We start from the raw sequence: 288,358 nt of genomic DNA, 5'->3' as shown, positions 1-288,358 counted from the left end.
CACACACTTACACCAAGTAACAAAGACATACACTGACACCAAGTCACAAAGACATACACTGATACCCAGTAACACAGACACACACTTACACCAAGTAACAAAGACACACACTGATACCCAGTAACACATACACACACTGACACCAAGTCACAAAGACATACACTGATACCCAGTAACACAGACATACACTGATAACAAGTCACAAAGACAGACACTGATACCCAGTAACACAGACACACACTGACACCCAGTAACAAAGACAAACACTGATACCAAGTCACAAAGACACACACTTACACCAAGTAACAAAGACATACACTGACACCAAGTCACAAAGACATACACTGACACCCAGTAACAAAGACATACACTGATACCCAGCAACACAGACACACACTGACACCAAGTAACACAGACATACACTTACACCAAGTAACAATGACATACACTGACACCCAGTAACACAGACACACACGGACACCAAGTAACAAAGACACACACTTACACCAAGTAAAGACAGACACACACTGACACCCAGTAACAAAGAAATACACTGATACCCAGTAACACAGACACGCACTTACACCAAGTAACAAAGACATACACTGACACCAATTAACAAAGACACACACTTACACCAAGTAACAAAGACAGACACTGATACCCAGTAACACAGACGCACACTTACCCAAGTAACAAAGACGGACACTGATACCCAGTAACACAGTCACACACTTACACCAAGTAACAAAGACATACACTTACACCAAGTAACACAGACATACACTTACAGCAAGTATTTTGACATACACTTACACCAAGTAACAAACACATACACTGATACCCAGTAACACAGACACACACTGACACCCAGTTAGAAACACACACTGACCCCCAGTAACACAGAGACGCACTGACCCCCAGTAACACAGACATACACTGATATCCAGTAACAAAGACATACACTGACACCAAGTCACAAAGACACAAACTGACACCCAGTAACAAAGACATACACTGACACCATTTCACAAAGACTTACACTGATACCCAGTAACACAGACACACACTTACCCCAAGTGACAAAGACATACACTTACACCAATTCACAAAGACATACAGTAATACCCAGTAACACAGACACACACTTACACCAAGTAACAAAGACATACACTGACACCCAGTAACACAGACACACACGGACACCAAGTAACAAAGACACACACTTACACCAAGTAAAGACAGACACACACTGACACCCAGTAACAAAGACATACACTGATACCCAGTAACACAGACATAAACCTACACCAAGTAACAAAGACATACACTTGCACCAAGTAACAAAGACAGACAATTACACCAAGTAACAAAGACATACACTGACACCAAGTATTTTGACATACACTAATACCCAGTAACACAGACACACACTTACACCAAGTAACAAAGATAGACACTGACACCAAGTAACAAAGACATACACTGACACCCAGTAACACAGACACACACGGACACCAAGTAACAAAGACACACACTTACACCAAGTAAAGACAGACACAGACTGACACCCAGTAACAAAGACATACACTGATACCCAGTAACACAGACATAAACCTACACCAAGTAACAAAGACATACACTTGCACCAAGTAACAAAGACAGACAATTACACCAAGTAACAAAGACATACACTGACACCAAGTATTTTGACATACACTGACACCAAGTAACACAGACACACACGTACACCAAGTAACAAAGACACACACTTCCACCAAGTAAAGACAGACACACACTGACACCCAGTAACAAAGACATACACTGATACCCAGTAACACAGACAAGCACTTACCCCAAGTCACAAAGACATACACTGTCACCAAGTCACAAAGACATACACTGACACCCAGTAACAAAGACATACACTGATACCCAGTAACACAGACATACACTGATACCAAGTCACAAAGACATACACTGATACCCAGTAACACAGACACACACTGACACCAAGTAACAAAGACAGACAATTACACCAAGTAATAAAGACATACACTTACACAAAGTATTTTGACATGCACTGACACCAAGTCACAAAGACATACACTGATACCCAGTAACACAGACACACACTTAGACCAAGTAACAAAGACATACACTGACATCCAGTAACAAAGACATACACTGACACCCAGTAACACAGACACACACGGACACCAAGTAACAAAGGCACGCGCTTACACGAAGTAACAAAGACATACACTGACACGAAGTAACAAAGACACACACTTACACCAAGTAACACAGACATACACTGACACCATTTCACTAAGACATACACTGATACCCAGCAACACAGACACACACTTACACCAAGTAACAAAGACAGACACTGACACCAAGTAACAAAGACATACACTGACACCCAGTAACACAGACACACACGGACACCAAGTAACAAAGACACACACTTACACCAAGTAAAGACAGACACACACTGAAACCCAGTAACAAAGACATACACTGAAACCCAGTAACACAGAAATAAACCTACACCAAGTAACAAAGACATACACTTGCACCAAGTAACAAAGACAGACAATTACACCAAGTAACAAAGACATACACTGACACCAAGTATTTTGACATACACTGACACCAAGTAACACAGACACACACGGACACCAAGTAACAAAGACACACACTTACACCAAGTAAAGACAGACACACACTGACACCAAGTAACAAAGACATACACTGATACCCAGTAACACAAACAAGCACTTACACCAAGTAACAAAGACATACACTGACACCAAGTCACAAAGACATACACTGACACCCAGTAACAAAGACATACACTGATACCCAGTAACACAGACATACACTGATACCAAGTCACAAAGACATACACTGATACCCAGTAACACAGACACACACTGACACCAAGTAACAAAGACAGACAATTACACCAAGTAATAAAGACATACACTTACACAAAGTATTTTGACATACACTGACACCAAGTAACAAAGACATACACTGATACCCAGTAACACATACACACACTTACACCAAGTAACAAAGACGTACACTGACACCAAGTCACAAAGACATACACTGATACCCAGTAACACAGACACACACTTACACCAAGTAACAAAGACATACACTGACATCCAGTAACAAAGACATACACTGACACCCAGTAACACAGACACACACGGACACCAAGTAACAAAGGCACGCGCTTACACGAAGTAACAAAGACAAACACTGACACGAAGTAACAAAGACACACACTTACACCAAGTAAAAAAGACATACACTGACACGCAGAAACAAAGACAGACACTGACACCAAGTCACAAAGACATACACTGATACCCAGTAACACAGACACACACTTACACCAAGCAACACAGACATACACTGACACCAAGTAACAAAGATATACACTTACACCAAGTATTTTGACATACACTTACACTAAGTAACAAAGACATACACTGACACCCAGTAACAAAGACATACACTTACACCAAGCAACACAGACATACACTGACACCAAATAACAAAGACATACACTGACACCAAGTAACAAAGACATAAGCTTACACCAAGTAACAAAGACAGACAATTACACCAAGTAATAAAGACATACACTTACATCAAGTATTTTGACATACACTTATACCAAGTAATAAAGAAATACAGTGACACCAAGTAACAAAGACATCCACTGACACCAAGTCACAAACACATACAATGACACCAAGCAACAAAGACATACACTTACACCAAGTAACAAAGACATACACTGACACCCAGGAACACTGGCACACACTGACACCAAGTAACAAAGGCACGCGCTTACACGAAGTAACAAAGACAAACACTGACACCCAGTAACACGGACACACACTGGGCGGCACAGTGGCGCAGTGGTTAGCACTGCAGCCTCACAGCTCCAGCGACCCGCGTTCGATTCTGGGTACTGCCTGTGCGGAGTTTGCAAGTTTCCCCAGTGTCTGCGTGGGTTTCCTCCGGGTGCTCCGGTTTCCTCCCACATGCCAAAGACTTGCAGGTTGATAGGTTAATTGGCCATCATAAATTGCCCCTAGTATAGGTAGGTGGTAGGGAAATATCAAGGGACCGGTGGGGATGTTATTGGAATGTGGGATTCGTGTAGGATTAGTATAAATGGTTGGTTGATGGTCGGCACAGACTCGGTGGGCCGAACGGCCTGTTTCAGTGCTGTATCTCTAAACTAAACTAAATACTGACACCTCGTATCACAGACACACACTGACACCCAGTAACACAAACAAACACACACTGACAACCAGTAACACAGAGAACCACTGATACACAGTAACAAAGCCATACACTGACACCAAGTAACTCAGACACACACTGACACCAAGTAACAAAGACATACACTTACACCCAGTAACACAGACACACACTTACACCAAGCAACACAGACATACACTGACACCAAGTAACAAAGATATACACTTACACCAAGTATTTTGACATACACTTACACTAAGTAACAAAGACATACACTTACACCAAGCAACACAGACATACACTGACACCAAATAACAAAGACATACACTGACACCAAGTAACAAAGACATAAGCTTACACCAAGTAACAAAGACAGACAATTACACCAAGTAATAAAGACATACACTTACACCAAGTATTTTGACATACACTTACACCAAGTAACAAAGAAATACAGTGACACCAAGTAACAAAGACATCCACTGACACCAAGTCACAAACACATACAATGACACCAAGCAACAAAGACACACACTTACACCAAGTAACAAAGACATACACTGACACCCAGGAACACTGGCATACACTGACACCAAGTAACAAAGGCACGCGCTTACACGAAGTAACAAAGACATACAATGACACGAAGTAACAAAGACACACACTTACACCAAGTAACAAAGACATACACTGACACCCAGTAACAAAGACATACACTTACACCAAGCAACACAGACATACACTGACACCAAGTAACAAAGACATACACTGACACCAAGTAACAAAGACATAAGCTTACACCAAGTAACAAAGACAGACAATTACACCAAGTAACAAAGACATACACTTACACCAAGTATTTTGACATACACTTACACCAAGTAACAAAGACATACACTGACACCCAGGAACAAAGACATACAATGACACCAAGTCACAAACACATACACTTACACCAAGTATCAAAGACATACACTGACACCAAGTAACAAAGACATACACTGATACCCAGTAACACAGACGCACACTTACACCAAGTTACAAAGACATACACTTACACCAAGTACACAGACATACACTAACACCAAGTATTTTGACATACACTTATACCAAGTAACAAAGAAATACAGTGACAACCAGTAACAAAGACATCCACTGACACCAAGTCACAAACACATACAATGACACCCAGGAACACTGGCACACACTGACACCAAGTAACAAAGGCACGCGCTTACACGAAGTAACAAAGACATACACTGACACGAAGTAACAAAGACACACACTTACACCAAGTAACAAAGACATACACTTACACCAAGCAACACAGACACACACTGACACCAATTAACAAAGACATACACTGACACCAAGTAACAAAGACATAAGCTTACACCAAGTAACAAAGACAGACACTGACACCCAGTAACATAGACAAAATGACACCAAGTCACAAACACATACACTTACACCAAGTATCAAAGGCATACACTGACACCAAGTAACAAAGACATACACTGATACCCAGTAACACAGACGCACACTTACACCAAGTAACAAAGACATACACTTACACCAAGTAACACAGACATACACTTACACCAAGTATTTTGACATACACGTATACCATGTAACAAAGAAATGCAGTGACAACCAGTAACAAAGACATCCACTGACACCAAGTCACAAACACATACAATGACACCAAGTAACAAAGACATACACTTACACCAAGTAACAAAGACATACACTGACACCCAGTAACAAAGCCATACACTGACACCAAGTAACAAAGACATAAGCTTACACCAAGTAACAAAGACAGACAATTACACCAAGTAACAAAGACATACACTTACACCAAGTAACACAGACATACACTTACACCAAGTCACAAACACATACAATGACACCAAGTAACAAAGACATACACTTACACCAAGTAACAAAGACATACACTTACACCAAGTAACACAGACATACACTTACACCAAGTATTTTGACATACACTTATACCAAGTAACAAAGAAATACAGTGACAACCAGTAACAAAGACATCCACTGACACCAAGTCACAAACACATACAATGACACCCAGGAACACTGGCACACACTGACACCAAGTAACAAAGGCACGCACTTACACGAAGTAACAAAGACATACACTGACACGAAGTAACAAAGACACACACTTACACCAAGTAACAAAGACATACACTGATACCCAGTAACACAGACAAACACTTACACCAAGTAACAAAGACATACAGTGACACCCAGTAACAAAGACATACACTTACACCAAGCAACACAGACATACACTGACACCAAGTAACAAAGACAGACAATTACACCAAGTAACAAAGACATACACTTACACCAAGTATTTTGACATCCACTTATACCTAGTAACAAAGAAATACAGTGACAACCAGTAACAAAGACATCCACTGACACCAAGTCACAAACACATACAATGACACCAAGTAACAAAGACATACACTTACACCAAGTAACAAAGACATACACTGACACCCAGGAACACTGGAACACACTGACACCAAGTAGCAAAGGCACGCACTTACACGAAGTATCAAAGACATACACTGACACGAAGTAACAAAGAAACACACTTCCACCAAGTAACAAAGACATACACTGACACCCAGTAACAAAGACATACACTTACACCAAGCAACACAGACATACACTGGCACCAAGTAACAAAGACATACACTGACACCAAGTAACAAAGACATAAGCTTACACCAAGTAACAAAGACAGACAATTACACCAAGTAACAAAGACATACGCTTACACCAAGTATTTTGACATACACTAACACCAAGTAACAAAGACATACACTGACACCCAGTAACAAAGACATACAATGACACCATTTCACAAACACATACACTTACACCAAGTATCAAAGACATACACTGACACCAAGTAACAAAGACATACACTGATACCCAGTAACACAGACGCACACTTACACCAAGTTACAAAGACATACACTTACACCAAGTACACAGACATACACTTACACCAAGTATTTTGACATACACTTATACCAAGTAACAAAGAAATACAGTGACAACCAGTAACAAAGACATCCACTGTCACCAAGTCACAAACACATACAAAGACACCCAGGAACACTGGCACACACTGACACCAAGTAACAAAGGCACGCACTTACACGAAGTAACAAAGACATACACTGACACGAAGTAGCAAAGACACACACTTACACCAAGTAACAAAGACATACACTTACACCAAGCAACACAGACACACACTGATACCAAGTAACAAAGACATACACTGACACCAAGTAACAAAGACATAAGCTTACACCAAGTAACAAAGACATACAATTACACCCAGTAACAAAGACATACACTTACACCAAGAATTTTGACATACACTTACACCAAGTAACAAAGACATACACTGACACCCAGTAACAAAGACAAAATGACACCAAGTCACAAACACATACACTTACACCAAGTATCAAAGACATACACTGACACCAAGTAACAAAGACATACACTGATACCCAGTAACACAGACGCACACTTACACCAAGTAACAAAGACATACCCTTACACCAAGTAACACAGACATACACTTACACCAAGTATTTTGACATACACGTATACCAAGTAACAAAGAAATACAGTGACAACCAGTAACAAAGACATCCACTGACACCAAGTCACAAACACATACAATGACAACAAGTAACAAAGACATACACTTACACCAAGTAACAAAGACCTACAATGACACCCAGTAACAAAGACATACACTGACACCAAGTAACAAAGACATAAGCTTACACCAAGTAACAAAGACATACACTTACACCAAGTAACACAGACATACACTTACAGCAAGTCACAAACACATACAATGACACCAAGTAACAAAGACATACACTTACACCAAGTAACACAGACATACACTTACACCAAGTAACACAGACATACACTTACACCAAGTATTTTGACATACACTTATACCAAGTAACAAAGAAATACAGTGACAACCAGTAACAAAGACATCCACTGGTACCAAGTCACAAACACATACAATGACACCCAGTAACACGGGCACACACTGACACCAAGTAACAAAGGCACGCACTTTCACGAAGTAACAAAGACATACACTGACACGAAGTAACAAAGACACACACTTACACCAAGTAACAAAGACATCCACTGACACCAAGCAACACAGACATACACTGACACCAAGTAACAAAGACATACACTGACACCAAGTAACAAAGACATAAGCTTACTCCAAGTAACAAAGACAGACAATTACACCAAGTAACAAAGACATACACTTACACCAAGTATTTGACATACACTTACACCAAGCAACACAGACATACACTGACACCAAGTAACAAAGACATACACTTACACCAAGTAACAAAGACATACACTGACACCAAGTAACAAAGACATAAGCTTACACCAAGTAACAAAGACAGACAATTACACCAAGTAACAAAGACATACACTTACACCAAGTATTTTGACATACACTGACACCAAGTAACAAAGACATACACTGATACCAGTAACACAGACGCAAACTTACACCAAGTAACAAAGACATACACTTACACCAAGTAACACAGACATACACTTTCACCAAGTATTTTGACATACACGTATACCAAGTAACAAAGAAATACAGTGACAACCAGTAACAAAGACATCCACTGACACCAAGTCACAAACACATACAATGACACCAAGTAACAAAGACATACACTTACACCAAGTAACAAAGACATACACTGACACCAAGTAACAAAGACATACACTGACACCAAGTAACAAAGACATAAGCTTACACCAAGTAACAAAGACAGACAATTACACCAAGTAACAAAGACATACACTTACACCAAGTATTTTGACACACACTTACACCAAGTAACAAAGACATACACTGACACCAAGTAACAAAGACATACACTGACACCCAGTAACACAGACATACACGGACACCAAGTAACAAAGACACACACCTGCACCAAGTAACATAGACACACACTGACACCCAGTAACACAAACAAACACACTGACACCCAGTAACACAGACAAATACTGACACCAAGTAACAAAGACAAATACTGACACCAAGTAACAAAGACATGCACTTACACCAAGTAACAAAGACAGACAATTACACCAAGTAACAAATACATACACTTACACCAAGTATTTTGACGTACACTGACACCAACTAACAAAGACATACACTGACACCCAGAAACAAAGACATATACTGACACCAATCACAAAGACATGCACTGATACCCAGTAACAAAGACATACACTTACACCAAGCAACACAGACATACACTGTCACCAAGTAACAAAGATATACACTTACACCAAGTATTTTGACATACACTTACACCAAGTAACAAAGACATACACTGACACCCAGTAACAAAGACATACACTTACACCAAGCAACACAGACATACACTGACACCAAGTAACAAAGACATACACTGACACCAAGTAACAAAGACATACACTGATACTCAGTAACACAGACACACACTTACACCAAGTAACAAAGACAGACAATGATACGAAGTTACACAGACACCCACTTACACCAAGTAACAAAGCCATACACTGACACCCAGTGACAAAGACATACACCAACACCAAGTCACAAACACATACACTGACACCAAGTAACAAAGACATACACTTACACCAAGTAACAAAGACATACACTGATACCCTGTAACACAGACACACACTGACACCCAGTTAGAAGCAGACACTGACCCCCACTAACACAGACACACATTGACCCCAGGTAACACAGACATACACTGACACCAAGTCACAAAGACACACACTGACACCCAGTAACAAAGACATACACTGACACCAAGTCACAAAGACATACTCTGATACACAGACACACACTTACACCAAGTAACACAGACATACACTGACACCAAGTAACAAAGACATACACTGATACCCTGTATCACAGACACACACTTACACCAAGTAACAAAGACATACAATGACACCAATTCACAAAGACACACACTGACACCCAGCAACAAAGACATACACTGACACCAAGTCACAAAGACATACACTGATACCCAGGAACACAGACACACATTGACACCCAGTAACAAAGACATACACTGATACCAAGTCACAAAGACATACACTGATACCCAGTAACACAGACACACACTTTCACCAAGTAACACAGACACACACTGACACCAAGTAACAAAGACATACACTGACACCCAGTAACACAGACATACACGGACACCAAGTAACAAAGACACACAGCGACACCAAGTCACATAGACACACACTGACACCCAGTAACACAAACAAACACACTGACACCCAGTAACAAAGACATACACAGACACCAAGTAACACAGACACACACTGGGCGGCACAGTGGCGCAGTGGTTAGCACTGCAGCCTCACAGCTCCAGCGACCCGGGTTCGATTCTGGGGACTGCCTGTGCGGAGTTTGCAATTTTCCCCTGTTTCTGCGTGGGTTTCCTCCGGGTGCTCCGGTTTCCTCCCACATGCCAAAGACTTGCAGGTTGATAGGTTAATTGGCCATCATAAATTGCTCCCAGTATAGGTAGGTGGTAGGGAAATATAAAGTGACCGGTGGGGATGTTATTGGAATGTGGGATTAGTGTAGGATTAGTATAAATGGTTGGTTGATGGTCGGCACAGACTCGGTGGGCCGAAGGGCCTGTTTCAGTGCTGTATCTCTAAACTAAACTAAATACTGACACCTCGTGTCACAGACACACACTGACACCCAGTAACACCAACAAACACACACTGACAACCAGTAACACAGAGAACCACTGATACACAGTAACGAAGCCATACACTGACACCAAGTAACAAAGACACATACTTGCACCAAGTAACACAGACAAATACTGACACCAAGTAACAAAGACATACACTGACACCAAGTAACAAAGACATGCACTTACACCAAGTAACAAAGACAGACAATTACACCAAGTAACAAATACATACACTTACACCAAGTATTTTGACGTACACTGACACCAAGTAACGAAGACATATACTGACACCAATCACAAAGACATGCACTGATACCCAGTAACACAGACACACACTTACACCACGCAACACAGACATACACTGACACCAAGTAGCAAAGATATACACTTACACCTAGTATTTTGACATACACTTACACCAAGTAACAAAGACATTCACTTACACCAAGCAACACAGACATACTCTGATACACAGACACACACTTACACCAAGTAACACAGACATACACTGACACCAAGTAACAAAGACATACACTGATACCCTGTATCACAGACACACACTTACACCAAGTAACAAAGACATACAATGACACCAATTCACAAAGACACACACTGACACCCAGCAACAAAGACATACACTGAAACCAAGTCACAAAGACATACTCTGATACACAGACACACACTTACACCAAGTAACACAGACATACACTGACACCAAGTAACAAAGACATACACTGATACCCTGTATCACAGACACACACTTACACCAAGTAACAAAGACATACAATGACACCAATTCACAAAGACACACACTGACACCCAGCAACAAAGACATACACTGACACCAAGTCACAAAGACATACACTGATACCCAGGAACACAGACACACATTGACACCCAGTAACAAAGACATACACTGATACCAGGTCACAAAGACATACACTGATACCCAGTAACACAGACACACACCTTCACCAAGTAACACAGACACACACTGACACCAAGTAACAAAGACATACACTGACACCCAGTAACACAGACATACACGGACACCAAGTAACAAAGACACACAGCGACACCAAGTCACATAGACACACACTGACACCCAGTAACACAAACAAACACACTGACACCCAGTAACAAAGACATACACAGACACCAAGTAACACAGACACACACTGGGTGGCACAGTGGCGCAGTGGTTAGCACTGCAGCCTCACAGCTCCAGCGACCCGGGTTCGATTCTGGGGACTGCCTGTGCGGAGTTTGCAATTTTCCCCTGTTTCTGCGTGGGTTTCCTCCGGGTGCTCCGGTTTCCTCCCACATGCCAAAGACTTGCAGGTTGATAGGTTAATTGGCCATCATAAATTGCTCCCAGTATAGGTAGGTGGTAGGGAAATATAAAGTGACCGGTGGGGATGTTATTGGAATGTGGGATTAGTGTAGGATTAGTATAAATGGTTGGTTGATGGTCGGCACAGACTCGGTGGGCCGAAGGGCCTGTTTCAGTGCTGTATCTCTAAACTAAACTAAATACTGACACCTCGTGTCACAGACACACACTGACACCCAGTAACACCAACAAACACACACTGACAACCAGTAACACAGAGAACCACTGATACACAGTAACGAAGCCATACACTGACACCAAGTAACAAAGACACATACTTGCACCAAGTAACACAGACAAATACTGACACCAAGTAACAAAGACATACACTGACACCAAGTAACAAAGACATGCACTTACACCAAGTAACAAAGACAGACAATTACACCAAGTAACAAATACATACACTTACACCAAGTATTTTGACGTACACTGACACCAAGTAACGAAGACATATACTGACACCAATCACAAAGACATGCACTGATACCCAGTAACACAGACACACACTTACACCACGCAACACAGACATACACTGACACCAAGTAACAAAGATATACACTTACACCTAGTATTTTGACATACACTTACACCAAGTAACAAAGACATACACTGACACCCAGTAACAAAGACATTCACTTACACCAAGTAACAAAGACATACACTTACGCCAAGTAACAATGACAGACAATTACACCAAGAAACAAAGACATACACTGATACTCAGTAACACAGACACACACTTACACCAAGTAACAAAGACAGACAATGATACGAAGTTACACAGACACACACTTACACCAAGTAACAAAACCATACACTGACACCCAGTGACAAAGACATACACTAACACCAAGTCACAAACACATACACTGACACCAAGTAACAAAGACATACACTGATACCCTGTAACACAGACACACACTGACACCCAGTTAGAAGCAGACACTGACCCCCACTAACACAGACACACATTGACCCCAGGTAACACAGACATACACTGACACCAAGTCACAAAGACATACTCTGATACACAGACACACACTGACACCAAGTAACACAGACATACACTGACACCAAGTAACAAAGACATACACTGATACCCTGTATCACAGACACACACTTACACCAAGTCACAAAGACATACACTGATACCCAGGAACACAGACACACACTGACACCCAGTAACAAAGACATACACTGATACCAAGTCACAAAGACATACACTGATACCCAGTAACACAGACACACACTTTCACCAAGTAACACAGACACACACTGACACCAAGTAACAAAGACATCCACTGACACCCAGTAACACAGATATATACTGACACCAAGGAACAAAGACATACTCTGACACCAAGTAACAAAGACATGCACTTACACCAAGTAACAAAGACAGACAATTACACCAAGTAACAAAGACATACACTTACACCAAGTATTTTGACGTACACTGACACCAAGTAAAAAAGACATACACCGATACCCAGTAACACAGACACACACTTACACCAAGTAACAAAGACATACACTGACACCCAGAACAAAGACATACACTGACACCAAGTCACAAAGACATACACTGATACCCAGTAACACAGACACACACTGACACCAAGCAACACAGACATACACTGACACCAAGTAACAAAGATATACACTTACACCAAGTATTTTGACATACACTTACACTAAGTAACAAAGACATACACTGACACCCAGTAACAAAGACATACACTTACACCAAGCAACAAAGACATAAGCTTACACCAAGTAACAAAGACAGACAATTACACCAAGTAACAAAGACATACACTTACACCAAGTATTTTGACATACACTTATACCAAGTAACAAAGAAATACAGTGACAACCAGTAACAAAGACATCCACTGACACCAAGTCACAAACACATACAATGACACCAAGTAACAAAGATATACACTTACACCAAGTAACAAAGACATACACTGACACCCAGGAACACTGGCACACACTGACACCAAGTAACAAAGGCACGCACTTACACGAAGTAACAAAGACATACACTGACACGAAGTAACAAAGACACACACTTACACCAAGTAACAAAGACATACACTTACACCAAGCAACACAGACATACACTGACACCAAGTAACAAAGACATACACTGACACCAAGTAACAAAGACATAAGCTTACACCAAGTAACAAAGACAGACAATTACACCAAGTAACAAAGACATACACTTACACCAAGTATTTTGACATACACTTACACCAAGTAACAAAGACATACACTGACACCCAGTAACAAAGACATACACTGACACCAAGTAACAAAGACATACACTGATACCCAGTAACACAGACGCACACTTACACCAAGTAACAAAGACATACACTTACACCAAGTAACAAAGAAATACAGTGACAACCAGTAACAAAGACATCCACTGACACCAAGTCACAAACACATACAATGACACCAAGTAACAAAGATATACACTTACACCAAGTAACAAAGACATACACTGACACCCAGGAACACTGGCACACACTGACACCAAGTAACAAAGGCACGCACTTACACGAAGTAACAAAGACAGACACTGACACGAAGTAACAAAGACACACACTTACACCAAGTAACAAAGACATACACTTACACCAAGCAACACAGACATACACTGACACCAAGTAACAAAGACATACACTGACACCAAGTAACAAAGACATAAGCTTACACCAAGTAACAAAGACAGACAATTACACCAAGTAACAAAGACATACACTTACACCAAGTATTTTGACATACACTTACACCAAGTAACAAAGACATACACTGACACCCAGTAACAAAGACATACACTGACACCAAGAAACAAAGACATACACTGATACCCAGGAACACAGACGCACACTTACACCAAGTATTTTGACATACACTTATACCAAGTAACAAAGAAATACAGTGACAACCAGTAACAAAGACATCCACTGACACCAAGTCACAAACACATACAATGACACCAAGTAACTAAGACATACACTGTCACCAAGTAACAAAGACATACACTGACACCCAGTAACACAGACATACACGGACACCAAGTAACAAAGACACACACCTGCACCAAGTAACATAGACACACACTGACACCCAGTAACACAAACAAACACGCTGACACCCAGTAACAAAGACAAACACTGACACCAAGTAACACAGACAACACACTGGGCGGCACAGTGGCGCAGTGGTTAGCACTGCAGCCTCACAGCTCCAGCGACCCGGGTTCGATTCTGGGTACTGCCTGTGCGGAGTTTGCAAGTTCTCCTGTGTCTGCGTGGGTTTCCTCCGGGTGCTCCGGTTTCCTCCCACATGCCAAAGACTTGCTGGTTGATAGGTTAATTGGCCATCATAAATTGCCCCTAGTATAGGTAGGTGGTAGGGAAATATAAAGGGACCGGTGGGGATGTTATTGGAATGTGGGATTCGTGTAGGATTAGTATAAATGGTTGGTTGATGGTCGGCACTGACTCGTTGGGCCGAAGGGCCTGTTTCAGTGCTGTTTCTCTAAACTAAACTAAATACTGACACCTAGTGTCACAGACACACACTGAACCCAGTAACACAAACACACACTGACACCAAGTAACTCAGACACACACTGACACCAAGTAACAAAGACATACACTTACACCAAGTAACAAAGACACATACTTACACCAAGTAACTCACACATATACTGACACCAAGTAACAAAGACATACAATGATACCCAGTACCAAAGACAGACAATTACACAAAGTAACAAAGACATACACTTACACCAAGTATTTTGACGTACACTGACACCAAGTAAAAAAGACATACACTGATACCCAGTAACACAGACACACACTTACACCAAGTAACAAAGACATACACTGACTCCCAGAAACAAAGACAGACACTGACACCAAGTCACAAAGACATACACTGATACCCAGTAACACAGACACACACTTACACCAAGCAACACAGACATACACTGACACCAAGTAACAAAGATATACACTTACACCAAGTATTTTGACATACACTTACACTAAGTAACAAAGACATACACTGACACCCAGTAACAAAGACATGCACTTCCACCAAGCAACACAGACATACACTGACACCAAATGACAAAGACATACACTGACACCAAGTAACATAGACAGACAATTACACCAAGTAACAAAGACATACACTTACACCAAGTATTTTGACATACACTTATACCAAGTAACAAAGAAATACAGTGACACCAAGTAACAAAGACATCCACTGACACCAAGTCACAAACACATACAATGACACCAAGTAACAAAGACATACACTTACACCAAGTAACAAAGGCACGCACTTACACGAAGTAACAAAGACATACACTGACACGAAGTAACAAAGACACACACTTACACCAAGTAACAAAGACATACACTGACACCCAGTAACAAAGACATACACTTACACCAAGCAACACAGACATCCACTGACACCAAGTAACAAAGACATACACTGACACCAAGTAACAAAGACATAAGCTTACACCAAGTAACAAAGACAGACAATTGCACCAAGTAACAAAGACATACACTTACACCAAGTATTTTGACTTACACTTACACCAAGTAACAAAGACATACACTGACACCCAGTAACAAAGACATACAATGACACCAAGTCACAAACACATACACTTACACCAAGTATCAAAGACATACACTGACACCAAGTAACAAAGACATACTCTGATACCCAGTAACACACACATATACTGACACCAAGGAACAAAGACATACTCTGACACCAAGTAACAAAGACATGCACTTACACCAAGCAACAAAGACAGACAATTACACCAAGTAACAAAGACATAACACTTAAACCAAGTTTTTTGACGTACACTGACACCAAGTAAAAAAGACATACACTGATACCCAGTAACACAGACACACACTTACACCAAGTAACAAAGACATACACTGATACCCAGAAACAAAGACATACACTGACACCAAGTCACAAAGACATACACTGATACCCAGTAACACAGACACACACTTACACCAAGCAACACAGACATACACTGACACCAAGTAACAAAGATATTCACTTACAACAAGTATTTTGACATACACTTACACTAAGTAACAAAGACATACACTGACACCCAGTAACAAAGACGTACACTTACACCAAGCAACACAGACATACACTTACAGCAAATAACAAAGACATACACTGACACCAAGTAACAAAGACATAAGCTTACACCAAGTAACAAAGACAGACAATTGCACCAAGTAACAAAGACATACACTTACGCCAAGTATTTTGACATACACTTATACCAAGTAACAAAGAAATACAGTGACAACCAGTCACAAAGACATCCACTGACACCAAGTCTCAAACACATGCAATGACACCAAGTAACAAAGACATACACTTACACCAAGTAACAAAGACAGACAATTACACCCAGGAACACTGGCACACACTGACACCAAGTAACAAAGGCACGCACTTACACGAAGTAACAAAGACATACACTGACACGAAGTAACAAAGACACACACTTACACCAAGTAACAAAAACATACACTTACACCAAGCAACACAGACATACACTGACACCAAGTAACAAAGACATACACTGACACCAAGTAACAAAGACATAATCTTACACCAAGTAACAAAGACAGACAATTACACCAAGTAACAAAGACATACACTTACACCAAGTATTTTGACATGCACTTACACCAAGTAACAAAGACATACACTGACACCCAGTAACAAAGACATACAATGACACCAAGTCACAAACACATACACTTACACCAAGTATCAAAGACATACACTGATACCAAGTAACAAAGACATACACTGATACCCAGTAACACTGACGCACACTTACACCAAGTAACAAAGACATACACTTACACCAAGTAACACAGACATACACTTACACCAAGTATTTTGACATACACTTATACCAAGTAACAAAGAAATACAGTGACAACCAGTAACAAAGACATACACTTACACCAAGTAACAAAGACATACACTGACACCCAGTAACAAAGACATGCACTGACACCAAGTAACAAAGACATAAGCTTACACCAAGTAACAAAGACAGACAATTACACCAAGTAACAAAGATATACACTTAAACCAAGTAACAAAGACATACACTGACACCAAGTAACAAAGACATGCATTTACACCAAGTAACACAGACAATTACACCAAGTAACAAAGAACTACACTTACACCAAGTATTTTGACGTACACTGACACCAAGTAAAAAAGACATACACTGATACCCAGTAACACAGAAACACACTTACACCAAGTAACAAAGACATACAATGACACCCAGAAGCAAAGACATACACTGACACCAAGTCACAAAGACATACACCGATACCCAGTAACACAGACACACTCTTACACCAAGCAACACAGACATACACTGACACCAAGTAACAAAGATATACATTTACACCAAGCAACAAAGACATACACTGACACCCAGTAACAAAGACATACACTTAGACCAAGCAACACAGACATACACTGACACCAAGTAGCAAAGACATACACTTACACCAAGTAACAAAGACATACACTGACACCCAGTAACAAAGACATACAATGACACCAAGTCACAAACACATACACTTACACCAAGTATCAAAGACATACACTGACACCAAGTAACAAAAACATACACTTACACCAAGTAACACAGACATACACTTACACCATGTATTTTGTCATACACTTATACCAAGTAACAAAGAAATACAGTGACAACCAGTAACAAAGACATCCACTGACACCAAGTCACAAACACATACAATGACACCAAGTAACAAAGACATACACTTACACCAAGTAACAAAGACACACACTGACACCCAGTAACAAAGACATACACTGACACCAAGTAACAAAGACATAAGCTTACACCAAGTAACAAAGACAGACAATTACACCAAGTAACAAAGATATACACTTAAACCAAGTAACAAAGACATACACTGACACCAAGTAACAAAGACATGCACTTACACCAAGTAACACAGACAATTACACCAAGTAACAAAGAACTACACTTACACCAAGTATTTTGACGTACACTGACACCAAGTAAAAAAGACATACACCGATACCCAGAAACAAAGACATACACTGACACCAAGTCACAAAGACATACACTGATACCCAGTAACACAGAAACACACTTACACCAAGCAACACAGACATACACTGACACCAAGTAGCAAAGATATACACTTACACCAAGTAACAAAGACATACACTGACACCCAGTAACAAAGACATACACTTAGACCAAGCAACACAGACATACACTGACACCAAGTAACAAAGACATACACTGACACCAAGTAACAAAGACATAAGCTTACACCAAGTAACAAAGACAGACAATTACACCAAGTAACAACGACATACACTTACACCAAGTATTTTGACATACACTTACACCAAGTAACAAAGACATACACTGACACCCAGTAACAAAGACATACAATGACACCAAGTCACAAACACATACACTGACACCAAGTAACAAAGACATACACTTACACCAAGTAACAAAGACATACACTGATACCCAGTAACACAGACACACTCTGACACCCAGTTAGAAACACACACTGACCCCCAGTAACACAGACATACAATGATACCCAGTAACACAGACAGACAATTAAACCAAGTAACAAAGACATACACTTCCACCAAGTAACACAGACATAAACTTACACCAAGTATTTTGACATACACTTATACCAAGTAACAAAGAAATACAGTGACAACCAGTAACAAAGACATCCACTGACACCAAGTCACAAACACATACAATGACACCAAGTAACAAAGACATACTCTTACACCAAGTAACAAAGACATACACTGACACCCAGAAACACTGGCACACACTGACACCAAGTAACAAAGGCACGCACTTACACGAAGTAACAAAGACATACACTGACACGAAGTAACAAAGACACACACTTACACCAAGTAACAAAGACATACACTGACACCAAGTAACAAAGACATACACTTACACCAAGTATTTTGACATACACTGACACCAAGTAACAAAGACATACAGTGACAATCAGTAACAAAGACATCCACTGACACCAAGTCACAAACACATACACTTCCGCCAAGTAACAAAGACAGACAATTACACCAAGAAACAAAGACATACACTGATACTCAGTAACACAGACACACACTTACACCAAGTAACAAAGACAGACAATGATACGAAGTTACAAAGACACACACTTACACCAAGTAACAAAGCCATACACTGACACCCAGTGACAAAGACATACACTGACACCAATAACAAAGACAGACACTGATACCCTGTAACACAGACACACACTGACACCCAGTTAGAAGCAGACACTGACCCCCACTAACACAGACACACATTGACCCCAGGTTACACAGACATACACTGACACCAAGTCGCAAAGACACACACTGACACCCAGTAACAAAGACATACACTGACACCAAGTCACAAAGACATACTCTGATACACAGACACACACTTACACCAAGTAACACAGACATACACTGACACCAAGTAACAAAGACATACACTGATACCCTGTATCACAGACACACACTTACACCAAGTAACAAAGACATACAATGACACCAATTCACAAAGTCACACACTGACACCCAGCAACAAAGACATACACTGACACCAAGTCACAAAGACATACACTGATACCCAGGAACACAGACACACACTTTCACCAAGTAACACAGACACACACTGACACCAAGTAACAAAGACATACACTGACACCCAGTAACACAGACATATACTGACACCAAGGAACAAAGACATACACTGACACCAAGTAACAAAGACATGCACTTACACCAAGTAACAAAGACATACACTTACACCAAGCAATACAGACATACACTGACACCAAGTAACAAAGATATACACTTACACCATGTATTTTGACATACACTTACACCAAGTAACAAAGACATGCACTGATACCCAGTGACACAGACACACACTTACACCAAGCAACACAGACATACACTGACACCAAGTAACAAAGATATACACTTACACCAAGTATTTTGACATACACTTACACCAAGTAACAAAGACATACACTGACACCCAGTAACAAAGACATACACTTACACCAAGCAACACAGACATACACTGACACCAAGTAACAAAGACATACACTGACACCAAGTAACAAAGACATACACTTACTCCAAGTAACAAAGACAGACAATTACACCAAGAAACAAAGACATACACTGATACTCAGTAACACAGACACACACTTACTCCAAGTAACAAAGACAGACAATGATACGAAGTTACACAGACACACACTTACACCAAGTAACAAAGCCATACACTGACACCCAGTGACAAAGACATACACTAACACCAAGTCACAAACACATACACTGACACCAAGTAACAAAGACATACACTTACACCAAGTAACAAAGCCATACACTGACACCCAGTGACAAAGACATACACTGACACCAAGTAACAAAGACAGACACTGATACCCTGTAACACAGACACACACTGACACCCAGTTAGAAGCAGACACTGACCCCCACTAACACAGACACACATTGACCCAAGGTAACACAGACATACACTGACACCAAGTCGCAAAGACACACACTGACACCCAGTAACAAAGACATACACTGACACCAAGTCACAAAGACATACTCTGATACACAGACACACACTTACACCAAGTAACACAGACATACACTGACACCAAGTAACAAAGACATATACTGATACCCTGTATCACAGACACACACTTACACCAAGTAACAACGACATACAATGACACCAATTCACAAAGACACACACTGACACCCAGCAACAAAGACATACACTGACACCAAGTCACAAAGACATACACTGATACCCAGGAACACAGACACACACTGACACCCAGTAACAAAGACATACACTGATACCAAGTCACAAAGACATACACTGATACCCAGTAACACAGACACACACTTTCACCAAGTAACACAGACACACACTGACACCAAGTAACAAAGACATACACTGACACCCAGTAACACAGAAAATACTGACACCAAGGAACAAAGACATACTCTGACACCAAGTAACAAAGACATGCACTTACACCAAGTAACAAAGACAGACAATTACACCAAGTAACAAAGACATACACTTACACCAAGTATTTTGACGTACACTGACACCAAGTAACAAAGACATACACTGACACCCAGAAACAAAGACATATACTGACACCAATCACAAAGACATGCACTGATACCCAGTAACACAGACACACACTTACACCAAGCAACACAGACATACACTGACACCAAGTAACAAAGATATACACTTACACCAAGTATTTTGACATACACTTACACTAAGTAACAAAGACATACACTGACACCCAGTAACAAAGACATACACTTACACCAAGCAACAAAGACATAAGCTTACACCAAGTATTTTGACATACACTTATACCAAGTAACAAAGAAATACAGTGACAACCAGTAACAAAGACATCCACTGACACCAAGTCACAAACACATACAATGACACCAAGTAACAAAGATATACACTTACACCAAGTAACAAAGACATACACTGACACCCAGGAACACTGGCACACACTGACACCAAGTCACAAAGGCACGCACTTACACGAAGTAACAAAGACATACACTGACACGAAGTAACAAAGACACACACTTACACCAAGTAACAAAGACATACACTTACACCAAGCAACACAGACATACACTGACACCAAGTAACAAAGACATACACTGACACCAAGTAACAAAGACATAAGCTTACACCAAGTAACAAAGACAGACAATTACACCAAGTAACAAAGACATACACTTACACCAAGTATTTTGACATACACTTACACCAAGTAACAAAGACATACACTGACACCCAGTAACAAAGACATACACTGACACCAAGTAACAAAGACATACACTGACACACAGTAACAAAGACATACACTGACACCAAGTAACAAAGACATACACTGATACCCAGTAACACAGACGCACACTTACACCAAGTAACAAAGACATACACTTACACCAAGTAACAAAGAAATACAGTGACAACCAGTAACAAAGACATCCACTGACACCAAGTCACAAACACATACAATGACACCAAGTAACAAAGATATACATTTACACCAAGTAACAAAGACATACACTGACACCCAGGAACACTGGCACACACTGACACCAAGTAACAAAGGCACGCACTTACACGAAGTAACAAAGACATACACTGACACGAAGTAACAAAGACACACACTTACACCAAGTAACAAAGACATACACTTACACCAAGCAACACAGACATACACTGACACCAAGTAACAAAGACATACACTGACACCAAGTAACAAAGACATAAGCTTACACCAAGTAACAAAGACAGACAATTACACCAAGTAACAAAGACATACACTTACACCAAGTATTTTGACATACACTTACACCAAGTAACAAAGACATACACTGACACCCAGTAACAAAGACATACACTGACACCAAGTAACAAAGACATACACTGATACCCAGTAACACAGACGCACACTTACACCAAGTATTTTGACATACACTTATACCAAGTAACAAAGAAATACAGTGACAACCAGTAACAAAGACATCCACTGACACCAAGTCACAAACACATACAATGACACCAAGTAACTAAGACATACACTGTCAACAAGTAACAAAGACATACACTGACACCCAGTAACACAGACATACACGGACACCAAGTAACAAAGACACACACCTGCACCAAGTAACATAGACACACACTGACAACCAGTAACACAAACAAACACGCTGACACCCAGTAACAAAGACATACACTGACACCAAGTAACACAGACAACACACTGGGCGGCACAGTGGCGCAGTGGTTAGCACTGCAGCCTCACAGCTCCAGCGACCCGGGTTCGATTCTGGGTACTGCCTGTGCGGAGTTTGCAAGTTCTCCTGTGTCTGCGTGGGTTTCCTCCGGGTGCTCCGGTTTCCTCCCACATGCCAAAGACTTGCAGGTTGATAGGTTAATTGGCCATCATAAATTGCCCCTAGTATAGGTAGGTGGTAGGGAAATATAAAGGGACCGGTGGGGATGTTATTGGAATGTGGGATTCGTGTAGGATTAGTATAAATGGTTGGTTGATGGTCGGCACAGACTCGTTGGGCCGAAGGGCCTGTTTCAGTGCTGTATCTCTAAACTAAACTAAATACTGACACCTAGTGTCACAGACACACACTGACAACCAGTAACACAGAGAACCAATGATACACAGTAACAAAGCCATGCACTGACACCAAGTAACTCAGACACACACTGACACCAAGTAACAAAGACATACACTTACACCAAGTAACAAAGACACATACTTACACCAAGTAACTCACACATCTACTGACACCAAGTAACAAAGACATACACTGATACCCAGTACCAAAGACAGACAATTACACAAAGTAACAAAGACATACACATACACCAAGTATTTTGACGTACACTGACACCAAGTAAAAAAGACATACACTGATACCCAGTAACACAGACACACACTTACACCAAGTAACAAAGACATACACTGACACCCAGAAACAAAGAAAGACACTGACACCAAGTCACAAAGACATCCACTGATACCCAGTAACACAGACACACACTTACACCAAGCAACACAGACATACACTGACACCAAGTAACAAAGATATACACTTACACCAAGTATTTTGACATACACTTACACTAAGTAACAAAGACATACACTGACACCCAGTAACAAAGACATACACTTACACCAAGCAACACAGACATACACTGACACCAAATAACAAAGACATACACTTACACCAAGTATTTTGACATACACTTATACCAAGTAACAAAGAAATACAGTGACACCAAGTAACAAAGACATCCACTGACACCAAGTCACAAACACATACAATGACACCAAGTAACAAAGACATACACTTACACCAAGTAACAAAGGCACGCACTTACACGAAGTAACAAAGACATACACTGACACGAAGTAACAAAGACACACACTTACACCAAGTAACAAAGACATACACTGACACCCAGTAACAAACACATAGACTTACACCAAGCAACACAGACATACACTGACACCAAGTAACAAAGACATACACTGACACCAAGTTACAAAGACATAAGCTTACACCAAGTAACAAAGACAGACAATTACACCAAGTAACAAAGACATACACTTACACCAAGTATTTTGACATACACTTACACCAAGTAACAAAGACATACACTGACACCCAGTAACAAAGACATACAATGACACCAAGTAACAAAGACATACACTGACACCAAGTAACAAAGACATACACTGATACCCAGTAACACACACATATACTGACACCAAGGAACAAAGACATACTCTGACACCAAGTAACAAAGACATGCACTTACACCAAGCAACAAAGACAGACAATTACACCAAGTAACAAAGACATACACTTACACCAAGTATTTTGACGTACACTGACACCAAGTAAAAAGGACATACACTGATACCCAGTAACACAGACACACACTTACACCAAGTAACAAAGACATACACTGACACCCAGAAACAAAGACATACACTGACACCAAGTCACAAAGACATACACTGATACCCAGTAACACAGACACACACTTACACCAAGCAACACAGACATACACTGACACCAAGTAACAAAGATATTCACTTACAACAAGTATTTTGACATACACTTACACTACGTAACAAAGACATACACTGACACCCAGTAACAAAGACGTACACTTACACCAAGCAACACAGACATACACTGACAGCAAATAACAAAGACATACACTGACACCAAGTAACAAAGACATAAGCTTACACCAAGTAACAAAGACAGACAATTACACCAAGTAACAAAGACATACACTTACACCAAGTATTTTGACATGCACTTACACCAAGTAACAAAGACATACACTGACACCCAGTAACAAAGACATACAATGACACCAAGTCACAAACACATACACTTACACCAAGTATCAAAGACATACACTGACACCAAGTAACAAAGACATACACTTACACCAAGTAACACAGACATACACTTACACCATGTATTTTGACATACACTTATACCAAGTAACAAAGAAATACAGTGACAACCAGTAACAAAGACATCCACTGACACCAAGTCACAAACACATACAATGACACCAAGTAACAAAGACATACACTTACACCAAGTAACAAAGACACACACTGACACCCAGTAACAAAGACAGACACTGACACCAAGTAACAAAGACATAAGCTTACACCAAGTAACAAAGACAGACAATTACACCAAGTAACAAAGATATACACTTAAAGCAAGTAACAAAGACAGACAATGACACCAAGTAACAAAGACATACACTTACACCAAGTAACAAAGACACACACTGACACCCAGTAACAAAGACATACACTGACACCAAGCAACACAGACATACACTGACACCAAGTAACAAAGACATACACTGACACCAAGTAACAAAGACATAAGCTTACACCAAGTAACAAAGACAGACAATTACACCAAGTAACAAAGATATACACTTAAACCAAGTAACAAAGACAGACAATTACACCAAGTAACAAAGACATACACTTACACCAAGTATTTTGACATACACTTACACCAAGTAACAAAGACATACACTGACACCCAGTAACAAAGACATACAATGACACCAAGTCACAAACACATACACTGACACCATGTAACAAAGACATACACTTACACCAAATAACAAATACATACACTGATACCCAGTAACACAGACACACTCTGACACCCAGTTAGAAACACACACTGACCCCCAGTAACACAGACATACAATGATACCCAGTAACACAGACAGACAATTACACCAAGTAACAAAGACATACACTTACACCAAGTAACACAGACATACACTTACACCAAGTATTTTGACATACACTTATACCAAGTAACAAAGAAATACAGTGACAACCAGTAACAAAGACATCCACTGACACCAAGTCACAAACACATACAATGACACCAAGTAACAAAGACATACTCTTACACCAAGTAACAAAGACATACACTGACACCCAGGAACACTGGCACACACTGACACCAAGTAACAAAGGCACGCACTTACACGAAGTAACAAAGCCATACACTGACACGAAGTAACAAAGACACACACTTACACCAAGTAACAAAGACATACACTGACACCAAGTAACAAAGACATACACTTACACCAAGTATTTTGACATACACTGACACCAAGTAACAAAGACATACAGTGACAACCAGTAACAAAGACATCCACTGACACCAAGTCACAAACACATACAATGACACCAAGTAACAAAGACATACACTTACACCAAGTAACAAAGACATACACTGACACCCAGGAACACTGGCACACACTGACACCAAGTAACAAAGGCACACACTTACACGAAGTAACAAAGACAGACACTGACACGAAGTAACAAAGACACACACTTACACCCAGTAACACAAACAAACACACTGACACCCAGTAACAAAGACATACACTGACACCAAGTAACAAAGACATACACTTACACCAAGTCACAAAGACACACACTGACAGCCAGTAACAAAGACATATGCTGACAGTAAGTCACAAAGACATACACTGATACCCAGTAACACAGACACACACTTTCACCAAGTAACACAGACACACACTGACCCCAGGTAACACAGACATACACTGACACCAAGTCGCAAAGACACACACTGACACCCAGGAACAAAGAGATACACTGACACCAAGTCACAAAGACCTACTCTGATACACAGACACACACTTACACCAAGTAACACAGACATACACTGACACCAAGTAACAAAGACATAGACTGATACCCTGTATCACAGACACACACTTACACCAAGTAACAAAGACATACAATGACACCAAGTCACAAAGACACACACTGACACCTAGCAACAAAGACATACACTGACACCAAGTCACAAAGACATACACTGATACCCAGGAACACAGACACACACTTTCACCAAGTAACACAGACACACACTGACACCAAGTAACAAAGACATACACTGACACCCAGTAACACAGACATACACGGACACAAAGTAACAAAGACACACACCTACACCAAGTAACATAGACACACACTGACACCCAGTAACACAAACAAACACACTGACACCCAGTAACAAAGACATACACTGACACCAAGTAACACAGACACACACTGGGCGGCACAGTGGCGCAGTGGTTAGCACTGCAGCCTCACAGCTCCAGCGACCCGGGTTCGATTCTGGGTACTGCCTGTGCGGAGTTTGCAAGTTCTCCCTGTGTCTGCGTGGGTTTCCTCCGGGTGCTCCGGTTTCCTCCCACATGCCAAAAACTTGCAGGTTGATAGGTTAATTGGCCATCATAAATTGCTCCCAGTATAGGGAGGTGGTAGGGAAATATAAAGGGACCGGTGGGGATGTTATTGGAATGTGGGATTCGTGTAGGATTAGTATAAATGGTTGGTTGATGGTCGGCACAGACTCGGTGGCCCGAAGGGCCTGTTTCAGTGCTGTATCTCTAAACTATTCTAAATACTGACACCTAGTGTCACAGACACTCACTGACACCCAGTAACACAAAGAAACACACACTGACAACCAGTAACACAGACACACACTTACACCAAGTAACAAATACAGACAATTACACCAAGTAACAAAGACATACACTGACACCCAGTAACAAAGACATACACTTACACCAAGCAACACAGACAGACACTGACACCAAGTAACAAAGACAGACAATTACACCAAGTAACAAAGACATACACTGATACTAAGTAACACATACACACACTTACACCAAGTAACAAAGACAGACACTGATACGAAGTTACACAGACACACACTTACACCAAGTTACAAAGCCATCCACTGACACCCAGTGACAAAGCCATACACTGACACCAAGTCACAAACACATACACTGACACCAAGTAACAAAGACAAACTATTACACCAAGTAACAAAGACACACACTGACCCCAGGTAACACAGACATACACTGACACCAAGTAACAAAGACATACATTGATACCCTGTATCACAGACACACACTTACACCAAGTAACAAAGACATACAATGACACCAAGTCACAAAGACACACACTGATACCCAGTAAAACAGACACACACTTACACCCAGAAACAAAGACATACACTGACACCAAGTCACAAAGACATACACTGATACCCAGTAACACAGACACACACTGACACCAAGTAACAAAGACAGACAATTACACCAAATAACACAGACACACACTGCCGCCAAGTAACACAAACACACACTTACACCAAGTAACAAAGACATACAATGACACCAAGTAACACAAACACACACTTACACCAAGTAACAAAGACATACAATGACACCAAGTAACAAAGACATACAAGTACACCAAGTAACAAAGACACACACTTACACCGAGTAACACAGACATACACTGACACCACGTAACAAATACGTACACTGACTCCCAGTAACAAACACATACACTGACACCCAGGAACACAGACGCACACGGACACCAAGTATCAAAGACATACACTTACACCAATTAACACAGACACACACTGACACCCAGTAACACAAACAAACACACTGACACCGAGTGACGCAGACATACACTGACACCAAGTAACAAAGACAAACTATTACACCAAGTAACAAAGACATACACTGATACCCTGTAACACAGACACACACTGACCCCAGGTAACACAGACATACACTGACACCAAGTAACAAAGACATACATGATACCCTGTATCACAAACACATACACTGACACCAAGTAACAAAGACATACAATGACACCAAGTCACAAAGACACACACTGATACCCAGTAACACAGACACACACTTACACCCAGAAACAAAGACATACACTGACACCAAGTCACAAAGACATACAATGACACCAAGTCACAAACACAGACACTGACACCAAGTAACAAAGACATACAATTACACCAAGTATTTTGACAGACACTGACACCAAGTAACAAAGACATACAGTGACAACCAGTAACAAAGACATCCACTGACACCAAGTCACAAACACATACAATGACACCAAGTAACAAAGACATACACTTACACCAAGTAACAAAGTCATACACTGACACCCAGGAACACTGGCACACACTGACACCAAGTAACAAAGGCACGCACTTACAGGAAGTAACAAAGACAGACACTGACACGAAGTAACAAAGACACACACTTACACGCGGTAACGCAAACAAACACACTGACACCCAGTAACAAAGACATACACTGACACCAAGTAACAAAGACATACACTGACACCAAGTCACAAAGACACACACTGACACCCAGTAACAAAGACATACACTGACAGTAAGTCACAAAGACATACACTGATAACCAGTAACACAGACACACACTTTCACCAAGTAACACAGACACACACTGACACCAAGTTACAAAGACATACACTGACACCCAGTAACACAGACATCCACTGACACCAAGTCACAAACACATACAATGACACCAGGTAACAAAGACATACACTTACACCAAGGAACAAAGACATACACTGACACCCAGTAACAAAGACATACACTGACACCAAGTAACAAAGACATAAGCTTACACCAAGTAACAAAGACAGACAATTACACCAAGTAACAAAGACATACACTTACACCATGTATTTTGACATACACTTACACCAAATAACAAAGACATACACTGACACCCAGTAACAAAGACAGACAATGACACCAAGTCACAAACACATACACTGACACCAAGTAGCAAAGACATGCACTGATACCCAGTAACACAGACACACACTGACACCCAGTTAGAAACACACACTGGCCCCCAGTTACACAGACACACACTGACCCCCAGTAACACAGACATACAATGATACCCAGTAACACAGACAGACAATTACACCAAGTATCAAAGACATACACTGACACCAAGTAACAAAGTCATACACTGATACCCAGTAACACAGACGCACACTTACACCAAGTAACAAAGACATACACTGATTCCCAGTAACACAGACAGACAATTACACCAAGTATCAAAGACATACACTTACACCAAATAACAAAGACATACACTGACACCCAGTAACAAAGACAGACAATGACACCAAGTCACAAACACATACACTGACACCAAGTAACAAAGACATACACTTACACCAAGTAGCAAAGACATGCACTGATACCCAGTAACACAGACACACTCTGACACCCAGTTAGAAACACACACTGACCCCCAGTTACACAGACACACACTGACCCCCAGTAACACAGACATACAATGATACCCAGTAACACAGACAGACAATTACACCAAGTATCAAAGACATACACTGACACAAAGTAACAAAGTCATACACTGATACCCAGTAACACAGACGCACACTTACACCAAGTAACAAAGACATACACTTACACCAAGTAACACAGACATACACTTACACCAAGTATTTTGACATACACTTATAACAAGTAACAAAGAAATACTGTGACAACCAGTAACAAAGACATCCACTGACACCAAGTCACAAACACAAACAATGACACCAAGTAACAAAGACATACACTTACACCAAGTAACAAAGACATACACTGACACCCAGGAACACTGGCACACACTGACACCAAGTAACAAAGGCACGCACTTACACGAAGTAACAAAGACATACACTGACACGAAGTAACAAAGACACACACTTACACCAAGTAATAAAGACATACACTGACACCAAGTAACAAAGTCATACACTTACACCAAGTATTTTGACATGCACTGACACCAAGTAACAAAGACATACAGTGACAACCAGTAACAAAGACATCCACTGACACCAAGTCTCAAACATATACAATGACTCCAAGTAACAAAGACATACACTTACACCAAGTAACAAAGACATACACTGACACCCAGGAACACTGGCACACACTGACACCAAGTAACAAAGGCACGCACTTACAAGATGTAACAAAGACATACACTGACACGAAGTAACAAAGACACACACTTACACCCAGTAACAAAGACATACACTGACACCAAGTTACAAAGACATACACTGACACCAAGTCACAAAGACACACACTGACACCCAGTAACAAAGACATACACTGACACCAAGTCACAAAGACATACACTGATACCCAGTAACACAGACACACACTTTCACCAAGTAACACAGACACACACTGACACCAAGTAACAAAGACATACACTGACACCCAGTAACACAGACATACACGGACACCAAGTAACAAAGACACACACTGGGCGGCACAGTGTGCCGGGTTCGATTCTGGGTACTGCCTGTTTCAGTGCTGTATCTCTAAACTAAACTAAATACTGACACCTAGTGTCACAGACACACACTGACACCCAGTAACACAAACAAACACACACTGACAACCAGTAACACAGAGAACCACTGACATACAGTAACAAAGACATACACTGACACCAAGTAACACAGGCATATACTGACACCAAGTAACAAAGACATACACTGACACCAAGTAACAACGACATGCGCTTACACCAAGTAACAAAGACAGACAATTACACCAAGTAACAAAGACATACACTTACACCAAGTATTTTGACATACACTGACACCAAATAACAAAGACATACACTGATACCCAGTAACACAGACGCACACTTACACCAAGTAACAAAGACATACACTTACACCAAGTAACACAGACATACACTTACACCAAGTAACGAAGAAATACAGTGACAACCAGTAACAAAGACATCCACTGACACCAAGTCACAAACACATACAATGACACCAAGTAACAAAGACATACACTTACACCAAGTAACAGAGACATCTACTGACACCCAGTAACAAAGACATACACTGACACCAAGTAACAAAGACATAAGCTTACACCAAGTAACAAAGACAGACAATTACACCAAGTAACAAAGACATACACTTACACCAATATTTTGACATACACTTACACCAAGTAACAAAGACATACACTGACACCAAGTAACATAGACACACACTGACACCCAGTAACACAAACAAACACACTGACACCCAGTAACAAAGACATACACTGACACCAAGTAACACAGACAACACACTGGGAGGCACAGTGGCGCAGTGGTTAGCACTGCAGCCTCACAGCTCCAGCGACCCGGGTTCGATTCTGGGTACTGCCTGTGCGCAGTTTGCAAGTTCTCCTGTGTCTGCGTGGGTTTCCTCCGGGTGCTCCGGTTTCCTCCCACATGCCAAAGACTTGCAGGTTGATAGTTTAATTGGCCATCATAAATTGCCCCTAGTATAGGTCGGTGGTAGGGAAATATAAAGGGACCGGTGGGGATGTTATTGGATTGTGGGATTCGTGTCGGATTAGTATAAATGGTTGGTTGATGGTCGGCACAGACTCGGTGGCCCGAAGGGCCTGTTTCAGTGCTGCATCACTAAACTAAATACTGACAGGGCCTGTTTCAGTGCTGCATCTCTAAACTAAACTAAATACTGACACCTAGTGTCACAGGCACACACAAACAAACACAAACAAACACACACTGTCAACCAGTAACACAGAGAACCACTGATACACAGTAACAAAGCCATACACTGACACCAAGTAACTCAGACACACACTGACACCAAGTAACAAAGACATACACTTACACCAAGTAACAAAGACACATACTTACACCAGGTAACACAGACATCTTCTGACACCAAGGAACAAAGACAGACACTGACACCAAGTAACAAAGACATGCACTGACACCAAGTAACACAGACAATTACACCAAGTATTTTGACGTACACTGACAACAAGTAAAAAAGACATACACTGATACCCAGTAACACAGAAACACACTGACACCAAGTAACAAAGATATACACTGACACCAAGTATTTTGACATACACTTGCACCAAGTAACAAAGACATACTCTGACACCCAGTAACAAAGACATACATTTAGACCAAGCAACACAGACATACACTGACACCAAGTAACAAAGACATACACTGACACGAAGTAACAAAGACAGACAATTACACCAAGTAACAAAGACATACACTTACGCCAAGTATTTTGACATACACTTACACCAAGTAACAAAGACATACACTGACACCCAGTAACAAAGACATACAATGACACCAAGTCACAAACACATACACTGACACCAAGTAACAAAGACATACACTTACACCAAGTAACAAAGACATACACTGATACCCAGTAACACAGACACACTCTGACACCCAGTTAGAAACACACACTGACCCCCAGTAACACAGACACACACTGACCCCCAGCAACACAGACATACAATGATACCCAGTAACACAGACAGACACTGACACGAAGTAACAAAGACACACACTTACACCCAGTAACGCAAACAAACACACTGACACCCAGTAACAAAGACATACACTGACACCAAGTAACAAAGACATACACTGACACCAAGTCACAAAGACACACACTGACACCTAGTAACAAAGACATACACTGACAGTAAGTCACAAAGACATACACTGATACCCAGTAACACAGACACACACTTTCACCAAGTAACACAGACACACACTAACACCAATTAACAAAGACATACACTGACACCCAGTAACACAGACATCCACTGACACCAAGTCACAAACACATACAATGACACCAAGTAACAAAGACATACACTTACACCAAGTAACAAAGACATACACTGACACCAAGTAACAAAGACATAAGCTTACACCAAGTAACAAAGACAGACAATTACACCAAGTTACAAAGACATACACTTACACCATGTATTTTGACATACACTTACACCAAATAACAAAGACATACACTGACACCCAGTAACAAAGACAGACAATGACACCAAGTCACAAACACATACACTGACACCAAGTAGCAAAGACATGCACTGATACCCAGTAACACAGATACACTCTGACACCCAGTTAGAAACACACACTGACCCCCAGTTACACAGACACACACTGACCCCCAGTAACACAGACATACAATGATACCCAGTAACACAGACAGACAATTACACCAAGTATCAAAGACATACACTGACACCAAGTAACAAAGTCATACACTGATACCCAGTAACACAGACGCACACTTACACCAAGTAACAAAGACATACACTGATTCCCAGTAACACAGACACACACTTACACCAAGTAACAAAGACATACACTGACACCCAGTAACAAAGACAGACAATGACACCAAGTCACAAACACATACACTGACACCAAGTAGCAAAGACATACACTTACACCAAGTAGCAAAGACATGCACTGATACCCAGTAACACAGACACACTCTGACACCCAGTTAGAAACACACACTGACCCCCAGTTACACAGACACACACTGACCCCCAGTAACACAGACATACAATGATACCCAGTAACACAGACAGACAATTACACCAAGTATCAAAGACATACACTGACACAAAGTAACAAAGTCATACACTGATACCCAGTAACACAGACGCACACTTACACCAAGTAACAAAGACATACACTTACACCAAGTAACACAGACATACACTTACACCAAGTATTTTGACATACACTTATAACAAGTAACAAAGAAATACTGTGACAACCAGTAACAAAGACATCCACTGACACCAAGTCACAAACACAAACAATGACACCAAGTAACAAAGACATACACTTACACCAAGTAACAAAGACATACACTGACACCCAGGAACACTGGCACACACTGACACCAAGTAACAAAGGCACGCACTTACACGAAGTAACAAAGACATACACTGACACGAAGTAACAAAGACACACACTTACACCAAGTAATAAAGACATACACTGACACCAAGTAACAAAGTCATACACTTACACCAAGTATTTTGACATGCACTGACACCAAGTAACAAAGACATACAGTGACAACCAGTAACAAAGACATCCACTGACACCAAGTCTCAAACATATACAATGACTCCAAGTAACAAAGACATACACTTACACCAAGTAACAAAGACATACACTGACACCCAGGAACACTGGCACACACTGACACCAAGTAACAAAGGCACGCACTTACAAGAAGTAACAAAGACATACACTGACACGAAGTAACAAAGACACACACTTACACCCAGTAACAAAGACATACACTGACACCAAGTTACAAAGACATACACTGACACCAAGTCACAAAGACACACACTGACACCCAGTAACAAAGACATACACTGACACCAAGTCACAAAGACATACACTGATACCCAGTAACACAGACACACACTTTCACCAAGTAACACAGACACACACTGACACCAAGTAACAAAGACATACACTGACACCCAGTAACACAGACATACACGGACACCAAGTAACAAAGACACACACTGGGCGGCACAGTGTGCCGGGTTCGATTCTGGGTACTGCCTGTGCGGAGTTTGCAAGTTCTCCCTGTGTCTGCGTGGGTTTCCTCCGGGTGCTCCGGTTTCCTCCCACATGCCAAAGACTTGCAGGTTGATAGGTTAATTGGCCATTATAAATTGCCCCTAGTATAGGTAGGTGACAGGAAAATATATAGGGACAGGTGGGGATGTGGTAGGAATATGGGATTAGTGTAGGATTAGTATAAATGGGTGGCTGATGGTCGGCACAGACTCGGTGGGCCGAAGGGCCTGTTTCAGTGCTGTATCTCTAAACTAAAACTAAACTAAACTAACACAAACAAACACACTGACACCCAGTAACAAAGACATACACTGACACCAAGTAACACAGACACACACTGGGCGGCACAGTGGCGCAGTGGTTAGCCCTGCAGCCTCACAGCTCCAGCGACCCGGGTTCGATTCTGGGTACTGCCTGTGCGGAGTTTGCAAGTTCTCCCTGTGTCTGCGTGGGTTTCCTCCGGGTGCTCCGGTTTCCTCCCACATGCCAAAAACTTGCAGGTTGATAGGTTAATTGGCCATCATAAATTGCTCCCAGTATAGGTAGGTGGTAGGGAAATATAAAGGGACCGGTGGGGATGTTATTGGAATGTGGGATTCGTGTAGGATTAGTATAAATGGTTGGTTGATGGTCGCCACAGACTCGGTGGGCCGAAGGGCCTGCTTCAGTGCTGTATCTCTAAACTATTCTAAATACTGACACCTAGTGTCACAGACACTCACTGACACCCAGTAACACAAAGAAACACACACTGACAACCAGTAACACAGACACACACTTACACCAAGTAACAAATACAGACAATTACACCAAGTAACAAAGACATACACTGACACCCAGTAACAAAGACATACACTTACACCAAGCAACACAGACAGACACTGACACCAAGTAACAAAGACAGACAATTACACCAAGTAACAAAGACATACACTGATACTAAGTAACACATACACACACTTACACCAAGTAACAAAGACAGACACTGATACGAAGTTACACAGACACACACTTACACCAAGTTACAAAGCCATCCACTGACACCCAGTGACAAAGCCATACACTGACACCAAGTCACAAACACATACACTGACACCAAGTAACAAAGACAAACTATTACACCAAGTAACAAAGACACACACTGACCCCAGGTAACACAGACATACACTGACACCAAGTAACAAAGACATACATTGATACCCTGTATCACAGACACACACTTACACCAAGTAACAAAGACATACAATGACACCAAGTCACAAAGACACACACTGATACCCAGTAAAACAGACACACACTTACACCCAGAAACAAAGACATACACTGACACCAAGTCACAAAGACATACACTGATACCCAGTAACACAGACACACACTGACACCAAGTAACAAAGACAGACAATTACACCAAATAACACAGACACACACTGCCGCCAAGTAACACAAACACACACTTACACCAAGTAACAAAGACATACAATGACACCAAGTAACACAAACACACACTTACACCAAGTAACAAAGACATACAATGACACCAAGTAACAAAGACATACAAGTACACCAAGTAACAAAGACACACACTTACACCGAGTAACACAGACATACACTGACACCACGTAACAAATACGTACACTGACTCCCAGTAACAAACACATACACTGACACCCAGGAACACAGACACACACGGACACCAGGTATCAAAGACATACACTTACACCAATTAACACAGACACACACTGACACCCAGTAACACAAACAAACACACTGACACCGAGTGACGCAGACATACACTGACACCAAGTAACAAAGACAAACTATTACACCAAGTAACAAAGACATACACTGATACCCTGTAACACAGACACACACTGACCCCAGGTAACACAGACATACACTGACACCAAGTAACAAAGACATACATGATACCCTGTATCACAAACACATACACTGACACCAAGTAACAAAGACATAATATGACACCAAGTCACAAAGACACACACTGATACCCAGTAACACAGACACACGCTTACACCCAGAAACAAAGACATACACTGACACCAAGTCACAAAGACATACAATGACACCAAGTCACAAACACAGACACTGACACCAAGTAACAAAGACATACAATTACACCAAGTATTTTGACAGACACTGACACCAAGTAACAAAGACATACAGTGACAACCAGTAACAAAGACATCCACTGACACCAAGTCACAAACACATACAATGACACCAAGTAACAAAGACATACACTTACACCAAGTTACAAAGACATACACTGACACCCAGGAACACTGGCACACACTGACACCAAGTAAAAAAGGCACGCACTTACAGGAAGTAACAAAGACAGACACTGACACGAAGTAACAAAGACACACACTTACACGCGGTAACGCAAACAAACACACTGACACCCAGTAACAAAGACATACACTGACACCAAGTAACAAAGACATACACTGACACCAAGTCACAAAGACACACACTGACACCCAGTAACAAAGACATACACTGACAGTAAGTCACAAAGACATACACTGATAACCAGTAACACAGACACACACTTTCACCAAGTAACACAGACACACACTGACACCAAGTTACAAAGACATACACTGACACCCAGTAACACAGACATCCACTGACACCAAGTCACAAACACATACAATGACACCAGGTAACAAAGACATACACTTACACCAAGTAACAAAGACATACACTGACACCCAGTAACAAAGACATACACTGACACCCAGTAACAAAGACATAAGCTTACACCAAGTAACAAAGACAGACAATTACACCGAGTAACAAAGACATACACTTACACCATGTATTTTGACATACACTTACACCAAATAACAAAGACATACACTGACACCCAGTAACAAAGACAGACAATGACACCAAGTCACAAACACATACACTGACACCAAGTAGCAAAGACATGCACTGATACCCAGTAACACAGACACACACTGACACCCAGTTAGAAACACACACTGGCCCCCAGTTACACAGACACACACTGACCCCCAGTAACACAGACATACAATGATACCCAGTAACACAGACAGACAATTACACCAAGTATCAAAGACATACACTGACACCAAGTAACAAAGTCATACACTGATACCCAGTAACACAGACGCACACTTACACCAAGTAACAAAGACATACACTGATTCCCAGTAACACAGACAGACAATTACACCAAGTATCAAAGACATACACTTACACCAAATAACAAAGACATACACTGACACCCAGTAACAAAGACAGACAATGACACCAAGTCACAAACACATACACTGACACCAAGTAACAAAGACATACACTTACACCAAGTAGCAAAGACATGCACTGATACCCAGTAACACAGACACACTCTGACACCCAGTTAGAAACACACACTGACCCCCAGTTACACAGACACACACTGACCCCCAGTAACACAGACATACAATGATACCCAGTAACACAGACAGACAATTACACCAAGTATCAAAGACATACACTGACACAAAGTAACAAAGTCATACACTGATACCCAGTAACACAGACGCACACTTACACCAAGTAACAAAGACATACACTGATTCCCAGTAACACAGACAGACAATTACACCAAGTATCAAAGACATACACTTACACCAAATAACAAAGACATACACTGACACCCAGTAACAAAGACAGACAATGACACCAAGTCACAAACACATACACTGACACCAAGTAACAAAGACATACACTTACACCAAGTAGCAAAGACATGCACTGATACCCAGTAACACAGACACACTCTGACACCCAGTTAGAAACACACACTGACCCCCAGTTACACAGACACACACTGACCCCCAGTAACACAGACATACAATGATACCCAGTAACACAGACAGACAATTACACCAAGTATCAAAGACATACACTGACACAAAGTAACAAAGTCATACACTGATACCCAGTAACACAGACGCACACTTACACCAAGTAACAAAGACATACACTTACACCAAGTAACACAGACATACACTTACACCAAGTATTTTGACATACACTTATAACAAGTAACAAAGAAATACTGTGACAACCAGTAACAAAGACATCCACTGACACCAAGTCACAAACACAAACAATGACACCAAGTAACAAAGACATACACTTACACCAAGTAACAAAGACATACACTGACACCCAGGAACACTGGCACACACTGACACCAAGTAACAAAGGCACGCACTTACACGAAGTAACAAAGACATACACTGACACGAAGTAACAAAGACACACACTTACACCAAGTAATAAAGACATACACTGACACCAAGTAACAAAGTCATACACTTACACCAAGTATTTTGACATGCACTGACACCAAGTAACAAAGACATACAGTGACAACCAGTAACAAAGACATCCACTGACACCAAGTCTCAAACATATACAATGACTCCAAGTAACAAAGACATACACTTACACCAAGTAACAAAGACATACACTGACACCCAGGAACACTGGCACACACTGACACCAAGTAACAAAGGCACGCACTTACAAGAAGTAACAAAGACATACACTGACACGAAGTAACAAAGACACACACTTACACCCAGTAACAAAGACATACACTGACACCAAGTTACAAAGACATACACTGACACCAAGTCACAAATACACACACTGACACCCAGTAACAAAGACATACACTGACACCAAGTCACAAAGACATACACTGATACCCAGTAACACAGACACACACTTTCACCAAGTAACACAGACACACACTGACACCAAGTAACAAAGACATACACTGACACCCAGTAACACAGACATACACGGACACCAAGTAACAAAGACACACACTGGGCGGCACAGTGTGCCGGGTTCGATTCTGGGTACTGCCTGTGCGGAGTTTGCAAGTTCTCCCTGTGTCTGCGTGGGTTTCCTCCGGGTGCTCCGGTTTCCTCCCACATGCCAAAGACTTGCAGGTTGATAGGTTAATTGGCCATCATAAATTGCCCCTAGTATAGGTAAATGGCAGGAAAATATATAGGGACAGGTGGGGATGTGGTAGGAATATGGGATTAGTGTAGGATTAGTATAAATGGGTGGCTGATGGTCGGCACAGACTCGGTTGGCCGAAGGGCCTGTTTCAGTGCTGTATCTCTAAACTAAAACTAAACTAAACTAACACAAACAAACACACTGACACCCAGTAACAAAGACATACACTGACACCAAGTAACACAGACACACACTGGGCGGCACAGTGGCGCAGTGGTTAGCCCTGCAGCCTCACAGCTCCAGCGACCCGGGTTCGATTCTGGGTACTGCCTGTGCGGAGTTTGCAAGTTCTCCCTGTGTCTGCGTGGGTTTCCTCCGGGTGCTCCGGTTTCCTCCCACATGCCAAAGACTTGCAGGTTGATAGGTTAATTGGCCATCATAAATTGCCCCCAGTATAGGTAGGTGGTAGGGAAATATAAAGGGACCGGTGGGGATGTTATTGGAATGTGGGATTCGTGTAGGATTAGTATAAATGGTTGGTTGATGGTCGCCACAGACTCGGTGGGCCGAAGGGCCTGTTTCAGTGCTGTATCTCTGAACTAAACTAAATACTGGCACCTAGTGTCACAGACACACACTGACACCCAGTAACAAAAAGAAACACACACTGACAACCAGTAACACAGACACACACTTACACCAAGTAACAAATACAGACAATTACACCAAGTAACAAAGACATACACTGGCACCCAGTAACAAAGACATACACTTACACCAAGCAACACAGACAGACACTGACACCAAGTAACAAAGACAGACAATTACACCAAGTAACAAAGACATACACTGATACAAAGTAACACATACACACACTTACACCAAGTAACAAAGACAGACACTGATACGAAGTTACACAGACACACACTTACACCAAGTAACAAAGTCATCTACTGACACCCAGTGACAAAGACATACACTGACACCAAATCACAAACACATACACTGACACCAAGTAACAAAGACAAACTATTACACCAAGTAACAAAGACATACACTGATACCCTGTAACACAGACACACACTGACCCCAGGTAACACAGACATACACTGACCCCAGGTAACACAGAAATACACTGACACCAAGTAACAAAGACATACATGATACCCTGTATCACAGGGGAGTGTAGACTCACTCAGAGTTTACAGTAATAAAGTGATAAAGAAAGATGTGAGTGTATTGTCTGGTTAACAATTGCACTGGGAGGGATGGTGGGCTCACTCATTGTTTACAGTAATGAAGTGATAAAGGAAGATGTGAGTCTCTTGTATGGTTAACAATTGCACTGGGAGGGATTGTAGACTCACTCAGAGTTTACAGTAATAAAGTGATAAAGAAAGATGTGACTGTATTGTCTGTTTAGCAATTGCACTGGGAGGGATTGTAGATTCACTCAGAGTTTACAGTAATAAAGTGATAAAGAAAGATGTGAATGTATTGCCTGGTTAACAATTGCACTGGGAGGGATTGTAGACTCACTCAGAGTTTACAGTAATAAAGTGATAAAGAAAGATGTGAGTGTATTGTCTGTTTAGCAATTGCACTGGGAGGGATTGCAGACTCACTCAGAGTTTACAGTAATAAAGTGATAAAGAAAGATGTGAATGTATTGCCTGGTTAACAATTGCACTGGGAGGGATTGTAGGCTAACTCAGAGGTTACTGTAATAACGTGATAAAGAAAGATTTGAGTGTATTGTCTGGTTAACAATTGCACTGGGAGGGATTGTAGACTCACTCAGACTTCACAGTAATAAAGTGATAAAGAAAGATGTGAGTGTATTGTCTGTTAACAATTGCACTGGGAGAGATTGGAGACTCACTCAGAGTTTGCAGTCATAAAGAGATAAAGAAAGATGTGAGTGGTTTGTCTGGTTAACAATTGCACTGGGAGGGATTGTAGACTCACTCAGAGTTTACAGTCATAAAGTGATAAAGAAAGATGTGAGTGTATTGTCTGGTTAACAATTGCACTGGTAGGGATTGTAGACTCACTCAGAGTTTGCTGCAATAAAGTGATAAAGAAAGATGTGAGTGTATTGTCTGGTTAACAATTGCACTGGGAGGGATTGTAGACACACTCAGAGTTTACAGTAATAAAGTGATAAAGAAAGATGTGTGTATTGTCTGGTTAACAATTGCACTGGGAGGGATTGTAACTCACTCAGAGTTTACAGTAATAAAGTGATAAAGAAAGATGTGAGTGTATTGTCTGGTTAACAATTGCACTGGGAGGGATTGTAGACTCAATCAGACTTTACAGTAATAAAGTGATAAAGAAAGATGTTAGTGTATTGTCTGTTATCAATTGCACTGGGAGGGATTGTAGACTCACTCAGAGTTTACAGTCATAAAGTGATAAAGAATGATGTTAATGTATTGTCTGGTTAACAATTGCACTGGAAGGTATTGTAGACTCACTCAGAGTTTACTGTAATAAAGTGATAAAGAAAGATGTGAGTGTATTGTCTGGTTAACAATTGCACTGGGAGGGATTGTAGACTCACTCAGAGTTTACAGTAACAAAGTGATAAAGAAAGATGTGAGTGTATTGTCGAGTTAACAATTGCACTGGGAGGTATTGTAGACTCACTCAGAGTTTACTGTAATAAAGTGATAAAGAAAGATGTGAGTGTATTGTCTGGTTAACAATTGCACTGGGAGGGATTGTAGACTCACTCGGAATTTACAGTAATAAAGTGATAAGGAAAGATGTGAGTGCATTGTCTGGTTAATAATTGCACTGGGAGGGATTGTAGACTCACTCAGAGTTTACAGTAATAAAGTGATAAAGAAAGATGTGAGTGTATTGTCTGGTTTACAATTGCACTAGGAGGGATTGTCAGCTCACTCAGAGTTTACAGTAACGAGGACTGAAATATTCTCTGAGTAGGAGAAGTGGTTGGACAAAATGTCTGACCTCAATCTCATTCCAATCTGACTTCAGCAGAATAAATTCTATTTCAAGATATGATCACTTTTATGCAGGATTGCCACGGAGAACTATAAAAAGTTCAGGATTTCAAACATTGTTTGAGAGAGAGAGAAAGAGCAAAAAGCTCTGGAGTTGGAGGCCTTAATGAAAACCTTCAGTCTGCCAAGCCGGGTTCACGACCTGGAGAGAGATGCTGATTTTCACACTCTGAAAACCCTTCCCCCCATGCACTTCCCCACACACTGAAACCCCGTCCCCACACACTGAAACCCCTTCCCCCCACAAACTGAAACCCTTCCCCACTCACTGAAACCTCTTCCCCACACACTGAAACACCTTCCTCACACACTGAAACACCTTCCCCAAACACTGAAATGCCATACCCACACACTGAAACACCATTGACACACACTGAAACCCCTTCCACAGACATTGGAACACTTCCCCACACACTGAAACACCTTCCCAAAACACAGCAACACCTTCGCCACACACTGAAACAGCTTCCCCACACACTGAAACCTATCCCCACCAGCTGCTACACATCCCCACACACTGAAACTCCTTCCCCACACACTGAAACACTTCCCCACACACTGAAACAACTTTCCCACACACTGAAACCCCTCCCGCACAAACTGAAACCCATCCCCACACACTGAAACCACTTCGCACACACTGAAACCCATCCCCACACACTGAAACACCTTCCCCACACACTGAAACCCCTTCCCCACACACTGAAACACCTTCCTCACACACTGAAACCCCTTCCCCACAAACACTGAAACACCTTCCCCACACACTGAAGCACATCCCCACGCACTGAAACACCTTCCCCACAGACTGAAAGCCCTTCCCAACACAATGAAACACCTTCCCCACACACTAAAACACCTTCCCCACACATTGAAATCCCTTCCCCAAACACTGAAACCCTTTCCCACACTGTGAAACCCCTACCCCACACACTGAAACACCTTCCCCACAAACACTGAAACACCTTTCCCACCCACTGAAGCACATCCCCACGCACTGAAACCCCTACCCCACACACTGAAACCCCTTCACCAAACACTGAAACACCTTCCCCACACACTGAAACCCCTTCTGCACACATTGAAACCCATCCCCACAAACGGAAACCCATCCCCACAAACTGATACCCCTTCCCCACACACTGAAACACATCCCCACACACTGAAACACATCCCCACGCACTGAAACACCTTCCGCACACATTGAAACCCCTTCCCCACACACTGAAACACCTTCCCCACACACTGAAACACCTTCCCCACACACTGAAATCCCTTCCCGACACTGTGAAACCCCTACCCCACTCACTGAAACACCTTCCCCACACACTGAAACCCCTTCACCACACACTGAAACACCTTTCCTACACACTGAAACCCCTTCCGCACACAATGAAACCCATCCCCACAAACTGAAACCCATCCCCACACACTGAAACCCATTCCCCACACACTGATACCCCTTCCCCACACACTGAAACCCCTTCCGCACAGACTGAAACCCATCCCCACACACAGAAACCCCTTCTGCACACACTGAAACCCATCCCCACACGCTGAAGCACCTTCCTCACACAGACTGAAATTCCATCCCCACACACTGAAACACCTTTCCCACACACTTAAGCCCCTTCCCCAGACACTGGAACCCTTCCCCACACACTGAAACACCTTCCCCATACATTGAAACCCCTTCCCCACACACTGAAACACCTTCCCCACACACTGAAAACCCTTCCCCACACACTGAAACACTTCCCCACACACTGAAACAACTTCCCCACACACTGAAACCCCTTCCGCACACACTGAAACACATCCCCACACACTGAAACACCTTCCCCACACACAGCAACCCCTTCCCCACACACTGAAACACCTTCCGCACACCCTGAAACACATACCCACACACTGAAACACCTTCCCCACACACTGAATCCCCTTCCCCGCAAACACTGAAACACCTTTCCCACACACTGAAACGCCTTCCCCAAACACTGAAATACTATCCCCACACAATGAAACACCATTGACACACACTGAAACCCCTTCCACAGACATTGGAACCCTACCCCACACACTGAAAAACCTTCCCCAAACACTGAAACCCCTTCCCCACTCACTGAAACAGCTTCCCAACACACTGAAACCCATCCCCACCAGCTGAAACACATCCCCACACACTGAAACCCCTTCCCCACACTCTGAAACACGTCCCCACACACTGAAACAACTTCCCCACACACTGAAACCCCTCCCGCACAAACTGAAACCCATCCCCACACACTGAAACCCCTTCGCACACACTGAAACCCATCCCCACACACTGAAACACCTTTCCCACACGCTGAAACCCCTTCCCCACACACTGAAACACCTTCCGCACAAACTGAAACCCCTTCCCCACAAACACTGAAACACCTTCCCCACACATTGAAAGCCCTTCCCCACACAATGAAACACCTTCCCCACACACTGAAACACCTTCCCCACACACTGAAATCCCTTCCCCAAACACTGAAACCCTTCCCCACACTGTGAAACCCCTACCCCACACACTGAAACCCCTTCACCATACACTGAAACCCCTTCTGCACACAATGACACCCATCCCCACAAACTGAAATCCATCCCCACAAACTGAAACCCCTTCCCCACACACTGAAACACATTCCCACAAACTGAAACACATCCCCACGCACTGAAGCACCTTCCCCACGCACTGAAACCCCTTCCCCACTCATTGAAACCCCTTCCCCACACACTGAAACACATTCCCCACACACTGATACACCTTCCCCACACACTGAAACACCTTCCCCACACACTGAAATCCCTTCCCGACACACTGAAACCCTTCCCCACACTGTGAAACCCCTACCCCACACACTGAAACCCCTTCATCACACACTGAAACACCTTCCGCACACACTGAAACCCCTTCCGCACACAATGAAACCCATCCCCACAAACTGAAACCCATCCCCACAAACTGAAACCCATTCCCCACACACTGATACCCCTTCCCCACACACTGAAACCCCTTCCGCACACACTGAAACCCATCCCCACACACAGAAACCCCTTCCCCACAAATTGAAACCCCTTCCGCACACACTGAAACCCATCCCCACACACAGAAACCCCTTCCCCACACACTGAAACCCATCCCCACACACTGAAACCCATCCCCACACACTGAAACTCCTTCCTCACACACACTGAAATTCCATCCCCACACACTGAAACCCATCCCCACACACTGAAACTCCTTCCTCACACACACTGAAATTCCATCCCCACACACTGAAACCCCTTCCCCAGACACTGGAACCCTTCCCGACACACTGAAACACCCTCCCCATACATTGAATCCCCTTCCACACACACTGAAACAGCTTCCCCACACACTGAAACCCCTTCCCCATCACTGAAACACACTCCCCACACACTGAAACAACTTCACCACACACTGAAAAATATTCACCACACACTGAATCCCCTTCCACACATACTGAAACACGTCCTCACACACTGAAACACCTTCCCCACACTCTGAAACCCCTTCCCCACAAACACTGAAACATCTTCCCCACACACTGAAACAACTTCCCCACACACTGAAATACCATCCCCACACACTGAAACACCTTCCCCACACACTGAAACCCCTTCCCCACAAACACTGAAACATCTTCCCCACACACTGAAACACCTTCCCCACACACTGAAATGCCATCCCCACACACTGAAAAACCTTCCCCACACACTGAAACACCTTCCCCACACACTGAAATCCCTTCCCCACACACTGAAACCCTTCCACACACTGTGAAACCCCTACCCCACCCACTGAAACCCCTACCCCACACACTGAAACCCCTTCACCAGACACTGAAACACCTTCCCCACACACTGAAACCCCTTCTGCACACATTGAAACCCATTCCCACAAACTGAAACCCATCCCCACAAACTGAAACCCCTTCCCCACACACTGAAACACATCCCCACGCACTGAAACATCTTCCCCACACTTTGAAACCCCTTCCCCACACACTGAAACGCCTTCCCCACACACTGAAACACCTTCCCCACAAACTGAAATCCCTTCCCGACACACTGAAACCCTTCCCCACACTGTGAAACCCCTACCCCACACACTGAAACACCTTCCCCAGACACTGAAACCCCTTCCCCACACACTGAAAAACCTTTCCCACACACTGAAACCCCTTCCGCACACAATGAAACCCATCCCCACAAACTGAAACCCATCCTCACACACTGAAACCCATTCCCTGCACACTGATACCCCTTCCCCACACACTGAAACCCCTTCCACACAGACTGAAACAGCTTCCCCACACACAGAAACCCCTTCCGCACACACTGAAACCCATCCCCACACACTGAAACACCTTCCTCACACAGACTAAAATTCCATCCCCACACACTGAAACACCTTTCCTACACACTGAAACCCCTTCCCCAGACACTGGAACCCTTCCCCACACACTGAAACACCTTCCCCATACATTGAAACCCCTTCCCCACACACTGAAACAACTTCCCCACACACTGAAATACCATCCCCAGACACTGAAACACCTTCCCCACACACTGAAACCCCTTCCCCACAAACACTGAAACATCTTCCCCACAAACTGAAACACCTTCCCCACACACTGAAACACCTTCCCCACACACTGAAATCCCTTCCCCACACACTGAAACCCTTCCCCACACTGTGAAACCCCTACCCCACCCACTGAAACCCCTACCCCACACACTGAAACCCCTTCACCATACACTGAAACACCTTCCCCACACACTGAAACCCCTTCTGCACACATTGAAACCCATTCCCACAAACTGAAACCCATCCCCACAAACTGAAACCCCTTCCCCACAGACTGAAACACTTCCCTACACACTGAAACGCCTTCCCCACACACTGAAACACCTTCCCCACACACTGAAATCCCTTCCCGACACAGTGAAACCCTACCCCACACTGTGAAACCCCTACCCCACTCACTGAACCACCTTCCCCACACACTGAAACCCCTTCCCCACACACTGAAACACCTTTCCCACACACTGAAACCCCTTCCGCACACAATGAAACCCATCCCCACAAACTGAAACCCATCCTCACACACTGAAACCCATTCCCTGCACACTGATACCCCTTCCCCACACACTGAAACCCCTTCCGCACAGACTGAAACCCATCCCCACACACAGAAAGCCCTTCCGCACACACTGAAACCCATCCCCACACACTGAAACACCTTCCTCACACAGACTGAAATTCCATCCCCACACACTGAAACACCTTTCCTACACACTGAAAAACCTTCCCCAGACACTGGAACCCTTCCCCACACACTGAAACACCTTCCCCATACATTGAAACCCCTTCCCCACACACTGAAACAGCTTCCCCACACACTGAAAACCCTTCCCCACACACTGAAACACTTCCCCGCACACTGAAACAACTTCCCCACACACTGAAACAATTTCCCCACACACTGAAACACCTTCCCCACACACTGAAACACCTTCCGCACACACTGAAACACATCCCCACACACTGAAACACCTTCCCCAAACACTGGAACCCTTCCCCACACACTGAAACACCCTCCCCATACATTGAATCCCCTTCCACACAAACTGAAACAGCTTCCCCACACACTGAAATCCCTTCCCCATCACTGAAACACCCTCCCCACACACTGAAACTACATCCCCACACACTGAAAAACATTCACCACACACTGAATCCCCTTCCGCACACACTGAAACACATCCTCACACACTGAAACACCTTCCCCACACTCTGAAACCCCTTCCCCACAAACACTGAAACATCTTCCCCACACACTGAAACACCTTCCCCACACACTGAAATACCATCCCCACACACTGAAAGACCTTCCCTACACACTGAAACACCTTCCCCACACACTGAAAGCCCTTCCCGACACACTGAAACCCATCCCCACACACTGAAACACCTTCCCCACACACTGAAATCCCTTCCCCACACACTGAAACCCTTCCCCACACTGTGAAACCACTACCCCACCCACTGAAACCCCTACCCCACACACTGAAAACCCTTCACCATACACTGAAACACCTTCCCCACACACTGAAACCCCTTCTGCACACATTGAAACCCATCCCCACAAACGGAAACCCATCCCCACAAACTGATACCCCTTCCCCACACACTGAAACACATCCCCACACACTGAAACACATCCCCACGCACTGAAACACCTTCCCCACACATTGAAACCCCTTCCCCACACACTGAAATGCCTTCCCCACACACTGAAACACCTTCCCCACACACTGAAATCCCTTCCCGACACACTGAAACCCTTCCCCACACTGTGAAACCCCTACCCCACCCACTGAAACACCTTCCCCACACACTGAAACCCCTTCACCACACACTGAAACACCTTTCCCACACACTGAAACCCCTTCCGAACACAATGAAACCCATCCCCACAAACTGAAACCCATCCTCACACACTGAAACCCATTCCCTGCACACTGATACCACTTCCCCACACACTGAACCACCTTCCGCACGGACTGAAACCCATCCCCACACACAGAAACCCCTTCCGCACACACTGAAACCCATCCCCACACACTGAAACAACTTCCTCACACAGACTGAAATTCCATCCCCACACACTGAAACACCTTTCCCACACACTGAAACCCCTTCCCCAGACACTGGAACCCTTCCCCACACACTGAAACACCTTCCCCATACATTGAAACCCCTTCCGCACACACTGAAACACTTCCCCACACACTGAAACTCCTTCCGCACACACTGAAACCCATCCCCACACACTGAAACACCTTCCCCACTCACTGAAACACCTTCCGCACACACTGAAACACATCCCCACACACTGAAACACCTTCCCCACACACTGAAAACCCTTCCCCACACACTGAAACAACTTCCGCACATACTGAAACACATCCCCACACACTGAAACACCTACCCCACACACTGAAACCCATTCCCCGCAAACACTGAAACACCTTCCCCACACACTGAAACACCCTCCCCATACATTGAATCCCCTTCCACACAAACTGAAACAGCTTCCCCACACACTGAAATCCCTTCCCCATCACTGAAACACCCTCCCCACACACTGAAACTACATCCCCACACACTGAAAAACATTCACCACACACTGAATCCCCTTCCGCACACACTGAAACACATCCTCACACACTGAAACACCTTCCCCACACTCTGAAACCCCTTCCCCACAAACACTGAAACATCTTCCCCACACACTGAAACACCTTCCCCACACACTGAAATACCATCCCCACACACTGAAAGACCTTCCCTACACACTGAAACACCTTCCCCACACACTGAAAGCCCTTCCCGACACACTGAAACCCATCCCCACACACTGAAACACCTTCCCCACACACTGAAATCCCTTCCCCACACACTGAAACCCTTCCCCACACTGTGAAACCACTACCCCACCCACTGAAACCCCTACCCCACACACTGAAAACCCTTCACCATACACTGAAACACCTTCCCCACACACTGAAACCCCTTCTGCACACATTGAAACCCATCCCCACAAACGGAAACCCATCCCCACAAACTGATACCCCTTCCCCACACACTGAAACACATCCCCACACACTGAAACACATCCCCACGCACTGAAACACCTTCCCCACACATTGAAACCCCTTCCCCACACACTGAAATGCCTTCCCCACACACTGAAACACCTTCCCCACACACTGAAATCCCTTCCCGACACACTGAAACCCTTCCCCACACTGTGAAACCCCTACCCCACCCACTGAAACACCTTCCCCACACACTGAAACCCCTTCACCACACACTGAAACACCTTTCCCACACACTGAAACCCCTTCCGAACACAATGAAACCCATCCCCACAAACTGAAACCCATCCTCACACACTGAAACCCATTCCCTGCACACTGATACCACTTCCCCACACACTGAACCACCTTCCGCACGGACTGAAACCCATCCCCACACACAGAAACCCCTTCCGCACACACTGAAACCCATCCCCACACACTGAAACAACTTCCTCACACAGACTGAAATTCCATCCCCACACACTGAAACACCTTTCCCACACACTGAAACCCCTTCCCCAGACACTGGAACCCTTCCCCACACACTGAAACACCTTCCCCATACATTGAAACCCCTTCCGCACACACTGAAACACTTCCCCACACACTGAAACTCCTTCCGCACACACTGAAACCCATCCCCACACACTGAAACACCTTCCCCACTCACTGAAACACCTTCCGCACACACTGAAACACATCCCCACACACTGAAACACCTTCCCCACACACTGAAAACCCTTCCCCACACACTGAAACAACTTCCGCACACACTGAAACACATCCCCACACACTGAAACACCTACCCCACACACTGAAACCCATTCCCCGCAAACACTGAAACACCTTTCCCACACACTGAAACACCTTCCCCAAACACTGAAATACCATCCCCACGCACTGAAACACCATTGACACACACTGAAACCCCTTCCCCACAAACTATGAAACACCTTCCCCACAGACTGAAGCACATCCCCACGCACTGAAACACCTTCCCCACACACTGAAAGCCCTTCCCCACACAATGAAACACCTTCCCCACACACTGAAACACGTTCCCCACACACAGAAATCCCTTCCCCACACACTGAAAACCCTTCCCCACACTGTGAAACCCCTACCCCACCCACTGAAACACCGACCCCACACACTGAAACCCCTTCACCATACACTGAAACACCTTCCCCACACACTGGCACCCCTTCCGCACTCATTGAATCCCATCCCCACAAAGGGAAACCCATCCCCGCAAACTGAAACCCCTTCCCCACACACTCAAACACATCCCCACACACTGAAACACATCCCCACGCACTGAAACACCTTCCGCACACACTGAAACACCTTCCCCACACACTGAAATCCCTTCCATACACACTGAAACCCTTCCCCACACTGTGAAACCCCTACCCCACACACTGAAACACCTTCCCCACACACTGAAACCCCTTCACCACACACTGAAACACCTTTCCCACACACTGAAACCCCTTCCCCACACAATGAAACCCATCCCCACAAACTGAAACCCATCCCCACACACTGAAACCCATTCCCCACACACTGATACCCCTTCCCCACACACTGAAATCCCTTCCGCACAGAATGAAACCCATCCCCACACACAGAAACCCCTTCCGCACACACTGAAACCCATCCCCACACACTGAAACACCTTCCTCACACAGACGGAAATTCCATCCCCTCACACTGAAACACCTTTCCCACACACTGAAACCCCTTCCACAGACACTGGAACCCTTCCCCACACACTGAAACACCTTCCCCATACATTGAAACCCCTTCCCCACACACTGAAACAGCTTCCCCACACACTGAAAACCCTTCCCCACACACTGAAACACTTCCCCACACACTGAATCAACTTCCCCACACACTGAAACACCTGCCCCACACACTGAAACCCCTTCCCCACACACTGAAACACCTTCCGCACGCACTGAAACACATCCACAAACACTGAAACACCTTCCCCACACACTGAAAACCTTCCCCACACACTGAAACACCTTCCGCACACACTGAAACACATCCCCACACACTGAAACACCTTCCACACACACTGAAATCCCTTCCCCGCAAACACTGAAACACCTTTCCCACACACTGAAACGCCATCCCCAAACACTGAAATACCATCCCACACACTGAAACACCATTGACACACACTGAAACCCCTTCCACAGACATTGGAACCCTTCCCCACACACGGAAAAACCTTCCCCAAACACTGAAACCCCTTCCCCACTCACTGAAATAGCTTCCCCACACACTGAAACCCATCCCCACCAGCTGAAACACATCCCCACACACTGAAACCCCTTCCCCACACACTGAAACACTTCCCCACACACTGAAACAACTTCTCCACACACTGAAACCCCTCCCGCACAAACTGAAACCCATCCCCACAAACTGAAACCCATCCCCACACACTGAAACCCATCCCCACACACTGAAACAACTTCCCCACACGCAGAAACACCTTCCGCACAAACTGAAACCACTTCCCCACAAACACTGAAACACCTTCCCCACACATTGAAAGCCCTTCCCCACACAATGAAACACCTTCCTCACACACTGAAACACCTTCCCCACACACTGAAATCCCTTCCCCAAACACTGAAACCCCTTCACCATACACTGAAACACTTTCCCCACACACTGAAACCCCTTCTGCACACAATGAAACCCATCCCCACAAACTGAAATCCATCCCCACAAACTGAAACCCCTTCCCCACTCACTGAAACACATCCCCACACACTGAAACACATCCACAAACACTGAAACACCTTCCCCACACACTGAAACCCTTCCCCACACACTGAAACACCTTCCGCACACACTGAAACACATCCCCACACACTGAAACACCTTCCACACACACTGAAACACCTTCCTCACACACTGAAATACCATCCCCACACACTGAAACACCTTCCTCACACACTGAGACACCTTCCCCACACACTCAAAGCCCTTCCCCACACACTGAAACCCATCCCCACACACTGAAACACGTTCCCCACACACTGAAATCCCTTCCCCACACACTGAAACCCTTCCCCACACTGTGAAACCCCTACCCCACCCACTGAAACACCTACCCCACACACTGAAACTCCTTCACCATACACTGAAACACCTTCCCCACACACTGAAACCCCTTCTGCACACATTGAAACCCATTCCCATAAACTGAAACCCATCCCCACAAACTGAAACCCCTTCCCCACACACTGAAACACATCCCCACACACTGAAACACATCCCCACGCACGGAAACACCTTCACCACACATTGAAACCCCTTCCCAACACACTGAAACGCCTTCCCCACACACTGAAACACCTTCCCCACACACTGAAATCCCTTCCCGACACACTGAAACCATTCACCACACTGTGAAACCCCGACCCCACACACTGAAACACCTTCCCCACACACTGAAAGCCCTTCCCCACACAATGAAACACCTTCCCCACACACTGAAACACGTTCCCCACACACAGAAATCCCTTCCCCACACACTGAAAACCCTTCCCCACACTGTGAAACCCCTACCCCACCCACTGAAACACCGACCCCACACACTGAAACCCCTTCACCATACACTGAAACACCTTCCCCACACACTGGCACCCCTTCCGCACTCATTGAATCCCATCCCCACAAAGGGAAACCCATCCCCGCAAACTGAAACCCCTTCCCCACACACTCAAACACATCCCCACACACTGAAACACATCCCCACGCACTGAAACACCTTCCGCACACACTGAAACACCTTCCCCACACACTGAAATCCCTTCCATACACACTGAAACCCTTCCCCACACTGTGAAACCCCTACCCCACACACTGAAACACCTTCCCCACACACTGAAACCCCTTCACCACACACTGAAACACCTTTCCCACACACTGAAACCCCTTCCCCACACAATGAAACCCATCCCCACAAACTGAAACCCATCCCCACACACTGAAACCCATTCCCCACACACTGATACCCCTTCCCCACACACTGAAATCCCTTCCGCACAGAATGAAACCCATCCCCACACACAGAAACCCCTTCCGCACACACTGAAACCCATCCCCACACACTGAAACACCTTCCTCACACAGACGGAAATTCCATCCCCTCACACTGAAACACCTTTCCCACACACTGAAACCCCTTCCACAGACACTGGAACCCTTCCCCACACACTGAAACACCTTCCCCATACATTGAAACCCCTTCCCCACACACTGAAACAGCTTCCCCACACACTGAAAACCCTTCCCCACACACTGAAACACTTCCCCACACACTGAATCAACTTCCCCACACACTGAAACACCTGCCCCACACACTGAAACCCCTTCCCCACACACTGAAACACCTTCCGCACGCACTGAAACACATCCACAAACACTGAAACACCTTCCCCACACACTGAAAACCTTCCCCACACACTGAAACACCTTCCGCACACACTGAAACACATCCCCACACACTGAAACACCTTCCACACACACTGAAATCCCTTCCCCGCAAACACTGAAACACCTTTCCCACACACTGAAACGCCATCCCCAAACACTGAAATACCATCCCACACACTGAAACACCATTGACACACACTGAAACCCCTTCCACAGACATTGGAACCCTTCCCCACACACGGAAAAACCTTCCCCAAACACTGAAACCCCTTCCCCACTCACTGAAATAGCTTCCCCACACACTGAAACCCATCCCCACCAGCTGAAACACATCCCCACACACTGAAACCCCTTCCCCACACACTGAAACACTTCCCCACACACTGAAACAACTTCTCCACACACTGAAACCCCTCCCGCACAAACTGAAACCCATCCCCACAAACTGAAACCCATCCCCACACACTGAAACCCATCCCCACACACTGAAACAACTTCCCCACACGCAGAAACACCTTCCGCACAAACTGAAACCACTTCCCCACAAACACTGAAACACCTTCCCCACACATTGAAAGCCCTTCCCCACACAATGAAACACCTTCCTCACACACTGAAACACCTTCCCCACACACTGAAATCCCTTCCCCAAACACTGAAACCCCTTCACCATACACTGAAACACTTTCCCCACACACTGAAACCCCTTCTGCACACAATGAAACCCATCCCCACAAACTGAAATCCATCCCCACAAACTGAAACCCCTTCCCCACACACTGAAACACATCCCCACACACTGAAACACATCCACAAACACTGAAACACCTTCCCCACACACTGAAACCCTTCCCCACACACTGAAACACCTTCCGCACACACTGAAACACATCCCCACACACTGAAACACCTTCCACACACACTGAAACACCTTCCTCACACACTGAAATACCATCCCCACACACTGAAACACCTTCCTCACACACTGAGACACCTTCCCCACACACTGAAAGCCCTTCCCCACACACTGAAACCCATCCCCACACACTGAAACACGTTCCCCACACACTGAAATCCCTTCCCCACACACTGAAACCCTTCCCCACACTGTGAAACCCCTACCCCACCCACTGAAACACCTACCCCACACACTGAAACTCCTTCACCATACACTGAAACACCTTCCCCACACACTGAAACCCCTTCTGCACACATTGAAACCCATTCCCATAAACTGAAACCCATCCCCACAAACTGAAACCCCTTCCCCACACACTGAAACACATCCCCACACACTGAAACACATCCCCACGCACGGAAACACCTTCACCACACATTGAAACCCCTTCCCAACACACTGAAACGCCTTCCCCACACACTGAAACACCTTCCCCACACACTGAAATCCCTTCCCGACACACTGAAACCATTCACCACACTGTGAAACCCCGACCCCACACACTGAAACACCTTCCCCACACACTGAAACCCCTTCACCACACACTGAAACACCTTTCCCACACACTGAAACCCCTTCCGCACACAATGAAACCCATCCCCACAAACTGAAACCCATCCTCACACACTGAAACCCATTCCCTGCACACTGATACCCCTTCCCCACACACTGAAACCCCTTCCACACAGACTGAAACCCATCCCCACACACAGAAACCCCTTCCGCACTCACTGAAACCCATTCCCACACACTGAAGCACCTTCCTCACACAGACTGAAATTCCATCCCCCCACACTGAAACACCGTTCCCACACACTGAAACCCCTTCCCCAGACACTGGAACCCTTCCCCACACACTGAAACACCTTCCCCATACATTGAAACCCCTTCCCCACACACTGAAACAGCTTCCCCACACACTGAAAACCCTTCCGCACACAATGAAACACATCCCCACAAACTGAAATCCATCCCCACAAACTGAAACCCCTTCCCCACACACTGAACCACATCCCCACACACTGAAACACATCCCCACACACTGAAACAACTTCCCCACACACTGAAACCCCTTCCGCACACACTGAAACACATCCCCACACACTGAAACACCTTCCCCACACACTGAAACCCCTTCCCCACACACTGAAACACCTTCCGCACACACTGAAACACATCCACAACACTGAAACACCATCCCCACACAATGAAAACCCTTCCCCACACACTGAAACACCTTCCGCACACACTGAAATATATCCCCACACACTGAAACACCTTCCACACACACTGAAACGCCTTCCCCAAACACTGAAATACCATCCCCACACACTGAAACACCATTGACACACACTGAAACCCCTTCCACAGACATTGGAACCCTTCGCCACACACTGAAAAACCTTCCCCAAACACTGAAACCCCTTCCCCACTCACTGAAACCGCTTCCCCACACACTGAAACCCATACCCACCAGCTGAAACACATCCCCACACACTGAAAACCCTTCCCCACACACTGAAACACTTCCCCACACACTGAAACAACTTCCCCACACACTGAAACAACTTCCCGCACAAACTGAAAGCCATCCCCACACACTGAAACCCCTTCGCACACACTGAAACCCTTCGCACACACTGAAACCCATCCCCACACACTGAAACACCTTCCCCACTCGCTGAAACCCCTTCCCCACACACTGAAACACCTTCCGCACACACTGAAACACTGAAACACCTGCCCCACACATTGAAAGCCCTTCCCCACACAATGAAACACCTTCCCCACACACTGAAACACCTTCCCCACACACTGAAATCCCTTCCTCAAACACTGAAACCCTTCCCCACAAACTGAAATCCATCCCCACACACTGAAACCCCTTCCCCACACATTGAAACACATCCCCGCACACTGAAACGCATCCCCACGCACTGAAACTCCTTCCCCACACATTGAAACCCCTTCACCACACACTGAAACACCTTCCCCACACACTGAAACACCTTCCCAACACACTGAAATCCCTTCCCGACACACTGAAACCCTTCCCCACACTGTGAAACCCCTACCCCACACACTGAAACACCTTCCCCACACACTGAAAACAATTCATCACACACTGAAACACCTTTCCCACACACTGAAACCCCTTCCGCACACAATGAAACCCATCCCCACAAACTGAAACCCATCCCCACACACTGAAACCCATTCTCTACACACAGATACCCCTTCCCCACACACTGAAACCCCTTCCGCACACACAGAAACCCATCCCCACACACAGAAACCCCTTCCCCACACACTGAAGCCACTTCCGCACACACTGAAACCCATCCCCACACACAGAAACCCCTTCCCCACAAACTGAAACCCATCCCCACACACTGAAACACCTTCCTCACACACACTGAAATTCCATCCCCACACACTGAAAAACAATCACCACACACTGAATCCCCTTCCGCACACACTGAAACACATCCTCACACACTGAAACACCTTCCCCTCACTCTGAAACCCCTTCCCCACAAACACTGAAACATCTTCCCCACACACTGAAAAAACATCCCCACACACTGAAATAGCATCCCCACACACTGAAACCCCTTCCCCACAAACACTGAAACATCTTCCCCACACACTGAAACACCTTCCCCACAAACACTGAAATACCATCCCCACACACTGAAACACCTTCCTCACACACTGAAACACCTTCCCCACACACTGAAAGCCCTTCCCCACACAAAGAACCCATCCCCACACACTGAAACACCTTCCCCAAACACTGAAACACCTTCCCCACACACTGAAACCCTTTCTGCACACATTGAAAGCCATTCCCATAAACTGAAACCCATCCCCACAAACTGAAACCCCTTCCCCACACACTGAAACACATCCCCACACACTGAAACACATCCCCACGCACTGAAACACCTTCACCACACATTGAAACCCCTTCCCCACACACTGAAACGCCTTCCCCACACACTGAAACACCTTCCCCACACACTGAAATCCCTTCCCGACACACTGAAACCCTTCAACACACTGTGAAACCCCTACCCCACACACTGAAACACCTTCCCCACACACTGAAACCCCTTCACCACACACTGAAACACCTTTCCCACACACTGAAACCCCTTCCGCACACAATGAAACCCATCCCCACAAACTGAAACCCATCCTCACACACTGAAACCCATTCCCTGCACACTGATACCCCTTCCCCACACACTGAAACCCCTTCCACACAGACTGAAACCCATCCCCACACACAGAAACCCCTTCCGCACACACTGAAACCCATTCCCACACACTGAAACACCTTCCTCACACAGACTGAAATTCCATCCCCACACACTGAAACACCTTTCCCACACACTGAAACCCCTTCCCCAGACACTGGAACCCTTCCCCACACACTGAAACACCTTCCCCATACATTGAAACCCCTTCCCAACACACTGAAACAGCTTCCCCACACACTGAAAACCCTTCCCCACACACTGAAACCCTTCCCCACACACTGAAACAACTTCCCCACACACTGAAACCCCTTCCGCACACAATGAAACCCATCCCCACAAACTGAAACCCATCCTCACACACTGAAACCCATTCCCTGCACACTGATACCCCTTCTCCACACACTGAAACCCCTTCCACACAGACTGAAACCCATCCCCATACACAGAAACCCCTTCCGCACACACTGAAACCCATTCCCACACACTGAAACACCTTCCTCACACAGACTGAAATTGCATCCCCACACACTGAAACACCTTTCCCACACACTGAAACCCCTTCCCCAGACACTGGAAACCTTCCCCACACACTGAAACACCTTCCCCATACATTGAAACCCTTTCCCCACACACTGAAACAGCTTCCCCACACACTGAAAACCCTTCCCCACACACTGAAACACTTCCCCACACACTGAAACAACTTCCCCACACACTGAAACCCCTTCCGCACACACTGAAACCCATCCCCACACACTGAAACACCTTCCACACACACTGAAACACCTTCCCCACACACTGATACCCCTTCCCCACGCACTGAAACACCTTCCGCACACACTGCAACACATCCCCACACACTGAAACACCTTCCCCACACACTGAAAACCCTTCCCCACACACTGAAACACCTTCCGCACACACTGAAACACGTCCCCACACACTGAAACACCTTTCCCACACACTGAAACACCTTTCCCACACACTGAAACACCTTCCCCAAACACTGAAATACCATCCCCACACACTGAAACACCTTTCCCACACACTGAAACACCTTTCCCACACACTGAAACACCTTCCCCAAACACTGAAATACCATCCCCACGCACTGAAACACCATTGACACACACTGAAACCCCTTCCGCAGACATTGGAACCCTTCCCCACACACTGAAACACCTTCCCCAAACACTGAAACCCCTTCCCCACTCACTGAAACATCTTCCCCACACACTGACACCCATCCCCACCAGCTGAAACACATCCCCACACACTGAAACATCTTCCCCATACACTGAAACACTTCCCCACACACTGGAACAACTTCCCCACACACTGAAACCCCTCCCGCACAAACTGAAACCCATCCCCACACACTGAAACCCCTTCGCACATACTGAAACCCATCCCCACACACTGAAACACCTTCCCCGCACGCTGAAACCCCTTCCCCACACACTGAAACACCTTCCGCACAAACTGAAACCCCTTCCCCACAAACACTGAAACACCTTCCCCACACATTGAAAGCCCTTCCCCACACAATGAAACAGCTTCCCCACACACTGAAACACCTTCCCCACACACTGAAATCCCTTCCCCAAACACTGAAACCCTTCCCCACACTGTGAAAAACCTACCTCACACACAGAAACCCCTTCACCATACACTGAAACACCTTCCCCACACACTGAAACCCCTTCTGCACACAATGAAACCCGTCCCCACAAACTGAAATCCATCTCCACAAACTGACACCCCTTCCCCACACACTGAAACACATCCCCACACACTGAAACACATCCCCACGCACTGAAACACCTTCCCCACACACTGAAATCCCTTCCCGACACACTGAAACCCTTCCCCACACTGTGAAACCCCTACCCCGCACACTGAAACACCTTCCCCACACACTGAAATCCCTTCATCACACTCTGAAACAACTTCCCCACACACTGAAACCCCTTCTGCACACAATGAAACCCATCCGCACAAACTGAAACACATCCCCACACACTGAAACCCATTCCCCACACACTGATACCCCTTCCCCACACACTGAAGCCCCTTCCGCACACAGTGAAACCCATCCCCACACACAGAAACCCCTTCCCCACACACTGATACCCCTTCCGCACACACTGAAACCCATCCCCACACACAGAAACCCCTTCCCCACACACTGAAAGCCATCCCCACACACTGAAACACCTTCCTCACTCACACTGAAATTCCATCCCCACACACTGAAACAGCTTTCCCACACACTGAAATTCCATCCCCACACACTGAAACACCCTCCCCATACATTGAATCCCCTTCCACACTCACTGAAACAGCGTCCCCACACACTGAAACCCCTTCCCCATCACTGAAACACCCTCCCCACACACTGAAACAACTTCCCCACACATTGAAAAACGTTCACCACCCACTGAATCCCCTTCCACACACACTGAAACACATCCTCACACACTGAAACACCTTCCCCACACGCTGAAACCCCTTCCCCACACACTGAAACACCTTCCGCACAAACTGAAACCACTTCCCCACACTGTGAAACCCCTACCCCACACACTGAAACCCATCGCCACACACAGAAACCCCCTCCCCACACACTGAAACCCACTCAGAGTTTACTGTAATAAAGTGATAAAGAAAGATGTGAGTGTATTGTCTGGTTAACAATTGCACTGGGAGGGATTGTAGACTCACTCAGAGTTTGCTGCAATAAAGTGATAAAGAAAGATGTGAGTGTATTGTCTGGTTAACAATTGCACTGGGAGGGATTGTAGACTCACTCAGAGTTTACAGTAAGAAAGTGATAAAGAAAGATGTGAGTGTATTGTCTGGTTAACAATTGCACTGGGAAGGATTATAACTCACTCAGAGTTTACAGTAATAAAGTGATAAAGAAAGATGTGAGTGTATTGTCTGGTTAACAATTGCACTGGGAGGGATTGTAGACTCACTCAGACTTTACAGTAATAAAGTGATAAAGAAAGATGTGAGTGTATTGTCTGTTAACAATTGCACTGGGAGGGATTGTAGACTCACTCAGAGTTTACAGTCATAAAGTGATAAAGAATGATGTTAATGTATTGTCTGGTTAACAATTGTTCTGGGAGGGTTTGTAGACTCACTCAGAGTTTACAGTAATAAAGTGATAAAGAAAGATGTGAGTGTTTTGTCTGGTTAACAATTGCACTGGGAGGGATTGTAGACTCACTCAGAGTTTACAGTAATAAAGTGATAAAGAAAGATGTGAGTGTATTGTCTGGTTAACAATTGAACTGGGAGGGATTGTTGACTCATTCAGAGTTTACAGTAATAAAGTGATAAAGAAAGATGTGAGTGTATTGTCTGGTTAACAATTGCACTGGGAGGGATTGTAGACTCACTCAGAATTTACAGTAATAAAGTGATAAAGAAAGATGTGAGTTTATGTCTGTTATCAATGGCACTGGGTGGGATTGTAGACTCACTCAGAGTTTACAGTAATAAAGTGATAAAGAAAGATGTGAGTGGATTGTCTGGTTAACAATTGCACTGGGAGGGGTTGTGGGCTCAATCAGAGTTTACAGTAATAAAGTGATAAAGGAAGATGTGAGTGTATTGTCTGGTTAACAATTGCACTGGGAGTGATTGTAGACTCACTCAGAGTTTACAGTAATAAAGTGATAAAGAAAGATGTGAGTGTATTGTCTGGTTAACAATTGCACTGGGAGGGATTGTCAGCTCACTCAGAGTTTACAGTAATAAAGTGATAAAGAAAGATGTGAGTGTATTGTCTGGTTAACATTTGCACTGGGAGGGATTGTAGACTCACTCAGAATTTACAGTAATAAAGTGATAAAGAAAGATGTGAGTGTATTGTCTGGTTAACAATTGCACTGGGAGGGATTGTGGGCTCACTCATTGTTTACAGTAATAAAGTGATAAAGAAAGATGTGAGTGTATTGTCTGGTTAACAAATGCACTGGGAGGGATTGTAGACTCACTCAGAGTTTACAGTAAACAAGTGATAAAGAAAGATGTGAGTGTATTGTCTGGTTAACAATTGCACTGGGAGGGATTGTAGATTCACTCAGACTTTACAGTAATAAAGTAATAAAGAAAGGTGAGAGTTTATGTCTGTTAACAATTGCACTGGGTGGGATTGTAGACTCACTCAGAGTTTACAGTAATAAAGTGATAAAGAAAGATGTGAGTGTATTGTCTGGTTAACAATTCAACTGGGAGGGATTGCAGACTCACTCAGAGTTTACAGTAATAAAGTGATAAAGAAAGATGTGAGTGTATTGTCTGGTTAACAATTGCACTGGGAGGGATTGTCGACTCACTCAGAGTTTACTGTAATTAAGTGATAAAGAAAGATGTGAGTATATTGTCTGGTTAACAATTGCACTGGGAGGGATTGTAGACTCACTCAGAGTTTACAGTAATCAAGTGATAAAGAAAGATGTGAGTGTATTGTCTGGTTAACAATTGCACTGGGAGGGATTGTAGACTCACTCAGAGTTTACAGTAATAAAGTGATAAAGAAAGATGTGAGTATATTGTCTGGTTAACAATTGCACTGGGAGGGATTGTGGGCTCACTCATTGTTTACAGTAATAAAGTGATAAAGAAAGATGTGAGTGTATTGTCTGGTTAACAAATGCACTGGGAGGGATTGTAGACTCACTCAGAGTTTACAGTAATAAAGTGATAAAGAAAGATGTGAATGTATTGTCTGGTTAACAATTGCACTGGGAGGGATTGTGGGCTCACTCACTGTTTACAGTAATAAAGTGATAAAGAAAGATGTGAGTGTATTGTCTGGTTAACAATTGTTCTGGGAGGGATTGTAGACTCACTCAGAGTTTCCTGTCATAAAGTGATAAAGAAAGATGTGAGTGTGTTGTCTGGTTAACAATTGCACTGGGAGGGATTGTAGACTCACTCAGAGTTTACAGTAATAAAGTGATAAAGAAAGATGTGAGTGTGTTGTCTGGTTAACAATTGCACTGGGAGGGATGGTGGGCTCACTCATTGTTTACAGTAATGAAGTGATAAAGGAAGATGTGAGTCTCTTGTATGGTTAACAATTGCACTGGGAGGGATTGTAGACTCACTCAGAGTTTACAGTAATAAAGTGATAAAGAAAGATGTGAGAGTATTGTCTGTTTAGCAATTGCACTGGGAGGGATTGTAGATTCACTCAGAGTTTACAGTAATAAAGTGATAAAGAAAGATGTGAATGTATTGCCTGGTTAACAATTGCACTGGGAGGGATTGTAGGCTCACTCAGAGGTTACTGCAATAACGTGATAAAGAAAGATTTGAGTGTATTGTCTGGTTAACAATTGCACTGGGAGGGATTGAAGACTCACTCAGACTTTACAGTAATAAAGTGATAAAGAAAGATTTGAGTGTATTGTCTGGTTAACAATTGCACTGGGAGGGATTGTAGACTCACTCAGACTTTACAGTAATAAAGTGATAAAGAAAGATGTGAGTGTATTGTCTGGTTAACAATTGCTTTGGGAGAGATTGGCGACTCACTCAGAGTTTGCAGTCATAAAGAGATAAAGAAAGATGTGAGTGGTTTGTCTGGTTAACAATTGCACTGGGTGGGATTGTAGACTCACTCAGAGTTTACAGTCATAAAGTGATAAAGAAAGATGTGAGTGTATTGTCTGGATAACAATTGCACTGGGAGGGATTGTAGACTCACTCAGAGTTTGCTGCAATAAAGTGATAAAGAAAGATGTGAGTGTATTGTCTGGTTAACAATTGCACTGGGAGGGATTGTAGACTCACTCAGAGTTTACAGTAATAAAGTGATAAAGAAAGATGTAAGTGTATTGTCTGGTTAACAATTGCACTGGGAGGGATTGTAACTCACTCAGAGTTTACAGTAATAAAGTGATAAAGAAAGATGTGAGTGTATTGTCTGTTATCAATTGCACTGGGAGGGATTGTAGACTCACTCAGAGGTTACAGTCATAAAGTGATAAAGAATGATGTTAATGTATTGTCTGGTTAACAATTGCACTGGGAGGGATTGCAGACTCACTCAGAGTTTACTGTCATAAAGTGATAAAGAAAGATGTGAGTGTGTTGTCTGGTTAACAATTGCACTGGAAGGGATTGTGGACTCACTCAGTTTACAGTAATAAAGTGATAAAGAAAGATGTGAGTGTATTGTCTGGTTAACAATTGCACTGGGAGGGATTGTAGACTCACTCAGAGTTTACTGTAATATAGTGATAAAGAAGGATGTGTTTGCATTGTCTGGTTAACAATTGCACTGGGAGGGATTGTAGACTCACTCAGAGTTTACAGTAATAATGTGATAAAGAAAGATGTGAGTGTATTGTCTGGTTAACAATTGCACTGGGAGGGATTGTAGACTCACTCAGAGTTTACTGTAATAAAGTGATAAAGAAAGATGTGAGTGTATTGTCTGGTTAACAATTGCACTGGGAGGGATTGTAGACTCACTCAGAATTTACAGTAATAAAGTGATAAAGAAAGATGTGAGTGTATTGTCTGGTTAATAATTGCACTGGGAGGGATTGTAGACTCACTCAGACTTTACAGTAATAAAGTGATAAAGAAAGATGTGAGTGTATTGTCTGGTTTACAATTGCACTAGGAGGGATTGTCAGCTCACTCAGAGTTTACAGTAACGAGGACTGAAATATTATCTGAGTAGGAGTAGTGGTTGGACAAAATGTCTGACCTCAATCTGATTCCAATCTGACTTCAGCAGAATAAATTCTATTTCAAGATATGATCACTTTTATGCAGGATTGCCACGGAGAACTATAAAAAGTTCAGGATTTCAAACATTGTTTGAGAGAGAGAGAAAGAGCAAAAAGCTCTGGAGTTGGAGGCCTTAATGAAAACCTTCAGTCTGCCAAGCCGGGTTCACGACCTGGAGAGAGATGCTGATTTTCACACACTGAAAACCATTCCCCCCATGCACTTCCCCACACACAGAAACCCTTCCCCACACCCTGAAACCCCTTCCCCACACACTGAAACCCCGTCCCCACACACTGAAACCCCTTCCCCCCACAAACTGAAACCCTTCCCCACACACTGAAACCCCTTCCCCACACACTGAAACACCTTCCTCACACACTGAAACACCTTCCCCAAACACTGAAATACCATACCCACACACTGAAACACCATTGACACACACTGAAACCCCTTCCACAGACATTGGAACACTTCCCCACACACTGAAACACCTTCCCAAAACACAGCAACACCTTCGCCACACACTGAAACAGCTTCCCCACACACTGAAACCCATCCCCACCAGCTGCTACACATCCCCACACACTGAAACTCATTCCCCACACACTGAAACACTTCCCCACACACTGAAACAACTTTCCCACACACTGAAACCCCTCCCGCACAAACTGAAACCCATCCTCACACACTGAAACCACTTCGCACACACTGAAACCCATCCCTACACACTGAAACACCTTCCCCACACACTGAAACCCCTTCCCCACACACTGAAACACCTTCCTCACACTCTGAAACCCCTTCCCCACAAACACTGAAACACCTTCCCCACACATTGTAATCCCTTCCCCAAATACTGAAACCCTTCCCCACACTGTGAAACCCCTACCCCACACACTGAAACACCTTCCCCACAATCACTGAAACACCTTCCCCACACACTGAAGCACATCCCCACGCACTGAAACCCCTACCCCACACACTGAAACCCCTCCCGCACAAACTGAAACCCATCCCCACACACTGAAATCCCTTCGCACACACTGAAACCCATCCCCACACACTGAAACACCTTTCCCACACGCTGAAACCCCTTCCCCACACACTGAAACACCTTCCGCACAAACTGAAACCCCTTCCCCACAAACACTGAAACACCTTCCCCACACATTGAAAGCCCTTCCCCACACAATGAAACACCTTCCCCACACACTGAAACACCTTCCCCACACACTGAAATCCCTTCCCCAAACACTGAAACCCTTCCGCACACTGTGAAACCCCTACCCCACACACTGAAACCCCTTCACCATCCACTGAAACCCCTTCTGCACACAATGAAACCCATCCCCACAAACTGAAATCTATCCCCACAAACTGAAACCCCTTCCGCACACACTGAAACACATCCCCACAAACTGAAACACATCCCCACGCACTGAAACACCTTCCCCACGCACTGAAACCCCTTCCCCACACATTGAAACCCCTTCCCCACACACAGAAACACCTTCCCCACACATTGAAACACCTTCCCCACACACTGAAACACCTTCCCCACACACTGAAATCCCTTCCGGACACACTGAAACCCTTCCCCACACTGTGAAACCCCTACCCCACACACTGAAACCCCTTCATCACACACTGAAACACCTTCCGCACACACTGAAACCCCTTCCGCACACAATGAAACCCATCCCCACAAACTGAAACCCATCCCCACAAACTGAAACCCATTCCCCACACACTGATACCCCTTCCCAACACACTGAAACCCCTTCCGCACACACTGAAACCCATCCCCACACACAGAAACCCCTTCCCCACACACTGAAACCCCTTCCGCACACACTGAAACCCATCCCCACACACAGAAACCCCTTCCCCACACACAGAAACCCATCCCCACACACTGAAACCCATCCCCACACACTGAAACTCCTTCCTCATACACACTGAAATTCCATCCCCACACACTGAAACCCCTTCCCCAGACACTGGAACCCTTCCCCACACACTGGAACCCTTCCCCACACACTGAAACACCCTCCCCATACATTGAATCCCCTTCCACACACACTGAAACAGCTTCCCCACACACTGAAACCCCTTCCCCATCACTGAAACACCCTCCCCACACACTGAAACAACTTCCCCACACACTGAAAAATATTCACCACACACTGAATCCCCTTCCACACATACTGAAACACATCCTCACACACTGAAACACCTTCCCCACACTCTGAAACCCCTTCCCCACACTCTGAAACCCCTTCCCCACAAACACTGAAACATCTTCCCCACACACTGAAACAACTTCCCCACACACTGAAATACCATCCCCACACACTGAAACACCTTCCCCACACACTGAAACCCCTTCCCCACAAACACTGAAACATCTTCCCCACACACTGAAACACGTTCCCCACACACTGAAATGCCATCCCCACACACTGAAAAACCTTCCCCACACACTGAAACACCTTCCCCACACACTGAAACACCTTCCCCACACACTGAAATCCCTTCCCCACACACTGAAACCCTTCCCCACACTGTGAAACCCCTACCCCACCCACTGAAACCCCTACCCCACACACTGAAACCCCTTCACCAGACACTGAAACACCTTCCCCACACACTGAAACCCCTTCTGCACACTTTGAAACCCATTCCCACAAACTGAAACCCATCCCCACAAACTGAAACCCCTTCCCCACACACTGAAACACATCCCCACACACTGAAACACATCCCCACGCACTGAAACACCTTCCCCACACATTGAAACCCCTTCCGCACACAATGAAACCCATCCCCACAAACTGAAACCCATCCTCACACACTGAAACCCATTCCCTGCACAATGATACCCCTTCCCCACACACTGAAACCCCTTCCGCACAGACTGAAACACCTTCCCCACACACAGAAACCCCTTCCGCACACACTGAAACCCATCCCCACACACTGAAACACCTTCCTCACACAGACTGAAATTCCATCCCCACACACTGAAACACCTTTCCTACACACTGAAACCCCTTACCAGACACTGGAACCCTTCCCCACACACTGAAACACCTTCCCCATACATTGAAACCCCTTCCCCACACACTGAAACAGCTTCCCCACACACTGAAATACCATCCCCACACACTGAAACACCTTCCCCACACACTGAAACCCCTTCCCCACAAACACTGAAACATCTTCCCCACAAACTGAAACACCTTCCCCACACACTGAAACACCTTCCCCACACACTGAAATCCCTTCCCCACACACTGAAACCCTTCCCCACACTGTGAAACCCCTACCCCACCCACTGAAACCCCTACCCCACAAACTGAAACCCCTTCACCATACACTGAAACACCTTCACCACACAGAAACCCCTTCTGCACACATTGAAACCCATTCCCACAAACTGAAACCCATCCCCACAAACTGAAACCCCTTCCCCACACACTGAAACACATCCCCACACACTGAAACACATCCCCACGCACTGAAACACCTTCCCCACACATTGAAGCCCCTTCCCTACACACTGAAACGCCTTCCCCACACACTGAAACACCTTCCCCACACACTGAAATCCCTTCCCGACACACTGAAACCCTTCCCCACACTGTGAAACCCCTACCCCACTCACTGAACCACCTTCCCCACACACTGAAACCCCTTCCCCACACACTGAAACACCTTTCCCACACACTGAAACCCCTTCCGCACACAATGAAACCCATCCCCACAAACTGAAACCCATCCTCACACACTGAAACCCATTCCCTGCACACTGATACCCCTTCCCCACACACTGAAACCCCTTCCGCACAGACTGAAACCCATCCCCACACACAGAAACCCCTTCCGCACACAGTGAAACCCATCCCCACACACTGAAACACCTTCCTCACACAGACTGAAATTCCATCCCCACACACTGAAACACCTTTCCTACACACTGAAACCCCTTCCCCAGACACTGGAAACCTTCCCCACACACTGAAACACCTTCCCCATACATTGAAACCCATCCCCAGCAGCTGAAACACATCCCCACACACTGAAACATCTTCCCCATACACTGAAACACTTCCCCACACTCTGGAACAACTTCCCCACACACTGAAACCCCTCCCGCACAAACTGAAACCCATCCCCACACACTGAAACCCCTTCGCACATACTGAAACCCAACCCCACACACTGAAACACCTTCCCCGCACGCTGAAACCCCTTCCCCACACACTGAAACACCTTCCGCACAAACTGAAACCCCTTCCCCACAAACACTGAAACACCTTCCCCACACATTGAAAGCCCTTTCCCACACACTGAAACACGTCCCCACACACTGAAACACCTTTCCCACACACTGAAACCCCTTCCGCACACAATGAAACCCATCCCCACAAACTGAAACCCATCCTCACACACTGAAACCCATTCCCTGCACACTGATACCCCTTCCCCACACACTGAAACCCCTTCCACACAGACTGAAACCCATCCCCACACACAGAAACCCCTTCCGCACACACTGAAACCCATTCCCACACACTGAAACACCTTCCTCACACAGACTGAAATTCCATCCCCACACACTGAAACACCTTTCCCACACACTGAAACCCCTTCCCCAGACACTGGAACCCTTCCCCACACACTGAAACACCTTCCCCATACATTGAAACCCCTTCCCAACACACTGAAACAGCTTCCCCACACACTGAAAACCCTTCCCCACACACTGAAACCCTTCCCCACACACTGAAACAACTTCCCCACACACTGAAACCCCTTCCGCACACAATGAAACCCATCCCCACAAACTGAAACCCATCCTCACACACTGAAACCCATTCCCTGCACACTGATACCCCTTCTCCACACACTGAAACCCCTTCCACACAGACTGAAACCCATCCCCATACACAGAAACCCCTTCCGCACACACTGAAACCCATTCCCACACACTGAAACACCTTCCTCACACAGACTGAAATTGCATCCCCACACACTGAAACACCTTTCCCACACACTGAAACCCCTTCCCCAGACACTGGAAACCTTCCCCACACACTGAAACACCTTCCCCATACATTGAAACCCCTTCCCCACACACTGAAACAGCTTCCCCACACACTGAAAACCCTTCCCCACACACTGAAACACTTCCCCACACACTGAAACAACTTCCCCACACACGGAAACCCCTTCCGCACACACTGAAACCCATCCCCACACACTGAAACACCTTCCACACACACTGAAACACCTTCCCCACACACTGATACCCCTTCCCCACGCACTGAAACACCTTCCGCACACACTGCAACACATCCCCACACACTGAAACACCTTCCCCACACACTGAAAACCCTTCCCCACACACTGAAACACCTTCCGCACACACTGAAACACGTCCCCACACACTGAAACACCTTTCCCACACACTGAAACACCTTTCCCACACACTGAAACACCTTCCCCAAACACTGAAATACCATCCCCACGCACTGAAACACCATTGACACACACTGAAACCCCTTCCGCAGACATTGGAACCCTTCCCCACACACTGAAACACCTTCCCCAAACACTGAAACCCCTTCCCCACTCACTGAAACATCTTCCCCACACACTGACACCCATCCCCACCAGCTGAAACACATCCCCACACACTGAAACATCTTCCCCATACACTGAAACACTTCCCCACACACTGGAACAACTTCCCCACACACTGAAACCCCTCCCGCACAAACTGAAACCCATCCCCACACACTGAAACCCCTTCGCACATACTGAAACCCATCCCCACACACTGAAACACCTTCCCCGCACGCTGAAACCCCTTCCCCACACACTGAAACACCTTCCGCACAAACTGAAACCCCTTCCCCACAAACACTGAAACACCTTCCCCACACATTGAAAGCCCTTCCCCACACAATGAAACAGCTTCCCCACACACTGAAACACCTTCCCCACACACTGAAATCCCTTCCCCAAACACTGAAACCCTTCCCCACACTGTGAAAAACCGACCTCACACACAGAAACCCCTTCACCATACACTGAAACACCTTCCCCACACACTGAAACCCCTTCTGCACACAATGAAACCCGTCCCCACAAACTGAAATCCATCTCCACAAACTGACACCCCTTCCCCACACACTGAAACACATCCCCACACACTGAAACACATCCCCACGCACTGAAACACCTTCCCCACACACTGAAATCCCTTCCCGACACACTGAAACCCTTCCCCACACTGTGAAACCCCTACCCCGCACACTGAAACACCTTCCCCACACACTGAAATCCCTTCATCACACTCTGAAACACCTTCCCCACACACTGAAACCCCTTCTGCACACAATGAAACCCATCCGCACAAACTGAAACACATCCCCACACACTGAAACCCATTCCCCACACACTGATACCCCTTCCCCACACACTGAAGCCCCTTCCGCACACAGTGAAACCCATCCCCACACACAGAAACCCCTTCCCCACACACTGATACCCCTTCCGCACACACTGAAACCCATCCCCACACACAGAAACCCCTTCCCCACACACTGAAAGCCATCCCCACACACTGAAACACCTTCCTCACACACACTGAAATTCCATCCCCACACACTGAAACAGCTTTCCCACACACTGAAACCCCTTCCCCAGACACTGGAACCCTTCCCCACACACTGAAACACCCTCCCCATACATTGAATCCCCTTCCACACTCACTGAAACAGCGTCCCCACACACTGAAACCCCTTCCCCATCACTGAAACACCCTCCCCACACACTGAAACAACTTCCCCACACATTGAAAAACGTTCACCACCCACTGAATCCCCTTCCACACACACTGAAACACATCCTCACACACTGAAACACCTTCCCCACACGCTGAAACCCCTTCCCCACACACTGAAACACCTTCTGCACAAACTGAAACCACTTCCCCACACTGTGAAACCCCTACCCCACACACTGAAACCCATCGCCACACACAGAAACCCCTTCCCCACACACTGAAACCCACTCAGAGTTTACTGTAATAAAGTGATAAAGAAAGATGTGAGTGTATTGTCTGGTTAACAATTGCACTGGGAGGGATTGTAGACTCACTCAGAGTTTGCTGCAATAAAGTGATAAAGAAAGATGTGAGTGTATTGTCTGGTTAACAATTGCACTGGGAGGGATTGTAGACTCACTCAGAGTTTACAGTAATAAAGTGATAAAGAAAGATGTGAGTGTATTGTCTGGTTAACAATTGAACTGGGAGGGATTGTTGACTCATTCAGAGTTTACAGTAATAAAGTGATAAAGAAAGATGTGAGTGTATTGTCTGGTTAACAATTGCACTGGGAGGGATTGTAGACTCACTCAGAATTTACAGTAATAAAGTGATAAAGAAAGATGTGAGTTTATGTCTGTTATCAATGGCACTGGGTGGGATTGTAGACTCACTCAGAGTTTACAGTAATAAAGTGATAAAGAAAGATGTGAGTGGATTGTCTGGTTAACAATTGCACTGGGAGGGGTTGTGGGCTCAATCAGAGTTTACAGTAATAAAGTGATAAAGGAAGATGTGAGTGTATTGTCTGGTTAACAATTGCACTGGGAGTGATTGTAGACTCACTCAGAGTTTACAGTAATAAAGTGATAAAGAAAGATGTGAGTGTATTGTCTGGTTAACAATTGCACTGGGAGGGATTGTCAGCTCACTCAGAGTTTACAGTAATAAAGTGATAAAGAAAGATGTGAGTGTATTGTCTGGTTAACATTTGCACTGGGAGGGATTGTAGACTCACTCAGAATTTACAGTAATAAAGTGATAAAGAAAGATGTGAGTGTATTGTCTGGTTAACAATTGCACTGGGAGGGATTGTGGGCTCACTCATTGTTTACAGTAATAAAGTGATAAAGAAAGATGTGAGTGTATTGTCTGGTTAACAAATGCACTGGGAGGGATTGTAGACTCACTCAGAGTTTACAGTAAACAAGTGATAAAGAAAGATGTGAGTGTATTGTCTGGTTAACAATTGCACTGGGAGGGATTGTAGATTCACTCAGACTTTACAGTAATAAAGTAATAAAGAAAGGTGAGAGTTTATGTCTGTTAACAATTGCACTGGGTGGGATTGTAGACTCACTCAGAGTTTACAGTAATAAAGTGATAAAGAAAGATGTGAGTGTATTGTCTGGTTAACAATTCAACTGGGAGGGATTGCAGACTCACTCAGAGTTTACAGTAATAAAGTGATAAAGAAAGTTGTGAGTGTATTGTCTGGTTAACAATTGCACTGGGAGGGATTGTCGACTCACTCAGAGTTTACTGTAATTAAGTGATAAAGAAAGATGTGAGTATATTGTCTGGTTAACAATTGCACTGGGAGGGATTGTAGACTCACTCAGAGTTTACAGTAATCAAGTGATAAAGAAAGATGTGAGTGTATTGTCTGGTTAACAATTGCACTGGGAGGGATTGTAGACTCACTCAGAGTTTACTGTCATAAAGTGATAAAGAAAGATGTGAGTATATTGTCTGGTTAACAATTGCACTGGGAGGGATTGTGGGCTCACTCATTGTTTACAGTAATAAAGTGATAAAGAAAGATGTGAGTGTATTGTCTGGTTAACAAATGCACTGGGAGGGATTGTAGACTCACTCAGAGTTTACAGTAATAAAGTGATAAAGAAAGATGTGAATGTATTGTCTGGTTAACAATTGCACTGGGAGGGATTGTGGGCTCACTCACTGTTTACAGTAATAAAGTGATAAAGAAAGATGTGAGTGTATTGTCTGGTTAACAATTGTTCTGGGAGGGATTGTAGACTCACTCAGAGTTTCCTGTCATAAAGTGATAAAGAAAGATGTGAGTGTGTTGTCTGGTTAACAATTGCACTGGGAGGGATTGTAGACTCACTCAGAGTTTACAGTAATAAAGTGATAAAGAAAGATGTGAGTGTGTTGTCTGGTTAACAATTGCACTGGGAGGGATGGTGGGCTCACTCATTGTTTACAGTAATGAAGTGATAAAGGAAGATGTGAGTCTCTTGTATGGTTAACAATTGCACTGGGAGGGATTGTAGACTCACTCAGAGTTTACAGTAATAAAGTGATAAAGAAAGATGTGAGTGTATTGTCTGTTTAGCAATTGCACTGGGAGGGATTGTAGATTCACTCAGAGTTTACAGTAATAAAGTGATAAAGAAAGATGTGAATGTATTGCCTGGTTAACAATTGCACTGGGAGGGATTGTAGACTCACTCAGAGTTTACAGTAATAAAGTGATGAAGAAAGATGTGAGTGTATTGTCTGTTTAGCAATTGCACTGGGAGGGATTGCAGACCCACTCAGAGTTTACAGTAATAAAGTGATAAAGAAAGATGTGAATGTATTGCCTGGTTAACAATTGCACTGGGAGGGATTGTAGGCTCACTCAGAGGTTACTGCAATAACGTGATAAAGAAAGATTTGAGTGTATTGTCTGGTTAACAATTGCACTGGGAGGGATTGAAGACTCACTCAGACTTTACAGTAATAAAGTGATAAAGAAAGATTTGAGTGTATTGTCTGGTTAACAATTGCACTGGGAGGGATTGTAGACTCACTCAGACTTTACAGTAATAAAGTGATAAAGAAAGATGTGAGTGTATTGTCTGGTTAACAATTGCTTTGGGAGAGATTGGAGACTCACTCAGAGTTTGCAGTCATAAAGAGATAAAGAAAGATGTGAGTGGTTTGTCTGGTTAACAATTGCACTGGGTGGGATTGTAGACTCACTCAGAGTTTACAGTCATAAAGTGATAAAGAAAGATGTGAGTGTATTGTCTGGATAACAATTGCACTGGGAGGGATTGTAGACTCACTCAGAGTTTGCTGCAATAAAGTGATAAAGAAAGATGTGAGTGTATTGTCTGGTTAACAATTGCACTGGGAGGGATTGTAGACTCACTCAGAGTTTGCAGTAATAAAGTGATAAAGAAAGATGTAAGTGTATTGTCTGGTTAACAATTGCACTGGGAGGGATTGTAACTCACTCAGAGTTTACAGTAATAAAGTGATAAAGAAAGATGTGAGTGTATTGTCTGGTTAACAATTGCACTGGGAGGGATTGTAGACTCAATCAGACTTTACAGTAATAAAGTGATAAAGAAAGATGTTAGTGTATTGTCTGTTATCAATTGCACTGGGAGGGATTGTAGACTCACTCAGAGGTTACAGTCATAAAGTGATAAAGAATGATGTTAATGTATTGTCTGGTTAACAATTGCACTGGGAGGGATTGCAGACTCACTCAGAGTTTACTGTCATAAAGTGATAAAGAAAGATGTGAGTGTGTTGTCTGGTTAACAATTGCACTGGAAGGGATTGTGGACTCACTCAGTTTACAGTAATAAAGTGATAAAGAAAGATGTGAGTGTATTGTCTGGTTAACAATTGCACTGGGAGGGATTGTAGACTCACTCAGAGTTTACTGTAATATAGTGATAAAGAAGGATGTGTTTGCATTGTCTGGTTAACAATTGCACTGGGAGGGATTGTAGACTCACTCAGAGTTTACAGTAATAAAGTGATAAAGAAAGATGTGAGTGTATTGTCTGGTTAACAATTGCACTGGGAGGGATTGTAGACTCACTCAGAGTTTACTGTAATAAAGTGATAAAGAAAGATGTGAGTGTATTGTCTGGTTAACAATTGCACTGGGAGGGATTGTAGACTCACTCAGAATTTACAGTAATAAAGTGATAAAGAAAGATGTGAGTGTATTGTCTGGTTAATAATTGCACTGGGAGGGATTGTAGACTCACTCAGACTTTACAGTAATAAAGTGATAAAGAAAGATGTGAGTGTATTGTCTGGTTTACAATTGCACTAGGAGGGATTGTCAGCTCACTCAGAGTTTACAGTAACGAGGACTGAAATATTATCTGAGTAGGAGTAGTGGTTGGACAAAATGTCTGACCTCAATCTGATTCCAATCTGACTTCAGCAGAATAAATTCTATTTCAAGATATGATCACTTTTATGCAGGATTGCCACGGAGAACTATAAAAAGTTCAGGATTTCAAACATTGTTTGAGAGAGAGAGAAAGAGCAAAAAGCTCTGGAGTTGGAGGCCTTAATGAAAACCTTCAGTCTGCCAAGCCGGGTTCACGACCTGGAGAGAGATGCTGATTTTCACACACTGAAAACCATTCCCCCCATGCACTTCCCCACACACAGAAACCCTTCCCCACACCCTGAAACCCCTTCCCCACACACTGAAACCCCGTCCCCACACACTGAAACCCCTTCCCCCCACAAACTGAAACCCTTCCCCACACACTGAAACCCCTTCCCCACACACTGAAACACCTTCCTCACACACTGAAACACCTTCCCCAAACACTGAAATACCATACCCACACACTGAAACACCATTGACACACACTGAAACCCCTTCCACAGACATTGGAACACTTCCCCACACACTGAAACACCTTCCCAAAACACAGCAACACCTTCGCCACACACTGAAACAGCTTCCCCACACACTGAAACCCATCCCCACCAGCTGCTACACATCCCCACACACTGAAACTCATTCCCCACACACTGAAACACTTCCCCACACACTGAAACAACTTTCCCACACACTGAAACCCCTCCCGCACAAACTGAAACCCATCCTCACACACTGAAACCACTTCGCACACACTGAAACCCATCCCTACACACTGAAACACCTTCCCCACACACTGAAACCCCTTCCCCACACACTGAAACACCTTCCTCACACACTGAAACCCCTTCCCCACAAACACTGAAACACCTTCCCCACACATTGAAATCCCTTCCCCAAATACTGAAACCCTTCCCCACACTGTGAAACCCCTACCCCACACACTGAAACACCTTCCCCACAATCACTGAAACACCTTCCCCACACACTGAAGCACATCCCCACGCACTGAAACCCCTACCCCACACACTGAAACCCCTCCCGCACAAACTGAAACCCATCCCCACACACTGAAATCCCTTCGCACACACTGAAACCCATCCCCACACACTGAAACACCTTTCCCACACGCTGAAACCCCTTCCCCACACACTGAAACACCTTCCGCACAAACTGAAACCCCTTCCCCACAAACACTGAAACACCTTCCCCACACATTGAAAGCCCTTCCCCACACAATGAAACACCTTCCCCACACACTGAAACACCTTCCCCACACACTGAAATCCCTTCCCCAAACACTGAAACCCTTCCGCACACTGTGAAACCCCTACCCCACACACTGAAACCCCTTCACCATCCACTCAAACCCCTTCTGCACACAATGAAACCCATCCCCACAAACTGAAATCTATCCCCACAAACTGAAACCCCTTCCGCACACACTGAAACACATCCCCACAAACTGAAACACATCCCCACGCACTGAAACACCTTCCCCACGCACTGAAACCCCTTCCCCACACATTGAAACCCCTTCCCCACACACAGAAACACCTTCCCCACACATTGAAACACCTTCCCCACACACTGAAACACCTTCCCCACACACTGAAATCCCTTCTGGACACACTGAAACCCTTCCCCACACTGTGAAACCCCTACCCCACACACTGAAACCCCTTCATCACACACTGAAACACCTTCCGCACACACTGAAACCCCTTCCGCACACAATGAAACCCATCCCCACAAACTGAAACCCATCCCCACAAACTGAAACCCATTCCCCACACACTGATACCCCTTCCCAACACACTGAAACCCCTTCCGCACACACTGAAACCCATCCCCACACACAGAAACCCCTTCCCCACACAATGAAACCCCTTCCGCACACACTGAAACCCATCCCCACACACAGAAACCCCTTCCCCACACACAGAAACCCATCCCCACACACTGAAACCCATCCCCACACACTGAAACTCCTTCCTCATACACACTGAAATTCCATCCCCACACACTGAAACCCCTTCCCCAGACACTGGAACCCTTCCCCACACACTGGAACCCTTCCCCACACACTGAAACACCCTCCCCATACATTGAATCCCCTTCCACACACACTGAAACAGCTTCCCCACACACTGAAACCCCTTCCCCATCACTGAAACACCCTCCCCACACACTGAAACAACTTCCCCACACACTGAAAAATATTCACCACACACTGAATCCCCTTCCACACATACTGAAACACATCCTCACACACTGAAACACCTTCCCCACACTCTGAAACCCCTTCCCCACACTCTGAAACCCCTTCCCCACAAACACTGAAACATCTTCCCCACACACTGAAACAACTTCCCCACACACTGAAATACCATCCCCACACACTGAAACACCTTCCCCACACACTGAAACCCCTTCCCCACAAACACTGAAACATCTTCCCCACACACTGAAACACGTTCCCCACACACTGAAATGCCATCCCCACACACTGAAAAACCTTCCCCACACACTGAAACACCTTCCCCACACACTGAAACACCTTCCCCACACACTGAAATCCCTTCCCCACACACTGAAACCCTTCCCCACACTGTGAAACCCCTACCCCACCCACTGAAACCCCTACCCCACACACTGAAACCCCTTCACCAGACACTGAAACACCTTCCCCACACACTGAAACCCCTTCTGCACACTTTGAAACCCATTCCCACAAACTGAAACCCATCCCCACAAACTGAAACCCCTTCCCCACACACTGAAACACATCCCCACACACTGAAACACATCCCCACGCACTGAAACACCTTCCCCACACATTGAAACCCCTTCCGCACACAATGAAACCCATCCCCACAAACTGAAACCCATCCTCACACACTGAAACCCATTCCCTGCACAATGATACCCCTTCCCCACACACTGAAACCCCTTCCGCACAGACTGAAACACCTTCCCCACACACAGAAACCCCTTCCGCACACACTGAAACCCATCCCCACACACTGAAACACCTTCCTCACACAGACTGAAATTCCATCCCCACACACTGAAACACCTTTCCTACACACTGAAACCCCTTACCAGACACTGGAACCCTTCCCCACACACTGAAACACCTTCCCCATACATTGAAACCCCTTCCCCACACACTGAAACAGCTTCCCCACACACTGAAATACCATCCCCACACACTGAAACACCTTCCCCACACACTGAAACCCCTTCCCCACAAACACTGAAACATCTTCCCCACAAACTGAAACACCTTCCCCACACACTGAAACACCTTCCCCACACACTGAAATCCCTTCCCCACACACTGAAACCCTTCCCCACACTGTGAAACCCCTACCCCACCCACTGAAACCCCTACCCCACACACTGAAACCCCTTCACCATACACTGAAACACCTTCACCACACAGAAACCCCTTCTGCACACATTGAAACCCATTCCCACAAACTGAAACTCATCCCCACAAACTGAAACCCCTTCCCCACACACTGAAACACATCCCCACACACTGAAACACATCCCCACGCACTGAAACACCTTCCCCACACATTGAAGCCCCTTCCCTACACACTGAAACGCCTTCCCCACACACTGAAACACCTTCCCCACACACTGAAATCCCTTCCCGACACACTGAAACCCTTCCCTACACTGTGAAACCCCTACCCCACTCACTGAACCACCTTCCCCACACACTGAAACCCCTTCCCCACACACTGAAACACCTTTCCCACACACTGAAACCCCTTCCGCACACAATGAAACCCATCCCCACAAACTGAAACCCATCCTCACACACTGAAACCCATTCCCTGCACACTGATACCCCTTCCCCACACACTGAAACCCCTTCCGCACAGACTGAAACCCATCCCCACACACAGAAACCCCTTCCGCACACAGTGAAACCCATCCCCACACACTGAAACACCTTCCTCACACAGACTGAAATTCCATCCCCACACACTGAAACACCTTTCCTACACACTGAAACCCCTTCCCCAGACACTGGAACCCTTCCCCACACACTGAAACACCTTCCCCATACATTGAAACCCCTTCCCCACACACTGAAACAGCTTCCCCGCACACTGAAAACCCTTCCCCACACACTGAAACACTTCCCCGCACACTGAAACAACTTCCCCGCACACTGAAACAACTTCCCCACACACTGAAACACCTTCCCCACACACTGAAACCCCTTCCCCACACACAGAAACCCCTTCCCCACACACTGAAACACCTTCCGCACACACTAAAACACATCCCCACACACTGAAACACCTTCCCCACACACTGGAACCCTTCCCCACACACTGAAACACCCTCCCCATACATTGAATCCCCTTCCACACACACTGAAACAGCTTCCCCACACACTGAAATCCCTTCCCCATCACTGAAACACCCTCCCCACACACTGAAACAACATCCCCACACACTGAAAAACATTCACCACACACTGAATCCCCTTCCGCACACACTGAAACACATCCTCACACACTGAAACGCCTTCCCCACACTCTGAAACCCCTTCCCCACAAACACTGAAACATCTTCCCCACACACTGAAACAACTTCCTCACACACTGAAATACCATCACCACACACTGAAACCCCTTCCCCACAAACACTGAAACATCTTCCCCACACACTGAAACACCTTCACCACACATTGAATTACCATCCCCACACACTGAAACACCTTCCCTACACACTGAAAAATATTCACCACACACTGAATCCCCTTCCACACATACTGAAACATCTTCCCCACACACTGAAACAACTTCCCCACACACTGAAATACCATCCCCACACACTGAAACACCTTCCCCACACTCTGAAACCCCTTCCCCACAAACACTGAAACATCTTCCCCACACACTGAAACAACTTCCCCACACACTGAAACAACTTCCCCACACACTGAAACAACTTCCCCACACACTGAAACCCCTTCCCCACAAACACTGAAACATCTTCCCCACACACTGAAACACCTTCCCCACACACTGAAATGCCATCCCCACACACTGAAACACCTTCCCCACACACTGAAACACCTTCCCCACACACTGAAATCCCTTCCCCACACACTGAAACCCTTCCCCACACTGTGAAACCCCTACCCCACCCACTGAAACCCCTACCCCACACACTGAAACCCCTTCACCAGACACTGAAACACCTTCCCCACACACTGAAACCCCTTCTGCACACATTGAAACCCATTCCCACAAACTGAAACCCATCCCCACAAACTGAAACCCCTTCCCCACACACTGAAACACATCCCCACACACTGAAACACATCCCCACGCACAGAAACACCTTCCCCACACATTGAAACCCCTTCTGCACACAATGAAACCCATCCCCACAAACTGAAACCCATCCTCACACACTGAAACCCATTCCCTGCACAATGATACCCCTTCCCCACACACTGAAACCCCTTCCGCACACACTGAAACCCATCCCCACACACTGAAACACCTTCCTCACACAGACTGAAATTCCATCCCCACACACTGAAACACCTTTCCTACACACTGAAACCCCTTCCCCAGACACTGGAACCCTTCCCCACACACTGAAACACCTTCCCCATACATTGAAACCCCTTCCCCACACACTGAAACAGCTTCCCCACACACTGAAATACCATCCCCACACACTGAAACACCTTCCCCACACACTGAAACCCCTTCCCCACAAACACTGAAACATCTTCCCCACAAACTGAAACACCTTCCCCACACACTGAAACACCTTCCCCACACACTGAAATCCCTTCCCCACACACTGAAACCCTTCCCCACACTGTGAAACTCCTACCCCACCCACTGAAACCCCTACCCCACACACTGAAACCCCTTCACCATACACTGAAACACCTTCCCCACACAGAAACACATTCTGCACACATTGAAACCCATTCCCACAAACTGAAACCCATCCCCACAAACTGAAACCCCTTCCCCACACACTGAAACACATCCCCACACACTGAAACACATCCCCACGCACTGAAACACCTTCCCCACACATTGAAGCCCCTTCCCTACACACTGAAACGCCTTCCCCACACACTGAAACACCTTCCCCACACACTGAAATCCCTACCCGACACACTGAAACACTTCCCCACACTGTGAAACCCCTACCCCACTCACTGAACCACCTTCCCCACACACTGAAACCCCTTCCCCACACACTGAAACACCTTTCCCACACACTGAAACCCCTTCCGCACACAATGAAACCCATCCCCACAAACTGAAACCCATCCTCACACACTGAAACCCATTCCCTGCACACTGATACCCCTTCCCCACACACTGAAACCCCTTCCGCACAGACTGAAACCCATCCCCACACACAGAAACCCCTTCCGCACACACTGAAACCCATCCCCACACACTGAAACACCTTCCTCACACAGACTGAAATTCCATTCCCACTCACTGAAACACCTTTCCTACACACAGAAACCCCTTCCCCAGACACTGGAACCCTTCCCCACACACTGAAACACCTTCCCCATACATTGAAACCCCTTCCCCACACACTGAAACAGCTTCCCCACACACTGAAAACCCTTCCCCACACACTGAAACACTTCCCCGCACACTGAAACAACTTCCCCACACACTGAAACAACTTCCCCACACACTGAAACACCTTCCCCACACACTGAAACCCCTTCCCCACACACTGAAACCCCTTCCCCACACACTGAAACACCTTCCACACACACTGAAACACATCCCCACAAACTGAAACACCTTCCCCACACACTGGAACCCTTCCCCACACACTGAAACACCCTCCCCATACATTGAATCCCCTTCCACACACACTGAAACAGCTTCCCCACACACTGAAATCCCTTCCCCACACACTGAAACAACATCCCCACACACTGAAAAACATTCACCACTCACTGAATCCCCTTCCGCACACACTGAAACACATCCTCACACACTGAAACGCCTTCCCCACACTCTGAAACCCCTTACCCACAAACACTGAAACATCTTACCCACACACTGAAACAACTTCCCCACACACTGAAATACCATCACCACACACTGAAACCCCTTCCCCACAAACACTGAAACATCTTCCCCACACACTGAAAAACCTTCCCCACACACTGAAATACCATCCCCACACACTGAAACACCTTCCCTACACACTGAAACACCTTCCCCACACACTGAAAGCCCTTCCCCACACACTGAAACCCATCCCCACACACTGAAACACCTTCCCCACACACTGAAATCCTTCCCCACACTGTGAAACCCCTACCCCACCCACTGAAACCCCTACCCCACACACTGAAAACCCTTCACCATACACTGAAACACCTTCCCCACACACTGAAACCCCTTCTGCACACATTGAAACCCATTCCCACAAACTGAAACCCATCCCCACAAACTGAAACCCCTTCCCCACACACTGAAACACATCCCCACACACTGAAACTCATCCCCACGCACTGAAACACCTTCCCCACACATTGAAACCCCTACCCCACACACTGAAACGCCTTCCCCACACACTGATACACCTTCCCCACACACTGAAATCCCTTCCCGACACACTGAAACCCTTCCCCACACTGTGAAACCCCTACCCCACACACTGAAACACCTTCCCCACACACTGAAACCCCTTCACCACACACTGAAAGACCATTCCCACACACTGAAACCCCTTCCGCACACAATGAAACCCATCCCCACAAACTGAAACACATCCTCACACACTGAAACCCATTCCCTGCACACTGATACCCCTTCCCCACACACTGAAACCCCTTCCACACGGACTGAAACCCATCCCCACACACAGAAACCCCTTCCGCACACAGTGAAACCCATCCCCCACACACTGAAACACCTTCCTCACACAGACTGAAATTCCATCCCCACGCACTGAAACGCCTTTCCCACACACTGAAACCCCTTCCCCAGACACTGGAACCCTTCCCCACACACTGAAACACCTTTCCCATACATTGAAACCCCTTCCGCACACACTGAAACACTTCCCCACACACTGAAACCACTTCCCCACACACTGAAACTCCTTCCGCACACACTGAAACCCATCCCCACACACTGAAACACCTTCCCCACACACTGAAACCCCTTCCCCACACACTGAAACACCTTCCGCACACACTGAAACACATCCCCACACACTGAAACACCTTCCCCACACACTGAAAACCCTTCCCCACACACTGAAACACCTTCCGCACACACTGAAACACATCCCCACACACTGAAACACCTACCCCACACACTGAAACCCATTCCCCGCAAACACTGAAACAACTTTCCCACACACTGAAACACCTTCCCCAAACACTGAAATACCATCCCCACGCACTGAAACACCATTGACACACACTGAAACCCCTTCCCCACAAACAATGAAACACCTTCCCCACAGACTGAAGCACATCCCCACACACTGAAACCCCTACCCCACACACTGAAACCCCTTCACCATACACTGAAACCCTTCCCCACACTGTGAAACCCCTACCCCACTCACTGAACCACCTTCCCCACACACTGAAACCCCTTCCCCACACTCTGAAACACCTTTCCCACACACTGAAACCCCTTCCGCACACAATGAAACCCATCCCCACAAACTGAAAACCATCCTCACACACTGAAACCCATTCCCTGCACACTGATACCCCTTCCCCACACACTGAAACCCCTTCCGCACAGACTGAATCCCATCCCCACACACAGAAACCCCTTCCGCACACACTGAAACCCATCCCCACACACTGAAACACCTTCCTCACACAGACTGAAATTCCATCCCCACACACTGAAACACCTTTCCTACACACTGAAACCCCTTCCCCAGACACTGGAACCCTTCCCCACACACCGAAACACCTTCCCCATGCATTGAAACCCCTTCCCCACACACTGAAACAGCTTCCCCACACACTGAAAACCCTTCCCCACACACTGAAACACTTCCCCGCACACTGAAACAACTTCCCCACACACTGAAACAACTTCCCCACACACTGAAACAACTTCCCCACACACTGAAACACCTTCCCCACACACTGAAACCCCTTCCCCAAAAACAGAAACCCCTTCCCCACACACTGAAACACCTTCCGCACACACTGAAACACATCCCCACACACTGAAACACATCCCCACACACTGAAACACCTTCCCCACACACTGGAACCCTTCCCCACACACTGAAACACCCTCCCCATACATTGAATCCCCTTCCACACATACTGAAACAGCTTCCCCACACACTGAAATCCCTTCCCCATCACTGAAACACCCTCCCCACACACTGAAACAACATCCCCACACACTGAAAAACATTCACCACACACTGAATCCCCTTCCGCACACACTGAAACACATCCTCACACACTGAAACGCCTTCCCCACACTCTGAAACCCCTTCCCCACAAAGACTGAAACATCTTCCCCACACACTGAAACAACTTCCCCACACACTGAAATACCATCACCACACACTGAAACCCCTTCCCCACAAACACTGAAACATCTTCCCCACACACTGAAACACCTTCCCCACACACTGAAATACCATCCCCACACACTGAAACACCTTCCCTACACACTGAAACACATTCCCCACACACTGAAAGCCCTTCCCCACACACTGAAACCCATCCCCACACACTGAAACACCTTCCCCACACACTGAAATCCCTTCCCCACACACTGAAACCCTTCCCCACACTGTGAAACCCCTACCCCACCCACTGAAACCCCTACCCCACACACTGAAAACCCTTCACCATACACTGAAACACCTTCCCCACACACTGAAACCCCTTCTGCACACATTGAAACCCATTCCCACAAACTGAAACCCATCCCCACAAACTGAAACCCCTTCCCCACACACTGAAACACATCCCCACACACTGAAACACATCCCCACGCACTGAAACACCTTCCCCACACATTGAAACCCCTTCCCCTCACACTGAAACGCCTTCCCCACACACTGATACACCTTCCCCACACACTGAAATCCCTCCCCGACACACTGAAACCCTTCCCCACACTGTGAAACCCCTACCCCACACACTGAAACACCTTCCCCACACACTGAAACCCCTTCACCACACACTGAAACACCTTTCCCACACACTGAAACCCCTTCCGCACACAATGAAACCCATCCCCACAAACTGAAACCCATCCTCACACACTGAAACCCATTCCCTGCACACTGATACCCCTTCCCCACACACTGAAACCCCTTCCGCACGGACTGAAACCCATCCCCACACACAGAAACCCCTTCCGCACACACTGAAACCCATCCCCACACACTGAAACACCTTCCTCACACAGACTGAAATTCCATCCCCACACACTGAAACACCATTCCCACACACTGAAACCCCTTCCCCAGACACTGGAACCCTTCCCCACACACTGAAACACCTTCCCCATACATTGAAACCCCTTCCCCACACACTGAAACAGCTTCCCCACACACTGAAACTCCTTCTGCACACAATGAAACCCATCCCCACACACTGAAACAACTTCCCCACACACTGAAACTCCTTCCGCACACAATGAAATCCATCCCCACAAACTGAAACCCATCCTCACACACTGAAACCCATTCCCTGCACACTGATACCCCTTCCCCACACACTGAAACCCCTTCCGCACAGACTGAAACCCATCCCCACACACAGAAACCCCTTCCGCACACACTGAAACCCATCCCCACACACTGAAACAACTTCCTCACACAGACAGAAATTCCATCCCCACACACTGAAACACCTTTCCTACACACTGAAACCCCTTCCCCAGACACTGGAACCCTTCCCCGCACACTGAAACAACTTCCCCACACACTGAAACAACTTCCCCACACACTGAAACACCTTCCCCACACACTGAAACCCCTTCCCCACACACAGAAACCCCTTCCCCACACACTGAAACACCTTCCGCACACACTGAAACACATCCCCACACACTGAAACACCTTCCCCACACACTGAAACACCTTCCCCACACACTGGAACCCTTCCCCACACACAGAAAATGCCTCCCCATACATTGAATCCCCTTCCACACACACTGAAACAGCTTCCCCACACACTGAAATCCCTTCCCCATCACTGAAACACCCTCCCCACACACTGAAACAACATCACCACACACTGAAAAACATTCACCACACACTGAATCCCCTTCCGCACACACTGAAACACATCCTCACACACTGAAACGCTTTCCCCACACTCTGAAACCCCTTCCCCACAAACACTGAAACATCTTCCCCACACACTGAAACAACTTCCCCACACACTGAAATACCATCACCACACACTGAAACCCCTTCCCCACAAACACTGAAACATCTTCCCCACACACTGAAACACCTTCCCCACACACTGAAATACCATCCCCACACACTGAAACACCTTCCCTACACACTGAAACACCTTCCCCACACACTGAAAGCCCTTCCCCACACACTGAAACCCATCCCCACACACTGAAACACCTTCCCCACACACTGAAATCCCTTCCCCACACACGGAAACCCTTCCCCACACTGTGAAACCCCTTCCGCACAGACTGTAACCCATCCCCACACACAGAAACCCCTTCCGCACACACTGAAACACATCCCCACACACTGAAACACCTTCGTCACACAGACTGAAATTCCATCCCCACACACTGAAACCCCTTCCCCACAAACACTGAAACATCTTCCCCACACACTGAAAAACCTTCCCCACACACTGAAATACCATCCCCACACACTGAAACACCTTCCCTACACACTGAAACACCTTCCCCACACACTGAAAGCCCTTCCCCACACACTGAAACCCATCCCCACACACTGAAACACCTTCCCCACACACTGAAATCCTTCCCCACACTGTGAAACCCCTACCCCACCCACTGAAACCCCTACCCCACACACTGAAAACCCTTCACCATACACTGAAACACCTTCCCCACACACTGAAACCCCTTCTGCACACATTGAAACCCATTCCCACAAACTGAAACCCATCCCCACAAACTGAAACCCCTTCCCCACACACTGAAACACATCCCCACACACTGAAACTCATCCCCACGCACTGAAACACCTTCCCCACACATTGAAACCCCTTCCCCACACACTGAAACGCCTTCCCCACACACTGATACACCTTCCCCACACACTGAAATCCCTTCCCGACACACTGAAACCCTTCCCCACACTGTGAAACCCCTACCCCACACACTGAAACACCTTCCCCACACACTGAAACCCCTTCACCACACACTGAAACACCTTTCCCACACACTGAAACCCCTTCCGCACACAATGAAACCCATCCCCACAAACTGAAACCCATCCTCACACACTGAAACCCATTCCCTGCACACTGATACCCCTTCCCCACACACTGAAACCCCTTCCACACGGACTGAAACCCATCCCCACACACAGAAACCCCTTCCGCACACAGTGAAACCCATCCCCCACACACTGAAACACCTTCCTCACACAGACTGAAATTCCATCCCCACGCACTGAAACGCCTTTCCCACACACTGAAACCCCTTCCCCAGACACTGGAACCCTTCCCCACACACTGAAACACCTTCCCCATACATTGAAACCCCTTCCGCACACACTGAAACACTTCCCCACACACTGAAACAACTTCCCCACACACTGAAACTCCTTCCGCACACACTGAAACCCATCCCCACACACTGAAACACCTTCCCCACACACTGAAACCCCTTCCCCACACACTGAAACACCTTCCGCACACACTGAAACACATCCCCACACACTGAAACACCTTCCCCACACACTGAAAACCCTTCCCCACACACTGAAACACCTTCCGCACACACTGAAACACATCCCCACACACTGAAACACCTACCCCACACACTGAAAACCATTCCCCGCAAACACTGAAACACCTTTCCCACACACTGAAACACCTTCCCCAAACACTGAAATACCATCCCCACGCACTGAAACACCATTGACACACACTGAAACCCCTTCCCCACAAACAATGAAACACCTTCCCCACAGACTGAAGCACATCCCCACACACTGAAACACCTTCCCCACAATCACTGAAACACCTTCCCCACACACTGAAGCACATCCCCACGCACTGAAACCCCTACCCCACACACTGAAACCCCTTCACCATACACTGAAACCCTTCCCCACACTGTGAAACCCCTACCCCACTCACTGAACCACCTTCCCCACACACTGAAACCCCTTCCCCACACTCTGAAACACCTTTCCCACACACTGAAACCCCTTCCGCACACAATGAAACCCATCCCCACAAACTGAAACCCATCCTCACACACTGAAACCCATTCCCTGCACACTGATACCCCTTCCCCACACACTGAAACCCCTTCCGCACAGACTGAATCCCATCCCCACACACAGAAACCCCTTCCGCACACACTGAAACCCATCCCCACACACTGAAACACCTTCCTCACACAGACTGAAATTCCATCCCCACACACTGAAACACCTTTCCTACACACTGAAACCCCTTCCCCAGACACTGGAACCCTTCCCCACACACCGAAACACCTTCCCCATGCATTGAAACCCCTTCCCCACACACTGAAACAGCTTCCCCACACACTGAAAACCCTTCCCCACACACTGAAACACTTCCCCGCACACTGAAACAACTTCCCCACACACTGAAACAACTTCCCCACACACTGAAACAACTTCCCCACACACTGAAACACCTTCCCCACACACTGAAACCCCTTCCCCACACACAGAAACCCCTTCCCCACACACTGAAACACCTTCCGCACACACTGAAACACATCCCCACACACTGAAACACATCCCCACACACTGAAACACCTTCCCCACACACTGGAACCCTTCCCCACACACTGAAACACCCTCCCCATACATTGAATCCCCTTCCACACATACTGAAACAGCTTCCCCACACACTGAAATCCCTTCCCCATCACTGAAACACCCTCCCCACACACTGAAACAACATCCCCAGACACTGGAAAACATTCACCACACACTGAATCCCCTTCCGCACACACTGAAACACATCCTCACACACTGAAACGCCTTCCCCACACTCTGAAACCCCTTCCCCACAAAGACTGAAACATCTTCCCCACACACTGAAACAACTTCCCCACACACTGAAATACCATCACCACACACTGAAACCCCTTCCCCACAAACACTGAAACATCTTCCCCACACACTGAAACACCTTCCCCACACACTGAAATACCATCCCCACACACTGAAACACCTTCCCTACACACTGAAACACCTTCCCCACACACTGAAAGCCCTTCCCCACACACTGAAACCAATCCCCACACACTGAAACACCTTCCCCACACACTGAAATCCCTTCCCCACACACTGAAAGCCTTCCCCACACTGTGAAACCCCTACCCCACCCACTGAAACCCCTACCCCACACACTGAAAACCCTTCACCATACACTGAAACACCTTCCCCACACACTGAAACCCCTTCTGCACACATTGAAACCCATTCCCACAAACTGAAACCCATCCCCACAAACTGAAACCCCTTCCCCACACACTGAAACACATCCCCACACACTGAAACACATCCCCACGCACTGAAACACCTTCCCCACACATTGAAACCCCTTCCCCACACACTGAAACGCCTTCCCCACACACTGATACACCTTCCCCACACACTGAAATCCCTCCCCGACACACTGAAACCCTTCCCCACACTGTGAAACCCCTACCCCACACACTGAAACACCTTCCCCACACACTGAAACCCCTTCACCACACACTGAAACGCCTTTCCCACACACTGAAACCCCTTCCGCACACAATGAAACCCATCCCCACAAACTGAAACCCATCCTCACACACTGAAACCCATTCCCTGCACACTGATACCCCTTCCCCACACACTGAAACCCCTTCCGCACGGACTGAAACCCATCCCCACACACAGAAACCCCTTCCGCACACACTGAAACCCATCCCCACACACTGAAACACCTTCCTCACACAGACTGAAATTCCATCCCCACACACTGAAACACCATTCCCACACACTGAAACCCCTTCCCCAGACACTGGAACCCTTCCCCACACACTGAAACACCTTCCCCATACATTGAAACCCCTTCCCCACACACTGAAACAGCTTCCCCACACACTGAAACTCCTTCCGCACACAATGAAACCCATCCCCACACACTGAAACAACTTCCCCACACACTGAAACTCCTTCCGCACACAATGAAATCCATCCCCACAAACTGAAACCCATCCTCACACACTGAAACCCATTCCCTGCACACTGATACCCCTTCCCCACACACTGAAACCCCTTCCGCACAGACTGAAACCCATCCCCACACACAGAAACCCCTTCCGCACACACTGAAACCCATCCCCACACACTGAAACAACTTCCTCACACAGACTGAAATTCCATCCCCACACACTGAAACACCTTTCCTACACACTGAAACATCTTCCCCAGACACTGGAACCCTTCCCCGCACACTGAAACAACTTCCCCACACACTGAAACAACTTCCCCACACACTGAAACACCTTCCCCACACACTGAAACCCCTTCCCCACACACAGAAACCCCTTCCCCACACACTGAAACACCTTCCGCACACACTGAAACACATCCCCACACACTGAAACACCTTCCCCACACACTGAAACACCTTCCCCACACACTGGAACCCTTCCCCACACACTGAAACAGCCTCCCCATACATTGAATCCCCTTCCACACACACTGAAACAGCTTCCCCACACACTGAAATCCCTTCCCCATCACTGAAACACCCTCCCCACACACTGAAACAACATCCCCACACACTGAAAAACATTCCCCACACACTGAATCCCCTTCCGCACACACTGAAACACATCCTCACACACTGAAACGCTTTCCCCACACTCTGAAACCCCTTCCCCACAAACACTGAAACATCTTCCCCACACACTGAAACAACTTCCCCACACACTGAAATACCATCACCACACACAGAAACCCCTTCCGCACACACTGAAACACATCCCCACACACTGAAACACCTTCCTCACACAGACTGAAATTCCATCCCCACACACTGAAACACCTTTCCTACACACTGAAACCCCTTCCCCAGACACTGGAACCCTTCCCCACACACTGAAACACCTTCCCCATACATTGAAACCCCTTCCCCACACACTGAAACAGCTTCCCCACACACTGAAAACCCTTCCCCACACACTGAAACACTTCCCCGCACACTGAAACAACTTCCCCACACACTGAAACAACTTCCCCACACACTGAAACACCTTCCCCACACACTGAAACAACTTCCCCACACACAGAAACCCCTTCCCCACACACTGAAACACCTTCCGCACACACTGAACCACATCCCCACACACTGAAACACCTTCCCCACACACTGAAACACATCCCCACACACTGGAACCCTTCCCCACACACTGAAACAGCCTCCCCATACATTGAATCCCCTTCCACACACACTGAAACAGCTTCCCCACACACTGAAATCCCTTCCCCATCACTGAAACACCCTCCCCACACACTGAAACAACATCCCCACACACTGAAAAACATTCACCACACACTGAATCCCCTTCCGCACACACTGAAACACATCCTCACACACTGAAACGCTTTCCCCACACTCTGAAACCCCTTCCCCACAAACACTGAAACATCTTCCCCACACACTGAAACAACTTCCCCACACACTGAAATACCATCACCACACACTGAAACCCCTTCCCCACAAACACTGAAACATCTTCCCCACACACTGAAACACCTTCCCCACACACTGAAATACCATCCCCACACACTGAAACACCTTCCCTACACACTGAAACACCTTCCCCACACACTGAAAGCCCTTCCCCACACACTGAAACCCATCCCCACACACTGAAACACCTTCCCCACACACTGAAATCCCTTCCCCACACACTGAAACCCTTCCCCACACTGTGAAACCCCTACCCCACCCACTGAAACCCCTACCCCACACAGTGAAAACCCTTCACCATACACTGAAACACCTTCCCCACACACTGAAACCCCTTCTGCACACATTGAAACCCATTCCCACAAACTGAATCCCATCCCCACAAACTGAAACACCTTCCCCACACACTGAAACACATCCCCACACACTGAAACACATCCCCACGCACTGAAACACCTTCCCCACACATTGAAACCCCTTCCCCACACACTGAAACGCCTTCCCCACACACTGATACACCTTCCCCACACACTGAAATCCCTTCCCGACACACTGAAACCCTTCCCCACACTGTGAAACCCCTACCCCACACACTGAAACACCTTCCCCACACACTGAAACCCTTTCACGACACACTGAAACACCTTCCCACACACTGAAACCCCTTCCGCACACAATGAAACCCATCCCCACAAACTGAAACCAATCCTCACACACTGAAACCCATTCCCTGCACACTGATACCCCTTCCCCACACACTGAAACCCCTTCCGCACGGACTGAAACCCATCCCCACACACAGAAACCCCTTCCGCACACACTGAAACCCATCCCCACACACTGAAACACCTTCCTCACACAGACTGAAATTCCATCCCCACACACTGAAATACCTTTCCCACACACTGAAACCCCTTCCCCAGGGACTGGAACCCTTCCCCACACACTGAAACCCTTCCCCACACTGTGAAACCCCTACCCCACCCACTGAAACCCCTACCCCACACACTGAAAACCCTTCACCATACACTGAAACACCTTCCCCACACATTGAAACCCCTTCTGCACACATTGAAACCCATTCCCACAAACTGAAACCCATCCCCACAAACTGAAACCCCTTCCCCACACACTGAAACACATCCCCACACACTGAAACACATCCCCACGCACTGAAACACCTTCCCCACACATTGAAACCCCTTCCCCACACACTGAAACGCCTTCCCCACACACTGATACACCTTCCCTACACACTGAAATCCCTTCCCGACACACTGAAACCCTTCCCCACACTGTGAAACCCCTACCCCACACACTGAAACACCTTCCCCACACACTGAAACCCCTTCACCACACAATGAAACACCTTCCCACACACTGAAACCCCTTCCGCACACAATGAAACCCATCCCCACAAACTGAAACCAATCCTCACACACTGAAACCCATTCCCTGCACACTGATACCCCTTCCCCACACACTGAAACCCCTTCCGCACGGACTGAAACCCATCCCCACACACAGAAACCCCTTCCGCACACATTGAAACCCATCCCCACACACTGAAACACCTTCCTCACACAGACTGAAATTCCATCCCCACACACTGAAATACCTTTCCCACACACTGAAACCCATCCCCACACACTGAAACACCTTCCCCACACACTGAAATCCCTTCCCCACACACTGAAACCCTTCCCCACACTGTGAAACCCCTACCCCACCCACTGAAACCCCTACCCCACACAGTGAAAACCCTTCACCATACACTGAAACACCTTCCCCACACACTGAAACCCCTTCTGCACACATTGAAACCCATTCCCACAAACTGAAACCCATCCCCACAAACTGAAACCCCTTCCCCACACACTGAAACACATCCCCACACACTGAAACACATCCCCACGCACTGAAACACCTTCCCCACACATTGAAACCCCTTCCCCACACACTGAAACGCCTTCCCCACACACTGATACACCTTCCCCACACACTGAAATCCCTTCCCGACACACTGAAACCCTTCCCCACACTGTGAAACCCCTACCCCACACACTGAAACACCTTCCCCACACACTGAAACCCTTTCACGACACACTGAAACACCTTCCCACACACTGAAACCCCTTCCGCACACAATGAAACCCATCCCCACAAACTGAAACCAATCCTCACACACTGAAACCCATTCCCTGCACACTGATACCCCTTCCCCACACACTGAAACCCCTTCCGCACGGACTGAAACCCATCCCCACGCACAGAAACCCCTTCCGCACACACTGAAACCCATCCCCACACACTGAAACACCTTCCTCACACAGACTGAAATTCCATCCCCACACACTGAAATACCTTTCCCACACACTGAAACCCCTTCCCCAGGGACTGGAACCCTTCCCCACACACTGAAACCCTTCCCCACACTGTGAAACCCCTACCCCACCCACTGAAACCCCTACCCCACACACTGAAAACCCTTCACCATACACTGAAACACCTTCCCCACACATTGAAACCCCTTCTGCACACATTGAAACCCATTCCCACAAACTGAAACCCATCCCCACAAACTGAAACCCCTTCCCCACACACTGAAACACATCCCCACACACTGAAACACATCCCCACGCACTGAAACACCTTCCCCACACATTGAAACCCCTTCCCCACACACTGAAACGCCTTCCCCACACACTGATACACCTTCCCTACACACTGAAATCCCTTCCCGACACACTGAAACCCTTCCCCACACTGTGAAACCCCTACCCCACACACTGAAACACCTTCCCCACACACTGAAACCCCTTCACCACACAATGAAACACCTTCCCACACACTGAAACCCCTTCCGCACACAATGAAACCCATCCCCACAAACTGAAACCAATCCTCACACACTGAAACCCATTCCCTGCACACTGATACCCCTTCCCCACACACTGAAACCCCTTCCGCTTCGGACTGAAACCCATCCCCACACACAGAAACCCCTTCCGCACACATTGAAACCCATCCCCACACACTGAAACACCTTCCTCACACAGACTGAAATTCCATCCCCACACACTGAAATACCTTTCCCACACACTGAAACCCCTTCCCCAGGGACTGGAACCCTTCCCTACACACTGAAACACCTTCCCCATACATTGAAACCCCTTCCGCACACACTGAAACACTTCCCCACACACTGAAACAACTTCCCCACACACTGAAACTCCTTCCGCACACACTGAAACCCATCCCCACACACTGAAACACCTTCCCCACACACTGAAACCCCTTCACTACACACTGAAACACCTTCCGCACACACTGAAAAACATCCCCACACACTGAAACACCTTCCCCACACACTGAAAACCCTTCCCCACACACTGTAACACCTTCCGCACACACTGAAACACATCCCCACACACTGAAACACCTACCCCACACACTGAAACCCATTCCCCGCAAACACTGAAATACATTTCCCACACACTGAAACACCTTCCCCAAACACTGAAATACCATCCCCACGCACTGAAACACCATTGACACACACTGAAACCCCTTCCCCACAAACAATGAAACACCTTCCCCACAGACTGAAGCACATCCCCACACACTGAAACACCTTCCCCACAATCACTGAAACACCTTCCCCACACACTGAAGCACATCCCCACGCACTGAAACCCCTACCCCACACACTGAAACCCCTTCACCATACACTGAAACCCTTCCCCACACTGCGAAACCCCCACCCCACTCACTGAACCACCTTCCCCACACACTGAAACCCCTTCCCCACACACTGAAACACCTTTCCCACACACTGAAACCCCTTCCGCACACAATGAAACCCATCCCCACAAACTGAAACCCATCCTCACACACTGAAACCCATTCCCTGCACACTGATACCCATTCCCCACACACTGAAACCCCTTTCGCACAGACTGAAACCCATCCCCACACACAGAAACCCCTTCCGCACACACTGAAACCCATCCCCACACACTGAAACACCTTCCTCACACAGACTGAAATTCCATGCCCACACACTGAAACACCTTTCCTACACACTGAAACCCCTTCCCCAGACACTGGAACCCTTCCCCACACACTGAAACACCTTCCCCATACATTGAAACCCCTTCTCCACACACTGAAACAGCTTCCCCACACACTGAAAACCCTTCCCCACACACTGAAACACTTCCCCGCACACTGAAACAACTTCCCCACACACTGAAACAACTTCCCCACACACTGAAACAACTTCCCCACACACTGAAACACCTTCCCCACACACTGAAACCCCTTCCCCACACACAGAAACCCCTTCCCCACACACTGAAACACCTTCCGCACACACTGAAACACATCCCCACACACTGAAACACCTTCCCCACACACTGGAACCCTTCCCCACACACTGAAACAGCCTCCCCATACATTGAATCCCCTTCCACACACACTGAAACAGCTTCCCCACACACTGAAATCCCGTCCCCATCACTAAAACACCCTCCCCACACACTGAAACAACATCCCCACACACTGAAAAACATTCACCACACACTGAATCCCCTTCCGCACACACTGAAACACATCCTCACACACTGAAACGCCTTCCCCACACTCTGAAACCCCTTCCCCACAAACACTGAAACATCTTCCCCACACACTGAAACAACTTCCCCACACACTGAAATACCATCACCACACACTGAAACCCCTACCCCACAAACACTGAAACATCTTCCCCACACACTGAAACACCTTCCCCACACACTGAAATACCATCCCCACACACTGAAACACCTTCCCTACACACTGAAACACCTTCCCCACACACTGAAAGCCCTTCCCCACACACTGAAACCCATCCCCACACACTGAAACACCTTCCCCACACACTGAAATCCCTTCCCCACACACTGAAACCCCTTCCCCACACACTGAAACCCCTACCCCACCCACTGAAACCCCTACCCCACACACTGAAAACCCTTCACCATACACTGAAACACCTTCCCCACACAGTGAAACCCCTTCTGCACACATTGAAACCCATTCCCACAAACTGAAACCCATCCCCACAAACTGAAACCCCTTCCCCACACACTGAAACACATCCCCACACACTGAAACACATCCCCACGCACTGAAACACCTTCCCCACACATTGAAACCCCTTCCCCACACACTGAAACACCTTCCCCACACACTGATACACCTTCCCCACACACTGAAATCCCTCCCCGACACACTGAAACCCTTCCCCACACTGTGAAACCCCTACCCCACACACTGAAACACCTTCCCCACACACTGAAACCCCTTCACCACACACTGAAACACCTTTCCCACACACTGAAACCCCTTCCGCACACAATTAAACCCATCCCCACAAACTGAAACCCATCCTCACACACTGAAACCCATTCCCTGCACACTGATACCCCTTCCCCACACACTGAAACCCCTTCCGCACGGACTGAAACCCATCCCCACACACAGAAACCCCTTCCGCACACACTGAAACCCATCCCCACACACTGAAACACCTTCCTCTCACAGACAGGAAATTCCATCCCCACACACTGAAACACCATTGACACACACTGAAACCCCTTCCCCAGACAGTGGATCCCTTCCCCACACACTGAAACACCTTCCCCATACATTGAAACCCCTTCCCCACACACTGAAACAGCTTCCCCACACACTGAAACTCCTTCCGCACACAATGAAACCCATCCCCACACACTGAAACAACTTCCCCACACACTGAAACTCCTTCCGCACACAATGAAACCCATCCCCACAAACTGAAACCCATCCTCACACACTGAAACCCATTCCCTGCACACTGATACCCCTTCCCCACACACTGAAACCCCTTCCGCACAGACTGAAACCCATCCCCACACACAGAAACCCCTTCCGCACACACTGAAACCCATCCCCACACACTGAAACACCTTCCTCACACAGACTGAAATTCCATCCCCACACACTGAAACACCTTTCCTACACACTGAAACCCCTTCCCCAGACACTGGAACCCTTCCCCACACACTGAAACACCTTCCCCATACATTGAAACCCCTTCCCCACACACTGAAACAGCTTCCCCACACACTGAAAACCCTTCCCCACACACTGAAACAACTTCCCCGCACACTGAAACAACTTCCCCACACACTGAAACAACTTCCCCACACACTGAAACACCTTCCCCACACACTGAAACCCCTTCCCCACACACAGAAACCCCTTCCCCACACACTGAAACACCTTCCGCACACACTGAAACACATCCCCACACACTGAAACACCTTCCCCACTCACTGGAACCCTTCCCCACACACTGAAACAGCCTCCCCATACATTGAATCCCCTTCCACACACACTGAAACAGCTTCCCCACACACTGAAATCCCTTCCCCATCACTGAAACACCCTCCCCACACACTGAAACAACATCCCCACACACTGAAAAACATTCACCACACACTGAATCCCCTTCCGCACACACTGAAACACATCCTCACACACTGAAACGCCTTCCCCACACTCTGAAACCCCTTCCCCACAAACACTGAAACATCTTCCCCACACACTGAAACAACTTCCCCACACACTGAAATACCATCACCACACACTGAAACCCCTTCCCCACAAACACTGAAACATCTTCCCCACACACTGAAACTCCTTCCTCACACACTGAAATACCATCCCCACACACTGAAACACCTTCCCTACACACTGAAACACCTTCCCCACACACTGAAAGCCCTTCCCCACACACTGAAACCCATCCCCACACACTGAAACACCTTCCCCACACACTGAAATCCCTTCCCCACACACTGAAACCCTTCCCCACACTGTGAAACCCCTACCCCACCCACTGAAACCCCTACCCCACACACTGAAAACCCTTCACCATACACTGAAACACCTTCCCCACACACTGAAACCCCTTCTGCACACATTGAAACCCATTCCCACAAACTGAAACCCATCCCCACAAACTGAAACCCCTTCCCCACACACTGAAACACATCCCCACACACTGAAACACATCCCCACGCACTGAAACACCTTCCCCACACACAGAAACGCCTTCCCCACACACTGATACACCTTCCCCACACACTGAAATCCCTTCCCGACACACTGAAACCCTTCCCCACACTGTGAAACCCCTACCCCACACACTGTAACACCTTCCCCACACACTGAAACCCCTTCACCACACACTGAAACACCTTCCCACACACTGAAACCCCTTCCGCACACAATGAAACCCATCCCCACAAACTGAAACCAATCCTCACACACTGAAACCCATTCCCTGCACACTGATACCCCTTCCCCACACACTGAAACCCCTTCCGCACGGACTGAAACCCATCCCCACACACAGAAACCCCTTCCGCACACACTGAAACCCATCCCCACACACTGAAACACCTTCCTCACACAGACTGAAATTCCATCCCCACACACTGAAACACCATTCCCACACACTGAAACCCCTTCCCCAGGCACTGGAACCCTTCCCCACACACTGAAACACCTTCCCCATACATTGAAACCCCTTCTGCACACACTGAAACACTTCCACACACACAGAAACAACTTCCCCACACACTGAAACTCCTTCCGCACACACTGAAACCCATCCCCACACACTGAAACACCTTCCCCACACACTGAAACCCCTTCCCCACACACTGAAACACCTTCCACACACACTGAAACACATCCCCACACACTGAAACACCTTCCCCACACACTGAAAACCCTTCCCCACACACTGTAACACCTTCCGCACACACTGAAACACATCCCCACACACTGAAACACCTACCCCACACACTGAAACCCATTCCCCGCAAACACTGAAATACCTTTCCCACACACTGAAACACCTTCCCCAAACACTGAAATACCATCCCCACGCACTGAAACACCATTGACACACACTGAAACCCCTTCCCCACAAACAATGAAACACCTTCCCCACAGACTGAAGCACATCCCCACACACTGAAACACCTTCCCCACAATCACTGAAACACCTTCCCCACACACTGAAGCACATCCCCACGCACTGAAACCCCTACCCCACACACTGAAACCCCTTCACCATACACTGAAACCCTTCCCCACACTGTGAAACCCCTACCCCACTCACTGAACCACCTTCCCCACACACTGAAACCACTTCCCCACACACTGAAACACCTTTCCCACACACTGAAACCCCTTCCGCACACAATGAAACCCATTCCCACAAACTGAAACCCATCCTCACACACTGAAACCCATTCCCTGCACACTGATACCCCTTCCCCACACACTGAAACACCTTTCCTACACACTGAAACCCCTTCCCCAGACACTGGAACCCTTCCCCACACACTGAAACACCTTCCCCATACATTGAAACCCCTTCCCCACACACTGAAACAGCTTCCCCACACACTGAAAACCCTTCCCCACACACTGAAACAACTTCCCCGCACACTGAAACAACTTCCCCACACACTGAAACAACTTCCCCACACACTGAAACACCTTCCCCACACACTGAAACCCCTTCCCCACACACAGAAACCCCTTCCCCACACACTGAAACACCTTCCGCACACACTGAAACACATCCCCACACACTGAAACACCTTCCCCACACACTGGAACCCTTCCCCACACACTGAAACAGCCTCCCCATACATTGAATCCCCTTCCACACACACTGAAACAGCTTCCCCACACACTGAAATCCCTTCCCCATCACTGAAACACCCTCCCCACACACTGAAACAACATCCCCACACACTGAAAAACATTCACCACACTGAATCCCCTTCCGCACACACTGAAACACATCCTCACACACTGAAACGCCTTCCCCACACTCTGAAACCCCTTCCCCACAAACACTGAAACATCTTCCCCACACACTGAAACAACTTCCTCACACACTGAAATACCATCACCACACACTGAAACCCCTTCCCCACAAACACTGAAACATCTTCCCCACACACTGAAACACCTTCCCCACACACTGAAATACCATCCCCACACACTGAAACACCTTCCCTACACACTGAAACACCTTCCCCACACACTGAAAGCCCTTCCCCACACACTGAAACCCATCCCCACACACTGAAACACCTTCCCCACACACTGAAATCCCTTCCCCACACACTGAAACCCTTCCCCACACTGTGAAACCCCTACCCCACCCACTGAAACCCCTACCCCACACACTGAAAACCCTTCACCATACACTGAAACACCTTCCCCACACACTGAAACCCCTTCTGCACACATTGAAACCCATTCCCACAAACTGAAACCCATCCCCACAAACTGAAACCCCTTCCCCACACACTGAAACACATCCCCACACACTGAAACACATCCCCACGCACTGAAACACCTTCCCCACACACTGAAACGCCTTCCCCACACACTGATACACCTTCCCCACACACTGAAATCCCTTCCCGACACACTGAAACCCTTCCCCACACTGTGAAACCCCTACCCCACACAGTGAAACACCTTCCCCACACACTGAAACCCCTTCACCACACACTGAAACACCTTCCCACACACTGAAACCCCTTCCGCACACAATGAAACCCATCCCCACAAACTGAAACCAATCCTGACACACTGAAACCCATTCCCTGCACACTGATACCCCTTCCCCACACACTGAAACCCCTTCCGCACGGACTGAAACCCATCCCCACACACAGAAACCCCTTCCGCACACACTGAAACCCATCCCCACACACTGAAACACCTTCCTCACACAGACTGAAATTCCATCCCCACACACTGAAACACCTTTCCCACACACTGAAACCCCTTCCCCAGGCACTGGAACCCTTCCCCACACACTGAAACACCTTCCCCATACATTGAAACCCCTTCTGCACACACTGAAACACTTCCACACACACTGAAACAACTTCCCCACACACTGAAACTCCTTCCGCACACACTGAAACCCATCCCCACACACTGAAACACCTTCCCCACACACTGAAACCCCTTCCCCACACACTGAAACACCTTCCGCACACACTGAAACACATCCCCACACACTGAAACACCTTCCCCACACACTGAAAACCCTTCCCCACACACTGTAACACCTTCCGCACACACTGAAACACATCCCCACACACTGAAACACCTAAACCACACACTGAAACCCATTCCCCGCAAACACTGAAATACCTTTCCCACACACTGAAACACCTTCCCCAAACACTGAAATACCATCCCCACGCACTGAAACACCATTGACACACACTGAAACCCCTTCCCCACAAACAATGAAACACCTTCCCCACAGACTGAAGCACATCCCCACACACTGAAACACCTTCCCCACAATCACTGAAACACCTTCCCCACACACTGCAGCACATCCCCACGCACTGAAACCCCTACCCCACACACTGAAACCCCTTCACCATACACTGAAACCCTTCCCCACACTGTGAAACCCCTACCCCACTCACTGAACCACCTTCCCCACACACTGAAACCCCTTCCCCACACACTGAAACACCTTTCCCACCACTGAAACCCCTTCCGCACACAATGAAACCCATCCCCACAAACTGAAACCCATCCTCACACACTGAAACCCATTCCCTGCACACTGATACCCCTTCCCCACACACTGAAACCCCTTTCGTACAGACTGAAACCCATCCCCACACACTGAAACACCTTCCTCACACAGACTGAAATTCCATGCCCACACACTGAAACACCTTTCCTACACACTGAAACCCCTTCCCCAGACACTGGAACCCTTCCCCACACACTGAAACACCTTCCCCATACATTGAAACCCCTTCCCCACACACTGAAACAGCTTCCCCACACACTGAAAACCCTTCCCCACACACTGAAACACTTCCCCGCACACTGAAACAACTTCCCCACACACTGAAACAACTTCCCCACACACTGAAACACCTTCCCCACACACTGAAACCCCTTCCCCACACACAGAAACCCCTTCCCCACACACTGAAACCCCTTCTGCACACATTGAAACCCATTCCCACAAACTGAAACCCATCCCCACAAACTGAAACCCCTTCCCCACACACTGAAAGACATCCCCACACACTGAAACACATCCCCACGCACTGAAACACCTTCCCCACACATTGAAACCCCTTCCCCACACACTGAAAAGCCTTCCCCACACACTGATACACCTTCCGCACACACTGAAACACATCCCCACACACTGAAACACCTTCCCCACACACTGGAACCCTTCCCCACACACTGAAACACACTCCCCATACATTGAATCCCCTTCCACACACACTGAAACAGCTTCCCCACACACTGAAATCCCTTCCCCATCACTGAAACAGCCTCCCCACACACTGAAACAACATCCCCACACACTGAAAAACATTCACCACACACTGAATCCCCTTCCGCACACACTGAAACACATCCTCACACACTGAAACGCCTTCCCCACACTCTGAAACCCCTTCCCCACAAACACTGAAACATCTTCCCCACACACTGAAACAACTTCCCCACACACTGAAATACCATCACCACACACTGAAACCCCTTCCCCACAAACACTGAAACATCTTCCCCACACACTGAAACACCTTCCCCACACACTGAAATACCATCCCCACACACTGAAACACCTTCCCTACACACTGAAACACCTTCCCCACACACTGAAAGCCCTTCCCCACACACTGAAACCCATCCCCACACACTGAAACACCTTCCCCACACACTGAAATCCCTTCCCCACACACTGAAACCCCTTCCCCACACACTGAAACCCCTACCCCACCCACTGAAACCCCTACCCCACACACTGAAAACCCTTCACCATACACTGAAACACCTTCCCCACACACTGAAACCCCTTCTGCACACATTGAAACCCATTCCCACAAACTGAAACCCATCCCCACAAACTGAAACCCCTTCCCCACACACTGAAACACATCCCCACACACTGAAACACATCCCCACGCACTGAAACACCTTCCCCACACATTGAAACCCCTTCCCCACACACTGAGACGCCTTCCCCACACACTGATACACCTTCCCCACACACTGAAATCCCTTCCCGACACACTGAAACCCTTCCCCACACTGTGAAACACCTACCCCACACACTGAAACACCTTCCCCACACACTGAAACCCCTTCACCACACACTGAAACACCTTTCCCACACACTGAAACCCCTTCCGCACACAATGAAACCCATCCCCACAAACTGAAACCCATCCTCACACACTGAAACCCATTCCCTGCACACTGATACCCCTTCCCCACACACTGAAACCCCTTCCGCACGGACTGAAACATATCCCCACACACAGAAACCCCTTCCGCACACACTGAAACCCATCCCCACACACTGAAACACCTTCCTCACACAGACTGAAATTCCATCCCCACACACTGAAACACCTTTCCCACACACTGAAACCCCTTCCCACACAGGAACCCTTCCCCACACACTGAAACACCTTCCCCATACATTGAAACCCCTTCCGCACACACTGAAACACTTCCCCACACACTGAAACAACTTCCCCACACACTGAAACTCCTTCCGCACACACTGAAACCCATCCCCACACACTGAAACACCTTCCCCACACACTGAAACACCTTCCGCACACACTGAAACACATCCCCACACACTGAAACACCTTCCCCACACACTGAAAACCCTTCCCCACACACTGAAACACCTTCCGCACACACTGAAACACCTTCCGCACACACTGAAACACATCCCCACACACTGAAACACCTACCCCACACACTGAAATCCATTCCCCGCAAACACTGAAACACCTTTCCCACACACTGAAACACCTTCCCCAAACACTGAAATACCATCCCCACGCACTGAAACACCATTGACACACACTGAAACCCCTTCCACAGACACTGGAACCCTTCCCCACACACTGAAACAACTTCCCCATACACTGAAACACTTCCCCACACACTGAATCAACTTCACCACACACTGAAACACCTTCCCCACACACTGAAACCCTTCCCCACACTGTGAAACCCCTACCCCACACACTGAAACCCCTTCACCATACACTGAAACACTTTCCCCACACACTGAAACCCCTTCTGCACACAATGAAACAAATCCCCACAAACTGAAATCCATCCCCACAAACTGAAACCCCTTCCCCACACACTGAAACACATCCCCACACACTGAAACACATCCACAAACACTGAAACACCTTCCCCACACACTGAAGACCCTTCCCCACACACTGAAACACCTTCCGCACACACTGAAACACATCCCCACACACTGAAACACCTTCCACACACACTGAAACCCCTTCCCCGCAAACACTGAAACACCTTTCCCACACACTGAAACGCCTTCCCCAAACACTGAAATACCATCCCCACACACTGAAACACCATTGCCAAACACTGAAAACCCTTCCACAGACATTGGAACCCTTCCCCACACACGGAAAAACCTTCCCCAAACACTGAAACCCCTTCCCCACTCACTGAAACAGCTTCCCCACACACTGAAACCCATCCCCACCAGATGAAACACATCCCCACACACTGAAACCCCTTCCCCACACACTGAAACACTTCCCCACACACTGAAACAACTTCTCCACACACTGAAACCCCTCCCGCACAAACTGAAACCCATCCCCACAAACTGAAACCCATCCCCACACACTGAAACCCATCCCCACACACTGAAACACCTTCCCCACACGCTGAAACCCCTTCCCCACACACTGAAACACCTTCCGCACAAACTGAAACCACTTCCCCACAAACACTGAAACACCTTCCCCACACATTGAAAGCCCGTCCCCACACAATGAAACACCTTCCCCACACACTGAAACACCTTCCCCACACACTGAAATCCCTTCCCCAAACACTGAAACCCTTCCCCACACTGTCAAATCCCTACACCACACACTGAAACCCCTTCACCATACACTGAAACACTTTCCCCACACACTGAAACCCCTTCTGCACACAATGAAACACATCCCCACAAACTGAAATCCATCCCCACAAACTGAAACCCCTTCCCCACACACTGAAACACATCCCCACACACTGAAACACATCCCCACGCACTGCAACAACTTCCCCACACACTGTAACCCCTTCCGCACACACTGAAACACATCCCCACACACTGAAACACCTTCCCCACACACTGAAACCCCTTCCCCACACACTGAAACACCTTCCGCACACACTGAAACACATCCACAAACATTGAAACACCATCCCCACACAATGAAAACCCTTCCCCACACACTGAAACACCTTCCGCACACACTGAAACACATCCCCACACACTGAAACACCTTCCACACACACTGAAACCCCTTCCCCGCAAACACTGAAACACCTTTCCCACACACTGAAACGCCTTCCCCAAACACTGAAATACCATCCCCACACACTGAAACACCATTGACACACACTGAAACCCCTTCCACAGACATTGGAACCCTTCCCCACTCACTGAAAAACCTTCCTCAAACACTGAAACCCCTTCCCCACTCACTGAAACCGCTTCCCCACACAATGAAACACCATCCCCACACACTGAAACACCATCCCCACACACAGAAATCCCTTCCCCACACACTGAAAACCCTTCCCCACACTGTGAAACCCCTACCCCACCCACTGAAACACCGACCCCACACACAGAAACCCCTTCACCATACACTGAAACACCTTCCCCACACACTGAAACCCCTTCCGCACACATTGAAACCCATCCCCACAAACGGAAACCCATCCCCACAAAGTGAAACCCCTTCCCCACACAATCAAACACATCCCCACACACTGAAACACATCCCCACGCACTGAAACACCTTCCCCACACATTGAAACCCCTTCCCCACACACTGAAACACCTTCCCCACACACTGAAACACCTTCCCCACACACTGAAATCCCTTCCCGACACACTGAAACCCGTCCCCACACTGTGACAGCCCTACCCCACACACTGTAACACCTTCCCCACACACTGAAACCCCTTCACCACACACTGAAACACCATTCCCACACAGTGAAACCCCTTCCCCACACAATGAAACCCATCCCCACAAACTGAAACCCATCCCCACATACTGAAACCCATTCCCCACAGAATGAAACCCATCCCCACACACAGAAATCCCTTCCGCACACACTGAAACCCATCCCCACACACTGAAACACCTTCCTCACACAGACTGAAATTCCATCCCCACACACTGAAACACCTTTCCCACACACTGAAACACCTTCCACAGACACTGGAACACTTCCCCACACACTGAAACACCTTCCCCATACATTGAAACCCCTTCCCCACACACTGAAACAGCTTCCCCACACACTGAAAACCCTTCCCCACACACTGAAACACTTCCCCACACACTGAAACAACTTCCCCACACACTGAAACCCCTTCCCCACACACTGAAACACCTTCCGCACGCACTGAAACACATCCACAAACACTGAAACACCTTCCCCACACACTGAAAACCCTTCCCCACACACTGAAACACCTTCCGCACACACTGAAACACATCCCCACACACTGAAACACCTTCCACACACACTGAAACCCCTTCCCCGCAAACACTGAAACACCTTTCCCACACACTGAAACACCTTTCCCACACACTGAAACGCCTTCCCCAAACCCTGAAATACCATCCCCACACACTGAAACACCATTGACACACACTGCAACCCCTTCCACAGACATTGGAACCCTTCCCCACACACTGAAAAACCTTCCCCAAACACTGAAACCCCTTCCCCACTCACTGAAACAGCTTCCCCACACACTGAAACAACTTCTCCACACACTGAAACCCCTCCCGCACAAACTGAAACCCATCCCCACAAACTGAAACCCATCCCCACACACTGAAACCCATCCCCACACACTGAAACACCTTCCCCACACGCTGAAACCCCTTCCCCACACACTGAAACACCTTCCGCACAAACTGAAACCACTTCCCCACAAACACTGAAACACCTTCCCCACACATTGAAAGCCCGTCCCCACACAATGAAACACCTTCCCCACACACTGAAACACCTTCCCCACACACTGAAATCCCTTCCCCAAACACTGAAACCCTTCCCCACACTGTCAAATCCCTACACCACACACTGAAACCCCTTCACCATACACTGAAACACTTTCCCCACACACTGAAACCCCTTCTGCACACAATGAAACACATCCCCACAAACTGAAATCCATCCCCACAAACTGAAACCCCTTCCCCACACACTGAAACACATCCCCACACACTGAAACACATCCCCACGCACTGCAACAACTTCCCCACACACTGTAACCCCTTCCGCACACACTGAAACACATCCCCACACACTGAAACACCTTCCCCACACACTGAAACCCCTTCCCCACACACTGAAACACCTTCCGCACACACTGAAACACATCCACAAACATTGAAACACCATCCCCACACAATGAAAACCCTTCCCCACACACTGAAACACCTTCCGCACACACTGAAACACATCCCCACACACTGAAACACCTTCCACACACACTGAAACCCCTTCCCCGCAAACTCTGAAACACCTTTCCCACACACTGAAACGCCTTCCCCAAACACTGAAATACCATCCCCACACACTGAAACACCATTGACACACACTGAAACCCCTTCCACAGACATTGGAACCCTTCCCCACTCACTGAAAAACCATCCCCAAACACTGAAACCCCTTCCCCACTCACTGAAACCGCTTCCCCACACAATGAAACACCATCCCCACGCACTGAAACACCATCCCCACACACAGAAATCCCTTCCCCACACACTGAAAACCCTTCCCCACACTGTGAAACCCCTACCCCACCCACTGAAACACCGACCCCACACACAGAAACCCCTTCACCATACACTGAAACACCTTCCCCACACACTGAAACCCCTTCCGCACACATTGAAACCCATCCCACAAACGGAAACCCATCCCCACAAAGTGAAACCCCTTCCCCACACAATCAAACACAACCCCACACACTGAAACACATCCCCACGCACTGAAACACCTTCCCCACACATTGAAACCCCTTCCCCACACACTGAAACACCTTCCCCACACACTGAAACACCTTCCCCACACACTGAAATCCCTTCCCGACACACTGAAACCCGTCCCCACACTGTGACAGCCCTACCCCACACAGTGAAACACCTTCCCCACACACTGAAACCCCTTCACCACACACTGAAACACCATTCCCACACAGTGAAACCCCTTCCCCACACAATGAAACCCATCCCCACAAACTGAAACCCATCCCCACATACTGAAACCCATTCCCCACAGAATGAAACCCATCCCCACACACAGAAACCCCTTCCGCACACACTGAAACCCATCCCCACACACTGAAACACCTTCCTCACACAGACTGAAATTCCATCCCCACACACTGAAACACCTTTCCCACACACTGAAACCCCTTCCACAGACACTGGAACACTTCCCCACACACTGAAACACCTTCCCCATACATTGAAACCCCTTCCCCACACACTGAAACAGCTTCCCCACACACTGAAAACCCTTCCCCACACACTGAAACACTTCCCCACACACTGAAACAACTTCCCCACACACTGAAACCCCTTCCCCACACACTGAAACACCTTCCGCACGCACTGAAACACATCCACAATCACTGAAACACCTTCCCCACACACTGAAAACCCTTCCCCACACACTGAAACACCTTCCGCACACACTGAAACACATCCCCACACACTGAAACACCTTCCACACACACTGAAACCCCTTCCCCGCAAACACTGAAACACCTTTCCCACACACTGAAACACCTTTCCCACACACTGAAACGCCTTCCCCAAACACTGAAATACCATCCCCACACACTGAAACACCATTGACACACAGTGCAACCCCTTCCACAGACATTGGAACCCTTCCCCACACACTGAAAAACCTTCCCCAAACACTGAAACCCCTTCCCCACTCACTGAAACAGCTTCCCCACACACTGAAACCCATCCCCACCAGCTGAAACAAATCCCCACACACTGAAACCCCTTTCCCACACACTGAAACAACTTCTCCACACACTGAAACCCCTCCCGCACAAACTGAAACCCATCCCCAGAAACTGAAACCGATCCGCACACACTGAAACCCATCCCCACACACTGAAACACCTTCCCCACACGCTGAAACCCCTTCCCCACACACTGAAACACCTTCCGCACAAACTGAAACCACTTCCCCACAAACACTGGAACACCTTCCCCACACACTGAAACCCATGCCCACCAGCTGAAACACATCCCCACACACTGAAACCCCTTCCCGACACACTGAAACACTTCCCCACATCCTGAAACCCCTCCCGCACAAACTGAAAGCCATCCCCACACACTGAAACCCCTTCGCACACACTGAAACCCCTTCGCACACACTGAAACCCATCCCCACACACTGAAACACCTTCCCCACTCGCTGATACCCCTTCCCCACACACTGAAACACCTTCCGCACAAACTGAAACCCCTTCCCCACAAACACTGAAACACCTTCCCCACACATTGAATGCCCTTCCCCACACAATGAAACACCTTCCCCACACACTGAAACACCTTCCCCACACACTGACATCCCTTCCCCAAACACTGAAACCCTTCCCCACACTGTGAAACCCCTACCCCACACACTGAAACCCCTTCACCATTCACTGAAACACCTTCCCCACACACTGAAACCCCTTCTGCACACAATGAAACCCATCCCCACAAACTGAAATCCATCCCCACACACTGAAACCCCTTCCCCACACACTGAAACACATCCCCGCACACTGAAACACATCCCCACGCACTGAAACTCCTTCCCCACACATTGAAACCCCTTCACCACACACTGAAACAACTTCCCCACACACTGAAACACCTTCCCCACACACTGAAATCCCTTCCCGACACACTGAAACCCTTCCCCACACTGTGAAACCCCTACCCCACACACTGAAACACCTTCCTCACACACACTGAAATTCCATCCCCACACACTGAAACACCTTTCCCATCACTGAAACACCCTCCCCACACACTGAAACAACATCCCCACACACTGAAAAACATTCACCACACACTGAATCCCCTTCCGCACACACTGAAACACATCCTCACACACTGAAACACCTTCCCCACACTCTGAAACCCCTTCCCCACAAACACTGAAACATCTTCCCCACACACTGAAAAAACTTCCCCACACACTGAAATACCATCCCCACACACTGAAACCCCTTCCCCACAAACACTGAAACATCTTCCCCACACACTGAAACACCTTCCCCACACACTGAAATACCATCCCTACACACTGAAACACCTTGCCCACACACTGAAACATCTTCCCCACACACTGAAAGCCCTTCCCCACACACTGAAACCCATCCCCACACACTGAAACACCTTCCCCACACACTGAAATCCCTTCCCCACACACTGAAACCCATCCCCACACACTGAAACACCTTCCCCACACGCTGAAACCCCTTCCCCACACACTGAAACACCTTCCGCACAAACTGAAACCACTTCCCCACAAACACTGGAACACCTTCCCCACACACTGAAACCCATGCCCACCAGCTGAAACACATCCCCACACACTGAAACCCCTTTCCCACACACTGAAACACTTCCCCACACACTGAAACAACTTCCCCAAACGCTGAAACCCCTCCCGCACAAACTGAAAGCCATCCCCACACACTGAAACCCCTTCGCACACACTGAAACCCCTTCGCACACACTGAAACCCATCCCCACACACTGAAACACCTTCCCCACTCGCTGATACCCCTTCCCCACACACTGAAACACCTTCCGCACAAACTGAAACCCCGTACCCACAAACACTGAAACACCTTCCCCACACATTGAATGCCCTTCCCCACACACTGAAACACCTTCCCCACACACTGAAACACCTTCCCCACACACTGAAATCCCTTCCCCAAACACTGAAACCCTTCCCCACACTGTGAAACCCCTACCCCACACACTGAAACCCCTTCACCATTCACTGAAACACCTTCCCCACACACTGAAACCCCTTCTGCACACAATGAAACCCATCACCACAAACTGAAATCCATCCCCACACACTGAAACCCCTTCCCCACACACTGAAACACATCCCCGCACACTGAAACACATCCCCACGCACTGAATCTCCTTCCCCACACATTGAAACCCCTTCACCACACACTGAAACACCTTCCCCACACACTGAAACACCTTCCCCACACAGTGAAATCCCTTCCCGACACACTGAAACCCTTCCCCACACTGTGAAACTCCTACCCCACACACTGAAACACCTTCCCCACACACTGAAACCCCTTCATCACACACTGAAACACCTTCCCCACACACTGAAACCCCTTCCGCACACAATGAAACCCATCCCCACAAACTGAAACCCATCCCCACACACTGAAACCCATTCTCCACACACTGATACCCCTTCCCCACACATTGAAACCCCTTCCGCACACACAGAAACCCATCCCCACACACAGAAACCCCTTCCCCACACACTGAAACCACTTCCGCACACACTGAAACCCATCCCCACACATAGAAACCCCTTCCCCACAAACTGAAACCCATCCCCACACACTGAAACACCTTCCTCACACACACTGAAATTCCATCCCCACACACTGAAACACCTTTCCCATTACTGAAACACCCTCCCCACACACTGAAACAACATCCCCACACACTGAAAAACATTCACCACACACTGAATCCCCTTCCGCACACACTGAAACACATCCTCACACACTGAAACACCTTCCCCACACACTGAAAAAACTTCCCCACACACTGAAATACCATCCCCACTCAATGAAACCCCTTCCCCACAAACACTGAAACATCTACCCCACACACTGAAACACCTTCCCCACACACTGAAATACCATCCCCACTCAATGAAACCCCTTCCCCACAAACACTGAAACATCTACCCCACACACTGAAACACCTTCCCCACACACTGAAAGACCATCCCCACACACTGAAACACCTTCCCCACACACTGAAACATCTTCCCCACACACTGAAAGCCCTTCCCCACACACTGAAACCCATCCCCACACACTGAAACACCTTCCCCACACACTGAAATCCCTTCCCCACACACTGAAACCCTTCCCCACACTGTGAAACCCCTACCCCACCCACTGAAACCCCTACCCCACACACTGAAACCCCTTCACCATACACTGAAACACCTTCCCCACACACTGAAACCCCTTCTGCACACATTGAAACCCATTCCCATAAACTGAAACCCATCCCAAAAACTGAAACCCCTTCCCCACACACTGAAACACATCCCCACACACTGAAACACATCCCCACGTACTGAAACACCTTCACCACACATTGAAACCCCTTCCCCACACACTGAAACGCCTTCCCCACACACTGAAACACCTTCCCCACACACTGAAATCCCTTCCCGACACACTGAAACCCTTCACCACACTGTGAAACCCCTACCCCACACACTGAAACACCTTCCCCACACACTGAAACCCCTTCACCACACACTGAAACACCTTTCCCACACACTGAAACCCCTTCCGCACACAATGAAACCCATCCCCACAAACTGAAACCCATCCTCACACACTGAAACCATTCCCTGCACACTGATACCCCTTCCCCACACACTGAAACCCCTTCCACACAGACTGAAACCCATCCCCACACACAGAAACCTCTTCCGCACACACTGAAACCCATTCCCACACACTGAAACACCTTCCTCACACAGACTGAAATTCCATCCCCACACACTGAAACACCTTTCCCACACACTGAAACCCCTTCCCCAGACATTGAAACCCTTCCCCACACACTGAAACAGCTTCCCCACACACTGAAAACCCTTCCCCACACACTGAAACATTTCCCCACACACTGAAACAACTTCCCCACACACTGAAACCCCTTCGGCACACAATGAAACCCATCCCCCCAAACTGAAACCCATCCTCACACACTGAAACCCATTCCCTGCACACTGATACCCCTTCCCCACACACTGAAACCCCTTCCACACAGACTGAAACCCATCCCCACACACAGAAACCCCTTCCGCACACCCTGAAACCCATTCCCACACACTGAAACACCTTCCTCACACAGACTGAAATTCCATCCCCACACACTGAAACACCTTTCCCACACACTGAAACCCCTTCCCCAGACACTGGAACCCTTCCCCACACACTGAAACACCTTCCCCATACATTTAAACCCCTTCCCCACACATTGAAACAGCTTCCCCACACACTGCAAACCCTTCCCCACACACTGAAACACTTCCCCACACACTGAAACAACTTCCCCACACACTGAAACCCCTTCCGCACACACTGAAACCCATCCCCACACACTGAAACCCCTTCCACAAACACGGAAACACCTTCCCCACACACTGATACCCCTTCCCCACGCACTGAAACACCTTCCGCACACACTGAAACACATCCCCACACACTGAAACACCTTCCCCACACACTGAAAACCCTTCCCCACATACTGAAACACCTTCCGCACACACTGAAACACGTCCCCACACACTGAAACACCTTCCTCACACACTGAAACCCCTTCCCCGCAAACACTGAAACACCTTTCCACACACTGAAACACTTTCCCCAAACACTGAAATACCATCCCCACGCACTGAAACACCATTGACACACACTGAAACCCCTTCCGCAGACATTGGAACCCTTCCCCACACACTGAAACACCTTCCCCAAACACTGAAACCCTTCCCCACTCACTGAAACATCTTCCCCACACACTGACACCCATCCCCACCAGCTGAAAAACATCCCCACACACTGAAACATCTTCCCCATACACTGAAACACTTCCCCACACACTGAACCACCTTCCCCACACACTGAAACCCCTCCCGCACAAACTGAAACCCATCCCCACACACTGAAACCCCTTCGCACACACTGAAACCCATCCCCACACACTGAAACACCTTCCCCGCACGCTGAAACCCCTTCCCCACACACTGAAACACCTTCCACACAAACTGAAACCCCTTCCCCACAAACACTGAAACACCTTCCCCACACATTGAAAGCCCTTCCCCACACAATGAAACACCTTCCCCACACACTGAAACACCTTCCCCACACACTGAAATCCCTTCCCCAAACTCTGAAACCCTTCCCCACACTGTGAAAAACCTACCTCACACACAGAAACCCCTTCACCATACACTGAAACACCTTCCCCACACACTGAAACCCCTTCTGCACACAATGAAACCCATCCCCACAAACTGAAATCCATCTCCACAAACTGACACCCCTTCCCCACACACTGAAACACATCCCCACACACTGAAACACATCCCCACGCACTGAAACACCTTCCCCACACACTGAAATCCCTTCCCGACACACTGAAACCCTTCCCCACACTGTGAAACCCCTACCCCACACACTGAAACACCTTCCCCACACACTGAAATCCCTTTATCACACTCTGAAACACCTTCCCCACACACTGAAACCCCTTCTGCACACAATGAAACCCATCCGCACAAACTGAAACACATCCCCACACACTGAAACCCATTCCCCACACACTGATACCCCTTCCCCACACACTGAAACCCCTTCCGCACACAGTGAAACCCATTCCCACACACAGAAACCCCTTCCCCACACACTGATACCCCTTCCGCACACACTGAAACCCATCCCCACACACAGAAACCCCTTCCCCACACACTGAAACCCTTCCCCACACACTGAAACACCTTCCTCACACACACTGAAATTCCATCCCCACACACTGAAACACCTTTCCCACACACTGAAACCCCTTCCCCAGACACTGGAACCCTTCCCCACACACTGAAACACCCTCCCCATACATTGAATCCCCTTCCACACTCACTGAAACAGCGTCCCCACACACTGAAACCCCTGCCGCATCACTGAAACACCCTCCCCACACACTGAAACAACTTCCCCACACACTGAAAAACGTTCACCACCCACTGAATCCCCATCCACACACACTGAAACGCATCCTCACACACTGAAACACCTTCCCCACACGCTGAAACCCCTTCCCCACACACTGAAACACCTTCCGCACAAACTGAAACCACTTCCCCACACTGTGAAACGCCTACCCCACACACTGAAACCCATCCCCACACACAGAAACCCCTTCCCCACACACTGAAACCCACTCAGAGTTTACTGTAATAAAGTGATAAAGAAAGATGTGAGTGTATTGTCTGGTTAACAATTGCACTGGGAGGGATTGTAGACTCACTCAGAGTTTGCTGCAATAAAGTGAGAAAGAAAGATGTGAGTGTATTGTCTGGTTAACAATTGCACTGGGAGGGATTTCAGACTCACTCAGAGTTTACAGTAAGAAAGTGATAAAGAAAGCTGTGAGTGTATTGTCTGGTTAACAATTGCACTGGGAAGGATTGTAACTCACTCAGAGTTTACAGTAATAAAGTGATAAAGAAAGATGTGAGTGTATTGTCTGGTTAACAATTGCACTGGGAGGGATTGTAGACTCACTCAGACTTTACAGTAATAAAGTGATAAAGAAAGATGTGAGTGTATTGTCTGTTAACAATTGCACTGGGAGGGATTGTAGACTCACTCAGAGTTTACAGTCATAAAGTGATAAAGAATGATGTTAATGTATTGTCTGGTTAACAATTGTTCTGGGAGGGTTTGTAGACTCACTCAGAGTTTACAGTAATAAAGTGATAAAGAAAGATGTGAGTGTATTGTCTGGTTAACAATTGCACTGGGAGGGACTGTAGACTCACTCGGAGTTTACAGTAATAAAGTGATAAAGAAAGATGTGAGTGTATTGTCTGGTTAACAATTGCACTGGGAGGGATTGTAGACTCACTCAGAATTTACAGTAATAAAGTGATAAAGAAAGATGTGAGTTTATGTCTGTTATCAATTGCACTGGGTGGGATTGTAGACTCACTCAGAGTTTACAGTAATAAAGTGATAAAGAAAGATGTGAGTGGATTGTCTGGTTAACAATTGCACTGGGAGGGATTGTAGACTCACTCAGAGTTTACAGTAATAAAGTGATAAAGAAAGATGTGAGTGTATTGTCTGGTTAACAATTGCACTGGGAGGGATTGTCAGCTCACTCAGAGTTTACAGTCATAAAGTGATAAAGAAAGATGTGAGTGTATTGTCTGGTTAACATTTGCACTGGGAGGGATTGTAGACTCACTCAGAATTTACAGTAATAAAGTGATAAAGAAAGATGTGAGTGTATTGTCTGGTTAACAATTGCACTGGGAGGGATTGTGGGCTCACTCATTGTTTACAGTAATAAAGTGATAAAGAAAGATGTGAGTGTATTGTCTGGTTAACAAATGCACTGGGAGGGATTGTAGACTCACTCAGAGTTTACAGTAAACAAGTGATAAAGAAAGATGTGAGTGTATTGTCTGGTTAACAATTGCACTGGGAGGGATTGTAGATTCACTCAGACTTTACAGTAATAAAGTAATAAAGAAAGGAGTGAGTTTATGTCTGTTAACAATTGCACTGGGTGGGATTGTAGACTCACTCAGAGTTTACAGTAATAAAGTGATAAAGAAAGATGTGAGTGTGTTGTCTGGTTAACAATTGCACTGGGAGGGATTGCAGACTCACTCAGAGTTTACAGTAATAAAGTGATAAAGAAAGATGTGAGTGTATTGTCTGGTTAACAATTGCACTGGGAGGGATTGTCTACTCACTCAGAGTTTACTGTAATTAAGTGATAAAGAAAGATGTGAGTGTATTGTCTGGTTAACAATTGCACTGGGAGGGATTGTAGACTCACTCAGAGTTTACAGTAATCAAGTGATAAAGAAAGATGTGAGTGTATTGTGTGGTTAACAATTGCACTGGGAGGGATTGTAGACTCACTCAGAGTTTACAGTAAGAAAGTGATAAAGAAAGATGTGAGTATATTGTCTGGTTAACAATTGCACTGGGAGGGATTGTGGGCTCACTCATTGTTTACAGTAATAAAGTGATAAAGAAAGATGTGAGTGTATTGTCTGTTAACAATTGCACTGGGAGAGATTGGAGACTCACTCAGAGTTTGCAGTCATAAAGAGATAAAGAAAGATGTGAGTGGTTTGTCTGGTTAACAATTGCACTGGGTGGGATTGTAGACTCACTCAGAGTTTGCTGCAATAAAGTGATAAAGAAAGATGTGAGTGTATTGTCTGGTTAACAATTGCACTGGGAGGGATTGTAGACTCACTCAGAGTTTACAGTAATAAAGTGATAAAGAAAGATGTGAGTGTATTGTCTGGTTAACAATTGCACTGGGAGGGATTGTAGACTCACTCAGAGTTTACAGTAATAAAGTGATAAAGAAAGATGTGAGTGTATTGTCTGGTTAACAATTGCACTGGGAGGGATGGTGGGCTCACTCATTGTTTACTGTAATGAAGTGATAAAGGAAGATGTGAGTCTCTTGTATGGTTAACAATTGCACTGGGAGGGATTGTAGACTCACTCAGAGTTTACAGTAATAAACTGATAAAGAAAGATGTGAGTGTATTGTCTGTTTAGCAATTGCACTGGGAGGGATTGTAGATTCACTCAGAGTTTACAGTAATAAAGTGATAAAGAAAGATGTGAAAGTATTGCCTGGTTAACAATTGCACTGGGAGGGATTGTAGACTCACTCAGAGTTTACAGTAATAAAGTGATAAAGAAAGATGTGAGTGTATTGTCTGTTTAGCAATTGCACTGGGAGGGATTGCAGACTCACTCAGAGTTTACAGTAATAAAGTGATAAAGAAAGATGTGAATGTATTGCCTGGTTAACAATTGCACTGGGAGGGATTGTAGGCTCACTCAGAGGTTACTGTAATAACGTGATAAAGAAAGATTTGAGTGTATTGTCTGGTTAACAATTGCACTGGGAGGGATTGTAGACTCACTCAGACTTTACAGTAATAAAGTGATAAAGAAAGATGTGAGTGTATTGTCTGTTAACAATTGCACTGGGAGAGATTGGAGACTCACTCAGAGTTTGCAGTCATAAAGAGATAAAGAAAGATGTAAGTGGTTTGTCTGGTTAACAATTGCACTGGGTGGGATTGTAGACTCACTCAGAGTTTACAGTCATAAAGTGATCAAGAAAGATGTGAGTGTATTGTCTGGTTAACAATTGCACTGGGAGGGATTGTAGACTCACTCAGAGTTTACAGTAATAAAGTGATAAAGAAAGATGTGAGTGTATTGTCTGGTTAACAATTGCACTGGGAGGGATTGAAGACTCAATCAGACTTTACAGTAATAAAGTGATAAAGAAAGATGTTAGTGTATTGTCTGGTTAACAATTGCACTGGGATGGATTGTAGACTCACTCAGAGTTTACTGTAATAACGTGATAAAGAAAGATTTGAGTGTATTGTCTGGTTAACAATTGCACTGGGAGAGATTGGAGACTCACTCAGAGTTTGCAGTCATAAAGAGATAAAGAAAGATGTGAGTGGTTTGTCTGGTTAACAATTGCACTGGGTGGGATTGTAGACTCACTCAGAGTTTTCTGTAATAAAGTGATAAAGAAAGATGTGAGTGTATTGTCTGGTTAACAATTGCACTGGGAGGGATTGTAGACTCACTCAGAGTTTGCTGCAATAAAGTGATAAAGAAAGATGTGAGTGTATTGTCTGGTTAACAATTGCACTGGGAGGGATTGTAGACTCACTCAGAGTTTACAGTAATCAAGTGATAAAGAAAGATGTGAGTCTCTTGCATGGTTAACAATTGCACTGGGAGGGATGGTAGACTCACTCAGAGTTTACAGTAATAAAGTGATAAAGAAAGATGTGAGTGTATTGTCTGTTTTGCAATTGCACTGGGAGGGATTGTAGATTCACTCAGAGTGTACAGTAATAAAGTGATAAAGAAAGATGTGAATGTATTGCCTGGTTAACAATTGCACTGGGAGGGATTGTAGACTCACTCAGAGTTTACAGTAATAAAGTGATAAAGAAAGATGTGAGTGTATTGTCTGTTTAGCAATTGCACTGGGAGGGATTGCAGACTCACTCAGAGTTTACAGTAATAACGTGATAAAGAAAGATTTGAGTGTATTGTCTGGTTAACAATTGCACTGGGAGGGATTGTAGACTCACTCAGAGTTTACAGTAATCAAGTGATAAAGAAAGATGTGAATGTATTGCCTGGTTAACAATTGCACTGGGAGGGATTGTAGACTCACTCAGAGTTTACAGTAATAAACATTGAAAACCTTCAAATGCCAAGCCGGGTTCACGACCTGGAGAGAGATGCTGATTTTCACACACTGAAAACCCTTCCCCCCATGCACTTCCCCACACACAGAAACCCTTCCCCACACCCTGAAACCCCTTCCCAACACACTGAAACCCCGTCCCCACACACTGAAACCTCTTCCCCCCACAAACTGAAACCCTTCCCCACACACTGAAACCCCTTCCCCACACACTGAAACACCTTCCTCACACACTGAAACACCTTCCCCAAACACTGAAATACCATACCCACACACTGAAACACCATTGACACACACTGAAACCCCTTCCACAGACATTGGAACACTTCCCCACACACTGAAACAACTTCCGAAAACACAGCAACACCTTCGCCACACACTGAAACAGCTTCCCCACACACTGAAACCCATCCCCACCAGCTGCTGCACATCCCCACACACTGACACTCATTCCCCACACACTGAAACACTTCCCCACACACTGAAACAACTTTCCCACACACTGAAACCCCTCCCGCACAAACTGAAACCCATCCCCACACACTGAAACCACTTCGCACACACTGAATCCCATCCCCACACACTGAAACACCTTCCTCACACACTGAAACCCCTTCCCCACACACTGAAACACCTTCCTCACACACTGAAACCCCTTCCCCACAAACACTGAAACACCTTCCCCACACACTGAAGCACATCCCCACGCACTGAAACACCTTCCCCACACACTGAAAGCCCTTCCCAACACAATGAAACACCTTCCCCACACATTGAAATCCCTTCCCCAAACACTGAAACCCTTCCCCACACTGTGAAACCCCTACCCCACACACTGAAACACCTTCCCCACAAACACTGAAACACCTTCCCCACACACTGAAGCACATCCCCACGCACTGAAACCCCTACCCCACACACTGAAACCCCTTAACCATACACTGAAACACCTTCCCCACACACTGAAACCCCTTCTGCACACATTGAAACCCATCCCCACCAACGGAAACCCATCCCCACAAACTGAAACCCCTTCCCCACACACTGAAACACATCCCCACACACTGAATCACATCCCCACGCACTGAAACACCTTCCCCACACATTGAAACCCCTTCCCCACACACTGAAACACCTTCCCCACACACTGAAACACCTTCCCCACACACTGAAATCCCTTCCCGACACACTGAAACCCTTCCCCACACTGTGAAACCCCTACCCCACACACTGAAACACCTTCCCCACACACTGAAACCCCTTCACCACACACTGAAACACCTTTCCTACACACTGAAACCCCTTCCGCACACAATGAAACCCAACCCCACAAACTGAACCCCATCCCCACACACTGAAACCCATTCCCCACACACTGATACCCCTTCCCCACACACTGAAACCCCTTCCGCACAGACTGAAACCCATCCCCACACACAGAAACCCCTTCCGCACACACTGAAACCCATCCCCACACACTGAAGCACCTTCCTCACACAGACTGAAATTACATCCCCACACACTGAAACACCTTTCCCACACACTTAAGCCCCTTCCCCAGACACTGGAACCCTTCCCCACACACTGAAACACCTTCCCCAGACATTGAAACCCCTTCCCCACACACTGAAACACCTTCCCCACACACTGAAAACCCTTCCCCACACACTGAAAACCCTTCCCCACACACTGAAACACTTCCCCACACACTCAAACAACTTCCCCACACAATAAAACCCCTTCCGCACACACTGAAACACATCCCCACACACTGAAACACATCCCCACACACTGAAACACCTTCCCCACACACTGAAACCCCTTCCCCACACACTGAAACACCTTCCGCACACCCTGAAACACATCCCCACACACTGAAACACCTTCCCCACACACTGAATCCCCTTCCCCGCAAACACTGAAACACCTTTCCCACACACTGAAACGCCTTCCCCAAACACTGAAATACCATCCCCACACAATGAAACACCATTGACACAAACTGAAACCCCTTCCACAGACATTGGAACACTTCCCCACACACTGAAAAACCTTCCCCAAACACTGAAACCCCTTCCCCACTCACTGAAACAGCTTCCCCACTCACTGAAACCCATCCCCACCAGCTGAAACACATCCCCACACACTGAAACCCCTTCCCCACACTCTGAAACACGTCCCCACACACTGAAACAACTTCCCCACACACTGAAACCCCTCCCGCACAAACTGAAACCCATCCCCACACACTGAAACCCCTTCGCACACACTGAAACCCATCCCCACACACTGAAACACCTTTCCCACACGCTGAAACCCCTTCCCCACACACTGAAACACCTTCCGCACAAACTGAAACCCCTTCCCCACAAACACTGAAACACCTTCCCCACACATTGAAAGCCCTTCCCCACACAATGAAACACCTTCCCCACACACTGAAACACCTTCCCCACACACTGAAATCCCTTCCCCAAACACTGAAACCCTTCCCCACACTGTGAAACCCCTACCCCACACACTGAAACCCCTTCACCATACACTGAAACCCCTTCTGCACACAATGAAACCCATCCCCACAAACTGAAATCCATCCCCACAAACTGAAACCCCTTCCCCACACACTGAAACACATCCCCACAAACTGAAACACATCCCCACGCACTGAAGCACCTTCCCCACGCACTGAAACCCCTTCCCCACACATTGAAACCCATTCCCCACACACTGAAACACCTTCCCCACACACTGAAACACCTTCCCCACACACTGAAATCCCTTCCCGACACACTGAAACCCTTCCCCACACTGTGAAACCCCTACCCCACACACTGAAACCCCTTCATCACACACTGAAACACCATCCGCACACACTGAAACCCCTTCCGCACACAATGAAACCAATCCCCACAAACTGAAACCCATCCCCACAAACTGAAACCCATTCCCCACACACTGATACCCCTTCCCCACTCACTGAAACTCCTTCCGCACACACTGAAACCCATCCCCACACACAGAAACCCCTTCCCCACACACTGAAACCCCTTCCGCACACACTGAAACCCATCCCCACACACAGAAACCCCTTCCCCACACACTGAAACCCATCCCCACACACTGAAACCCATCCCCACACACTGAAACTCCTTCCTCACACACACTGAAATTCCATCCCCACACACTGAAACCCCTTACCCAGACACTGGAACCCTTCCCCACACACTGGAACCCTTCCCCACACACTGAAACACCCTCCCCATACATTGAATCCCCTTCCACACACACTGAAACAGCTTCCCCACACACTGAAACCCCTTCCCCATCAATGAAACACCCTCCCCACACACTGAAACAACTTCCCCACACACTGAAAAATATTCACCACACACTGAATCCCCTTCCACACATACTGCAACACATCCTCACACACTGAAACACCTTCCCCACACTCTGAAACCCCTTCCCCACAAACACTGAAACACCTTCCCCACACACTGAAACCCCTTCCCCACAAACACTGAAACATCTTCCCCACACACTGAAACACCTTCCCCACACACTGAAATGCCATCCCCACACACTGAAACACCTTCCCCACACACTGAAATCCCTTCCCCACACACTGAAACCCTTCCCCACACTGTGAAACCCCTACCCCACCCACTGAAACCCCTACCCCACACACTGAAACCCCTTCACCAGACACTGAAACACCTTCCCCACACACTGAAACCCCTTCTGCACACATTGAAACCCATTCCCACAAACTGAAACCCATCCCCACAAACTGAAACCCCTTCCCCACACACTGAAACACATCCCCACACACTGAAACACATCCCCACGCACTGAAACACCTTCCCCACACTTTGAAACCCCTTCCCCACACACTGAAACGCCTTCCCCACACACTGAAACACCTTCCCCACACACTGAAATCCCTTCCCGACACACTGAATCCCTTCCCCACACTGTGAAACCCCTACCCCACACACTGAAACACCTTCCCCAGACACTGAAACCCCTTCCCCACACACTGAAAAACCTTTCCCACACACTGAAACCCCTTCCGCACACAATTAAACCCATCCCCACAAACTGAAACCCATCCTCACACACTGAAACCCATTCCCTGCACACTGATACCCCTTCCCCACACACTGAAACCCCTTCCACACAGACTGAAACACCTTCCCCACACACAGAAACCCCTTCCCCAGACACTGGAACCCTTCCCCACACACTGAAACACCTTCCCCATACATTGAAACCCCTTCCCCACACACTGAAACAGCTTCCCCACACACTGAAACAACTTCCCCACACACTGAAATACCATCCCCACACACTGAAACACCTTCCCCACACACTGAAACCCCTTACCCACAAACACTGAAACCCCTTCCCCACAAACTGAACCACCTTCCCCACACACTGAAACACCTTCCCCACACACTGAAATCCCTTCCCCACACACTGAAACCCCTACCCCACCCACTAAAACCCCTACCCCACACACTGAAACCCCTTCACCATACACTGAAACACCTTCCCCACACACTGAAACCCCTTCTGCACACATTGAAACCCATTCCCACAAACTGAAACCCATCCCCACAAACTGTAACCCCTTCCCCACACACTGAAACACATCCCCACACACTGAAACACATGCCCACGCACTGAAACACCTTCCCCAGACATTGAAACCCCTTCCCTACACACTGAAACGCCTTCTCCACACACTGAAACACCTTCCCCACACACTGAAACACCTTCCCCACACACTGAAATCCCTTCCCGACACACTGAAACCCTTCCCCACACTGTGAAACCCCTACCCCACTCACTGAACCACCTTCCCCACACACTGAAACCCCTTCCCCACACACTGAAACACCTTTCCCACACACTGAAACCCCTTCCGCACACAATGAAACCCATCCCCACAAACTGAAACACATCCTCACACACTGAAACCCATTCCCTGCACACTGATACCCCTTCCCCACACACTGAAACCCCTTCCGCACAGACTGAAACCCATCCCCACACACAGAAACCCCTTCCGCACACACTGAAACCCATCCCCACACACTGAAACACCTTCCCCATACACTGGAACCCTTCCCCACACACTGAAACACCTTCCCCATACATTGAAACCCCTTCCCCACACACTGAAACAGCTTCCCCACACTGTGAAACCCCTACCCCACACACTGAAACACTTCCCCGCACACTGAAACAACTTCCCCACACACTGAAACAACTACCCCACACACTGAAACACCTTCCCCACACACTGAAATCCCTTCCCCACACACGGAAACACCTTCTGCACACACTGAAACACATCCCCACACACTGAAACACCTTCCCCACACACTGGAACCCTTCCCCACACACTGAAACAACTTCCCCACACACTGAAATACCATCACCACACACTGAAACCCCTTCCACACACACTGGATCCCTTCCCCACACACTGAAACACCCTCCCCATACATTGAATCCCCCTCCCCACACACTGAAACAACATCCCCACACACTGAAAAACATTCCCCACACACTGAATCCCCTTCCGCACACACTGAAACACATCCTCACACACTGAAACGCCTTCCCCACACTCTGAAACCCCTTCCCCACAAACACTGAAACATCTTCCCCACACACTGAAACAACTTCCCCACACACTGAAATACCATCACCACACACTGAAACCCCTTCCACACACATTGGAACCCTTCCCCACACACTGAAACACCCTCCCCATACATTGAATCCCCCTCCCCACACACTGAAACAACATCCCCACACACTGAAAAACATTCACCACACACTGAATCCCCTTCCGCACACACTGAAACACATCCTCACACACTGAAACGCCTTCCCCACACTCTGAAACCCCTTCCCCACAAACACTGAAACATCTTCCCCACACACTGAAACAACTTCCCCACACACTGAAATACCATCACCACACACTGAAACCCCTTCCCCACAAACACTGAAACATCTTCCCCACACACTGAAACACCTTCCCCACACACTGAAATACCATCCCCACACACTGAAACACCTTCCCTACACACTGAAACACCTTCCCCACACACTGAAAGCCCTTCCCCACACACTGAAACCCATCCCCACACACTGAAACACCTTCCCCACACACTGAAGTCCCTTACCCACACACTGAAACCCTTCCCCACACACTGAAACCCTTCCCCACACTGTGAAACCCCTACCCCACCCACTGAAACCCCTACCCCACACACTGAAAACCCTTCACCATACACTGAAACACCTTCCCCACACACTGAAACCCCTTCTGCACACATTGAAACCCATTCCCACAAACTGAAACCCATCCCCACAAACTGAAACCCCTTCCCCACACACTGAAGCACATCCCCACACTCTGAAACACATCCCCACGCACTGAAACACCTTCCCCACACATTGAAACCCCTTCCCCACACACTGAAACGCCTTCCCCACACACTGAAACACCTTCCCCACACACTGAAATCCCTTCCCGACACACTGAAACCCTTCCCCACACTGTGAAACCCCTACCCCACACACTGAAACACCTTCCCCACACACTGAAACCCCTTCACCACACACTGAAACACCTTTCCCACACACTGAAACCCCTTCCGCACACAATGAAACCCATCCCCACAAACTGAAACCCATCCTCACACACTGAAACCCATTCCCTGCACACTGATACCCCTTCCCCACACACTGAAACCCCTTCCGCACGGACTGAAACCCATCCCCACACACAGAAACCCCTTCCGCACACACTGAAACCCATCCCCACACACTGAAACACCTAACTCACACAGACTGAAATTCCATCCCCACACACTGAAACACCTTTCCCACACACTGAAACCCCTTCCCCAGACACTGGAACCCTTCCCCACACACTGAAACACCTTCCCCATACATTGAAACCCCTTCCGCACACACTGAAACACTTCCCCACACACTGAAACAACTTCCCCACACACTGAAACTCCTTCCGCACACACTGAAACCCATCCCCACACACTGAAACACCTTCCCCACACACTGAAACCCCTTCCCCACACACTGAAACACCTTCCGCACACACTGAAACACATCCCCACACACTGAAACACCTTCCCCACACACTGAAACACCCTCCCCATACATTGAATCCCCCTCCCCACACACTGAAACAACATCCCCACACACTGAAAAACATTCACCACACACTGAATCCCCTTCCGCACACACTGAAACACATCCTCACACACTGAAACGCCTTCCCCACACTCTGAAACCCTTTCGCCACAAACACTGAAACATCTTCCCCACACACTGAAACAACTTCCCCACACACTGAAATACCATCACCACACACTGAAACCCCTTCCCCACAAACACTGAAACATCTTCCCCACACACTGAAACACCTTCCCCACACACTGAAATACCATCCCCACACACTGAAACACCTTCCCTACACACTGAAACACCTTCCCCACACACTGAAAGCCCTTCCCCTCAAACTGAAACCCATCCCCACACACTGAAACACCTTCCCCACACACTGAAGTCCCTTCCCCACACACTGAAACCCTTCCCCACACTGTGAAACCCCTACCCCACCCACTGAAACCCCTACCCCACACACTGAAAACCCTTCGCCATACACTGAAACACCTTCCCCACACACTGAAACCCCTTCTGCACACATTGAAACCCATTCCCACAAACTGAAACCCATCCCCACAAACTGAAACCCCTTCCCCACACACTGAAGCACATCCCCACACTCTGAAACACATCCCCACGCACTGAAACACCTTCCCCACACATTGAAACCCCTTCCCCACACACTGAAACGCCTTCCCCACACACTGAAACACCTTCCCCACACACTGAAATCCCTTCCCGACACACTGAAACCCTTCCCCACACTGTGAAACCCCTACCCCACACACTGAAACACCTTCCCCACACACTGAAACCCCTTCACCACACACTGATACACCTTTCCCACACACTGAAACCCTTTCCGCACACAATGAAACCCATCCCCACAAACTGAAACCCATCCTCACACACTGAAACCCATTCCCTGCACACTGATACCCCTTCCCCACACACTGAAACCCCTTCCGCACGGACTGAAACCCATCCCCACACACAGAAACCCCTTCCGCACACACTGAAACCCATCCCCACACACTGAAACACCTTCCTCACACAGACTGAAATTCCATCCCCACACACTGAAACACCTTTCCCACACACTGAAACCCCTTCCCCAGACACTGGAACCCTTCCCCACACACTGAAACACCTTCCCCATACATTGAAACCCCTTCTGCACACACTGAAACACTTCCCCACACACTGAAACAACTTCCCCACACACTGAAACTCCTTCCGCACACACTGAAACCCATCCCCACACACTGAAACACCTTCCTCACACAGACTGAAATTCCATCCCCACACACTGAAACACCTTTCCCACACACTGAAACCCCTTCCCCAGACACTGGAACCCTTCCCCACACACTGAAACACCTTCCCCATACATTGAAACCCCTTCCGCACACACTGAAACACTTCCCCACACACTGAAACAACTTCCCCACACACTGAAACTCCTTCCGCACACACTGAAACCCATCCCCACACACTGAAACACCTTCCCCACACACTGAAACCCCTTCGCCACACACTGAAACACCTTCCGCACACACTGAAACACATCCCCACACACTGAAACACCTTCCCCACACACTGAAAACCCTTCCCCACACACTGAAACACCATCCGCACACACTGAAACACATCCCCACACACTGAAACACCTACCCCACACACTGAAACCCATTCCCCGCAAACACTGAAACACCTTTCCCACACACTGAAACACCTTCCCCAAACACTGAAATACCATCCCCACGCACTGAAACACCATTGACACACACTGAAACCTCTTCCCCACAAACAATGAAACACCTTCCCCACAGACTGAAGCACATCCCCACGCACTGAAACACCTTCCCCACACACTGAAAGCCCTACCCCACACAATGAAACACCTTCCCCACACACTGAAACACGTTCCCCACACACAGAAATCCCTTCCCCACACACTGTAAACCCTTCCCCACACTGTGAAACCCCTACCCCACCCACTGAAACACCGACCCCACACACTGAAACCCCTTCACCATACACTGAAACACCTTCCCCACACACTGACACCCCTTCCGCACACATTGAATCCCATCCCCACAAACGGAAACCCATCCCCACAAACTGAAACCCCTTCCCCACGCACACAAACACATCCCCACACACACAAACACATCCCCACACACTCAAACACATCCCCACACACTGAAACACATCCCCACGCACTGAAACACCTTCCCCACACATTGAAACCCCTTCCCCACACACTGAAACACCTTCCCCACACACTGAAACCCCTTCACCACACTCTGAAACACCTTTCCCACACACTGAAACCCCTTCCGCACACAATGAAACCCATCCCCACAAACTGAAACCCATCCTCACACACTGAAACCCATTCCCTGCACACTGATACCCCTTCCCCACACACTGAAACCCCTTCCGCACGGACTGAAACCCATCCCCACACACAGAAACCCCTTCCGCACACACTGAAACCCATCCCCACACACTGAAACACCTTCCTCACACAGACTGAAATTCCATCCCCACACACTGAAACACCTTTCCCACACACTGAAACCCCTTCCCCAGACACTGGAACCCTTCCCCACACACTGAAACACCTTCCCCATACATTGAAACCCCTTCCGCAGACACTGAAACACTTCCCCACACACTGAAACAACTTCCCCACACACTGAAACTCCTTCCGCACACACTGAAACACATCCCCACACACTGAAACACCTTCCCCACACACTGAAACCCCTTCCCCACACACTGAAACACCTTCCGCACACACTGAAACACCTTCCCCACACACTGAAAACCCTTCCCCACACACTGAAACACCATCCGCACACACTGAAACACATCCCCACACACTGAAACACCTACCCCACACACTGAAACCCATTCCCCGCAAACACTGAAACACCTTTCCCACACACTGAAACACCTTCCCCAAACACTGAAATACCATCCCCACGCACTGAAACACCATTGACACACACTGAAACCTCTTCCCCACAAACAATGAAACACCTTCCCCACAGACTGAAGCACATCCCCACGCACTGAAACACCTTCCCCACACACTGAAAGCCCTACCCCACACAATGAAACACCTTCCCCACACACTGAAACACCTTCCCCACACACAGAAATCCCTTCCCCACACACTGAAAACCCTTCCCCACACTGTGAAACCCCTACCCCACCCACTGAAACACCGACCCCACACACTGAAACCCCTTCACCATACACTGAAACACCTTCCCCACACACTGACACCCCTTCCGCACACATTGAATCCCATCCACACAAACGGAAACCCATCCCCACAAACTGAAACCCCTTCCCCACACAAACAAACACATCCCCACACACACAAACACATCCCCACACACTCAAACACATCCCCACACACTGAAACACATCCCCACACACTGAAACACCTTCCCCACACACTGAAATCCCTTCCATACACACTGAAACCCTTCCCCACACTGTGAAACCCCTACCCCACACACTGAAACACCTTCCCCACACACTGAAACCCCTTCACCACACACTGAAACACCTTTCCCACACACTGAAACCCCTTCCCCACACAATGAAACCCATCCCCACAAACTGAAACCCATCCCCACACACTGAAACCCATTCCCCACACACTGATACCCCTTCCCCACACACTGAAACCCCTTCTGCACAGAATGAAACCCATCCCCACACACAGAAACCCCTTCCGCACACACTGAAACCCATCCCCACACACTGAAACACCTTCCTCACACAGACGGAAATTCCATCCCCTCACACTGAAACACCTTTCCCACACACTGAAACCCCTTCCACAGACACTGGAACCCTTCCACACACACTGAAACACCTTCCCCATACATTGAAACCCCTTCCCCACACACTGAAACAGCTTCCCCACACACTGAAACACTTCCCCACACACTGAATCAAATTCCCCACACACTGAAACACCTTCCCCACACACTGAAACACCTTCCCCACACACTGAAATCCCTTCCCGACACACTGAAACCCTTCCCCACACTGTGAAACCCCTACCCCACTCACTGAACCACCTTCCCCACACACTGAAACCCCTTCCCCACACACTGAAACACCTTTCCCACACACTGAAACCCCTTCCGCACACAATGAAACCCATCCCCACGAACTGAAACCCATCCTCACACACAGAAACCCATTCCCTGCACACTGATACCCCTTCCCCACACACTGAAACCCCTTCCGCACAGACTGAAACCCATCCCCACACACAGAAACCCCTTCCGCACAGACTGAAACCCATCCCCACACACTGAAACACCTTTCCTACACACTGAAACCCCTTCCCCAGACACTGGAACCCTTCCCCACACACTGAAACACCTTCCCCATACATTGAAACCCCTTCCCCACATACTGAAACAGCTTCCCCACACTGTGAAACCCCTACCCCACACACTGAAACACTTCCCCGCACACTGAAACAACTTCCCCACACACTGAAACAACTTCCCCACACACTGAAACACCTTCCCCACACACTGAAACCCCTTCCCCACACACTGAAACACCTTCTGCACACACTGAAACACATCCCCACACACTGAAACACCTTCCCCACACACTGGAACCCTTCCCCACACACTGAAACACCTTCCCCATACATTGAATCCCCTTCCACACACACTGAAACAGCTTCCCCACACACTGAAATCCCTTCCCCACACAATGAATCCCCTTCCGCACACACTGAAACACATCCTCACACACTGAAACGCCTTCCCCACACTCTGAAACCCCTTCCCCACAAACACTGAAACATCTTCCCCACACACTGAAACAACTTCCCCACACACTGAAATACCATCACCACACACTGAAACCCCTTCCCCACAAACACTGAAACATCTTCCCCACACACTGAAACACCTTCCCCACACACTGAAATACCAACCCCACACACTGAAACACCTTCCCTACACACTGAAACACCTTCCCCACACAATGAAAGCCCTTCCCCACACACTGAAACCCATCCCCACACACTGAAACACCTTCCCCACACACTGAAGTCCCTTCCCCACACACTGAAACCCTTCCCCACACTGTGAAACCCCTACCCCACCCACTGAAACCCCTACCCCACACACTGAAAACCCTTCACCATACACTGAAACACCTTCCCCACACACTGAAACACCTTCTGCACACATTGAAACCCATTCCCACAAACTGAAACCCATCCCCACAAACTGAAACCCCTTCCCCACACACTGAAACACATCCCCACACTCTGAAACACATCCCCACGCACTGAAACACCTTCCCCACACATTGAAACCCCTTCCCCACACACTGAAACGCCTTCCCCACACACTGAAACACCTTCCCCACACACTGAAATCCCTTCCCGACACACTGAAACCCTTCCCCACACTGTGAAACCCCTACCCCACACACTGAAACACCTTCCCCACACACTGAAACCCCTTCACCACACACTGAAACACCTTTCCCACACACTGAAACCCCTTCCGCACACAATGAAACCCATCCCCACAAACTGAAACCCATCCTCACACACTGAAACCCATTCCCTGCACACTGATACCCCTTCCCCACACACTGAAACCCCTTCCGCACGGACTGAAACCCATCCCCACACACAGAAACCCCTTCCGCACACACTGAAACCCATCCCCACACACTGAAACACCTTCCTCACACAGACTGAAATTCCATCCCCACACACTGAAACACCTTTCCCACAAACTGAAACCCCTTCCCCAGACACTGGAACCCTTCCCCACACACTGAAACACCTTCCCCATACATTGAAACCCCTTCCGCACACACTGAAACACTTCCCCACACACTGAAACAACTTCCCCACACACTGAAACTCCTTCTGCACACACTGAAACCCATCCCCACACACTGAAACACCTTCCCCACACTCTGAAACCCCTTCCCCACACACTGAAACACCTTCCGCACACACTGAAACACATCCCCACACACTGCAACACCTTCCCCACACACTGAAAACCCTTCCCCACACACTGAAACACGATCCGCACACACTGAAACACATCCCCACACACTGAAACACCTACCCCACACACTGAAACCCATTCCCCGCAAACACTGAAACACCTTTCCCACACACTGAAACACCTTCCCCAAACACTGAAATACCATCCCTACGCACTGAAACACCATTGACACACACAGAAACCTCTTCCCCACAAACAATGGGGCTTTTGGATAGGTATATGGATAAAGGAGAATGATGGGGTATAGATTAAATTGTCCTTGACAGAGGACAAAGGATCGGCACAACATTGTGGGCCGAAGGGCCTGTTCTGTGCTGTATGTTCTATGTTCTATGTTCTATGTTCTATCCCCACACACTCAAACACATCCCCACACACTGAAACACATCCCCACGCACTGAAACACCTTCCCCACACATTGAAACCCCTTCCCCACACACTGAAACACCTTCCCCACACACTGAAATCCCTTCCATACACACTGAAACCCTTCCCCACACTGTGAAACCCCTACCCCACACACTGAAACACCTTCCCCACACACTGAAACCCCTTCCCCACACACTGAAACACCTTTCCCACAAACTGAAACCCCTTCCCCACACAATGAAACCCATCCCCACAAACTGAAACCCATCCCCACACACTGAAACCCATTCCCCACACACTGATACCCCTTCCCCACACACTGAAACCCCTTCTGCACAGAATGAAACCCATCCCCACACACAGAAACCCCTTCCGCACACACTGAAACCCATCCCCACACACTGAAACACCTTCCTCACACAGACTGAAATTCCATCCCCTCACACTGAAACACCTTTCCCACACACTGAAACCCCTTCCACAGACACTGGAACCCTTCCACACACACTGCAACACCTTCCCCATACATTGAAACCCCTTCTACACACACTGAAACAGCTTCCCCACACACTGAAACACTTCCCCACACACTGAATCAAATTCCCCACACACTGAAACACCTTCCCCACACACAGAAACCCCTTCCCCACACACTGAAACACCTTCCGCACGCACTGAAACACATCCACAAACACTGAAACACCTTCCCCACACACTGAAAACCCTTCCCCACACACTGAAACACCTTCCGCACACACTGAAACACATCCCCACACACTGAAACACCTTCCACACACACTGAAACCCCTTCCCCGCAAACACTGAAACACCTTTCCCACACACTGAAACGCCTTCCCCAAACACTGAAATACAATCCCCACACACTGAAACACCATTGACACACACTGAAACCCCTTCCACAGACATTGGAACCCTTCCCCACACACGGAAAAACCTTCCCCAAACACTGAAACCCCTTCCCCACTCACTGAAACAGCTTCCCCACACACTGAAACCCATCCCCACCAGCTGAAACACATCCGCACACACTGAAACCCCTTCCCCACACACTGAAACACTTCCCCACACACTGAAACAACTTCTCCACACACTGAAACCCCTCCCGCACAAACTGAAACCCATCCCCACAAACTGAAACCCATCCCCACACACTGAAACCCATCCCCACACACTGAAACACCTTCCCCACACGCAGAAACCCCTTCCCCACACACTGAAACACCTTCCGCACAAACTGAAATACCATCCCCACGCACTGAAACACCATTGACACATACTGAAACCCCTTCCGCAGACATTGGAACCCTTCCCCACACACTGAAACACCTTCCCCAAACACTGAAACCCCTTCCCCACTCACTGAAACATCTTCCCCACACACTGAAACATCTTCCCCATACACTGAAACACTTCCCCACACACTGAAACACCTTTCCCACACACTGAAACACCTTCCGCACACAATGAAACCCATCCCCACAAACTGAAACCCATCCTCACACACTGAAACCCATTCCCTGCACACTGATACCCCTTCCCCACACACTGAAACCCCTTCCACACAGACTGAAACCCATCCCCACACACAGAAACCCCTTCCGCACACACTGAAACCCATTCCCACACACTGAAACACCTTCCTCACACAGACTGAAATTCCATCCCCACACACTGAAACACCTTTCCCACACACTGAAACCCCTTCCCCAGACACTGGAACCCTTCCCCACACACTGAAACACCTTCCCCATACATTGAAACCCCTTCCCCACACACTGAAACAGCTTCCCCACACACTGAAAACCCTTCCCCACACACTGAAACACTTCCCCACACACTGAAACAACTTCCCCACACACTGAAACCCCTTCCGCACGCACTGAAACCCATCCCCACACACTGAAACACCTTCCACACAGACTGAAACACCTTCCCCACACACTGATACCCCTTCCCCACGCACTGAAACACCTTCCGCACACACTGAAACACATCCCCACAAACTGAAACACCTTCCCCACACACTGAAAACCCTTCCCCACACACTGAAACACCTTCCGCACACACTGAAACACGTCCCCACACACTGAAACACCTTCCCCACACACTGAAACCCCTTCCCCGCAAACACTGAAACACCTTTCCCACACACTGAAACACCTTCCCCAAACACTGAAATACCATCCCCACGCACTGAAACACCATTGACACACACTGAAACCCCTTCCGCAGACATTGGAATCCTTCCCCACACACTGAAACACCTTCCCCAAACACTGAAACCCCTTCCCCACTCACTGAAACATCTTCCCCACTCACTGACACCCATCCCCACCAGCTGAAACACATCCCCACACACTGAAACATCTTCCCCATACACTGAAACACTTCCCCACACACTGAAACAACTTCCCCACACACTGAAACCCCTCCCGCACAAACTGAAACCCATCCCCACACACTGAAACCCCTTCGCACACACTGAAACCCATCCCCACACACTGCAACACCTTCCCCGCACGCTGAAATCCCTTCCCCACACACTGAAACACCTTCCGCACAAACTGAAACCCCTTCCCCACAAACACTGAAACACCTTCCCCACACATTGAAAGCCCTTCCCCACACAATGAAACACCTTCCCCACACACTGAAACACCTTCCCCACACACTGAAATCCCTTCCCCAAACACTGAAACCCTTCCCCACACTGTGAAAAACCTACCTCACACACAGAAACCCCTTCACCATACACTGAAACACCTTCCCCACACACTGAAACCCCTTCTGCACACAATGAAACCCATCCCCACAAACTGAAATCCTTCTCCACAAACTGACACCCCTTCCCCACACACTGAAACACATCCCCACACACTGAAACACATCCCCACGCACTGAAACACCTTCCCCACACACTGAAATCCCTTCCCGACACACTGATACCCTTCCTCACACTGTCAAACCCCTACCCCACACACTGAAACACCTTCCCCACACACTGAAATCCCTTCATCACACTCTGAAACACCTTCCCCACACACTGAAACCCCTTCTGCACACAATGAAACCCATCCGCACAAACTGAAACACATCCCCACACACTGAAACCCATTCCCCACACACTGATACCCCTTCCCCGCACACTGAAACCCCTTCCGCACACAGTGAAACCCATCCCCACACACATAAACCCCTTCCCCACACACTGATACCCCTTCCGCACACACTGAAACACCTTCCTCACACACACTGAAATTCCATCCCCACACACTGAAACACCTTTCCCACACACTGAAACCCCTTCCCCAGACACTGGAACCCTTCCCCACACACTGAAACACCTTCCCCATACATTGAAACCCCTTCCCCACACACTGAAACAGCTTCCCCACACACTGAAAACCCTTCCCCACACACTGAAACACTTCCCCACACACTGAAACAACTTCCCCACACACTGAAACCCCTTCCGCACACACTGAAACCCATCCCCACACACTGAAACACCTTCCACACAGACTGAAACACCTTCCCCACACACTGATACCCCTTCCCCACGCACTGAAACACCTTCCGCACACACTGAAACACATCCCCACAAACTGAAACACCTTCCCCACACACTGAAAACCCTTCCCCACACACTGAAACACCTTCCGCACACACTGAAACACGTCCCCACACACTGAAACACCTTCCCAACACACTGAAACCCCTTCCCCGCAAACACTGAAACACCTTTCCCACACACTGAAACACCTTCCCCAAACACTGAAATACCATCCCCACGCACTGAAACACCATTGACACACACTGAAACCCCTTCTGCAGACATTGGAATCCTTCCCCACACACTGAAACACCTTCCCCAAACACTGAAACCCCTTCCCCACTCACTGAAACATCTTCCCCACTCACTGACACCCATCCCCACCAGCTGAAACACATCCCCACACACTGAAACATCTTCCCCATACACTGAAACACTTCCCCACACACTGAAACAACTTCCCCTCACACTGAAACCCCTCCCGCACAAACTGAAACCCATCCCCACACACTGAAACCCCTTCGCACACACTGCAACACCTTCCCCGCACGCTGAAACCCCTTCCCCACACACTGAAACACCTTCCGCACAAACTGAAACCCCTTCCCCACAAACACTGAAACACCTTCCCCACACATTGAAAGCCCTTCCCCACACAATGAAACACCTTCCCCACACACTGAAACACCTTCCCCACACACTGAAATCCCTTCCCCAAACACTGAAACCCTTCCCCACACTGTGAAAAACCTACCTCACACACAGAAACCCCTTCACCATACACTGAAACACCTTCCCCACACACTGAAACCCCTTCTGCACACAATGAAACCCATCCCCACAAACTGAAATCCTTCTCCACAAACTGACACCCCTTCCCCACACACTGAAACACATCCCCACACACTGAAACACATCCCCACGCACTGAAACACCTTCCCCACACACTGAAATCCCTTCCCGACACACTGATACCCTTCCTCACACTGTCAAACCCCTACCCCACACACTGAAACACCTTCCCCACACACTGAAATCCCTTCATCACACTCTGAAACACCTTCCCCACACACTGAAACCCCTTCTGCACACAATGAAACCCATCCGCACAAACTGAAAGACATCCCCACACACTGAAACCCATTCCCCACACACTGATACCCCTTCCCCACACACTGAAACCCCTTCCGCACACAGTGAAACCCATCCCCACACACACAAACCCCTTCCCCACACACTGATACCCCTTCCGCACACACTGAAACACCTTCCTCACACACACTGAAATTCCATCCCCACACACTGAAACACCTTTCCCACACACTGAAACCCCTTCCCCAGACACTGGAACCCTTCCCCACACACTGAAACACCCTCCCCATACATTGAATCCCCTTCCACACTCACTGAAACAGCGTCCCCACACACTGAAACCCCTTCCCCATCACTGAAACACCCTCCCCACACACTGAAACAACTTCCCCACACACTGAAAAACGTTCACCACCCACTGAATCCCCTTCCACACACACTGAAACACATCCTCACACACTGAAACACCTTCCCCACACTCTGAAACCCCTTCCCCACAAACACTGAAACATCTTCCCCACACACTGAAACAACTTCCCCACACACTGAAATACCATCCACACACACTGAAACACCTTCCCCACACACTGAAACACCTTCCCCACACACTGAAATCCCTTCCCCACACACTGGAATCCCTTCCCCAAACACTGAAACCCTTCCCCACACTGTGAAAATCCTACCTCACACACTTAAATCCCTTCACCATACATTGAAACACCTTCCCCACACACTGAAACCCCTTCTGCACACAATGAAATCCATCCCCACAAACTGAAGTCCATCCCCACAAACTGAAACCCCTTCCCCACACACTGAAACACATCCCCACACACTGAAACACATCCCCACGCACTGAAACACCTTCCCCACACACTGAAATCCCTTCCCGACACACTGAAACCCTTCCCCACACTGTGAAACCCCTACCCCACACACTGAAACACCTTCCCCACACACTGAAACCCCTTCATCACACACTGAAACACCTTCCCCACACACTGAAACCCCTTCTGCACACAATGAAACCCATCCCCACAAACTGAAACACATCCCCACACACTGAAACCCATTCCCCACACACTGATACCCCTTCCCGACACACTGAAACCCCTTCCGCACACAGTCAAACCCATCCCCACACACAGAAACCCCTTCCCCACACAGTGATACCCCTTCCGCACACACTGAAACCCATCCCCACACACAGAAACCCCTTCCCCACACACTGAAACCCATCCCCACACACTGAAACACCTTCCTCACACAGACTGAAATTCCATCCCCACACACTGAAACACCTTTCCCACACACTGAAACCCATTCCCCAGACACTGGAACCCTTCCCCACACACTGAAACACCCTCCCCATACATTGAATCCCATTCCACACACACTGAAACAGCGTCCCCACACACTGAAACCCCTTCCCCATCACTGGAACACCCTCCCCACACACTGAAACAACTTCCCCACACACTGAAAAACATTCACCACACACTGAATCCCCTTCCGCACACATTGAAACACATCCTCACAAACTGAAACACATCCTCACACACAGAAACACCTTCCCCACACTCTGAAACCCCTTCCCCACAAACACTGAAACATCTTCCCCACACACTGAAACAACTTCCCGACACACTGAAATACCATCCACACACACTGAAACACCTTCCCCACACACTGAAACCCCTTCCCCACAAACACTGAAACATCTTCCCCACACACTGAAACACCTTCCCCACACACTGAAACACCATCCCCACACACTGAAACACCTTCCCCACACACTGAAACACCTTCCCCACACACTGAAACACCTTCCGCACACACTGAAACATCTTCCCCACACAGTGAAACACCTTTCCCACGCACTGAAACCCCTTCCACAGACACTGGAACCCTTCCCCACACACTGAAACAGCTTCCCCACACACTGAAACACCTTCCCCACACGCTGAAACACCTTCCCCACACATTGAAAACCCTTCTGCACACAACGAAACCCATCCCCACAAACTGAAACCCATCCCCACAAACTGAAACCCCTTCCCCACACACTGAAACACATCCCCACACACTGAAACAGATCCCCACGCACTGAAACACCTTCCCCACACATTGAAACCCCTTCCCCACACACTGAAACACCTTCCCCACACAGTGAAACACCTTCCCCACACACTGAAATCCCTTCCCGACACACTGAAACCCTTCCCCACACTGTGAAACCCCTACCCCACACACTGAAACACCTTCCCCACACACTGAAACCCCTTCACCACACACTGAAACCCCTTCACCACACACTGAAACACCTTCCCCACACACTGAAACCCCTTCCGCACACAATGAATCCCATCCCCACAAACTGAAACCCATCCCCGCACACTGAAACCCATTCCCCACAGACTGATACCTCTTCCCCACACGCTGAAACCCTTTCCGCATACACTGAAACCCATCCTCACACACAGAAACCCCCTCCCCACACACTAAAACCCATCCCCACACACTGAAACAACTTCCTCATACACTGAAACACCTTCCCCACACACTGAAACCCCTTCCCCGCAAACACTGAAACACCTTTCCCACACACTGAAATACCATCCCCACAAACTGAAACGCCATTGACACACACTGAAACCCCTTCCACAGACATTGGAACCCTTCCCCACACACTGAAAAACCTTCCCCAAACACTGAAACCCCTTCCCCACTCACTGAAACAGCTTCCCCACACACTGAAACCCATCCCCACCAGCTGAAACACATCCCCACACACTGAAACCCCTTCCCCACACACTGAAACACTTCCCCACACACTGAAACAACTTCCCCACACACTGAAACCCCTCCCGCACAAACTGAAACCCATCCCCACACACTGAAACCCCTTCGCACACACTGAAACCCATCCCCACACACTGAAACACCTTCCCCACACGCTGAAACCCCTTCCCCACACACTGAAACGCCTTCCGCACAAACTGAAACCCCTTCCCCACAAACACTGAAACACCTTCCCCACACATTGAAAGCCCTTCCCCACACATTGAAACACCTTCCCCACACACTGAAACACCTTCCCCACACACCGAAATCCCTTCCCCAAACACTGAAACCCTTCCCCACACTGTGAAACCCCTACCCCACACACTGAAACCCCTTCACCATACACTGAAACACCTTCCCCACACACTGAAACCCCTTCAGCACACAATGAAACCCATCCCCAAAAACTGAAATCCATCCCCACAAACTGAAACCCCTTCCCCACACACTGAAACACATCCCCACGCACTGAAACACCTTCCCCACACATTGAAACCCCTTCACCACACATTGGAACCCCTTCACCACACACAGAAACACCTTCCCCACACACTGAAACACCTTCCCCACACACTGAAATCCCTTCACGACACACTGAAACCCTTCCCCACACTGTGAAACCCCTACCCCACACACTGAAACACCTTCCCCACACACGGAAACCCCTTCATCACACACTGAAACACCTTCCCCACACACTGAAACCCCTTCCGCACACAATGAAACCCATCCCCACAAACTGAAACCCATCCCCACACACTGAAACCCATCCCCACACACTGAAACCCATTCTCCACACACTGATACCCCTTCCGCACACACTGAAACCGATCCCCACACACAGAAACCCTTCCCCACACACTGAAACCCCTTCCGCACACACTGAAACCCATCCCCACACACAGAAACCCCTTCCCCACAAACTGAAACCCATCCCCACACACTGAAACACCTTCCACACACACACTGAAATTCCATCCCCACACACTGAAACACCTTTCCCACACACTGAAACCCCTTCCCCAGACACTGGAACCCTTCCCCACACACTGGAACACACTCCCCATACATTGCATCCCCTTCCACACACACTGAAACAGCTTCCCCACACACTGAAATCCCTTCCCCATCACTGAAACACCCTCCCCACACACTGAAACAACATCCCCACACACTGAAAAACATTCACCACACACTGAAACACATCCTCACACACTGAAACGCCTTCCCCACACTCTGAAACCCCTTCCCCACAAACACTGAAACATCTTCCCCACACACTGAAACAATTTCCCCACACACTGAAATACCATCCCCACACACTGAAACCCCTTTCCGACAAACACTGAAACATCTTCCCCACACACTGAAACACCTTCCCCACACACTGAAATACCATCCCCACACACTGAAAAGCCTTCCCCACACACTGAAACACCTTCCCCACACACTGAAAGCCCTTCCCCACACACTGAAACCCATCCCCACACACTGAAACACCTTCCCCATACACTGAAATCCCTTCCCCACACACTGAAACCCTTCCCCACACTGTGAAACCCCTACCCCACCCACTGAAACCCCTACCCCACACACTGAAACCCCTTCACCATACACTGAAACACCTTCCCCACACAGTGAAACCCCTTCTGCACACATTGAAACCCATTCCAACAAACTGAAACCCATCCCCACAAACTGAAACCCCTTTCCCACACACTGAAACACATCCCCACACACTGAAACACATCCCCACGCACTGAAACACCTTTCCCACACACTGAAACCCCTTCCCCACACACTGAAACGCCTTCCCCACACACTGAAACACCTTCCCCACACACTGAAATCCCTTCCCGACACACTGAAACCCTTCCCCACACTGTGAAACCCCTACCCCACACACTGAAACACCTTCCCCACACACGGATACCCCTTCCGCACACACTGAAACCCATCCCCACACACAGAAACCCCTTCCCCACACACTGAAACCCATCCCCACATACTGAAACACCTTCCCCACACAAACTGAAATTCCATCCCCACACACTGAAACACCTTTCCCACACACTGAAACCCCTTCCCCAGACACTGGAACCCTTCCCCACACACTGAAACACCCTCCCCATACATTGAATCCCCTTCCACACTCACTGAAACAGCGTCCCCACACACTGAAACCCCTTCCCCATCACTGAAACACCCTCCCCACACACTGAAACAACTTCCCAACACACTGAAAAACGTTCACCACCCACTGAATCCCCTTCCACACACACTGAAACACATCCTCACACACTGAAACACCTTCCCCACACTCTGAAACCCCTTCCCCACAAACACTGAAACATCTTCCCCACACACTGAAACAACTTCCCCACACACTGAAATACCATCCACACACACTGAAACACCTTCCCCACACACTGAAATCCCTTCCCCACACACTGAAATCCCTTCCCCAAACACTGAAACCCTTCCCCACACTGTGAAAAACCTACCTCACACACTTAAACCCCATCACCATACACTGAAACACCTTCCCCACACACTGAAACCCCTTCTGCACACAATGCAATCCATCCCCACAAACTGAAATCCATCCCCACAAACTGAAACCCCTTCCCCACACACTGAAACACATCCCCACACACTGAAACACATCCCCACGCACTGACACACCTTCCCCACACACTGAAATCCCTTCCCGACACACTGAAACCCTTCCCCACACTGTGAAACCCCTACCCCACACACTGAAACACCTTCCCCACACACTGAAACCCCTTCATCACACACTGAAACACCTTCCCCACACACTGAAACCCCTTCTGCACACAATGAAACCCATCCCCGCAAACTGAAACACATCCCCACACACTGAAACCCAAGCCCCACACACTGATACCCCTTCCCCACACACTGAAACCCCTTCCGTACACAGTGAAACCCATCCCCACACACAGAAACCCCTTCCCCACACACTGATACCCATTCCGCACACACTGAAACCCATCCCCATACACAGAAACCCCTTCCCCACACACTGAGACCCATCCCCACACACTGAAACACCTTCCCCACACACACTGAAATTCCATCCCCACACACTGAAACACCTTTCCCACACACTGAAACCCCTTCCCCATCACTGGAACACCCTCCCCACACACTGAAACAACTTCCCCACACACTGAGAAACATTCACCACACACTGAATCCCCTTCCGCACACATTGAAACACATCCTCACACACTGAAACACCTTCCCCACACTCTGAAACCCCTTCCCCACAAACACAGAAACATCTTCCCCACACACTGAAACAACTTCCCGACACACTGAAATAGCATCCACACACACTGAAACACCTTCCCCACACACTGAAACTCCTTCCCCACAAACACTGAAACATCTTCCCCACACACTGAAACACCTTCCCCACACACTGAAATACCATCCCCACACACTGAAACACCATCCCCACACACTGAAACACCTTCCCCACACACTGAAACACCTTCCCCACACACTGAAACAGCTTCCCCACACACTGAAACATCTTCCCCACACAGTGAAACACCTTTCCCACGCACTGAAACCCCTTCCACAGACACTGGAACCCTTCCCCACACACTGAAACACCTTCCCCAAACACTGAAACCCCTTCCTCACACACTGAAACAGCTTCCCCACACACTGAAACACCTTCCCCACACGCTGAAACACCTTCCCCACACATTGAAAACCCTTCTGCACACAATGAAACCCATCCCCACAAACTGAAACCCATCCCCACAAACTGAAACCCCTTCCCCACACACTGAAACACATCCCCACACACTGAAACACATCCCCACGCACTGAAACACCTTCCCCACACATTGAAACCCCTTCCCCACACACTGAAACACCTTCCCCACACAGTGAAACACCTTCCCCACACACTGAAATCCCTTCCCGACACACTGAAACCCTTCCCCACACTGTGAAACCCCTACCGCACACACTGAAACACCTTCCCCACACACTGAAACCCCTTCACCACACACTGAAACACCTTCCCCACACACTGAAACCCCTTCCGCACACAATGAATCCCATCCCCACAAACTGAAACCCATCCCCGCACACTGAAACCCATTCCCCACAGACTGATACCCCTTCCCCACACGCTGAAACCCCTTCCGCACACACTGAAACCCATCCTCACACACAGAAACCCCTTCCCCACACACTAAAACCCATCCCCACACACTGAAACACCTTCCTCACACACTGAAACACCTTCCCCACACACTGAAACCCCTTCCCCGCAAACACTGAAACACCTTTCCCACACACTGAAATACCATCCCCACACACTGAAACGCCATTGACACACACTGAAACCCCTTCCACAGACATTGGAACCCTTCCCCACACACTGAGAAAGCTTCCCCAAACACTGAAACCCCTTCCCCACTCACTGAAACAGCTTCCCCACACACTGAAACCCATCCCCACCAGCTGAAACACATCCCCACACACTGAAACCCCTTCCCCACACACTGAAACACTTCCCCACACACTGAAACAACTTCCCCACACACTGAAACATCTCCCGCACAAACTGAAACCCATCCCCACACACTGAAACCCCTTCGCACACACTGAAACCCATCCCCACACACTGAAACACCTTCCCCACACGCTGAAACCCCTTCCCCACACACTGAAACACCTTCCACACAAACTGAAACCCCTTCCCCACGAACACTGAAACACCTTCCCCACACACTGAAACACCTTCCCCACACACTGAAATCCCTTCCCCAAACACTGAAACCCTTCCCCACACTGTGAAACCCCTACCCCACACACTGAAACCCCTTCACCATACACTGAAACACCTTCCCCACACACTGAAACCCCTTCTGCACACAATGAAACCCATCCCCAAAAACTGAAATCCATCCCCACAAACTGAAACCCCTTCCCCACACACTGAAACACATCCCCACGCACTGAAACACCTTCCCCGCACATTGAAACCCCTTCACCACACATTGGAACCCCTTCACCACACACTGAAACACATTCCCCACACACTGAAACACCTTCCCCACACACTGAAATCCCTTCCCGACACACTGAAACCCTTCCCCACACTGTGAAACCCCTACCCCACACACTGAAACACCTTCCCCACACACTGAAACCCCTTCATCACACACTGAAACACCTTCCCCACACTTTGAAACCCCTTCCGCACACAATGAAACCCATCCCCACAAACTGAAACCCATCCCCACACACTGAAACCCATTCTCCACACACTGATACCCCTTCCCCACACACTGAAACCCCTTCCGCACACACTGAAACCCATCCCCACACACAGAAACCCCTTCCCCACACACTGAAACACCTTCGCACACACTGAAACCCATCCCCACACACAGAAACCCCTTCCCCACAAACTGAAACCCATCCCCACACACTGAAACACCTTCCACACACACACTGAAATTCCATCCCCACACACTGAAAGACCTTTCCCACACACTGAAACCCCTTCCCCAGACACTGGAACCCTTCCCCACACACTGAAACACACTCCCCATACATTGAATCCCCTTCCACACACACTGAAACAGCTTCCCCACACACTGAAATCCCTTCCCCATCACTGAAACACCCTCCCCACACACTGAAACAACATCCCCACACACTGAAAAACATTCATCACACACTGAATCCCCTTCCGCACACACTGAAACACATCCTCACACACTGAAACATCTTCCCCACACACTGAAACAATTTCCCCACACACTGAAATACCATCCCCACACACTGAAACCCCTTCCCCACAAACACTGAAACATCTTCCCCACACACTGAAACACCTTCCCCACACATTGAAATACCATCCCCACACACTAAAAAACCTTCCCCACACACTGAAACACCTTCCCCACACACTGAAAGCCGTTCCCCACACACTGAAACCCATCCCCACACACTGAAACACCTTCCCCACACACTGAAATCCCTTCCCCACACACTGAAACCCTTCCCCACACTGTGAAACCCCTACCCCACCCACTGAAACCCCTACCCCACACACTGAAACCCCTTCACCATACACTGAAACACCTTCCCCACACACTGAAACCCCTTCTGCACACATTGAAACCCATTCCCACAAACTGAAACCCATCCCCACAAACTGAAACCCCTTCCCCACACACTGAAACACATCCCCACACACTGAAACACATCCCCACGCACTGAAACCCCTTCCCCACACATTGAAACCCCTCCCCCACACACTGAAACGCCTTCCCCACACACTGAAACACCTTCCCCACACACTGAAATCCCTTCCCGACACACTGAAACCCTTCCCCACACTGTGAAACCCCTACCCCACACACTGAAACACCTTCCCCACACACTGAAACCCCTTCACCACACACTGAAACACCTTTCCCACACACTGAAACCCCTTCCGCACACAATGAAACCCATCCCCACAAACTGAAACCCATCCTCGCACACTGAAACCCATTCCTTGCACAGTGATACCCCTTCCCCACACACTGAAACCCCTTCCGCACAGACTGAAACCCATCCCCACACACAGAAACCCCTTCCGCACACACTGAAACCCATCGCCACACATTGAAACACCTTCCTCACACAGACTAAAATTCCATCCCCACACACTGAAACACCTTTCCCACACACTGAAACCCCTTCCCCAGACACTGGAACCCTTCCCCACACACTGAAACACCTTCCCCATACATTGAAACCCATTCCCCACACACAGAAACAGCTTCCCCACACACTGAAACCCATCCCCACACACTGAAACACCTTCCCCACACACTGATACCCCTTCCCCACGCACTGAAACACCTTCCGCACACACTGAAACACATCCCCACACACTGAAACACCTTACCCACACACTGAAAACCCTTCCCCACACACTGAGACCCCTCCCGCACAAACTGAAACCCATCCCCACACACTGAAACCCTTTCGCACACACTGAAACCCATCCCCACACACTGAAACACCTTCCCCACACGCTGAAACCCCTTCCCCACACACTGAAACACCTTCCGCACAAACTGAAACCCCTTCCCCACAAACACTGAAACACTTTCCCCACACATTGAAAGCCCTTCCCCACACACTGAAATCCCTTCCCGCAACACTGAAACCCTTCCCCACACTTTGAAAAACCTACCTCACACACTGAAACCCCTTCACCATTCACTGAAATACCTTTTCCACACACTGAAACCCCTTCTGCACACAATGAAACCCATCCCCACAAACTGAAATCCATCCCCACAAACTGAAACCCCTTCCCCACACACTGAAACCCATCCCCACAAACTGAAACACATCCCCACACACTGAAACCCATTCCCCACACACTGATACCCCTTCCCCACACACTGAAACCCCTTCTGCACACACGTAAACCCAACCCCACACACAGAAACCCCTTCCCCACACACTGAAACCCCTTCCCCACACACTGAAATCCCTTCCGCACACACTGAAACCCCTTCCGCACACACTGAAACCCATCCCCACACACAGAAACCCCTTCCCCACACACTGAAACCCATCCCCACACACTGAAACACCTTCCTCACACACACTGAAATTCCATCCCCACACACTGAAACACCTTTCCCACACACTGAAACCCCTTCCCCTGACACTGGAACCCTTCCCCACACACTGAAACACCCACCCCATACATTGAATCCCCTTCCCCACACACTGAAACAGCGTCCCCACACACTGAAACCCCTTCCCCATCACTGAAACACCCTCCCCACACACTGAAACAACTTCCAAACACACTGAAAAACATTCACCACACACTGAATCCCCTTCCGCACACACTGAAACACATCCCCACGCACTGAAACCCCTTCCCCACACATTGAAACCCCTTCCCCACACACTGAAACGCCTTCCCCACACACTGAAACACCTTCCCCACACACTGAAATCCCTTCCCGACACACTGAAACCCTTCCCCACACTGTGAAACCCCTACCCCACACACTGAAACACCTTCCGCACACACTGAAACCCCTTCACCACACACTGAAACACCTTTCCCACACACTGAAACCCCTTCCGCACACAATGAAACCCATCCCCACAAACTGAAACCCATCCTCGCACACTGAAACCCATTCCTTGCACAGTGATACCCCTTCCCCACACACTGAAACCCCTTCCGCACAGACTGAAACCCATCCCCACACACAGAAACCCCTTCCGCACACACTGAAACCCATCGCCACACATTGAAACACCTTCCTCACACAGACTAAAATTCCATCCCCACACACTGAAACACCTTTCCCACACACTGAAACCCCTTCCCCAGACACTGGAACCCTTCCCCACACACTGAAACACCTTCCCCATACATTGAAACCCATTCCCCACACACAGAAACAGCTTCCCCACACACTGAAACCCATCCCCACACACTGAAACACCTTCCCCACACACTGATACCCCTTCCCCACGCACTGAAACACCTTCCGCACACACTGAAACACATCCCCACACACTGAAACACCTTACCCACACACTGAAAACCCTTCCCCACACACTGAGACCCCTCCCGCACAAACTGAAACCCATCCCCACACACTGAAACCCTTTCGCACACACTGAAACCCATCCCCGCACACTGAAACACCTTCCCCACACGCTGAAACCCCTTCCCCACACACTGAAACACCTTCCGCACAAACTGAAACCCCTTCCCCACAAACACTGAAACACTTTCCCCACACATTGAAAGCCCTTCCCCACACACTGAAATCCCTTCCCCCAACACTGAAACCCTTCCCCACACTTTGAAAAACCTACCTCACACACTGAAACCCCTTCACCATTCACTGAAATACCTTTTCCACACACTGAAACCCCTTCTGCACACAATGAAACCCATCCCCACAAACTGAAATCCATCCCCACAAACTGAAACCCCTTCCCCACACACTGAAACCCATCCCCACAAACTGAAACACATCCCCACACACTGAAACCCATTCCCCACACACTGATACCCCTTCCCCACACACTGAAACCCCTTCTGCACACACGTAAACCCAACCCCACACACAGAAACCCCTTCCCCACACACTGAAACCCCTTCCCCACACACTGAAATCCCTTCCGCACACACTGAAACCCCTTCCGCACACACTGAAACCCATCCCCACACACAGAAACCCCTTCCCCACACACTGGAACCCATCCCCACACACTGAAACACCTTCCTCACACACACTGAAATTCCATCCCCACACACTGAAACACCTTTCCCACACACTGAAACCCCTTCCCCTGACACTGGAACCCTTCCCCACACACTGAAACACCCACCCCATACATTGAATCCCCTTCCCCACACACTGAAACAGCGTCCCCACACACTGAAACCCCTTCCCCATCACTGAAACACCCTCCCCACACACTGAAACAACTTCAAAACACACTGAAAAACATTCACCACACACTGAATCCCCTTCCGCACACACTGAAACACCATCCTAACACACTGAAACACCTTCCTCACACTCTGAAACCCCTTCCCCACAAACACTGAAACATCTTCCCAACACACTGAAACAACATCCCCACACACTGAAATACCATCCACAAACACTGAAACACCTTCCCCACACACTGAAACCTCTTCCCCACAAACTAAAACATCTGCCCCACATGCTGAAAGACCTTCCCCACACACTTAAATACCATCCCCACACACTGAAATACCATCCCCACACACTGAAATACCATCCCCACACACTGAAACACCTTCCCCACACACTGAAATACCTTTCCCACGCACTGAATCCCCTTCCACTGACACTGGAACCCTTCCCCACACAATGAAACACCTTCCCCAAACACTGAAACCCCTTCCTCACACACTGAAACAGCTTCCCCACACACTGAATCAACTTACCCACACGCTGAAACACCTTCCCCACACACTGAAAACCCTTCCGCACACAATGAAACCCATCCCCACAAACTGAAACCCATCCCCACAAACTGAAACCCCTTCCCCACACACTGAAACACATCCCCACACACTGAAACACATCCCCACGCACTGAAACACCTTCCCCACACATTGAAACCCCTTCCCCACACACTGAAACACCTTCCCCACACACTGAAACACCTTCCCCACACAATGTATCCCATCCCCACAAACTGAAACCCATCCCCGCACACTGAAACCCATTCCCCACATACTGATACCCCTTCCCCACACGCTGAAACCCCTTCCGCACACACTGAAACCCATTCCCACACACAGAAACCCCTTCCCCACACACTGAAACCCAACCACACACTGAAACACCTTCCTCACACACACTGAAATTCCATCCCCACACACTGAAACACCTTTCCCACACACTGAAACCCCTTCCCCAGACACTGGAACCCTTCCCCACACACTGAAACACCTTCCCCATACATTGAATCCCCTTCCCCACACACTGATACAGCTTCCCCACACACTGAAACCCCTTTCCCTCACACTGAAACACCATCTCCACACACTGAAACAACTTCCTCACACACTGAAAAACATTCACCACACGCTGAATCCCCTTCCGCACACACTGAAACACATCCTCACACACTGAAACCCCTTCCCCACACACTGAAACCCCTTCCCCACAAACACTGAAACATCTTCCCCACACACTGAAACACCTTCCCCACACACTGAAATACCATCCCCACACACTGAAACACCTTCCCCACACACTGAAACCCCTTCCCCACAAACTCTGAAACATCTTCCCCACACACTGAAACATCTTCCCCACACAGTGAAACTCCTTTCCCACACACTGAAACCCCTTCCACAGACACTGGAACCCTTCCCCACACTGAAACACCTTCCCCAAACACTGAAACCCCATCCTCACACACTGAAACAGCTTCCCCACACACTGAAACAGCTTCCCCACACACTGAAACACCTTCCCCACACGCTGAAACCCTTCCCCACACACTGAAACACCTTCCCCGCACACTGAAACACCTTCACCGCACAATGAAACCCATTCCGCACACATTGAAACACCTTTCCCACACACTGAAAACCTTCCCCACACACTGAAACCCCTTCCCCACACACTGAAACACTTCCACACAAACTGAAACTCCTTCCCCACACACTGAAACACCTTCCCCACACACTGAAACACCTTCCCCACACACTGAAACACCTTCCCCACACTCTGAAACCCCTTCCGCACACAATGAAACCCCTTCCGCACACAATGAAACACCTTCCCCACACACTGAAACCCTTCCCCACACACTGAAACACCTTCGCCACACACTGAAACACTTCCCAACACACTGAAACACATTCCCCACACACTGAAACCCCTTCCCCACAGACTGAAACCCTTCCCCAAACACTGAAACCCATTCACCACACACTGAAACACATTCCCCACACACTGAAACCCTTCCCCACACACTGAACCACATTCTCCACAACCTGAAACCCCTTCCGCACGCACTGAAATCCCTTCCGCACACACTGAAACACCTTCCCCACACACTGAAACCCCTTCCCCACACACTGAAACCCCTTCCGCACATACTGAAACACCTTCGCCACACACTGGAAAACATCCCCACAAAATGAAACCCCTTCCCCACACACTGAAACCCCTTCCCCCGACTTTGAAACCCCTTCCCCCGACACTGAAACCCTTCCCCACACTCTGAAACCCCTTCCCCACACAATTAAACACTTTCCCCACACCCTGGAACACATCCCCACAAACTGAAACTCATTCCCTACACACTGAAACCCGTTCCGCAAACACTGAAACCCATCCCCACACACTGAAGCCCATCGCCACACACTGAAACAGCTTCCCCACACACTGAAACCCTTCCCCACACACTGAAACACATCCCCACACACTGAAGCACATCCCCACGCACTGAAACACCTTCCCCACACGCTGAAACCCTTCCCCACACACTGAAACACCTTCCCCGCACACTGAAACACCTTCACCGCACAATGAAACCCCTTCCGCACACATTGAAATACCTTTCCCACACACTGAAAACCTTCCCCACACACTGAAACCCCTTCCCCACACACTGTAACACTTCCACACACACTGAAACCCCTTCCCCACACACTGAAACACCTTCCCACACACTGAAACACCTTCCCCACACACTGAAACACCTTCCCCACACTCTGAAACCCCTTCCGCACACAATGAAACCCCTTCCGCACACAATGAAACACCTTCCCCACACACTGAAACCCTTCCCCACACACTGAAACACCTTCGCCACACACTGAAACACTTCCCAACACACTGAAACACCTTCCCCACTCACTGAAACCCCTTCCCCACACACTGAAACCCCTTCCCCACACACTGAAACACCTTCCCCACATACTGAAACCCCATACCCACACACTGAAACACATTCCCCACACACTGAAACCCCTTCCCCACAGACTGAAACCCTTCCCCAAACACTGAAACCCATTCACCACACACTGAAACACATTCCCCACACACTGAAACCCTTCCCCACATACTGAACCACATTCTCCACAACCTGAAACCCCTTCTGCACGCACTGAAATCCCTTCTGCACACACTGAAACACCTTCCCCACACACTGAAACCCCTTCCCCACACACTGAAACCCCTTCCGCACATACTGAAACACCATCGCCACACACTGAAACACCTTCCCCACACACTGAAACCCCTTCCCCACACACTGAATCCCCTTCCGCACACAGTGATAACCCTTCGCATCACACTGAAACTCCTTCCCCACACACTGGAAAACATCCCCACAAAATGAAACCCCTTCCCCACACACTGAAACCCCTTCCCCCGACACTGAAACCCCTTCCAACCACACTGAAACCCTTCCCCACACACTGAAACCCCTTCCCCACACAATTAAACACTTTCCCCACACCCTGAAACACATCCCCACAAACTGAAACTCATTCCCTACACACTGAAACCCGTTCCGCAAACACTGAAACCCATCCCCACACACTGAAACCCATCGCCACACACTGAAACAGCTTCCCCACACACTGAAACCCTTCCCCACACACTGAAACACATCCCCACACACTGAAGCACATCCCCACGCACTGAAACACCTTCCCCACACACTGAAACCCCTTCCCCAGACACTGAAAAACTTCCCCACAAAATGAAACCCCTTCCCCACACACTGAAACCCCTTCCCCCGACACTGAAACCCCTTCCCCCCACACTGAAACCCTTCCCCACACTCTGAAACCCCTACCCCTCACAATGAAACCACTTCCCCAGACCCTGAAACACATCCCCACACACTGAAACCTATCGCCACACACTGAAACAGCTTCCCCACACACTGAAACCCTTCCCCACACACAGAAACACATCCCCACACACTGAAGCACATCCCCACGCACTGCAACACCTTCCCCACACACTGAAACACCTTCCCCACACACTGAAACCCCTTCTGCACACACAGAAACACCTTCCCCACACACTGAAAACCCTTCCGCACAAACTGAAACACCTTCCCCACACACTGAAACCCTTCCCCACACACTGAAACACCTTCCCCACACACTGAAACACTTCCCCACACACTGAAACCCCTTCCCCACACACTGAAAAACTTCCCCACAAAATGAAACCCCTTCCCCACACACTGAAATCCCTTCCCCCGACACTGAAACCCCTTCCCCTCACACTGAAACCCTTCCCCACACTCTGAAACCCCTACCCCACACACTGAAACCCCATCCGCACACACTGAAACCCATTCCCACACACTGAAACCCATCGCCACACACTGAAACAGCTTCCCCACACACTGAAACCGTTCCCCACACACTGAAACACATCCCCACACACTGAAGCACATCCCCACGCACTGAAACACCTTCCCCACACACTGAAACACCTTCCCCACACACTGAAACCCCTTCTGCACACACAGAAACACCTTCCCCACTCACTGAAACCCCTTCCGCACAAACTGAAACACCTTCCCCACATACTGAAACCCTTCCCCACACACTGAAACACCTTCCCCACACACTGAAACACTTCCCCACACACTGAAACACCATCCCCACACACTGAAAAACACCTTCCCCACACACTGACACCCTTTTCCCATACACTGAAACCCCTTCCCCACATATTGAAACCCCTTCGCCTCATACGGAAACACATCCCCACACACTGAAACACAATCCCCACACACTGAAACCCTTCCCCACACACTGAAACACATTCCCCACACAATGAAACCCCTTCAGCACATACTGAAACCCCTTCCGCACTCACTGAAATACCTTCCCCACACACTGAAACCCCTTCCGCCCACACTGAAACCCCTTCCGCCCACACTGAAACCCCTTCCGCCCATACTGAAACAACTTCCCCACACCCTGAAACAACTTCCCCACACCCTGAAACACCTTCCCCACACCCTGAAACACCTTCCGCACACACTGAATCCCCTTCCGCACACAGTGAAACCCTTCCCCACACACTGAAAACCCTTCCCCACACACTTTTACCCCTTTCCCATACACTGAAACCCCTTCCCCACATACTGAAAACCCATCCCCACGCACGGAAACACATCCCCACACACTGAAACACATTCCCCACACACTGAAAACCTTCCCCACACACTGAAACACATTCCCCACACACTGAAACTCCTTCCGCACACACTGAAACCACTTCCGCACACACTGAAACCCCTTCCCCACACACTGAAACCCCTTCCCCATACACTGAAAAACATCCCCACAAAATGAAACCCCTTCCCCAAACACTGAAACCCCTTCTGCCGACACTGAAACCACTTCCCCCCACACTGAAACCCTTCCCCACACTCTGAAACCCCTTCCCCACACTCTGAAACCCCTTCCCCAAACAATGAAACCCATCCCCACACTCTGAAACCCCTTCCCCACACAATGAAACAGCTTCCCCACACACTGAAACCCCTTCCCCACAAACTGAAACACATTCCCCACACCCTGAAACCCCTTCCCACTCACTGAAACCCATCCCCACACACTGAAACCCATCCCCACACTCTGAAACCCCTTCCCCACACACTGAAACACCTTCCCCTCACACTCAAACCCCTTCCCCACTAACTGAAACACCTTCCCCACACCCTGAAACGCCTTCCCACTCACTGAAACCCATCCCCACACACTGAAACCCATCCCCACACACTGAAACCACTTCCCCTCACACTGAAACCCCTTCCCAACACCCTGAAACACATCCCCACACACAGAAACACCTTCCCCACACATTGAAACCCCTTCCGCACACACTGAAAGCCATCCCCACACACTGACACCCATCCGCACACACTGAAACCCATCCCCACACACTGAAACAACTCCCCCACACACTGAAATAATTCCCCACACACTGAAACACATCCCCACACACTGAAGCACATCCCCACGAACTGAAACCCCTTCCCCACACACTGAAACCCCTTCCCCACACACTGAAACCCTTCCCCACACTGTGAAACCCCTAAACCCACCCACTGAAACACCTTCCCCGCACACTAAAACCCCTTCCCCACACACTGAAACACATTCCCCAAACACTGAAACACTTCCCCGCACACTGAAACCCCTTCCCCACACACTGGATCCCCTTAAGCACACAGTGAAACCCTTCCCCACACACTGAAACCCCTTCCCCACACACTTTCACCACTTTCCCATACACTGAAACCCCTTCCCCACATACTGAAACCCCATCCCCACGCACGGAACCACATCCCCACACACTGAAACACATTCCCCACACACTGAAAACCTTCCCCACACACTGAAACACATTCCCCACACAATGAAACTGCTTCCGCACACACTGAATCCCCTTCCGCACACACTGAAACACCTTCCCCACACACTGAAACACATTCCCCACACACTGAAATCCCTTCCGCACACAATGAAACACCTTCCCCACACACTGAAACACCTTCCCCACACACTGAAACCCCTTCCCCACACACTGAATCCCCTTCCGCACACAGTGAAACCCTTCCCCTCACACTGAAACCCCTTCCCCACACACTGAAACCCCTTCCCCACACACTGAAAAACATCCCCACAACATGAAACCCCTTCCCCAAAGACTGAAACCCCTTCCGCCGACACTGAAACCACTTCCCCTCACACTGAATCCCTTCCCCACACTCTGAAACCCCTTCCCCACTCAATGAAACACCTTCCCCACACACTGAAACCCCTTCCCCACAAACTGAAACACCTTCCCCACACACTGAAACACCTTCCCCACACACTGAAACCCCTTCCCCACACACTGAATCCCCTTCCGCACACAGTGAAACCCTTCCCCTCACACTGAAACCCCTTCCCCACACACTGAAACCCCTTCCCCACACACTGAAAAACATCCCCACAACATGAAACCCCTTCCCCAAAGACTGAAACCCCTTCCGCCGACACTGAAACCACTTCCCCTCACACTGAATCCCTTCCCCACACTCTGAAACCCCTTCCCCACTCAATGAAACACCTTTCCCACACACTGAAACCCCTTCCCCACAAACTGAAACACATTCCCCACACCCTGAAACCCCTTCCCACTCACTGAAACCCATCCCCACACACTGAAACCCATCCCCACACACTGAAACCCATCCCCACGCTCTGAAACCCCTTCCCCACACACTGAAACACCTTCCCCTCACACTCAAACCCCTTCCCCACTAACTGAAACACCTTCCCCACACCCTGAAACGCCTTCCCACTCACTGAAACCCATCCCCACACACTGACACCCATCCCCACACACTGAAACCACTTCCCCTCACAATGAAACCCCTTCCCCACACCCTGAAACACATCCCCACACACTGAAACACCTTCCCCACACATTGAAACCGCATCCGCACACACTGAAACCCATCCCCACACACTGACACCCATCCGCACACACTGAAACCCATTCCGACACACTGAAACACCTCCCCCACACACTGAAACACCTCCCCCACACACTGAAACCCTTCCCCACACACTGAAACACATTCCCACACACTGAAGCACATCCCCACGAACTGAAACCCCTTCCCCACACACTGATACCCCTTCCCCACACACAGAAACACCTTCCCCACACACTGAAACACCTTCCCCACACACTGAAATCCCTTCCCCACACACTGAAACCCTTCCCCACACTGTGAAACCCCTAACCCAACCACTGAAACACCTTCCCCGCACACTGAAACCCCTTCCCCACACACTGAAACACATTCCCCAAACACTGAAACACATCCCCACACACTGAAACAACTTCCCCACACACCGTAACCCATCCCCAAAAGCTGAAACCCATCCCCACACACTGAAACCCCTTCCCCACACACTGAAACCCCTTCCCCACAAACTGAAACACATCCCCACACACTGAAACAATTTCCCCCCACACTGAAACCCCTTCCGCACAGATTGAAACCCAACCCCACACACTGAAACCCCTTCGCACTCACTGAAACCCATCCCGACACACTGAAACACATTCCCCACACACTGAAACCCCTTCCCCACAGACTGAAACACCTTCCGCACACACTGAAACACATCCTCACACACTGAAAGACCTTCCCCTCACACTGAAACCCCTACCCCACCCACTGAAACACCTTCCCTGCACACTGAAAGCCTTTCCCCACACACTGAAACACATTCCCCACACACTGAAACATTTCCCCACACACTGAAACAACTTCCCCACACACTGAAACAACTTCCCCACACACCGTAACCCATCCCCAAAAGCTGAAACCCATCCCCACACACTGAAACCCCTTCCCCACACACTGAAACCCCTTCCCCACAAACTGAAACACTTCCCCACACACTGAAACACATGCTCACACACTGAAACACCTTCCCCACACACTGAAACCCCATCCCCACAAACACTGAAACATCTTCACCACACACTGAAACACCGTCCCCACACACTGAAATACCATCCCCACACACTGAAACACCTTTCCCACTCACTGAAACCCCTTCTGCACAGACAGAAACCTCTCCCCACACACTGAAAAACCCTTCGCACTCACTGAAACCCATCCCCACACACTGAAACACCTTCCCCACACACTGAAACCCCTTCCCCACAAACTGAAACACCTTCCGCACACACTGAAACACATGCTCACACACTGAAACACCTTCCCCACACACTGAAACCCCATCCCCACAAACACTGAAACATCTTCACCACACACTGAAACACCGTCCCCACACACTGAAATACCATCCCCACACACTGAAACACCTTTCCCACACACTGAAACCCCTTCCCCAGACACTGGAACCCTTCCCCACACACTGAAACACCTTACCCACACACTGAAACACCTTACCCACACACTGAAACACTTCCCCACACACAGACACACCTTCCCCACATACTGAAACCCCTTCCCCACACACTGAAACCCATCCCCACACACTGAAACACATTCACCACACACTGAAACCCCTTCCGCACACACTGAAACACCTTCCCCACACACTGAAACCCTTCCCCACACACTGAAACCCCTTCCCCACACACTGAAACCCTTCCCCACATACTGAAACCCCTTCCCCACACACTGAAACAACTTCACCATACACTGAAACACCTTCCCCACACACGGAAACACCTTCCTCACACAAAGTGAAACCCCTTCCCCACATACTGAAATACCATCCCCACACACTGATACAACTTCCCCACAAACTGAAGCAGCTTCCCCACACACTGAAACCCATTCCGCACACACTGAAACCCCTTCCCCACACACTGAAACACCTTCCCCACACACTGAAACACCTTTCCCACACACTGAAACCCCATCCCCAAACACTGAAATACATCCCCACACACTGAAACCCCATCCCCAAACACTGAAATACATCCCCAAACACTGAAACACTTCCCCAAACACTGAAACCCCTTCCCCACACACTGAATCCCCTTCCGCACACAGTGAAACCCTTCCCCACACACTGAAACCCCTTCCCCACACACTGAAACACCTTCCCCACACACTGAAACACCTTCCCCACACACAGAAACACCTTCCTCACAGACACTGTAACCCCTTCCCCACACACTGAAACACCTTCCCCACACACTGAAACACCTTCCCCACACTCTGAAACCCCTTCCGCACACAATGAAACACCTTCCGAACACACTGAAACCCTTCCCCACACACTGAAACACCTTTGCCTCACACTGAAACACTTCCCAACACACTGAAACACCTTCCCCACACACTGAAACACCTTCCCCACACACTGAAACCCCTTCCCCACACACTGAATCCCCTTCCGCACACAGTGTAACCCTTCGCCACACACTGAAACCCCTTCCGCACACACTGGAAAACATCCCCACAAAATGAAACCCCTTCCCCACACACTGAAACCCCTTCCCCCGACACTGAAACCCCTTCCCCCCACACTGAAACCCTTACCCACTCTCTGAAACCCCTTCCCCACACAATTAAACCCTTTCCCCACACCCTGAAACACATCCCCACAAACTGAAACTCCTTCCCCACACACTGAAACCTGTCCTGCAAACACTGAAACCCATCCCCACACACTGATACCCATCGCCACACACTGAAACAGCTTCCCCACACACTGAAACCCTTCCCCACACACTGAAACACATCCCCACACACTGAAGCACATCCCCACGCACTGCAACACCTTCCCCACACACTGAAACCCCTTCCCCACACACTGAAAAACTTCCCCACAAAATGAAACCCCTTCCCCACACACTGAAACATCTTCCCCCACACACTGAAACCCCTTCCCAACACACTGAATCCCCTTGCGCACACAGTGTAAACCTTCGCCACACACTGAAACCCCTTCCCCACACACTGGAAAACATCCCCACAAAATGAAACCCCTTCCCCACACACTGAAACCCCTTCCCCCGACACTGAAACCCCTTCCCCCCACACTGAAAACCTTCCCCACACTCTGAAACCCCTTCCCCACACAATTAAACCCTTTCCCCACACCCTGAAACACATCCCCACAAACTGAAACTCCTTCCCCACACACTGAAACCCGTTCCGCAAACACTGAAACCCATCCCCACACACTGATACCCATCGCCACACACTGAAACAGCTTCCCCACACACTGAAACCCTTCCCCACACACTGAAACACATCCCCACACACTGAAGCACATCCCCACGCACTGAAACACCTTCCCCACACACTGAAACCCCTTCCCCACACACTGAAAAACTTCCCCACAAAATGAAACCCCTTCCCCACACACTGAAACATCTTCCCCCGACACTGAAACCCCTTCCCCCCACACTGAAACCTTTCCCCACACTCTGAAACCCCTACCCCACACAATGAAACCACTTCCCTACACCCTGAAACACATCCCCACAAACTGAAACCCATCGCCACACACTGAAACAGCTTCCCCACACACTGAAACCCTTCCCTACACACTGAAACACATCCCCACTCACTGAAGCACATCCCCACGCACTGAAACAACTTCCCCACACACTGAAACACCTTCCCCACACACTGAAACCCCTTCTGCACACACAGAAACACCTTCCCCACACACTGAAACCCCTTCCGCACAATCTGAAACACCTTCCCCACACACTGAAACCCTTCCCCACACACTGAAACACCTTCCCCACACACTGAAACACATTCCCCACACACTGAAACAAATTCCCCACACACTGAAACTCTTCCCCACACACTGAAACACCATCCCCACACAGTGAAACACCTTCCCCACACACTGAAACCCCTTCCCCACACACTGAATCCCCTTCCGCACACAGTGAAACCCTTCCCCACACACTGAAACACCTTCCCCACACACTGAAACACCTTCCCCACACACAGAAACACCTTCCTCACAGACACTGTAACCCCTTCCCCACACACTGAAACACCTTCCCCACACACTGAAACACCTTCCCCACACTCTGAAACCCCTTCCGCACACAATGAAACACCTTCCCCAGACACTGAAACCCTTCCCCACACACTGAAACACCTTCCCCACACACTGAAACCCCTTCCCCACGCACTGAAACACCTTCCCCACATACTGAAATACCTTCCCCACACTCTGAAACCCCTTCCGCACACAATGAAACACCTTCCCCACACACTGAAACCCTTCCCCACACACTGAAACACCTTCGCCACACACTGAAACACTTCCCAACACACTGAAACACCTTCCCCACACACTGAAACACCTGCCCCACACACTGAAACCCCTTCCCCACACACTGAATCCCCTTCCGCACACAGTGTAACCCTTCACCACACACTGAAACCCCTTCCCCACACACTGGAAAACATCCCCACAAAATGAAACCCCTACCCCACACACTGAAACCCCTTCCCTCGACACTGAAAACCCTTCCCCCCACACTGAAACCCTTCCCCACACTCTGAAACCCCTTCCCCACACAATTAAACCCTTTCCCCACACCCTGAAACACATCCCCACAAACTGAAACTCCTTCCCCACACACTGAAACCCGTTCCGCAAACACTGAAACCCATCCCCACACACTGATACCCATCGCCACACACTGAAACAGCTTCCCCACACACTGAAACCCTTCCCCACACACTGAAACACATCCCCACACACTGAAGCACATCCCCACGCACTGAAACCCCTTCCCCACACACTGAAACCCCTTCCCCACACACTGAAAAACATCCCCACAAAATGAAACCCCTTCCCCACACACTGAAACATCTTCCCCCACACACTGAAACCCCTTCCCCACACACTGAATCCCCTTCCGCACACAGTGTAACCCTTCGCCACACACTGAAACCCATTCCCCACACACTGGAAAACATCCCCACAAAATGAAACCCCTTCCCCACACACTGAAACCCCTTCCCCCGACACTGAAACCCCTTCCCCCCACACTGAAACCCTTCCCCACACACTGAAACCCATCGCCACACACTGAAACAGCTTCCCCACACACTGAAACCCCTTCCCCCCACACTGAAACCCTTCAACACACTCTGAAACCCCTACCCCACACAATGAAACCACTTCCGCACACAGTGAAACCCATCCCCACACACTGAAACACCTTCCCCACACACTGAAACACCTTCCCCACACACAGAAACGCCTTCCTCACAGACACTGTAACCCCTTCCCCACACACTGAAACCCCTTCCGCACACAATGAAACACCTTCCCCACACACTGAAACCCTTCCCCACACACTGAAACACCTTCGCCACACACTGAAACACTTCCCAACACACTGAAACACCTTCCCCACACACTGAAACACCTGCCCCACACACTGAAACCCCTTCCCCACACACTGAATCCCCTTCCGCACACAGTGTAACCCTTCGCCACACACTGAAACCCCTTCCCCACACACTGGAAAACATCCCCACAAAATGAAACCCCTACCCCACACACTGAAACCCCTTCCCTCGACACTGAAAACCCTTCCCCCCACACTGAAACCCTTCCCCACACTCTGAAACCCCTTCCCCACACAATTAAACCCTTTCCCCACACCCTGAAACACATCCCCACAAACTGAAACTCCTTCCCCACACACTGAAACCCGTTCCGCAAACACTGAAACCCATCCCCACACACTGATACCCATCGCCACACACTGAAACAGCTTCCCCACACACTGAAACCCTTCCCCACACACTGAAACACATCCCCACACACTGAAGCACATCCCCACGCACTGAAACCCCTTCCCCACACACTGAAACCCCTTCCCCACACACTGAAAAACATCCCCACAAAATGAAACCCCTTCCCAACAGACTGAAACATCTTCCCCCACTCACTGAAACCCCTTCCCCACACACTGAATCCCCTTCCGCACACAGTGTAACCCTTCGCCACACACTGAAACCCATTCCCCACACACTGGAAAACATCCCCACAAAATGAAACCCCTTCCCCACACACTGAAACCCCTTCCCCCGACACTGAAACCCCTTCCCCCCACACTGAAACCCTTCCCCACACACTGAAACCCATCGCCACACACTGAAACAGCTTCCCCACACACTGAAACCCCTTCCCCCCACACTGAAACCCTTCAACACACTCTGAAACCCCTACCCCACACAATGAAACCACTTCCGCACACAGTGAAACCCTTCCCCACACACTGAAACACCTTCCCCACACACTGAATCCCCTTCCGCACACAGTGTAACCCTTCGCCACACACTGAAACCCATTCCCCACACACTGGAAAACATCCCCACAAAATGAAACCCCTTCCCCACACACTGAAACCCCTTCCCCCGACACTGAAACCCCTTCCCCCCACACTGAAACCCTTCCCCACACACTGAAACCCATCGCCACACACTGAAACAGCTTCCCCACACACTGAAACCCCTTCCCCCCACACTGAAACCCTTCAACACACTCTGAAACCCCTACCCCACACAATGAAACCACTTCCGCACACAGTGAAACCCTTCCCCACACACTGAAACACCTTCCCCACACACTGAAACACCTTCCCCACACACAGAAACGCCTTCCTCACAGACACTGTAACCCCTTCCCCACACACTGAAACCCCTTCCGCACACAATGAAACACCTTCCCCACACACTGAAACCCTTCCCCACACACTGAAACACCTTCGCCACACACTGAAACACTTCCCAACACACTGAAACACCTTCCCCACACACTGAAACACCTGCCCCACACACTGAAACCCCTTCCCCACACACTGAATCCCCTTCCGCACACAGTGTAACCCTTCGCCACACACTGAAACCCCTTCCCCACACACTGGAAAACATCCCCACAAAATGAAACCCCTACCCCACACACTGAAACCCCTTCCCTCGACACTGAAAACCCTTCCCCCCACACTGAAACCCTTCCCCACACTCTGAAACCCCTTCCCCACACAATTAAACCCTTTCCCCACACCCTGAAACACATCCCCACAAACTGAAACTCCTTCCCCACACACTGAAACCCGTTCCGCAAACACTGAAACCCATCCCCACACACTGATACCCATCGCCACACACTGAAACAGCTTCCCCACACACTGAAACCCTTCCCCACACACTGAAACACATCCCCACACACTGAAGCACATCCCCACGCACTGAAACCCCTTCCCCACACACTGAAACCCCTTCCCCACACACTGAAAAACATCCCCACAAAATGAAACCCCTTCCCAACAGACTGAAACATCTTCCCCCACACACTGAAACCCCTTCCCCACACACTGAATCCCCTTCCGCACACAGTGTAACCCTTCGCCACACACTGAAACCCATTCCCCACACACTGGAAAACATCCCCACAAAATGAAACCCCTTCCCCACACACTGAAACCCCTTCCCCCGACACTGAAACCCCTTCCCCCCACACTGAAACCCTTCCCCACACACTGAAACCCATCGCCACACACTGAAACAGCTTCCCCACACACTGAAACCCCTTCCCCCCACACTGAAACCCTTCAACACACTCTGAAACCCCTACCCCACACAATGAAACCACTTCCGCACACAGTGAAACCCTTCCCCACACACTGAAACACCTTCCCCACACACTGAAACACCTTCCCCACACACAGAAACGCCTTCCTCACAGACACTGTAACCCCTTCCCCACACACTGAAACACCTTCCCCACACACTGAAACACCTTCCCCACACTCTGAAACCCCTTCCGCACACAATGAAACACCTTCCCCACACACTGAAACCCTTCCCCACACACTGAAACATCTTCCCCCGACACTGAAACCCCTTCCCCCCACACTGAAACCCTTCCCCACACTCTGAAACCCCTACCCCACACAATGAAACCCCTTACCTACACCCTGAAACACATCCCCACAAACTGAAACACCTTCCCCACACACTGAAACCCCTTCCGCACACACTGAAACCCATCCCCACAAACTGAAACCCATCGCCACACACTGAAACAGCTTCCCCACACACTGCAACCCTTCCCCACACACTGAAACCCTTCCCCACACACTGAAACACATCCCCACACACTGAAGCACATCCCCACGCACTGAAACAACTTCCCCACACACTGAAACACCTTCTCCACACACTTTAACCCCTTCTGCACACACAGAAACACCTTCCCCACACACTGAAACCCCTTCCGCACAAACTGAAACACCTTCCCCACACACTGAAACCCTTCCCCACACACTGAAACACCTTCCCCACACACTGAAACACATTCCCCACACACTGAAACACCATCCCCACACACTGAAACACCTTCCCCACACACTGAAACCCCTTCCCCACACACTGAATTCCCTTCCGCACACAGTGAAACCCTTCCCCACACATTGAAACCCCTTCCCCACACACTGAAACACCTTCCCCACACACTGAAACACCTTCCCCACACACAGAAACACCTTCCTCAAAGACACTGTAACCCCTTCCCCACACACTGAAACACCTTCCTTTCACACTGAAACACCTTCCCCACACTCTGAAACCCCTTCCGCACACAATGAAACACCTTCCCCAGACACTGAAACCCTTCCCCACACAATGAAACACCTTCCCCACACACTGCAACCCCTTCCCCACGCACTGAAACACCTTCCCCACATACTGAAACCCGATCCCCACAACCAGAAACACATCCCCAAACACTGAAACACATTCCCCACGCACTGAAACCCCTTCCCCACAGACTGAATCCCTTCCCCAAACACTGAAACCCATTCACCACACACTGAAACACATTCCCCACACACTGAAACCCTTCCCCACACACTGAACCACATTCCCCACAAACTGAAACCCCTTCCCCACACACTGAAACCCCTTCCGCACACACTGAAACACCTTCGCCACACACTGAAACACCTTCCCCACACACTGAAACCCCTTCCCCACACACTGAATCCCCTTCCGCAAACAGTGAAACCCTTTGCCACACACTGAAACCCCTTCCCCACACACTGGAAAACATCCCCATAAAATGAAACCCCTTCCCCACACACTGAAACACCTTCCCCCGACACTGAAACCCCTTCCCCCCACACTGAAACCGTTCCTCACAGTCTGAAACGCCTTCCCCACACAATTAAACCCTTTCCCCACACCCTGAAACACATCCCCACAAACTGAAACTCCTTCCCCACACACTGAAACCCGTTCCGCAAACACTGAAACCCATCCCCACACACTGAAACCCATCGCCACACACTGAAAAAGCTTCCCCACACACTGAAACCCTTCCCCACACACTGAAACCCTTCCCCACACACTTAAACACATCCCCACTCACTGAAGCACATCCCCACGCACTGAAACACCTTCCCCACACACTGAATCCCCTTCCCCACACACTGAAAAAGTTCCCCACAAAACGAAACCCCTTCCCCACACACTGAAACCCCTTCCCCACACACTGAAACCCCTTTCCCCGACACTGAAACCCCTTCCCCCCACACTGAAACACTTCCCCACACTCTGAAACCCCTACCCCACACAATGAAACCACTTCCCCAGACCCTGAAACACATCCCCACAAACTGAAACACCTTCCCCACACACTGAAACCCCTTCCGCACACACTGAAACCCATCCCCACACACTGAAACCCATCGCCACACACTGAAACAGCTTCCCCACACACTGAAATCCTTCCCCACACACTGAAACACATCCCCACACACTGAAGCACATCCCCACGCACTGAAACAACATCCCCACACACTGAAACACCTTCCCCACACACTGAAACCCCTTCTGCACACACAGAAACACCTTCCCCACACACTGAAACCCCTTCCGCACAAACTGAAACACCTTCCCCACACACTGAAACCCTTCCCCACACACTGAAACACCTTCCCCACGCACTGAAACACATTCCCCACACACTGAAACACATTCCCCACACACTGAAACTCTTCCCCACACTCTGAAACACCATCCCCACATACTAAAACACCTTCCCCACACACTGAAACCCCTTCCCCACACACTGAATCCCCTTCCGCACACAGTGAAACCCTTCCCCACACACTGAAACCCCTTCCCCAAACACTGAAACACCATCCCCACACACTGAAACACCTTCCCCACACACAGAAACACCTTCCTCACAGACACTGTAACCCCTTCCCCACACACTGAAACACCTTCCCCACACACTGAAACACATTCCCCACACTCTGAAACCCCTTCCGCACACAATGAAACACCTTCCCCACACACTGAAACCCTTCCCCACACACTGAAACACCTTCCCCACACATTGAAACCCCTTCCCCACACACTGAAACACCTTCCTCACATACTGAAACCCCATCCCCACACACGGAAACACATCCCCACACACTGAAACCCCTTCCCCACAGACTGAATCCCTTCCCCACACACTGAAACACCTTCGCCACACACTGAAACACATTCCCCACACACTGAAACCCTTCCCCACACACTGAACCACATTCCCCACAAACTGAAACCCCTTCCCCACACACTGAAACCCCTTCCGCACACACTGAAACACCTTCGCCACACACTGAAACACCTTCCCCACACACTGAAACCCCTTCCCCACACACTGAATCCCCTTCGGCAAACAGTGAAACCCTTCGCCACACACTGAAACCCCTTCCCCACACACTGGAAAACATCCCCACAAAATGAAACCCCTTCCCCACACACTGAAACACCTTCCCCCGACACTGAAACCCCTTCCCCCTACACTGAAACCGTTCCCCACACTCTGAAACGCCTTCCCCACACAATTAAACCCTTTCCCCACACCCTGAAACACATCCCCACAAACTGAAACTCCTTCCCCACACACTGAAACCCGTTCCGCAAACAATGAAACCCATCCCCACACACTGAAGCCCAACGCCACACACTGAAACAGCTTCCCCACACACTGAAACCCTTCCCCACACACTGAAACCCTTCCCCACACACTTAAACACATCCCCACACACTGAAGCACATCCCCACGCACTGAAGCACCTTCCCCACACACTGAATCCCCTTCCCCACACACTGAAAAAGTTCCCCACAAAACGAAACCCCTTCCCCACACACTGAAACCCCTTCCCCACACACTGAAACCCCTTTCCCCGACACTGAAACCCCTTCCCCCCACACTGAAACCCTTCCCCACACTCTGAAACCCCTACCCCACACAATGAAACCACTTCCCCACACCCTGAAACACATCCCCACAAACTGAAACACCTTCCCCACACACTGAAACCTCTTCCGCACACACTGAAACCCATCCCCACACACTGAAACCCATCGCCACACATTGAAACAGCTTCCCCACACACTGAAACCCTTCCCCACACACTGAAACACATCCCCACACACTGAAGCACATCCCCACGCACTGAAACACCTACCCCACACACTGAAACACCTTCCCCACACACTGAAACCCCTTCTGCACACACAGAAACACCTTCCCCACACACTAAAACCCCTTCCGCACAAACTGAAACACCTTCCCCACACACTGAAACACTTCCCCACACACTGAAACACCTTCCCCACACACTGAAACACATTCCCCACACACTGAAACACCTTCCCCACACACTGAAACACTTCCCCACACACTGAAACACCATCCCCACACACTGAAACACCTTCCCCACATACTGACACCCCTTTCCCATACAGTGAAACCCCTTCCACACATATTGAAACCGCATCCCCAAATAGGGCAACACATCCCCACACACTGAAACACATTCCCCACACACTGAAACCCTTCCCCACACACTGAAACACATTCCCCACACACTGAAACCCCTTCCGCACATACTGAAACCCCTTCAGCACTCTCTGAAACCCCTTCCCCACACACTGAAACCCCTTCCCCACACACTGAAACCCCTTCCGCCCACACTGAAACACCTTCCCCACACCCTGAAACACCTTCCCCACACACTGAAACCCCTTCCCCACACACTGAATCCCCTTCCGCAAACAGTGAAACCCTTCCCCACACACAGAAACCCCTTCACTACACACTTTCACCCCTTTCCCATACACTGAAACCCCTTCCCCACATACTGAAACCCCATCCCCACGCACGGAAACACATCCCCACACACTGAAACACATTCCCCACACACTGAAACACATTCCCCACACACTGAAACCCCTTCCGCACACACTGAAACCCCTTACCCACACACTGAAAAACATCCCCACAAAATGAAACCCCTTCCCCACACTCTGAAACCCCTTCCCCTGACAATGAAACACCTTCCGCACACACTGAAACCCCTTCCCCACAAACTGAAACACATTCCCCACACCCTGAAACCCCTTCCCACTCACTGAAACCCATCCCCACACACTGAAACCCATCCCCACACTCTGAAACCCCTTCCCCACACACTGAAACACCTTCCCCTCACACTCAAACCCCTTCCCCACTAACTGAAACACCTTCCCCACACCCTGAAAAGCCTTCCCACTCACTGAAACCCATCCACACACACTGAAACCCATCCCCACACACTGAAACCACTTCCCCTCACACTGAAATCCCTTCCCCACACCCTGAAACACATCCCCACACACTGAAACACCTTCCCCACACACTGAAACACCTTCCCCACACATTGAATCCCCTTCCGCACACACTGAAAGCCATCCCCACACACTGAAACGCCTCCTCCACACACTGAAATCCCTTCCCCACACACTGAAACACCTTCCCCAGACACTGAAACACCTTTCCCACAGACTGAAACACCTACCCACACACTGAATCCCCTCAGGCACACTGTTAAACTCTTCCCCACACACTGAAACCCCTTCCCCACACACTTTCACCCCTTTCCCATGCACTGAAACCCCTTCCCCACATACTGAAACCCCATCCCCACGCACGGAAACACATCCCCACACACTGAAACACATTCCCCACATACTGAAAGCCTTCCCCACACACCGAAACACATTCCCCACACAATGAAACTGCTTCCGCACACACTGAAACCCCTTCCGCACACACTGAAACACCTTCCCCACACACTGAAACACCTTCCCCACACACTGAAACACCTTCCCCACACACTGAAACCCCTTCCCCACACACTGAATCCCCTTCCGCACACAGTGAAACCCTTCCCCACACACTGAAACCCCTTCCCCACACACTGAAACCCCTTCCCCACATACTGAAAAACATCCCCACAAAATGAAAACCCTTCCCCAAACACTGAAACCCCTTCCGCCGACACTGAAACCACTTCCCCTCACACTGAAACCCTTCCCCACACTCTGAAATCCCTTCCCCACACTCTGAAACCCCTTCCCTATACAAAGAAACCCATCCCCACACTCTGAAACCCCTTCCCCATTCAATGAAACACCTTCCCCACACACTGAAACCCCTTCCCCACAAACTGAAACACATTCCCCACACCCTGAAACCCCTTCCCACTCACTGAAACCCATCCCCACACTCTGAAACCCCTTCCCCACACACTGAAACACCTTCCCCTCACACTCAACCCCCTTCCCCACTAACTGAAGCACCTTGCCCACACCCTGAAACGCCTTCCCACTCACTGTAACCCATCCCCACACACTGAAACCCATCCCCACACACTGAAACCACTTCCCCTCACACTGAACCCCCTTCCCCACACCCTGAAACACATCCCCACACACTGAAACACCTTCCCCACACATTGAAACCCCATCCGCACACACTGAAACCCATCCCCACACACTGACACCCATCCGCACACACTGAAACCCTTTCTGACACACTGAAACACCTCCCCCACACACTGAAAACCTTCCCCACACACTGAAACACCTTCCCCACACACTGAAACATTTCCCCACACACTGAAACACCTTCCCCACACACTGAAACTCCTTCCGCACACACTGAAACCCCTTCCGCACACACTGAAACCCCTTCCCCACACACAGAAACCCCTTCCCCACACACTGAAAAACATCCCCACGAAATGAAACCCCTTCCCCAAACACTGAAACCCCTTCCGCCGACACTGAAATCACTTCCCTCCACACTGAAACCCTTCCCCACACTCTGAAACCCCTTCCCCAAACAATGAAACACCTTCCCCACACAATGAAACACCTTCCCCACACAATGAAACACCTTCCCCACACACTGAAACCCCTTCCCCACAAACTGAAACACATTCCCCACACCCTGAAACCCCTTCCCACTCACTGAAACCCATCCCCACACACTGAAACGCATCCCCACACACTGAAACCCATCCCCACACTCTGAAACCCCATCCCCACACACTGAAACACCTTCCCCTGACACTCAAACCCCTTCCCCACTAACTGAAACACCTTCCCCACACCCTGAAACGCATTCCCACTCACTGAAACCCATCCCCACACACTGAAACACCTTCCCCACACCCTGAAACACATCCCCACACACTGAAACACCTTCCCCACACATTGAAACCCCTTCCGCACACACTGAAGGCCATCCCCACACACTGACACCCATCCGCAAACACTGAAACCCATCCACACACACTGAAACACCTCCCCCACACACTGAAACCCCTTCCTCACACACTGAAACCCCTTCCCCACACACTGAAACCCCTACGCCACCCACTGAAACACCTTCCCCGCACACTGAAACCCCTTCCCCACACACTGAAACACTTCCCCGCACACTGAAACCCCTTCCCCACACACTGAATCCCCTTAGGCACACAGTGAAACACTTCCCCACACTCTGAAACCCCTTCCCCACACACTTTCACCCCTTTCCCATACACTGAAACCCCTTCCCCACATACTGAAACCCCATCCCCACGCACGGAAACACATCCCCACACACTGAAACACATTCCCCACACACCGAAAACCTTCCCCACACACTGAAACACATTCCCCACACAATGAAACTGCTTCCACACACGCTGAAACCCCTTCCGCACACACTGAAACACCTTCCCCACACACTGAAACCCCTTCCCCACACACTGAAACCCCTTCCGCACACAATGGAACACCTTCCCCACACACTGAAACACCTTCCCCCCACACTGAAACCCCTTCCCCACACACTGAAAAACATCCCCACAAAATGAAACCCCTTCCCCAAATACTGAAACCCCTTCCGCCGACACTGAAACCACTTCCCCTCACACTGAAACCCTTCCCCACACTCTGAAATCCCTTCCCCACACTCTGAAACCCCTTCCCCATACAAAGAAACCCATCCCCACACTCTGAAACCCCTTCCCCACTCAATGAAACACCTTCCCCACACACTGAAACCCCTTCCCCACAAACTGAAACACATTCCCCACACCCTGAAACCCCTTCCCACTCACTGAAACCCATCCCCACACACTGAAACCCATCCCCACACACTGAAACCCATCCCCACACTCTGAAACCCCTTCCCCACACACAGAAACACCTTCCCCTCACACTCAACCCCCTTCCCCGCATACTGAAACCCCTTCCACACACACTGAAACACCTTCCCCACACACTGAAACCCCATCCCCATACACTGCAATACATCCCCACACACTGAAACCCCATCCCCAAACACTGAAATACATCCCCAAACACTGAAACACTTCCCCAAACACTGAAACCCATTCACCACACACTGAAACACCTTCCCCACACACTGAAACCCCTTCCCCACACACTGAATCCCCTTCCGCACACAGTGAAACCCCTTCCCCACACATTGAAACCCATTCCCCACACACTGAAACACCTTCCCCACACACTGAAAAACATCCCCACAAAATGAAACCCCTTCCCCAAACACAGAAACCCCTTCCGCCTACACAGGAACTGCTTCGCCCCACAGTGAAACCCTTCCCCACACTCTGAAACCCCTACCCTACCCACTGAAACAAATTCCCCGCACACTGAAACTCTTTCCCCACACACTGAAACACATTCCCCACACACTGAAACCCATCCCCAAAAGCTGAAACCCATCCCCACACACTGAAAGCCCTTCCCCACACACTGAAATCCCTTCCCCACACACTGAAACACTTCCCCACACACTGAAACAATTTCCCCACACACTGAAACCCCTTCTGCACAGACTGAAACCCATCCCCACACACTGAAAAACCCTTCGCAATCACTGAAACCCATCCCCACACACTGAAACACCTTCCCCACACACTGAAACCCCTTCCCCACACACTGAAACACCTTCCGCACACACTGAAACACATCCTCACACACTGAAACACATTCCCCACACACTGAAACCCCTTCCCCACACACTGAAACACATCCCCACAAAATGAAACCCCTTCCCCAAACACAGAAACCCCTTCCGCCTACACAGGAACACCTTCGCCCCACACTGAAACCCTTCCCCACACTCTGAAAACCCTACCCCACCCACTGAAACACCTTCCCCGCACACTGAAACCCTTTCCCCACACACTGAAACACATTCCCCACACACTGAAACCCATCCCCAAAAGCTGAAACCCATCCCCACACACTGAAAACCCTTCCCCACACACTGAAACACTTCCCCACACACTGAAACACTTCCCCACACACTGAAACAATTTCCCCACACACTGAAACCCCTTCTGCACAGACTGAAACCCATCCCCACACACTGAAAAACCCTTCGCAATCACTGAAACCCATCCCCACACACTGAAACACCTTCCCCACACACTGAAACCCATTCCCCACACACTGAAACACCTTCCGCACACACTGAAACACATCCTCACACACTGAAACACATTCCCCACACACTGAAACCCCTTCCCCACAAACACTGAAACATCTTCACCACACACTGAAACACCTTCCACACACACTGAAATAACATCCCCACACACTGAAACACCTTTCCCACACACTGAAACCCCTTCCCCACAAACTGAATTCCCTTCCCCACGCACTGAAACACCTTACCCACACACTGAAACACCTTAACCACACACTGAACCCCATCCCCACACACTGAAACCCTTCCCCACGCACTGAAACCTCTGCCCAGAAACTGAAACCTCTTCGCCACAGACAGAAACCCTTCCCCACACACTGAAACCTCTTCCCCACACACTGATACCTCTTCCACACAAACTGAAACCTCTTCGCCACACACTGAAACCTCTTCCCCACACACTTTAACCTCTTCCCCACACACTGAAACCTCTTCCCCTCACACTGAATCCCCTTCAGCACACACTGAAACCTCTTCCCCACACACTGAAACCTCTTCCCCACACACTGAAAACCCCTCCCCACACACTTAAACCCATCCCCACAGACTGAAACCCCTTCCCCACACTCTGAAACCTCTTCCCCACACACTGAAACCACTTTCCCACACACTGAAACCCCTTCCCCACCCACAGAAACCTCTTCCCCACACACTGAAAACTCTTCCCCACTCACTGAAACCCCTTTCCCACCCATTGAAACCCATCCCCACCCACTGAAACACCTTCCACACACTGAAACCCATCCCCGCACACTGAAACACTTCCCCACACACTGAAACCTCTTCCCCACAGACTGAAACCTCTTCGCCACAGACTGAAATCCTTCCCCACACACTGAAACCTCTTCCTCACACACTGAAACCGCTTCCCCACGCACTGAAACCTCTTCCACACACACTGAAACCTCTTCCCCAAACACTGAAACCCATCCCCACACACTGAAACATCTTCCCCACACACTGAAACCCCTTCCCCACACACTTAAACCCATCCCCACAAACTGAAACCTCCTCCCCACACACTGCAACCCCTTACCCACACACTTAAACCCATCCCCACACACTGAAACCCTTCCCCACACACTGAAACCTCATCCACACACACTGAAACCGCTTCCCTACACACTGAAACCCCATCCAAGCACACTGCAACCCATCCACACACTGAAACCCCTTCCCCACACACTTAAACCCATCCGCACAAACTGAAACAATTCCCCACACACTGAAACCTCTTCCCCACTCATTGAAACCTCTTGGCCACAGACTGAAATCCTTCCCCACACACTGATACCTCTTCCTGACACACTGAAACCAATTCCCCACGCACTGAAACCTCTTCCACACACACTGCAACCTCTTCCCCAAACACTGAAACCTCTTCCCCACACACTGAAACCTCTTCCCCACACACTTAAACCCTTCCCCACACACTGAAACCCTTCCCCAGACACTGAAACATCATCCCCACACACTGAAACCTCTTGGCCACAGACTGAAATCCTTCCCCACACACTGATACCTCGTCCGGACACACTGAAACCGATTCCCCACTCACTGAAACCTCTTCCACACAAACTGCAACCTCTTCCCCAAACACTGAAACCTCTTCCCCACACACTGAAACCTCTTCCCCGCACACTGAAACCCCTTCCCCGCACACTGAAACCTCTTCCCCACACACTGAAGCCTCTTCCCCACACAGTGAAATCACTTCTCCACAGACTGAAACCCCTTCCCCTTACACTGAAACCCCTTCCCCACACACTGAAACCCAACCCCACACACTGAAACCTCTTCCCCACACACAGAAACCTCCTCCCCACAAACTGAAACCCCTTCCCCACACTCTGAAACCTCTTCCCACACACTGAAGCCTCTTCCCCACACACTGAAACCACGTCTGCACAGACTGAAACTCCTTCCCCACACTCTGAAACCCCTTCCCCACACACTGATATCTCATCCCCACACACTGAAAACCCTACCCGACACACAGTGACCTCTCCAACACACACTGAAACCTCTTCCCCACACACTGAAACACCTTCCCCACACACTGAAATCCCTTCCCCAAACACGGAAACCCATCACCACACACTGAAACCTCTTCCCCAAACACTGAAACCCCTTCCCCACACACTTAAACCTATCCCCACACACTGAAACACTTCCCCACACACTGAATCATCATCCCCACACACTGAAACCCCTTCCCTACACACTGAAACCCCTTCCGCACACACTGAAACCCATCCCCACACACTGAAAAACCTTCCCCACACACTGAAACCCATCCTCACAAACTGAAACGCTTCCCCACACACTGAAACCTCTTCCCCACACACGGAAACCTCTTCGGCACAGACTGAAATCCTTCCCCACACACTGAAACCTCTTCCTCACACACTGAAACCGCTTCCCCACGCACTGAAACCTCTTCCACACACACTGAAACCTCTTCCTCAAACACTGAAACCCATCCACACACACTGAAACATCTTCCCCACACACTGAAACCACTTCCCCACACACTTAAACCCATCCCCACACACCGAAACCCTTCAGCAGACACTGAAACATCTTCCCCACACACTGAAACCTCTTCAACACACACTGAAACCCATTCCCCACACACTGAAACCCGTCCCCACACACTGAAACCCTTCCCCACACACTGAAACCTCATCCCCACACACTGAAACCGCTTCCCTGCACACTGAAACCCCTTCCCAACACACTGAAACCCATCCCCACACACAGAAACCCCTTCCCCACACACTTAAACCCATCCCCAAGCACTGAAACACTTCCCCACACACTGAAACCTCTTCCCCACACACTGAAACCTCTTCGCCACAGACTTAAAACCTTCCCCACACACTGATACCTCTTCCCGACACACTGAAACCGATTCCACACGCACTGAAACCTCTTCCACACACACTGAAACCTCTTCCCCAAACACTGAAACCTCTTCCCCACACACTGAAACCTCTTCCCCACACACTGAAACCTCTTCCCCGCAAACTGAAAACTCCTCCCCACACACTGAATCCCCTTCACCACACACTGAAACCCCTTCCGCACACACTGAAACCTCATCCCCACACACTGAAACAACTTCCCCACACACTGAAACCTCTTCGACACACACTGAAACCGCTTCCCTGCACACTGAAACCCCTTCCCAACACACTGAAACCCATCCCCACACACAGAAACCCCTTCCCCACACACTTAAACCCATCCCCAAGCACTGAAACACTTCCCCACACACTGAAACCTCTTCCCCACACACTGAAACCTCTTCGCCACAGACTGAAAACCTTCCCCACACACTGATACCTCTTCCCGACACACTGAAACCGATTCCACACGCACTGAAACCTCTTCCACACACACTGAAACCTCTTCCCCAAACACTGAAACCTCTTCCCCACACACTGAAACCTCTTCCCCACACACTGAAACCTCTTCCCCGCAAACTGAAAACTCCTCCCCACACACTGAATCCCCTTCACCACACACTGAAACCCCTTCCGCACACACTGAAACCTCATCCCCACACACTGAAACAACTTCCCCACACACTGAAACCACTTATCCACAGACTGAAACCCCTTCCCCTTACACTGAAACCACTTCCCCTTCCACTGAAACCCTTCCCCACGCACTGAAACCTCTTCCCAGAAACTGGAACCTCTTCGCCACAGACTGAAACCCTTCCCCACACACTGAAACCTCTTCCCCACACACTGATACCTCTTCCACACACACTGAAACCTCTTCGCCACACACTGAAACCTCTTCCCCACACACTTTAACCTCTTCCCCACACAGTGAAACCTCTTCCCCACACACTGAATCCCCTTCAGCACACACTGAATCCCCTTCAGCACACACTGAAAAGCCTTCCCCACACACTGAAACCACTTCCCCACAGACTGAAACCCCTTCCCTACACTCTGAAACCTCTTCCCCACACACTTAAACCACTTCCACACACACTGAAACCTCTTCCCCACACACTGAAACCCCTTCCCCGCACACTGAATCCTCTTCCCCACACACTGAAGCCTCTTCCCCACAAACTGAAACCACTAATCCACAGACTGAAACACCTTCCCCTTACACTGAAACCCCTTCCCCACACACTGAAACCCATCCCCACACACTGAAACCTCTTCCCCACACACAGAAACCTCTTCCCCACAAACTGAAACCCCTTCCCCACACTCTGAAACCTCTTCCCCACACACTGAAGCCTCTTCCCCACACACTGAAACCACTTCTCCACAGACTGAAACCCCTTCCCCACACACTGAAACCCCTTCCCCACACACTGTGACCTCTCCAACACACACTGAAACCTCTTCCCCACACACTGAAACCCCTTCCCCACACACTGAAACCCCTTCCCCAAACACTGAAACCCATCACCACACAGTGAAACCTCTTCCCCACACACTGAAACCGCTTCCCCACACACTGAAACCTCTTCCCCACACACTGAAACCTCTTCCCCATACACTGAAACCCCTTCCCCACACACTGAAACCTCTTCGCCACACACTGAAACCTCTTCCCCACACACTTTAACCTCTTCCCCACACACTGAAACCTCTTCCCCACACACTGAAACCCCTCCCCCCCCCACTGAAACCTCTTCCACACACACTGAAATCTCTTCGCCACACTGAAACCTCTTCCCAACACACTTTAACCTCTTCCCCACCCACTGAAACCACTTCCCCACACACTGAAACCACTTCCCCACACACTGAATCCCCTTCACCACACACTGAAACCTCTTCGCCACACACTCTGAAACCTCTTCCCCACACACTGAAACCTCTTCCCCACACACTGAAACCACTTCCCCACACAATGAAACCACTTCCCCACACAATGAAACCCCTTCCCCACCCACTGAAACCTCTTCCCCACACACTGAAACCTCTTCCCCACACACTGAAGGCTCTTCCTCACACACTTGAACCCATCCCCACAGACTGAAACCCCTTCCCTCCACTCTGAAACCTCTTCCCCACACACTGAAACCACTTCCCCACACACTGAAACCTCTTCCCCACACACTGAAACCTCTTCCCCACACACTGAAACCTCCTCCCCACACACTGAATCCCCTTCCCCACACACTGAACCCCATCCCCACACACTGAAACCATTCCCCACGCACTGAAACCTCTTCCCAGAAACTGGGACCTCTTCGCCACAGACTGAAACCCCTTCCCCACACACTGAAACCTCTTCCCCACACACTGATACCTCTTCCACACATACTGAAACCTCTTCGCCACACACGTTAACCTCTTCCCCACACACTTTAACCTCTTCCCCACACACTGAATCCTCTTCCCCACACACTGTATCCCCTTCAGCACACACTGAAAGCCCTTCCCCACACACTGAAACCACTTCCCCACAGACTGAAACCCCTTCCCCACACTCTGAAACCTCTTCCCCACACACTGAAACCACTTCCACACACTGAAACCACGTCCCCACATACTGAAACCACGTCCCCACACACTGAAACCCCTTCCCCACCCACTGAAACCTCTTCCCCACCCACTGAAACCTCTTCCCCACCCACTGAAACCTCTTCCCCACACACTGAAACCTCTTCCCCACACACTGAAACCTCTTCCCCACACACTGAAACCCCTTCCCCACACACTTAAACCCATCCCCACAGACTGAAACCCCTTCCCCACACTATGAAACCTCTTCCCCACTCTCTGAAACCTCTTCCCCACACACTGAAACCACTTCCCCACACACTGAAACCACTTCCCCACACACTGAAACCCCTTCCCCACAGACTGAAACCTCTTCCCCACACACTGAAACCTCTTCCCCACACACTGAAACCCATTCCCCACCCACTGAAACCCATCCACACACACTGAAACCTCTTCCCCACACACTGAAACCCCTTCCCCACACACTTAAACCCATCCCCACGCATTGAAACACTTCCCAACACACTGAATCCTCATCACCACTCACTGAAACCCCTTCCCTACACACTGAAACACCTTCCCCACACACTGAAACCCATTCCCGCACACTGAAACACTTCCCCACACACTGAAACCTCTTCCCCACATACTGAAACCTCTTCGCCACAGACTGAAATCCTTCCCCACACACTGAAACCTCTTCCTCACACACTGAAACCGCTTCCCCACGCACTGAAACCTCTTCCACACACACTGAAACCTCATCCCCACACACTTAAACCCATCCCCACACACTGAAACCCTTCCCCACACACTGAAACCTCATCCACTCACACTGAAACCGCTTCCCTACATACTGAAACCCCTACCCCGCACACTTAAACCCATCCCCACAAACTGAAACAATTCCCCACACACAGAAACCTCTTCCCCACACACTGAAACCTCTTGGCCACAGACTGAAATCCTTCCCCACACACTGATACCTCTTCCGGACACACTGAAACCGATTCCCCACTCACTGAAACCTCTTCCACACACACTGCAACCTCTTCCCCAAACACTGAAACCTCTTCCCCACACACTGAAACCTCTTCCCCACACACTGAAACCCCTTCCCCGCACACTGAAACCTCTTCCCCACACACTGAAGCCTCTTCCCCACACACTGAAACCACTTCTCCACAGACTGAAACCCCTTCCCCTTACACTGAAACCCCTTCCCCACACACTGAAACCCAACCGCACACACTGAAACCTCTTCCCCACACACAGAAACCTCTTCCCCACAAACTGAAACCCCTTCCCCACACTCTGAAATCTCTTCCCACACACTGAAGCCTCTTCCCCACAAACTGAAACCACGTCTCTACAGACTGAAACCCCTTCCCCACACACTGAAACCCCTTCCCCACACACTGATACCTCATCCCCACACACTGAAACCCCTACCCGACACACTGAAATCCCTTCCCCAAACACGGAAACCCATCACCACACACTGAAACCTATTCCCCAAACACTGAAACCCCTTCCCCACACACTTAAACCCATCCCCACACACTGAAACACTTCCCCACACACTGAATCATCATCCCCACACACTGAAACCCCTTCCCTACACACTGAAACCCCTTCCCCACACACTGTAACCCATTCCCACACACTGAAAAACCTTCCCCACACACTGAAACCCATCCTCACAAACTGAAACACTTCCCCACACACTGAAACCTCTTCCCCACACACTGAAACCTCTTCGGCACAGACTGAAATCCTTCCCCACACACTGAAACCTCTTTCTCACACACTGAAACCGCTTCCCCACGCACTGAAACCTCTTCCACACACACTGAAACCTCATCCTCAAACACTGAAACCCATCCACACACACTGAAACATCTTCCCCACACACTGAAACCACTTCCCCACACACTTAAACCCATCCCCACACACCGAAACCATTCAACAGACACTGAAACATCATCCCCGCACACTGAAACCTCTTCAACACACACTGAAACCCATTCCCCACACACTTAAACCCGTCCCCACACACTGAAACCTCATCCCCACACACTGAAACCTCATCCCCACACACTGAAACCGCTTCCCTGCACACTGAAACCCCTTCCCAACACACTGAAACCCATCCCCACACACTGAAACCCCTTCCCCACACACTTAAACCCATCCCCAAGCACTGAAACACTTCCCCACACACTGAAACCTCTTCCCCACACACTGAAACCTCTTCGCCACAGACTGAAAACCTTCCCCACACACTGATACCTCTTCCCGACACACTGAAACCGATTCCACACGCACTGAAACCTCTTCCACACACACTGAAACCTCTTCCCCAAACACTGAAACCTCTTCCCCACACACTGAAACCTCTTCCCCACACACTGAAACCTCTTCCCCGCAAACTGAAACCTCCTCCCCACACACTGAATCCCCTTCACCACACACTGAAACCCCTTCCGCACACACTGAAACCTCATCCCCACACACTGAAACAACTTCCCCACAGACTGAAATCCTTCCCCACACACTGATACCTCTTCCTGACACACTGAAACCGATTCCCCACGAACTGAAACCTCTTCCACACACACTGCAATCTCTTCCCCACACACTGAAACCTCTTCCCCACACACTGAAACCTCTTCCCCACACACTGAAACCCCTTCCCCGCACACTGAAACCTCTTCCCCACGCACTGAAGCCTCTTCCCCACACACTGAAACCACTTATCCACAGACTGAAACCCCTTCCCCTTACACTGAAACCCCTTCCCCACACACTTAAACCCATCCCCACACACTGAAACCTCTTCCCCACACACAGAAACCTCTTCCCCACAAACTGAAACCCCTTCCCCACACTCTGAAACCTCTTCCCCACACACTGAAGCCTCTTCCCCACACACTGAAACCACTTCTCCACAGACTGAAACCCCTTCCCCACTCACTGAAACCCCTTCCCCACACACTGCTACCTCTTCCCCACAGACTGAAACCCCTACCCCACACACTGTGACCTCTCCAACACACACTGAAACCTCTTCCCCACACACTGAAACACCTTCCCCACACACTGAAATCCTTTCCCCAAACACGGAAACCCATCACCACACACTGAAACCTCTTCCCCACACACTGAAACCCCTTCCCCACACACTTAAACCCATCCCCACACACTGAAACACTTCCCCACAAACTGAATCATCATCCCCACACACTGAAACCCCTTCCCTACACACTGAAACCCCTTCCCCACACACTGAAACCCAACCCCACACACTGAAAAACCTTCCCCCCACACTGAAACCCATCCTCACAAACTGAAACACTTCCCCACACACTGAAACCTCTTCCCCACACACTGAAACCTCTTCGCCACAGACTGAAATCCTTCCCCACACACTGAAACCTCTTCCTCACACACTGAAACCTCTTCCCCACGCACTGAAACCTCTTCCACACACACTGAAACTTCTTCCTCAAACACTGAAACCCATCCACACACACTGCAACATCTTCCCCACACACTGAAACCCCTTCCCCACACACTGAAACCCCTTCCCCACACACTTAAACCCATCCCCACACACCGAAACCCTTCCCCAGACACTGAAACATCATCCCCACAAACTGAAACCTCTTCAACACACACTGAAACCCATTCCCCACACACTTAAACCCGTCCCTACACACTGAAACCCTTCCCCACACACTGAAACCTGATCCTCACCCACTGAAACCGCTTCCCTGCACACTGAAACTCCTTCCCAACACACTGAAACCCATCCCCACACACTGAAACCCCTTCCCCACACACTTAAACCCATCCCCAAGCACTGAAACACTTCCCCACACACTGAAACCTCTTCCCCACACACTGAAACCTCTTCGCCAAAGACTGAAAACCTTCCCCACACACTGATACCTCTTCCCGACACACTGAAACCGATTGCGCACGCACTGAAACCTCTTCCACACACACTGAAACCTCTTCCCCAAACACTGAAACCTCTTCCCCACACACTGAAACCTCTTCCCCACACACTGAAAACTCTTCCCCGCAAACTGAAACCTCCTCCCCACACACTGAATCCCCTTCACCACACACTGAAACCCCTTCCGCACACACTGAAACATCATCCCCACACACTGAAACAACTTCCCCACAGACTGAAATCCTTCCCCACACACTGATACCTCTTCCTGACACACTGAAACCGATTCCCCACGTACTGAAACCTCTTCCACACACACTGCAATCTCTTCCCCACACGCTGAAACCTCTTCCCCACACACTGAATCCCCTTCCCCGCACACTGAAACCTCTTCCTCACACACTGAAGCCTCTTCCCCACACACTGAAACCACTTCTCCACAGACTGAAACCCCTTCCCCTTACACTGAAACCCCTTCCCCACACACTGAAACCCATCCCCACACACTGAAACCCATCCCCACACACTGAAACCTCTTCCCCACACACAGAAACCTCTTCCCCACAAACTGAAACCCCTTCCCCACACTCTGAAACCTCTTCCCCACACACTGAAGCCTCTTCCCCACACACTGAAACCACTTCTCCACAGACTAAAACCCCGTCCCCACACACTGAAACCCCTTCCCCACACACTGCTACCTCTTCCCCACAGACTGAAACCCCTACCCCACACACTGTGACCTCTCCAACACACACTGAAACCTCTTCCCCACACACTGAACCACCTTCCCCACACACTTAAACCCATCCCCACACACTGAAACACTTCCCCACACACTGAATCCTCATCCCCACACACTGAAACCCCTTCCCTACACACTGAAACCCCTTCCCAACACACTGAAACCAATCCCCACACACTGAAACACCTTCCCCACACACTCAAACCCATCCCCACACACTGAAACACTTCCCCGCACACTGAGACCTCTTCCCCACACACTGAAACCTCTTCGCCACAGACTGAAATCCTTCCCCACACACTGAAACCTCTTCCTCACACACTGAAACCGCTTCCCCACGCACTGAAACCTCTTCCACACACACTGAAACCTCTTCCCCAAACACTGAAACATCTTCCCCACACACTGAAACATCTTCCCCACACACTGAAACCCCTTCCCCACACACTTAATCCCATCCCCACACACTGAAACCCTTCCCCAGACACTGAAACCTCATCCCCACACACTGAAACGGCTTCCTTGCACACGGAAACCCCTTCCCAACACACTGAAACCCTTCCCCACACACTGAAACACTTCCCCACAGACTGAAACCTCTTCCCCACACAGTGAAACCGCTTCGCCACAGACTGAAAACAATCCCCACACACTGATACCTCTTCCTGTCACACTGAAACCGATTCCACACTCACTGAAACCTCTTCCACACACACTGAAACCTCTTCCCCAAACACTGAAACCTCTTCCCCACACACTGAAACCTCTTCCCCACACACTGAAACCTCTTCCCCGCACACTGAAACCTCCTCCCCACACACTGAATCCCCTTCAGAACACACTGAAAACCCTTCCCCCTACACTGAAACGACATCCCCACACACTGAAACCCCTTCCCCACAGTCTGAAACCCCTTCCCCACGCACTGATACCTCTTCCCCACGCACTGAAACCTCTTCCCCACACACTGAATCCCCTTCCCCACACACTGTAACCCATCCACACACACTGAAACCCCTTCCCCACACACTGAACCCCATCCCCACACACTGAAACCCTTCCCCACGCACTGAAACCTCTTCCCAGAAACTGAAACCTCTTCGCCACAGACTGAAACCCTTCCCCACACACTGAAACCTCTTCCCCACACACTGATACCTCTTCCACACACACTGAAACCTCTTCGCCACACACTGAAACCTCTTCCCCACACACTTTAACCTCTTCCCCACACACTTTAACCTCTTCCCCACACACTGAAACCTCTTCCCCACACACTGAATCCCCTTCAGCACACACTGAATCCTCTTGCCCACACACTGAAACCACTTCCCCACAGACTGAAACCACTTCCCCACACTCTGAAACCTCTTCCCCACACACTGAAACCACTTCCCCACACACTGAAACCACTTCCCCATACACTGAAACCACTTCCCCACACACTGAAACCACTTCCCCACACACTGAAACCTCTTCCCCACACACTGAAAACCCCTCCCCACACACTTAAACCCATCCCCACAGACTGAAACCTCTTCCCCACACTCTGAAACCTCTTCCCCACACACTGAAACCACTTTCCCACACACTGAAACCACTTCCCCACCCACTGAAACCTCTACCCCACACACTGAAACCTCTTCCCCACTCACTGAAACCCCTTCCCCACCCACTGAAACCCATCCCCACCCACTGAAACACCTTCCCAAACACTGAAACCCATCCCCGCACACTGAAACACTTCCCCACACACTGAAACCTCTTACCCACACACTGAAACATCTTCGCCACAGACTGAAATCCTTCCCCACACACAGAAAGCTCTTCCTCACTCACTGAAACCGCTTCCGCACGCACTGAAACCTCTTCCACACACACTGAAACATCTTCCCCACACACTGAAACCCCTTCCCCACACACTTAAACCCATCCCCACAAACTGAAACCCTTCCCCACACACTGAAACCTCATCCCCACACACTGAAACCTCTTCCCCACACACTGCAACCCCTTCCCCACACACTTAAACCCATCCCCACACACTGAAACCCTTCCCCACACACTGAAACCTCATCCACACAAACTGAAACCGCTTCCCTACACACTGAAACCCCTTCCCCGCACACTGAAACCCATCCACACACACTGAAACCCCTTCCCCACACACTTAAACCCATCCGCACAAACTGAAACAATTCCCCACACACTGAAACCTCTTCCCCACTCACTGAAACCTCTTGGCCACAGACTGAAATCCTTCCCCACACACTGATACCTCTTCCTGACACACTGAAACCAATTCCCCACGCACTGAAACCTCTTCCACACACACTGCAACCTCTTCCCCAAACACTGAAACCTCTTCCCCACACACTGAAACCTCTTCGCCACACACTGAAACCCCTTCCCCGCACACTGAAACCTCTTCCCCACACACTGAAGCCTCTTCCCCACACACTGAAACCACTTCCCCACACTCTGAAATCTCTTCCCCACACACTGAAGCCTCTTCCCCACACACTGAAACCACTTCTCCACAGACTGAAACCCCTTCCCCACACACTGAAACCCCTTCCCCACACACTGCTACCTCTTCCCCACAGACTGAAACCCCTACCCCACACACTGTGACCTCTCCAACACACACTGAAACCTCTTGCCCACACCCTGAAACACCTTCCCCACACACTGAAATCCTTTCCCCAAACACGGAAACCCATCACCACACACTGAAACCTCTTCCCCACACACTGAAACCCCTTCCCCACACACTTAAACCCATCTCCACACACTGAAACACTTCCCCACACACTGAAACCTCTTCCCCACACACTGAAACCTCTTCGCCACAGACTGAAATCCTTCCCCACACACTGAAACCTCTTCCTCACACACTGAAACCGCTTCCCCACGCACTGAAACCTCTTCCACACACACTGAAACCTCTTCCTCAAACACTGAAACCCATCCACACACACTGAAACCTCTTCCCCACACACTGAAACCCCTTCCCCACACACTTAAACCCATCCCCACACATCGAAACCCTTCCCCAGACACTGAAACATCATCCCCACACACTGAAACCTCTTCAACACACACTGAAACCCATTCCTCACACAATTAAACCCCTCCCCACACACTGAAACCCTTCCCCACACACTGAAACCTCATCCCCACACACTGAAACCGCTTCCCTGCAATCTGAAAACCCCTTCCCAACACACTGAAACCCATCCCCACACACTGAAACCCTTCCCCACACACTGAAACCTCATCCCCACACACTGAAACCGCTTCCCTGCACACTGAAAACCCCTTCCCAACACACTGAAACCCATCCCCACACACTGAAACCTCTTCCCCACACACTGAAACCTCTTCGCCAAAGACTGAAAACCTTCCCCACACACTGATACCTCTTCCCGACACACTGAAACCGATTCCACACGCACTGAAACCGATTCCACACGCACTGAAACCTCTTCCACACACACTGAAACCTCTTCCCCAAACACTGAAACCTCTTCCCCACACACTGAAACCTCTTCCCCACACACTGAAACCTCTTCCCCGCAAACTGAAACCTCCTCCCCACACACTGAATCCCCTTCACCACACACTGAAACCCCTTCCGCACACACTGAAACCTCATCCCCACACACTGAAACAACTTCCCCACAGACTGAAATCCTTCCCCAAACACTGATACCTCTTCCTGACACACTGAAACCGATTCCCCACGTACTGAAACATCTTCCACACACACTGCAATCTCTTCCCCACACACTGAAACCTCTTCCCCACACACTGAAACCCCTTCCCCACACACTGAAACCCCTTCCCCGCACACTGAAACCTCTTCCCCACACACTGAAGCCTCTTCCCCACACACTGAAACCACTTCTCCACAGACTGAAACGCCTTCCCCTTACACTGAAACCCCTTCCTCACACACTGAAACCCATCCCCACACACTGAAACCTCTTCCCCACACACAGAAACCTCATCCCCACAAACTGAAACCCCTTCCCCACACACTGAAACCTCTTCCCCACACACTGAAGCCTCTTCCCCACACACTGAAACCACTTCTCCACAGACTGAAACCCCTTCCCCACACACTGAAACCCCTTCCCCACACACTGCTACCTCTTCCCCACAGACTGAAACCCCTACCCCACACACTGTGACCTCTCCAACACACACTGAAACCTCTTCTCCACACACTGAACCACCTTCCGCACACACTTAAACCCATCCCCACACACTGAAACACTTCCCCACACACTGAATCCTCATCCCCACACACTGAAACCTCTTCGCCACTGACTGAAACCTCTTCCTCACACACTGAAACCTCTTCCCCACGCACTGAAACCTCTTCCACACACACTGAAACCTCTTCCCCAAACACTGAAACCTCTTCCCCGAACACTGAAACCCATCCCCACACACTGAAACATCTTCCCCACACACTGAAACCCCTTCCCCACACACTGAAACCCCTTCCCCACACACTTAAACCCATCCCCACACACTTAAACCCATCCCCACACACTGAAACCCTTCCCCACACACTGAAACCTCATCCCCACACACTGAAACCTCTTCAACACACACTGAAACCCCTTCCCCACACACTTAAACCCATCCCCACACACTGAAACCCTTCCCCACACACTGAATCCTCATCCCCACACACTGAAACTGCTTCCCTGCACACGGAAACCCCTTCCCAACACAATGAAACACATCCCCACACACTGAAACACTTCCCCACAGACTGAAACCTCTTCCCCACACACTGAAACCGCTTCGCCACAGACTGAAAACAATCCCCACACACTGAAACCTCTTCCTGTCACACTGAAAACGATTCCACACGCACTGAAACCTCTTCCACACACACTGAAACCTCTTCCCCACACACTGAAACCCCTTCCCCACACACTGAAACCCTTCCCCACACACTGAAACCCTTCCCCAGACACTGAAACATCATCCCCACACACTGAAACCTCTTCAACACACACTGAAAACCCTTCCCCACACACTTAAACCCGTCCGCACACACTGAAACCCTTCCCCACACACTGAAACCTCATCCCCACACACTGAAACTGCTTCCCTGCACACGGAAACCCCTTCCCAACACACTGAAACCCATCCCCACACACTGAAACACTTCCCCACAGACTGAAACCTCTTCCCCACACACTGAAACCGCTTCGCCACAGACTGAAAACAATCCCCACACACACTGAAACCTCTTCCCCAAACACTGAAACCTCTTCCCCACACACTGAAACCTCTTCCCCACACACTGAAACCTCTTCCCCGCACACTGAAACCTCCTCCCCACACACTGAATCCCCTTCAGAACACACTGAAACCCCTTCCCCACACACTGAAACCACATCCCCACACACAGAAACAACTTCCCCACAGACTGAAACCCCTTCCCCACACTCTGAAACCTCTTCCCCACGCACTGAAACCTCTTCCCCACACACTGAATCCCCTTCCCCACACACTGTAACCCATCCCCACACAATGAAACCCCTTCCCCACACACTGAACCCCATCCCACACACTGAAACCCTTCCCCACGCACTGAAACCTCTGCCCAGAAACTGAAACCTCTTCGCCACAGACTGAAACCCTTCCCCACACACTGAAACCTCTTCCCCACACACTGATACCTCTTCCACACAAACTGAAACCTCTTCGCCACACACTGAAACCTCTTCCCCACACACTTTAACCTCTTCCCCACACACTGAAACCTCTTCCCCTCACACTGAATCCCCTTCAGCACACACTGAAACCTCTTCCCCACACACTGAAACCTCTTCCCCACACACTGAAAACCCCTCCCCACACACTTAAACCCATCCCCACAGACTGAAACCCCTTCCCCACACTCTGAAACCTCTTCCCCACACACTGAAACCACTTTCCCACACACTGAAACCCCTTCCCCACCCACAGAAACCTCTTCCCCACACACTGAAAACTCTTCCCCACTCACTGAAACCCCTTTCCCACCCATTGAAACCCATCCCCACCCACTGAAACACCTTCCACACACTGACACCCATCCCCGCACACTGAAACACTTCCCCACACACTGAAACCTCTTCCCCACAGACTGAAAACTCTTCGCCACAGACTGAAATCCTTCCCCACACACTGAAACCTCTTCCTCACACACTGAAACCGCTTCCCCACGCACTGAAACCTCTTCCACACACACTGAAACCTCTTCCCCAAACACTGAAACCCATCCCCACACACTGAAACATCTTCCCCACACACTGAAACCCCTTCCCCACACACTTAAACCCATCCCCACAAACTGAAACCTCCTCCCCACACACTGCAACCCCTTACCCACACACGTAAACCCATCCCCACACACTGAAACCCTTCCCCACACACTGAAACCTCATCCACACACACTGAAACCGCTTCCATACACACTGAAACCCCATCCAAGCACACTGCAACCCATCCCCACACACTGAAACCCCTTCCCCACACACTTAAACCCATCCGCACAAACTGAAACAATTCCCCACACACTGAAACCTCTTCCCCACTCATTGAAACCTCTTGGCCACAGACTGAAATCCTTCCCCACACACTGATACCTCTTCCTGACACACTGAAACCAATTCCCCACGCACTGAAACCTCTTCCACACACACTGCAACCTCTTCCCCAAACACTGAAACCTCTTCCCCACACACTGAAACCTCTTCCCCACACACTTAAACCCTTCCCCACACACTGAAACCCTTCCCCAGACACTGAAACATCATCCCCACACACTGAAACCTCTTCAACACACACTGAAACCCCTTCCCCACACACTTAAACCCGTCCCCACACACTGAAACCCTTCCCCACACACTGAAACCTCATCCCCACACACTGAAACTGCTTCCCTGCACACGGAAACCCCTTCCCAACACACTGAAACCCATCCCCACACACTGAAACACTTCCCCACAGACTGAAACCTCTTCCCCACACACTGAAACCGCTTCGCCACAGACTGAAAACAATCCCCACACACTGATACCTCTTCCTGTCACACTGAAACCGATTCCACACGCAATGAAACCTCTTCCACACACACTGAAACCTCTTCCCCACACACTGAAACTGCTTCCCTGCACACGGAAACCCCTTCCCAACACACTGAAACCCATCCCCACACACTGAAACACTTCCCCACAGACTGAAACCTCTTCCCCACACACTGAAACCGCTTCGCCACAGACTGAAAACAATCCCCACACACTGATACCTCTTCCTGTCACACTGAAACCGATTCCACACGCACTGAAACCTCTTCCACACACACTGAAACCTCTTCCCCACACACTGAAACCTCTTCCCCACACACTGAAACCTCTTCCCCACACACTGAAACCTCTTCCCCGCACACTGAAACCTCCTCCCCACACACTGAATCCCCTTCAGAACACACTGAAACCCCTTCCCCACACACTGAAACCACATCCCCACACACTGAAACAACTTCTCCACAGACTGAAACCCCTTCCCCACACTCTGAAACCTCTTCCCCACGCACTGAAACCTCTTCCCCACACACTGAATCCCCTTCCCCACACACTGGAACCCATCCCCACACACTGAAACCCCTTCCCCACACACTGAACACCATCCCCACACACTGAAACCCTTCCCCACGCACTGAAACCTCTGCCCAGAAACTGAAACCTCTTCGCCACAGACTGAAACCCTTCCCCACACACTGAAACCTCTTCCCTACAAACTGATACCTCTTCCACACAAACTGAAACCTCTTCGCCACACACTGAAACCTCTTCCCCACACACTTTAACCTCTTCCCCACACACTGAAACCTCTTCCCCTCACACTGAATCCCCTTCAGCTCACACTGAAACCTCTTCCCCACACACTGAAACCTCTTCCCCACACACTGAAAACCCCTCCCCACACACGTAAACCCATCCCCACACACTTAAACCCATCCCCACAGACTGAAACCTCTTCCCCACACTCTGAAACCTCTTCCCCACACACTGAAACCACTTTCCCACACACTGAAACCCCTTCCCCACCCACAGAAACCTCTTCCCCACACACTGAAAACTCTTCCCCACTCACTGAAACCCCTTTCCCACCCATTGAAACCCATCCCCACCCACTGAAACACCTTCCACACACTGAAACCCATCCCCGCACACTGAAACACTTCCCCACACACTGAAACCTCTTCCCCACACACTGAAACCTCTTCGCCACAGACTGAAATCCTTCCCCACACACTGAAACCTCTTCCTCACACACTGAAACCGCTTCCCCACGCACTGAAACCTCTTCCACACACACTGAAACCTCTTCCCCAAACACTGAAACCCATCCCCACACACTGAAACATCTTCCCCACACACTGAAACCCCTTCCCCACACACTTAAACCCATCCCCACAAACTGAAACCCTTCCCCACACACTGAAACGTCATCCCCACACACTGAAACCTCTTCCCCACACACTGCAACCCCTTACCCACACACTTAAACCCATCCCCACACACTGAAACCCTTCCCCACACACTGAAACCTCATCCACACACACTGAAACCGCTTCCCTACACACTGAAACCCCATCCAAGCACACTGAATCCCCTTCACCACACACTGAAACCCCTTCCGCACACACTGAAACCTCATCCCCACACACTGAAACAACTTCCCCACACACTGAAATCCTTCCCCACACACTGAAACATCTTCCTGACACACTGAAACCGATTCCCCACGTACTGAAACCTCTTCCACACACACTGCAACCTCTACCCCAAACATGAAACCTCTTCCCCACACACTGAAACCTCTTCCCCACACACTGAAACCCATCCCCACACACTGAAACCTCTTCCCAACACACAGACACCTCTTCCCCACACACTGAAGCCTCTTCCCCACACACTGAAATCACTTCTCCACAGACTGAAACCCCTTCCCCACACACTGAAACCCCTTCCCCACACACTGATACCTCTTCCCCACACACTGAACCACCTTACCCACACACTTAAACCCATCCCCACACACTGAAACACTTCCCCACACACTGAATCCTCATCCCCACACACTGAAACCCCTTCCCTACACAATGAAACCCCTTCCCCACACACTGAAACCAATCCCCACACACTGAAACCAATCCCCACACACTGAAACACCTTCCCCATACACTGAAACCCATCCCCACACACTGAAACACTTCCCCACACACTGAAACCCCTTCCCCACACACTGAAACCTCTTCGCCACAGACTGAAACCTCTTCGCCACAGACTGAAATCCTTCCCCACACACTGAAACCTCTTCCTCACACACTGAAACCGCTTCCCCACGCACTGAAACCTCTTCCACACACACGTAAACCTCTTCCCCAAACACTGAAACCCATCCCCACACACTGAAACCCCTTCCCCACACACTGAAACCCCTTCCCCACACACTTAAACCCATCCCCACACACTGAAACCCTTCCCCAGACACTGAAACCTCATCCACACACACTGAAACCTCTTCAACACACACTGAAACCCCTTCCCCACACACTTGAACCCGTCCCCACACACTGAAACCGCTTCCCTGCACACTGAAACCCCTTCCCAACTCACTGAAACCCATCCCCACACACTGAAACCACTTCGCCAAACACTTGAACCCATCCCCACACACTGAAACACTTCCCCACAGACTGAAACCTCTTCCTGTCACACTGAAACCTCTTCGCCACAGACTGAAAACATTCCCCACACACTGATACCTCTTCCTGTCACACTGAAACCGATTCCACATGCACTAAAACCTCTTCCACACACACTGCAACCTCTTCCCCAAACACTGAAACCTCTTCCCCACACACTGAAACCTCTTCCCCACACACTTAAACCCTTCCCCACACACTGAAACCCTTCCCCAGACACTGAAACATCATCCCCACACACTGAAACCTCTTCAACACACACTGAAACCCCTTCCCCACACACTTAAACCCGTCCCCACACACTGAAACCCTTCCCCACACACTGAAACCTCATCCCCACACACTGAAACTGCTTCCCTGCACACGGAAACCCCTTCCCAACACACTGAAACCCATCCCCACACACTGAAACACTTCCCCACAGACTGAAACCTCTTCCCCACACACTGAAACCGCTTCGCCACAGACTGAAAACAATCCCCACACACTGATACCTCTTCCTGTCACACTGAAACCGATTCCACACGCAATGAAACCTCTTCCACACACACTGAAACCTCTTCCCCACACACTGAAACTGCTTCCCTGCACACGGAAACCCCTTCCCAACACACTGAAACCCATCCCCACACACTGAAACACTTCCCCACACACTGAAACCTCTTCCCCACACACTGAAACCGCTTCGCCACAGACTGAAAACAATCCCCACACACTGATACCTCTTCCTGTCACACTGAAACCGATTCCACACGCACTGAAACCTCTTCCACACACACTGAAACCTCTTCCCCACACACTGAAACCTCTTCCCCACACACTGAAACCTCTTCCCCACACACTGAAACCTCTTCCCCGCACACTGAAACCTCCTCCCCACACACTGAATCCCCTTCAGAACACACTGAAACCCCTTCCCCACACACTGAAACCACATCCCCACACACTGAAACAACTTCTCCACAGACTGAAACCCCTTCCCCACACTCTGAAACCTCTTCCCCACGCACTGAAACCTCTTCCCCACACACTGAATCCCCTTCCCCACACACTGTAACCCATCCCCACACACTGAAACCCCTTCCCCACACACTGAACACCATCCCCACACACTGAAACCCTTCCCCACGCACTGAAACCTCTGCCCAGAAACTGAAACCTCTTCGCCACAGACTGAAACCCTTCCCCACACACTGAAACCTCTTCCCTACAAACTGATACCTCTTCCACACAAACTGAAACCTCTTCGCCACACACTGAAACCTCTTCCCCACACACTTTAACCTCTTCCCCACACACTGAAACCTCTTCCCCTCACACTGAATCCCCTTCAGCTCACACTGAAACCTCTTCCCCACACACTGAAACCTCTTCCCCACACACTGAAAACCCCTCCCCACACACGTAAACCCATCCCCACACACTTAAACCCATCCCCACAGACTGAAACCTCTTCCCCACACTCTGAAACCTCTTCCCCACACACTGAAACCACTTTCCCACACACTGAAACCCCTTCCCCACCCACAGAAACCTCTTCCCCACACACTGAAAACTCTTCCCCACTCACTGAAACCCCTTTCCCACCCATTGAAACCCATCCCCACCCACTGAAACACCTTCCACACACTGAAACCCATCCCCGGACACTGAAACACTTCCCCACACACTGAAACCTCTTCCCCACACACTGAAACCTCTTCGCCACAGACTGAAATCCTTCCCCACACACTGAAACCTCTTGCTCACACACAGAAACCGCTTCCCCACGCACTGAAACCTCTTCCACACACACTGAAACCTCTTCCCCAAACACTGAAACCCATCCCCACACACTGAAACATCTTCCCCACACACTGAAACACCTTCCCCACACACTTAAACCCATCCCCACAAACTGAAACCCTTCCCCACACACTGAAACGTCATCCCCACACACTGAAACCTCTTCCCCTCACACTGCAACCCCTTACCCACACACTTAAACCCATCCCCACACACTGAAACCCTTCCCCACACACTGAAACCTCATCCACACACACTGAAACCGCTTCCCTACACACTGAAACCCCATCCAAGCACACTGAATCCCCTTCACCACACACTGAAACCCCTTCCGCACACACTGAAACCTCATCCCCACACATTGAAACAACTTCCCCACACACTGAAATCCTTCCCCACACACTGAAACATCTTCCTGACACACTGAAACCGATTCCCCACGTACTGAAACCTCTTCCACACACACTGCAACCTCTACCCCAAACATGAAACCTCTTCCCCACACACTGAAACCTCTTCCCCACACACTGAAACCCATCCCCACACACTGAAACCTCTTCCCAACACACAGACACCTCTTCCCCACACACTGAAGCCTCTTCCCCACACACTGAAATCACTTCTCCACAGACTGAAACCCCTTCCCCACACACTGAAACCCCTTCCCCACACACTGATACCTCTTCCCCACACACTGAACCACCTTCCCCACACACTTAAACCCATCCCCACACACTGAAACACTTCCCCACACACTGAATCCTCATCCCCACACACTGAAACCCCTTCCCTACACACTGAAACCCCTTCCCCACACACTGAAACCAATCCCCACACACTGAAACCAATCCCCACACACTGAAACACCTTCCCCATACACTGAAACCCATCCCCACACACTGAAACACTTCCCCACACACTGAAACCCCTTCCCCACACACTGAAACCTCTTCGCCACAGACTGAAACCTCTTCGCCACAGACTGAAATCCTTCCCCACACACTGAAACCTCTTCCTCACACACTGAAACCGCTTCCCCACGCACTGAAACCTCTTCCACACACACGTAAACCTCTTCCCCAAACACTGAAACCCATCCCCACACACTGAAACCCCTTCCCCACACACTGAAACCCCTTCCCCACACACTTAAACCCATCCCCACACACTGAAACCCTTCCCCAGACACTGAAACCTCATCCACACACACTGAAACCTCTTCAACACACACTGAAACCCCTTCCCCACACACTTGAACCCGTCCCCACACACTGAAACCGCTTCCCTGCACACTGAAACCCCTTCCCAACTCACTGAAACCCATCCCCACACACTGAAACCACTTCGCCACACACCTGAACCCATCCCCACACACTGAAACACTTCCCCACAGACTGAAACCTCTTCCTGTCACACTGAAACCTCTTCGCCACAGACTGAAAACATTCCCCACACACTGATACCTCTTCCTGTCACACTGAAACCGATTCCACATGCACTAAAACCTCTTCCACACACACTGAAACCTCTTCCCCAAACACTGAAACCTCTTCCCCACACACTGAAACCTCTTCCCCACACACTGAAACCTCTTCCCCGCACACTGAAACCTCCTACCCACACACTGAATCCCCTTCACCACACACTGAAACCCCTTCCCCACACACTGAAACCTCATCCCCACACACTGAAACAACTTCCCCACAGACGGAATCCCCTTCCCCACGCTCTGAAACCTCTTCCCCACGCACTGAAACCTCTTCCCCACACACTGAATCCCCTTCCCCACACACTGTAACCCATCCCCACACACTGAAACTCCTTCCCCACACGCTGAACCCCATCCCCACACACTGAAACCCTTCCCCACGCACTGAAACCTCTTCCCAGAAACTGAAACCTCTTCGCCACAGACTGAAACCCTTCCCCACACACTGATACCTCTTCCCCACACACTGATACCTCTTCCACACACACTGAAACCTCTTCGCCACACACTTTAACCTCTTCCCCACACACTGAAACCTCTTCCCCACACACTGAAACCTCTTCCCCAAACACTGATACCTCTTCCACACACACTGAAACCTCTTCGCCACACACTTTAACCTCTTCCCCACACACTGAAACCTCTTCCCCACACACTGAATCCCCTTCGCCACACACTGAAACCTCTTGCCCACACACTGAAACCTCTTCCCCACACACTGAAACCTCTTCCCCACACACTGAAACCTCTTCCCCGCACACTGAAACCTCCTCCCCACACACTGAATCCCCTTCACCACACACTGAAACCCCTTCCCCACACACTGAAACCTCATCCCCACACACTGAAACAACTTCCCCACAGACGGAATCCCCTTCCCCACGCTCTGAAACCTCTTCCCCACGCACTGAAACCTCTTCCCCACACACTGAATCCCCTTCCCCACACACTGTAACCCATCCCCACACACTGAAACTCCTTCCCCACACGCTGAACCCCATCCCCACACACTGAAACCCTTCCCCACGCACTGAAACCTCTTCCCAGAAACTGAAACCTCTTCGCCACAGACTGAAACCCTTCCCCACACACTGATACCTCTTCCCCACACACTGATACCTCTTCCACACACACTGAAACCTCTTCGCCACACACTTTAACCTCTTCCCCACACACTGAAACCTCTTCCCCACACACTGAAACCTCTTCCCCAAACACTGATACCTCTTCCACACACACTGAAACCTCTTCGCCACACACTTTAACCTCTTCCCCACACACTGAAACCTCTTCCCCACACACTGAATCCCCTTCGCCACACACTGAAACCTCTTGCCCACACACTGAAACCTCTTCCCCACACACTGAAACCTCTTCCCCACACACTGAAACCACTTCCCCACACACTGAAACCTCTTCCCCACACACTGAAACCTCTTCCCCACGCACTGAAACCCCTTCCTCACAAACTTAAACACATCCCCACAGACTGAAACCCCTTCCCCACACTCTGAAACCTCTTCCCCACACACTGAAACCACTTCCCCACACACTGAAACCACTTTCCCACACACTGAAACCCCTTCCCCACCCACTGAAACCTCTTCCCCACACACTGAAACCTCTTCCCCACTCACTGAAACCCCTTCCCCACCCACTGAAACCTCTTCCACACACACTGAAACCTTTCCCAACAGACTGAAAGCCTTCCACACACACTGAAACCTCTTCCCCGCAAACAGAAACCCCTTCCCCACACACAGAAAGCCATCCCCACACACTGAAACCTCTCCAACACGCAGTGAAACCTCTTCCCCACACACTGAAACACCTTCCCCACACACTGAAATCCTTTCCCCAAACACGGAAACCCATCACCACACACTGAAACCTCTTCCCCACACACTGAAACCCCTTCCCCACACACTTAAACCCATCCCCACACAATGAAACACTTCCCCACACCCTGAATCATCATCCCCACACACTGAAACCCCTTCCCTACACACTGAAATCCCTTCCCCACACACTGAAACCCATCCCCACACACTGAAAAACCTTCCCCACACACTGAAACCCATCCTCACAAACTGAAACACTTCCCCACACACTGAAACCTCTTCCCCACACACTGAAACCTCTTCGCCACAGACTGAAATCCTTCCCCAAACACTGAAACCTCTTCCTCACACACTGAAACCGCTTCCCCACGCACTGAAACCTCTTCCACACACACTGAAACCTCTTCCTCAAACACTGAAACCCATCCACACACATTGCAACATCTTCCCCACACACTGAAACCCCTTCCCCACACACTTAAACCCATCCCCACACACCGAAACCCTTCCCCAGACACTGAAACATCATCCCCACACACTGAAACCTCTTCAACACACACTGCAACCCAGTCCCCACACACTGAAACCCTTCCCCACACACTGAAACCTCATCCCCACACACTGAAACCGCTTCCCTGCACACTGAAAACCCCTTCCCAACACACTGAAACCCAACCCCACACACTGAAACCCCTTCCCCACACACTTAAACCCATCCCCAAGCACTGAAACACTTCCCCACACACTGAAACCTCTTCCCCACACACTGAAACCTCTTCGCCAAAGACTGAAAACCTTCCCCACACACTGATACCTCTTCCCGACACACTGAAACCCCTTCCCTACACACTGAAATCCCTTCCCCACACACTGAAACCCATCCCCACACACTGAAAAACCTTCCCCACACACTGAAACCCATCCTCACAAACTGAAACACTTCCCCACACACTGAAACCTCTTCCCCACACACTGAAACCTCTTCGCCACAGACTGAAATCCTTCCCCAAACACTGAAACCTCTTCCTCACACACTGAAACCGCTTCCCCACGCACTGAAACCTCTTCCACACACACTGAAACCTCTTCCTCAAACACTGAAACCCATCCACACACACTGAAACATCTTCCCCACACACTGAAACCCCTTCCCCACACACTTAAACCCATCCCCACACACCGAAACCCTTCCCCAGACACTGAAACATCATCCCCACACACTGAAACCTCTTCAACACACACTGCAACCCAGTCCCCACACACTGAAACCCTTCCCCACACACTGAAACCTCATCCCCACACACTGAATCCGCTTCCCTGCACACTGAAAACCCCTTCCCAACACACTGAAACCCAACCCCACACACTGAAACCCCTTCCCCACACACTTAAACCCATCCCCAAGCACTGAAACACTTCCCCACACACTGAAACCTCTTCCCCACACACTGAAACCTCTTCGCCAAAGACTGAAAACCTTCCCCACACACTGATACCTCTTCCCGACACACTGAAACCGATTCCACACGCACTGAAACCTCTTCCACACACACTGAAACCTCTTCCCCAAACACTGAAACCTCTTCCCCACACACTGAAACCTCTTCCCCACACACTGAAACCTCTTCCCCGCAAACTGAAACCTCCTCCCCACACACTGAATCCCCTTCACATCACACTGAAACCCCTTCCGCACACACCGAAACCTCATCCCCACACACTGAAACAACTTCCCCACAGACAGAAATCCTTCCCCACACACTGATACCTCTTCCTGACACACTGAAACCGATTCCCCACGTACTGAAACCTCTTCCACACACACTGCAATCTCTTCCCCAAACACTGAAACCTCTTCCCCACACACTGAAACCTCTTCCCCACACACTGAAACCCCTTCCCCGCACACTGAAACCTCTTCCCCACACACTGAAGCCTCTTCCCCACACACTGAAACCACTTCTCCACAGACTGAAACCCCTTCCCCTTACACTGAAACCCCTTCCCCACACACTGAAACCCATCCCCACACACTGAAACCTCTTCCCCACACACAGAAACCTCTTCCCCACACACAGAATCCTCTTCCCCACAAACTGAAACCCCTTCCCCACACACTGAAACCTCTTCCCCACACAATGAAGCCTCTTCCCCACACACTGAAACCACTTCTCCACAGACTGAAACCCCTTCCCCACACACTGAAACCCCTTCCCCACACACTGCTACCTCTTCCCCACAGACTGAAACCCCTACCCCACACACTGTGACCTCTCCAACACACACTGAAACCTCTTCCCCACGCACTGAACCACCTTCCCCACACACTTAAACCCATCCCCACACACTGAAACACTTCCCCACACACTGAATCCTCATCCCCACACACTGAAACACCTTCCCTACACACTGAAACCACTTCCCCACACACTGAAACCAATCCCCACACACTGAAACACCTTCCCCACACACTGAAACCCATCCCCACACACTGAAACACTTCCCCACACACTGAGACCTATTCCCCACACACTGAAACCTCTTCGCCACAGACTGAAATCCTTCCCCACACACTGAAACCTCTTCCCCACGCACTGAAACCGCTTCCCCACGCACTGAAACCTCTTCCACACACACTGAAACCTCTTCCCCAAACACTGAAACCCATCCCCACACACTGAAACATCTTCCCCACACACTGAAACCCCTTCCCCACACACTTAAACCCATCCCCACACAGTGAAACCCTTCCCCAGACACTGAAACCTCATCCCCACACACTGAAACCTCTTCAACACACACTGAAACTCCTTCCCCACACACGTAAAACAGTCCCCACACACTGAAACCTCTTCCCCACACACTGAAACCTCTTCGCCACAGTCTGAAATCCTTCCCCAAACACTGAAACCTCTTCCTCACACACTGAAACCGCTTCCCCACGCACTGAAACCTCTTCCACACACACTGAAACCTCTTCCTCAAACACTGAAACCCATCCACACACATTGCAACATCTTCCCCACACACTGAAACCCCTTCCCCACACACTTAAACCCATCCCCACACACCGAAACCCTTCCCCAGACACTGAAACATCATCCCCACACACTGAAACCTCTTCAACACACACTGCAACCCAGTCCCCACACACTGAAACCCTTCCCCACACACTGAAACCTCATCCCCACACACTGAAACCGCTTCCCTGCACACTGAAAACCCCTTCCCAACACACTGAAACCCAACCCCACACACTGAAACCCCTTCCCCACACACTTAAACCCATCCCCAAGCACTGAAACACTTCCCCACACACTGAAACCTCTTCCCCACACACTGAAACCTCTTCGCCAAAGACTGAAAACCTTCCCCACACACTGATACCTCTTCCCGACACACTGAAACCCCTTCCCTACACACTGAAATCCCTTCCCCACACACTGAAACCCATCCCCACACACTGAAAAACCTTCCCCACACACTGAAACCCATCCTCACAAACTGAAACACTTCCCCACACACTGAAACCTCTTCCCCACACACTGAAACCTCTTCGCCACAGACTGAAATCCTTCCCCAAACACTGAAACCTCTTCCTCACACACTGAAACCGCTTCCCCACGCACTGAAACCTCTTCCACACACACTGAAACCTCTTCCTCAAACACTGAAACCCATCCACACACACTGAAACATCTTCCCCACACACTGAAACCCCTTCCCCACACACTTAAACCCATCCCCACACACCGAAACCCTTCCCCAGACACTGAAACATCATCCCCACACACTGAAACCTCTTCAACACACACTGCAACCCAATCCCCACACACTGAAACCCTTCCCCACACACTGAAACCTCATCCCCACACACTGAATCCGCTTCCCTGCACACTGAAAACCCCTTCCCAACACACTGAAACCCAACCCCACACACTGAAACCCCTTCCCCACACACTTAAACCCATCCCCAAGCACTGAAACACTTCCCCACACACTGAAACCTCTTCCCCACACACTGAAACCTCTTCGCCAAAGACTGAAAACCTTCCCCACACACTGATACCTCTTCCCGACACACTGAAACCGATTCCACACGCACTGAAACCTCTTCCACACACACTGAAACCTCTTCCCCAAACACTGAAACCTCTTCCCCACACACTGAAACCTCTTCCCCACACACTGAAACCTCTTCCCCGCAAACTGAAACCTCCTCCCCACACACTGAATCCCCTTCACATCACACTGAAACCCCTTCCGCACACACCGAAACCTCATCCCCACACACTGAAACAACTTCCCCACAGACAGAAATCCTTCCCCACACACTGATACCTCTTCCTGACACACTGAAACCGATTCCCCACGTACTGAAACCTCTTCCACACACACTGCAATCTCTTCCCCAAACACTGAAACCTCTTCCCCACACACTGAAACCTCTTCCCCACACACTGAAACCCCTTCCCCGCACACTGAAACCTCTTCCCCACACACTGAAGCCTCTTCCCCACACACTGAAACCACTTCTCCACAGACTGAAACCCCTTCCCCTTACACTGAAACCCCTTCCCCACACACTGAAACCCATCCCCACACACTGAAACCTCTTCCCCACACACAGAAACCTCTTCCCCACACACAGAATCCTCTTCCCCACAAACTGAAACCCCTTCCCCACACACTGAAACCTCTTCCCCACACAATGAAGCCTCTTCCCCACACACTGAAACCACTTCTCCACAGACTGAAACCCCTTCCCCACACACTGAAACCCCTTCCCCACACACTGCTACCTCTTCCCCACAGACTGAAACCCCTACCCCACACACTGTGACCTCTCCAACACACACTGAAACCTCTTCCCCACGCACTGAACCACCTTCCCCACACACTTAAACCCATCCCCACACACTGAAACACTTCCCCACACACTGAATCCTCATCCCCACACACTGAAACACCTTCCCTACACACTGAAACCACTTCCCCACACACTGAAACCAATCCCCACACACTGAAACACCTTCCCCACACACTGAAACCCATCCCCACACACTGAAACACTTCCCCACACACTGAGACCTCTTCCCCACACACTGAAACCTCTTCGCCACAGACTGAAATCCTTCCCCACACACTGAAACCTCTTCCCCACGCACTGAAACCGCTTCCCCACGCACTGAAACCTCTTCCACACACACTGAAACCTCTTCCCCACACACTGAAACCCATCCCCACACACTGAAACATCTTCCCCACACACTGAAACCCCTTCCCCACACACTTAAACCCATCCCCACACAGTGAAACCCTTCCCCAGACACTGAAACCTCATCCCCACACACTGAAACCTCTTCAACACACACTGAAACTCCTTCCCCACACACGTAAAACAGTCCCCACACACTGAAACCCTTCCCCACACACTGAAACCTCATCTCCACACACTGAAACTGCATCCCTGCACACGGAAACCCCTTCCCAACACACTGAAACCCATCCCCACACACTGAAACACTTCCCCACAGACTGAAACCTCTTCCCCACACACTGAAACCGCTTCGCCACAGACTGAAAACAATCCCCACACACTGATACCTCTTCCTGTCACACTGAAACCGATTCCACACGCACTGAAACCTCTTCCACACACACTGAAACCTCTTCCCCAAACACTGAAACCTCTTCCCCAAACACTGAAACCTCTTCCCCACACACTGAAACCTCTTCCCCACACACTGAAACCTCTTCCCCGCACACTGAAACCTCCTCCCCACACACTGAATCCCCTTCAGAACACACTGAAACCCCTTCCCCACACACTGAAACCACATCCCCACACACTGAAACAACTTCCCCACAGACTGAAACCCCTTCCCCACACTCTGAAACCTCTTCCCCACGCACTGAAACCTCTTCCCCACACACTGAATCCCCTTCCCCACACACTGTAACCCATCCCCACACACTGAAACCCCTTCCCCACACACTGAACCCCATCCCCACACACTGAAACCCTTCCCCACGCACTGAAACCTCTTCGCAGAAACTGAAACCTCTTCGCCACAGACTGAAACCCTTCCCCACACACTGAAACCTCTTCCCCACACACTGATACCTCTTCCACACACACTGAAACCTCTTCGCCACACACTGAAACCTCTTCCCCACACACTTTAACCTCTTCCCCACACACTGAAACCTCTTCCCCACACACTGAATCCCCTTCAGCACACACTGAAACCTCTTCCCCACACACTGAAACCTCTTCCCCACACACTGAAACCCCTCCCCACACACTGAAACCACTTTCCCACACACTGAAACCCCTTCCCCACCCACAGAAACCTCTTCACCACACACTGAAACCTCTTCCCCACTCACCGAAACCCCTTCCCCACCCACTGAAACCCATCCCCACCCACTGAAACACCTTCCAAACACTGAAACCCATCCCCGCACACTGAAACACTTCCCCACACACTGAAACCTCTTCCCCACACACTGAAACCTCTTCGCCACAGACTGAAATCCTTCCCCACACACTGAAACCTCTTCCTCACACACTGAAACCGCTTCCCCACGCACTGAAACCTCTTCCACACACACTGAAACCTCTTCCCCAAACACTGAAACCCATCCCCACACACTGAAACATCTTCCCCACACACTGAAACCCCTTCCCCACCCACTTAAACCCATCCCCACAAACTGAAACCCTTCCCCACAAACTGAAACCTCATGCCCACACACTGAAACCTCTTCCCCACACACTGCAACCCCTTCCCCACACACTTAAACCCATCCCCACACACTGAAACCCTTCCCCACACACTGAAACCTCATCCACACACACTGAAACCGCTTCCCTACACACTGAAACACCTTCCCCGCACACTGAAACCCATCCCCACACACTGAAACCCCTTCCCCACACACTTAAACCCATCCGCACAAACTGAAACAATTCCCCACACACTGAAACCTCTTCCCCACTCACTGAAACCTCTTGGCCACAGACTGAAATCCTTCCCCACACACTGATACCTCTTCCTGACACACTGAAACCAATTCCGCACGCACTGAAACCTCTTCCACACACACTGCAACCTCTTCCCCAAACACTGAAACCTCTTCCCCACACACTGAAACCTCTTCCCCACACACTGAAACCCCTTCCCCGCACACTGAAACCTCTTCCCCACACACTGAAGCCTCTTCCCCACACACTGAAACCACTTCTCCACACACTGAAACCCCTTCCCCTTACACTGAAACCCCTTCCCCACACACTGAAACCCATCCCCACACACTGAAAACTCTTACCCTCACACTGAAACCTCTTCCCCAATCACTGAAACCTCTTCCCCTCACAATGAAACCTCTTCCCCGCAAACTGAAACCTCCTCCCCACTCACTGAATCCCCTTCACCACGCACTGAAACCCCTTCCGCATACACTGAAACCTCATCCCCACACACTGAAACAACTTCCCCACAGACTGAAATCCTTCCCCACACACTGAAACCTCTTCCTGACACACTGAAACCGATTCCCCACGTACTGAAACCTCTTCCACACACACTGCAACCTCTTCCCCAAACATGAAACCTCTTCCCCACACACTGAAACCTCTTCCCCACACACTGAAACCCATCCCCACACACTGAAACCTCTTCCCCACACACAGACACCCCTTCCCCACACTCTGAAACCTCTTCCCCACACTCTGAAACCTCTTCCCCACACACTGAAGCCTCTTCCCCACACACTGAAGCCTCTTCCCCACACACTGAAACACCTTCCCCACACACTGAAACCCCTTCCCCACACATTGAAACCCCTTCCCCACACACTGATACCTCTTCCCCACAGACTGAAACCCCTACCTCACACACTTAAACCCATCCCCACACAATGAAACACTTCCCCACACACTGAATCCTCATCCCCACAAACTGAAACCCCTTCCCTACACACTGAAACCTCTTCCCCACACACTGAAACCCCTTCCCCGCACACTGAAACCTCTTCCCCACACACTGAAGCCTCTTCCCCACACACTGAAACCACTTCTCCACACACTTAAACCCATCCCCACACACTGAAACACCTTCCCCACACACTGAAACCCATCCCCACACACTGAAACCCATCCCCACACACTGAAACACTTCCCCACACACTGAAACCTCTTCCCCACACACTGAAACCTCTTCCTCACACACTGAAACCGCTTCCACACACACGTAAACCTCTTCCCCAAACACTGAAACCCATCCCCACACACTGAAACCCCTTCCCCGCAAACTGAAACCCCTTCCCCACACACAGAAAGCCATCCCCACACACTGAAACCTCTTCCCCACACACTGAAACCCCTTCCCCACACACTGAAACCCATCCCCACAAACTGAAACTTCTTCCCCACACACTGCAACCTCTTCCCCACACACTGAAACCCCTTCCCCACACACTGAAACCCCTTCCCCTTACACTGAAGCCTCTTCCCCTCACACTGAAACTCCTTCCCCACGCATTGAATCATCTTTCACACGCACTGAAACCCATCCCCAAACAGTGAATCCTCTTCCCCACACTCTGAAACCTCTTCCCCACACACTGTAACCCCTTCCCCACACATTGAAACCACTTCCACACACACTGTAACCCCTTCCCCGCACACAGAAACCCCATCCCCAAACACTGAAACCCCTTCCACACACACTGAAACCCCTTCCCCGCACACTGAAACCTCTTCGCCACACATTGAAACACCTTCCCCACACACTGAAACCTCTTCCCACACTCTGAAACCTCTTCGCCACAGACTGAAACCCCTTCCCCACAGACTGAATCCCCTTAATCACACACTGAAACCCCTTCCCCACACACTGAAACTTCTTCCCACAGACTGAACCCCTTCCCCACACTCTGAAACACCTTCCCCACACACAGAAACCCCTTCCCCACACTCTAAAACCCATCCCCACACACTGAAACCTCTTCCCCACACACTGAAACCCCTTCCCCACATACTGAAACCTCTTCCCCACACACTGAATCCCCTTCAGCACACACTGAAACCTCTTCCCCACACACTGAAACCTCTTCCCCACACACTGAAACCCCTCCCCACACACTGAAACCACTTTCCCACACACTGAAACCCCTTCCCCACCCACAGAAACCTCTTCACCACACACTGAAACCTCTTCCCCACTCACCGAAACCCCTTCCCCACCCACTGAAACCCATCCCCACCCACTGAAACACCTTCCAAACACTGAAACCCATCCCCGCACACTGAAACACTTCCCCACACACTGAAACCTCTTCCCCACACACTGAAACCTCTTCGCCACAGACTGAAATCCTTCCCCACACACTGAAACCACTTCCACACACACTGTAACCCCTTCCCCGCACACAGAAACCCCATCCCCAAACACTGAAACCCCTTCCACACACACTGAAACCCCTTCCCCGCACACTGAAACCTCTTCGCCACACATTGAAACACCTTCCCCACACACTGAAACCTCTTCCCACACTCTGAAACCTCTTCGCCACAGACTGAAACCCCTTCCCCACAGACTGAATCCCCTTAATCACACACTGAAACCCCTTCCCCACACACTGAAACTTCTTCCCACAGACTGAACCCCTTCCCCACACTCTGAAACACCTTCCCCACACACAGAGACCCCTTCCCCACACTCTAAAACCCATCCCCACACACTGAAACCTCTTCCCCACACACTTTAACCTCTTCCCCACACACTGAAACCTCTTCCCCACACACTGAATCCCCTTCAGCACACACTGAAACCTCTTCCCCACACACTGAAACCTCTTCCCCACACACTGAAACCCCTCCCCACACACTGAAACCACTTTCCCACACACTGAAACCCCTTCCCCACCCACAGAAACCTCTTCACCACACACTGAAACCTCTTCCCCACTCACCGAAACCCCTTCCCCACCCACTGAAACCCATCCCCACCCACTGAAACACCTTCCAAACACTGAAACCCATCCCCGCACACTGAAACACTTCCCCACACACTGAAACCTCTTCCCCACACACTGAAACCTCTTCGCCACAGACTGAAATCCTTCCCCACACACTGAAACCTCTTCCTCACACACTGAAACCGCTTCCCCACGCACTGAAACCTCTTCCACACACACTGAAACCTCTTCCCCAAACACTGAAACCCATCCCCACACACTGAAACATCTTCCCCACACACTGAAACCCCTTCCCCACCCACTTAAACCCATCCCCACAAACTGAAACCCTTCCCCACAAACTGAAACCTCATGCCCACACACTGAAACCTCTTCCCCACACACTGCAACCCCTTCCCCACACACTTAAACCCATCCCCACACACTGAAACCCTTCCCCACACACTGAAACCTCATCCACACACACTGAAACCGCTTCCCTACACACTGAAACACCTTCCCCGCACACTGAAACCCATCCCCACACACTGAAACCCCTTCCCCACACACTTAAACCCATCCGCACAAACTGAAACAATTCCCCACACACTGAAACCTCTTCCCCACTCACTGAAACCTCTTGGCCACAGACTGAAATCCTTCCCCACACACTGATACCTCTTCCTGACACACTGAAACCAATTCCGCACGCACTGAAACCTCTTCCACACACACTGCAACCTCTTCCCCAAACACTGAAACCTCTTCCCCACACACTGAAACCTCTTCCCCACACACTGAAACCCCTTCCCCGCACACTGAAACCTCTTCCCCACACACTGAAGCCTCTTCCCCACACACTGAAACCACTTCTCCACACACTGAAACCCCTTCCCCTTACACTGAAACCCCTTCCCCACACACTGAAACCCATCCCCACACACTGAAAACTCTTACCCTCACACTGAAACCTCTTCCCCAATCACTGAAACCTCTTCCCCTCACAATGAAACCTCTTCCCCGCAAACTGAAACCTCCTCCCCACTCACTGAATCCCCTTCACCACGCACTGAAACCCCTTCCGCACACACTGAAACCTCATCCCCACACACTGAAACAACTTCCCCACAGACTGAAATCCTTCCCCACACACTGAAACCTCTTCCTGACACACTGAAACCGATTCCCCACGTACTGAAACCTCTTCCACACACACTGCAACCTCTTCCCCAAACATGAAACCTCTTCCCCACACACTGAAACCTCTTCCCCACACACTGAAACCCATCCCCACACACTGAAACCTCTTCCCCACACACAGACACCCCTTCCCCACACTCTGAAACCTCTTCCCCACACTCTGAAACCTCTTCCCCACACACTGAAGCCTCTTCCCCACACACTGAAGCCTCTTCCCCACACACTGAAACACCTTCCCCACACACTGAAACCCCTTCCCCACACATTGAAACCCCTTCCCCACACACTGATACCTCTTCCCCACAGACTGAAACCCCTACCTCACACACTTAAACCCATCCCCACACAATGAAACACTTCCCCACACACTGAATCCTCATCCCCACAAACTGAAACCCCTTCCCTACACACTGAAACCTCTTCCCCACACACTGAAACCCCTTCCCCGCACACTGAAACCTCTTCCCCACACACTGAAGCCTCTTCCCCACACACTGAAACCACTTCTCCACACACTTAAACCCATCCCCACACACTGAAACACCTTCCCCACACACTGAAACCCATCCCCACACACTGAAACCCATCCCCACACACTGAAACACTTCCCCACACACTGAAACCTCTTCCCCACACACTGAAACCTCTTCCTCACACACTGAAACCGCTTCCACACACACGTAAACCTCTTCCCCAAACACTGAAACCCATCCCCACACACTGAAACCCCTTCCCCGCAAACTGAAACCCCTTCCCCACACACAGAAAGCCATCCCCACACACTGAAACCTCTTCCCCACACACTGAAACCCCTTCCCCACACACTGAAACCCATCCCCACAAACTGAAACTTCTTCCCCACACACTGCAACCTCTTCCCCACACACTGAAACCCCTTCCCCACACACTGAAACCCCTTCCCCTTACACTGAAGCCTCTTCCCCTCACACTGAAACTCCTTCCCCACGCATTGAATCATCTTTCACACGCACTGAAACCCATCCCCAAACAGTGAATCCTCTTCCCCACACTCTGAAACCTCTTCCCCACACACTGTAACCCCTTCCCCACACATTGAAACCACTTCCACACACACTGTAACCCCTTCCCCGCACACAGAAACCCCATCCCCAAACACTGAAACCCCTTCCACACACACTGAAACCCCTTCCCCGCACACTGAAACCTCTTCGCCACACATTGAAACACCTTCCCCACACACTGAAACCTCTTCCCACACTCTGAAACCTCTTCGCCACAGACTGAAACCCCTTCCCCACAGACTGAATCCCCTTAATCACACACTGAAACCCCTTCCCCACACACTGAAACTTCTTCCCACAGACTGAACCCCTTCCCCACACTCTGAAACACCTTCCCCACACACAGAAACCCCTTCCCCACACTCTAAAACCCATCCCCACACACTGAAACCTCTTCCCCACACACTGAAACCCCTTCCCCACACACTGAAACCCATCGCCACAAACTGAAAACTCTTCCGCACACACTGTAACCTCTTCCCCACAGACTGAAACCCCTACCTCACACAATTAAACCCATCCCCACACACTGAAACACTTCCCCACACACTGAATCCTCATCCCCACACACTGAAACCCCTTCCCTAATCACTGAAACCCCTTCCCCACACACTGAAACCTCTTCCCCACACACTGAACCACCTTCCCCACACACTTAAACCCATCCCCACACACTGAAACACTTCCCCACACACTGAATCATCATCCCCACACACTGAAACCCCTTCCCTACACACTGAAACCCCTTCCCCACACACTGAAACCAATCCCCACACACTGAAACACCTTCCCCACACACTGAAACCCATCCCCACACACTGAAACCCATCCCCACACACTGAAACCTCTTCCCCACATACTGAAACCTCTTCGCCACAGACTGAAACCTCTTCGCCACAGACCGAAATCCTTCCCCACACACTGAAACCTCTTCCTCACACACTGAAACCGCTTCCCCACGCACTGAAACCTCTGCAACACACACGTAAACCTCTTCCCCAAAAACTGAAACCCATCCCCACACACTGAAACATCTTCCCCACACACTGAAACCCCTTCCCCACACACTGAAACCTCTTCAACACACACTGAAACCCCTTCCCCACACACTTGAACCCGTCCCCACACACTGAAACTCTTCCCCACACACTGAAACCTCATCCCCACACACTGAAACCGCTTCCCTGCACACTGAAACCCCTTCCCAACACACTGAAACCCATCCCCACACACTGAAACCACTTCCCCACACACTTGAACCCATCCCCACACACTGAAACACTTCCCCACAGACTGAAACCTCTTCCTGTCACACTGAAACCTCTTCGCCACAGACTGAAAACCTTCCCCACACACTGATACCTCTTCCTGTCACACTGAAACCGATTCCACACGCACTGAAACCTCTTCCACACACACTGAAACCTCTTCCCCAAACACTGAAACCTCTTCCCCACACACTGAAACCTCTTCCCCACACACTGAAACCTCTTCCCCGCACACTGAAACCTCCTCCCCGCACACTGAAACCTCCTCCCCACACACTGAATCCCCTTCCCCACACACTGAAACCCCTTCCCCACACACTGAAACCACATCCCCACACACTGAAACAACTTCCCCACAGACGGAATCCCCTTCCCCACGCTCTGAAACCTCTTCCCCACGCACTGAAACCTCTTCCCCACACACTGAATCCCCTTCCCCACACACTGTAACCCATCCCCACACACTGAAACCCCTTCCCCACACGCTGAACCCCATCCCCACACACTGAAACTCTTCCCCACGCACTGAAACCTCTTCCCAGAAATTGAAACCTCTTCGCCAAAGACTGAAACCCTTCCCCACACACTGAAACCTCTTCCCCACACACTGATACCTCTTCCACACACACTGAAACCTCTTCACCACACACTGAAACCTCTTCCCCACACACTTTAACCTCTTCCCCACACACTGAAACCTCTTCCCCACACACTGAATCCCCTTCAGCACACACTGAAACCTCTTCCCCACACACTGAAACCTCTTCCCCACACTCTGAAACCTCTTCCCCACACACTGTAACCCCTTCCCCACACATTGAAACCCCTTCCACACACACTGTAACCCCTTCCCCGCACACAGAAACCCCATCCCCAAACACTGAAACCCCTTCCACACACACTGAAACCCCTTCCCCGCACACTGAAACCTCTTCGCCACACACTGAAACCCCTTCCCCACACACTGAAACCTCTTCCCACACTCTGAAACCTCTTCGCCACAGACTGAGACCCCTTCCCCACAGACTGAATCCCCTTAATCACACACTGAAACCCCTTCCCCACACACTGAAACCTCTTCCCACAGACTGAAACCCCTTCCCCACACTCTGAAACACCTTCCCCACACACAGAAACCCCTTCCCCACACTCTAAAACCCATCCCCACACACTGAAACCTCTTCCCCACACACTGAAACCCCTTCCCCACACACTGAAACCCATCGCCACAAACTGAAAACTATTCCGCACACACTGTAACCTCTTCCCCACAGACTGAAACCCCTACCTCACACACTTAAACCCATCCCCACACACTGAAACACTTCCCCACACACTGAATCCTCATCCCCACACACTGAAACCCCTTCCCTACACACTGAAACCCCTTCCCCACACACTGAAACCTCTTCCCCACACACTGAACCACCTTTCCCACACACTTAAACACATCCCCACACACTGAAACACTTCCCCACACACTGAAACCCCTTCCCCACACACTGAAACCAATCCCCACACACTGAAACACCTTCCCCACACACTGAAACCCATCCCCACACACTGAAACACTTCCCCACACATTGAAACCTCTTCCCCACATACTGAAACCTCTTCGCCACAGACTGAAACCTCTTCGCCACAGACTGAAATCATTCCCCACACACTGAAACCTCTTCCTCACACTCTGAAACCGCTTCCCCACGCACTGAAATCTCTTCCACACACACGTAAACCTCTTCCCCAAAAACTGAAACCCATCCCCACACACTGAAACATCTTCCCCACACACTGAAACCCCTTCCCCACACACTTAAACCCATCCCCACACACTGAAACCCTTCCAGAGACACTGAAACCTCATCCCCACACACAGAAACCTCTTCAACACACACTGAAACCCCTTCCCCACACACTTGAACCCGTCCCCACACACTGAAACTCTTCCCCACACACTGAAACCTCTTCCCCACACACTGAAACCGCTTCCCTGCACACTGAAACCCCTTCCCAACACACTGAAACCCATCCCCACACACTGAAACCACTTCCCCACACACTTGAACCCATCCCCACACACTGAAACACTTCCCCACAGACTGAAACCTCTTCCTGTCACACTGAAACCTCTTCGCCACAGACTGAAAACCTTCCCCACACACTGATACCTCTTCCTGTCACACTGAAACCGATTCCACACGCACTGAAACCTCTTCCACACACACTGAAACCTCTTCCCCAAACACTGAAACCTCTTCCCCACACACTGAAACCTCTTCCCCACACACTGAAACCTCCTCCCCGCACACTGAAACCTCCTCCCCGCACACTGAAACCTCCTCCCCACACACTGAATCCCCTTCCCCACACACTGAAACCCCTTCCCCACACACTGAAACCACATCCCCACACACTGAAACAACTTCCCCACAGACGGAATCCCCTTCCCCACGCTCTGAAACCTCTTCCCCACGCACTGAAACCTCTTCCCCACACACTGAATCCCCTTCCCCACACACTGTAACCCATCCCCACACACTGTAACCCATCCCCACACACTGAAACCCCTTCCCCACACGCTGAACCCCATCCCCACACACTGAAACTCTTCCCCGCGCACTGAAACCTCTTCCCAGAAATTGAAACCTCTTCGCCACAGACTGAAACCCTTCCCCACACACTGAAACCTCTTCCCCACACACTGATACCTCTTCCACACACACTGAAACCTCTTCGCCACACACTGAAACCTCTTCCCCACACACTTTAACCTCTTCCCCACACACTGAAACCTCTTCCCCACACACTGAATCCCCTTGACCACACACTGAAACCTCTTGCCCACACACTGAAACCACTTCCCCACAGACTGAAACCTCTTCCCCACACACTGAAACCACTTCCCCACACACTGAAACCACTTCCCCACACACTGAAACCACTTCCCCACACACTGAAACCTCTTCCCCACACACTGAAACCTCTTCCCCACGCACTGAAACCTCTTCCTCACACACTGAAACCACTTCCCCACACAGTGAAACCACTTTCCCACACACTGAAACCCCTTCCCCACCCACTGAAACCACTTCCCCACCCACTGAAACCTCTTCCCCACTCACTGAAACCCCTTCCCCACCCACTGAAACCTCTTCCACACACACTGAAACCTTTCCCTACAGACTGAAAGCCTTCCACACACACTGAAACCTCTTCCCCGCAAACTGAAACCCCTTCCCCACACACAGAAAGCCATCCCCACACACTGAAACCTCTTCCCCACACACTGAAACCCCTTCCCCACACACTGAAACCCATCCCCACAAACTGAAACTTCTTCCCCACACATTGCAACCTCTTCCCCACACACTGAAACCCCTTCCCCACACACTGAAACCCCTTCCCCATACACTGAAACCTCTTCCCCTCACACTGAAACTCCTTCCCCACGCATTGAATCATCTTTCACACGCACTGAATCCCATCCCCAAACAGTGAATCCTTTTCCCCACACTCTGAAACCTCTTCCCCACACACTGTAAACCCTTCCCCACACATTGAAACCCCTTCCACACACACTGTAACCCCTTCCCCGCACACTGAAACCCCATCCCCAAACACTGAAACCCCTTCCACACACACTGAAACCCCTTCCCCGCACACTGAAACCTCTTCGCCACATACTGAAACCCCTTCCCCACACACTGAAACCTCTTCCCACACTCTGAAACCTCTTCGCCACATAGTGAAACCCCTTCCCCACAGACTGAATCCCCTTAATCACACACTGAAACCCATCCCCCACACACTGAAACCTCTTCCCACAGACTGAAACCCCTTCCCCACACTCTGAAACACCTTCCCCACTCACAGAAACCCCTTCCCCACACTCTGAAACACCTTCCCCACTCACAGAAACCTCTTCCCCACACACTGAAACCCCTTCCCCACACACTGAAACCCATCGCCACAAACTGAAAACTCTTCCGCACACACTGTAACCTCTTCCCCACACACTGAAACCCCTTCCCTGCACAGTGAAACCTCTTCCCCACACACCTAATCCCCTTCACCACACTCTAAAACCTCTTCCCCACACACTGAAACCTCTTCCCACAGACTGAAACCCCTTCCCCACACTCTGAAACCTCTTCCCCACACTGAAACCTCTTCCCCACACCCTGAAACCACTTCCCCACACACTGAAACCTCTTACCCACACTCTGAGACCCCTTCCCCACAGACTGAAACAACTTAACCACTCACTGAAACCCATCCCCACACACTGAAACACCTTCCCCACACACTGAAACCCCTTCCCCACACACAGAAACCCCTTCCCCACACACTAAAACCCATCCCCACACACTGAAACCTCTTCACCACACACTGAAACCCCTTCCCCACACACTGAAAACCATCCCCACACACTGAAACCCATCCACACACACTGAAACCTCTTCCCCACACACTGAAACCCCTTCCCCACGCACTGAAACCTCTTCCACACACACTTAAACCTCTTCCCCACACACTAAAACCTCTTCCCCACACACTGCAACTCCTTCCCCACGCACTGAATCCACTTCCACAAACACTGAAACATCTTCCCCACACACTGAAACCTCTTCCCCACGCGCTGAAACTTCTTCCACACCCACTGAAACCCAACCCCACACACTGAAACCCCTTCCACACACACTGAAACCTCTTCCACACTCACTGAAAACCCTTCCCCACACACTGAAACCCCTTCCACGCACACTGAAGCCCCTTCCACTCACACTGAAACCCCTTCCCCACACACGGAAACCCCTTCCCCACACACTGAACCCCATCCCCACAGACTGAAACACATCACCAAAGACTGAAACCCCTACCCCACACACTGAAACACATCCCCACACACTGAAACCTCTTCCACACACACTGAAACCGTTCCCTACAGACTGAAACCCTTCCCCACACACTGAAACCTCTTCCCCACACACTGAAACCTCTTCCCCACACACTGAAACCCCTTCTCCGCACACATAAACCTCTTTCCCACACATTGAATCACCTTCACCACACTCTGAAACCTCTTCCCCACACTCTGAAACCTCTTCCCCACACACTGAAACCTCTTCACCACTCACTGAAACCACTTCCCCACACACTGAAACCTCTTCCCCACACACTGAAATCTCTTCCCCACAGACTGAAACCCTTCCCCACACACTGAAACCTCTGCAGCATACACTGAAGCCCCTTCCCCACGCACTGAAACCTCTTCCACACACACTGAAACCACTTCCCCACATACTGAAAACTCTTCCCCACACACGGAAACCACTTCCCCACACACTGAAACTCCTTCCCCACGCCCTGAAACCTCTTCCACACACACTGTATCATCTTCCCCACACACTGAAACATCTTCCCCACACGCTGAAACTTCTTCCACGCCCACTGAAACCCATCCCCACACAGTGAAACCCCTTCCACACACACTGAAACCTCTTCCTCACACAGTGAAACCCCTACCCCACACACTGAAACCTCTTGCACACACACTGAAACCCCTTCCCCACACACTGAAACCTTTCCCTACACATTGAAACCCATCCCCACACACTGAAGCCTCTTCCCCAGGCACTGAAAACCTTCCCCACACACTGGAAACCCATCCCCAAACACTAAAACCTCTTCCAAACACACTGAAACCTCTTCCCCACACGCTAAAACATTTCCCCACACACTGCAACCCTTCGCCACACACTGAAACCCATCCCCACACTCTGAAACCTCTTCCCCACACACTGAAACCCTTCCCCACACACTGAAATCCATCCCCACACGCTGAAACCTATTCCCCACACACTGAAATCCTTCCCCACACACTGAAACCCATCCCCACACACTGAAACCCATCCCCACACACTGAAACCCATCGCCACAAACTGAAAACTCTTCCGCACACACTGTAACCTCTTCCCCACACACTGAAACCCCTTCCCCGCACAGTGAAACCTCTTCCCCACACACCTAATCCCCTTCACCACACTCTGAAACCTCTTCCCCACACACTGAAACCTCTTCCCACAGACTGAAACCCCTTCCCCACACTCTGAAACCTCTTCCCCACACTGAAACCTCTTCCCCACACCCTGAAACCACTTCCCCACACACTGAAACCTCTTACCCACACTCTGAGACCCCTTCCCCACAGACTGAAACCCCTTAACCACTCACTGAAACCCATCCCCACACACTGAAATCTCTGCCCCACACACTGAAACCCCTTCCCCACACACTGAAACCCCTTCCCCACACACAGAAACCCCTTCCCCACACACTAAAACCCATCCCCACACACTGAAACCTCTTCACCACACACTGAAACCCCTTCCCCACACACTGAAACCCATCCCCACATACTGAAACCCATCCACACACACTGAAACCTCTTCCCCACACACTGAAACCCCTTCCTCACGCACTGAAACCTCTTCCACACACACTTAAACCTCTTCCCCACGCACTGAATCCACTTCCACAAACACTGAAACATCTTCCCCACACACTGAGACCTCTTCCCCACGCGCTGAAACTTCTTCCACACCCACTGAAACCCAACCCCACACACTGAAACCCCTTCCACACACACTGAAACCTCTTCCACACTCACTGAAAACCCTTCCCCACACACTGAAACCCCTTCCACACACACTGTAACCCCTTCCCCGCTCACAGAAACCCCTTCCCCACACACTGAAACCCCTTCCACACACACTGTAACCCCTTCCACGCACACTGAAGCCCCTTCCCCTCACACTGAAACCTCTTCCCCACACACGGAAACCCTTTCCCCACACACTGAAACCCATCCCCACAGACTGAAAAACATCCCCACACACTGAAACCTCTTCCACACACACTGAAACCGTTCCCTACAGACTGAAACCCTTCCGCACACACTGAAAACTCTTCCCCACACACTGAAACCTCTTCCCCACACACTGAAACCCCTTCTCCGCACACATAAACCTCTTTCCCACACATTGAATCACCTTCACCAGACTCTGAAACCTCTTCCCCACACTCTGAAACCTCTTCCCCACACACTGAAACCTCTTCACCACTCACTGAAACCACTTCCCCACACACTGAAACCTCTTCCCCACACACTGAAATCTCTTCCCCACAGACTGAAACCCTTCCCCACACACTGAAACCTCTGCAGAATACACTGAAGCCCCTTCCCCACGCACTGAAACCTCTTCAACACACACTGAAACCACTTCCCCACATACTGAATCCTCTTCCCCACACACGGAAACCACTTCCCCACACACTGAAACTCCTTCCCCACGCCCTGAAACCTCTTCCACACACACTGAAACCTCTTCCCCACACGCTAAAACATTTCCCCACACACTGCAACCCTTCGCCACACACTGAAACCCATCCCCACACTCTGAAACCTCTTCCCCACACACTGAAACCCTTCCCCACACACTGAAATCCATCCCCACACGCTGAAACCTCTTCCCCACACACTGAAATCCTTCCCCACACACTGAAACCCATCCCCACACACTGAAACCCATCCCCACACACTGAAACCCTTCCCCACACACTGAAACCTCTTCCCCACACACTGAAACCTCTTCCCCACACACTGAAACCTCTTCCCCACACACAGAAACCTCTTCCCCACACTCTGAAACCTCTTCCCCACACACTGAAACCCCTTCCCCACACACTGAAACCTCTCCAACACACACTGAAACCTCTTCCCCACACACTGAAACCCCTTCCCCACACACTGAAACCTCTTCGCCACACACTTTAACCTCTTCCCCACACACTTTAACCTCTTCCCCACACACTGAAACCTCTTCCCCACACACTGAAACCCCTTCCCCACCCACTGAAACCTCTTCCACACACACTGAAACCTCTTCGCCACACAGTGAAACCCCTTCCCCACACACTGAAACCTCTTGCACACACACTGAAACCCCTTCCCCACACACTGAAACCTTTCCCTACACACTGAAACCCATCCCCACACACTGAAGCCTCTTCCCCAGGCACTGCAAACCTTCCCCACACACTGGAAACCCATCCCCTAACACTAAAACCTCTTCCAAACACACTGAAACCTCTTCCCCACACGCTAAAACATTTCCCCACACACTGCAACCCTTCGCCACACACTGAAACCCATCCCCACACTCTGAAACCTCTTCCCCACACACTGAAACCCTTCCCCACACACTGAAATCCATCCCCACACGCTGAAACCTCTTCCCCACACACTGAAATCCTTCCCCACACACTGAAACCCATCCCCACACACTGAATCCCATCCCCACACACTGAAACCCTTCCCCACACACTGAAACCTCTTCCCCACACACAGAGACCTCTTCACCACACACTGAAACCCCTTCCCCACACTCTGATACCTCTTCCCCACACACTGAAGCCTCTTCCACACACACTGAAACCACTTCTCCACAGACTGAAACCCCTTCCCCACTCACTGAAACCCCTTCCCCACACACTGATACCTCTTCCCCACAGACTGAAACCCCTACCCACACACTGTGACCTCTTCCACACACACTGAAACCTCTTCCCCACACACTGAAACACTTTCCCCACAGACTGAAACCCCTTCCCCACACACTGAATCACCTTCCCCACACACTGAAACCTCTTCCCCACACACTGAAACCCCTTCCCCACACATTTAAACCCATCCCCACACACTGAAACACTTCCCCACACGCTGAATCCTCATCCCCACTCACTGAAACCCCTTCCCTACACACTGAAACCCCTTCCCCACACACTGAAACCCATCCCCACCCACTGAAACACCTTCCCCACACACAGAAACCCATCCCCGCACACTGAAACACTTCCCCACACACTGAAACCTCTTCCCCACAGACTGAAACCTCTTCGTCACTGACTGAAATCCTTCCCCACACACTGAAACCTCTTCCTCACACACTGAAACATCTTCCCCACACACTGAAACCCCTTCCCCACACACTGAAACCATTCCCCACACACTGAAACCTCATCCCCACACACTGAAACCTCATCCCCACACACTGAAACCTCTTCCCCACACACTGAAACCCCTTCCCCACACACGTAAACCCATCCCCACACACTGAAACCCTTCCCCACACACTGAAACCTCATCCACACACACTGAAACCGCTTCCCTGCACACTGAAACACCTTCCCCGCACAATGAAACCCATCCCCACACACTGAAACCCCTTCCCCACACACTTAAACCCATCCCCACAAACTGAAACAATTCCCCACACACTGAAACATCTTCCCCACACACTGAAACCTCTTGGACACAGACTGAAATCCTTCCCCACACACTGATACCTCTTCCTGACACACTGGAACCGATTCCCCACGTACTGAAACCTCTTCCACACACACTGCAACCTCTTCCCCAAACACTGAAACCTCTTCCCCACAGACTGAAACCTCTTCCCCACACACTGAAACCCCTTCCCCGCACACTGAAACCACTTCCCCGTACACTGAAACCTCTTCCCCACACACTGAAGCCTCTTCCCCACACACTAAGCCTCTTCCCCACACACTGAAACCCCTTCTCCACAGACTGAAACCCCTTCCCCTTACACTGAAACCCCTTCCCCACACACTGAAACACATCCCCACACACTGAAACCTCTTCCCCACACACAGAAACCTCTTCCCCACAAACTGAAACCCCTTCCCCACACTCTGAAACCTCTTCCCCACACACTGAAGCCTCTTCCCCACACACTGAAACCACTTCTCCACAGACTGAAAACCCTTGCCCACAAACTGAAGCCCCTTCCCCACACACTGTGACCTCTCCAACACACACTGAAACCTCTTCCCCACACACTGAAACACCTTCCCCACACACTGAAACCCCTTCCCCAAACACTGAAACCCATCACCACACACTGAAACCTCTTCCCCACACACTGAAACCGCTTCCCCACACACTGAAACCTCTTCCCCACACACTGAAACCCCTTCCCCACACACTGAAACCTCTTCGCCACACACAGAAACCTCTTCCCCACACACTTTAACCTCTTCCCCACACACTGAAACCTCTTCCCCACACACTGAAACCCTTCCCCACCCACTGAAACCTCTTCCACACACACTGAAACCTCTTCGCCACACACTGAAACCTCTTCCCCACACACTTTAACCTCTTCCCCACCCACTGAAACCTCTTCCCCACACACTGAATCCCCTTCACCACACACTGAAACCTCTTCCCCACACACTGAAACCACTTCACCACACACTGAAACCTCTTCCCCACACACTGAAACCTCTTCCCCACACACTGAAACCACTTCCCCACACACAGAAACCACTTCCCCACACAATGAAACCCCTTCGCCACCCACTGAAACCTCTTCCCCACCCACTGAAACCTCTTCCCCACACACTGAAAACTCTTCCCCACACACTGAAAGCCCTTCCCCACACACTTAAACCCATCCCCACAGACTGAAACCCCTTCCCCACACTCTGAAACCTCTTCCCCACACACTGAAACCACTTCCCCACACACTGAAACCACTTCCCCAAACACTGAAACCTCTTCCCCATGCACGGAAACCTCTTCCCCACACACGGAAACCTCTTCCCCGCACACTGAAACCTCCTCCCCACACACTGAATCCCCTTCATCACACACTGTTACCTCTTCCCCACAGACTGAAACCCCTACCCACACACTGTGACCTCTTCCACACACACTGAAACCTCTTCCCCACACACTGAAACACTTTCCCCACAGACTGAAACCCCTTCCCCACACACTGAATCACCTTCCCCACACACTGAAACCTCTTCCCCACACACTGAAACCCCTTCTCCACACATTTAAACCCATCCCCACACACTGAAACACTTCCCCACACGCTGAATCCTCATCCCCACCCACTGAAACCCCTTCCCTACACACTGAAACCCCTTCCCCACACACTGAAACCCATCCCCACCCACTGAAACACCTTCCCCACACACTGAAACCCATCCCCGCACACTGAAACACTTCCCCACACACTGAAACCTCTTCCCCACAGACTGAAACCTCTTCGTCACTGACTGAAATCCTTCCCCACACACTGAAACCTCTTCCTCACACACTGGAACATATTCCCCACACACTGAAACCCCTTCCCCACACACTTAAACCCATCCCCACACACTGAAACCATTCCCCACACACTGAAACCTCATCCCCACACACTGAAACCTCTTCCCCACACACTGAAACCCTTCCCCACACACTGAAACCTCATCCACACACACTGAAACCGCTTCCCTACACACTGAAACACCTTCCCCGCACAATGAAACCCATCCCCACACACTGAAACCCCTTCCCCACACACTTAATCCCATCCCCACAAACTGAAACAATTCCCCACACACTGAAACATCTTCCCCACACACTGAAACCTCTTGGACACAGACTAAAATCCTTCCCCACACACTGATACCTCTTCCTGACACACTGGAACCGATTCCCCACGTACTGAAACCTCTTCCACACACACTGCAACCTCGTCCCCAAACACTGAAACCACTTCCCCACAGACTGAAACCTCTTCCCCACACACTGAAACCCCTTCCTCGCACACTGAAACCTCTTCCCCACACACTGAAGCCTCTTCCCCACACACTGAAACCACTTCTCCACAGACTGAAACCCCTTCCCCTTACACTGAAACCCCTTCCCCACACACTGAAAGCCATCCCCACACACTGAAACCTCTTCCCCACACACAGAAACCTCTTCCCCACACACTGAAGCCTCTTCCCCACACACTGAAACCACTTCTCCACAGACTGAAAACCCTTCCCCACACACTGAAACCCCTTCCCCACACACTGTGACCTCTCCAACACACACTGAAACACCTTCCCCACACACTGAAACACCTTCCCCACACACTGAAACCCCTTCCCCAAACACTGAAACCCCTTCCCCAAACACTGAAAACCATCACCACACACTGAAACCTCTTCCCCACACACTGAAACCGCTTCCCCACACACTAAACCTCTTCCCCACACACTGAAACCCCTTCCCCACACACTGAAACCTCTTCGCCACACACAGAAACCTCTTCCCCACACACTTTAACATCTTCCCCACACACTGAAACCTCTTCCCCACACACTGAAACCTCTTCCCCACACATTGAAACCCCTTCCCCGCACACGTAAACCCATCCCCACACACTGAAACCCTTCCGCACACACTGAAACCTCATCCACACACACTGAAACCGCTTCCCTACACACTGAAACACCTTCCCCGCACAATGAAACCTCTTCCCCACACACTGAGACCACTTCACCACACACTGAAACCTCTTCCCCACACACTGAAACCTCTTCCCCACACACTGAAACCACTTCCCAACACACTGAAACCACTTCCCCACAAAATGAAACCCCTTCGCCACCCACTGAAACCTCTTCCCCACCACTGAAACCTCTTCCCCACACACTGAAACCTCTTCCCCACACACTGAAAGCCCTTCCCCACACACTTAAACCCATCCCCACAGACTGAAACCCCTTCCCCACACTCTGAAACCTCTTCCCCACACACTGAAACCACTTCCCCACACACTGAAAACACTTCCCCAAACACTGAAACCTCTTCCCCACGCACGGAATCCTCTTCCCCACACACGGAAACCTCTTCCCCGCACACTGAAACCTCCTCCCCACACACTGAATCCCCTTCATCACACACTGATACCTCTTCCCCACAGACTGAAACCCCTACCCACACACTGTGACCTCTTCCACACACACTGCAACCTCTTCCCCACACACTGAAACACTTTCCCCACAGACTGAAACCCCTTCCCCACACACTGAATCACCTTCCCCACACACTGAAACCTCTTCCCCACACACTGAAACCCCTTCTCCACACATTTAAACCCATCCCCACACACTGAAACACTTCCCCACACGCTGAATCCTCATCCCCACTCACTGAAACCCCTTCCCTACACACTGAAACCCCTTCCCCACACACTGAAACCCATCCCCACCCACTGAAACACCTTCCCCACACACTGAAACCCATCCCCGCACACTGAAACCTCTTCCCCACACACTGAAACCTCTTCCCCACAGACTGAAACCTCTTCGTCACTGACTGAAATCCTTCCCCACACACTGAAACCTCTTCCTCACACACTGAAACCTCTTCCTCACACACTGAAACATCTTCCCCACACACTGAAACCCCTTCCCCACACACTTAAACCCATCCCCACACACTGAAACCATTCCCCACACACTGAAACCTCATCCCCACACACTGAAACCTCTTCCCCACACACTGAAACCCCTTCCCCACACACGTAAACCCATCCCCACACACTGAAACCCTTCCCCACACACTGAAACCTCATCCACACACACTGAAACCGCTTCCCTACACACTGAAACACCTTCCCCGCACAATGAAACCCATCCCCACACACTGAAACCCCTTCCCCACACACTTAAACCCATCCCCACAAACTGAAACAATTCCCCACACACTGAAACATCTTCCCCACACACTGATACCTCTTCCTGACACACTGGAACCGATTCCCCACGTACTGAAACCTCTTCCACACACACTGCAACCTCTTCCCCAAACACTGAAACCTCTTCCCCACAGACTGAAACCTCTTCCCCACACACTGAAACCCCTTCCCCGCACACTGAAACCTCTTCCCCACACACTGAAGCCTCTTCCCCACACACTGAAACCACTTCGCCACACACTGAAACCCCTTCCCCTTACACTGAAACCCCTTCCCCACACACTGAAACCCATCCCCACACACTGAAACCTCTTCCCCACACACAGAAACCTCTTCCCCACAAACTGAAACCCCTTCCCCACACTCTGAAACCTCTTCCCCACACACTGAAGCCTCTTCCCCACACACTGAAACCACTTCTCCACAGACTGAAAACCCTTCCCCACACACTGAAACCCCTTACCCACACACTTAAACCTCTCCAACACACACTGAAACCTCTTCCCCACACACTGAAACACCTTCCCCACACACTGAAACCCCTTCCCCAAACACTGAAACCCATCACCACACACTGAAACCTCTTCCCCACACACTGAAACCGCTTCCCCACACACTGAAACCTCTTCCCCACACACTGAAACCCCTTCCCCACACACTGAAACCTCTTCGAACACACAGAAACCTCTTCCCCACACACATTAACCTCTTCCCCACACACTGAAACCTCTTCCCCACACACTGAAACCTCTTCCCAACACACTGAAACCCCTTCCCCGCACACGTAAACCCATCCCCACACACTGAAACCCTTCCCCACACACTGAAACCTCATCCACACACACTGAAACCGCTTCCCTACACACTGAAACACCTTCCCCGCACAATGAAATCCATCCCCACACACGGAAACCCCTTCCCCACACACTTAAACCCATCCCCACAAACTGAAACAATTCCCCACACACTGAAACATCTTCCCCACACACTGAAACCCATCCCCACACTCTGAAACCTCTTCCCCACACACTGAAACCCTTCCCCACACACAGAAATCCATCCCCACACGCTGGAACCTCTTCCCCACACACTAAACCCTTCCCCACACACTGAAACCCATCCCCACACACTGAAACCCATCCCCACACACTGAAACCCTTCCCCACACACTGAAACCTCTTCCCCACACTCTGAAACCTCTTCCCCACACACTGAAGCCTCTTCCACACACACTGAAACCACCTCTCCACAGACTGAAACCCCTTCCCCACACACTGAAACCCCTTCCCCACACACTGATACCTCTTCCCCACAGACTGAAACCCCTACCCACACACTGTGACCTCTTCCACACACACTGAAACCTCTTCGCCACACAGTGAAACCCCTTCCACACACACTGAAACCTCTTCCTCACACAGTGAAACCCCTTCCCCACACACTGAAACCTCTTGCACACACACTGAAAACCCTTCCCCACACACTGAAACCTTTCCCTACACACTGAAACCCATCCCCACACACTGAAGCCTCTTCCCCAGGCACTGAAAACCTTCCCCACACACTGGAAACCCATCCCCAAACACTAAAACCTCTTCCAAACACACTGAAACCTCTTCCCCACACGCTAAAACATTTCCCCACACACTGCAACCCTTCGCCACACACTGAAACCCATCCCCACACACTGAAACCCATCCCCACACTCTGAAACCTCTTCCCCACACACTGAAACCCTTCCCCACACACAGAAATCCATCCCCACACGCTGGAACCTCTTCCCCACACACTAAATCCTTCCCCACACACTGAAACCCATCCCCACACACTGAAACCCATCCCCACACACTGAAACCCTTCCCCACACACTGAAACCTCTTCCCCACACTCTGAAACCTCTTCCCCACACACTGAAGCCTCTTCCACACACACTGAAACCACCTCTCCACAGACTGAAACCCCTTCCCCACACACTGAAACCCCTTCCCCACACACTGATACCTCTTCCCCACAGACTGAAACCCCTACCCTCACACTGTGACCTCTTCCACACACACTGAAACCTCTTCCCCACAAACTGAAACACTTTCCCCACAGACTGAAACCCCTTCCCCACACACTGAATCACCTTCCCCACACACTGAATCACCTTCCCCACACACTGAAACCTCTTCCACAAACACTGAAACCCCTTCCCCACACATTTAAACCCATCCCCACACACTGAAACACTTCCCCACACGCTGAATCCTCATCCCCACTCACTGAAACCCCTTCCCTACACACTGAAACCCCTTCCCCACACACTGAAACCCATCCCCACCCACTGAAACACCTTCCCCACACACTGAAACCCATCCCCGCACACTGAAACACTTCCCCACACACTGAAACCTCTTCCCCACAGACTGAAACCTCTTCGTCACTGACTGAAATCCTTCCCCACACACTGAAACCTCTTCCTCACACACTGAAACATCTTCCCCACACACTGAAACCCCTTCCCCACACACTGAAACCATTCCCCACACACTGAAACCATTCCCCACACACTGAAACCTCATCCCCACACACTGAAACCTCTTCCCCAAACACTGAAACCCCTTCCCCACACACGTAAACCCATCCCCACACACTGAAACCCTTCCCCACACACTGAAACCTCATCCACACACACTGAAACCGCTTCCCTACACACTGAAACACCTTCCCCGCACAATGAAACCCATCCCCACAAACTGAAACAATTCCCCACACACTGAAACATCTTCCCATCACACTGAAACCTCTTGGACACAGACTAAAATCCTTCCCCACACACTGATACCTCTTCCTGACACACTGGAACCGATTCCCCACGTACTGAAACCTCTTCCACACACACTGCAACCTCTTCCCCAAACACTGAAACCTCTTCCCCACAGACTGAAACCTCTTCCCCGCACACTGAAACCTCTTCCCCACACACTGAAGCCTCTTCCCCACACACTGAAACCACATCTCCACAGACTGAAACCCCTTCCCCTTACACTGAAACCCCTTCCCCAAACACTGAAACCCATCCCCACACACTGAAACCTCTTCCCCACACACAGAAACCTCTTCCCTACAAACTGAAACCCCTTCCCCACACTCTGAAACCTCTTCCCCACACACTGAAGCCTCTTCCCCACACACTGAAACCACTTCTCCACAGACTGAAAACCCTTGCCCACACACTGAAACCCCTTCCCCACACACTGTGACCTCTCCAACACACACTGAAACCTCTTCCCCACTCACTGAAACACCTTCCCCACACACTGAAACCCCTTCCCCAAACACTGAAACCCATCACCACACACTGAAACCTCTTCCCCACACACTGAAACCGCTTCCCCACACACTGAAACCTCTTCCCCACACACTGAAACCCCTTCCCCACACACTGAAACCTCTTCGCCACACACAGAAACCTCTTCCCCACACACTTTAGCCTCTTCCCCACACACTGAAACCTCTTCCCCACACACTGAAACCCTTCCCCACCCACTGAAACCTCTTCCACACACACTGAAACCTCTTCGCCACACACTGAAACCTCTTCCCCACACACTTTAACCTCTTCCCCACCCACTGAAACCTCTTCCCCACACACTGAATCCCCTTCACCACACACTGAAACCTCTTCCCCACACACTGAAACCACTTCACCACACACAGAAACCTCTTCCCCACACACTGAAACCTCTTCCCCACACACTGAAACCACTTCCCCACACACTGAAACCACATCTCCACACAATGAAACCCCTTCCCCACCCACTGAAACCTCTTCCCCACCCACTGAAACCTCTTCCCCACCCACTGAAACCTCTTCCCCACACACTGAAACCTCTTCCCCACACACTGAAAGCCCTTCCCCACACAATTAAACCCATCCCCACAGACTGAAACCCCTTCCCCACACTCTGAAACCTCTTCCCCACACACTGAAACCACTTCCCCACACACTGAAACCACTTCCCCAAACACTGAAACCTCTTCCCCACGCACGGAAACCTCTTCTCCACACACGGAAACCTCTTCCCCGCACACTGAAACCTCCTCCCCACACACTGAATCCCCTTCATCACACACTGATACCTCTTCCCCACAGACTGAAACCCCTACCCACACACTGTGACCTCTTCCACACACACTGAAACCTCTTCCGCACACACTGAAACACTTTCCCCACAGACTGAAACCCCTTCCCCACACACTGAATCACCTTCGCCACACACTGAAACCTCTTCCCCACACACTGAAACCCCTTCCCCACACATTTAAACCCATCCCCACACACTGAAACACTTCCCCACACGCTGAATCCTCATCCCCACTCACTGAAACCCCTTCCCTACACACTGAAACCCCTTCCCCACACACTGAAACCCATCCCCACCCACTGAAACACCTTCCCCACAAACTGAAACCCATCCCCGCACACTGAAACACTTCCCCACACACTGAAACCTCTTCCCCACAGACTGAAACCTCTTCGTCACTGACTGAAATCCTTCCCCACACACTGAAACCTCTTCCTCACACACTGAAACATCTTCTCCACACACTGAAACCCCTTCCCCACACACTTAAACCCATCCCCACACACTGAAACCATTCCCCACACACTGAAACCTCATCCACACACAATGAAACCGCTTCCCTACACACTGAAACACCTTCCCCGCACAATGAAACCCATCCCCACACACTGAAACCCCTTCCCCACACACTTAAACCCATCCCCACAAACTGAAACAATTCCCCACACACTGAAACATCTTCCCCACACACTGAAACCTCTTGGACACAGACTAAAATCCTTCCCCACACACTGATACCTCTTCCTGACACACTGGAACCGATTCCCCACGTACTGAAACCTCTTCCACACACACTGCAACCTCTTCCCCAAACACTGAAACCTCTTCCCCACAGACTGAAACCCCTTCCCCACACACTGAAACCCCTTCCCCGCACACTGAAACCTCTTCCCCACACACTGAAGCCTCTTCCCCACACACTGAAACCACTTCTCCACAGACTGAAACCCCTTCCCCTTACACTGAAACACCTTCCCCACACACTCTGAAACCTCTTCCCCACACACTGAAGCCTCTTCCCCACACACTGAAACCACTTCTCCACAGACTGAAAACCCTTCCCCACACACTGAAACCCCTTCCCCACACACTGTGACCTCTCCAACACACACTGAAACCTCTTCCCCACACACTGAAACACCTTCCCCACACACTGAAACCCCTTCCCCACACACTGAAACCCCTTCCCCAAACACTGAAACCCATCACCACACACTGAAACCTCTTCCCCACACACTGAAACCGCTTCCCCACACACTGAAACCTCGTCCGCACACACTGAAACCGCTTCCCCACAAACTGAAACCTCTTCGCCACACACTTTAACCTCTTCCCCACACACTGAAACCTCTTCCCCACACACTGAAACCCCTTCCCCACCCACTGAAACCTCTTCCACACACACTGAAACCTCTTCCCCACACACTTTAACCTCTTCCCCACACACTGAAACCTCTTCCCCACACACTGAATCCCCTTCAGCACACACTGAAAACCATTCCCCACAGACTGAAACCCCTTCCCCACAGACTGAAACCCCTTCCCCACACTCTGAAACCTCTTCCCCACACACTGAAACCACTTCCCCACACACTGAAACCAATTCCCCACACTCTGAAACCCCTTCCCCACCCACTGAAACCTCTTCCCCACACACTGAAACCTCTTCCCACACACTGAAGCCTCTTCCCCATACACTGAAACCCCTTGCCCACACACTTAAACCCATCCCCACAGACTGAAACCCCTTCCCCACACTCTGAAACCTCTTCCCCACACTCTGAAACCTCTTCCCCACACACTGAAACCACTTTCCCACACACTGAAACCACTTCCGCACACACTGAAACCCCTTACCCACAGACTGAAACCTCTTCCCCACACCCTGAAACCTCTTCCCCACACACTGAAACCCCTTCCCCACCCACTGAAACCCATCCACACACACTGAAACCTCTTCCCCACACACTGAAACCCCTTCCCCACACACTTAAACCCATCCCCACGCACTGAAACACTTCCCAACACACTGAATCCTCATCCCCACTCACTTAAACCCCTTCCCCACACACTTAAACCCATCCCCACAGACTGAAACCCCTTCCCCACACTCTGAAACCTCTTCCCCACACTCTGAAACCTCTTCCCCACACACTGAAACCACTTCCCCACACACTGAAACCACTTCCCCAAACACTGAAACCTCTTCCCCACACACGGAAACCTCTTCCCCGCACACTGAAACCTCCTCCCCACACACTGAATCCCCTTCATCACACACTGAAACCTCATCCCCACACACTGAAACAACTTCCCCACAGACTGAATCCCCTTCCCCACACTCTGAAACCTCTTCCCCACGCACTGAAACCTCTTCCCCAAACACTGAATCCCCTTCCCCACACACTGTAACCCATCCCCACACACTGTAACCCATCCCCACACACTGAAACCCCTTCCCCACACACTGAACCCCATCCCCACACACTGAAACCCTTCCCCACGCACTGAAACCTCTTCCCAGAAACTGGAACCTCTTCGCCACAGACTGAAACCCTTCCCCACACACTGAAACCTCTTCCGCACACACTGATACCTCTTCCACACATACTGAAACCTCTTCGCCACACACTGAAACCTCTTCCCCACACACTTTAACCTCTTCCCCACAGACTGAAACCTCTTCCCCACACTTTGAAACCTCTTCCCCACCCACTGAAACCACTTCCCCACACACTGAAACCACTTCCCCACACACTGAAACCCCTTCCCCACCCACTGAAACCTCTTCCCCACACACTGAAACCTCTTCCCCACACACTGAAACCCCTTCCCCACACACTTAAAGCCATCCCCACAGACTGAAACCCCTTCCCCACACTCAGAAACTTCTTCCCCACCCTCTGAAACCTCTTCCCCACTCACTGAAACCACTTCCCCACACACTGAAACCACTTCCCCACACACTGAAACCCCTTCCCCACAGACTGAAACCTCTTCCCCACACACTGAAACCTCTTCCCCACACACTGAAACCCCTTTCTCACCCACTGAAACCCATCCACACACACTGAAACCTCTTCCCCACATACTGAAACCCCTTCCCCACACACATAAACCCATCCCCACGCACTGAAACACTTCCCAACACACTGAATCCTCATCCCCACTCACTGAAACCCCTTCCCTACACACTGAAACCCCTTCCCCACTCACTGAAACCCATCCCCACCCACTGAAATACCTTCCCCACACACTGAAACCCATCCCCGCAAACTGAAACACTTCCCCACACACTGAAACCTCTTCCCCACATACTCAAACCTCTTCGACACAGACTGAAATCCTTCCCCACGCACTGAAACCTCTTCCTCACACACTGAAACCGCTTACCCACGCACTGAAACCTCTTCACCACACACTGGAACCCCTTCCCCACACACTGAAAACCATCCCCACACACTGAAACCCATCCACACACACTGAAACCTCTTCCCCACACACAGAAACCCCTTCCCCACACACTAACACCCATCCCCACACACTGAAACCTCTTCACCACACACTGAAACCCCTTCCCCACACACTGAAACCCATCCCCACACACTGAAACCCATCCACACACACTGAAACCTCTTCCCCACACACTGAAAGCTCTTCCCCACAGACTGAAACCCTAACCCACATACGGAAACCCCTTCCCCACACACTGAAACCCCTTCCCCACGCACTGAAACCTCTTCCACACACACTGTAACACCTTCCACGCACACTGCAGCCCCTTCCCCACACACTGAAACCTCTTCCCCACACACGTAAACCCCTTCTCCACACACTGAAATCCATCCCCACAGACTGTAACCCCTTCCACGCACACTGAAGCCCCTTCCCCACACACTGAAACCTCTTCCCCACACACGTAAACCCCTTCCCCACACACTGAAATCCATCCCCACAGACTGAAACACATCACCAAAGACTGAAACCCCTACCCCACACACTGAAACACATCCCCACACACTGAAACCTCTTCCACACACACTGAAACCGTTCCCTACAGACTGAAACCCTTCCCCACACACTGAAAACTCTTCCCCACACACTGAAACCTCTTCCCCACACACTGAAACCCCTTCTCCGCACACATAAACCTCTTTCCCACACACTAAAACCCATCCCCACACACTGAAACCTCTTCACCACACACTGAAACCCCTTCCCCACACACTGAAACCCATCCCCACACACTGAAACCCATCCACACACACTGAAACCTCTTCCCCACACAATGAAAGCTCTTCCCCACAGACTGAAACCCTAACCCACACACGGAAACCCCTTCCCCACACACTGAAACCCCTTCCCCACGCACTGAAACCTCTTCCACACACACTGTAACCCCTTCCACGCACACTGAAGCCCCTTCCCCACACACTGAAACCCCTTCCCCGCTCACAGAAACCCCTTCCCCACACACTGAAACCCCTTCCACACACACTGTAACCCCTTCCACGCACACTGAAGCCCCTTCCCCACACACTGAAACCTCTTCCCCACACACGTAAACCCCTTCCCCACACACTGAAATCCATCCCCACAGACTGAAACACATCACCAAAGACTGAAACCCCTACCCCACACACTGAAACACATCCCCACACACTGAAACCTCTTCCACACACACTGAAACCGTTCCCTACAGACTGAAACCCTTCCCCACACACTGAAAACTCTTCCCCACACACTGAAACCTCTTCCCCACACACTGAAACCCCTTCTCCGCACACATAAACCTCTTTCCCACACACTGAATCACCTTCACCACACACTGAAACCTCTTCCCCACACTCTGAAACCTCTTCCCCACACACTGAAACCTCTTCACCACTCACTGAAACCACTTCCCCACACACTGAAACCTCTTCCCCACACACTGAAATATCTTCCCCACAGACTGAAACCCTTCCCCACACACTGAAACCTCTGCAGCATACACTGAAACTCCTTCCCCACGCCCCGAAACCTCCTCCACACACACTGAAACCACTTCCCCACACACTGAAACCCCTTCCCCACCCACTGAAACCTCTTCCCCACACACTGAAACCTCTTCCCCACACTCTGAAACCCCTTCCCCAAACACTTAAAGCCATCCCCACAGACTGAAACCCCTTCCTCACACACTGAAACCTCTTCCCCACTCACTGAAACCACTTCCCCACACACTGAAACCGCTTCCCCAGACACTGAAACCCCTTCCCCACAGACTGAAACCTCTTCCCCACACACTGAAACCTCTTCCCCACACACTGAAGCCCCTTCCTCACCCACTGAAACCCATCCACACACACTGAAACCTCTTCCCCACACACTGAAACCCCTTCCCCACACACTTAAACCCATCCCCACGCACTGAAACACTTCCCAACACACTGAATCCTCATCCCCACTCACTGAAACCCCTTCCCTACACACTGAAACCCCTTCCCCACTCACTGAAACCCATCCCCACCCACTGAAATACCTTCCCCACACACTGAAACCCATCCCCGCAAACTGAAACACTTCCCCACACACTGAAACCTCTTCCCCACATACTCAAACCTCTTCGACACAGACTGAAATCCTTCCCCACGCACTGAAACCTCTTCCTCACACACTGGAACCCCTTCCCCACACACTGAAACCCATCCCCACACACTGAAACCCATCCACACACACTGAAACCTCTTCCCCACACACTGAAACCCCTTCCCCACACACTTAAACCCATCCCCACGCACTGAAACACTTCCCAACACACTGAATCCTCATCCCCACTCACTGAAACCCCTTCCCTACACACTGAAACCCCTTCCCCACTCACTGAAACCCATCCCCACCCACTGAAATACCTTCCCCACACACTGAAACCCATCCCCGCAAACTGAAACACTTCCCCACACACTGAAACCTCTTCCCCACATACTCAAACCTCTTCGACACAGACTGAAATCCTTCCCCACGCACTGAAACCTCTTCACCACACACTGGAACCCCTTCCCCACACACTGAAACCCATCCCCACACACTGAAACCCATCCACACACACTGAAACCTCTTCCCCACACACAGAAACCCCTTCCCCACACACTAAAACCCATCCCCACACACTGAAACCTCTTCACCACACACTGAAACCCCTTCCCCACACACTGAAACCCATCCCCACACACTGAAACCCATCCACACACACTGAAACCTCTTCCCCACACACTGAAAGCTCTTCCCCACAGACTGAAACCCTAACCCACATACGGAAACCCCTTCCCCACACACTGAAACCCCTTCCCCACGCACTGAAACCTCTTCCACACACACTGTAACACCTTCCACGCACACTGAAGCCCCTTCCCCACACACTGAAACCTCTTCCCCACACACGTAAACCCCTTCCCCACACACTGAAATCCATCCCCACAGACTGTAACCCCTTCCACGCACACTGAAGCCCCTTCCCCACACACTGAAACCTCTTCCCCACACACGTAAACCCCTTCCCCACACACTGAAATCCATCCCCACAGACTGAAACACATCACCAAAGACTGAAACCCCTACCCCACACACTGAAACACATCCCCACACACTGAAACCTCTTCCACACACACTGAAACCGTTCCCTACAGACTGAAACCCTTCCCCACACACTGAAAACTCTTCCCCACACACTGAAACCTCTTCCCCACACACTGAAACCCCTTCTCCGCACACATAAACCTCTTTCCCACACACTAAAACCCATCCCCACACACTGAAACCTCTTCACCACACACTGAAACCCCTTCCCCACACACTGAAACCCATCCCCACACACTGAAACCCATCCACACACACTGAAACCTCTTCCCCACACACTGAAAGCTCTTCGCCACAGACTGAAACCCTAACCCACACACGGAAACCCCTTCCCCACACACTGAAACCCCTTCCCCACGCACTGAAACCTCTTCCACACACACTGTAACCCCTTCCACGCACACTGAAGCCCCTTCCCCACACACTGAAACCCCTTCCCCGCTCACAGAAACCCCTTCCCCACACACTGAAACCCCTTCCACACACACTGTAACCCCTTCCACGCACACTGAAGCCCCTTCCCCACACACTGAAACCTCTTCCCCACACACGTAAACCCCTTCCCCACACACTGAAATCCATCCCCACAGACTGAAACACATCACCAAAGACTGAAACCCCTACCCCACACACTGAAACACATCCCCACACACTGAAACCTCTTCCACACACACTGAAACCGTTCCCTACAGACTGAAACCCTTCCCCACACACTGAAAACTCTTCCCCACACACTGAAACCTCTTCCCCACACACTGAAACCCCTTCTCCGCACACATAAACCTCTTTCCCACACACTGAATCACCTTCACCACACACTGAAACCTCTTCCCCACACTCTGAAACCTCTTCCCCACACACTGAAACCTCTTCACCACTCACTGAAACCACTTCCCCACACACTGAAACCTCTTCCCCACACACTGAAATATCTTCCCCACAGACTGAAACCCTTCCCCACACACTGAAACCTCTGCAGCATACACTGAAACTCCTTCCCCACGCCCCGAAACCTCCTCCACACACACTGAAACCACTTCCCCACACACTGAAACCCCTTCCCCACCCACTGAAACCTCTTCCCCACACACTGAAACCTCTTCCCCACACTCTGAAACCCCTTCCCCAAACACTTAAAGCCATCCCCACAGACTGAAACCCCTTCCTCACACACTGAAACCTCTTCCCCACTCACTGAAACCACTTCCCCACACACTGAAACCGCTTCCCCAGACACTGAAACCCCTTCCCCACAGACTGAAACCTCTTCCCCACACACTGAAACCTCTTCCCCACACACTGAAGCCCCTTCCTCACCCACTGAAACCCATCCACACACACTGAAACCTCTTCCCCACACACTGAAACCCCTTCCCCACACACTTAAACCCATCCCCACGCACTGAAACACTTCCCAACACACTGAATCCTCATCCCCACTCACTGAAACCCCTTCCCTACACACTGAAACCCCTTCCCCACTCACTGAAACCCATCCCCACCCACTGAAATACCTTCCCCACACACTGAAACCCATCCCCGCAAACTGAAACACTTCCCCACACACTGAAACCTCTTCCCCACATACTCAAACCTCTTCGACACAGACTGAAATCCTTCCCCACGCACTGAAACCTCTTCCTCACACACTGAAACCGCTTACCCACGCACTGAAACCTCTTCACCACACACTGGAACCCCTTCCCCACACACTGAAACCCATCCCCACACACTGAAACCCATCCACACACACTGAAACCTCTTCCCCACACACAGAAACCCCTTCCCCACACACTAAAACCCATCCCCACACACTGAAACCTCTTCACCACACACTGAAACCCCTTCCCCACACACTGAAACCCATCCCCACACACTGAAACCCATCCACACACACTGAAACCTCTTCCCCACACACTGAAAGCTCTTCCCCACAGACTGAAACCCTAACCCACATACGGAAACCCCTTCCCCACACACTGAAACCCCTTCCCCACGCACTGAAACCTCTTCCACACACACTGTAACACCTTCCACGCACACTGAAGCCCCTTCCCCACACACTGAAACCTCTTCCCCACACACGTAAACCCCTTCCCCACACACTGAAATCCATCCCCACAGACTGTAACCCCTTCCACGCACACTGAAGCCCCTTCCCCACACACTGAAACCTCTTCCCCACACACGTAAACCCCTTCCCCACACACTGAAATCCATCCCCACAGACTGAAACACATCACCAAAGACTGAAACCCCTACCCCACACACTGAAACACATCCCCACACACTGAAACCTCTTCCACACACACTGAAACCGTTCCCTACAGACTGAAACCCTTCCCCACACACTGAAAACTCTTCCCCACACACTGAAACCTCTTCCCCACACACTGAAACCCCTTCTCCGCACACATAAACCTCTTTCCCACACACTAAAACCCATCCCCACACACTGAAACCTCTTCACCACACACTGAAACCCCTTCCCCACACACTGAAACCCATCCCCACACACTGAAACCCATCCACACACACTGAAACCTCTTCCCCACACACTGAAAGCTCTTCGCCACAGACTGAAACCCTAACCCACACACGGAAACCCCTTCCCCACACACTGAAACCCCTTCCCCACGCACTGAAACCTCTTCCACACACACTGTAACCCCTTCCACGCACACTGAAGCCCCTTCCCCACACACTGAAACCCCTTCCACACACACTGTAACCCCTTCCACGCACACTGAAGCCCCTTCCCCACACACTGAAACCTCTTCCCCACACACGTAAACCCCTTCCCCACACACTGAAATCCATCCCCACAGACTGAAACACATCACCAAAGACTGAAACCCCTACCCCACACACTGAAACACATCCCCACACACTGAAACCTCTTCCACACACACTGAAACCGTTCCCTACAGACTGAAACCCTTCCCCACACACTGAAAACTCTTCCCCACACACTGAAACCTCTTCCCCACACACTGAAACCCCTTCTCCGCACACATAAACCTCTTTCCCACACACTGAATCACCTTCACCACACACTGAAACCTCTTCCCCACACTCTGAAACCTCTTCCCCACACACTGAAACCTCTTCACCACTCACTGAAACCACTTCCCCACACACTGAAACCTCTTCCCCACACACTGAAATATCTTCCCCACAGACTGAAACCCTTCCCCACACACTGAAACCTCTGCAGCATACACTGAAACTCCTTCCCCACGCCCCGAAACCTCCTCCACACACACTGAAACCACTTCCCCACACACTGAAACCCCTTCCCCACCCACTGAAACCTCTTCCCCACACACTGAAACATCTTCCCCACACTCTGAAACCCCTTCCCCAAACACTTAAAGCCATCCCCACAGACTGAAACCCCTTCCTCACACACTGAAACCTCTTCCCCACTCACTGAAACCACTTCCCCACACACTGAAACCGCTTCCCCAGACACTGAAACCCCTTCCCCACAGACTGAAACCTCTTCCCCACACACTGAAACCTCTTCCCCACACACTGAAGCCCCTTCCTCACCCACTGAAACCCATCCACACACACTGAAACCTCTTCCCCACACACTGAAACCCCTTCCCCACACACTTAAACCCATCCCCACGCACTGAAACACTTCCCAACACACTGAATCCTCATCCCCACTCACTGAAACACCTTCCCTACACACTGAAACCCCTTCCCCACACACTGAAACCCATCCCCACCCACTGAAACACCTTCCCCACACACTGAAACCCATCCCCGCACACTGAAACACTTCCCCACACACTGAAACCTCTTCCCCACACACTGAAACCTCTTCGACACAGACTGAAATCCTTCCCCACGCACTGAAACCTCTTCCTCACACACTGAAACCGCTTCCCCACGCACTGAAACCTCTTCACCACACACTGAAACCCCTTCCACACACACTGAAACCCATCCCCACACACTGAAACCCCTTCCCCACAGACTGAAACCTCTTCCCCACACACTGAAACCTCTTCCCCACACACTGAAGCCCCTTCCTCACCCACTGAAACCCATCCACACACACTGAAACCTCTTCCCCACACACAGAAACCCCTTCCCCACACACTAAAACCCATCCCCACACACTGAAACCTCTTCACCACACACTGAAACCCCTTCCCCACACGCTTTATCCCCTTCACCACACACTGAAACCTCTTCCCCACACACTGAAACCACTTCACCACACACTGAAACCTCTTCCCCACACACTGAAACCTCTTCCCCACACACTGAAACCTCTTCCCCACACACTGAACCCCTTCCGCACCCGCGGAAACCTCTTCCACACACACTGAAACCTCTTCGCCACCCACTGAAACCTCTTCCCCACACACTGAATCCCCTTCACCACACACTGAATCCCCTTCACCACACACTGAAACCTCTTCCCCACACACTGAAACCACTTCACCACACACTGAAACCTCTTCCCCACACACTGAAACCTCTTCCCCACACACTGAAACCTCTTCCCCACACACTGAAACCACTTCCCCACACACTGAAACCACTTCCCCACACACTGAAACCACTTCTCCACACACTGAAACCTCTTGCCCACACACTGAAAGCCCTTCCCCACACACTTAAACCCATCTCCACAGACTGAAACCCCTTCCCCACAATCTGAAACCTCTTCCCCACAGACTGAAACCACTTCCCCACACACTGAAACCACTTCCCCAAACACTTAAACCTCTTCCCCACGCACGGAAAACTCTTCCCCACACATTGAAACCTCTTCCCCGCACTCTGAAACCTCCTCCCCACACACTGAATCCCCTTCATCACACACTAAAACCCCTTCCCCACACACTGAAACCTCATCCCCACACACTGAAACAACTTCCGCACAGACTGAATCACCTTCCCCACACACTGAATCCTCTTCCCCACACACTGTAACCCATCCACACACACTGAAACCCCTTCCCCACACACTGAACCCCATCCCCACACACTGAAACCCTTCCCCACGCACTGAAACCTCTTCCCAGAAACTGGAACCTCTTCGCCACAGACTGAAACCCTTCCCCACACACTGAAACTTCTTCCCCACACACTGATACCTCTTACACACACACTGAAACCTCTTCGCCACACACTGAAACCTCTTCCCCACACACTTTAACCTCTTCCCCACACACTGAAACCTCTTCTCCACACACTGAATCCCCTTCAACACACACTGAAAACCCTTCCCCACACAGTGAAACCACTTCCCCACAGGCTGAAACCCCTTCCCCACACTCTGAAACCTCTTCCCCACACACTGAAACCACTTCCCCACACACTGAAACCACTTCCCCACACTCTGAAACCCCTTCCCCACCCACTGAAACCTCTTCCCCACACACTGAAACCTCTTCCCCATACACTGAAACCCCTTGCCCACACACTTAAACCCATCCCCACAGACTGAAACCCCTTCCCCACACTCTGAAACCTCTTCCCCACACACTGAAACCACTTCCCCACACACTGAAACCTCTTCCCCACACCCTGAAACCTCTTCCCCACACACTGATACCCCTTCCCCACCCACTGACACCCATCCACACACACTGAAACCTCTTCCCCACACACTGAAACCCCTTCCCCACAGACTTAAACCCATCCCCACGCACTGAAACACTTCCCAACACACTGAATCCTCATCCCCACTCACTGAAACCCCTTCCCCACACACTGAAAGCCCTTCCCCACACACTTAAACCCATCCCCACAGACTGAAACCCCTTCCCCACACTCTGAAACCTCTTCCCCACACACTGAAACCACTTCCCCACACACTGAAACCACTTCCCCAAACACTGAAACCTCTTCCCCACACACGGAAAACTCTTCCCCACACACTGAAACCTCTTCCCCGCACACTGAAACCTCCTCCCCACACACTGAATCCCCTTCATCACACACTGAAACCCCTTCCCCACACACTGAAACCTCATCCCCACACACTGAAACAACTTCCCCACAGACTGAATCTCCTTCCCCACACTCTGAAACCTCTTCCCCACGCATTGAAACCTCTTCCCCACACACTGTAACCCATCCCCACACACTGAAACCCCTTCCCCACACACTGAACCCCATCCCCACACACTGAAACCCTTCCCCACGCACTGAAACCTCTTCCCAGAAACTGGAACCTCTTCGCCACAGACTGAAACCTCTTCGCCACACACTGAAACCTCTTCCCCACACACTTTAACCTCTTCCCCACACATTGAAACCTCTTCCCCACACACTGAATCACCTTCAGCACACACTGAAAACCCTTCCCCACACACAGAAACCACTTCCCCACAGACTGAAACCCCTTCCCCACACACTGAAACCACTTCCCCACACACTGAAACCCCTTCCCCACCCACTGAAACCTCTTCCCCACACACTGAAACCTCTTCCCCACACACTGAAACCCCTTCCCCACACACTTAAACCTATCCCCACAGACTGAAACCCCTTCCCCACACTCTGAAACCTCTTCCCCACACACTGAAACCACTTCCCCAACACACTGAAACCACTTCCCCACTCACTGAAACCCCTTCCCCACAGACTGAAACCTCTTCCCCACACACTGAAACCTCTTCCCCACACACTGAAACCCCTTCCCCACACACTGAAACCCATCCACACACACTGAAACCTCTTCCCCACACACTGAACCCCCTTCCCCAAACACTTAAACCCATCCCCACGCACTGAAACACTTCCCAACACACTGAATCCTCATCCCCACTCACTGAAACCCCTTCCCTACACACTGAAACTCCTTCCCCACACACTGAAACCCATCCCCACCCACTGAAACACCTTCCCCACACACTGAAACCCATCCCCGCACACTGAAACACTTCCCCACACACTGAAACCTCCTCCCCACATACTGAAACCTCTTCGACACAGACTGAAATCCTTCCCCACGCACTGAAACCTCTTCCTCACACACTGAAACCGCTTCCCGACGCACTGAAACCTCTTCACCACACACTGAAACCCCTTCCCCACACACTGAAACCCATCCCCAGACACTGAAACCCATCCACACACACTGAAACCTCTTCCCCACACACAGAAACCCCTTCCCCACACACTAAAACCCATCCCCACACACTAAAACCCATCCCCACACACTGAAACCCCTTCCCCACGCACTGAAACCTCTTCCACACACACTTAAACCTCTTCCCCACACACTAAAACCTCTTCCCCACACACTGAAACCTCTTCCCCACGCGCTGAAACTTCTTCCACACCCACTGAAACCCAACCCCACACACTGAAACCCCTTCCACACACACTGAAACCTCTTCCACACTCACTGAAAACCCTTCCCCACACACTGAAACCCCTTCCACACACACTGTAACCCCTACCCCGCTCACAGAAACCCCTTCCCCACACACTGAAACCCCTTCCACACACACTGTAACCCCTTCCACGCACACTGAAGCCCCTTCCCCACACACTGAAACCTCTTCCCCACACACGGAAACCCCTTCCCCACACACGGAAACCCATCCCCACAGACTGAAACACATCCCCACAGACTGAAACCCCTACCCCACACACTGAAACACATCCCCACACACTGAAACCTCTTCCACACACACTGAAACCGTTCCCTACAGACTGAAACCCTTCCCCACACACTGAAAACTCTTCCCCACACACTGAAACCTCTTCCCCACACAGTGAAACCACTTCTCCGCACACATAAACCTCTTTCCACACACTGAATCACCTTCACCACACACTGAAACCCCTTCCCCACACTCTGAAACCTCTTCCCCACACACTGAAACCTCTTCACCAGTCACTGAAACCACTTCCCCACACACTGAAACCTCTTCCCCACACACTGAAATCTCTTCCCCACAGACTGAAACACTTCCCCACACACTGAAACCTCTGTAGCATACACTGAAACCCCTTCCCCACGCACTGAAACCTCTTCCACACACACTGAAACCACTTCCCCACATACTGAAACCTCTTCCCCACACACTGAAACCTCTTCCCCACACACTGAAACTCCTTCCCCACGCCCTGAAACCTCTTCCACACACACTGAAACATCTTCCCCACACACTGAAACATCTTCCCCACACGCTGAAACTTCTTCCACGCCCACTGAAACCCATCCCCACACAGTGAAACCCCTTCCACACACACTGAAACCTCTTCCTCACACAGTGAAACCCCTTCCCCACATACTGAAACCTCTTGCACACACACTGAAACCCCTTCCCCACACACTGAAACTTTTCCCTACACACTGAAACCCATCCCCACACACTGAAGCCTCTTCCCCAGGCACAGAAATCCTTCCCCACACACTGGAAACCCATCCCCAAACACTAAAACCTCTTCCAAACACACTGAAACCTCTTCCCCACACGCTAAAACATTTCCCCACACACTGCAACCCTTCGCCACATACTGAAACCCATCCCCACACTCTGAAACCTCTTCCCCACACACTGAAACCCTTCCCCACACACTGAAATCCATCCCCACACGCTGAAACCTCTTCCCCAAACACTGAAATCCTTCCCCACACACTGAAACCCATCCCCACACACTGAAACCCTTCCCCACACACTAAAACCTCTTCCCCACACACAGAAACCTCTTCCCCACACACTGAAACCCCTTCCCCACACTCTGAAACCTCTTCCCCACACACTGAAGCCTCTTCCACACACACTGAAACCACTTCTCCACAGACTGAAACCCCTTCCCTACACACTGAAACCCCTTCCCCACACACTGATACCTCTTCCCCACAGACTGAAACCCCTACCCACACACTGTGACCTCTTCCACACACACTGAAACCTCTTCCCCACACACTGAAACACTTTCCCCACAGACTGAAACCCCTTCCCCACACACTGAATCACCTTCCCCACAAACTGAAACCTCTTCCCCACACACTGAAACCCCTTCCCCACACATTTAAACCCATCCCCACACACTGAAACACTTCCCCACACGCTGACTCCTCATCCCCACTCACTGAAACCCCTTCCCTACACACTGAAACCCCTTCCTCACACACTGAAACCCATCCCCACCCACTGACACACCTTCCCCACACACTGAAACCCATCCCCGCACACTGAAACACTTCCCCACACACTGAAACCTCTTCCCCACACACTGAAACCCCTTCCCCACACATTTAAACCCATCCCCACACACTGAAACACTTCCCCACACGCTGAATCCTCATCCCCACTCACTGAAACCCCTTCCCTACACACTGAAACCCCTTCCTCACACACTGAAACCCATCCCCACCCACTGACACACCTTCCCCACACACTGAAACCCATCCCCGCACACTGAAACACTTCCCCACACACTGAAACCTCTTCCCCACAGACTGAAACCTCTTCGTCACAGACTGAAATCCCTCCCCACACACTGAAACCTCTTGCTCACACACTGAAACATCTTCCCCACACACTGAAACCCCTTCCCCACACCCTTAAACCCATCCCCACACACTGAAACCCTTCCCCACACACTGAAACCTCATCCGCACACACTGAAACATCTTCCCCACACACTGAAAACCCATCCCCACACAGTGACACCTCTTCCCCACACACTGAAACCCCTTCCCCACACACTGAAACCTCATCCACACACACTGAAACCGCTTCCCTACACACTGAAACACCTTCCACGCACAATGAAACCCATCCCCACACACTGAAACCCCTTCCCCACACACTTAAACCCATCCCCACAAACTGAAACAATTCCCCACACACTGAAACCTCTTCCCCACACACTGAAACCTCTTGGACACAGACTATAATCCTTCCCCACACACTGATACCTCTTCCAGACACACTGGAACCGATTCCCCACGTACTGAAACCTCTTCCACACACACTGCAACCTCCTCCCCAAACACTGAAACCTCTTCCCCACAGACTGAAACCTCTTCCCCACACACTGAAACCCCTTCCCCGCACACTGAAACCACTTCTCCACAGACTGAAACCCCGTCCCCTTACACTGAAACCCCTTCCCCACACACTGAAACCCATCCCCACACACTGAAACCTCTTCCCCACACACAGAAACCTCTTCCCCACAAACTGAAACCCCTTCCCCACACTCTGAAACCTCTTCCCCACACACTGAAGCCTCTTCCCCACACACTGAAACCACTTCTCCACAGACTGAAAACCCTTCCCCACACACTGAAACCCCTTCCCCACACACTGTGACCTCTCCAACACACACTGAAACCTCTTCCCCACACACTGAAACACCTTCCCCACACACTGAAACCCCTTCCCCACACACTGTGACCTCTCCAACACACACTGAAACCTCTTCCCCACACACTGAAACCTCTTCCCCGCACTCTGAAACCTCCTCCCCACACACTGAATCCCCTTCATCACACACTAAAACCCCTTCCCCACACACTGAAACCTCATCCCCACACACTGAAACAACTTCCGCACAGACTGAATCCCCTTCCCCACACTCTGAAACCTCTCCCCCACGCACTGAAACCTCTTCCCCACACACTGAATCCCCTTCCCCACACACTGTAACCCATCCCCACACACTGAAACCCCTTCCCCACACACTGAACCCCATCCCACCACACTGAAACCCTTCCCCACGCACTGAAACCTCTTCCCAGAAACTGGAACCTCTTCGCCACAGACTGAAACCCTTCCCCACACACTGAAACCTCTTCCCCACACACTGATACCTCTTCCACACACACTGAAACCTCTTCGCCACACACTGAAACCTCTTCCCCACACACTTTAACCTCTTCCCCACACACTGAAACCTCTTCCCCACACACTGAATCCCCTTCAGCACACACTGAAAACCCTTCCCCACACACTGAAACCACTTCCCCACAGACTGAAACCCCTTCCCCATACTCTGAAACCACTTCCCCACACTCTGAAACCCCTTCCCCACCCACTGAAACCTCTTCCCCACACACTGAAACCTCTTCCCCATACACTAAAACCCCTTGCCCACACACTTAACCCCATCCCCACAGACTGAAACCCCTTCCCCACTCTCTGAAACCTCTTCCCCACACACTGAAACCACTTCCCCACACACTGAAACCACTTCCGCACACACTGAAACCACTTCCCCACAGACTGAAACCTCTTCCCCACACCCTGAAACCTCTTCCCCACACACTGAAACCCCTTCTCCACCCACTGAAACCCATCCACACACACTGAAACCTCTTCCCCACACACTGAAACCCCTTCCCCACACACTTAAACCCATCCCCACGCACTGAAACACTTCCCAACACACGGAATCCTCATCCCCACTCACTGAAACCCCTTCCCCACACACTGTAAGCCGTTCCCCACACACTTAAACCCATCCCCACAGACTGAAACCCCTTCCTCACACTCTGAAACCTCCTCCCCACACACTGAAACCTCTTCCCCAAACACTGAAACCTCTTCCCCACACACGGAAAACTCTTCCCCACACACGGAAAACTCTTACCCACACACTGAAACCTCTTCCCCGCACACTGAAACCTCCTCCCCACACACTGAATCCCCTTCAGAACACACTGAAATCCCTTCTCCACACACTGAAACCTCATCCCGACACACTGAAACAACTTCCCCACAGACTGAATCCCCTTCCCCACACTCTGAATCCTCTTCCCCACGCACTGAAACCTCTTCCCCACACACTGAATCCCCTCCCCCAAACACTGTAACCCATCCCCACACACTGAAAACCCTTCCCCACACACTGAACCCCATCCCCACACACTGAAACCCTTCCCCACGCACTGAAACCTCTTCCCAGAAACTGGAACCTCTTCGGCACAGACTGAAACCCTTCCCCACACACTGAAACCTCTTCCCCACACACTAATACCTCTTCCACACATACTGAAACCTCTTCGCCACATACTGAAACCTCTTCCCCACACACTTTAACCTCTTCCCCACACATTGAAACCTCTTCCCCACACACTGAATCACCTTCAGCACACACTGAAAACTCTTCCCCACACACTGAAACCACTTCCCCACAGACTGAAACCCCTTCCGCACACTCTGAAACCTCTTCTCCACACACTGAAACCACTTCCCCACACACTGAAACCACTTCCCCACACACTGAAACCCCTTCCCCACCCACTGAAACCTCTTCCCCACACACTGAAACCTCTTCCCCACACACTGAAACCCCTTCCCCACACACTTCAACCCATCCCCACAGACTGAAACCCCTTCCCCACCCTCTGAAACCTCTTCCCCACCCTCTGAAACCTCTTCCCCACACACTGAAACCACTTCCCCACACACTGAAACCACTTCCCCACACACTGAAACCCCTTCCCCACAGACTGAAACCTCTTCCCCACACACTGAAACCTCTTCCCCACACACTGAAACCTCTTCCCCACACACTGAAACCCCTTCCTCACCCACTGAAACCCATCCACACACACTGAAACCTCTTCCCCACACACTGAAACCCCTTCCCCACACACTTAAACCCATCCCCACGCACTGAAACACTTCCCAACACACTGAAACCCCTTCCCCACACACTGAAACCCATCCCCACCCACTGAAACACCTTCCCAACACACTGAAACCCATCCCCGCACACTGAAACGCTTCCCCACACACTGAAACCTCTTCCCCACATACTGAAACCTCTTCGCCACAGACTGAAATCCTTCCCCACGCACTGAAACCTCTTCATCACACACTGAAACCGCTTCCCCACGCACTGAAACCTCTTCCACACACACTGAAACCTCTTCCCCAAACACTGAAACCCATCCCCACACACTGAAACATCTTACCCACACACTGAAACCCCTTCCCCACACACTTAAACCCATCCCCACACACTGAAACCCTTCCCCACACACTGAAACCTCATCCACACACACTGAGACCGCTTCCCTACACACTGAAACCCCTACCTCGCACACTTAAAGCCATCCCCACAAACTGAAACAATTCCCCACACACAGAAACCTCTTCCCCACACACTGAAACCTCTTCCCCACACACTGAAACCTCTTCCCCACACACTGAAACCCCTTCCCCCACACTGAAACCTCTTCCCACACACTGAAGCCTCTTCCCCACACACTGAAACCACTTCTCCACAGACTGAAACCCCTTCCCCTTACACTGAAACCCCTTCCCCACACACTGAAACCCATCCCCACACACTGAAACCTCTTCCCCACACACTGAAACCTCTTCCCCACAAACTGAAACCCCTTCCCCACACTCTGAAACCTCTTCCCACACACTGAAGCCTCTTCCCCACACACTGAAACCACGTCTCCACAGACTGAAACCCCTTCCCCACACACTGAATCCCCTTCCCCACACACTGATCCCTCATCCCCACACACTGAAACCCCTACCCGACACACTGTGACCTCTCCAACACACACAGAAACCTCTTCCCCACACACTGAAACACCTTCCCCACACACAGAAATCCCTTCCCCAAACACGGAAACCCATCACCACACACTGAAACCTCTTCCCCACACACTGAAACCCCTTCCCCACACACTTAAACCCATCCCCACACACTGAAACACTTCCCCACACTCTGAATCATCATCCCCACACATTGAAACCCCTTCCCTACACACTGAAACCCCTTCCCCACACACTGAAACCCATCCCCACACACTGAAAAACCTTCCCCACACACTGAAACCCATCCTCACAAACTGAAACACTTCCGCACAAACTGAAACCTCTTGCCCACACACTGAAACCTCTTCCCCACACACTGAAACCTCTTCCTCAAACACTGAAACCGCTTCCCCACGCACTGAAATCTCTTCCACACACACTGAAACCTCTTCCTCAAACACTGAAACCCATCCACACACACTGAAACATCTTCCCCACACACTGAAACCCCTTCCCCACACACTTAAACCCATCCCCACACACCGAAACCCTTCCCCAGACACTGAAACATCACCCCCACACACTGAAACCTCTTCAACACACACTGAAACCCTTTCCCCACACACTTAAACCCGTCCCCACACACTGAAACCCTTCCCCACACACTGAAACCTCATCCCCACACAATGAAACCGCTTCCCTGCACACTGAAACCCCTTCCCAACACACTGAAACCCATCCCCACACACTGAAACCCCTTCCCCACACACTTAAACCCATCCCCAAGCACTGAAACACTTCCCCACACACTGAAACCTCTTCCCCACACACTGAAACCTCTTCGCCACAGACTGAATTCCTTCCCCACACACTGATACCTCTTCCCGACACACTGAAACATCTTCCACAGGCACTGAAACCTCTTCCACACACACTGAAACCTCTTCCCCAAACACTGAAACCTCTTCCCCACACACTGAAACCTCTTCCCCACACACTGAAACCTCTTCCCCGCAAACTAAAACCTCCTCCCCACACACTGAATCCCCTTTACCACTCACTGAAACCCCTTCCGCACACACTGAAACCTCATCCCCACACACTGAAACAACTTCCCCACAGACTGAAATCCTTCCCCACACACTGATACCTCTTCCTGACACACTGAAACCGATTCCCCACGTACTGAAACCTCTTCCACACACACTGCAATCTCTTCCCCAAACACTGAAACCTCTTCCCCGCACACTGAAACCTCTTCCCCACACACTGAAACCTCTTCCCGGCACACTGAAACCTCTTCCCCACACACTGAAGCCTCTTCCCCACACACTGAAGCCTCTTCCCCACACACTGAAACCACTTCTCCACAGACTGAAACCCCTTCCCCACAAACTGAAACCCCTTCCCCACACACTGCTACCTCTTCCCCACAGACTGAAACCCCTACCCCACACACTGTGACCTCTCCAACACACACTGAAACCTCTTCCCCACACACTGAACCACCTTCCCCACACACTTAAACCCATCCCCACACACTGAAACACTTCCCCACACACTGAATCCTCATCCCCACACAATGAAACCCCTTCCCTACAGACTGAAACCCCTTCCCCACACACTGAAACCAATCCCCACACACTGAAACACCTTCCCCAAACACTGAAAACCATCCCCACACACGGAAACATCTTCCCCACACACTGAAACCCCTTCCTCACACACTTAAACCCATCCCCACAAACTGAAACCCTTCCCCACACACTGAAACCTCATCCCCACACACTGAAACCTCTTCCCCACACACTGAAACCCCTTCCCCACACACTTAAACCCATCCCCACACACTGAAACCCTTCCCCACGCACTGAAACCTCATCCACACACAATGAAACCGCTTCCCTACACACTGAAACCCCTTCCCCGCACACTGAAACCCATCCCCACACACTGAAACCCCTTCCCCACACACATAAACCCATCCCCACAAACTGAAACAATTCCCCACACACTGAAACCTCTTCCCCACTCACTGAAACCTCTTGGCCACAGACTGAAATCCTTCCCCACACACTGATACCTCTTCCTGACACACTGAAACCGATTCCCCACGCACTGAAACCTCTTCCACACACACTGCAACCTCTTCCCCAAACACTGAAACCTCTTCCCCACACACTGAAACCCCATCCCCACACACTGAAACCCATCCCCACACATTGAAACCTCTTCCCCAGACACAGAAACCTCTTCCCCACAAACTGAAACCCCTTCCCCACACTCTGAAACCTCTTCCCCACACACTGAAGCCTCTTCCCCACACACTGAAACCACTTCTCCACAGACTGAAACCCCTTCCCCACACACTGAAACCACTTCCCCACACACTGATACCTCTTCCCCACAGACTGAAAACCCTACCCCACACACTGTGACCTCTCCAACACACACTGAAACCTCTTCCCCACACACTGAAACACCTTCCCCACACACTGAAACCCCTTCCCCAAACACTGAAACCCATCAAAACACACTGAAACCTCTTCCCCACACACTGAAACCTCTTCCCCACACACTGAATCCACTTCACCACACACTGAAACCACTTCCCCACAGACTGAAACCCCTTCCCCACCCACTGAAACCTCTTCCCCACACACTGAAACCTCTTCCCCACACACTGAAACCACTTCCCCACAGACTGAAACCCCTTCCCCACCCACTGAAACCTCTTCCCCACACACTGAAACCACTTCCCCACACACTGAAACCACTTCCCCACACACTGAAACCACTTCCCCACACACTGAAACCACTTCCCCACACACTGAAACCTTTCCCCACACACTGAAACCCCTTCCCCACACACTTAAACCCATCCACACAGACTGAAACCCCTTCCCACGCTCTGAAACCTCTTCCCCACACTCTGAAACCACTTCCCCACACACTGAAAACACTTTCCCACACACTGAAACCCCTTCCCCACCCACTGAAACCTCTTCCCCACACACTGAAACCTCTTCCCCACTGACTGAAACCCCTTCCCCACCCACTGAAACCCGTTCCCCACACACTGAAACACCTTCCCCACACACTGAAACCCATCCCCGCAAACTGAAAACCCTTCCCCACACACTGAAACCTCTTCCCCACGCACTGAAACCTCTTCCCCACACACTGAATCCAATTCCCCACACACTGAATCCCCTTCCCCACACACTGAAACCCCATCCCCACACACTGAAACCCCATCCGCACACACTGAACCCCATCCCCACACACTGAAACCCTTCCCCACGCACTGAAACCTCTTCCCAGAAGCTGGAACCTCTTCGCCACAGACTGAAACCCTTCCCCACACACTGAAACCTCTTCCCCACACACTAATACCTCTTCCACACATACTGAAACCTCTTCGCCACACACTGAAACCTCTTCCCCACACACTTTAACCTCTTCCCCATACATTGAAACCTCTTCCCCACACACTGAATCACCTTCAGCACACACTGAAAACCCTTCCCCACACACTGAAACCACTTCCCCACAGACTGAAACCCCTTCCCCACACTCTGAAACCTCTTCCCCACACACTGACACCACTTCCCCACACACTGAAACCCCTTCCCCACCCACTGAAACCTCTTCCCCACACACTGAAACCTCTTTCCCACACACTGAAACCCCTTCCCCACCCACTGAAACCTCTTCCCCACACACTGAAACCTCTTCCCCACTGACTGAAACCCCTTCCCCACCCACTGAAACCCGTTCCCCACACACTGAAACACCTTCCCCACACACTGAAACCCATCCCCGCAAACTGAAACACTTCCCCACACACTGAAACCTCTTCCCCACGCACTGAAACCTCTTCCCCACACACTGAATCCAATTCCCCACACACTGAATCCCCTTCCCCACACACTGAAACCCCATCCCCACACACTGAAACCCCATCCCCACACACTGAACCCCATCCCCACACACTGAAACCCTTCCCCACGCACTGAAACCTCTTCCCAGAAGCTGGAACCTCTTCGCCACAGACTGAAACCCTTCCCCACACACTGAAACCTCTTCCCCACACACTAATACCTCTTCCACACATACTGAAACCTCTTCGCCACACACTTTAACCTCTTCCCCACACACTTTAACCTCTTCCCCACACATTGAAACCTCTTCCCCACACACTGAATCACCTTCAGCACACACTGAAAACCCTTCCCCACACACTGAAACCACTTCCCCACAGACTGAAACCCCTTCCCCACACTCTGAAACCTCTTCCCCACACACTGAAACCACTTCCCCACACACTGAAACCCCTTCCCCACCCACTGAAACCTCTTCCCCACACACTGAAACCTCTTCCCCACACACTGAAACCCCTTCCCCACACACTTCAACCCATCCCCATAGACTGAAACCCCTTCCCCACCCTCTGAAACCTCTTCCCCACCCTCTGAAACCTCTTCCCCACACACTGAAACCACTTCCCCACACACTGAAACCACTTCCCCACACACTGAAACCCCTTCCCCACAGACTGAAACCTCTTCCCCACACACTGAAACCTCTTCCCCACACACTGAAACCCCTTCCTCACCCACTGAAACCCATCCACTCACACTGAAACCTCTTCCCCACACACTGAAACCCGTTCCCCACACACTTAAAACCATCCCCACGCACTGAAACACTTCCCCACATACTGAAACCACTTCGCCACAGACTGAAATCCTTCCCCACGCACTGAAACCTCTTCATCACACACTGAAACCGCTTCCCCACGCACTGAAACCTCTTCCACACACACTGAAACCTCTTCCCCAAACACGGAAACACATCCCCACACACTGAAACATCTTACCCACACACTGAAACCCCTTCCCCACACACTTAAACCCATCCCCACAAACTGAAACAATTCCCCACACACAGAAACCTCTTCCCCACACACTGAAACCTCTTCCCCACACACTGAAACCTCTTCCCCACACACTGAAACCCCTTCCCCCACACTGAAACCTCTTCCCCACACACTGAAGCCTCTTCCCCACACACTGAAACCACTTCTCCACAGACTGAAACCCCTTCCCCTTACACTGAAACCCCTTCCCCACACACTGAAACCCATCCCCACACACTGAAACCTCTTCCCCACACACAGAAACCTCTTCCCCACAAACTGAAACTCCTTCCCCACACTCTGAAACCTCTTCCCACACACTGAAGCCTCTTCCCCACACACTGAAACCACGTCTCCACACACTGAAACCCCTACCCGACACACTGTGACCTCTCCAACACACACTGAAACCTCTTCCCCACACACTGAAACACCTTCCCCACACACTGAAATCCCTACCCCACACACTGAAATCCCTTCCCCAAACACGGAAACCCATCACCACACACTGAAACCTCTTCCCCACACACTGAAACCCCTTCCCCACACACTTAAACCCATCCCCACACACTGAAACACTTCCCCACACACTGAATCATCATCCCCACACACTGAAGCCCCTTCCCTACACACTGAAACCCCTTCCCCACACACTGAAACCCATCCCCACACACTGTAAAACCTTCCCAACACACTGAAACCCATCCTCACTAACTGAAACACTTCCCCACACACTGAAACCTCTTCCCCACACACTGAAACCTCTTCCCCACACACTGAAACCTCTTCCTCAAACACTGAAACCGCTTCCCCACGCACTGAAACCTCTTCCACACACACTGAAACCTCTTCCTCAAACACTGAAACCCATCCACACACACTGAAACATCTTCCCCACACACTGAAACCCCTTCCCCACACACTTAAACCCATCCCCACACACCGAAACCCTTCCCCAGACACTGAAACATCATCCCCACACACTGAAACCGCTTCCCTGCACACTGAAACCCCTTCCCAACACACTGAAACCCATCCCCACACACTGAAACCCATTCCCCACACACTTAAACCCATCCCCAAGCACTGAAACACTTCCCCACACACTGAAACCTCTTCCCCACACACTGAAACCTCTTCGCCACAGACTGAATACCTTCCCCACACACTGAAACCTCTTCCCAACACACTGAAACCTCTTCCACACGGACTGAAACCTCTTCCACACACACTGAAACCTCTTCCCCAAACACTGAAACCTCTTCCCCACACACTGAAACCTCTTCCCCACACACTGAAACCTCTTCCCCGCAAACTAAAACCTCCTACCCACACACTGAATCCCCTTCACCACACACTGAAACCCCTTCCGCACACACTGAAACCTCATCCCCACACACTGAAACAACTTCCCCACAGACTGAAATCCTTCCCCACACACTGATACCTCTTCCTGACACACTGAAACCGATTCCCCACGTTCTGAAACCTCTTCCACACACACTGCAATCTCTTCCCCGCACACTGAAACCTCTTCCCCGCACACTGAAACCTCTTCCCCGCACACTGAAACCTCTTCCCCACACACTGAAGCCTCTTCCCCACACACTGAAACCTCTTCCTCACACACTGAAACCTCTTCCTCAAGCACTGAAACCGCTTCCCCACGCACTGAAACCTCTTCCACACACACTGAAACCTCTTCCTCAAACACTGAAACCCATCCACACACACTGAAACATCTTCCCCACACACTGAAACCCCTTCCCCACACACTTAAACCCATCCCCACACACCGAAACCCTTCCCCAGACACTGAAACATCATCCCCACACACTGAAACCTCTTCAACACACACTGAAACCCTTTCCCCACACACTTAAACCCGTCCCCACACACTGAAACCCTTCCCCACACACTGAAACCTCATCCCCACACACTGAAACCGCTTCCCTGCACACTGAAACCCCTTCCCAACACACTGAAACCCATCCCCACACACTGAAACCCATTCCCCACACACTTAAACCCATCCCCAAGCACTGAAACACTTCCCCACACACTGAAACCTCTTCCCCACACACTGAAACCTCTTCCCCACACACTGAAACCTCTTCGCCACAGACTGAATACCTTCCCCACACACTGATACCTCTTCCCGACACAATGAAACCGATTCCACAGGCACTGAAACCTCTTCCACACACACTGAAACCTCTTCCCCAAACACTGAAACCTCTTCCCCACACACTGAAACCTCTTCCCCACACACTGAAACCTCTTCCCCGCAAACTAAAACCTCCTACCCACACACTGAATCCCCTTCACCACACACTGAAACCCCTTCCGCACACACTGAAACCTCATCCCCACACACTGAAACAACTTCCCCACAGACTGAAATCCTTCCCCACACACTGATACCTCTTCCTGACACACTGAAACCGATTCCCCACGTACTGAAACCTCTTCCACACACACTGCAATCTCTTCCCCGCACACTGAAACCTCTTCCCCGCACACTGAAACCTCTTCCCCACACACTGAAGCCTCTTCCCCACACACTGAAACCACTTCTCCACAGACTGAAACCCCTTCCCCACACACTGAAACCCCTTCCCCACACACTGCTACCTCTTCCCCACAGACTGAAACCCCTACCCCACACACTGTGACCTCTCCAACACACACTGAAACCTCTTCCCCACACACTGAACCACCTTCCCCACACACTTAAACCCTTCCCTACACACTGAAACCCCTTCCCCACACACTGAAACCATCCCCACACACGGAAACATCTTCCCCACACACTGAAACCCCTTCCTCACACACTGAAACCCATCCCCACAAACAGAAACCCTTCCCCACACACTGCAACCTCATCCCCACACACTGCAACCTCATCCCCACACACTGAAACCTCTTCCCCACACACTGAAACCCCTTCCCCACGCACTTAAACCCATCCCCACAAACTGAAACCCTTCCCCACGCACTGAAACCTCATCCACACACAATGAAACCGCTTCCCTACACACTGAAACCCCTTCCCCGCACACTGAAACCCATCCCCACACACTGAAACCCCTTCCCCACACACTTAAACCCATCCCCACAAACTGAAACAATTCCCCACACACTGAAACCTCTTCCCCACTCACTGAAACCTCTTTGCCACAGACTGAAATCATTCCCCACACACTGATACCTCTTCCTGACACACTGAAACCGATTCCCCACGCACTGAAACCTCTTCCACACACACTGCAACCTCTTCCCCAAACACAGAAACCTCTTCCCCACAAACTGAAACCCCTTCCCCACACTCTGAAACCTCTTCCCCACACACTGAAGCCTCTTCCCCACACACTGAAACCACTTCTCCACAGACTGAAACCCCTTCCCCACACACTGAAACCCCTTCCCCACACACTGATACCTCTTCCCCACAGACTGAAAACCCTACCCCACACACTGTGACCTCTCCAACACACACTGAAACCTCTTCCCCACACACTGAAACACCTTCCCCACACACTGAAACCCCTTCCCCACACACTGAATCCACTTCACCACACACTGAAACCTCTTCCCCACACACTGAAACCACTTCCCCACAGACTGAAACCCCTTCCCCACCCTCTGAAACCTCTTCCCCACACACTGAAACCTCTTCCCCACTCACTGAAACCTCTTTGCCACAGACGGAAATCATTCCCCACACACTGATACCTCTTCCTGACACACTGAAACCGATTCCCCACGCACTGAAACCTCTTCCACACACACTGCAACCTCTTCCCCAAACACAGAAACCTCTTCCCCACAAACTGAAACCCCTTCCCCACACTCTGAAACCTCTTCCCCACACACTGAAGCCTCTTCCCCACACACTGAAACCACTTCTCCACAGACTGAAACCCCTTCCCCACACACTGAAACCCCTTCCCCACACACTGATACCTCTTCCCCACAGACTGAAAACCCTACCCCACACACTGTGACCTCTCCAACACACACTGAAACCTCTTCCCCACACACTGAAACACCTTCCCCACACACTGAAACCCCTTCCCCACACACTGAATCCACTTCACCACACACTGAAACCTCTTCCCCACACACTGAAACCACTTCCCCACAGACTGAAACCCCTTCCCCACCCTCTGAAACCTCTTCCCCACACACTGAAACCACTTCCCCACACACTGAAACCACTTCCCCACACACTGAAACCACTTCCCCACACACTGAAACCTCTTCCCCACACACTGAAACCCCTTCCCCACACACTTAAACCCATCCACACAGACTGAAACCCCTTCCCACGCTCTGAAACCTCTTCCCCACACTCTGAAACCACTTCCCCACACACTGAAACCACTTTCCCACACACTGAAACCCCTTCCCCACCCACTGAAAACCCTTCCCCACACACTGAAACCTCTTCCCCACTCACTGAAACCCCTTCCCCACCCACTGAAACCCGTTCCCCATACACTGAAACACCTTCCCCACACACTGAAACCCATCCCCGCAAACTGAAACACTTCCCCACAGACTGAAACCTCTTCCCCACACACTTAAACCTCTTCGCCACCGACTGAAATCCTTCCCCACACACGGAAACCTCTTCCTCACACACTGAAACCGCTTCCCCACGCACTGAAACATCTTCCACACACACTGAAACCTCTTCCCCAAACACTGAAACCCATCCCCACAAACTGAAACCCTTCCCCACACACTGAAACCTCATCCGCACACACTGAAACCTCTTCCCCACACACTGAAACCCCTTCCCCACACACTTAAACCCATCCCCACACACTGAAACCTCTACCCCACACACTGAAACCTCATCCACACACACTGAAACCTCTTCCCCACACTCTGAAACCTCTTCCCCACACTCTGAAACCACTTCACCACACACTGAAACCACTTCCCCACACACTGAAACCACTTCCCCACACACTGAAACCTCTTCCCCACACACTGAAACCCCTTCCTCACACACTTAAACACATCCCCACAGACTGAAACCCCTTCCCCACACTCTGAAACCTCTTCCCCACACACTGAAACCACTTCCCCACACACTGAAACCACTTTCCCACACACTGAAACCCCTTCCCCACCCACTGAAACCTCTTCCCCACACACTGAAACCTCTTCCCCACTCACTGAAACCCCTTCCCCACCCACTGAAACCCATCCCCAACCACTGAAACACTTTCCCCACACACTGAAACCCATCCCCGCACACTGAAACACTTCCCCACACACTGAAACCTCTTCCCCACACACTGAAACCTCTTTGCCACAGACTGAAATCCTTCCCCACACACTGAAACCTCTTCCTCACACACTGAAACAGCTTCCCCACGCACTGAAACCTCTTCCACACACACTGAAACCTCTTCCCCAAACACTGAAACCCCTTCCCCACACACTGTAACCCATCCCCACACACTGAAACCCCTTCCCCACCCACTGAACCCCATCCCCACACACTGCAACCCTTCCCCACGCACTGACACCTCTTCCCAGAAACTGAAACCTCTTCGCCACAGACTAAAACCCTTCCCCACACACTGAAACCTCTTCCCCACACACTGAAACCTCTTCCCCACACACTGAATCCCCTTCACCACACACTGAAACCTCTTGCCCACACACTGAAACCACTTCCCCACAGACTGAAACCACTTCCCCACACTCTGAAACCTCTTCCCCACACACTGAAACCACTTCACCACACACTGAAACCACTTCCCCACACACTGAAACCACTTCCCCACACACTTAAACACATCACCACAGACGGAAACCCCTTCCCCACACTCTGATTGGTTCGGCCACATTTGGAATACTGCGTACAGTTCTGGTCGCCACATTATCAAAAGGATGTGGATGCTTTGGAGAGGGTGCAGAGGAGGTTCACCAGGATGTTGCCTGGTATGGAGGGCGCTAGCTATGAAGAGAGGTTGAGCAGATTAGGATTATTTTCATTAGATTCAATTCTGTAGCATTGTGATCACAATTCTGTAGCATTCACTGTGGTAATGGAGAGGGATAGGTATGTGCAACAGGGCAAGGTTTACAATTGGGGGAAGGGTAGATATGATGCTGTCAGGCAGGAACTGAGGAGCATAAGTTGGGAGCATATGCTGGCAGGGAAGGGCACGGTCGAAATGTGGAACTTTTTCAAGGAGCAGATAGTAGGGGCCATTGATAAGCATGTCCCTGTCAGACAGGGAAGGGATGGTCATGTGAGGGAACCGTGGTTGACAAGAGAGGTTGAGAGTCTTGTTAGGAAGAAGAAGGATGCGTATATAAAGTTGAGGAAAAAGGGCACAGGCATAGCTCTGGAGGGATACAAGATGGCCAGGAAGGATCTGAAGAAAGGGATTAGGAGAGCTAAGAGAGGGCATGAAAAATGCTTGGCGGGTAGGATAAAAGAAAACCCCAAGGCCTTTTACGCGTATGTCAGAAATATGAGGATGACTAGGGGGACCATAGGTCCGGTCAAGGACAATAGCGGGAGACTGTGTGTTGAGCCGGAAGAGATAAGTGAGGTTTTGAATGAGTACTTCTCTTCGGTATTTACGAATGAGAAGGGGTGTATTACTGAAGAGGACGGTGTGAAACAGACTGGTAAGCTCGAGGAAGTGCTCGTTAGGAGGGAAGATGTGTTGGGGTTTTTGAATAACTTGAAGATAGACAAGTCTCCCGGGCCTGACGGGGTATATCCAAGGATGTTATGGGAAGCAAGGGATGAAATTGCAGAGCCGCTGGCAATGATCTTTTCATCTTCTCTGCTGACGGGGGTGGTACCAGGTGATTGGAGGGTGGCAAATGTTGTGCCCCTGTTCAAGAAAGGGAATAGGAACAACCCTGGGAATTACAGGCCAGTTAGTCTTACTTCGGTGGTAGGCAAGTTGATGGAAAAGGTGCTGAGGGATAGGATTTCTGAGCATCTGGAAAGACACTGCTTGATTCGGGACAGTCAGCACGGTTTTGTGAGGGGTAGGTCTTGCCTCACAAGCCTGATTGAATTCTTTGAGCAGGTGACCAAGCAAGTGGATGAGGGTAAACCAGTGGATGTGGTGTACATGGATTTTAGTAAGGCATTTGATAAGGTCCCCCATGGTAGACTTATGGAGAAAGTCAGGAGGCATGGGATAGTGGGGAATGTGGCCAGTTGGATTAAGAATTGGCTAACTGATAGAAGGCAGAGAGTGGTCTTAGATGGTAAATACTCAGCCTGGAGCCCAGTTACCAGTGGCGTGCCGCAGGGATCAGTTCTGGGTCCTCTCCTGTTTGTGATTTTTATTAACGACTTGGATGAGGAAGTCGAAGGGTGGGTCAGTAAATTTGCAGATGATACAAAGGTTGGTGGAGTTGTGGATACCGAGGAGGGCTATTGTCGTCTGCAAAGGGACTTGGATAGGTTGCAGTGCTGGGCTGAAAAGTGGCAGATGGAGTTTAACCCTGAAAAGTGTGAGGTCGTCCATTTTGGAAGGACAAACATGAATGCAAAATACTGGGTTAACGGTAGGGTTCTTGGGCATGTGGAGGAGCAGAGAGACCTTGGGGTCTATGTGCATAGATCATTGAAAGTTGCAACTCAAGTGGATAGGGCTGTGAAGAAGGCATATGGGGTGTTAGCGTTCATTAGCAGAGGGATTGAATTTAAGAGCCGTGAGGTGATGATGCAGCTGTACAGGACCTTGGTAAGGCCTCATTTGGAGTACTGTGTGCAGTTCTGGTCGCCTCATTTTAGGAAGGATGTGGAAGCCTTGGAGAGGGTGCAGAGGAGATTTACCAGGATGTTGCCTGGAATGGAGAATAAGTCTTACGAGGAAAGGCTGAACATTCTAGGCCTCTTCTCATTAGAAAGGAGAAGGATGAGGGGTGACATGATAGAGGTTTATAAGATGATCAGGGGAATAGATAGGGTAGACAGTCAGAAACTTTTTCCCCGGGTGGAGCAAAGCGTTACAAGGGGTCATAAATTTAAGGTGAAGGGTGGGAGATATAAGGGGGATGTCAGGGGAAGGTTCTTTACCCAGAGAGTGGTCGAGGCATGGAATGCCTTGCCCGGGGAAGTTGTTGAGTCAGAAACTTTAGGGACTTTCAAAAGGCTTTTGGATAGGTATATGGATAAAGGAGAATGATGGGGTATAGATTAAATTGTCCTTGACAGAGGACAAAGGATCGGCACAACATTGTGGGCCGAAGGGCCTGTTCTGTGCTGTATGTTCTATGTTCTATGTTCTATGTAAAGACGGAGGTTGAGGGGGGACCTGATTGAGGTGTACAAAATCATGAGAGGTATAGACAGGGTGGATAGCAAGAGGCTTTTTCCCAGAGTGGGTGTTTCAATTACTAGAGGACACGAGTTCAAAGTGAAAGGGGAAACGTTTAGGGGGGATATGCGTGGAAAGTTCTTTACGCAGAGGGTGGTGGGCACCTGGAACGCATTGCCAGCGGAGGTGGTAGATGCGGGCACGATGGAGTCTTTTAAGATGTATCTAGACAGATACATGAATGGGCAGGAAGAAAAGAGATACAGAACCTTAGAAAATAGGCGACATGTTTAGAGAGAGGATCTGGATCGGCGCAGGCTTGGAGGGCCGAAGGGCCTGTTCCTGTGCTGTAATTATCTTTGTTCTTTGTTTCTTTGTTCTTTGACACACTGTGACCTCTCCAACACACACTGAAGCACCTTCCCCACACACTGAAATCCCTTCCCCAAACACGGAAACCCATCACCACACACTGAAACCTCTTCCCCACACACTGAAACCCCTTCCCCACACACTTAAACCCATCCCCACACACTGAAACACTTCCCCACACACTGAATCATCATCCCCACACACTGAAGCCCCTTCCCTACACACTGAAACCCCTTCCCCACACACTGAAACCCATCCCCACACATTGAAAAACCTTCCCCACACACTGAAACCCATCCTCACTAACTGAAACACTTCCCCACACACTGAAACCTCTTCCCCACACACTGAAACCTCTTCCCCACACACTGAAACCTCTTCCTCAAACACTGAAACCGCTTCCCCACGCACTGAAACCTCTTCCACACACATTGAAACATCTTCCTCAAACACTGAAACCCATCCACACACACTGAAACATCTTCCCCACACACTGAAACCCCTTTCCCACACACTTAAACCCATCCCCACACACCGAAACCCTTCCCCAGACACTGAAACATCATCCCCACACACTGAAACCTCTTCAACACACACTGAAACCCTTTCCCCACACACTTAAACCCGTCCCCACACACTGAAACCCTTCCCCACACACTGAAACCTCATCCCCACACACTGAAACCGCTTCACTGCACACTGAAACCCCTTCCCAACACACTGAAACCCATCCCCACACACTGAAACCCATTCCCCACACACTTAAACCCATCCCCAAGCACTGAAACACTTCCCCACACACTGAAACCTCTTCCCCACACACTGAAACCTCTTCGCCACAGACTGAATACCTTCCCCACACACTGATACCTCTTCCCGACACACTGAAACCGATTCCACAGGCACTGAAACCTCTTACACACACACTGAAACCTCTTCCCCACACACTGAAACCTCTTCCCCACACACTGAAACCTCTTCCCCGCAAACTAAAACCTCCTACCCACACACTGAATCCCCTTCACCACACACTGAAACCCCTTCCGCACACACTGAAACCTCATCCCCACACACTGAAACAACTTCCCCACAGACTGAAATCCTTTCCCACACACGGATACCTCTTCCGGACACACTGAAACCGATTCCCCACGTACTGAAACCTCTTCCACACACACTGCAATCTCTTCCCCAAACACTGAAACCTCTTCCCCGCACACTGAAACCTCTTCCCGACACACTGAAACCCCTTCCCCGCACACTGAAACCTCTTCCCCACACACTGAAGCCTCTTCCCCACACACTGAAACCTCTTCCCCACACACTGAAACCTCTTCCTCAAACACTGAAACCGCTTCCCCACGCACTGAAACCTCTTCCACACACACTGAAACCTCTTCCTCAAACACTGAAACCCATCCACACACACTGAAACATCTTCCCCACACACTGAAACCCCTTCCCCACACAGTTAAACCCATCCCCACACACCGAAACCCTTCCCCAGACACTGAAACATCATCCCCACACACTGAAACCTCTTCAACACACTCTGAAACCTCTTCCCCACACACTGAAACCACTTCACCACACACTGAAACCACTTCCCCACCCACTGAAACCACTTCCCCACACACTGAAACCTCTTCCCCACACACTGAAACCCCTTCTTCACACACTTAAACACATCCCCACAGACTGAAACCCCTTCCCCACACTCTGAAACCTCTTCCCCGCACACTGAAACCACTTCCCCACACACTGAAACCACTTTCCCACACACTGAAACCCCTTCCCCACCCACTGAAACCTCTTCCCCACACACTGAAACCTCTTCCCCACTCACTGAAACCCCTTCCCCACCCACTGAAACCCATCCCCAACCACTGAAACACTTTCCCCACACACTGAAACCCATCCCCGCACACTGAAACACTTCCCCACACACTGAAACCTCTTCCCCACACACTGAAACCTCTTTGCCACAGACTGAAATCCTTCCCCACACACTGAAACCTCTTCCTCACACACTGAAACAGCTTCCCCACGCACTGAAACCTCTTCCACACACACTGAAACCTCTTCCCCAAACACTGAAACCCCTTCCCCACACACTGTAACCCATCCCCACACACTGAAACCCCTTCCCCACCCACTGAACCCCATCCCCACACACTGAAACCCTTCCCCACGCACTGACACCTCTTCCCAGAAACTGAAACCTCTTCGCCACAGACTGAAACCCTTCCCCACACACTGAAACCTCTTCCCCACACACTGAAACCTCTTCCCCACACACTGAATCCCCTTCACCACACACTGAAACCTCTTGCCCACAGACTGAAACCACTTCCCCACAGACTGAAACCACTTCCCCACACACTGAAACCACTTCACCACACACTGAAACCACTTCCCCACACACTGAAACCACTTCCCCACACACTGAAACACATCACCACAGACTGAAACCTCTTCCCCACACTCTGAAACCTCTTCCCCACACACTGAAACCACTTCCCCACACACTGAAACCACTTTCCCACACACTGAACCCCCTTCCCCACCCACTGAAACCTCTTCCCCACACACTGAAACCCCTTCCCCACACACTGAAACATCTTCCCCACTCACTGAAACCCCTTCCCCACCCACTGAAACCCATCCCCAACCACTGAAACACATTCCCCACACACTGAAACCCATCCCCGCACACTGAAACGCTTCCCCACAAACTGAAACCTCTTCCCAACACACTGAAACCTCTTCGCCACAGACTGAAATCCTTCCCCACACACTGAAACCTCTTCCTCACAAACTGAAACAGCTTCCCCACGCACTGAAAGCTCTTCCACACACCCTGAAACCTCTTCCCCAAACACTGAAAACCATCCCCACACACGGAAACATCTTCCCCACACACTGAAACCCCTTCCTCACACACTTAAACCCATCCCGACACACTGAAACCCTTCCCCACGCACTGAAACCTCATCCACACACAATGAAACCGCTTCCCTACACACTGAAACCCCTTCCCCGCACACTGAAACCCATCCCCACACACTGAAACAATTCCCCACACACTGAAACCTCTTCCCCACTCACTGAAACCTCTTGGCCACAGACTGAAATCCTTCCCCACACACTGATACCTCTTCCTGACACACTGAAACCGATTCCCCACGCACTGAAACCCCTTCCACACAAACTGCAAACTCTTCCCCAAACACTGAAACCTCTTCTCCACACACTGAAACCCCTTCCCCACACACTGAAACCCATCCCCACACACTGAAACCTCTTCCCCAGACACAGAAACCTCTTCCCCACAAACTGAAACCCCTTCCCCACACTCTGAAACCTCTTCCCCACACACTGAAGCCTCTTCCCCACACACTGAAACCACTTCTCCACAGACTGAAACCCCTTCCCCACACACTGAAACCCCTTCCCCACACACTGATACCTCTTCCCCACAGACTGAAAACCCTACCACACACACTGTGACCTCTCCAACACACACTGAAACCTCTTCCCCACACACTGAAACACCTTCCCCACACACTGAACCCCTTCCCCAAACACTGAAACCCATCACCACACACTGAAACCTCTTCCCCACACACTGAAACCTCTTCCCCACACTCTTTAACCTCTTCCCCACAAACTGAAACCTCTTCCCCACACACTGAATCCACTTCACCACACACTGAAACCTCTTCCCCACACACTGAAACCACTTTCCCACAGACTGAAACCCCTTCCCCACCCTCTGAAACCTCTTCCCCACTCACTGACACCACTTCCCCACACACTGAAACCACTTCCCCACACACTGAAACCACTTCCCCACACACTGAAACCACTTCCCCACACACTGAAACCTCTTCCCCACACACTTAAACCTCTTCGCCACAGACTGAAATCCTTCCCCACACACGGAAACCTCTTCCTCACACACTGAAACCGCTTCCCCACGCACTGAAACATCTTCCACACAAACTGAAACCTCTTCCCCAAACACTGAAACCCATCCCCACACACTGAAACATCTTCCCCACACACTGAAACCCCTTCCCCACACACTTAAACCCATCCCCACAAACTGAAACCCTTCCCCACACACTGAAACCTCATCCGCACACACTGAAACCCCTTCCCCACACACTGAAACCCCTTCCCCACACACTTAAACCCATCCCCACACACTGAAACCCTTCCCCACACACTGAAACCTCATCCACACACACTGAAACCTCTTCCCCACACACTGAAACCTCTTCCCCACACACTGAAACCTCTTCCCCACACACTGAAACCTCTTCCCACACACTGAAACCACTTCACCACACACTGAAACCACTTCCCCACACACTGAAACCACTTCCCCACACACTGAAACCACTTCCCCACACACTGAAACCTCTTCCCCACACACTGAAACCCCTTCCTCACACACTTAAACACATCCCCACAGACTGAAACCCCTTCCCCACGCTCTGAAACCTCTTCCCCACACACTGAAACCACTTCCCCACACACTGAAACCACTTTCCCACACACTGAAACCACTTCCCCACCCACTGAAACCTCTTCCCCACACACTGAAACCTCTTCCCCACTCACTGAAACCCCTTCCCCACCCACTGAAACCCATCCCCAACCACTGAAACACTTTCCCCACACACTGAAACCCATCCCCGCACACTGAAACACTTCCCCACACACTGAAACCTCTTCCCCACACACTGAAACCTCTTTGCCACAGACTGAAATCCTTCCCCACACACTGAAACCTCTTCCTCACACACTGAAACAGCTTCCCCACGCACTGAAACCTCTTCCACACACACTGAAACCTCTTCCCCAAACACTGAAACCCATCCCCACACACGGAAACATCTTCCCCACACACTGAAACCCCTTCCCCACACACTTAAACCCATCCCCACAAACTGAAACCCTTCCCCACACACTGAAACCTCATCCCCACACACTGAAACCTCTTCCACACACACTTAAACCCTTCCCCACACATTTAAACCCGTCCCCACACACTGAAACCCTTCCCCACGCACTGAAACCTCATCCACACACACTGAAACCGCTTCCCTACACACTGAAACCCCTTCCCCGCACACTGAAACCCATCCCCACAGACTGAAACCCCTTCCCCACACACTTAAACCCATCCCCACAAACTGAAACAATTCCCCACACACTGAAACCTCTTCCCCACTCACTGAAACCTCTTGGCTACAGACTGAAATCCTTCCCCACACACTGATACCTCTTCCTGACACACTGAAACCGATTCCCCACGCACTGCAACCTCTTCCACACACACTGCAACCTCTTCCCCAAACACTGAAACCTCTTCCCCACACACTGAAACCCCTTCCCCACACACTGAAACCCATCTGCACACACAGAAGCCTCTTCCCCACACACTGAAACCACTTCTCCACAGACAGAAACCCCTTCCCCACACACTGAAACCCCTTCCCCACACACTAATACCTCTTCCACACAGACAGAAGCCCCTACCCCACACACTGTGACCTCTCCAACACACACTGAAACCTCTTCCCCACACACTGAAACACCTTCCCCACACACTGAAACCTCTTCCCCACAGACTGAAACCTCTTCCCCACACACTGAAACCTCTTCCCCACACACTGAAACCTCTTCCCCACACACTGAAACCTCTTCCCCACTCACTGAAACCCCTTCCCCACCCACTGAAACCCATCCCCACCCACTGAAACACCTTCCCCACACACTGAAACCCTTCCCCGCACACTGAAACACTTCCCCACCCTCTGAAACCTCTTCCCCAACCTCTGAAACCTCTTCCCCACACACTGAAACCACTTCCCCACACACTGAAACCACTTCCCCACACACTGAAACCACTTCCCCACACACTGAAACCTCTTCCCCACCCACTGAAACCTCTTCCCCACACACTGAAACCTCTTCCCCACACACTGAAACCTCTTCCCCACTCACTGAAACCCCTTCCCCACCCACTGAAACCCATCCCCACCCACTGAAACACCTTCCCCACACACTGAAACCCATCCCCGCACACTGAAACACTTCCCCACACACTGAAACCTCTTCCCCACACACTTAAACCTCTTCGCCACAGACTGAAATCCTTCCACACACACGGAAACCTCTTCCTCACACACTGAAACCGCTTCCCCACGCACTGAAACATCTTCCACACACACTGAAATCTTCCCCAAACACTGAAACCCATCCCCACACACTGAAACATCTTCCCCACACACTGAAACCCCTTCCCCACACACTTAAACCCATCCCCACAAACTGAAACCCTTCCCCACACACTGAAACCTCATCCGCACACACTGAAACCTCTTCCCCACACACTGAAACCCCTTCAGCACACACCTAAACCCATCCCCACACACTGAAACCCTTCCCCACACACTGAAGCCTCATCCACACACACTGAAACCGCTTCCCTACACACTGAAACCCCTTCCCCGCAGACTGAAACCCATCCCCACACACTGAAACCTCTTCCCCACTCACTGAATCCTCTTGGCCACAGACTGAAACCTCTTCCCCACACACTGAAACCCCTTCCCCACACACTGATACCTCTTCCTGACACACTGAAACCGATTCCCCACGCACTGAAACCTCTTCCCCACATACTGAAACCTCTTCCCCACACACTGAAACCCCTTCCCCGCACACTGAAACCTCTTCCCCACACACTGAAGCCTCTTCCTCACACACTGAAACCACTTCTCCACAGACTGAAACCCCTTCCCCTTCCACTGAAACCCCTTCCCCACAAACTGAAACCCATCCCCACACACTGAAACCTCTTCCCCACACACAGAAACCTCTTCCCCACAAACGGAAACCGCTTCCCCACACTCTGAAACCTCTTCCCCACACACTGAAGCCTCTTCCCCACACACTGAAACCACTTCTCCACAGACTGAAACCCCTTCCCCACACACTGAAACCCCTTGCCCACACACTGATACCGCTTCCCCACGGACAGAAACAACTACCCCACACGCTGTGACCTCTCCAACACACACTGAAACCTCTTCCCCACACACTGAAACACCTTCCCCACACACTGAAACCCCTTCCCCAAATACTGAAACCCATCACCACACACTGAAACCCCTTCCCCACACACTGAAACCCCTTCCCCACACACTTAAACCCATCCCCACACACTGAAACACCTTCCCCACAAACTGAATCCCATCCCCACACACTGAAACCTCTTCGCCAGACTCAAATCCTTCCCCACACACTGAAACCTCTTCCCCAAACACTGAAACCCATCCCCACACACTGAAACCCCTTCCCCACACACTGATACCTCTTCCCCACAGACTGAAAACCCTACCACACACACTGTGACCTCTCCAACACACACTGAAACCTCTTCCCCACACACTGAAACACCTTCCCCACACACTGAACCCCTTCCCCAAACACTGAAACCCATCACCACACACTGAAACCTCTTCCCCACACACTGAAACCTCTTCCCCACACTCTTTAACCTCTTCCCCACAAACTGAAACCTCTTCCCCACACACTGAATCCACTTCACCACACACTGAAAACTCTTCCCCACACACTGAAACCACTTCCCCACAGACTGAAACCCCTTCCCCACCCTCTGAAACCTCTTCCCCACACACTGACACCACTTCCCCACACACTGAAACCACTTCCCCACACACTGAAACCACTTCCCCACACACTGAAACCTCTTCCCCACACACTTAAACCTCTTCGCCACAGACTGAAATCCTTCCCCACAAACGGAAACCTCTTCCTCACACACTGAAACCGCTTCCCCACGCACTGAAACATCTTCCACACAAACTGAAACCTCTTCCCCAAACACTGAAACCCATCCCCACACACTGAAACATCTTCCCCACACACTGAAACCCCTTCCCCACACACTTAAACCCATCCCCACAAACTGAAACCCTTCCCCACACACTGAAACCTCATCCGCACACACTGAAACCCCTTCCCCACACACTGAAACCCCTTCCCCACACACTTAAACCCATCCCCACACACTGAAACCCTTCCCCACACACTGAAACCTCATCCACACACACTGAAACCTCTTCCCCACACACTGAAACCTCTACCCCACACACTGAAACCTCTTCCCCACACACTGAAACCTCTTCCCCACACACTGAAACCACTTCACCACACACTGAAACCACTTCCCCACACACTGAAACCACTTCCCCACACACTGAAACCACTTCCCCACATACTGAAACCTCTTCCCCACACACTGAAACCCCTTCCTCACACACTTAAACACATCCCCACAGACTGAAACCCCTTCCCCACGCTCTGAAACCTCTTCCCCACACACTGAAACCACTTCCCCACACACTGAAACCACTTTCCCACACACTGAAACCACTTCCCCACCCACTGAAACCTCTTCCCCACACACTGAAACCTCTTCCCCACTCACTGAAACCCCTTCCCCACCCACTGGAACCCATCCCCAACCACTGAAACACTTTCCCCACACACTGAAACCCATCCCCGCACACTGAAACACTTCCCCACACACTGAAACCTCTTCCCCACACACTGAAACCTCTTTGCCACAGACTGAAATCCTTCCCCACACACTGAAACCTCTTCCTCACACACTGAAACAGCTTCCCCACGCACTGAAACCTCTTCCACACACACTGAAACCTCTTCCCCAAACACTGAAACCCATCCCCACACACGGAAACATCTTCCCCACACACTGAAACCCCTTCCCCACACACTTAAACCCATCCCCACAAACTGAAACCCTTCCCCACACACTGAAACCTCATCCCCACACACTGAAACCTCTTCCACACACACTTAAACCCTTCCCCACACATTTAAACCCGTCCCCACACACTGAAACCCTTCCCCACGCACTGAAACCTCATCCACACACAATGAAACCGCTTCCCTACACACTGAAACCCCTTCCCCGCACACTGAAACCCATCCCCACAGACTGAAACCCCTTCCCCACACACTTAAACCCATCCCCACAAACTGAAACAATTCCCCACACACTGAAACCTCTTCCCCACTCACTGAAACCTCTTGGCCACAGACTGAAATCCTTCCCCACACACTGATACCTCTTCCTGACACACTGAAACCGATTCCCCACGCACTGCAACCTCTTCCACACACACTGCAACCTCTTCCCCAAACACTGAAACCTCTTCCCCACACACTGAAACCCCTTCCCCACACACTGAAACCCATCTGCACACACAGAAGCCTCTTCCCCACACACTGAAACCACTTCTCCACAGACAGAAACCCCTTCCCCACACACTGAAACCCCTTCCCCACACACTAATACCTCTTCCACACAGACAGAAGCCCCTACCCCACACACTGTGACCTCTCCAACACACACTGAAACCTCTTCCCCACACACTGAAACACCTTCCCCACACACTGAAACCTCTTCCCCACAGACTGAAACCTCTTCCCCACACACTGAAACCTCTTCCCCACACACTGAAACCTCTTCCCCACACACTGAAACCTCTTCCCCACTCACTGAAACCCCTTCCCCACCCACTGAAAGCCATCCCCACCCACTGAAACACCTTCCCCACACACTGAAACCCATCCCCGCACACTGAAACACTTCCCCACCCTCTGAAACCTCTTCCCCACCCTCTGAAACCTCTTCCCCACACACTGAAACCACTTCCCCACACACTGAAACCACTTCCCCACACACTGAAACCACTTCCCCACACACTGAAACCTCTTCCCCACCCACTGAAACCTCTTCCCCACACACTGAAACCTCTTCCCCACACACTGAAACCTCTTCCCCACTCACTGAAACCCCTTCCCCACCCACTGAAACCCATCCCCACCCACTGAAACACCTTCCCCACACACTGAAACCCATCCCCGCACACTGAAACACTTCCCCACACACTGAAACCTCTTCCCCACACACTTAAACCTCTTCGCCACAGACTGAAATCCTTCCACACACACGGAAACCTCTTCCTCACACACTGAAACCGCTTCCCCACGCACTGAAACATCTTCCACACACACTGAAATCTTCCCCAAACACTGAAACCCATCCCCACACACTGAAACATCTTCCCCACACACTGAAACCCCTTCCCCACACACTTAAACCCATCCCCACAAACTGACACCCTTCCCCACACACTGAAACCTCATCCGCACACACTGAAACCTCTTCCCCACACACTGAAACCCCTTCAGCACACACCTAAACCCATCCCCACACACTGAAACCCTTCCCCACACACTGAAGCCTCATCCACACACACTGAAACCGCTTCCCTACACACTGAAACCCCTTCCCCGCAGACTGAAACCCATCCCCACACACTGAAACCTCTTCCCCACTCACTGAATCCTCTTGGCCACAGACTGAAACCTCTTCCCCACACACTGAAACCCCTTCCCCACACACTGATACCTCTTCCTGACACACTGAAACCGATTCCCCACGCACTGAAACCTCTTCCCCACACACTGAAGCCTCTTCCCCACACACTGAAACCACTTCTCCACAGACTGAAACCCCTTCCCCTTCCACTGAAACCCCTTCCCCACAAACTGAAACCCATCCCCACACACAGAAACCTCTTCCCCACAAACGGAAACCGCTTCCCCACACTCTGAAACCTCTTCCCCACACACTGAAGCCTCTTCCCCACACACTGAAACCACTTCTCCACAGACTGAAACCCCTTCCCCACACACTGAAACCCCTTGCCCACACACTGATACCGCTTCCCCACAGACAGAAACAACTACCCCACACGCTGTGACCTCTCCAACACACACTGAAACCTCTTCCCCACACACTGAAACACCTTCCCCACACACTGAAACCCCTTCCCCAAATACTGAAACCCATCACCACACACTGAAACCCCTTCCCCACACACTGAAACCCCTTCCCCACACACTTAAACCCATCCCCACACACTGAAACACCTTCCCCACAAACTGAATCCCATCCCCACACACTGAAACCTCTTCGCCAGACTCAAATCCTTCCCCACACACTGAAACCTCTTCCCCAAACACTGAAACCCATCCCCACACACTGAAACACCTTCCCCACAAACTGAATCCCATCCCCACATACTGAAACACTTCCCCACACACTGAAACCGCTTCCCCACACACTGAAACCTCTTCGCCACAGACTCAAATCCTTCCCCACACACTGAAACCTCTTCCCCAAACACTGAAACCCATCCCCACACACTGAAACATCTTCCCCACACACTGAAAACTCATCCCCACACACTGAAACCGCTTCCCTGCACACTGAAACCCCTTCCGAACACACTGAAACCCATCCCCACACACTGAAACCCCTTCCCCACACACTTAAACCCATCCCCACATACTGAAACACTTCCCCACACACTGAAACCTCTTCCTGACACACTGAAAACGATTCCACACGCACTGAAACCTCTTCCACACACACTGAAACCTCTTCCCCAAACACTGAAACCTCTTCCCCACACACTGAAACCTCTTCCCCACACACTGAAACCTCTTCCCCGCAAACTGAAACCTCCTCCCCACACCCTGAATCCCCTTCATCGCACACTGAAACCCCTTCCGCACACACTGAATCCTCTTCCCCACACACTGAATCCACTTCACCACACACTGAAACCTCTTCCCCACACACTGAAACCACTTCCCCACAGACTGAAACCCCTTCCCCACACTCTGAAACCTCTTCCCCACACACTGAAACCACTTCCCCACACACTGAAACCACTTCCCCACACACTGAAACCACTTCCCCACACACTGAAACCCCTTCCCCGCACACTTAAACCCATCCCCACAGACTGAAACCCCTTCCCACACTCTGAAACCTCTTCCCCACACACTGAAACCACTTTCCCACACACTGAAACCACTTTCCCACACACTGAAACCCCTTCCCCACCCACTGAAACCTCTTCCCCACACACTGAAACCTCTTCCCCACTCACTGAAACCCCTTCCCCACCCACTGAAACCCATCCCCACCCACTGAAACACCTTCCCCACACAATGAAACCTCTTCCCCACTCACTTAAAACTTTTCGCCACAGACTGAAATCCTTCCCCCCACACGGAAACCTCTTCCTCACACACTGAAACCGCTTCCCCACGCACTGAAACCTCTTCCCCACACACTGAAACCTCTTCCCCAAACACTTAAACCCATCCCCACACACTGAAACTCTTCCCCACACACTGAATCCTCTTCCGCACACACTGAAACCCCTTCCCTACACACGGAAACCCCTTCCCCACACATTGAAACCCATTCCCACACACTGAAACACCTTCCCCACAAACTGAATCCCATCCCCACATACTGAAACACTTCCCCACACACTGAAACCTCTTCCCCACACACTGAAACCTCTTCGCCACAGACTCAAATCCTTCCCCACACACTGAAACCTCTTCCCCAAACACTGAAACCCATCCCCACACACTGAAACCACTTTCCCACACACTGAAACCACTTTCCCACACACTGAAACCCCTTCCCCACCCACTGAAACCTCTTCCCCACACGCTGAAACCTCTTCCCCACCCACTGAAACCCATCCCCACCCACTGAAACCCATCCCCACCCACTGAAACACCTTCCCCGCACACTGAAACACTTCCCCACACAATGAAACCTCTTCCCCACACACTTAAACCTCTTCGCCACAGACTGAAATCCTTCCCCCCACACGGAAACCTCTTCCTCACACACTGAAACCGCTTCCCCACGCACTGAAACATCTTCCACACACACTGAAACCTCTTCCCCAAACACTTAAACCCATCCCCACACACTGAAACTCTTCCCCACACACTGAATCCTCATCCGCACACACTGAAACCCCTTCCCTACACACGGAAACCCCTTCCCCACACATTGAAACCCATCCCCACACACTGAAACACCTTCCCCACAAACTGAATCCCATCCCCATATACTGAAACACTTCCCCACACACTGAAACCTCTTCCCCACACACTGAAACCTCTTCGCCACAGACTCAAATCCTTCCCCACACACTGAAACCTCTTCCCCAAACACTGAAACCCATCCCCACACACTGAAACATCTTCCCCACACACTGAAACCTCATCCCCACACACTGAAACCGCTTTCCTGCACACTGAAACCCCTTCCCAACACACTGAAACCCATCCCCACACACTGAAACCCCTTCCCCACATACTTAAACCCATCCCCACATACTGAAACACTTCCCCACACACTGAAACCTCTTCCCCACACACTGAAACGTCTTCGCCACAGACTGAAAACCTTCCCCACACACTGATACCTCTTCCTGACACACTGAAAACGATTCCACACGCACTGAAACCTCTTCCACACACACTGAAACCTCTTTCCCAAACACTGAAACCTCTTCCCCACACACTGAAACCTCTTCCCCACACACTGAAACCCATCCCCACCCACTGAAACACCTTCCCCACACACGGAAACCCATCCCCGCACACTGAAACACTTCCCCACACACTGAAACCTCTTCCCCACACACTTAAACCTCTTCGCCACAGACTGAAATCCTTCCCCACACACGGAAACCTCTTCCTCAGACACTGAAACCGCTTCCCCACGCACTGAAACATCTTCCACACACACTGAAACCTCTTCCCCAAACACTGAAACCCATCCCCACACACTGAAACATTTTCCCCACACACTGAAACCCCTTCCCCATACACTAAAACCCATCCCCACAAACTGAAACCCTTCCCCACACAGTGAAACCTCATCCGCACACACTGAAACCTCTTCCCCACACACTGAAACACCTTCCCCACACACTTAAACCCATCCCCACACACTGAAACCCTTCCCCACACACTGAAACCTCATCCACACACACTGAAACCGCTTCCCTACACAGTGAAACCACTTCCACGCACACTGAAACCCATCCCCACACACTGAAACCCCTTCTCCACACACTTAAACCCATCCGCACAAACTGAAACAATTCCCCACACACTGAAACCTCTTCCCAACTCACTGAATCCTCTTGGCCACAGACTGAAATCCTTCCCCACACACTGATACCTCTTCCTGACACACTGAAACCGATTCCCCACGCACTGAAACCTCTTCCACACACACTGCAACCTCTTCCCCAAACACTGAAACCTCTTCCCCACACACTGAAACCTCTTCCCCACACACTGAAACCCCTTCCCCGCACACTGAAATCTCTTCCCCACACACTGAAGCCTCTTCCCCACACACTGAAAACACTTCTCCACAGACTGAAACCCCTTCCGCTTTCACTGAAACCCCTTCCCCACACACTGAAACCCATCCCCACACACTGAAACCTCTTCCCCACACACAGAAACCTCTTCCCCACAAACTGAAACCCCTTCCCCACACTCTGAAACCTCTTCCCCACACACTGAAGCCTCTTCCCCACACACTGAAACCACTTCTCCACAGACTGAAACCCCTTCCCCACACACTGAAACCCCTTGCCCACACACTGATACCTCTTCCCCACAGACTGAAACAACTACCCCACACACTGTGACCTCTCCAACACACACTGAAGCACCTTCCCCACACACTGAAACACCTTCCCCACACACTGAAACCCCTTCCCCAAATACTGAAACCCATCACCACACACTGAAACCTCTTCCCCACACACTGAAACCCCTTCCCCACACACTTAAACCCATCCCCACACACTGAAACACTTCCCCACACACTGAATCATCATCCCCACACACTGAAACCCCTTCCCTACACACTGAAACCCCTTCCCCACACACGGAAACCCATCCCCACACACTGAAACACCTTCCCCACAAACTGAATCCCATCCCCACATACTGAAACACTTCCCCACACACTGAAACCGCTTCCCCACACACTGAAACCTCTTCGTCACAGACTCAAATCCTTCCCCACACACTGAAACCCCTTCCCCAAACACTGAAACCCATCCCCACACACTGAAACATCTTCCGCACTCACTGAAAACTCATCCCCACACACTGAAACCGCTTCCCTGCACACTGAAACCCCTTCCCAACACTCTGAAACCCATCCCCACACACTGAAACCCCTTCCCCACACACTTAAACCCATCCCCACATACTGAAACACTTCCCCACACACTGAAAGCTCTTCCCCACACACTGAAACGTCTTCGCCACAGACTGAAAACCTTCCCCACACACTGATACCTCTTCCTGACACACTGAAAACGATTCCACACGCACTGAAACCTCTTCCACACACACTGAAACCTCTTCCCCAAACACTGAAACCTCTTCCCCACACACTGAAACCTCTTCCCCACACACTGAAACCTCTTCCCCGCAAACTGAAACCTCCTCCCCACACACTGAATCCCCTTCATCGCACACTGAAACCCCTTCCGCACACACTGAATCCTCTTCCCCACACACTGAATCACTTCACCACACACTGAAACCTCTTCCCCACATACTGAAACCACTTCCCAACAGACTGAAACCCCTTCCCCACACACTGAAACCTCTTCCCCACACACTGAAACCACTTCCCCACACACTGAAACCACTTCCCCACACACTGAAACCACTTCCCCACACACTGAAACCCCTTCCCCACACACTTAAACCCATCCCCACAGACTGAAACCCCTTCCCACACTCTGAAACCTCTTCCCCACACACTGAAACCACTTCCCCACACACTGAAACCACTTTCCCACACACTGAAACCCCTTCCCCACCCACTGAAACCTCTTCCCCACACACTGAAACCTCTTCCCCACTCACTGAAACACCTTCCCCACACACTGAAACCCATCCCCGCACACTGAAACACTTCCCCACACAATGAAACCTCTTCCCCACACACTTAAACCTCTTCGCCACAGACTGAAATCCTTCCCCCCACACGGAAACCTCTTCCTCACACACTGAAACCGCTTCCCCACGCACTGAAACATCTTCCACACACACTGAAACCTCTTCCCCAAACACTTAAACCCATCCCCACACACTGAAACTCTTCCCCACACACTGAATCCTCATCCGCACACACTGAAACCCCTTCCCTACACACGGAAACCCCTTCCCCACACATTGAAACCCATCCCCACACACTGAAACACCTTCCCCACAAACTGAATCCCATCCCCACATACTGAAACACTTCCCCAAACACTGAAACCTCTTCCCCACACACTGAAACCTCTTCGCCACAGACTCAAATCCTTCCCCACACACTGAAACCTCTTCCCCAAACACTGAAACCCATCCCCACACACTGAAACACCTTCCCCACAAACTGAATCCCATCCCCACATACTGAAACACTTCCCCACACACTGAAACCTCTTCCCCACACACTGAAACCTCTTCGCCACAGACTCAAATCCTTCCCCACACACTGAAACCTCTTCCCCAAACACTGAAACCCATCCCCACACACTGAAACATCTTCCCCACACACTGAAACCTCATCCCCACACACTGAAACCGCTTCCCTGCACTCTGAAACCCCTTCCCCACACACTGAAACCCATCCCCACACACTGAAACATCTTCCCCACACACTGAAAACTCATCTCCACACACTGAAACCGCTTCCCTGCACACTGAAACCCCTTCCCAACACACTGAAACCCATCCCCACACTCTGAAACCCCTTCCCCACACACTGAAACCACTTTCCCACACACTGAAACCACTTTCCCACACACTGAAACCCCTTCCCCACCCACTGAAACCTCTTCCCCACACACTGAAACCTCTTCCCCACTCACTGAAACCCCTTCCCCACCCACTGAAACCCATCCCCACCCACTGAAACACCTTCCCCACACAATGAAACCTCTTCCCCACACACTTAAAACTTTTCGCCACAGACTGAAATCCTTCCCCCCACACGGAAACCTCTTCCTCACACACTGAAACCGCTTCCCCACGCACTGAAACATCTTCCACACACACTGAAACCTCTTCCCCAAACACTTAAACCCATCCCCACACACTGAAACTCTTCCCCACACACTGAATCCTCATCCGCACACACTGAAACCCCTTCCCTACACACGGAAACCCCTTCCCCACACATTGAAACCCATCCCCACACACTGAAACACCTTCCCCACAAACTGAATCCCATCCCCACATACTGAAACACTTCCCCACACACTGAAACCTCTTCCCCACACACTGAAACCTCTTCGCCACAGACTCAAATCCTTCCCCACACACTGAAACCTCTTCCCCAAACACTGAAACCCATCCCCACATACTGAAACCACTTTCCCACACACTGAAACCACTTTCCCACACACTGAAACACCTTCCCCACCCACTGAAACCTCTTCCCCACACGCTGAAACCTCTTCCCCACCCACTGAAACCCATCCCCACCCACTGAAACCCATCCCCACCCACTGAAACACCTTCCCCGCACACTGAAACACTTCCCCACACAATGAAACCTCTTCCCCACACACTTAAACCTCTTCGCCACAGACTGAAATCCTTCCCCCCACACGGAAACCTCTTCCTCACTCACTGAAACCGCTTCCCCACGCACTGAAACATCTTCCACACACACTGAAACCTCTTCCCCAAACACTTAAACCCATCCCCACACACTGAAACTCTTCCCCACACACTGAATCCTCATCCGCACACACTGAAACCCCTTCCCTACACACGGAAACCCCTTCCCCACACATTGAAACCCATCCCCACACACTGAAACACCTTCCCCACAAACTGAATCCCATCCCCATATACTGAAACACTTCCCCACACACTGAAACCTCTTCCCCACACACTGAAACCTCTTCGCCACAGACTCAAATCCTTCCCCACACACTGAAACCTCTTCCCCAAACACTGAAACTCATCCCCACACACTGAAACATCTTCCCCACACACTGAAACC

Source organism: Heterodontus francisci, chromosome 35, assembly GCF_036365525.1.
Source record: "Heterodontus francisci isolate sHetFra1 chromosome 35, sHetFra1.hap1, whole genome shotgun sequence".
Classification (NCBI taxonomy): Eukaryota; Metazoa; Chordata; class Chondrichthyes; order Heterodontiformes; family Heterodontidae; genus Heterodontus; species Heterodontus francisci.
The sequence above is the reverse complement of the archived record's forward strand: the minus strand, read 5'-3'. Positions refer to the sequence as shown.